The sequence below is a fragment of the Adiantum capillus-veneris genome, chromosome 17, assembly GCF_014529385.1.
Source record: "Adiantum capillus-veneris isolate H3 chromosome 17, ASM1452938v2, whole genome shotgun sequence".
Lineage (NCBI taxonomy): Eukaryota > Viridiplantae > Streptophyta > Polypodiopsida > Polypodiales > Pteridaceae > Adiantum > Adiantum capillus-veneris.
The window spans coordinates 20,320,833-20,609,190 of record NC_140947.1 but is presented as its reverse complement, the minus strand read 5'-3'; the positions used below and the strand labels follow the sequence as shown (position 1 = coordinate 20,609,190).

The window sequence follows — 288,358 nt, the reverse complement described above, 5'->3', positions numbered from 1 at the left end:
AGTTGTTTAGTGTCCGCAGACTCTGATTACAAGAATCTGGCTTAAGTCTCAATTTTGTGATCCAAATTTCACCAAATTTGATTTGTGGAGTCTACTTGATGTGCTTGACCCTGTGCTATATTCAGTTGGGCAAAATTTTTCAATTCTGGAGCAAATGTAAATAATTGCGATTATTTACTATAAGGATTTTTTTAATATAATATTTTTTTCCCCTCAAAAGTAAATAATCGCGATTATTTTTGGTAATTTTTTGCATAATTTTGGTCAAGTGAGCATGTACACTTGTTTAACACATCAATATAAGCCTATGAGTCAAGTTTCACTGAATTTGAACAAGATTTACCAAGTCACACTCAAGTTCTCGACATTCAGTACAGATTTCAGTTTTTATCAAGGTTTTGGTCTGTTTTGTGATCCAAACTTCATGAGCCTTCACAAAAGATGTTTGCAATCATGCTTAGAGTCTATGGTATCAACCTTGGTTATGTTTGACCTAAAAGTAAATAATCCCGATTACTTTTGACCTAAAATGAACAATTTTTTCAACTTTTTCACTGGACAGTCTTTTCATGATCTATTTTGAGCCTCTAAGTCGAGTTAAAACTTAATTTGAACAAGATTTGTTCAAGTTATCAACAGTTTTCTTTCCGCAGACTCTAATTTCACGAATCTGGCTTAAGTCTCACTTGTGTGATCCAAATTTCACCAAAATTGATTTGTGAGGTCTACTTGCTATGCTTGACCTTGTGGTATGCCCAAATTTGCAAGATTGTCAATTTTTGGAGCAGATGTAAATAATCGTGATTATTTATTGTGGCTATTTTTTTGCAAGTTTTTGTCCCAATCTTGACACATATCTGTTAAGCACCTCAACTTACGGTCTCTAGCCAAGTTTCATAAAATTTGGACTATTTTTGGTCAAATGGTCATCAATTTTTTGTCCACAAACTAACTTTGCGAATTTGGTCACAATTTTCAATCCAATGATCCAAATCTTACCAAAATTGGTTTGTGGGCTTATTATAACATGGTAAAACTAGTGGTATGCTGACTTGGTCAAAAAAGTTGAAAAATGGAATAGATGTAAATAATCACAATTATTTACTTATGGTAACTTTTTGCATCTTTTTGGTCAACTGAGTATATATACATGTTTATCACATCAATATAAGCCTATGAATCAAATTTCATCAAGTTTGGACAAATTTTTTCCCAATTTACACTCAAGTTTCAAAAAGTCAGTACAAACTTTAGTTTTTACCCAGTTTTTGTCAGTTTGGTGATCCAAATCTTTTGTGCCTTTACAAAAGTTGTTTGTTCATATGTAATGAGTCACTGGTATGAACCTTGGTCAAATTTGAGCTGAAAGTAAATAATCGCGATTATTTACTTTTGGCCCAAAATGAACACTTTTTTGAACTTTTTCACTGGACAGTCTTTTCATGAGCTATTTTAAGCCTATGAATCAAGTCAAAACTTAATTTGGCCTAAACTGTCAAGAAAAAGTAAATAATCTGAGTTTTGGCCAACTCTTGAAATTTTTACCTCAAAGTGTCCTTGAGCTTACCCACTGGTTCATACAACTTTTAGGCTTACTCTCCAATTGGATTGAGTGGTTTGGAGTCTTTTCGTACTATTTCCATAGACCTGAAACTCTGCAACTTCACATAAACAACTCATAGATGATTCGTTTGGAGTGAGCAATGTTCTGAGATCCCACCTCGGATTCTACTTACCCTCCTCCTAGGTTCTACTGCAATTGGGCTGTGGAAAGTGTCCACAAATACTCATTTTCTTATTTTTGACGATTTTCAGAGCCTTGATTTTAAGACTTGTCTCGCCTTTCAATCATTCTCTAAATCCTAATCTAAATCTACAATCCTACAATCCTAAAGGCACCCAGCAAGTACAACTTACCTCCAAGCTACCTCTACACAACAGAAGACGACACTCTTAAGCTATGTGATTTTTGAGAGAAAGTTTAACTCTAGGTGAACCTAAAGGAAGTAAATTGACAACTACACAAGACGCTCGTGTTTTTCCCTAGTTTAGGTCTCTTCAATCCCCGGCAGCGACGCCAAATGTGGAACGCATGTCTAACCTCACCATCCTATCTTATTGCAGTATTAGCGAGAACCACCATTGAATTGTCAATCCATGGGACGAAGCTGACTCGACTAGTGCATAGAGGCTACAAGAGGTTGTCAATCTCTCGGAAAATAACTAACAACTCACATCTAACTGAAGCTACACTCAAGTGACTGAAATCACCAAAAGCCAATTGCTCATCGGCAAACAAATCACATCTGTTACAGCATCAAATGACATCCAAACGTATCGAAACTTCTAGGACATGTTTATAAGACCTAAGCACACATGCTTATGGTCTCAAACTCCACTTTAGGTCAAATTCCAAAATCGCGATTATTAACAGCAGTGGATTTTTAACCTAATCGTTTTCGACCCAGAATGCATCTAAATGCTTAGCAATGATGCCCCAATATCCCGCCTATGCTTAATTTTTTATTTGAAAGTGTAAATTCCTAGTTATGATGAAATTAGGCCGCAGGTCGGCGACGCCAAAAACTACGAATTACTATGATATGTTTGCGTCAATGCGTAGAGCTCTTACTTGCGGTTGCAATGCAACAAACGCGATTGCAATGTGACAAGCGGGGAGGGAGTAGGAAGCGCGACAAGGAGACGAGTGAGCGCCATTAGCTCACGCTGTGTATTTCATTATCCAAAACTTAATAAAATCTTCACAAAGTTGGCTTTTATACCTTACCCAAGGTTTAAAATGTGTAATGTCCGGCGCCCAAAACCTTTAAGGCTCCACACTTATTGTATCTGCAACCTAGGTACCTAACCGACATATGCTTTACACCTTGGAACTCTTATTGAGCCCATAACATGTTATAATTATCACAATGGCCAAATAATTCGGAAAATTAGAATACATGGCCATTTTCTTAAAAATGTGAAAAGTGTGTAACTCCAATCTTCACTGCTTCTTCATATTCATCTTTGATGTGCATTCATAAGGCTTTGATCTTTAGCAGCTCCTGTTAACTGACGTCGGCTCAGTTAACAATGTGGCTAGCATTACAATTGAGAGACCTGACATGTAATGATTAACTATTGTGATGTCCTTATTATTCACTAATAAGTGAGTTGATGCTATGTAGATTGGAATTCTTAAAATAGAGGAGAAGATGTCAGCAATAAAAACCAATAATGCCTCTCTGCCATTTATTTTAGTATAAGTATTGTAGTTAGTTTTTCAATAAGCCCATGTGGCTCCGTTGTACAAAGTTAGTGAAAACCTACCCTATGAAGGTTCATGCAATAAGTAATAGGTACCACCCATGAACTCAAGTGTAAAGAGGGGCCTCTAAATTTTGGCACCAACTTAGTTTAATAAAGAGCTTAAACACCCAACTCCACAAGAGGTTCCATGGATTTTGTGTTAGGAAATAGGATGTAGCTAAGTAGAGTTTAGAGTAGTTTACTTAATGAATTGAGATTATAGAGTAGAGAGAGAGAGAGAGAGAGAGAGAGAGAGAGAGAGAGAGAGAGAACGATATATGTGGTTCCCCCAATGTGGGCTACACCCATGGGAAAGCAGCCACTCAATGGCTTTAGTACTTAAAACTTGAAGTAGGTTACAAAGGGATTATACCCTTAATGGAGCTCTCGCCTTGCTTCACTCTCACCACCTCACATACACCTTGTTTCATCAACTTCACAATGTACCACAATATATTTTTTGTGTAGAAGAGGCCTCCTTTTATAGACCAAAAGGGCTTCCCTCTCTCATGAGAGGTAGCCGTGTGTAGCCGCCCTTGTGTGGACAAATCTAAGTTGGACTCTCCAATGCATCCATGTGTGGCCGCCCTTGAGAAGACAAGTCCACCTAAAATTCGGCCACCGGCCATTGAATTCGGCCATCGACTACCAGCCATCGGCCAACCGATTGACCACTTTTCAATCATCATCCGGCCATAATATTTCGACAAAAAAGGGGGATATTCTGAAAAGCCCAATCTCTAGATTGGGCGTGAATTTTTGGTTTTTTGACGTGTGATTTTTCTTATGTGCACGATGGATTCTCCTCATAATGGGGGCCTTACAAATATGCATTTTTGAGATTAAAAGTTACAAGGGGTAAATCAAGCTCCATACAGTTTGGGGGCTACCACTTTATGCCACTCTTGCAATATTCTTTCTCTTTTTTCTTATGCTATACTGTGTGTAGTAATCTTGTCTACATCTTTCTCTCTTTCAAGCTGTCACCATCAAAGCTATTCTTGTGTGTATGTGTGTGTGGTGTTATCTTGTTTACTTGCGTCTATACTTGATTAAGGGGGGGATGATGAGAGGTATGATGGGTGTGTGTGTGTGTGTGTGTGTGTGTGTGTGTGTGTGTGTGTGTGTGTGTGTGTGGAAAGCTTGAAGGTGTTATGTTCTCTGCCATCTTTAAGGTTGGGCTCTTTATAAACATTTTAAGTCTTGATGTTTAGGATAATTGGAATGATTTCTCATTCTGGCTATCTTGATGTTTTCCCCAAGTACTCGAGATTGGTCGTGAATTTTTCGTTTTCAGACGTGTGATTTTTCTTATGCACGATGGCTTCTCCTCATAATGGAGGCCTTACAAAAATGTGCGTTTTTTAGATTAAAATTTACAAGGGGTAAATCATGCTCCATACTTAACAATCTCCCACTTGGAGATTGATCTCCACACCAAACGTGTGATTGCTTTCCATTCTAGCTTCTTATCATTGAATTTCAATTGAAGATGAGAAAAACCTCAACTTCTCCTTGTTGACTACCTTTGCTAACATGTCTACAAGATTTTCAATTGTGTGCACATTTTCTAGCTTTAGTTGTCCCTCTTCCAAAAGAGTACGTATGAAGTGATATCTCACCTCAATGTCTTTTGTTCTCATTGAAAGGCTGAATTCTTTGCAAGATGAATGGTTCTTTGACTATCATTGTACAAGACACAATTGTCTTGCTTGTATCTAAGCTCCTCCAAGAATCTATAAAGCTACAAAATTTCTTTCCTTGCCTCCGTCATTGCTACATACTCTGCTTCTGTGATAGAAAGTGAGACCACTTTTTGTAGCTTTGAAGCTCAACTATTGTTGTGCCTCCAGCTGTGAAGATGTAGCCAATAGAGTATCTTTGTCACCTGCCATATCTGCATCAGCATACCCTTGCAAGAAAATATCAGTGTCTCCAAAATACAAAGCATTTGTTATTGTCCCTTTTAGATAACTAAGTATCCACTTCACAGCTTGCCAGTGCTCTGTACCTAGATTGTCCATGAATCTACTTACAACTCCCACTGCATGTGCAAATGTCTACCTTGTCCATACAATAGCATACTTTCGAGAACCTACCGCTGCATCATATGGAACTTTAGACATATAGGCTATCTCCTCTTGCGTCTTGGGACACATATCCTTTAAAGTGACTAGTCAAAGGTGTAGAAATGGATTTTGCATCTTGCGTTGCAAACCTTTCTAGTATCTTCTTGGTGTAATCCTCTTGAGATAGCTTTACTGTCTTCTTCGTCCTCTCCTTTGATATCTTCATACCAAGTATCCGCTTTGTAGCACCTAAATATTTCATTAAAAAATATTTAGATAACTCCTCTTTTAGGTCTTTGATATCCTACATGTTAGCACTTGCAATCACCATGTCATCAATATACAACATTAGGATGATGAACTTCCCATCTCCCAAATTCTTCGTGTACACACAGTGATCTGAGTTGTATCTCCTAAATCCATGATTCAACATCCATCGACCGAACTTCAAGCACCATTGTCTTAATGCTTTCTTTAGACCATACACGCTCTTCTTTAATTAGCAAACCGTTTTCTCCTTACCCTTTACTTCATACCCCTTTTGTTGAAACATGTAAATTTCCTTCTCTAAGTCACTGTGAGGGAATGGCGTATTCACATCCATTTGCTCAAGATTTAAGTCATGAGCAACCACAAGGCTTAAGACAAGCTTAATTGAGTTCATTTTTACAACAAGAGAAAGTATTTCATTTAAATCAATACCTTTCTTTTGAGAAAACCCTTTTACCACAAGCTTGGACTTGTACCTTTTCTTCCCACCTTCTTCTTCCTTCAGCTTGTACACCCATTTTTTCTACAGTACCCACTTACCTTTAGGCAACTCAACCAACTCCTATGTTTGGTTGTGATGTAACGAGTCCATCTACACTTGCATGCTCTTCATCCATTCTTCTTTGGATTCATGTTGCATTGCTTCTTTGTATGATTCCGGCTCTCAAGAAATTTGAGACCAAGAGATGGTTGAAGGAAGGAACTAACCTTTTCAGAGGTCTTCTTGCTCTCGTAGATCTTTGGGGCATAGGTCGAGGCTCCTCATTTGGTTGACGTTGTTGCATGTTGTCACCACTTGCACTTCTTAAGTCTTCACTGTCCTCTGTACTCATCACCTGTATCTTTTGTTTGTTTTCTTTCCAAGTAATCTTTGTATATATTTTGTTCATTGAAAATTACATCCCTACTTCTAAAGATTTTACCATCTTCAAGATTCCATAGGCGATACCCAAAGTCAGCTTCTCCATAGCTAATCAAGAAACCCTTTTTGGACTTTGCATCTAGCTTTGACCTTAGGCTTCTATCTATGTGCATAAAGCCTCACACCCAGACACTTTGAGGAATGCATAGTTCATTGGTTTGCCTGTCCATGCCTCTTTTGGAACTCCCCCATCCAATGTCGTTGAGGGTGACTGGCTGATTAAGTACACAGACATACTTACCACTTCCGCCCAAATCTCAAGCGGTAGGCCTGCATGTGGTGATTTCGGACTAGGGAGGCAACTTTGGTTAAAGGAGAAGAATGAGACATCCTATTAGTGCCCATATGCCTTCCCCTACCGTGATTAGGTTTTTGAAACTCACCCCGGGCACGCTTAGGAGTCCTTCCATCATGCAGCATATCTTTGCTAGGGGAGATAGCTTTTCTAATGAAGGCATCTACCTCAAAAAAGTTACTACTGGAAGCATGTAGCTGCCCGAACAATGCCACCTGTTTAATTGCATCCTTGAGCTTATCATGGTAGAAGACATGGATTAACGGAGACTTGATAGCCTCCTGAGCTTCAGTAGCAATCCATCTTAAGAAAGTTAACATGGATTTTGTAAGGGAAAGGGCATGAAAGAATATCGAAAGGTTATGTAAGATCATCCACAGAGCATGGTCAAACCATAGGATGTTACCATCCTTGCAAAAATCCCCCTCTCCCACATGGTCACATCCACATTTAATGAACGGCCCATGCACATTCCAAAGTTGGGTGGTATATTTAGAACCCATCTAGTAGTATTGATTAAACCTTTGACTCCAACAAGACATCCCACAAAGGCATTACATCTTTGAGTTTCAAAGCTTCTCATAGAAAATGGGCAAGCCATTAAGTAAGATTCAATAATGGTGGAGCAGTTATTATGTAAAATCAGTTGCAGCCCAATTTTCCTAACCTCCTTATCCCTATCACTAATGAGTGTGAGCAACAACCCTTCAGTTAAAGGGGCAAGGAGGCCAAAGTTGCCAAGGGTCCATGTTTTGTGATTAGCATCACTCAAGTAAACCTCCAGCAAACAAGCTAGCAAATACGGATCTATGTAGGTTTCAAAGGGCTTTTTAGCAATACCAAGTGAGGGGCTATTCATAAATAAGTTTTGTGTAGTGATAGCTACCTCTTCTTCATCAAGACCATCAGGGACCAGCCAGTTTGAAGGGGTGGGGGGAGGTGAGATAGACAAGATGGGGCTCCTTAGAGTAGATGCTTCTTCATCTGTTTGATAAGGGGATCATTACACAGCTTCTTGCCATGCATATCCATAAATATGAGGGGAGTTCTCAAGCCATTCACGGTGTTCCCTTCCATCATCATCTTGGATATTCCCAAGATTAGCATCAATATCCATGAGTCGTCAAATAGCAACAACAGGACCTTCTCTAGCCAATGCATATATTGTGAGCCAAGCTTGGATATCCAATTGAGCAAGCACCAATAGATTTATAGCGTCATCCAATGCCAAGGCGGCTTTATCTGCATCCATCAAGGTTTTATGGAAAGATGGGTCATTGATGCAAAGAAGTAGGCCTTGCACAATAGAGGGAGGAGCCGATAAGCTACCATCATAGCGTAGGACTGCAAGTGCAACATCCCATCCACCTGATCTTGCCTGTAGAAAAACAAACTAAGTGAGCCGAGAGAGAAGAGATCATATATTAAAGATGATAGGTAATCAGAATCTGTAACTATCACCACGAGTGTGTGTGTAGGTTACAAGAGACCAAGGCTCTTCAAGTAGGCAACATATGGAAAAAAGAATACCATTTTGGTTTATGAGAAGAAAAAGCTTTAAATATTGATCATGATACATAGGCATGCCATCAACAAACCATAGAGAAATCACTTTGCAAAAGCATTTAGGGTAAGGGTTTCCTCTATACATGTCACCATCACAACCAACAAATGAAAAGTATGTCGGTCAATGGAAGACAGGTGTCACAAACGAAGCTCACATGTTATAGATGTCAACCAAAAATACCATGCAAATTAAAATCCTTATAGTAGGAAGTTGGCACCTGAGTAGTGTTCTCCATAGCTATTGGGTTATGTTGAATGTAGGACCCTTTAGCCTCTCTATGAATCCAAGAGTATTGCTGTCATGCACGAGCACCTGTAGATAGTATGTCTCTGCTTGCACCAAGTCCGAAAAGATGACCTCTTTTAAAGCCATGGCTATGCATGAAAAAGGTGGTGGCAGAGTGGAGCCACGTCTCAACCAGGCCAAACCAGAGAATGTTTTTCTGTGGGGCTACCGCCTGCAGGTGAAACCATATATCTGCAGGTCGTATCTGCCAAGTAGTGGGGTATTTTGCTCATCGCGCCCATAAATGATGGCTCCTCGCACATTTTTAGACATGCAGGCGATGATAAAACCTCAAGCCTTTTAGGCCTTTTCATTTTTTGTTAATGGGAATAAATATCTTAGGAGGAGTATCAAATGGACAAAGAGGATTTCTTCAAAATATAGGTGCATAAGCCCATGTTGTAAAAAAAACAAGTATTAGTGGGCTTTATATGTGTATCCCTCCATCCAATCCCACACTAGGGACAAAGAGAGGGCACTAGGATTTTTGGAAAGCTTAAAGATTTTGTGCACCCGTTCTCTTGAACTCCCAATAGCGTACAATTGATAGGTTCTTACACACTTATAACGTGTCCAAACCTAACAAAATATGTTAACTTGTTCATATGGATGCGAGTGAGAATTCTCTCTTTGCTTACAGAGATTTAGCTAGAGATTTAGCTTGCCAACCTTAAAGATGAAGGCCTAATTCATCTTTATAAACACTTTTAGTCTTGATGTTTAGGATAATTGGAATGATTTCTCATTATGGCTATATTGTACACAAATAAAATTAATATAGTATCGTTTTTTGTGCAAATACCTTAATGTTGTTCAAAGAAAGTTGTCTTTTGAACATAATGGTCTTTTGTGAATAAGCACTATCTTTAATATAGGAAAAAAAAAACACACACACACACAATAATGCTTTGATTTTGTGTCCTCATAGAGCTGTTAAGAATTAACTCTCTATTTACGATTCATTAATTTTTGCCTACTTCAAGCATTGTCGCAAATAACGATCTTTTTAGAAATTTCACTACAAGCCCTTTGAAATATTTTGCGGATAAATTTACACAAACATACAAAGTCACACAACGCGCAACAATGTTTAAATTTTGTGTGTTCACAAAGCAATTGAATTAGCTATCAATTTAAACTTTAATGTTTTACAGAACCTTCTTAACTCAAAATCAAAACGATCTACATTATCTCAAAAAAATTGATTTTTGTGTATTGTTAGAGTGCTAATTTGTTTCCATTCCCGCTATAGCCAACTCTCAAGTCCCAAGTTTATCCCAAGCCAAACTCAAGCTCTCTTATCACTTGTTGGTGAGAGCGAGAGAGAAAGAAGGAGAGAATAGAGATTGTAAGGATAGAGCACATTATGCAATACATCACCTCCTTATTGTCTTGTTCAAGTTAATCTTGAAGAACAAAATTAGAGGTTCGTAATTTCTATATTAGTGGGGGTTGGACATGGGGTGGTGACAACAGGCGGGCACTTGACCTTTATACCCAGCAGTATGTTGTTTATGGTTGATTCTAACCTTACAACTGACCATGTTCAAATATGAACTTTTACATAATGTTGAATGATTTATGTCTATCAAGCTTTATATTTGTCGTAGAGCAAGCCTCAAATGAAAATTTGTTCACATAGGACATTGTAAGAAATTGGAAAGAACGTATTGAATGCACAACTTTCACAAAGCAAGAGTGCATTTTGCTGCAGCTCGACATGGATAAGGCTTATGATAGAATAACATGGACATATAAAGAAGCAGTCATGGAAACTCTGGGCTTTGGGCCTCGCCTATGTCGTCTTATTCACGCGATAGGGGCTGGTAGCCAGTCAGAGCTCCTATTCAACGATAGAATAGTGGGCTCTTTTGAGGTCAAAAGGTCTATTGAGCAGGGACGCCCTCTGGCCCCCCTGCTTTTTGCCATAGGTTCACATCCTTTAATCACGACGCTCGAAGCTAGTGCTAAGTGTGGGGAGTTGCAAGGCTTGGCTCTCCTAGGAAACAACCAACTTACTTGCAAAAATGTTTGCAAACGATTCTCTCCTCTTCTTGAGGGCGCCTCCCCAGGTCGTAAGGAAAGCTCTGGAGATTGTACAAATGTTCTCTATAGCTTCGGGGTCCCTGTGCAATATAGAGAAGTCAAGGATGATCTCCTTGTTGGAAAATGACTCATTTGACCCTTCCGACTGGTCGGGGGAGATTGTTACAAAAGGGAATATTTTCAGACATCTGGGGGCCCCCTTGGGGGTGGACGTAACCCACAAACAAAGATGTCAGTGGGTCCTGGAAAAAATCAGAACAAAAATGAGTAGGTGGGAGTATGTTCTTCTCCCATTCCCAAGCCGGATAAAAGTGATTAATGCCTTTATGCTCCCGTATATTGCCTTCACTAGCCCGCTTCTCAAGATGGCTAAATGTCACTGGAAAGAGTTCTTAAAACTGGTAAAAAGGTTTTTATGGAAAAATAACACAAAGTCCTCCGAGCCATGGCAATGGGCCTGTTGGGAGTCAGTCGCTCGGCCAATGAATCAAGGAGGCCTCGGAATTCTCAACCCTGTGGCCCATGCAGAAGCTTGTTGTGCCAAATTTGTAGTCTCCTTGGCTAAACAAGACCAGGCTTGGGCTATCATGATCAGAGATATGCTAGAAGCAACTAAACTTGGTTCGAAAGGAGGAAAGTGGAGAGCGGTAGAGTTTCATGACAAACTTTTAGCCCCAATGTGGGCTACACTAAGTCTGGGGGGCGGTTCAGGGGAATTGGTAAGGAAATGCAACAGAGTAGCATGAGTCCTAAAGTGGGGGGGAAGAAACCAGATACTTCAAGAACTCCATTCTGCATTGGTCCCCCTGGCTTTCCAAAGTTGTAGATGTAACATTTAATGGCCTAAAACTTGTGTGTAGTGGAAATTAGCATGAACATAGTGGGCATTTCATTCCAATAGATTCCTAATGAGAATTACAAGAGTGCTTGGGTGGAGAGAGCAACAAAAATCATAACACCTAGTTAGATAGCATGAACAATACTTTCAAAAGAGAGAGAAATTAAGCTATTGACAACAGTTGAGGACCGGATTTGCATGGAGCCGGTCCCCCCTCCAAAAGGCTTTGTATTATGGTTTCTCCCATCAAGAGAGACATTGTACAATACAATTCTTTGTGTTCCTTCAAGACTAGCTAGTACAATGAAGATGAAAGCTTCATGCACTAAGCAAAACACTTAGCAAACACAACATTAATTATCCCCGTTCTCAGACCCAAGACCTCACACACCTTTGAAGATGGTGAGAGCTAGCAGGGTATGAGAGTAGATTAAGAGGAAGAAGGAGTATCTTACGAGAAATATGTACATCTTCTCACCTAATCACTCATATTAGCATAGCTTAGCTTAGTAATTAGCATGGTAGAGGAGATGAGCATGCATTGAAGCTTGGCTCTTGGTTGGATTTGTATCCACATGCCAAGAGTGTGTCGATGTAGGCTTCTATCTCACAAGCTTGGAGTAGGTGATGAGCTCTCCATTAAAGCTTGGGAAGAGATAGTCTTCTTTACTTCTCACATAGATTGTTTGAGAGTGTGTGTGTGATAATGCCTTGCAAAAATCAGCCCCCTCTCTCTCTCTCTTGGGCGAGCCCTCTTGCTATTTGCTCTTGCTATACCCTCATTGGACCTCCCCAGGTCAAGCCAATGACTATTAAGCAGCATAAGTGATAGCCTTCTGACATGTGTCCCCCTTTCCCCTTTTTTGAGAGCTTTAGGTAATTTAATAATTCAACTAAACTCTCATTGGACCCCTTTGCCTCCTGGCCAATAGGAATCAGGCTAGCCATTGGGCTGCCGAATGCTCATTGGACCCCTTGGGAGACTGTCCAATAGTCTTCTAGAGGACTTAATTCTCATTGGTTCTTTTATTAAGTGTTTTTAAATTAATTAAACTAGATTTACTCTAGCCTAATTCTCATCGGTCCACCTCCAAGGCCATCCAATAGGAATTGGGTACACCTTGTGGGCATCTGGCCTAGGGAGCTGACATGTGTCCCTCATTCCCTTTGTGTAAAGGGAGCTTGTGTGTGTGTGTGTGTGGCTTTCTCTCTCATCCCCTACATGCAAGGCTCGCCCCCTCCCAAGTAGGGATTGCAAAGACTTTTTTGTACACACACAAAGCATCCAATTCCCTTAAGGTTGACCTTTGGACACAACCTTTGAATTTTGGAACCTTAGCATTTTGGAAGTCTTAATGGGCTGAACCTTAGGGTCTTTTTAGCCCATTGTTGCACATGGCTCTTTTGCATATGGCCCCCCCTTTGGATCCCTACTGTGGCCGGTCTGCTAGCTTAACCAATATTCTAGCTTTTTCTCCCCTGACACTTCCCCATATTAAATGATCAGTTTAACATGAGAAAATCATTTAGGATTTTTAGATATTGATTATTATGACAGTAGATCTGCCACAAAATCCCTATTGGATAGACGTAGCCAAGAAATTGAATAATAAGGATCTGAACCGACTGGGGCACTTCTGGGACAGTAACAGCAAGAGCTGGAAAACCACTAAACTTCTGGTAACCCAATTCCAACTTAATAGCTTGGGGGTTTTGCTAGTCAGTAAAGTGATGAAAGAGCTTGACAATGTAGTGATGCCAATCTATGACTCGGAGTTTGACTGGAATGTCTGGAAATGGCCCGAAAGCAGCCTCTTATGGAAACCCTATTCTAAAGACATTTACCATACAATGATGCTAAAGAAAAATTGGTCTAGCCCCCTTAACAAGACATGGAAAAAGCAATGGTCGGAGGAATGGTGGGAGCAAGTAATGGAGAACATATGGGCGCCAAAGGTTCCATATCACATGAGAAGATAATTTCTATGGAAAGTAATTAGGGGTGCTCTTCCGACGGGGGTGAAGATTCAGGAGAGAGGGATAGGGACAGATCAATGCCTGTTGGTGCAGGATGGCTAGTGCGGATCTGACCCACCTTTTTATGGAATGCCCAGCTATTAGAGGCCTTACAGGAAAAATTTGCAAGTGGGTCCAAAGAACATGGAAAATTGGTTTTTTCAAGACTGATTTACTCCTTGGAGGTAAGAACTTGGGTAGCCCTGCCATCCTCATCTGCACTCAAATTATCAGGTTTTGTTTTTTACATAATGTATGGCAAACAAGGAACCGCCGTGTGTTCGAAGGAGTTCCCGAGGTGGCAAGCTTCGTAGAAATTATACAATAAAGCAACGTGCTAATATGGACGCTTGGGTGCAAGCAAAACTCGGATGATTGGTCTAGGGTTACTTGTGCCTTGTTGTTAGGTAAGGGAAAAATCATGAAACCAGAAGATTAGTGAAGAACATGATAATGATCCTGGTGTATCAAGGGCATGGGGGCAGGTCGTTAGGGGTGGCTCCCCAGATAGCTGATGTAAGTTTGGTCTCTAGATGGTGTCATGGCTCGGCACGAGCATGGCAAGTTCTTGTAGTTTTTTTAGATGATCAATATAATTCACTCACAATTGTGAGTTTTGCCAAATAAAAAAATGGAAAGAAGGTCAAGGGTATTGTTGTAAGCACGTTGTTAAAGTCACGAGGGCTATTGTGATCCCTTGGGAGGGGAATTAGCTCACACATACGAAGGAGAACGTGGTGGGCATGTGATTGGAAATGATTTTTCTAAGGTGATCACTACCCCTTGTAACATTTAATGGCCTAGTAACTTGTGTGTAGTGGAAAATAGCATAAACATAGTGAGCATTTCATTAGAATAGATTCCTAATGAGCATAGCAAGAGTGCCTGGATGGAGAGGGCAACAAAAAGCATAACACCTAGTTAGATAGGCATGAACAATACTTCAAAAGAGAGAGGAATTAGCTATTGACAACAGTTGAGGACCGGATTTACATGGAGCCCCCCCCCCCCCCCCCCCTCCAAAAGGCTTTGTATTATAGGTTTCCCCCATCAAGGGAGACATTTTACAATACAATTCTTTGTGTTCCTTCAATAACTAGCTAGTGCAATGAAGATGGAAGCTTCAAGCACTAAGCAAACACTTATAAAACACAATATCAATTCCGTCACGGTCTCAGACCCAAGACCTACACACCTTCGAAGATGGTGAGAGCTAGCTGGGTGTGAGAGTAGATTCAGAGGAAGAAGGAGTATTCTTACGAGAAAGAAGTATATCTCCTCACATAATCACTCATAAAAGCTTAGCATAGCTTAGTAATTAGCATGGTAGAGGAGATGAGTATGCATTGAAGCTTGGCTCTTGGTTGAATTTGCATCACAAAGCCAAGAGTTGTTGGTGTAGGCCTCCCTTCTCATAAGCTTGGAGTAGATGATGAGCTTTCCATTAAAGCTTGAGAAGGAGAGAGAGAGTCTTCTTGCTCCACACATGAGATTGTGTGAGTGTGTGTGTGATAATGCCTTTGGAAAATCAGCCCCCCCTCTCTCTTGGCCGACCCCTCTTGCTAAATCCTCTCACTGGCTTCCCATTGGACCTCTCCAAGCTTAGCCAATATGGTTTAAGAAGCATAAGTGATAGCCTTGTGACAAGTGTCCCTTTCCCCTTTTGTGAGAGCTTTAGGTAATTAAATAATGCAACTAAACTCTCATTGGACCCCTTTGTCTTCTGGCCAATAGGAATCAAGCAAGCCCTGGCGCTGCTGAATGCTCATTGGACCCCTTGGGAGACTGGACAATAGTCTTCTAGAGAGCTTAATTCTTATTGGTTCTTTTATCAAGTGTTTTTAAATGAATATAAACTAGATTTACTCTAACCTAATTCTCATTGGTCCACCTCTATGGCCATCAAATAGGATTTTAGTGCACTTTGTGGGCAATTGGGCTAGGGAGCTGACATGTGTCTCCTATTCCCTTTGTGTAAAGGGAGCCTGTGAGTGTGTGTGTGTGTGTGTGTGTGTGTGTGTGTGTGTGTGTGTGTTTCTCTCTCATCCTCTACTTACAAGGCTCGCCCCCTCCTATGTAGGAGTCTTGAAGACTTTTTGGCACACACACAAAGCATCCAATTTCCCTAAGCTTGACCATTGGACACAACCTTTGAATTTTGGATCCTTAGCATTTTGGAAGTCTTAATGGGCTGAACCTTAGGGTCTTTAAAGCCCATTGTTGCACATTGCTCTTTTGTAGATGGCCTCTCCTTTGGATCCCTATTGTGGCCGGTCTGCCAGCTTAACCAATATTCTAACTTTTTCTCCCCTAGTACTTCCCCATATTAAATGATCAGTTTAACATGAGAAAATCATTTTGGAGAATTAGATATTAGTTATTATGACACCCCTACTCACCCCAACCATCCCCCACTCTTATACTTTAGCATACAATCTGATCACCTGTCATTGGGGTGGATTTGAGTGCTTTTGCATGTTGTTGCAACAACAACGTTTTGACTGATGCACTCTTGGCTATTGTTGTTGACTGCATTGAAAATGACAAGCTAGATGAGAGAGAGAGAGAGAGAGAGAGAGAGAGAGAGAGAGAGAGAGAGAGAGAGAGGCATTATTAGAGCAACTTGGCCAAAATTGACCACTAACACTACTTGGGCTTTGGTAGCAGCTACAATTAAAAGAACTTTTTAAACTGGTGATAATAATGAAACACTACCACACCCATTGTGTGAAACCCACCTTTGTTAGTAGATGCACACAATCCTCAAATTTGTTAAAAGCCAAGTTACAAATTCCCCGTTACAATGAGCGGGGCACACATGAAGCCAAAAGTTGTTGCATCCTGTAGAAGAAGCTCAACTTCTCACAATGTCAATTCCATAAAAGTAGGACCAATTATGTAGTTTAACGTTGGCGTCCCAACTTCCTCGCTTTACCGGAAGCGATATTAGCTGCAACTCGTGGAAGTGGCTAATGCGAGAGAAGAGACTGGCCTAAAAAGCACCCCTAAAAAGCATGAAACAACATTACAATTCCCAATTTGATCTCATGTGGAAGCCGTTGAATGAAGTTACTTAATGTTACCTTAATTGATTTGCAAATAATCTTTGTTGGTCCAAATTCAAGACCTTCTTGTTAAGATCAGAGCCCTTCTTGGTAAGATCAGAGCTCTTCTTGATAAGATTAGAGCTAGAGCCCTTCTTGTTAAGATCATAGCTGAGCTTGATGCTCTTAAAAACTGAATCTCCCCTTGTAATTACTGACTAAGTAATCCTCATGCTCCTTCCTTGAAGATTTAGATGTAAAGTGTGTCCTTTTCTAAATAGAGCACCCAAATCTTGGGTTTGTTTTGTTTTCCCAAAAGATTTCGTTCTTCAACTTCAAAATTGAAAAAAGAAAGCAGTTGCTATTTTTATAATAATAGCAACTTACTATTATTCAAGGAACCCCCCCCCCCCCCCTCTCTCTCTCTCTCTCTCTCTCTCTTTCTCGCGTGGGCAGGCTGCACCAGCATGGAGCAGACTCTCTCTCTCTCTCTCTACATCTCCGCTCGTGTGTTGCAACTGCTCTCTCTCTCTCTCTCTCTCTCTCTCTCTCTCTCTCTCTCTCTCTCTCTCTCTCTCTCTCTCTCTCTCTCTCTCTCTCTCTCTCTCTCTCTCTCTCTCTCTCTCTCTCTCTCTCTCGGATTCTCTCTCACAGACACACGATGTTGTCATTGTTGGTGCTTTGTGTTGTTGCCTGTATAGCCAAGCTCCCCTCCCCGTGAGATCGTCTCTTGCCTCCTGTGTCTCTGTCGTTGCTTAGCGCCGCCCTTTGCATGCGCATGTCGTCGTCGCCTCTGAATCCCTTAAGGAAATTCCATTTGGCATTTCACTAAGGCTATTATAGCCTTATTATATAACCCTTTGAGTCTGGTGCACACAATATTATATAAATGTCCCTGGCACGATTTAGGCAATACAAACACAAAGGGTTATATAATATTGTGTGCACCAGACTCAAAGGGTTATATAATAAGGCTATGATATATAATCATCGCCTTCTTTGGTTTAACAAGTGATAAAATCACAAGGCTTGCCATAGAAATAATTTGTGATTATAAAAAATGTAAAGCAAAACTTAACCAGGAAAAAGAGGCAAGTGGCAACCCATTCAATCCAGTAGCACATGACTGGAGAAGGCCAAAATTCTAGTTCCAAAACTATCTATTTGAAAAAGTGATAAAATCAAGTGGTCTCTCTCGGTTTGGCATGCACACTTGGTTCACACTGTGAATGGGCAAGTAAAGAACCATATCTAGCACTTCAACATCAGCAAATGGAAATTGGTCTCGTGGCTACAATGCTTGGCTCTACTCACGTGGGGTCACAAGTTCAAGCAGAGTCCGCATTTTGCATTGAAAAGATAGCGGACATGGTATTTGTCCAAGGGTTAGAGGTTGCCCTCTCGATGGTGGTTCCTTACACATTGGCCATAAAATGTCCAACCATTTGCAACTTCAAAAAGAGGGTCTCAAAAATTAAACAAAAAGCATCGAAAAGAAAGCAACAAGTGAGGTCCTTGTGACAAACACTATTATTCCATCAACCATCAAGAAAAGAACTCTAGCACTTAAGTGCACCTTGACAGCTTCCTACCAACAGCAAGAAAATGTGATCTCCCTGTACATACTCCTCAACAATGTTTTCACACTGCCCACTACATACAAGGCCATAGTAAAACTACCTGGATACCGACTACTTTAACCAAAACCACATTCTCCTTGACAAGTGCCTGATAAACCATCTAATGCCAAAAAATGCAATCTCAGATACTACACTATGCACATTTCTCAGAATATCAACCACTCTCATGTTGTTCGTTAACAAATTCCCTATCACCAAGAACTTTGAGCTCAAAATACATGCGAGCAGCTCAGATTACTCTACTTACTTACAATTTTTCCAGAAGAGCCACTAATGACATCAGCTTACAAACCAAACAACTTTAGCACGAGCAAGATGGAGTAAAAAAAAACTTCCAAGACTGCCCACAAACAAAGGACATTGCCCAGAAACTTCCATCCACACATAATTAAATTGCTTTATAAACCCACTGTCCATCCAGAGTCATGTTAAGAAAAGGTCGGCAAACAAATAGCATAACATGGATAAGAAACATGGTAGGTAACCAATGCAGTTGCTAATTAAATGTCATACATGTACATCTGATTGATCTGCAACTATGGATTGATCTGCACAAATGCCTCAAACCACATATCGTGATCCGTGGCTACAGCCTTCGATTAGCAGTTGCATTGCTCCCGAGGCACCCTCCACTGAGCAGTACACCACGCTAAGTAGGCAGGGGGGAACTCTCCTAGATTGCAATCCCAAACAGCTGAAGATGGATCGCGATCCACAACATGCTCAACCAAGAATTTACTTACCTCACAACTCGGAGTGAAGAAACCTCACAGTTTGCAGAAGCGCGGACCCCTCTCCCTGTGACGGAGGAAATCAACTCTGAACACTTCTCCTAAAAAAATTGAACCCTAACCCCTCCAGATGAACCACCTTGTAGATTTCCACATGCCACTTCAACAAAGCTTAACGACAGCAAAACCTGTGACCTTGCTCATCGCTTTCAACCCTGCTCATCCAAGCTCCAAGCCTGAACCTTGCCATCGCACAGCCCTTGCATTAGGGAAGAAAGAAGAACCATTTACTTTACAAGATGGTTATCTTCTCTATGGAAATAGACTATGCGTTACTAACTCACTACGTGAGAAAGTAATGTATGAATCTCATGCTCCACCTTATGCGGGGCATAGAGGGATTCAGTCTACCTTAAAGGGAATTGAAACATATTTCTATTGGCCTACCATGAAAGTGAACATACAAGAGTATGTTTCCAAATGTGTGGTATGCCAAAAGACAAAATTTGATAGAGGGAAGCAACTTGGATTGCTTCAACCCTTGCCAATCCCTAATTCACCATGGGAGAGCATATCCATGGATTTTATCTTTGGATTGCCTAAGTCTATCCATGGGAATACGGGAATATGGACGATAGTAGACAGGTTTAGTAAACAAGCTCATTTTAAACCTGTCAAAAAGACTATCAAAGCCCATCAAATGGCAACCCTCTTTATTTCACAAATTTTCAAGTACCATGGCTTGCCCATGTCCATAGTGTCGGATAGAGATCCTAGAATGACCAGTAATTTCTGGAAGGGTCTCTTTGAGAATTTAGGAACAAGGCTAAACTTCTCTTCGGCCTATCATCCACAAACTGATGGCCAAAGTGAAATAGCTAACCTAACCATTCTCGATCTACTAAAAGCCTATGTAACGGAAGTAGATCAAAGATCCCAATGGGAGCAGTACTTACCCTTAGTGGAGTATGCTTCCAATAACACTGTACATACTTCCACGGGAAAAGCACCTTTCAAGGTAATTGAGGGAAGATCAAAAAGTCCCTTTCTACTTAAGTTACATGGGAAGATCTTCGCTGCAGATGAGTATAGCCGAGACCTACAAGAATCTTTCCAAAAGATTAAGGTTGCTATCTCTATCTCACAGCAAAGGCAAAAGGCTGTTGCTGACAAGCACAGAAGAGCCCAAGCCTTTAAAGAAAACGATTGGGTCTTGTTAAAGTTTCCCAAGGCTCGATTAAGGCACACAACGGGCAAGAATCCTACGGGTCACCAAAAGTACTATGCTAAACTAGCAAAAAGGTACTATGGTCCCTTTCGGATTCTTAGGCCAATCAATGAGATGGCCTATCAACTCAAGTTGCCCAATCATTGGCTCATACACAATGCTTTTCATGTGAGCCTATTAAAGCCTTACAAAGGAGAGCCACCTCAAGAACCAACTATTGAAGACCCACCGGAGATCGAGGACCAAGAAGAGGTGCTGCAGCCCGAGTCCATTCTCCGACATGAAGACAAGGTACTAAGAGGCGGTAAAACTATCCGACGATATCTTATTAAGTTTAAGAATTATCCTTTTGAAGATGCTAGATGGATGCAAGGCATACAATCAAAGGATAACCTAAACCTTGTCAATGCTTACAATGCTTCCCAAGAGTAAGCAAATGTACAAAATGTTAAAAATGAACAAAATTTTTGTCTTATAAGACTCTCTTTTTCTTTATTTGTGCACAAAAATGAAGTAGTATGCATGCTTAGATCAAGTTTGCGGAGACGACGTCTCCCAAACACCAAGTAGAGCTTGTCACTCTACTATGGAAGACTGATAGGACTAATGTGCAGACATGCTTGCGGCAGCCTCAGGCTCTCAAGCGCCAAATGGACTAGTCATCCATTGTGGAATGATGTCGTAGGGTAACATAGGGATCCTCTACCCGCTAAGAAAAGGACTCATGAACATGCTTTATCTTCTCTACACCATAATCGAGGACGACTATGATTTCAAGAGAGAGGTAATGTCATAATAATCAATATCTAATTCTCCTAAATGATTTTCTCATATTAAACTGATCATTTAATGTGGGGAAGGCCAGGGGAGAAAAAGCTAGAATATTGGTTAAGCTAGCAGACCGACCACAGTAGGGATCCAAAGGAGGGAAAATAGGGATCCAAAGGGGGGGCCATCTGCAAAAGAGCCATGTGCAACAATGGGCTAAAAAGACCCTAAGGTTCAGCCCATTAAGACTTCCAAAATGCTAAGGTTCCAAAATTCAAAGGTTGTGTCCAAAGGTCAACCCTAGGGAAAATTGGATGCTTTGTGTGTGCCCTAAAAGTCTTTGCACATCCCTACATGGGAGGGGGCGAGCCCTAAAGGTAGGGGATGAGAGAGAAAGCCACACACACACACACACAGGCTCCCTTTACACAAAGGGAATGAGGGACACATGTCAGCTCCCTAGGCCAGATGCCCACAAGGTGTGCCCAATTTCTATTGGCTGACCCTTGAAGTGGACCAATGAGAATTAAGCTAGAGTAAATCTAGTTTAATTAATTTAAAAACATTTAATAAAAAAAACCAATGAGAATTAAGTCTCCTAGAAGACTATTGGGCAGTCTCCCAAGGGGTCCAATGAGCATTCAGGAGCCCCATGGCTTGCCTGATTCCTATTGTCCAGGAGGCAAAGGGGTCCAATGAGAGTTTAGTTTAATTATTTAATTACCTAAAGCTCTCACAAAAGGGGAAAGGGGGACACATGTCAGAAGGCTATCACTTATGCTGCTTAATTGTAATTGGCTTGACTTGGGGAGGGCCGATGAGGCTTCAACAAGAGCAATTAGCAAGAGGGCTCGCCCAAGAGAGAGAGGGGGCTGATTTTTGCAAGGCATTATCACACACACACTCACACAAGCTCATGTGTGAAGAAAGAGAAGACTATCTCTTCCCAAGCTTTAATGGAGAACTCATCACCTACTCCAAGCTTGTGAGATAGAAGCCTACATCAACACTCTCTTGGCATGTGGATGCAAATCCAACCAAGAGCCAAGCTTCAATGCATGCTCATCTCCTCTACCAAGCTAATTACTAAGCTAAGCTATGCTACATATGAGTGATTATGTGAGGAGATGTACATCTTTCTCGTAAGATACTCCTTCTTCCTCTCAATCTACTCTCATACCCTGCTAGCTCTCACCATCTTCGAAGGTGTGTGAGGTCTTGGGTCTGAGAACGGGGATAATTCAAGTTGTGTTTGTTAAGTGTTTTGCTTAGTGCATGAAGTTTCCATCCTCATTGCACTAGCTAGTCTTGAAGGAACACAAAGAATTGTATTGTACAATGTCTCTCTTGATGGGAGAAACCATAATACAAAGCCTTTTGGAGGGGGGACCGGCTCCATGAAAATCCGGTCCTCAACTGTTGTCAATAGCTTAATTTTTCTCTCTTTTGAAAGTATTGTCGATGCTATCTAACTAGGTGTTATGCTTTTTGTTGCTCTCTCCACCCAAACACTCTTGTAATTCTCATTAGGAATCTATTCTAATGAAATGCCCACTATGTTCATGCTAATTTCCGCTACACATAAGCTATTAGGCCATTAAATGTTACATTGGTATGAGAGCTCAAGGTTTCTCTTTTCTTGCTCAAGAAGGGAGGTCCTCAAGCTAGCTACAAATGGTTGGTATTATTAATTGCCTGTGAGTAAGTAGAATAGGGATTTTTCAGCCTTGCAGTGCGCCTGCCTTCATGTAGTTAATGGGGCATCACCGTCGAGAGCTATGGTCTTAATAGTGGAGTCCTACGGGGCTTGCCTACGGCTTAACCACTATTGAGCTATTAGAAGCTTGACAGGAGCCGTTGCTGTTTTGGTGTCGAAAGACCCTCTCTTCTATTCCTTGTAATTAATGGTATTCGAGCCGCGGGTACAGTAACTTGAGTGCTTTTTCTAAAGGGGTAAAGAGGAGTAGCAACTAGGGCTTGAAGTGCCAAAGTACACCTAAAAATTTTACACCTAAAAGTTGTTAGAATGGCTGACAATAGTAAAGAGAGTGAAATTAATGTTGATAACTTTGATTTTGCTCATGAGCAAGCTACTAATGATGCTTCAATGCTTGTTAACTATCTTGTTTCTAGGCTTCAACAAGCCATGGGCAATCCATCTCTCCAAAGTGAAGTGCAACGGCAGCTCTGTGCTCACGGGATTCTCCAAGCTCATCACCATGACGAGAGAACACCTAGGAAGCCTCCTTGTGAGACTACCAAAAGAGGTCTCTCTCCGATTCGGGAAGAAGAAGAGAATCCATATGAAGGGCTCAAGAATTTACTTCTTGATGATGCATCTCCTTTCCAAAGGAGAACTCAAGAGCCTCCACCAAAGAAACAAGAAAGAAGCGAGTCTCCCGCCACCTCGACGGAGATGGCTCCACGAAGACGGCGGGCTAAACGCTCTCCATCACCACCAAAGTGGAGAAGACCATCACACTCTTCTCCACACCATAATTCAAAGAGGGATGATAAAAAGCAAGAGAAGAAAAAGGCGAGAAAGAGGACACCCTCTTCTCCATCTTCTTCATCCTCTTCCTCTTATGAAAGCTATGGTGAAGACGACAAAGATCAAGACAAGAAAAAGGCGAGAAAGAGGTCACCCTCTTCTCCACCTTCTGAAGAAAGTGATGGTGCAACCTTTGAACCATCAAAAAGAAGAGGCCATAGGAAATTCTATGCCGCATGGAAGAGGTCGTCCAAGTTGAAGAAATTCAAAGAGGGAGGGAAGAGCATCTCTTTCCTTACCTATGATGGTACCTTTGGTGCTACGGACAAAGTCTTGGCCTTTATCCAACAATTCGATGCGGCGTTTGGAGATGAGGGCTTCACGGAGTCCTCTAAGCTATGCCATGTAGCTATGCACTTTCAAAAGTCCGCCAGACAATGGTGGTCTAGCCTACGAGCCAACGGTGAAGCTCCACGAACATGGAAAGCTTTAAGAGCTTCCATTATGAAGCAGTTTTTGGCCATCGATGCCAAAGACAAAGTACTCACCGAATGGCGAAGCTTAAAGCTCTCTCCCAATGAATCTATCCACAAATATGTAGACAAGTTTTGGGACCTACAACTCAAAGCCACTGTCTTCAAAAAGTTGGATTTTGGAGAGCAAAAGCAACAATTTTGTGCGGGCTTAACCGAAGAAATGGCGGAGTATGTCAACTCCCAAAGACCACGTACCATATCGGCGGTAATACACCCACTATGGTCGCCTCTCGAATCAATTTCCAAACGGGGGCAAAAAGAAATAATAAGCCCCCGGAAAACAAGGGTTCCAATGAGCCTAAGGGGAAGGACAATGTCCAAAAGTCTCCTAAGGGCAACTCCAACAAAGCTAAAGAGAAGGGAGTTTACAAAGGTAAGAATAAACTCTCTCCTGAAGAGCTTGAGCGTTATCGTAAGGATAACCGGTGTTTCAAGTGCGGCGAACAAGGGCATGCGTACCGCGCTTGTCCCCAAAAGAACAACCGCCAAGATCCTCCTAGAGCTTCCTTGGTTGAAATCCAAGAGGAGAAGACTCACCAAACTCACCACAAAGGATCTCCTCTATGCCATGCTTGGGGAAAGGTAAGAGAACATGATGCTTTTATTCTCTTTGACCCTGGTTCTACTCACAATTTTATATCTATAGAGTTGGCCACCAAGCTAGGAATACAATCCTACGAGATGGGAGATGTCCTACCCGCAAACAGTGCCTTCAAGGGGCAAGAAGCTTCAGTCACTCCCTTAATCGGGAAATTGAGGCTTCATGTCCAAAGCTATGTGGACAAAGAGGACTTCTTTATCTCTCCTCTCAAGCATGAGGATGTAATCCTAGGGGCACCATGGTTTGACCGCCTGGCTGCCGATGTTAAATTTCCTGAAAGGAGAATCTCCTTTAAGTTCAGGGAAAAAGACATGTATATAGATGCTAAGGAAATGGGTAACACCATCCCCATTGTACATACACCAGCTTTCAACAAGTCAATAAAGAGCTCTATTTCCGTGTACATGATTTTTGTTAAAGACTCTCAAAATGAACCTAATGCTTTAGCAAAAGAAAATAAAAGCAACCAAAAGGAATTAGAGTTATCCAATTTTTTCAAGGGGTTTCAAGATGTTTTTATTGACGACATCCCTTGTGAGCTACCTCCTAAACGAGGTAATGATGACCATGCAGTTGAACTTCTTCCAGGAAGTTCACCGCCTAATAAACCTCCTTATAGAGTTTCTCAAGCTCAACAAGAGGAGATTATGTGGCAAGTGCATGAGTTAGTTGAGAAGGGTATGGTTAGGCCAAGCTCATCTCCATTTTGCTCACCTATGCTATTAGTGCAAAAGAAAGATGGCACATATCGTATGCGTGTCGACTATAGAGCACTAAATAGGATCACTATCAAGAATAGGTTTCCCGTTCCACGGGTAGAAGACCTATTTGATAAGCTACAAGGATCGACCTACTTTAGTAGGGTTGACCTAAAAAGTGGCTATCATCAAATAAGGATAGTTGATCAAGACATTGTAAAGACCGCATTTCGTACTACATTTGGTCTTTACGAATACATTGTCATGCCTTTTGGCTTGACCAATGCACCAGCCACATTCAACCGCTTGATGGAGAAGCTGTTCAGGCCTCATCGAACCTTCACTGGAGTGTTCTTTGATGATATTATCATCTACTCTAATTCATTGGAGGAACACAAGCAACACCTCCAGGTAATATTTCAAGTTTTAAGAGAGAATAAACTTTATGTTAATCGAAAGAAAAGTGAATTTTTCTTGCAAGAGATTCAGTATTTAGGTCACATTATCTCTCAAGATGGCATCTAAATGGATCCCTTCAAGTTAGAGGTAATAAAAGGATGGCCTAAACCAAGGAATCTTCATGAACTAAGAAGCTTCATAGGTATGTGTGCATACTATAGACGCTTCATAGAAAAGTTCTCACAAATTGCGGGACCATTACATGACCTAACAAAGAAAAGCGTTAGGTATACATGGTCTGCTAAGGAGAACAATGCTTTCAAAAAGCTTAACGAAAAGCTTATCTCTCAACCTGTGCTTACACTACCGGATCTCTCAAAACCATTTGAGGTCCAATGCGATGCTTGTGGTGATTGCCTTGGAGCTGTTTTGCTCCAAGAAGGGCACGCCATAGGCTATGAGAGTCGAAGGCTCGACCCTGTTGAGCAAGATCTAGGCATATACGAAAAGGAACTCCTTGCAGTTTTACATACCTTAGACTCATGGAAGCACTATTTATTGGGGACTCCTTTCATTCTGCGAACGGATCACCAAAGTCTTAAGTACTTCATGACACAGACCAAGCTCTCCGACAAACAAATGAGGTGGGCAAATTTCCTTTCGCAATTTCATTTTCATATTTCTCACATTGCTAGCAAGCATAATCAAGTAGCTGATGCACTCTCAAGACGGCCGAGAGTGACTGCGGTTTCCATAGCAACTCACAATGATCTATCTTCAATGATAGATGAGTATGCTATTGATCCCGTTTTTAGAGATGTGATTTCAGCCCTTGCATTAGGGAATAAAGAAGAACCATTTACTTTACAAGATGGTTATCTTCTCTATGGAAATAGACTATGCGTTACTAACTCACTACGTGAGAAAGTAATGTATGAATTTCATGCTCCACCTTATGCGGGGCATAGAGGGATTCAGTCTACCTTAAAGGGAATTGAAACATATTTCTGTTGGCCTACCATGAAAGTGAACATACAAGAGTATGTTTCCAAATGTGTGGTATGCCAAAAGACAAAATTTGATAGAGGGAAGCAACTTGGATTGCTTCAACCCTTGCCAATCCCTAATTCACCATGGGAGAGCATATCCATGGATTTTATCTTTGGATTGCCTAAGTCTATCCATGGGAATACGGGAATATGGACGATAGTAGACAGGTTTAGTAAACAAGCTCATTTTAAACCTGTCAAAAAGACTATCAAAGCCCATCAAATGGCAACCCTCTTTATTTCACAAATTTTCAAGTACCATGGCTTGCCCATGTCCATAGTGTCGGATAGAGATCCTAGAATGACCAGTAATTTCTGGAAGGGTCTCTTTGAGAATTTAGGAACAAGGCTAAACTTCTCTTCGGCCTATCATCCACAAACTGATGGCCAAAGTGAAATAGCTAACCTAACCATTCTCGATCTACTAAAAGCCTATGTAACGGAAGTAGATCAAAGATCCCAATGGGAGCAGTACTTACCCTTAGTGGAGTATGCTTCCAATAACACTGTACATACTTCCACGGGAAAAGCACCTTTCGAGGTAATTGAGGGAAGATCAAAAAGTCCCTTGCTCCTTAAGTTACATGGGAAGATCTTTGTTGCAGATGAGTATAGCCGAGACCTACAAGAATCTTTCCAAAAGATTAAGGATGCTATCTCTATCTCACAGCAAAGGCAAAAGGCTGTTGCTGACAAGCACAGAAGAGCCCAAGCCTTTAAAGAAAACGATTGGGTCTTGTTAAAGTTTCCCAAGGCTCGATTAAGGCACACAACGGGCAAGAATCCTACGGGTCACCAAAAGTACTATGCTAAACTAGCAAAAAGGTACTATGGTCCCTTTCGGATTCTTAGGCCAATCAATGAGATGGCCTATCAACTCAAGTTTCCCAATCATTGGCTCATACACAATGCTTTTCATGTGAGCCTATTAAAGCCTTACAAAGGAGAGCCACCTCAAGAACCAACTATTGAAGACCCACCGGAGATCGAGGACCAAGAAGAGGTGCTGCAGCCCGAGTCCATTCTCCGACATGAAGACAAGGTACTAAGAGGCGGTAAAACTATCCGACGATATCTTATTAAGTTTAAGAATTATCCTTTTGAAGATGCTAGATGGATGCAAGGCATACAATCAAAGGATAACCTAAACCTTGTCAATGCTTACAATGCTTCCCAAGAGTAAGCAAATGTACAAAATGTTAAAAATGAACAAAATTTTTGTCTTATAAGACTCTCTTTTTCTTTATTTGTGCACAAAAATGAAGTAGTATGCATGCTTAGATCAAGTTTGCGGAGACGACGTCTCCCAAACACCAAGTAGAGCTTGTCACTCTACTATGGAAGACTGATAGGACTAATGTGCAGACATGCTTGCGGCAGCCTCAGGCTCTCAAGCGCCAAATGGACTAGTCATCCATTGTGGAATGATGTCGTAGGGTAACATAGGGATCCTCTACCCGCTAAGAAAAGGACTCATGAACATGCTTTATCTTCTCTACACCATAGTCGAGGACGACTATGATTTCAAGAGAGAGGTAATGTCATAATAATCAATATCTAATTCTCCTAAATGATTTTCTCATATTAAACTGATCATTTAATGTGGGGAAGGCCAGGGGAGAAAAAGCTAGAATATTGGTTAAGCTAGCAGACCGACCACAGTAGGGATCCAAAGGAGGGAAAATAGGGATCCAAAGGGGGGGCCATCTGCAAAAGAGCCATGTGCAACAATGGGCTAAAAAGACCCTAAGGTTCAGCCCATTAAGACTTCCAAAATGCTAAGGTTCCAAAATTCAAAGGTTGTGTCCAAAGGTCAACCCTAGGGAAAATTGGATGCTTTGTGTGTGCCCTAAAAGTCTTTGCACATCCCTACATGGGAGGGGGCGAGCCCTAAAGGTAGGGGATGAGAGAGAAAGCCACACACACACACACAGGCTCCCTTTACACAAAGGGAATGAGGGACACATGTCAGCTCCCTAGGCCAGATGCCCACAAGGTGTGCCCAATTTCTATTGGATGACCCTTGAAGTGGACCAATGAGAATTAAGCTAGAGTAAATCTAGTTTAATTAATTTAAAAACATTTAATAAAAAAAACCAATGAGAATTAAGTCTCCTAGAAGACTATTGGGCAGTCTCCCAAGGGGTCCAATGAGCATTCAGGAGCCCCATGGCTTGCCTGATTCCTATTGTCCAGGAGGCAAAGGGGTCCAATGAGAGTTTAGTTTAATTATTTAATTACCTAAAGCTCTCACAAAAGGGGAAAGGGGGACACATGTCAGAAGGCTATCACTTATGCTGCTTAATTGTAATTGGCTTGACTTGGGGAGGGCCGATGAGGCTTCAACAAGAGCAATTAGCAAGAGGGCTCGCCCAAGAGATAGAGGGGGCTGATTTTTGCAAGGCATTATCACACACACACTCACACAAGCTCATGTGTGAAGAAAGAGAAGACTATCTCTTCCCAAGCTTTAATGGAGAACTCATCACCTACTCCAAGCTTGTGAGATAGAAGCCTACATCAACACTCTCTTGGCATGTGGATGCAAATCCAACCAAGAGCCAAGCTTCAATGCATGCTCATCTCCTCTACCAAGCTAATTACTAAGCTAAGCTATGCTACATATGAGTGATTATGTGAGGAGATGTACATCTTTCTCGTAAGATACTCCTTCTTCCTCTCAATCTACTCTCATACCCTGCTAGCTCTCACCATCTTCGAAGGTGTGTGAGGTCTTGGGTCTGAGAACGGGGATAATTCAAGTTGTGTTTGTTAAGTGTTTTGCTTAGTGCATGAAGTTTCCATCCTCATTGCACTAGCTAGTCTTGAAGGAACACAAAGAATTGTATTGTACAATGTCTCTCTTGATGGGAGAAACCATAATACAAAGCCTTTTGGAGGGGGGACCGGCTCCATGAAAATCCGGTCCTCAGCTGTTGTCAATAGCTTAATTTCTCTCTCTTTTGAAAGTATTGTCGATGCTATCTAACTAGGTGTTATGCTTTTTGTTGCTCTCTCCACCCAAACACTCTTGTAATTCTCATTAGGAATCTATTCTAATGAAATGCCCACTATGTTCATGCTAATTTCCGCTACACATAAGTTATTAGGCCATTAAATGTTACACCTTGTATGCCAGTTCCAGTCAAATCATAACCTATAGCACCAGTCTGCCAATTGTTCTAAGATAAATTTCATAATGTGTCATCAAACACTAGTAGCTTTATGGAAATGATGAGATGTAGCAGTGAAGGTCGGGCAGAGATCCTTGATCATGACATTACTTGGCGTAGTTGATTGTCATGGATGTGACTCAAAAGGCACCATTTGCATCATAAATTTGCAAAAACATAGGGTGACCTTAGGGTTTGTAGGTGCTGCGAGGGCAGGCTGTGCATATATGCTCACGATGCAAATCAAATGGAAATGATTAGTAGCCTCGCACAGATGGCGAGCAAGAAGGGTGCCCAATAGTGTCGGCAAGCAGAGTGATAATCACAAAAGCAGGTTGCAATGAAAAGCGGTAACGCGCACACACACACACACACACACAGAGAGAGAGAGAGAGAGAGAGAGAGAGAGAGAGAGAGAGAGAGAGAGAGAGAGAGAGAGAGAGAGAGAAATCACATAAGAGAAGGAAGAAAATCCAGAATTTTGATCTCAGGCGTTGTAGATGAGCATGGAGATGGCAACGATGAGGTTGAGCGTGATGAGGGGGAAGTGCAGGTAGTGCACAGACGTCGAGGCTGATGATCTGGGCCTTGAGGGACTTGACGTCGCGCATGTGGTTGAAGCCTCAACCACTCGACTCTGCACCATTGTCCTCCATTTCCCTCTGAGTACTGCCTTGACCTGAGCAACTTTACTGTCTTTCTCTCTCGTCCCCAAACCCCTCAAAGTTGCCCCCGCGTAGCGACAGAGCATTGCAGGTTGTAGTCGACTCTTTCTCTCTCCTCAAAGTTGCGCCTGCATAGTGACAAAGAGCTGCAGACTATACACAACACGTTCGTTAACCCTGGCGGACATGCAACATAGAATGACGGGGAGTCGGGACTATGCAGGCATGGATAAAATGAGAGAGAGAAAGAGGCGGGGTCAGTCGGACTCAGTCCGTAATGAGAGAGAGAGAGGGGGGGGGGGGATAATTCATAATGGCCTCAAAAACCTCACCCCACTTCATGCTACTAATCCACCTCCCAAGACAAACGTATCCAAGGCGACGACGTCCCTCCAAACCCCGAGGGCCCAAGTCTCAAAGGCACGAATCACAATGCCACCTTCTCAAGACCACCATTTCAATGTTTCATCATTTTTTTGACACGGTTTTTCTACAATGAATGCTCACTATCTTATTTCAACCAATCAACATTTTTGGCCTAGCAAAAAAAGCATAAAAATATAACTGAAGCTTTTTTTATTTTAGTCAGCACAAAGAGAAGGCATCGCTATAGCCTTTGCCCTTTGGGCAGGCCAAAAAAATTATTCAAGACCCTCTTTGGTAAGGCAAGGAAGGGATACCCTTGTCTGCAAGCCATTTGTTTGTCCGTTTATTGTCTGTTACTACTTCCTTGGAGCTCCAAACCTTCTGCTGTCATCGCCCTCCCCCCCCTTCCCCCCGCACGCGCCTGTGTGTTTCTTCGCCCGCAGCGCCATGACCTCAGACAAAGACAATGAGCCCTCCGTTGTTTCAGCTATTGTGGACAGCGTCATGGAGAACCTCAAGCACATACCCGCCTCCACACAATCTCACTACATGGCTGGGGATAGCTCCTCCCGTACCTCCAACATCTTTGGTCACCGACAGAAGCGCCTTCACGATCTGCTTGGGGGCGGTCACTGTATGTAGTTCGCATTTTGCATGTGTGTGTGTGTGTGTGTGTGTGTGTGTGAGAGAGAGAGAGAGAGAGAGAGAGAGAGAGAGAGAGAGATATTGCCGAAGCTCTGGTGTGCTTCCTCAACAATGAGGCCCTCCTCTTGGTTGTTTTAGTCCGGTGGAGACCTGTCTGTGGGTGTGGCTGATTATTAAGAATGTTGTATGTGGGCTGGCACTGTCTTTTCATGCATGCAAAGCTTACCTGAAGTAAGAGAATTTCAGCTAAATGCACTGACTCATGCTGCATCGTTCCATGAACAGCAAACGCAGTAGTCATCAAAAGAAGCGAATAGAAATTTGTTTATAAGTTTCTCTATTTCAGGACGACTGTATGACGCTACAAGCTTTTTAGCATGTCCATGCAACCCTAATGTAGTTTGACCAGTAATTAGAGGTTTTTATAGCACAACCTTCAAAGCAGTTTTGGGCGTATGACACATAAGTTGGGACTTTGAACTTGTCTGCTGCTCTGAAATTCAAGACATCAATCGGTGGCATCCTCACCGTAGGAAATAGCTTTGTAAGGCGGTGTGCCGATGGTTTTTGTAAAGTGCTATCAATAGCCGAGCTGCTATGCAATTAGTTGGAAAGCAGCTGGTAGATCTTCAAGCATGGTCTTTTTAGTAATCTTTGATGTGATGTGAGTTTTGGCAGTCTCAATTGAGATGACATGTGCAATGATCAATTTCAGCTGCCGATGTTCTGCTATGGAAGAAGAAGCATCTTTCTGCGGGGTTTCTTGCAGCAGCAACAGTGATTTGGTTTTTGTTTGAATGGAGTTGTTACCATTTTGTCTCGGTTGTTTCCTTTCTCTTATTGGTGATTGTGGTTACTCTCTTTGTATGGTCCAATGCAGCGGCTTTTCTCAACAGGTATTATTTTTAAGAACATGCGTTTTCTTACATCTTTTGCAAGTTGCACTTTAACTGCATTGGATTAGGATATGGATCTAAAATTCTAGGTTGTATGTGCCATGTCTCCTAGGGAATTTAGTCACTTGTAAGGTGCTGTTGGATGTCAATTAATTTAATGTGCTGTTGGATGACAATTAATTTAATGGTAATCCATCCAAAAATGATACAAGGGTATGTTGGGAATTTTTTAAATTTGAGGGGTGTTTTTGGAATTTTCACAAATTTCAGGGGTATTTTGGTAATTTTGCCTAATTTAATATTGCGTGTGCATTTAGGTACAATCTAACGTTCGAAGTTTCTTTATAGAGAGAGCCTTTACTGATGCAACTGTTACGTTCCTAAATGGCAGGGCTCCTCCTCCAGTTCCCAAGTTGCAGCTCTCTAATGATCAAGTTCGATATGTTGCTGAAAATATTACAGTGTATGTCAACAGATTACTCGCCATGTTATATGAAATAGTGATTGGCAAGGATGCTACAAAGTTCTTGAAGGTATTGTTTCGAACTGAGGTTTACTTTCTTCTCTGCGCGACATATGCTAATTGTTGTATCTTCATTTTGGGGTTCTATAGCTCGTAGGTGTCTTGGGTTTTCTGGTGATATTTGGGAGCTGGTTCAATTTTCTAACCCTCATGTACCTTGGTAAAGTATTAGGGCATCATTAGTCTTCTGAAGTTTTGTCGTGTGATGCTTTTCCTCTTGACAGTTTTTTTGATTCAACACTCTGGTTTTGTCTTCTTTGCAGGTGTCGTTGCAGCCCACACTCTCCCACTGCTGTATGAGAAGCATGGAGAAACCATTGATCAGCTTGCTGATAGCACATTCAAAGAGTTGAAAAGTCAGTATAGGAAGTTTGATGCTTCAGTCTTGAGCAGGATTCCTCGCAAGCAACCAACTTTTCAAAGGAAGGCAGATTAGGAGCTGCAATCAGACGATACTGGCAGAGGGATAAGACTGGTCTGCATATTCTACAAATTGTACAAAGTTTGACGTCATTGTTGTTGTGTTAATTTGTGATTGTACTAATCATATGTTTGCAGTTCTTTCATTACAGAAAGTTGTAATCTGTTTTCATTGAAAGATGTTTTTTCTATTTGGTTGTTCAACGCTCACGAAGAGTGAAGAGTGTTTTATTGAGCTATCTGACCGCCTCAATGGGTATTGTATTATGCTTAGAATGTTCATCAAGAATTGATAAGTAGATATTGCACTTCTTGACTGCCATTGCTCTTCCTTCAAATTTTTCGTGTGGAGAGTGTTTACCTATTGAATTGTGGCCTTGTCAGTGAGTGGACATGGCACTTGTTGTTTGAAATCGCTCTTCCTTAAAAAAATTCATGTTGAGAGTGTTGTTTATTGATCATGGTTTTGAGTTCAGCCATACTCTTTACGTCATATAAAGTGTTTTGACAGGATTGGTATGTTTACTTACAATGAGGTAAACTATGAGATAGCACATGGTCTATACATAGATTTTTGGGAATGAGTATTTTCCCTGTGTTTGTGATATTTTCATAGTTATTACCGGTGCTATTTCTTATTGCCACCATCTTTCCCTAAGTTTGTAATGAGATCCTTTTTTGGTTCGCGGGCTCCTCTGTCTGAGAATGGGGGTTGGGCAGGGAGAGGCCCCAATTACAGGAGTAGCCCCGGGGGAGGGGGCCCTGGCTGGACGGCGGCTCCTTCCCAGTCTCAACGTCAGTGACTATTTTTGGAGATGAGGCGCCAAGGGGGCCGCTCGCAGAGATGCGGGGAACTCTGCCGCGTCTCTGGCAGGGGCGTGGCGATCGCGCCTCAGGGAGGCGGATGTGGAGGGCTGTTGGCACGGTGCGGGGAGCAGGCACTGATCTCAGCGTTCGGGGGCTATTGCACTGTGGATAGGCCCTTCGTGCAGGGACGGCTTGTTGCCTTAGAATGCAGGGGCTGTGAAATCTTGAAGAAGGGCTTCCTTGTCTCAGGTTCGTTCTTTGGTTTCGGATGGTTGTGTTGTTGTGGTCTCATGGAAGGACGGTCTGAATGTGTGGATGGGTGGGATGGGCTCCTTTGTGGTGGGTGGCTTGGCCCGGGACTGTTGTGGGTTGCTGTGGTGTTGGTCCGGTTGGGTGCACATGGGAAGGTGGTCTTGTAGCTCTTTGCATGGTGGACAGACAGTTCCAGAGGTGGGAGCTCTGCCCGCTTGGTGGCATCCCCATGTCTTCTCGTCTTCGCCTCTATTCTCTCCTCGGTTGGGTGGCTCCCAGTTCAGCCTACTTTTTGGGTTTCCTTGTGATGTCGGTTTGAGGGTGGCTCCCTGTCTAGCCGGTGTAATGGTGTTTTCTTCAGGGATCTCTTGATTGGGTGGTAGCCTTTCTGTTATCCCTTGCCCTATTTGGTCGCGAATATTGCGGTTTATGTAAGAGCCAGTGGTAGATGCAGGCCCAGCAGAAGAGGTGGCCGCAGTATGTAACCACGGGGCTGTTGCCCTAGCTTGGTCTGTGAGCAGGACAAATTGTGTAATTTTTTTATTCTATTAATACAATCACTCACACTTGTGAGTTCTAGAAAAAAAAAAGTTGTAATGAGATCTATTTTGGTTTGCTAGCAGATTGTCATCTGAGTATGTATCGTGTGAGTTGTTCAGAGAAGTTCAGGTCCATCATAGGATGTTCCTAGCCCCTAGTTTCCCTCATTGGTTGTTGAACTATGATCTTTCTGTTTTGTATCATGTACTTTTTGTAGTAAGGGTGCATCAAATTTGTTGGTGTCAGATCCCTCTTCCCTCTACATTTCCCTCTTCCCTCTACATTTCTGTTGCCCAAACCTCCTTCAGGGTTTGCTTTAGCTTCGAGTGTTCACGTTTGTGCTCATTTATTGTCATTTTTTATGATGTTTTCATTGTGCCTTGGGGTTTCCTTTTGTTTGTTTCTTCGGATTAGTCGTTCTTAAAGTTGGTTTCATTGATTTTTTTGTTATTCCATCTTTGACAGTCATTTACTCCTACAAGAATCAAATATTGTTCCACAAGAGGCATAGGTTTTCCTTGCATGTTTTTCTTCGGACGCGTTTTGCTTGGTATCTATTTTGTCTTCTAGACTTTTGGTTGGGGAAATCATAGAAGAATGCCTCATGCTGGTTTGATTTAAGTTTATTTTTAGAGCTACTCAATTTTTCATCCTTAGCTTCAACTCTAATTCATCATCTTGCAAGTCTTGGAACTCACTGTCATCGCTCACATCTCATATGGAAACCTCATCAATTATACGTGTGCACTCAATCGTTTCTTGAGGTCTTGTCTCCTCGGTTTCTGACCCATATTCCAAGATAACACTCATCATCAAGAAGGGTATTATGTCAAAACTCTCGTCGTCACAGAATTTGGTCCCATCCAAAAGGCTCAAATGAATTTTTTGGAAACGGTTCGCAAAAGTAGTCCTTATCCTCTAATGATATCTCTAGAATGTAAACTTCTTTAATTAAGCTACCACATTTGGACACTCCACACATCCAAATATACTCTTTGTTGTGCAACCAATCAAGTATTAGCTTTCCATGGACCACTCAGAGGTTCGACTAACATCTTTGTAACTATGGTCCTTGATGTTGAGCCTTGCGGTAACATCCTTATGCCACAAGTAGAGGTGGTCATAGCCCCAACCTTGCACCATTTTAAGTTGAAGCATAAATGGTTTCCTCCAAACCATGCTATCTTCAAATTAGGTTTCTTTGGTCTTAGCTTTGATTGGTATTGACCACCTCTTGTTTCAACATAGCTCGTTGTCTAATGTCGTCCAAACTCAATAATCCATCCAACCTCTATTTCAAATTCTTGTTGAAATCCATTCCATATTTGATTGCCAGTGTGACGATCGGGATTGCAAACTCCATTGGAATTAGTGCCTCTATCCGATATACCATTCATAAGGGTGTCATGCTTGACTTTGTAGGAAGATCTATAAGCCCATAATGCTGTCTGGAGCTTTGCATCCCATTGATGTGTCTCTTTCTGGACTATTTTAGTTGAAATGGTCTTTATTGTCTTGTTGCTACTCTCGGCCTGACCATTGCACCTGGGATAATATGGCACAGATTTTTGGTTCTTAACTAAAATTTCTCAGTCAATCTCTGAATTGTTTCATTCATAAAGTGTGTACCTTGATCTGAGACAATCTTGATAGAACACCCATATCTGCAGATGAATTCATATAAGAATATCAATATTGATTTGGTAGTATTATCTGGCAGTGCCTTGGCTTCAACCCACTTGCGATGTACCTGTTTTTCATAGGAGTAATCCTTTTGAATGGACCCATAAAGCCCAATCCCCATTTCATGAATAATCCCATTGGTTGTACCGGAATGAGAGGTGTCATGTGAGCTGTTGTTGGTCTTCCCATCCGTTGATAAATGTCAGAAGTTCTGCAAAATGCTCGGCTATCATTATTTGCCACCAGATGCCTCCTTGTAAGATTTTATTATAGGTAATGCTAGTGGAGAATGTACACCGAAACATCCACTATGAGCCTCTGTGATTACTTGCATCCTTCCTTTCATAGGCACACATCTTTGAAGTACACCATGATATCGAGCCTATAGAGAGCTCCTCTAATAATGGTAAACTTTAAACTTTTTATTATCAAGGCCTTTTTCTTTGCCTGGGACCAATCCTCTAGAAATCCTCCCAATTGAAGAACGTCATACACGTCTTGCCATTCACGATTTATTCCTTCTATACTTGTATTCTAAAAAAGTTTCACATCAACTGATTCGTCTCTTAATGATGTCTCTAAGATGTGCTTTGTGCTTCTTGAAAGGAATTCAGCACCACAATGGGTTTTTCCTCGCTTATGGAAGATTTTGAACTCAAATTCAAATAGAAACATCATCCTTCTAATCAACTTGCCTTGAATAATCACTTTGCTGATTAGAAGTAGGAGTTCCTGATGATCCACCTAAAAGTGAAACAACTTTTCTAACAAATAATATGTCAACTTTGTGGCACTGAACACCATTACTAGTGCTTCCTTTTCAATAGTGGAATACCCGTGTTCAGCTCAACTGAACTAGCGATTGGTGAAGATGACTAGATAGTTTGTCTTCCCATCAGGTTGGACCTGTATAGCTCCCATTGTCATTCCAGATGCATCCACATGTACATGAAAGATTACATCCTACCTAGTCTGATTGACAAAGAACTGCCTTTTTGATGATCGCCTCCTTTAAGCACAGGAAACTCTGTTCACATTCCTAGGTCCAAATGAACTTATTTCCCTTCTTGGTCAGCTCACAGGGAAGTGCTTTAGATGCAAACATATGGATAAACCTTTGATAGAAATTCACATATCCCATAAGGGAACTCAGTTCAGATACATTTGTTGAAGCTCTAGTTTGCTGATGAACACACTTAATCTTATCATTGGCCATCTAAATACCATTCTTGGAGACAATGTGTCCCAAAATCTGGCCCTTCCATACCATGATACTGATTTGGATGGTTCAAGCAAATCCTCTTCTCCTTGCATCTCTCAAAAACCATTTCGAAGAAAAGCAGATGCATTTCCTCACTCAAGAAGATAGTAAAATCATCCATAAAGATTGCCATATTTTGTGTAAAAATTCACTGAATATCTACATCATACACCTTTGAAACATAGCTGGAGCATGACAGAGTCCACATGGCATGACTAGGTACATGAATATTCCTCATTCACCGATAACATTGTCTTGGCCCTATCCTCAAGTGAAATTTTCAGTTGATTAAAGCCACTATATCCATCCATGATGCTATACATCTCATGGCCTACAATCTCATCAAGTAGCATATCTATAAATGGGAGTGGAAAGGGATTCTTAATGGTCTAAGCATTAAGCTTTCTATAATCTACAAAGACCCTTAATTTCCCATTCTTCTTAGGAACCACTACAATAAGGAAGAGTCAGTCAATACTTGCAGCCTTAGTGATGAACCCTACCTTCAGAAGGTTGTCAATCGCCTCTTTGAACTTCTTAGTATAATGGGGATTCATTCATATCTTTGTAGTCTGACTAGTCTGGCATCAGGCTTTAGTGGCATCCTGTGTTAATCTAGATCTGCCAGTTAGGCTCCATCTCAATTCTTTCAACAGTTTGACATGATCCTTCTTTATTCGTTTGATTGGGTTCAACTGCTAATCTGAAATCAAACTTATTATGCTTTAATTGGTCTGGTTGTTCTGGTGTCCATCCATCTAGCTGAATTGTTTTCTCCTCAATGTTCGGCTCTATGAATTGATCTGGGTACTGCTTTTTTGCCTCTTCGCCTGCTCTTTGTCTATCAGAACGATAGTAAGTTATATTTTTGTCAAAGGAAAGATGTTCATTGAGGCTAACAACCTCTCAAATTTCCCTGTTCCATATTTCTTGCAAATCTCTTCCAGTCTTAGATTCTTTTTTCAGCTTCTAGTATTGTCTATCTTAAGTTGAATTTTCATGTTGGACCCCTGAATTGTCAATGTTTGGTTGGCATAATCATGCACTGCACCAACAGTTCTAAGCCATGGTCTACCTAAAAGCATCACATATGCTCACTGCATATTTAGAACTAAAAAGCTGGTCTCAACCAATCTTGTGGCGTGGACTACCCTCCTATGGTCAACCATTCTAACTCTAAATGGTGCTGGTTTCAAATCTGTGATCCCCAATTTCTACCTCAAACGTTCTCCTAGGATGTTGACTCCAGCACCCCCATCCTGATAATGATTCCCACTGCTTTCTTAGCTTGTAGTCAACATGAGTGACTTGAACCTCATCATTCCTAATGGTTACCAAGCCCACTACCCTTGCTTCAACCTTTGCCTTTCTTTTTTGTCCGATGAACTTCGCAGCTTTTGATAATGTTTGGCTGATATCATCTAATTCTATTGTCAACTTTTGAATCCATTCATAGAAATTTACATATATTTTGTCATGTTCATAATCAAAGCTACAATCTGAACTAGAATTTTGCTCCCCTTGGTTGTCTACGCAGTTCCACTAGGCCGACTTCTCTTGTTTGGTTGTTGAACGACCCTATGATGGACACTCTAACCGGTCCTTCATCAGTCCGATACCTTTAGCTTTGGTCAAGTCTGATCGGACTTGCCATACTTCTTCAACCAGACTCTGAACTGCAACTGTCATGTACTCATTCAATCCAGATACTGCATTCCCTCTCATTTGTCATAAGTGCTCTTCCGAAGCCCTTGGAGGCTGAGGCTGTAGTTTCCAAATCGTTCGGGCATCTGAACACTCTGGATGTTTCGACATCTTCTTTGCCAGATTATCTATAATCTTGATTTCCATATCTTATTGTTCTTTCCATTCATCAACTACCTTCTCTTTGCCTTTTGCATTCCATATGGCTCTTTGCTGCTCCCATTTCTTGGTCTCAGTAGTTTGCTTCTTTTTAGGTTCATCTAGAATTTCTTCGATTACAACCCCTTTACTTCTGGTCACCACCCTTACTGGCACTCGCTCAAGTGCCTTCTGTTTAGGTCTCTTTGGTTTGGCAGCTACTGTTGGAAATAGGGTTGCAGGGAAACGCACACAGCTTGGAGAAGACGAAGGAAGCTCAACGCACGCAACCAAGAGTGTATTACTTAGTGTGCAATGGAAATATAAGATAGCCCCTGAGTGATGGTCGTATGTACATTGCACAGAGGAAAAAACCTCCTAGTGAGGAAAGAAAATGCCCCGACGGTCCTAAGTGCGTTCACACACATCACTACCACATGTATACGGTAACAAATCCCCCCTAGGAGTGATGCGGTGAACAAGAGCTCGCACATACATTACAAGGAAGTGCCATGCCCCGAGGACATGATCAGTCCACAAAGGGAAGTAAGCCCAAAGCTTTGCAGAAAGCTTCGATCTTCTCACGAGACAATGCCTTTGTGAAAAGATATGCAAGGTTGTCCTGGGTTGGCACATAACCCAAGTTGATCCCTCTTGCAGAGAGCCTCTCCCTGACATAGTGGTAATGCACCTCAATGTGCTTTGTGCGAGCATGAAAAATTGGGTTCCTCACAACTACTAATGCACTCCGACTGTTAATGTAGATAGTGGTTGCAGTGTCCTGTTCAACACCCAAATCAGCCATAAGGCATCTAAGCCATACACACTCAACCGTAGCTGTGAAGACTGCCCTATACTTAGCCTCACAACTGGAAGTGGCCACAGTAGGTTGCTTCTTGCTCAACCATGATATGCATGAGCTACCGAGCATGAAACAAAAACCACTTGTGGACAATCGTGTGTCAAAACAACCAACTCAATATGAGTCCGAAAAGGTATGTAAATCTAGCGGCAATGATCTCCCCTTGGGATAAATGAATCCAAGACGTAAAGTGCCACTCAAGGAGCAAAAAATCCTCCTCTTGATAGCCTGCCAATGCTTAGACCTGTGAGACTGCAGACTAAATATCTAGCCCTTGTGTTGCATACATAAATAAGGCAACCGACAACAGTTTGGTAAAGAGTGACATCAACAAGATCACCATCATCATGAAGACTCAATTTCAAACCTATTTCCATGGGAGTGGCAATAGGTTTGCAATCCTCAAGTCCAAATTTACATAGCAATGTCTCTATGTAACTTGTCTGACACAAGGCAATACCACCATCACACTGCTTAAACTGTATACCAAAGTCTTGATGCAACAACCCCAAATATTTTATCTTGAAAGTAGCATTCAAATCTACTTCAAATTCATTAATATGTCTCTCATTTGGTCCAGTGATCGACAAATCATCCACATAGAGAACGACAACGAGAAGTACATCACCCTCAAGCTTTACATACAATGTGCTTTCTGTTGGACTGCTACAAAAGCCTTGTTTGACCAAATGAGTATTAGCTTTTGCATACCAAGCATCAGGAGGCTCAACCCATACAAAGATTTCTTACATCTGCACAATGTATCCTCTTTGATAAAATCACAAGGTTGCGTTACATAAACTTCCTCAAATATGTCACCATTCAAGAAAGCAGTACCAATGTCTGATTAATGTACATCTCAATCAAAATGAGCTTCCAATGCACATAGAAAACGAACAGTAGTCATACGACAAGTGGGAGCAAAATTTTCTTCATAATATATGCCTTTTTGATGTGCATAACCCTTTGCAAAAAGTCAAGCCTTATAGCGATCAATCTCACCATCTGGATTGTGTTTCAACCTATAAACCCACTTCATACCAATGTCCTTTTTTCCAGGAGGCAAATCACATAAAGGTCATGTGTCATTTTTTATAAGTGCATCATATTCTGATTGCATGATGGTAGCCATTGAATTTTCAAAATGAAAACTGAAAATGAGATTTTCAGGTCAATAGAACGTTCTTGGTGACTGGATCCAAATTTGTGAGTGGATCCAATTTTGTGAGCTGGAATTCTATCTTTGGATCATCTCTTAGCATAATGATCTGTATCGACTTCGCAGTCATGGTTATCATCATTCTTAGTCATTGTGTTCTCTTCATGCTATTTTGTTGATTGATGACTTTGCTTGTTGCCCTCCTTTTCCTCAGTATGTTTTTTTCTTCGTTGAGATCAAGTCCGTCTCTTCGCTCTCTCTGCACGTCTTTGCCTAGAATGGGTTGAATGCTGAGAATCCACTGATTCATCAATTGTTCTTGGTCCTAAAGGAACATTTTTCTCAATCCCAGGTTCTCTCTCAGTATCAGAGCCTTGCTCTGACTCTTCTTGTATGGGACTGACACAGTCCGGATAATCTATGAATCTAGTAGTTGGCCTTCTGCCACGTGCAAGTTGTCTGGGCAGCATGGTTGATTTCTGATAGCTCTAACACCAACTCGGAGATAGTTTGTATGTCAAGAGAAACTTAGCTCAAGCCTCCGTGATTGTCAAAATGGTATGAGCTGAACAATTATGACAACTATTCCAGGTTGGTTAGTTAGAGTTAGTTCAGATTAGGTTATGACCTTAGATAAAACAAAACAAGAATAAAATGTAAAGACTAGAATTGAAATATAGACTAAAGTGGAAACTGAGACTGAACAGCGAAACTGAAGACTGGAACTAGAATATATTCACATTAATATGAGCAAAGTACAACCACATCAGTCAAGCCGGATAGGCTTAATGATTAGAGTTACAAAGATACAAGAGCATAAAGAGATCTAAGATGGGTGATAAGTCCCAAAATCTCCAATCATTAGTCCCATAAAATTGAATAGTGAGCCCTATTTATAGCCTCGGATTGGACCTATGACCCATTGTGCATTGTATCAGTTACCGTAGTGACTAGCCTTGGTATTTACCAATCCAGCCAGTCCAGCCACCCATCTGAATCTTCGTTTGATGGATGTTCTCACCATTTACAACGAGAATATGGACAATAGTAGACCGGTTTAGCAAGCAAGCGCATTTCATACATATCTTTAAGTATCATGGTTTACCAATATCTATAGTATTTGATAGAGATCCAAGAATGAACACTAATTTTTGGAAGGGTCTCTTTGAGAATCTCAATACTAAGTTGAATTTGTCTTCAGCCTATCACCCACAAACGGATGGCCAAAGTGAAATAGAAAATTCAACTATCATTGATCTACTTAAAGCTTATGTTACGGAAGTAGATCAAAGAAATCAATGGAAAAAGTATTTACCCTTAGTAGAGTATGCGTCCAAAGTTTATCCTAATTTAGCAGCTCCTAAGTTAGCAAGTAAGTTGTAGCCTCGGGTTAGCTTCATAAGCCTCCAAGGTTTGTGCAATGGTCTTGCACCCGAGCTAATTAATAAAAAGATAAGTTTAGGGTTTTTAATAAATGAAAGGAAAAAGTTAAAGTCTAAGGTTAGATCCATCCTTCCTAGTTTTTGAGCAAGCATAAGTTGCATCTTTAAGCATTCTTTTTTTAATTTGGCAAGTTGGGAAAAGAAAAAAGCATGAAAGGCTCGTTGGGTTTTTCCTCTATAACTCTCTTTCATTTTACAAGTTTTGAAGTTGGCAAAGGAAAGCAAACTCTCTCTCACTCCCTCTTTCATGGGAGCTTAAGAGATAGTCTCCATGCTTAAGAACCTTGACTATGGATGCAAATCCTACCAAGTGAAAGCTTCATCTTCTTCATCATTATCTCCTACTAATCTATTATGCTAAGTTATGCCAAGAGCTTGCTGATGGAGTAAGCTTATACATGATACAATTCTCTTGTTTGAAAAATACTTCTTTTTACACTCATCTACCTCTTTCTTCGCAGTTTCTTTCCCCCCGCTAGGGTGTTTAGGGTTTGGGAAGGACGGCTATACCATGAAAATCTTGAAGAACACCATCTTCTGGATTTAAGAAAGGCTCCACAAGAGTACAAACATGTATTGTAACAAAGTTTTCTTTTGAAAGAATTATAATACAAGTCCTTTTGGAGAGGGGACCGACTCCAAGCAAACCCATTGAGTTGTCAATGTTGGTATTCTCTTTGAATTATGTGCATGATTATAGTGTTTTTTGGTGTGAAAAATCAGCCTAGCAGAACCTATAATCTCCTTGCTATCTTTCTCTTAAAGAAAACTGTCCAATTTTAATTTCGCTAAATCTAAAAGTAAAAATTAGATTCTTTGAAATGCAGTGTGTGTATGTATGCTACATACTCCCTTGCCGAAAATTATCAAGGCAAAGACTCCAATGCACACAGAAGCTCTTTGATTTAATGTATGTGCATGCGCACACTTTCTCCTTACAAGAAGCTTCAAAGCTATGATTTCTGTTTCTACAAAGATCCAAAGAGCTTATCTGTTTGCTTTTGAATTTTTCAAAGTTCAAACTTTTTGAAACTATGCAAATCCAAAGTCTCCAAAACTTTTGCTTAAGTTGATCTACCTCAAAAGCTTCAAAGAAAGAGCATTTCGATTTTCTACACAAAATTTGAAAAGCTAAGATTTCAATGTTGACATTTCTTTTCAAAGCTTCACTTCACTTGTTTTCTATAGCAATACACCTTAGTTTCTCTGAAGTTCAAGATTCTCCTTTTTCCAAAAGTTTCAAGAAACACTTTTGTTTCTGGTGGAGAGGTTTAAGAAAAGCCTTGCCAAAATAAACAATGCTTCACCAAGCCTTTACATGAAAAGGGAAGAGAGGGGAAGGGTGTTGGAAAACCACCGCTTTGTACTCTAATACCAGTTGTGGGAGAGACAATACCCCTACATGTGCGTGCGAAAAGGGGAGGAAGAAGACAAAGTAATTGAAGATAATAACACACAATAAAAAGTCACTATGTGTGTCCTTTATTGTATATACATTTAAAGAATAAATCAAGTTATTGAGTTAATGTGTAGAGGGTGTTGGTCATGGACAGACGACCATAGGCCTTTACTCCAACATATCTTTTGTTGGAAACCCTCCCCTAAAAGCGAGCAACCATACTTTCTCTATTGGAGTTTTTCCCTAGGATTAAGGGTTTCACCGAGGGTTATTGTTTGGTAGCATGTGAGTGTAAATAGGAGGGGTCATAGAAGAAAGGAAAGGGGCATTTTCCCATGGATGGACATGTACATATAGAGCTAAATAATGGGCATTGAGTGCACAAAGGTGACATTCCCTTACTATAACTATTAAATCCTCGATGCATGGAGTCCAAGGTTTTGTTGTAAAAGAAATGTGGCTATTTAATGCCTATCTATGCTAGGTACCATATTTGGTATTAGAGCACGGAATCCAAAAGCCACCACCTATTAAGAAAAGACTCAATTCTTTTATTGGAAAGAACCTTAGCCTTAGTGGATCATCCCCAAGCATCCCAAGGTGGAACGCTTGGCATACAAACCCAAACTCTTAGTCTAATGCTATTGTTGTATTAAGAAATTACCAACAAGGGCATTAAATGTGGGGATGTGGCAATTGAAGACTCTTAAGTAGGAGCACTCTAGTTGCCTCTACTAGACTTTTCATCCATCCCTCTTTATTCAAACTCATCCAGATCAGGATGTTCTTCACTCACATCCAGCGCAAGAGCAACCGTTAATAATTATTCTCAAATAGTATAGAGATGTGTTCGCATGATCATACAAGGACTTTAAGGGAGTGTATCCGAGAATTTGCAAACACACAATACCCCTTAAAGACTGATGCAAAACCTCATAGAAAACGTTCCTATACATACAATGAAATATTCACCAAAAAGATCAAAGAGGAGATTGACAAGCTTAAGGAAACGAAGTTTATCTATGAGGTTGAACACACAGATTAGGTGTCACCAATCGTGGTAGTGTCCAAGAAGAATGGAAAATTGCGAGTGTGTATAAATCTCAAACAAGTAAACGTTGCCACCATCAATGATAACTTTCCCCTACTGACTGTTGAGATTAGGAGGCTTTCAGAGATGGGTGTATCTTATTGTCAAGGAGATGACTATGAGGTAGTATCACTAAACCTAGAGAAATAGGTCAATCAAGGAGATCAAGTAGTCATGCAGAACACTAACCTTGAAAGAACCCACTTTGTTACCATCGCTAGGAGAAAAGGCTCCAATGGATATTCAAAAGGACAACAAAAAAGATGACTCTTTAGCTATGTAGATTCCCATGAAAGGTAGCATCAGAGTCCCTTTAAAGCTCGTAGTCTAACGAACGAACTCAAAATTGTACCAAGTTGTATCATGTGTTTGAAGACATCAAAACTATTAGGGATGTTTCAATGCACACACTCAATGGTATGTGTTCATAAGTGAGAGATTGTTGTAGATTTGCGAGCTGCTCAACAATCGTGGGCGACCGTGGAAGATGTTTCATGATTGCGCCCTTTTCTCTCTTTTTTTAAATTTTAAATGGTCATAGAGGAAGATATATATGATCGATATGCAGAATCAATGAGAAAATAAAGTAAATAACAAAAATAAATGGTACTTAGCTTGACGGTTGATGATGACGTTCAGTCCAATGTGGAGCACTAGAATAAGGTCGAAGGTGGTGATCGGTTGAAAAAATCAGATGCAAGTTGATTGATTTTTTTGGCATCCAATCTCCCTTGTCCCCAATGGCAATAACAATCGGTAAAATAATTTAATTTTTACTTGTAGTTCAAGTCGTAGGATCGGCTTCCATTCTGTCATTCAAACTACATTTGGTTTTATCTCTGGTTGATCAATGTCAGGTGACGCGATCCATGGTCATTGAAATTGTGTAGCTTGAGGAGTCTTGGACAAGGCGAGGTCGAAAGAGCTTTAGTTGAAGTGATATATATATATATATATATATATCTTTGATTGATGCATCGCCTTAATTTGAAATTGTAGTGGCGGTCCGAGAGAAGGCGAAGAGTGGGCAGTCGTGGGATTTTGAGGATGTCCTGTGAAGATTGTGGATGATGGGCATCATATTTTTTTTCTAATTGCTTGTGTCGTGCGGCGGCCGACTTAAGAGGTTGAAATGGGGGTGAATGGGCTCTTAAAAGGGTGGCTTTTGGTGCTCACTTGGTGGCCGACCAAGGATTAAACAAGAGCTACACTTTTTATGGTTGAAAAAGTTTGTGAAAGGGAAGCCGACGTCGAACAAGACTAGCAGAGGTAGCACACAAGGAAGAAAGCAGAGATAGTGACTCCTGCACACGTTTTTAGGCCATGAGGAAGAAGGAAAAAAGCGTCAGCAAGCCGGGGCACCCACTTTAATGCTATTTGTGTTGTTTTTGGTTGAGGTCGACACTTGCACTTTTTTGCATGCAAGGATCGATGCCCACGACAGTCGGCTCCTTGAATTTTTCCCTTGTGCAATTTCTTTTGTAGTTTGAATGCAAAATGGTCACAATTCAATCGTCAGATTGGAGATTTGTATTGCAGTCTTGCTCGTTCAATTTCTTGTCGGCTCAGTTCTTGAACCTCAACTTCTCCTTTAAACTAGCTTTGAACGCTCTCAAGCCGTATCTTCTTGATTCCCTTGCTTAATGCTAACCCTTTTTGACTTATCTAAGCACTTCGATGGCAAATTCTTGATAACCTCTCTTCAAAATCTTCAAGCCCCTTTTTTTCCTCGACCCTCGCTATCCCACCTTCATAATTCTCAAGAGTTAGCCATCAAATTGAATTGTAAACTTTGTCATACCGACTCTCAATCGTCGTTAAGCGAGATTAATTGGTCGATTTGTTGATTAATGCCGATCAAGACTTGATTTACGAGTCCGATGCTACAACTTGAAAATCAATCCTTCAAATTTGAAATCAATTGTCAATTTCCTCGAACCTGTAGCTCTAATACCACTGTTGGATAGGAGATGGGGAGAACAATTGCTTCCAATTTCAATCTTGCTTGCACACTTCCCTATCAACCTCTCACCATCTCTTCCAATTTCCAAGTACACACACACCTAGACTATGACAACACACATATGCATAAGCTTGATAATGGAGGAGTGTAAGAGAAGAGATGTAGACTTGATTAGGGAGTACACAACACATCATAACATAGCATAAGAGAGAGGAAAGGGAAAATTGAGAGCATCTACACAAGAATGGCCTAAAGAGCTAAATGTGTTGATATGAGGGCTCAAATGGTTATTTTCGATGTTTTGACCTTGGAAGAGTGTTTCTAAACTGAAGCAAACCTTTTCGTATAGTTCTATTTTGGTTTTCTATACATTTTTTGGGATGGATCGTGATTTTTGTACCTTCCTAGATGACTGCAAAACTTGGTAGGATTATGCCTTTAGGTGTTGCAACACCCCTCCTTAAGTTTCGTTGTATTCCGACTCCGTTTGGATGCCGAAAAGGCATGATGACCTAGAGCAGTGAGACTAGACATAGGCTGATTTTCTGACTAGGAAGTGATTGATTTTGCTATTGTAGATGCATGAACAATTCTTTAGGTTTGCTGCTTTGAGATTGACAACCTCATTGAGTCTCCGTGCCCACCCCATCCTGAGTCGCTTCCCTGCGTATATTGACATTATGTTAGTGCCAGAAAGCAATGCTATAGACGTCCATCGCGGGGCAACCTCGTAGCATTGACATCGTTGCCAAAGTAGTCGATCCTTAGGTGGTGAGTGACCTAGTTGTACAAAAAAATCATTTCCAGAGATTTTGAAACCCATTCCATTTACATTTAGATAGTAAAGCAGCTAGACGTAGGTTTAGTGCTTAGTAGAGACTGGAGTCAAGGACCAACCAGTTCTACTCTTTATAAGCAAAGAGAGCTGTGAGTGAAGTACAAAAAGCATTTTGTTCTTTGATTTTCCCTATGGTTGGAAAGGAGTGTTTCACCATACATTTTGTTGTCATTTCTGCAAATTTAAAGTCATTTATGTTTGTAGATACATTTCAGTTTATAGGAGTAGGTTAGGTAACAATCTCCACCATCAATTAGGGTTAAAAGGATCAGAATAAAAATTGTCTGAAACCTTATTTTGGTACCAAAGACCATAACTATGAAAGCTTCAAAGCTGAATTAAACTCAACAAAACCTGGCAAAAAGGGATATACAAGCTTGCAGGAGGCAAATTGAACAGTTTTTTCCAAGATTTCCTACCAAACATCGATCGCAATCCATGTACCTTTATGGTCAATTGACTAGAAATTGCCCTCATTTGTTCAAATTTGACTCTCAAATACCAAAATCTTGAGTTTGGCCAAAAATAGATTGCTAAAAGAACATCCAAATCAAGAAATTGGTCTAATCTGTACAAAACCTTAACAATTAAGTAAAATTTGGGAAAACTGATCTTTTAGTTGTCCAAATTTAAGAAGGGTGAGTTTTGAGTTGAACAAGAGGCAAGGAATCAACATGACAAATTTCATGACTAGATGCTTCCAAACATGGATCGTGATCCATGTACCAAGTTGACATTTGGAAATAATAATTGACCAGTACACTCCTAAGAACTGAGGAAACAACTTTTCCAAAAGAGTCCACATCAAAAAAGTGCAAAAGCTTGATCAAAACACCAAAAGAAATAGTTGATAGCCAAAAATCACAAAGCAAACACAAAATCTTGCTTTTGGCTGGGCAAAAGTGGTTCAAATCCAAAAAGATCACTGTAAGCTGACCAACTCTCATGTCAAAATGAGATCCAACATCGATTGCGATCCATGTACCTCATTTGGATTTTGAGCTGAAATTTTGACAGGTGAATAAATGGTAAGAATTGAAGAACATTTCCCAAAACAACTATTGCCAAAAAGTTTAAAAATTGGGTCAAACGGGGTAAAAGTAGTTCAAGGTGAAACCCCTATAATAGACCTAAGGATTCACATTTGGTTGCCCTAAAAAAGTCCAAACCCCACAAAAACTATACAGCAGACATCAGTGGACCAAGGGGAAGCTGTGTGCCAAGTTTCAATGCAATGTCACACTTAGGTACATGGATCATGATCCATGTTCCTCTGTCTCACAGGCTGAAACCAAACTTGCACCATAGCTATACCACATCATAGGGAGTCTAGTGATCTTTTTAAAATTGAAATTAGATATCAAAAACCAAATCAAAAGCCGAGTACTGTCAAGTATTCAGGGCAAGTGACAAAACTGGCCTAAATTCCAATCCAGAAATCCATTCTCAAAGATTTTAGTACCAGAGGACCTACTAATCATGCTGATTCTATTGGTACCAAGAAAAGTCACTTTGGCCTCCCAACATGGATTGCAATCCATGTTCCTCTGAGACATAATGAGAGCACAATTTCGCCACAAATAGAGATAGTCTCCATGACCCTGGTGGTCTTTTCAAAATTGAAATTGGACTTGAATTGTGGATGTTACGAGTAGAATTGTGATGTTATTGAAAGTATCAGATAAAATTTTGTCGATTGTAAGCTTGAACTAACAAGAGCAGCTATAAACTCATAGCCATCAAGCATTTTTTGACAGGCTACAAGTGCTAGAGAGTACAGCCCAACAAGTAAGACAAATTAGGGAATACAAGTTAGCCAATGGGGTAACAAGGTTTAGGTTTTTTAAGATCATTTCTTCATGTATTTGCAATCAAGAAGATTGTACTAGAATACGAATCCCAGTGTAAGAGACCAAGTGAGCAACCACTCAATTGAAGGTAGGGTGAATCAAAATCCACTGCATCCGCTAGAAGCCATTTTAGAGGAAAGTTTCTCTAGTACTTCATAAGAAAGATCATACACCATAGTCGCTGAGGAATTCAACAGGGTGAACTTTAAGGAAAAAAATTGCAGGGGGGTAGGTACTTCTCTACCCGCATCTGATGTCAAACTATAGTATCTAAAATTTCAATTCGAGAACGAGCTTAAAGCCAAAATCTATAAGGATGGAATAGATCGCTACTGTGTTAAGTAGAAAAACAAGCCAAGTGAGTTCAAGGACCTTGTAGATGTGGACTATAACAATGGAGACAGATACTTTGATCGGGAAGGAATGATGTACCTAGTTGTACACAACCCCTTTATTGTGGACAAATGGGGATTGACTGGCACCAAGGACAAAGTAGGTGAGGAGTTAGTGGATGAACCACCCAAGTTAGACAAGCAAAACCTTGTGCTCATGTGCACTAACAAGAGGGAGCGGCTTAATACAGACAACATTTACGTGGGGCTATATAAGTTCAATAATGGAGAGCAGACACTCTATGATAGATGTGATGAACCCCGCATGGAGGAGCTGATCGACCACAAGAAACTATATGTTTTTACATACACATAGGGGAGAAGCATCCAAGTGGTCATGATGGATAAGCATGGCCATAAATACTCTCCTATAGGCTGTAAGGAGCTAGAGCAGTATACATACTTTGGTGGACCACTCCACCAATATTATGTAAACCCCGAGCAAGTTAAACCCACAATGACTCAAACGAGACCAGAAACTGGATACACGAGTCCAGTAAGAACGAGAGTGGAAGATTCATTTGGGCACCAACAATTCTTGAATGCAACACCCATGGGATCAATGGGGTGTAGGGTTTCTTTGAACACACACAGGGGCAGTGAAGCACCTGATTTGACTTACGCAACTAGAACCCCTCCGACTATTACATGAGATTGAGCAGAACAATCGGATGAAAGAATGGTGGAAAGGACACCGATTATAGTGCCAAGGAGAGAATACAAAACTAGAGAGACGACGACCATCTCAAGTGGCCAAGTGTGTACCCAAAAAGTTTAGTGGACTGGGAGATCTGTAGGCTCATGTTTCAATCTTCAAACAAGTGTTGAGGGATAAAAAGGTAATAGATTGCCATACTCAATATGAAGGATTTGGATTGAACCTAGAAGGAACATCCTTGACTTGGTTCTGACCATTAAACAACAAGAAATTCCCTAGCATAGAACAAATTCTAAGAGAATTTATACAGGAATTCTCAAAGAGAGGGATTAAACATAAAACGGTCTCCCAAATCTATGCATTTAGACAAAAGGAGAAAGAAAAGATGAAGGAAGCCTCGCTTTGATTTAAGCAATACATAGAAAGATGTCCTACTAGAGAGCTACCTCAGGATGAGAGGCTATCAATCCTTTTCATAGAAGGATTGTGAAATGATACTCTCAAAAAAATCTGCACTTGAAGGCACGTGTTACGTTCGAGCAAGTCATGAAAGAGGCATTGTATTTGGTAGACAATTGTAAAGCAAATGGCGAGGTGATTGAGGACACATACCAAGGGATGAGTAGCACCTCTTCAACCACTAGTGAATCCACGATGAAACTAGGTGGGCAAAACCCAATCGTGTCAAATGTTGATCAAATGATCAAATAAGTGGTCAGAAGGATGAACCAAGGAAATAGGACGAACCCAAACACACGACAACAGTCCACACAAAAATGTGACACTTGTGGAGGAGACCATCACAATCAGTGGTGCAACATGCAGCCGAAGCCAAGAGCAAACATACAACGTACATTGAAGTGATGTGCTATCGAACAAAAATGGACAAAACCATGAGACCCACGAATGTTTCTACAATAGGAACTTTGTTAGAGAAAGACTATATGGGCCACCTGGAGGGCAACAATTGCCACCACCTCCAAGATACCAAGTATGAAAAAATAACGCAATCTAAGGGTAGGAAAAACCTCAACCTGTGTTGGGACATCAGCCACCTTTACCCCAAGAAAACAGAGCCATGGTGAGAATTTCACAACCCATAGAAGCACCTGTGGATCAGAGTATGATACATGTAGTTTCATACCGAGAAGATTCAGACAGCTCTTATGAGAAAGGTTTAGAAAGTAGTGTCTATGCTTCTGAAGGACAAATTCCATGGATACGTTCTGAAGGGATGTCAAAATCATCATGCCTAACACAACCGACAAAAAACCATTACCTGGTCAATGAAAGTATGCTCATGTTCATGGCAAATCAAAACTACAGACCTAGGCAATACTCTCCTAGAATCGGCGGACAACTGATGGGGCCTCCACAAGTTTCCCCACCACCAGTAGGACCATGCTATGAATGTGGTGGTGATCATCGGGCAAAAATTTGTCTACACAAAGGAGAGTGTATCAAACTCTTTGGGTACTGTGAGGGATGTACAAATGACCATCTAATTCCACACTGTCCAAAAAACCGTGATAACAAAGGGAAGGCTACCATGAACAAAACCAAAACTGTATCAAGCTTAAGTGGATCAGATTCAGAACCACCGATTACAATGAATGTTGTTACGAGAGCACAAGTGTAGGAGGCAACAAGGAATATACCTATGAGAAACAAAAACATCCCACCCAATCAAACCCAGGTAGAGAATTTATCGGTTAGGACCCCTAGGAAATTTTGGAAGGCAAAAAGGGACAAGATGAAAGCCAAAAGGATAAAAGAAAAATCAGCTTTAGAAACCAAATTGCAGCAAACAGAAGAACAGTTGAGAGTAGAAAGGGACCATAAGAAAATATTGATGTAGTAAAACCATTAGTAATACCTTCGGGAGGTTCGATCTTGGTGGACAAGGTCTTTGAGCCATTAGATGCGATTTTGAAGGCTTATGAAGCTAGGCTAAATCCCAACCAAACCCATGAGCATAGATGGTTAACGTATCCTCATCCAAAGTATAAAAAAGGGAGGTTGCAGATGTGCAAGGAGCTCATCCAGGTGGCCCAAGCTCTTATGGAACCACCTGTCCCGATTGCTCCAAGGACTAAGGTATTGATCCGCGAAAGAATCCACGAGATGGAGAATCAAGGTATTAAAAATAGCGACCAAAAAGAACCAGTAGTTGAAACACCATTAGATACGAGGGTGGTAGCCAATACCACAAATGGGGTGTGTTCACAGGCAATTATGCCAATTCCAAAAGTAGAAGAAGCATGGCCAAAGGATCCGTGGGAGGATATCAAAACCAAAAAAAATGGAAGTGCGATGCTTGAGTTAGCCCCTATCTCACTGAGATCCATCTAGAACATGAGTTCTACCCGGGCGATATTCGATCACTATATGGTGATGTAGGTACAGAAATGTTGGAAGATAGAAAACCTCAGTCTTTGAAAACTTTACCTTCATTCATTGGCAACCATGAAACAAGATTAGAAATTAGAAAGCAATGGATATGTGGTCCTTAAATGATGGATACTAAAGCTCTTCATGAGTTGATGTCGTCTCCTATCCATTGTACGCTAGCTCTATCTGAGTTACTGCATGTAAGACCTCATCTTTGGAAAGAAGTAATTTTTTTTTTGGAGAAAATAGGGCTGATAATTCCGCAACCAATCCTTTCTCCAAAAACATCACATAACCAGACATCAAAACATACTAAACCAGAGCCAGTACTAGTGAATAAGGTGGGAGACTACTGTGAAGGAGAAGAAGGGAACACTACCTTACATGTGGAATACAAAGTAGTGAAAATGGTTGCTATATTCGATGGTGGGGCCGGATTTCCATATCAACCAAGGAATGTGGGAAAAATGGGAAAAGCCTACTTTAATAAGGAAAACCCGAATGAAACTACAATTAGCGGATTGATACTTGGAGAGACCTTTTGCGTTTTGGGAGCAAATCATAGTATCCTCTTGTGGAATTTCATATGAACAATTTTATATCATATTGGGTAGACCGTTCATGGGTCAGCTCAAAATGTTACAAGACTAGGCTATGACTATATCTACTTAAGATACAAGGATGTCACTACAAAGATCATAGTTATAGAGATGTTGAACGAACCCTCGGGGAAGAGTTAAACTCCACAATTGAGCAGGAAGGGAAAATGCACATTTGGATGTGTGGAGCTTTGGAGTGTGGAAGTTTGAAAAAAGAAGATTGTATTCACGACAGACCAGTACAAGATGAGGCATATGTACTAGAGCCTCTTTCAAAAGAAATGTTCGAACCTTTTGGATAGCAAGAGATACTGGCCACCCTTGATGTGTGTGTGAATGAAGTAACACTGACTAAATTTTGTGATGAGGAAGGATATGATATAGTTCCATTCCAAATTATGAGTGTCATCTTCAATCCAAAATCAAGATCTGACATGGAGGGAGTTACAGATTGCAGACGCATAATGGATGAGGTCTCCATAAGAGACCTTGATGAAACTGATGAGAAAGCATTTCAAGTCTCCACGAACAAACCTTCAGAAGACAACATGGACGACGAGCATTCTAGTAGTTCTGATAAGGACATCGTCAGAGGGATCAACAAGCTGCCTTTTACGATTTTCCCAACCAAAAACCACAAAGACAAAGAAGATATTTGAATAGACGTATGAACAAAAAAAATCAAAGAAGAGAAAATCTTGTACCTCCTTTAAACAACAAAACACAGTATTTAGGACTGGTCGAAGCAACTGCCTTAAAGTTGAGATATCGAAGAAGTTCATGAAACGTAACTCAATGGAAAAGGACTTCAAAAAGAAAAGCAAAGCAAAATCACAAACGCAAATTATTTTTGAAGTCAACAGAATTATAAAAAACAGAGTGTAAACACAAATACAATAAATTAAAATGAACTTTGAAAGAAGTTTGGACAATAGAGTTGGAGACTGACGATGAATTTGACAATATAGGTTTGACACACCTTTCCACTACAAAAGGTACACTATTCAAGACAAAAAAATTGTACTTCAGAAGCCCAAACGAGACCTAAAGAAACCTGGAACCTCATATGATGGGCCATAAAAAGGCAAGTGTATAGACCTAGCGGAACCAAGCAAGGAACATAAGCCGGCATATATTGCCACGTACCTCATGGGAGAAGAAGAGCAGCTATTGATAGCAACACTCCGATGATATAAAGACGTGTTTGCATGGTCATACAAAGACCTAAAGGGAATAGATCCTGAGATTTGTCAACACACGATACCCCTTAAAAATGATGCCAAACCACACAGACAACGTCCTTATACGTACAATGAGATGTTTGCAAAAAAGATTAAGGAAGAGATAGATAAACTTGAGGATGCGGAGTTTATCTATGAGATTGAACACACCAATTGGGCGTTCCCAATTGCGGTAGTGCCCAAAAAGAATGGAAAGTTATGGGTCTATGTGAACCTCAAGCAGGTAAATGCTGCTACCATCAGGGACAACTATCCCCTACCAATAACAGACCATGTGATTGAAAGAGTTGCAAGAAAGGAGGATTACAGTTTTTTAGATGGGTTCTCAGGCTACAATCAATTGACCATAAAAACACGAGATCAACATAAAACAACTTTTGCAACGGAGTGGGGCGTATTTGCATACAAGGTGATGCCTTTTGGTCTGACCAATGCCCTTGCCAATTTTCAGAGACTATATGAGTCATGCATTCAAGTAGTATCTCAAACAATTTTTTGAGGTATACATGGATGATCTATGTGTGCATTCTCAGTTGATAACTGAGCACATAACACACTTGGAAAAAGTCTTTGAAAAGTACAGATCTTATTATATTTTCTTAAATCCTAAAAAATGTGTCTTCATGGTAAGACAAGGTTAAATCTTGGGACACATTGTGTCCAAAAATGGGATTTCCACTCATCAAGATAAGATACAAGTGATCGTTGCACTTCCGAGACCAACCAAGATAAAGGAAGTACATGCATTCATGGGTCATTGTGGGTATTATAGGTGCTTCATAAACATGTATGTTGTAATAGCTAAGCCTCTGTATGCTCTCACTGCCAAATTTGAGTGGACGGAGAATGTGAGAAGGCTTTTCACAAATTGAAGTAGGGATTAATTTTTTCTCCAATTTTGCAAGCCCTTGATTGGAACAAGATCTTCCACGTACATATAGATGCATCGGCCTATGCCATAGGGTGCATATTAGCCCAACTTGGAGAGAAAAAAAAATGGATTTTTCCATTTGTTACTCTAGTAGGGAGCTAAACAACGCAGAGAAAAATTATACCACTACTTTGGATGACTTTTTTTTTTTTTGGCCTAAGCACCCCTTGCACTCCCTTTCTTTCCCTTGTTAAAAGAAAAGAAACTACACTCCACTCTCCCCCTCTCACAATCCCCCCCCCCCCCCCGCCCGCCCAACCCTTTCCTTTCCTTGCAGACCCCTCTCCTCCCTTCTCTCTCTCTCTCTCTCTCTCTCTCTCTCTCTCTCTTTCTCTCTCCCCTTCTCTCTCATTTTATTTTGTACCCAGACATTGTATTAGATCCACCAAGAATGTATCAGTTTGGTCTCAAGGGTCATTTTGGCCTTTTGAAGACAGTTAACATAGCATTTCATTTCATTTCTCATTGGGATTGGAGGGACTCAAGCGACAGTATGACAGGAGGTAGAGAAAGAAAAAAGGAAGATGCAGTGGGAGAGAAGTCGATAAGGGGGGGGGGGGGGAGAGAGAGAGAGAGAGAGAGAGAGAGAGAGAGAGAGAGAGAGAGAGAGAGAGAGAGAGAGAGAGAGAGAGAGAGAGAGAGAGAGAGCGAGAGAGAGAGAGAGAGAGAGAGAGAAACAAAACAAGCGTGTTCGTGTATGTTCTCTCACCAGTGTTCGCTCGCAAGAAAGAGTCAAACTAGAAGGAAACGTGGGTATGCAGAGAACGCCAACCACTTTTTAATATACAAACGACCGTTCCAAACTTAGAAGGGCCTTTAAGCACCCATCCAAGGGTTAGCCATGGATGTAAATGAACATTAGTTTTTCTCTGCTAAGTGCCAAACAAGGCCTTAGACAACTAGGACCACAAGGAAGGTAGGTGGAGTTACTACATGGAAATCATTTGGTAGAGAGTTCCAAAATTTTCTGCTGAGTGGGACAAGGATCATAGGCAATGTTTGCCATACATTTCCTTCAAAAGGAAGGAATGAAAAGGTTAGCTATAGTTGGCTAGAGTGATTGCCTAGTCTATAAGTTGTGTGTGTGTGTGTGTGTGTGTGTGTGTGTGAGAGAGAGAGAGAGAGAGAGAGAGGGGGGGGGGGGGGGGGGGGGGTTGGGTGGGGGAGACAACAAGAGAGAGGGGTGGCGAGCGAGAGAGAGAGAGAGAGACACATGCACAGAGGGAAGACAGCACGAAGAGAGGGGTGGTGAGAGAGAGAGAGAGAGAGAGAGAGAGAGAGAGAGAGAGAGAGAGAGAGAGAGAGAGAGAGAGAGAGAGGGGTTATAGAGTGACTAAGAAAAGAGACAGGAAGAAGGGAGTAGGAGATAGGAGGACTTTAGGGAAGGGATGGTGGTTTCTAGAGGAGGAGCTGGAGGAAGGGAAGGTGGTTAGAGGAGTAGAGGGAGAGAGGAGGTGGAGCAGAGGAAGGATTTTGGAGGAGGAGGAAGGGAAGAGGAGGTAGAGAGGGCGGCACTCCCAAAAAAAAAAAGGGTCGTTCCAAAGCTCGCTCGAAGACCTAACTCGTTTGGAATCAGAGTGTCAACTTCCAATCCCCACCTAATACTAACATTGGTGGTCCTTCCTTCATGGTCATGGTTGGAATCAAAGTGTCAACTTCCAATCCCCACCTGTCTACATTGTCAGTATTTTTTATTTTGAGATATTGCACCCCATTTCGGTCCATGTAGAAGGTATCTTGCTTGTTCGCTCTAACCTCCTCTTTGAACTCAACAGTATGGTCATCTACCTTTACGACATATTCCTCGTTAGGATCCAGATAAATATGAGCCCCATGCTTGTTAGTCTTACAAAAGGTCAAAATATGTTTGAACCTGAGTGAGGTTCCAATCCCCGATTGGATAAAAAAAGAAGACATCTTGAAACTCGAGTTGGAGTAAGTGTCTGGCACTTCTTTATCTATAGTCTCTAAAGGTCTCCATTGATTTACACTCTTTTTAGTGAATGCCCTACTCGAATTTTCTCCCAAGAATATGAGATTACCTAGCACCCTACCAAACCTCAAGTTCATAAATGAACACAAGCAATTAACCAAACAGATACTTCAAACCTAGAAAGAAGCTTTTTGATGTATACACAGTGCCTCTGAGCCATGCCTTGCCCGTTTCTGCCAAGAAGTGATTTCTTGCACACCAACACTTTAAACCGTATGTGATTTCACAATTGTTAATTTGAAGTCACAAAATATTTGACAAACCTATCACTAATCACTAGGTCCACTCAATGAGCCAAAAGCCCTGTTAACAAGTGCAAGCTATCTTAGGGACACCAAATTTGGCTACACCCTTTCTGAGAGAGGAAATTAGACTTTGACCACTTGGAAGGAGTTCCTCTTGTCAGACAAAGCTAACCCTGGTGTCAAAAATAAAAAATCCACCCTTTTGGTAAAATTTATATCTTCGATGCATGGAAGATAAACTATCCCTATTTCAAGATATTTTTGCCCAAAATTATTTTCTTGGGTTTTTACATTTAATTTCAAGTCTCTCATGTGGTTGGTACTATGGAATAGCCACATCATAGAGATGATTGGTACTTGGAAAGTGGAGCCACAAATCACATGACATATCATGGTGAATGGTTTGATAGAAAGGAGAAGCTAGAAGAGGATGACTTTGTTCCTACGGGTGATGATACAATACGTAAGATCACCAATGTTCGTTTAGTACCATTGCTAGAGAAAGATGGAACCTACAGTGCCTTGGGAGATGTTTTGTATGTGCCTACCATCACAAAGCGTCCAGCTGTAGTTGGACAAATGCATAAGACCACCCATGTTCGTTTAGTACCATTGCTAAAGAAAGATGGAACCTACAATGCCTTAAGAGATGTTTTCTATGTGCCTACCATCACAAAGAATCTAGCTTTAGTTGGACAAATGACATATCAAGTATTACAAGTCCGGTTCAGTCGCTTTGGTTGGTTCATAGAGGAGTTCTATAACGGCAGATTAGGAAAGATCTTGGCACATGGTAATAAGACAGGTCGCTTATTTTCATTGGATGCTAGAGATCCATGTTTACATAGTGGTATGTATGCAAACAAGTTAGCAACACAAGGTCATTGGGCAAACTTATGGCATGAGAGGTTTGGTCATGCCAATTTTAGAAGGTTGAAGCATATGCAAACAAAGCAAATTGTTCGCGGGTTACCAAGATTTGGTTGGCTGAATTTTGATCATATTTGTGAAGCATGTCAATTTGGCAAACAGACTTGCTTTCCAGTTCCAAAGAGGGGGAGAAGCAGTCATCCTTTGGAAATTGTTCATTCAGATATTTGGGGGCCATGTTAGACCAAATGGTTGTCGATATTTTATCACTTTCATAGATGACTATAGCAGAACGACATGGGTGTATTTCTTGAAGGAAAAATCAAAAGAATTTGAGGTAAATTTTTGAGTTTAAAGAAATGCCTGAAAAAGAGAATGGTTGTTACATTAAAGCCTATGTGCAGATGGAGGAGGGGAGTACATGTCACATGAGTTTGATGATTGTCTACATGAGCAAGGCATAAGAAGGAAGATAACTTGAAAGAGAGAATAGAGTCATTGCAGAGATAGTAAGAGCCATGATGAATGAGATGAACATGCCATTGTCATATTGAGCTGAAGGAGTACACATGGTAGTGCACATCATGAATCAAACACCAACAACTGCCATTCATGAGATTTTTCCATATGAGAAACTTTATGAAGGCAAGCAAACAATTTCATACATGAAAGTTTTTGGATGTTTTTACTATGTTCAAGTGCCAGATGAAACAAGAAAGAAGATGGAGCCAAAGGCAATGAAGTGCACCTTTTTTGGCTATCCAGTCGATAAGAAAGGATACAAATGTTATGATCCTACCACACAAAAAGTTTATGTGAGTAGGGATGTCAGATTCATTGAGCATGAGCCATGGTATACACCCAAGCCAATTATAGTAGAAGATGAGTATGAAGAGAAAGAGACTCTATGTCGTGTCATTGATGTGTTACATTTGTTACCATATATGTGGTAGTGATGTGTGTGAACACACTTAGGACTTTCGGGCCATTTTTCCCTCACTAGGAGGTTTTTTCCCCCCTGCGTTGTATATATGACCATCATCCTAGGGCTAACTTATCATACCATGCAATACACTCTTTGTTGTGTGCCTTGAGCTTCTTCATCTTCTCCAAGCTATGTTTCCCTACAATCCTAATTCCAATAATTGGTATCAGAGCACGTTGCATCCTCCCGGGCATGGTCGGCAGTGTCGCCAACACCTACCTACTCACTTTATTTGACTTGGGTGAGCTTTGGTGAGCGTCATAATGTTGACAAATCCATCAGGTAAGCTCAAAGAGTTTGGTTTATTTTCATCCGAGCTCGTTTCGGCCTCCATTTCCACTACAGACAGTACAACACAAGCAATTTTGTCCTTTTGTGCTAAATTTTTGTCAATGCATTTTTTTGTAGAATAGATCCTTGGCACAAAAAGTTCGTTAACAAGTGTGAAAAAATTGACATTCTTAACAGTTAGCACAATCTTTCCAACTCCCTTGATCGGATAAGAGGCATTATTGGCACAAGTGATTGTATTCCCATGAGGGACAACGTTGTGAGATGTAAACAAGTCACTATGTGAGGTAATGTGCTTTATAGCACCACTATCAAAGTACCACACATGTGAATCTACAACAACTGACATACATGCATCATGGAAATAGAATCATAAGTGCATTGTGCAGTAAATGTACACTTTGCATCTACATCGGCATCATAATCACCTTTCCTAAAAGATGCTACAATAACTGCACTTCTAGTGGAACTGGACTCTTCCTTCTTGGCCTCTTTTGCCTTTAATTTAGGAGACTGCTTTATCAAGTGATCATTAGCCTTGCAATAATGGCAACGCATCTTCTTATACCTTTTTCACCAGAATTGCCAGAAGAGGTGCTGCTAGCTAAAGCATTAGGAACATGTGATTTACTACTCGCCAAAGAACCATGAGAAGTGGCTACATTGTTGTTACCACCTTTTCTTTGAGCAGCAACAAAAAGCCTATTCAATTGCAAGTTGTTTAGTTCTTTTCTTTCTTGAAAGTGACTCTTGTGATAGGGAATGTGCATAATGCATCAAATTTGATAGCTTGAGGGTTTCCTTGGGTCATAAGTCTCCAAGTACTAGCAAAAGTCTGGTAAGACTCTTACAATGCATCAAGAACAGTTTGCACAAGTGAACTATCAGCAATGACTTTGTTGCAGAAATGAGTTGCTCATTAATACTCTTGATACCAGCAAGGAAAGTGCCCATGTCATTCTTGTCATGTATAATCTTTGACACTAGCTCTTTACACAGCAAAGCAATTTTAGCCTCATTATGACTTGCATAAAGACCAGCTAGAATATCCCAAGCCTATTTTGTTGATTTAGTTGAGCGAATGTGAGGAGTAATAGTGCGATTCAACGATTATGCAATCAATGCTTGAGCATGTGCATCTCTGACATCCCAATGAGACTACTCAGCCGTAGGCAAAACAACCCTAGCAGCACCAGACCTGGCACCACAACCTGCAACATTCTCAACAGGACCTATATCCATAGAAGGCAGATGGACACAATGCCCTGCATAACATTCCAAATGCCCTTTGACATAAGAACACATTTCATCATGTAAGCCCACATTGGGCTATTATCCCCCATCCAACTTATCCTCAGCAGCAAACATCTTGAAAACATTTAGTTGTTGTCAACCATGATGAGTGACTGCACCTAATGTGAAAACTGCACGAAAAGAGGTAAAACATAGTAGGACCAACATGTGTTGTATAGCACAACCCAAAGAAGACTATAAGGGATCTATTTTGCAAAAAATTGCACTGACAAAAATTTTGCACAAAAGGACAACATTGTTTGCGCACTACATGTAGTGGAAATGGAGGCCGAAACAAGCCCGAATGAAAATTTTGAGTAGACCAAGCACTTTGAGCTTGCCTGAAGGATTTGTCAATCTGTGTTGATACTCACCAAAGCTCACCCATATCAAATAAAGTGAGCAGGCAAGTGTTGGCGACACTGGTGACCATGCCCAAGAGGATGCAACCTGCTCTGATACCAATTGTTGGAATTAGGGTTGCAAGGGAAACATATACAACTTGGAGAAGCTGAAGAAGCTCAAGGCACACAACAAAGACTGTATTGCATGGTAAGATAAGTTAGCCCTAGAATGATGGCCGTATATCCTTGCACGGGGGGAAAACCCTCTTGGTGAGGGAAAAATACCTCGACGGCGGTCCTAAGTGTGCTCACACACATCACTACCACATATATGGTAGCAAATGTAACACATCAATGACATAACATAAAATCTCTTGCTCTTCATACTCATCTTCCACCATAATTGGTTGTGTGTATACCATGGCTCATGCTCACCGAATCTGACATCCCTACTCACATAAACTTTTTGTGTGGTAGGATCATAACACTTGTATCCTTTCTTGTCGACTGGAAAACCCAAAAAGATGCACTTCATTGCCTTTGGATCCATTTTCTTTCTTGATTCATCTGGCACTTGCACATAATAAACACATCCAAAAACTTTAATGTATGAAATTATTGGCTTGCCTTCATAAAGTTTCTCATAAGGAAAAATCTCATGAATGGCAGTTGTTGGTGTTCAATTCATGATGTGCACTGCCATGTGTACTGCTTCATCTCAATATGACAATGGCATGTTCATCTCATTCATCATGGCTCTTACTATCTCTACAATGAATCTATTCTTTCTTTCAAGTTATCTACCTTCTTATGCCTTGCTCATGTAGATAATCATCAAACTCATGTGACATGTACTCTCCTCCTCCATCTGCACGTAGGCATTTAATGTAACAACCATTCTCTTTTTAGCCATTGCTTTACACTCAAAAAATTACCTCAAGTTCTTTTGATTTTTCCTCCAAGAAGGACACCCATGTCATTCTGCTATAGCCGTCTATGAGAGTGATAAAATATCGACAACCATTTGGTGTAACATGGTCCCCAAATATCTAAATGAACAATTTCCAAAGGATGACTCCTTCTCCCCCTCTTTGGAACTGGCAAGCAAGTCTGCTTGCCAAATTGACATGCTTTACAAATATGATCAAAATTCAGCCGACCAAATCTTACTAACCCGCGAACAATTTGCTTTGTTTGCATATGCTTCAACCTTCTAAAATTGGCATGACCATACCTCTCATGCCATAAGTCTACCCAATGATCTTGTGTTGCTGACTTGTTTGCATACATACCACTATGTAAACATGGATCACTAGCATCCAATGAAAATAAGCAACATGTCTTCTTACCATGTGCCAAGATCTTTCCTACTCTACCATTATCCTCTATGCACCAACCAAAGCGACTTAACCAGACTTGTAATACTTGATCTATCATTTGCCCAACTAAAGCGAGATTCTTTGTGATGGTAGGCACATACAAAACATCTCCCAAGCCGTCGTAGGTTCCATCTTTCTCTGGCAATGGTACTGAATGAACATGGGCGATGCATTGTATCATCACCGGTAGCAATGAACTCATTATCTTCTAGCTTCTCCTTTCTGTCAAACCATTCACCATGATATGTCATGTAATTTGTGACTCCACTTTCCAAGTACCAGTCATTTGTATGATGTGGCTTTGCCATAGTACCAACCACGTGCTCCATAGGAAATAGATGACCAATTGACCTGCTATCATACAAATTTCAATCATGAGGACTGTATCCTACAAAATGACATGCATGTCTGCCATAACCTCGACCTCTTCCATGACCGCAATTTTGGTTCATCCTTGTGTAACATTCTCTTTTATAATGGCCATAAGTCTGTAGAGCTCATATGGGGATCATGGCATGTACACGACAATTACAAAGAAAAGTGCATATGCCCTAGGGGATGTCAAAGACTATTCACTCCACCATTGGGGTGAAATAGGGTTGCTCTCTATCCCCCACTCTTTTTGGCATATATGTGGATGAGGCTTTAGACTACATAGAGAGCGATGATGACAAAAGAACACAATTAGCATGCAGATATCTAGCGTGCTTAAATAGTATTGGATCGGCATGGTGTGATGTGAGCCTTTGAATGTTTCTTGACAATTAAGGACCCTTTAAGGGAAAGCCTAAGAAATTGGAGAATCCCATATTTGATCCCATAAAGCTTCCTCTTTGATGGTTAGACCATACCTATGTTGATCTTCTGAGATGGTGGCCAATCTCTCTTGAATATCTTGTTGAGTACACTTCACTTCCTGTTGCATGATGATGTCAACTTGATTCAATTTGATCCAAGTAAATATTTTCTTGGCTTTGTGAGGTTTAGTGAGACCCTTAATGTTCTATTCATCAAATGGGTCTTTTGTCCTTTCCCCCTTTATTACTAGTCCTTGGAAGGGTTTGGGACACATTGTCATGAGTCTCTTATTATCCTAGAGCATGTCCATGGGGGTTGGAGAAATCACTTGTTGAGCCACCACCTTGGGAGGAGGGTCAATCGGCATGGTCTCCTTATTGAGATTTAACATGATCTCTCTGTCCCTCTTGTTAATTTCAGCTTCAAGTCTTACAACATTGGCACTCAATAACCCCGGGGTATTCACTCTATGTACAAAACGGGACGCCACCTGCGAGCGGACAATGTTGATAAAACCCCTATATACCACTCATATTAGGGAATATGACCCCTCTTTCTATGCTTATATGACAATCAATGAAGAAAAATATCATACCCCTATCTTATATATAAAATTTAGGTATCACATGATCTAACTGGGTAAACCTAGTCAAAGAGTGTGTAGCATAGTGATCGGCAACGTACTAAGGAACCACTTCTATTGATAACTAGATGTACCCTCAATGTGTCTTAGTTTGAGTTTCAAATTGTGTGCCCGATCAACCTACACTCTGGCTACTTATCCTGTCCTGACTGGTATAAATCAACCCTTGACCTGATACAAATCAGCCCTTAGCTATGAACGGCTTGATGTAAAATTTAATGTGTGACTTGTAAAAAAACTTCCCCAAAATTCATCTGAGTTCTAGTGCACACCAGGGACCAATCGTTGCAAGTAATTAACCCGGGTCAGATTTTACAACCCCCCCCCCCCCCCCAAAATAAATATGATACCCCCCTCCCTTATTTTTAAGCTTGGGAGATAAATTATTGGGGGCCTACCCCTAACTTTTAAGCTTATGTAACTTGTAAAAAAACCCCCTCCCCTACACTTACGTGGTGCGGTAATTTTTCCATGGTGAATCCCCTGGGTCAATAACAACTACATCAACTTTTTCTTGTTAACTTTTATAGTATCTCAAGTGATTAGGTCTCCCCAATCTCGAGAAAATAAAAATCCTTTCAAAACATCTTAAGTGCATAAGTGAATAGCCCAATGTGATCCCCGTATTTATTTTGGATTTAGGTATTTATAGCATCTCGAGTGATTAGGTCTCCCCAATCTCGAAAAATTAAAAATCCTTTCAAAACATCTTAAGTGCATAAGTGAATAGCCCAATGTGATCCAGTATTTATATTGGATTTAGGTATTTACTTTACTTATTTTTCAAATCTTGTGTAGGGAATTTTCTAAAGTGAGTATATAAGCAACCCTCAGCCCCCATTCTAGACAAAACAAATCATTGCCAAGGTTGGTTGGTTTAATAGTATCTCTCTCTCTCTCTCTCTCTCTTTCTCTGTCTTGTGTATTCTCCCTATTGCTTTACGCTTCTACATCGTCGACTTTGGAATGATGTCAGAGTGCGTGGATTTTTTATCCTTGGAGAATCAAACGGGAGAAAAGGAATTGGAGAGGAGCAGTATTATCAACATTTTCCCTCCCTCCTTGCGTTTTTGCAATGTTCTAAAATGCAAGCTAGATTGGCATCCTTTGGTCTCCCTAGGCACATTTTGAACTGCAAGAGGGCTAGGCCATCTAGGTCTCTCAACGAAGGAGCATTATCTCCTCATTAATGGTGACTCAAATCCCCACAGCGTTCTGAAATGCAAGCACCTATTGGAGCCCCCTCCCAATGTAGGAACATTTTGAAACGTAGATGGGTAGTGGTGTTCCTCATTGATGGCGGCTCCAATCCTTGCAACATTATGAAATGCTAGCACCTATTGGAGCCCCCCCACCCCCACTCGACATCATTTTTTGATGCATTTTGAGAGGCCCTTCTACCCCCCCACCTCTCGCCTTGCTCCCAAGGCAGCGTTTTGAAACATCGACAGTCGAGAGGCTTGGGAGGAGGGGACTGAAGTGCCCAAGGTCCTTGAAAAGAGTTCTTGGTGCGGCTTGGAGATGATATGGAAAGCCCAAAATTTTAAAAAGGAGCTTGAATAGGCATGATGAGTTCCTGGTGTGGCTTGGGGACATTTATGAAGCTTTTTGGAGTGCGAGGAGGAAGACCTTTTGCGAGTCTTAGTGCAGCTTGGGGGAATTTTGTGAAGCTTTTTGGAATGCGAGAAGGAAGACCATCTTTTTTCCAAACCTTGTACCCACGAGATGGCTCCCCCTTGCTCAAGCGCCAACAACAACAATAAACCAATGGCTCAAAGATGGGAGGACAAAGAAGGAGCATTTGTCAGAATAAGTGACCGATGTGAGAGGTTATTACCCATAGCCTAGCCATTGAAGCCATGGTATTTATGACTGGGGGTGGGGGGGGGGGGGTCAGGAAGGGACATCCCTCCTGAGGCAAGGGTTGATAAGGTGGTGATGGGACTACACTCGAGCCACATAGGGTAGCTTGCTTGGTCGCCCTTGGCAAACTTATTTTGGCCTGCCCCAAAGGGGTAAGACCTTAGTGATGCCTCCCTTTTTTGCTAATGGAAAAGGAGAGGTTATTTTAAGAAAAGATGTATTTTTAAAAATGATTAATTTTTTATTGGTGCATGAAGTTAGTGTCATTTAGCTCATTCGTTGGATGGGATACGTGAATGGGATCTTAAAGATATACATTGAAAGATGCACCCCGCCATATCTTGAAGTTATGGCATGTCAACATGGGAAATTTTCACGCAAGTTTGGTGAAGGCAGTCAGGTTGATGAGCAAGAGCAGCAGTAGTGGGAGGTGTTGGTTTTTGGAAGAGAGCCTAAAGACTAAGGATGAAGAGTTGAGAGCTATGGCCCACTAGGATGGGATCATCGATAGTATTTTTGGCAACCCTATCTAGTTCCCTTTCCTTGCTCTCCTTGCCATCATTAGCCTCTACTGCACCCGATTGCCCATGCCTGCCAATGTCTATTCTTATGCCCACCTATAACTTGCACACCACTACACTATCTCACTGCAAATCAACACTCCGCCCTCTGACTTGCACACATTTACGCCATCACGTGCACCTCAGCCGCCCTATACTCATTGGGTTCCACATTGCGCTCAAGCCTTGCTATAAAAAATTCATGATTGCACTGTGTACATTCCCTCAGGCCCACAACCCTGTTGCAAGTCTACTATGTCCACTACACCAAGCTCTTTTGCACCTTGTACATCCCATGTGCCTTAAAATCATTCACCATGCATGGACTTACTGTCTGCTCTCTACAATGCCCATAACCTCGACCATTTTCACCTCCTCCTGGATGCATGCCATTATCATCCTCCCCACTTGCCTCAAAGATATGATATACTACATTGGATCACCAAATTTATAGCGTGACTCCCATTTCTACCTCTACTTGCCTGCAGGTCCTCTGCCATGTTGCAACCCTAGGTTGATGCCTGTACAACCCACACATCGGCTCGCTGACACGCTTACTCCCACCTTACAGAGCCTCGCCTATGCACTCCATCGTAAGCTCCATTAATGTCGGGTGTCACCCACTATTAGCTTGCCCGCCACTCTAATTTGAGCCACTAACTATTGTCATTGCCCCGCTTTGTGATCCTTATTATGCTGCCATCCACCCATGACCTACCCCGCTTCCTCCACAAACCCTAGCTAGGTTTCACACCACGACCGCTCATGAAAGACAAACTCTAGCCAAAATAAATAACAAGTGAAAATTTCATTAAAATTATAAATAAAATCCTGGCTCAAAAAAGGAAAACGGAGAAATTCAAGGGTTTGTGGTTTTTAAAAGACTAATGCATGTTCAAAAATTGAGAACAATTTTTAGTGGATGCATGTCATGTTTGCATATGTTTGGTCCACGTAGCTCATGTCCTTCAGGCAAAAATCTACCATGCTCCTCGTAAACTGTCTTGCTCAAATGCTTAGAGTGGCGGAAGCCAAGTCGAGGACCACATTTCGGACATGCATGATTGCCCGAGTAACTCAAGCCTGAAAAATCACAAAATTAAAATATAAAAGCGTTGGCATAGCCAGGAATAACATGTGTGTGAGGGTTTCAAAGACACTTACTTGAACACTCACCAAAGCCTGGCCAATCGTGCATGGTCCACATGAGAATGCCTTGCACACGTACATTCCGTCATCCGATTGGTTGGGACATATCAACCACATCGATTCCTATCCACAAGATTTGGAGCTCTGCTATAAGTGGTGCTAGATAGACGTCCATGTTCTTTGCTTTGTACTTTCCTGGGACGATCAATGACAGCAACAGATGGCTCTTCTTGATAGCTAGCCATGGTGGAAGATTATAATTACCTAGACAAATAGGCCACGTGCTCCATGACGAACTATGTAATCCAAATGGGTTTACTCCGCCCATTGCTAGACCAAAGCGGATACATCAAGGCTTATTCTTAAATGTAGACCAACTTTCCTCTATGTGCTTCCATGCACGAGAGTCAGCAGGTACCCGCATCACATCATCTGTCGATCTAGTATTTGAGTGCCATGTCATCAAAGCGGCTAGAGACTTGCACTTGAACATGCTCTTTATTCTTGGAATGATAGGAAAGTGTCGAAGGACCTTTGCAGGGATAAATTTTCCTTCTATGTCCTCTCTATACCTGTTTGATCCACAATTGGGACACAGTTCAAAATTTGCATACTCATTGCGAAAAAGTATACAATCATTAGGGCATGCATGTATTTTGTGATAATCCAAGCCCAAATAGTAAGAAGCTATTTAGCGGCTGGACGGGTAGGGGGCATGTGATTCCCTTCTTGCAAGATTTGCTCGTTGAGCAACCTGTTGTTACATGAACAACTCAGTCCCTTGATCACATTATGAAAATGTAATTTACACTCTATCATGCTTAGGACACAATGTATTTACCTGAAAAGCTTTGTGACGGAGGCGTCAAACCACCTGTAAACCGACTACAAATTAAGCATTGCCAAAGCAGTACGGAGAACTTAGATTTTGGCACCATTGTAAAGCGACATGTGTGCAATAGTTTGCATCATCTCGCCCTCTTTATCGTTGCTATCATGCCGTCGATATGGACGGGATGGCTGAGGTTGGTTGGCAGTATTGACTTGAATGTTGTCATCTTCTATGTATTCAATGATGGGATCCATGTCAAAGAACGCGTCTAACATCTGCTCCATCTCTACTTCTTGAAATGCCACATCAGGTATTGGTTGGGAGGACTCAGTCGATGGCTGTTCGTTTTTTAAAATTGTCTTCTCTGGGATGAAGTTGGAGCAATATCTACTTGCAAAGTTTGATCTACCGTCTCTAGACCATGAGATCAATAACGCAGGTCTTGTAGTTGCTCTATTGGAAAGAGACCGTGATTGTGTATGTGCTGGTCACAGATTTTTTGTTTTTGAAAGATTTGATGCTTGCAATGCGCACAAGGACATGCAATCCTATCGTCCATACTTTATCCATCAAGGATGCAATAAATAATTAAAACACTCTTGTTATAACTACACACTACTAACTACATGACAACCTCACATTCTCTAGTTGGGCTCGATCCCCGCACACCTTAGTCTAGAGGTGCATGGAGATTATGACCACAGGGTAATAATCTTGTCTTTATTGGTCAATGACTATATATTAGAGTTTTGAATTCTGTGTGCGCTTTTGAAGTTCGATTGCGTTATTTTACTTCATTTATCAATGTCGGTTTGCTTTTTGGAGTACACAAGTCATTTCCAAAGTCCGTTTGTATTTTTTCAACTATTTGTTGCTAGCTCTAACAACCTCACATTCTCTAGCCATGCCCGATCCCCGCACAACTCGGTCTAGAGGTGCACGGAGATTAGGACCGCAGGGTAATAATCTTGTCTTTATTGGTCAATGACTATATATTAGTGTTTTTGAAGAGTGTGTGCGCTTTTGAAGTCCAATTGTGCATTTGAAACCTATAATCTAACCTAACCTAACCTATAACCTATAACCTAAACCTAACCTATAACCTAATCTACAACATAACCTAACCGAAGTCCGTTTGCGTTTTTAAAGTACACGATACTTTTTAAAAATCTGTTTGCGTTTTTTTACTATTTGTCGCTAGCTCTAACCTAACCTAACCTGTAACCTAAACCTAACCTAACATAACCTCTAACCTAACCTAACCTATAACCTAAACCTAATATATAACCTTACCTAACCGAAGCCCGTTTGCGTTTTTTGAAGTACACAAGTCATTTTCAAAGTCCGTTTGCATTTATCTACTATTAATTTGTCACTAGCTCTAACCTAACCTAAAGCCTAAACCTAACTTAACGTAACTTATAATATAACTTATAACGTAACTTAAATGAAGTTAGTTTGCATTTTTTGAAGTACACAAGTCATTTTTGAAGTTCGTTTGCGTTTTTTCTACTATTTGTCGCTAGCTCTCACTACCTAATCATTACTTAACTTAACCTATAACCTAACCTAACCTTTTACGTACACCTAACCTATGGCCTAAACCTGACCTAGCATACAACCTAACCTAACCTAATCTTTTACATACAACCTAACCTATAGATTAAACCTGGACCTAACATACAACCAAACCTTTTACGTACAACCTGACCTAACCTAACCTTTTACATACAACCTATAACATAAAGCTAACCTAACATAACATATAACCTAACCTAACTTATAACCTAACCTAACCTATAACCTAAATCTAATCTATAACCTAACCTAATCGAAGTCCGTTTGCATTTTTGAAGTACACGAGTCATTTTCGAAGTTAGTTTGCGTTTTTTCTACTATTTGCGCTAGCTCTAACCCAACGTATAACTTAACTTAAACCTAACCTCTAAGCTAATCTAACCAAACCTATAACATAACCTAACTTAAAACGTAAACTTAAACTAATCGAAGTCCATTCGCATTTTTTGAAGTATACGACGCGTTTTTTCCACTATTTGTCGCTAGTTCTAACCTAACCTATAACCTAGCTTAGCTTAATATATAACCTAACCTATAAACTATACCTTAACTTAACCTATAACCTATACCTAAACCTAACCGAAACATATAACCTACATCTCATCAATCGCATGATGATGATGAGATGGTAGCGTAATTTCAAAACAAAATTTTTTCAAAGCATAATTTTAAAACAAAAAATTTCCATAGCATAATTTCGAAACAAAGTTTATCCAAAGCATAATTTCAAAACAAAATTTTTCCATAGCATAATTTCAAAACAAAATTACCCCAAAACATAATTTTTCCAAAGCATAATTTCAAAACAAAATTGCATAAAAATTTAAAGCATTGAAAGCCTAGTGAATGAAATTTTATTTTGCCAATATTTAATATAATATTAAATTAAATAAAAATACGTAAAAGTTTTGAGCACTCACATGCGGCCTATTTGAGCAATAAAGGGTCTTAAAAATGTCTTCAAACCTGCAAAAATACGCACGCGCGCACACACACACACACACACACACACACACACACACACACACACACACACACACAAACCTACAAGCAAACTTGAAAAGAATCTCACCTTGATGCTGGGGAGTAGTCCACAAGCAAGAATCTCACCTTCAGCAACTTGTTGGACAACAGATTTGTAGCAGGTGAGGAGGAGGACGGCAAGAGAAGAGGCGGAGAATGAGAGAAATGCACAGGGAAAGACCCGCGGGTTCGTTTTTTGCAGGGTTCGCAGTACCAGTGCTGGTAAGGACGTTAAGAAAAAGTTCGGTACAGGCGTCAAAAATTCAAAAATTATTTTTTTTAGAAAGTTGATCTCCCTCCAGATTTACCTACACATATACCAACGCCCTCCATTGACAGCGGTAATTTGACATCGGAATTCAAGCAGGCTCTTGTAGTGAAAGAGCTTTGTCCAATAGTAGAGGAGAGATTAGAGAACCCACCACTCATTGCAGAAAAAATTGTCGTAGAATGGGAGTCAAATGGGCTCACCCTCTGCTAGGTGAGGCCCGACAACAAACTTCGCCGCGGCAATTTCATGGGATGTGTCAGGCAAGAAGGAGAGTACCCACGATCAGTGCAAGATGAGGCGGAGAAATAGAGGGAGCTGATGAAGAAGGTAAGATGGAAGTTGAGCATGGAGGAAGAGGCTAGGCTCAAGAGGAGCTGCTAAATGCACCTAAGGGGGAGAGATTCAGACTCGTAGGGCCTATATGTTTGCAGAGGCCATCATTATTCATTTGCAAAGGTGATGATAAGAGAGACCTTAGGTTATGATTTTATTGGACGACCATGTCAGATTCTAATGTGAGATTCTCTCCGATCTTTGTACACCAATACAACTTTTCTTTCTAGAAAAAAATTGTTTTCTAATTTTTGTCAACAAAAGGTATGACATCTCTATAGCATTCAAAAACTAGCTCGCGGAGGAGGAGGAGGGCAAGAGAAGAGGTGGAGAATGAGGGAAATGCGCAGGGAAAGACCCGCGACTTTGTTTTTTGCAGGGTCCATCGATACAGGTGCCGGTAAGGACGTCGGAAGAAAGTTCGATACAAGCATCCGAAAGTACCTCGATACCCCAGGCGCCGGAATAGCTGCCAGTACATGCATCAAAAATTCAAATTTTCAATTTTTTTAAAAGTTAATCTCGCTCCAGATTTACCTACACATATATCGACGCCCGCCATTGATGCTGATAGCCAATTTTTTGGCTCTCTGTAATTGCCATAGTGAGTTATCTCACCCTATCAAATCACTCAAACACTGTGGTTACCCTCACCCTTTCACTGTATATAGGTGCGTGTGAGTTAGGGGACTTTTCCCTTATCTCCTTACTGAAATAAAAAACCCTCAATTAGCTAGTCATGGGGCTAGTTGAGCCAAAAAAATAAAAAAATAAAAAATATAAGTATATTATGGTCCATGCGTATGTAAATATTTCTTTGTATATAGGGCCTAAATAAAAGATTTTTTCATAATTATTTTGGTATTTATTTAAATATTTCTACCTAGGTGTGTGTTATTTATGCTCTATACATTGCCTCACCATTACCACAATTTTTCTTACCATTTTTCATACTCTTTATTCCATATATAAATATTTTCATGTAAGCTTCTCTTATATTTGGTGTAACTCCACCCCAACAAAAATCCAAAAAAACTAGTTTTATTTATGTGTATATTTTTTCACTATTGTGATTTTTCCCTTCCTACATCTATTTTGTTTTTTTTCTAAAAAATTAGAACACCAATTTTTTTTATTTTTTTTATGGTAGCCTCATAATGAGAGAGATTTCTTTTGACCCCATTATATTTTTTCCACTTATATTATTTATATTTGACATGTACATATTTTTTAGACCCCTCAATATTTGATTTTCTTAGTTGTACTATTCACTTATATCATGATCTCAACAATATCTTCAATTATAGACCTACCAAATAAGGTCAAGGGTAGGTGGTATGCATACATGCACTATGGAGGGCTCACTCTTGGAGGTATTCAAAAGAATCATCCAAAGAAGGACCCCACAAGGACTTTGTCCAGTGGAAAAAAACAGTCGGTTTTGCTGAATTTTTAAAGTTCACTTGCTCTCCGAATTTGAAAAGGTGATACAAACAAAAGTTGTAGCTCGTGGGCTGAACTTTTGTCTCAAATTTTTTTATATTTTTTTGAGCTATGAGCTATGATTTTATTAGTGGACCCCAGTTTTCCCATGCTATGCAACCACACACTCTCTTCCACTTTATCATTTTCCTCTTTCACACACACTTCTCCACTCATCATCCCCACCTCTCTCACCACTCCTCTCTGCACCCTACTCACCTTCTCCTCAACCTTGAAGAATAAGAGAAACCATGGTGAACTCATACCTCCCACACACAATTCCATTCCAAAATTGACCACCTAGTCTCATTTTTCCTCCTCCAAATTACCCATATCTATAAAAAAAAACCACAAAATTCAGCCTCTTCTCTTAAAAGACGGCATCATGGTGGTTGATTACTCAGCTTCAATTACCTTGTCTCTCAAGGAAGGTCAAGAGTGGAGAAAAAATGTACCGTCAAAGCTAGTGGACCGTCAACAAGCGTCAAAATTGGCCCTACTCAAGACACTTGGAGCATCAACCTTGTAAGAAATCCACCTTTTCTTACCTCTTAAGAGTTTTTCTTCCTTATTTGTATCCTACATGGATACTCCCATTGTAAATATCCAATTCCATTTGTAAATTAATACTAACTCTACTAACACTAACCCACTATGAAAAGTCCTATCACCTCCATTTCTCTCCTCTCTCTTTCCCCACCAACTTCTTGATAATTCCAAGCAAAAGAAATTAGATAAATTGCTGAAAATCTAACCCAACCATGGTTAGAGGAGTAACCCTAGCCTTCAAAATTGCTATAAAAGGAAGGTGTAGCTAGCACAAAAAGAGGGGGAGAAGAAAGAGCACTATGCTATAGCTTGAGAAGCCAAGCTCAACCTCTTGAGAAGGAGCTCTTGAGTGGAATCTCATTGGCATTAGGCATATGTATGTGTTGTATTAGGGGTGATTAGCAAGGGGAACTCTATGCCATTGTAAGAGAGAGTGATCATTAAATTGAGAGTAGGAAAGAGGGGGAGAAGAAAGAGCACTATGCTATAGCTTGAGAAGCCAAGCTCAACCTCTTGAGAAGGAGCTCTTGAGTGGAATCTCATTGGCATTAGGCATATGTATGTGTTGTATTAGGGGTGATTAGCAAGGGAACTCTATGCCATTGTAAGAGAGAGTGATCATTAAATTGAGAGTAGGAAATCTATCATTTCTCCTACTAGAGTAAGCCCAACATTTGCTGAATCAAGGAGGGTGAATTTGGACTAAGCATGGATACCTTGTCTCCCTTCCAACGTGAAGTCATGGACAATAATGATGTGTAAGTGTCTTGGTGTTTTATTTAAGTTCTTGATAGCTTGTCTCTGGGTATTGTTATCAATTTAGCCATAAATCCCACATGCTGTAAGAGGGCGACAGGGTGGAGAGGACTCCCGTGGCCTTAAGACAGTGATTGGGGTGGCTTTTTTCTTGTGATGTGTTGTGGTGTAATTTACTCAGGCTATGTTGAACAAATACTAATCTCACTTTGATTGGTCATGACAGATTTGTAAGAAGGCATTAGTGCAACAAGCACCCCCTTCCCCCTTCTCTCTCTTTCTTACATATATATATTTATGTTTGCTTGATCATTAACGATACACTTCAAAGCAGCCCGAGCACCATCTCTCTCTCTCTCTCTCTCTCTCTCTCTCTCTCTCTCTCTCTCTCTCTCTCTCTCGTGTTTTAGTGTATGAGAGTGTTCCATTGGTGTTAGGGTTAGTGTAAATTCCTTGCTTGTTTGTGGGTTGCTCTAACGATTCTCCTCTTTTGCGTCCTAGTTCGCTCTTAAACTAGGTGGTGCCCCTTGTGTAGTTGGGATTTGGTTGTGGGTTTGTTGTTTTGGTTTGTGTTGTGTTGTGCCCCAGCCCCATTGAGCAGCACGGGAACCTTGAAGGGTGTCTAGAGGTTGCTCTTCTTGTTGCCCGCCCCGGACCGCTTCAACGCCGATAATTTGACGTCAAAATTCAAGCGGGCTCTTGTAGTGACACCAACGCCATGCCAAGAACATCTGCAACAATGCTCTTCTACTGCATTGAATGTTGACTCTACACCATCTAGCATTGCATGAACTTTCAACAAGGACAAGGATAGAAGACCCTCCTCCTACAAAAACATGAGCCCGTGAGGGATTTTTTGCGCACACACAAACACATTATTCGTAGTCTTGCCAATTATGAAGAGGAGGGAGCATGAAAAGATGCATAGAGAGAACAATCCAACACAGGGGAATGCGAGATTGGTGGGACCGGAGCATGCCACTTTCCACCCAAAAATGCCCTATATAGGCCTTGCCTAGCTAATTATAGGGAACCCGTGTACCGCATGTCCGTCTTGGCCCTTGGCCTGCTCGATCTTACTCTGGGCCTAACATTACTCCCCCCTTGGAGAAGCGTTTTCGTCTTCGAAAACAAAAATGGTTGTATCTTCCTAAGAACACTCATGTTTTCCACATTCGCATCCTTCATGGATCTAGCTGTTTGTTTTACCGGAACATGGATCAATAGGAGGTTCAATGAAATCAAGAATAACATCTTGATATTCCATATTGTTGTCCCTTTGCAAAACCGTCTTGTGTAACCGGCCTATATTCAACATAGGTGTAAACTCCATTTAGAACTCACTTGAGTATGCTAAATGAGTTGTCATAACTAAGATGTACCCAAAAGAGTACCTCTTTTCACTTTCCATGAAAGTAATTGGCTGACGTAACTCAAGCACAAAGTATAAGGTCCTTGACTTGTTATCTTATTGCATCAATAAACAACCCCACCATAACTAGTGTTCAAGGTTGAGAACCTGACTTAAATATGAAGAGACTAAATCTAGTTGCAAACATAACGATTAGCAAACTCCAACTAGAACGATAAATGCTTTCTAATTGGATTTCTTGGTGCTAGTGTATGCGCTTTGCATATCCTTTAGCACACGATTACTCTTGTAATTTCTCTATCCTCTTTAGATCAATGAAGGTTCTGAGGTGTGTTTCCCCACTGTTCACAAATAGTGGGGAAAGACTGTTCATAAACAGTCTTCCCAAATGACTACTAAACAAGGATAACAATGCCTTATAACATGCCTGAGGAATCAACAATGTTATAAATAACCATCTTGGTTAACTTGAAAGATCCACAAGAAACATTTTCATTCATAATATAGACCCTTGCTATATACATAAACAACCATCCGTTAAGTTTGTTGTTGAGCATCACTTGTAACTTTAACAAGTCATTCTAAGTACCCAACAATTCTTGGCCACTGAAATTGTTCCTAATATTACGTGCTCAACGTGGTCTATGAAACGGATTTGAATAGCACTTAGGAAATTTGTCGAGACACATAATTGAAATAGCGGACACGAGTGTCAGTCTTAGAGACTCATATTATCCACATGTTGAATATGTCTCAAATAAGAATGTCTAAAAAAAGTACATCCTTCAAGTACGAGATGTACTTGTGTGTGGAGGTAACTAGAAACACTCAGCGACATGAGTGAGAGGGACCTCATTAACCTTGCTCCACACTAGCTAAATTGGACTCCTTTTCCTAGACCATATTGTAATGTGACAACATTACAATATTGTCAAAGCACGAGATGTACTTGTGTGTGGAGGTAACTAGAAACACTCAGCGACATGAGTGAGAGGGACCTCATTAACCTTGCTCCACACTAGCTAAATTGGACTCCTTTTCCTAGACCATATTGTAATGTGACAACATGTGTCAAAGAAAAACCCTACATATGGGTCCATAACTGCATAATGCAAAAATGTATTTTGGACACTATGACCCAAAATACTTTGCTCCTACATGACCTTGTCATGTCTCTTAAAGAGAAAAATGGATGAAAAGGTAGAAGTTTATGCATCCTACTTGGAAAATAAACCAAAAAATTTCAAAAAAGAAATAAAAACAAATCAAATGCGTACCCAGAGGTTGAAAATAGTGTGCACTTACATGTAGTCAAATGCACATGCCCAAATTTCTTGCCTGCAAAGGCCTAGGAACACTAGTTAAAATTAGTGAAAATCAAGTAGTATTGCACGGGTAACCCTAGGTGTTGCCTTTGCAATCCAAAACCCCCTTGGTTAAAATCTACATTGTCGAACCCCTTGGTTACATTTTGTAGGGAAACTGCTCAACTAGCAATCAATATTAATTGAAGTCAACTTTGGAAGTTGAAATTGTCCACTACCCCGTGGTATATGGTGGATTTCTTTCCTGGAAAGTAGAAATGTGATGAGATCAAATGGTGATACTCAACACGTATGGAATGATCGTGTATTAATGGGAGCATACCCCTGAAAATGCCACTCCTAGAGGTTTAATCAGAGCTGCAACTAAGCAATAGATGTTATGCAGTTGGAATCGTATTCACAACTAAGTCATGAGAGAATTTTCTTCCTCCATGAACAAAGGAGAAATATGTCAAAAACCCCCAAAGAAAATATTTATACTAGATTTTCTAAAGTGTTTACATAAGAGATTACCTACATGGAGGTTCTCTTAATCTATTCATGTCATGCCACAAATCAGTTGTTTTGATAGCTAGGCCATGCCTACTTGGTGCTGCCCATAAAAATTGTCATTGGTATTGGTTGCACCTTGTGCATAGAGCCAATGATGTGAAGTGCTCACCGTTGTTTACATATACAACGATCGACAACCCATCTACCAACCTCAAATCTTCTTGGACAGAGTAGGTGATGTTATTGAAAAATCATAAACAATGATGGAGTGGATGTGCTGCCATCTTATTCGCATGCCATGCATGCATATCAAAAAAATAGATTGATAAGACTTTGGCTTCAATGACAATCTCAACCTTGAGAGCTACTAATATGTGCCTTGCACAATTTCATGGGCATGGATACATCATAGTGCATCATTGCATAACTCAAACTATGAGCTTATATCCACTTAGCGTCAAATATGTGTGCCATTATCCTTAATCTGAAGTCAATGGATAGTACCTAGGTACAGAGTAGAAGCCTTGCTTCGCATGAAGGCTGGCAAAGCATTTGTTGCTTCTCTGAGAGTGGTTGTCTTTGCTTGAAGCTGGCTCATAGCCTTATTGTTGGGGTATAAAGCCCAATGTGGTTGCCCAGGTAAGTGGGCGGGCCGCCAGGTATGTACACATATTCTTTTGTAAAAACCTAATAAGAACTCACTATGCTCTACACATTACAGTAGAGCGAGTTCACCATATCGTCGTGCTCTTCTTCTCGCACTCTCTCTCGCGTCGCACTTCCGCTCGTACTCCTTCAACTGGTATCAGAGCTCAGATCGAGGCTCGGGGCAGCATTTGCAGGTAGCCAGAGTCACCTGCTCAGATTGGAGTGAGATTCGACAGGCGAAGACACGGCCCAAATTCTTGTGGGAAGGCCGAAGGACTTGGTGTTCGCAGAATTTCATTCTGAGATCATCTCGGCCACCGACAAAGTTCTGCACATGCCATTTTCGACTACGTGGTCTTGGCGGGTGCAGATCCGACTCTACAAATTTGGGGTTTTTGGCCTACGACTGCAGGTGCTGAGGATATCGACACTCCCAGAGTGTTGATTTGTGGCTGTCTACACATCAAAGGACGGCTCACAGTTCTTGGAGGCGTGTCACATACGACACGGGCGCATCTACACACAGACTGTAGGCGACATCCACTAGTTCATCAGGTAGCTTGTGTTTGCTGCTTTATATTCCAGATTTCATCCTGACATTGCAGGTACTTCCACATGGGATGTATTGTCAGAGATGATGTATGTCTATTGAGGGTTTGCTGGCTGTGAGTCACGCAGCAAACAACCGCCGCAGCGGTTACAACATACAGTGCGAAATATGTGGATGTATGACTTTGTGGGAAGTCTATGTATTGTCAGATTTACTGCAGCCTTTGTTGAGGGTCGAGTGAGGTTTTATTGAGCTGGGGGATTCTCGAATGTTGAGATCCTTTCGGTGATACAGGTCTTGGAGCGATCCCTCGAGCACCCTTAGATAGGCAGCTAGGATGTATTGATTGTGAGTTAGACAAATGGGATTGCATCTTTGCTTTACTGCCGTTGAGGCATTGTCGCAGTCTATGCTTACAGGGCAGTGACAGGACAGTGAGAGACAGTACAGGTGCAGGACAGGTTTACCCACAGCTTACAGTGTTAGAGAGATAGTGGTTTTTTGAGCTGTTTTTGGTCTGTTTTTAGAGCCATTTTACAAAGGAGACTCTGTTTTCAATGTAGCAGACGAGATGTCGGCTTATCAAGCATGGTTAAAGCTTAGTGATCTTTATGAGAAGCAGAGTGCAACTTCACAGGTATACTGGCTTGAGAAGCTTGTTGACTTGAAGATGAAAGAAGGGACACCTATGTCCAATCATCTGAGTGAATTCAACACAATCTATAGTCAGTTGTCAGCTCAGGGTGTCAAGTTTGATGAACCTGTTAGAGCTATGTTCCTGTTGATCACATTGCCGGAAAGTTGGGACACTTTTCGCACAGCTTTGAGTAATTATGCACCTCCAGATGGTTTGAACATAGCAGGTGTAGAAGGAAGTCTGCTTACTGAAGAAACCAATAGAAAGACAATGGACAAAGGCAAAGGAACAGCCTTAGGTTTCAGGGGAAGGAACAAAGAAAAGTACAAAGGTGGAAAGAGGAATCAGTCTCGTAGCAAGTCCCGTAGTGCTAAAGGCAAGAGTGACATAGAATGCTACCATTGTGGCAAGAAGGGTCACATGAAAAGAGACTGTAGAGAATGGAAAGCAGTAAAAGGCAAAGAGAAAGCTGAAGACCATGGTGAGAAGAACAAGTCCTCAGTGAAGATTCAAGAAATAAATGTGACAAACACTGTTGCAGAGGATGACAGTCTAGTGTTAGGAGACATCTACTTCTTGAAGAATACAATGGACTCAGCTCTTCTTACAGCATCTGATGGAAATGCACTGAGTGACTGGATTATAGACTCAGGGGCATCACTTCATGTGTCTCCAAACAAGGAGTAGTTTACCTCTTATGTGACCACTAAAGATCAAGTTCGGCTAGGCAATGGGCAGACATGTGAGATCTTAGGCGTTGGAGATGTTCAATTGAAGTTTCAGAATGGCTCTTCTTTCATGCTGAAGAATGTGAGACATGTTCCCGCAATTACAAAGAGCTTGATCAGCACATGTTTACTTGATGATGCTGGCTATGTCACCACTTTTGGACAAAACATGTGGAAGATATCCAAGGGTTCGATGACAGTAGCACATGGAGTAAAGTCTGGAGGACTTTACATGATTTATGTATCAAATGTCTCTAAAAATGTAATCAATGTAACCGAGCAGCAAACGTTTCTTTGTGGCATAGCCGGTTAGGACATATGTCCAAGAAGGGAATGGAAATCTTGTCTCGTTCTGGTTATATGCCTGGCTTTTCATTTAATGATTTTGAATTCTGTGAACATTGTCTGTATGGTAAGCAAACACAGCAGCCACATAAGCATAGAAGCAGTAGAAGAGATACATAGTTGGCACTTGTTCATAGTGATTTGTGTGGACCTATGCCTAACCTATCTCTAGGGGGAGCTTCTTACTTTATGACATTTATAGATGATTACTCGAGGAAAGTATGGGTTTACTTTCTCAAGCACAAGGATGAAGCGTTTAGTGTTTTCAAAACGTTTGTGACACTTGTGGAGAATCAGAGTGGCAAGAAGCTTAAATGATTATGCACTGACAATGGTGGAGAGTATGTTTCAAAGGCCTTTCAAGACTTTTGTGAGTCAAAAGGTATAAAACGTGAACTTACTGCTCCTTACAATCCTCCTCAAAATGGTGTTGCTGAGAGGATGAATAGGACCATACAAGAGAAGGTCAGAAGTATGTTGTCTAATGCACAACTGCCAAATGGGTTTTGGGCTGAAGCTGTATCAACAGCTGTTCATCTTGTAAATAGATCTCCTAGCAAGGTTTTGTAGAAGGATTCAGTGCCAGAGATGGTATGGTCAGGCAAAATGCCCTCATACAAGTATCTCAGAGTCTTTGGCTGTGAGGCATATACTCACGTTCCAAAGGAATTTAGGAACAAACTTGAGCCAAAGAGTAGAAAGTGCATCTTTCTAGGCTATGGTAATTCTGGTGAGATGGGGTACGGACTTTGGGATCCCGAATCCAAAAAGGTTATCCGCAGCAATGATGTTCACTTTAATGAATCTAAATATCATTCTAAACCAGAGAGGGTTGAGGAGATTAGAAGAGTTGTCTTCCAAGAAGATGGACCTGCACGTGCAAGACAAAATGTCAGGGCTCAAGAGGAGCAAGGACAGGATAGAGTGGAACCACAGGTTGTGGCTGAGCCTGAGCCACCTATTGTGCGTAGATCTGGATGTATCACGTGACCTCTTGATAGGTTTGTTCCATCTATGAACTATGTCATGTTGACTGATTGCAATGAGCCTTCATGTTACAAGGAAGCAATGCAAATGAAGGACTCCGGGAATTGGCAATTGGCCATGCAGTCAGAGATGACAGCTCTGCATAAAAACCAGACATGGAAGCTAGTTAAATTACCACAGGGCAAAAAGGCTCTACCTTGTAAATGGGTTTACAGGTATAAGATCACCACTCATGATAGTCAGCCAAAGTACAAAGCAAGGCTTGTTTCCAAGGGCTTTAAGCAAGAACAAGGCATTGACTTTGATGAAGTCTTCTCTCCGGTGGTCAAGATGACCACATTGAGATGCTTTCTTGCATTGGTTTCCATATTAGATTTGGTGTTGCACCAAATGGATGTCAAGAAAGCGTTCTTGCATGGTGATTTAGATGTGGAAATTTACATGCAGCAGCCAGAAGGGTTTGTTGAGAAAGGCAAGGAAGATTTGGTATGCCAGTTGTTAAAGAGTCTTCATGGGTTTAAAAAATCACCGAGGGCATGGTACCATAAGTTCCACAAGTTTATGCTTTCTCAAGGCTACAAACGTAGTGAGTTCGATCACTGTCTATATACAAAGAAGGCTAAGGATGGCAATTGGCTGATCCTTATTTTGTATGTGGATGACATGTTGATTGCTGGCAAGCACTTGGAAGAAATTTCAGCTTTGAAGTCAAAGATGGCAAAATCGTTTGACATGAAAGACATGGGTGAGGCAAGTCATATACTTGGTATGCGCATTGAGAGAGACAGATCAAAGAAGTTGATTTGGTTATCTCAAACAGAGTATATTGACAAGGTTTTGCAACGTTTCAATATGGAGAAGGGAAAGGCATTGAGTGTTCCATTGCCACCATATGTGAAACTTAGCAAACAAGATTGTCCCGTGTCTGAGGAAGAACAGGCTGAAATGGATAAGATTCCATATGCGTCTGCAGTGGATAGTTTGATGTATGCAATGATTGCTACTCGCCCAGACATTGCATTTGCAGTGGGAGTAGTAAGTCGATACATGTCAAACCCAGGCAAGAAACATTGGGAGGCAGTGAAAGGAATATTGAGATACCTGAAAGCTACAAAGAGTATGCGCATATGCTATGGGAGTTAGGAGCTAAGTGTAAAGGGTTTTACAGACTCAGACTATGCAGGTGACTTAGAAAACCGAAGGTCTACGTCAGGGTATGTCTTTACATTGGCTGGTGGAGCAGTATCATGGCGTTCTAGATTACAAGATTGTGTTACTCAGTCTACTATAGAGGCTGAATATGTTGCAGCATCAGAGGCATGCAAAGAATCAATTTGGCTTAATCAATTAGTAACAGATTTGGGAATCAAAGAAGAGATGCCTGTGTTATATTGTGATAGTCAGAGTGCTATACAATTCGCTCGCAATCCAGTTTATCACTCAAAGACAAAGCATGTGGATGTGAAGTATCATTTCATCAGGGAAATGCTCGAGGATAAGCAAATTCAGCTTGTCAAAGTTCACACCACAGAAAATCCTGCTGATCTACTTACAAAAGGACTTCCCTCAGAGAGCTTTGCGCATTTTTGCAAGCAGTTAGGTGTAGGGTAGTACATCACTTCTCTACATCTCTTGTATATTAGCTTGTATAGTAGCTTCTCTCACACTTAAAGTACCACATTGGACTTTAAGTGGGAGGTTGTTGGGGTATAAAGCCCAATGTGGTCACCCAGGTAAGTGGGCGGGCCGCCAGGTATGTACACATATTCTTTTGTAAAAACCTAATAAGAACTCACTATGCTCTACACATTACAGTAGAGCGAGTTCACCATATCGTCGTGCTCTTCTTCTCTCATTCTCTCTCGCGTCGCACTTCCTTCACTTATATGCTGATAAATTTAGAGGTATCGAATGTACCCTACGTGCCATCTTGGCCTGGGTCATATCAACCTCTAAGAGAAAATTAGATAGACATGGAGCCAAGTTTCTAGTTTGTATGCTAATAACATATTCTAGACTTTGGAAACTTCTATGCAAGATGCCTTGAAGTGAAGCCTTGCTTTGCATGAGTTCATCAAAAAGATGAGAGAGAACGCAACACACACACACATGTCAAAGCAGAAGAAAGTCGACCTTGTCAAAATTTCATAGAGAATCGGCCTTGCCAAATCGTGCAGCTTATTGAGAATCATGAGATTGACCAATATGGATAGAGATAGCATCTACAACTTAGTTATCAAGTGTCATTTATTGCCAAACACTGCTTGATCGAAGAAACATTTTCTTGTCAAGTTGGCCTTGTGAAAATGCGTGCAAAAGTGAATAAGTTCAGAATTGAAACTTAAAGTTAACATACTTACCGGCTTCCCTTAGCATCAAAAGTCATAGCATCCCGTATGTGTGGTGGTCGACATTGGATTTAGCTCATAGCTGTGGATGTCAATGAGATTTCCAATGTGCTTTGTGTACATACTTTGCTTGCTCTTTGGCAAGTTGTAAATGCTTTGGAGTGACCATGCACTCAATGCATATACATAGGTAGATAGTCATGCTCTTGAAAGCCATGCTTTTCCATAGCACTGAATGGCTTGTCCATTCTTTTACACTATGTTGGAAACACAAGCATCAAATGTTTTGAAAACAGTAAGACAACAATTGTCTACACAAGCCTTGCTCGTGGATAGCCTCATACGGAGTTGTACTTTATAGGCAACACATGGTCTATGTACCTGGGTCGTACCAAGCCATGCTCCAATCTTATGACCCTTCATTGTCGATACAGCCATACGATACCTTGTGTCCAGACTCAAAGTTGAGATAGAATTTAAAGAAAATTGTGCTTGTCGTTCCCTAACCGTGTCGAGTAGGACGCCATATTGGAAGCATAAAATGTCGACAAGCAATAACTATCTTAATTTTATGAACAAACCTGTGCTCTTGTCAATTATTCTTAGAAAACTTGTCGAATGTAGCGTTCTGGCTCTGTAAACAAAAACAACTAGTCGACCATGCTAAATCTTTGCCTTACATGCCACAAGCCTTGCATGTACTTGCATTTGCAGGTTGAAAATGCAAAATAAACCCGGACTTGCCATCACGAGTGGGCAACCTTGCCCGCATGCATCCCTTATGATTAATTGATTAATCAAAATTTGAAAGAAGTCATCGTGTTCTTGATTGAGGAGTGTCATCCTTGTTGGTATACTTTGCTAATAATTCACTTATCCTTGGCAAAACTGCCAAACCTGTACTCGACGCTTGTCTCTACTTGTTTTTTACCACACTTACACCTTGACATTTATCTGTGACCGACAACCCTTGGACAAGCTTTCTCGGCCATCAAAAATCTCTATATCGAACAATTTCTCAGTTGTGAAGCATCTATCTTATAGGCCATAATAGAACATGGTTGATGATGGCAGATAAATGGAAGCTTTCTTTGATAAATGTCTCTATTACCACTACTAGCTGCGATCCTCGAGGCACACAAAACCCAAGGCTTCAAAATTTGCAATATAGAACCAATGCTTGCTAGAAATTGCTGATGTTCTATAGCTAAATGTCCATTTAGATCATCGTCTTTGCCAGAATATATCTGCTCTTTCCATTGTATATGCTAAGTGAGGGGGTATGAAGGGGTATGACCGCATGGGCATGATCCCTTAGAAGAGTTAACTTCACCCCTTGGGTGGCTGGGTTTGAACAAGAAGGTAAAAACAAGGGCAAGACTATGGCACCGTCAAACAGGGCGCAGGCGAAGGGTTGATGGCTCCCGCTACTACAGGCTACCTCTCCCCATGAGGTGGTGATGTGAAATGCTCCCAGAGTGCTTCCGCTGCCCTCGCGAGCTCAACAAGCTCATACATGAGCATTTTTGTGCAGGTCAAACTGCGGGCTCCCTCTACACAGGGTCCCGTTCTTCCCGCGCATCTCTTAGCGGTCTTCCTCTGTAGACTATTTCCACAACATCTATCGGCCTGCTTCCACGCCATGCCAGCTTGGACCCGAGAAAAATAGAGCGCGAGAGCAATATATATATATATATATATATATATATAGAGAGAGAGAGAGAGAGAGAGAGAGAGAGAGAGAGAGAGAAGATAACATGCAATGCCATGCATTCAACCATGAAATACTTTCCCCACCTCCATAGTTCCCCTCTCCCTGAGCTTTGATACCAATGTGAGATTGAGGGACTCGAGCATGCCACTTTCCACCGAACCGTGCCCTATATAGGCCTTGCGTAGCTAATTATAGGGACCCCCTATATCGCATGTCCGTCCTGGCCCTTGGCTTGCCCTGTCTTACCCTAGGCCTGATAGGGAACGTGAAGGGAGTAGATAGAGCAACTTCATACGTGCAAGAAGAAGTGGGCAACAAAGGAGATTGCAAGAAATGGAAACGCTTTGTAATTTTACAAGTGAAAGATAAGAGGGCATCCTACAGGGCCCCAATCTGCGTAGAAGAGAGATGCGCAGAGAAGGAGAGTCTAGAGAGATAAGCATGAGAGAGAGAGAGAGAGATGGAACTAGATCAAAGTTTAGAGGCTTTCTCCAACAAGTGCGGCTCTTCATCCGATTGTAACAAGAGCGTTATCCAAATGATGCTTCTCACGTGGGCCTTATTGGCACACTCCTCTCAGGTATGACTCTCTCTTGGTTTGCTCCTTTACTTGAAAAGGAATCTCCCCTCCTCTATAACTTTGAATCTTTTATACGAGAGTTTTTTGCGACCTTTGGGGATACTATTAGAGCAAGGGTAGCTGAAACCAAGCTTAAAAATCTCCGCCAAGGGCCAAGAATTGCATCAGTCTATGCATCTGAATTCCGATAGCTCACATGTGATTTAACTTGGCATGAATAATATTTCATTAAACATAATTAAAGGATGATGTAAAGATCTTATATTGACTATGCCAAAGGTTCATATATTAAGCAAATTCATTTCTCAAGCAATAGAACGTGATGATCGACTATTTGAGAGACAACAAGAGAAGCGTCATGGGGCCATGAACCCAGCATTGAACCCATGCAATTGATTTGGCACGATTTAAACCCCTCTTAGCTCAAGAGAAGCAAAGGTGATGCATCAACGTATTATGTATGTATTTGAAGGTTCTAAAAAAATGGTGTGGAAGATTCTAGAAGATTGAGGAATGTTCTGGAAGGTTCTAGAAGACGGCTTGCACCATCGCTTATGTCCTCACCTACATCATCGCTTATGTCATTGCCTACATCATCACTAGAAGGTTCTAGAAGGAAGAGCCTATCTCCTTAACCCTCCCTAGAAGGGTCTTAATAAGTCCTCTTCTAGTTCTTGTCTTGTAAGTCAAGTTTGTTAATAAAGTATTAAGTCTTGTAATCAAGATTAAGTTTATAATCAAGTCTCAAGCTCTCGTATATTGTGAGCGCTTCTCTCTCTCTCTCTCTCTCTCTCTCTCTCTCTCTCTCTCTCTCTCTCTCTCTCTCTCTCTCTAGCTCAAGACGCGCTCCTAGCACTTCAAGTCTTGAGCCTTCTATTTTTATCGAAGCACCTAGTTTTAAAACTAATGCGCCCCATTTGGTCGTGAGGAATGTCTATCCTATTCTTCTTATAAAGAATACTTCTTGATTGTCTTTTTAAAACTGAGAGTTACACACAAAGCTTTGTCGTGTTTTTTACTTTTGAATTTCCCTAGAATATTGGTTTTGTAATGTAGGATGAAGTATTTATCCGCCACAAAGGCATACGCTCCTGCCAAATATGGTCGTCTATTGATAGAGTTTGGCTTAAAACTTTAGTTATGCTTTTTTTCTTGAAGTTTGTTCTTAAAATTACACTTTCAATCTTTATTATTTGACAACACAAATCATCTTTCAAACATTCTTAGTTGAATAGTTTGACATCTCCTTAATGCAACTCCCTTGTTGCTTGTAACATATCTGAGTATACCTTTACCTGGCAGGTCTTGTGATTTCATCACTTGTTTTTCTAGTATGTGCCAATGCTTTAAAAAAAAGAAAGAAGGAGATGAATCTTTCCAGATGCGACGGAGCTCTAGAAAAGGAAGTTCAACGAGTTGAGCTGAGGAACGCAGGTCTCTTTTTTTCAAGGGGTGAGATGTACTCCAGGAGTAGCATAATGCTCACATGCTGTCATCGTCCACACACTGGGTTCAAAACTTGCTCGCAATGTTGATTTTGCTCACCTAAGTAATGGTAATTTCATTATATTTCCACGATTCAAGTGTAGTGCTTTGTGGAAATGTAATGAAATTACCATTACTTGCTTTGAATTAAGTCCCTTGCTTTGAATTAAGTCCCTGCAAAGTAACCATGGCACACTAGTTTTGACTCGAGTACATATCGCTCCTGGGACTCTCTCTCTCTCTCTCTCTCTCTCTCAAAGGCGTGAGAGCAGGAACCAGTGCCACCTGCTCGTGGCGTTTAACAGCGAGTAGGATGTTGCGATTATGGTTACCTCAGAGACATCTTCTTTTTCATCGCCAGCCATCCTCATCTTGGCGTTCGCCAGTAGCCACGCCTTCAATCTTCCTGCATCAACTCTACACTTGTTCATTTTGTTTAGATAGGTGCTCCAGGATCACTGCTTCCAGCTCTGAGAGCTCCATCTCCACCCTTCAGAAGAAGAGTAAAGGACAGAAAAAAAGGGAAGCTCTTCGATCAGTAGATTGGGCTGTTGAGTTTGCCAACTTTTCTGACTCGCAGCTCCGCAGGGCTATCAGGTAGAGAGAGAGAGAGAGAGAGAGAGAGAGAGAGAGAGAGAGAGAGAGATTCACGGCATTGATACGTTTCTCTTCAGTGCTTGGGCTGCTTTGCTTGTTATATTCAAAGACTTGCTACTTGCATATGTTGAACAAAGCCCGCTTCTGCTTTGACTATGCAATCCGATGGTTCTTCTACCCCTATTGGCATGATTCTCCTCTGTGGTTGTTGCTTTTGCATTCTTCCTATCAGCTGTCTTGATTCCAGGGCTTTCAGTTCTTCTTATATACAAGCTTTGTTGGGATAATTTTGTACTCTTCCATTGGGTTGGCCATAGCTGTGAACTTTAGATTTCTCACGAACATTGAAATATAGCCACTTTTTCAAGGAGGGAGAGAGAGAAAAAGAAGGTTTTCTTAATGAGATTGATCAATGTACATGAGTGTTTCCTCTCGCTATTTGTCAAAAAAGAGCTACAAGATAAACCGAAAGCTGGGGGAAATACATGAGTATTGAGTGATAAGGCTCTTAAGTTTTAAGAACATGACATGATATGCTCAGGAAATACAATCACGATATGTATGTGGCTAGCTAGCTCCATCCCGTGCCAACATGAAGGTGTAGGATATAGGGTACGAGGTGAAGAGCCTGTGAAGGATAGCAACAAGATTTGAGAAAGCTTGCTCTACCTCTCTCTTTTCTGGCTCTTGATGTGATATTGAATCAATGTAGCCTCGTGGCCCGATACCCCAATGCTGTGTCACCTTTTGGTCGAACAGTGTTTGCGTATTGTAGTATGATTCTTCTTTGGGTATAGATGAAAAAGACAAAAGTGCCAAAATAAGAGCTACAAAATAGATGTGGGAGTGTGTGTACATGTGTGGGCGGATGAGGGGGATGGAACTCTAACTCTAATAGATGTAAAACTATAGGTATAGGAGAGTACAACCATGATATGCAAAAGACTAGGTTGTTAAGAGTTTGGCATCTCTCTAGATTCGTCTAGTTAATCTCGGTATCTCCTAGGGACAGGTGATTGGGAGTGAGGGCTGTTTTGTTGTGCCCGACTGGAGTGAGGTCATATCGGGATGTGTTCTTCCATTTATAGCCCAGGGTTTTGGCTCTATCCGTGGCCATACAGGCTCCTGTAGGCTTGGGATATTTTATCCCAGCGTTAGCCTATTTTTCCTTGGGCCCCAGATGTGCTGTTTCTCACTTTTCCCCCGTTTCCATATTTTAGCCCTATTTACACATGTCGTGGGGCTGGATATGTGGGTCAAGCAGGTGCAGTGGGGCGTTAACCTTTAGTTGTGCATCCTCTCTCTTCGGATTCATCTTCTTGCTAGGAGAAGATATAGTTCCTTATTGTTGTAGTTGGATGTTGCCTATGTTGAGGCTGAGCCAGTGGTCTCGTGTGCAGAAGCAGATGGGAGTAGTAGTAGGAGTTTTTTATGCTAGGCATCTATCCATCGAGGGCATGGCGCATGTATTTCGGACGTCCTCTTGGGCTCTTGTATATGCAGGTTGTTATAGGGAGAGCCTTTCCTAGATCTCTCTCTCTCTCTCTCTCTCTCTCATTCTGAGATGTGGTCTCTTTTTGCTCTCTTCTCTACGGTTGCCTTGTGTAGGTATGTGGCATTGTAGGTGTTCTCGAGTGTTTTGAGGATCCTATCGGAGTCGAGCAAGATTGGAGTCAAGGTGTTCATCGGATTGACGACCAGTCTGTGTCTTCGTTGCGTCTTCTGCTCCGTATTTTGACATGGTATTAGAGCCTTAGTGTCTTGATCGCCTTGGATGCTTGGTGTTGGCTCATCTGGTACCGTATTGGACTTGATTGAGAGAGAAGCTTGTTATTTTTTTCTTGCGTTTTCTCCAGTCCGGGGCTGATTTGGGTATGTGAAGGCTATGGACCCTTGTCTATGACTTTGCCCTCGTTTATTGCCAGGTGCAATGGAATTGAAATAGTGAAGATCTAGGTTTTACACTTCCACAAATATTTTACTTCTTTTCCTTTCGTTAGTGATTGCTTTTAGCTTGAATGATGGTTCCTTTTACTTTCCTTGAAGAAGAAGAGCATTTTAACGTCGCGGGAAACTATCCTAACAGACATTAAAGATCTATTCGACGAGGAGAGTTGAAGTCAAGATCTGTTATTCAAGAGAGAAATGGCATAACCAATCTACCACACTTGGGTGATAGAAAGGTTATGCCACACCCCCCCCGTAAAGAAGAGTATTTTAACGTCGTGGGAAACTATCCCAAGAGACCTTAAAGATCTATCCGACGAAATGGCATAACCAATCTACCACACTAGAGAGAGAGAGAGAGAGAGAGAGAGAGAGAGAGAGAGAGAGAGAGAGAGAGAGAGAGAGAGGCGATCTTGACTCTCGAGTCGAGGTCCAAAGAACCCATTCAGGAAGTACCGTGTGTTTGCATGATTAGTCAGCACGCATTGTTCGAGTTTCTCATTCGTGACAATTTCCGTCTTTACGTGTTCTCTTTTCACAGGCATGCCGTATTGTACGATGCACATGATTTACTCACGAATGAGTATGGATGTATGCGGATCACTCTCGAAAAGGAAAAAAGTTTGCATTCAAGGAATTCACATTGTTTCCCGATTGTCCGTTTTGTCAATCGCTTTTACATGTTTCTTCCTTGGCATGACACAGTCTCAAAAAGAGCACGAGCAAGATTGTCCATCAAGCATCGGCATTTCCGTTGTGATTTGCCACAATTGATAGGTGTAGGTTGAAAAGTCAAGTTTCGATCCCACTTTTTGTGTGTGTTTGGTGAAGTTTGGCACTCCATCACTTTTTCCATGTGCATTGCATGCACAGTCCTTTAGGAAGAATTGTATTTTTCAAGTTACTCTACATGGAATGGGTATGTTTATGGTTTTGTATTGAAAATGGTTTCATGAATTTTCCTCCTCGGAGATTCTTGAAGAAGGTGGACCCACAACCATAGACGCAGTTGGAGCATTGGAGCCACAACAGATCATTTTGTGTTGCTTTCGGCGCGGCCCAAAGAAGCAAGCATTACAGACCTTCATGAAGTTCAAGTATCGCACGACCCACGCATTAGAGTGGGCCGGCGAAGAGTTCTTCGCAGGAATCCAGACACTTAGAATAGTTGCATATCCTCTGATTGCACACAGCTAGATCATTAGCATGACATTCAATACCCATCATGAGCATTTTCCAGAGCATAGAACCCTTTTTGCCAAAGTACACATTTTTCACTTATTTATTAATAAGTGACTTTTGTTGGAAAAGTAGGTAGGGTAAATTGCTAAGGAATTATAAAAGAAAACCGGTGGACACTCAATAGAAGCAGAAAACAGAAGACAGGCTCAGTGCACAAGTGCAGAGTGCAACCAGACATCTTGCCCATCGTTTTCTCAGCAGATCAGCCTAGCGTTTGCAGATTCAACAAGTTATGTCAGCGTTTTCAGTTTTCAGCCTTAGCCTCGCAAGAACCTGCATCCTCGGGTTGCAGATCCTCGCCAGATTCCCCATCTAGTATCAGATCAGCCTAGCGTTTTCAGAATTCAGTAGATCAGCCAGCGTTTTCAGATTTCAGTCAGATCAGCCAGCGCTTTTTGCATTTCAGCCCTAGTCCAGCGAAGCAGTTGTAGATTCAGGCCGCAATATCGCCACAGTAGCAGATCCCCAACAGAGCATCTAGCGTTTTCAGTTTTCAGCCTTGACGCGGTTGTCGGCGACATTGTCATCGTAGTCCCTATCTTGATGACGACACCTTCGTCACCTTCATCGCATATCTCGGACTTGATGACACCTTCGTCGTAGATCCCGAACTTGACGACGACACCATCATCATTATCGTCATAGTCTCCATCATCGTCGTTTACATCGTCGTCGACATTGTCATTATCAAGTACCACAGCATCTAGACCATTGTACCATATTTGTGCAATCTATAGCATAGACCTCTCTCGCCATAGAGAGGGAGTTAGAAGATATCTAAATGGATCTGAGTTCTAGCCCTCTAGCGTTGTAGCCTCCTATCAAAGTGACAGCTGAAGATGCACAGGAATGATACATGTGACGGGGGTTTTACGGTTAGCGTTTTTCCATCTAGATCCAAAGCACACCAGATCACTGCGTATTTTCATCCCGATCAGAAAATTCCTCTCTCAGGAAAGGTGATTTCCACCAATTTCTGAGTCATAGCAGGAATCTTCCTAGCAGTGCCTTGACCTTCTAAATCCTCCTTTCTCTCTCTCTATAGGGTGTTAATGTTCTCTCTAACAGTTCTCTCTCAAGAAAAATGCAAATTTTATCTCTCTAAAATAGGAGGGAGTGAGCTGCATTTTTTTCCCTTACTAGAGAAAAAAATCAGCTCTCTCTCTTCCCTAAAGAAAAGATCCCGGGATGCCAGACTTCTCTAGAGAACGTGTGTGAGCATGTGATGCTTTTGGACACCTGCTTTTGAATTAGGACCTATTTAAGAGTCGTTAGTGTAGGCGCTTGACACACAGAGCACATACTCGCTGCATGAAGGTTACGACTTTGACGAAGATGATCTTGCAGTTTCTTGCCGTCCGTCGCACACACTCTTTCACCCACAAATACCCAATCAATAAAAAATACACAGTCGGGGCCATTGACAATGGTAGTTCACAGCTATCACTTCTCATGCAGGTGCATTCTGTTTCGCAAACTTCTCCATCTCCTTTCACTCTCTTGTTTTGTTCAATTATCAAGTGTGTCAAGTCTTGCAAATTGTGATAGTTCTCTGTTTTCCCTCCGGCCACTCATCGGAGGTGGTTACAGTGGTATCAAAGCTCAATTGCTTCCTTGCCCTCTGCAAATCGAAGCGTGGTCCCTCCCGTGAATTACCATGGCCGCCGAGCCTAAAGAACAGCAAAGTGGATCACAACGAAACCCGAACCCACATACGAAGTTCGACCTCGACTCAACAAAAGCTCTTAGAGGAGATTCATGCACAATGTGTGATTCAACAACTGTTCAACTTTCCGACTCAACAAAGCTTTCGCAGAAGACTCGACAAATGAAACTTGGCCAATTGCCAACGGCACAACGTTACCCACACCCACCAATGGAGGGCGACAGTCATAGCTCAAGACTTCTTTTCAGAGAGCTGCCCCACACCCTGTCGGGAATGGTAGCAGAAGTTGGACGGATACGGCTGAAAACAACGACAACGGTTGCACAACCTCTCGTACTCAATGGCGGACAACCACCACCTTCGAATGTGGAACCTCCAAGCAACCCCGTTGCAGTGATCTCTAGATCTGTAAGGAATGCACAGTTGGAGAGTTGCCTAGCGAAGGAGAAGGCACAGAAGGAGAGAGTTGTGCACTAACACAAAGGCAGAGAGAGGGAAGCGCTTTTTGCAACAAAAAAACGCTTAGAGAGAGAAAAACATTGGAGAGAGAAAACGCTGCTAGAAAGAGGAAACGTTGGAGAGGGAGAGACTCAAAACGCTGGTAAACTCTACTAGTGCACAAACTGATGGTACAGGAGAGTGATGGTCCCTTTAAAGGGACCCCGGACACCTTATAAGGTGTCCTATCTACTTGTTTGCCCCACGACCTTGAAAATGGGCAAAAAACTCAAGGAAAAAAAGAGGAAGAGGACTATAGGTGGAAACCAACTGGACAAGGGTACTTGGGAATAATACCCTAGACCTAGGGCCACCAAGAGGCAAACTATATGACACCACTAGCAGTACAGGGTGGGGAAAATAATGGCGGGAACAGGCCGATAATGAGAAAATTGTCTCACATTGGCCGAGAATAGCCACAAAACAACTGTCACTCCCTATGATCAGCCCCTCAGAGATATTGGGGCACTAGCAAATCCGCCTGGACCGGCCAGAGAGGTGAAAATTTCTAATACCTTGAAACCGCCCGTAGGGCAGTAGACTTTGGCTTTCACCCGAAACTTTACTTTAAGCTTTAACACAAAGAGAAACCTTGCAGAAGGAACCTATAACGGGAATTAACACTTCAAAGCACACACGGCTTAGAAGCTAGGATGCTCCGAGTAGACGCCGACAACTTGTAGGCCCCAAAAACTGGTGCCCTTTTCGGTATTTCTTTATTCCTTCAGAGGGTAAAGTTACAAAACTAGAGTCTTGGGGATCTTCACCTGCATCCAACTAGATCACACCTCTATCCAACTAGATCACACCCGTTCTGGCAAAATTTCGGCAGCATAACAATCCCAAAACTCGCCTGAACAAATCCCCGTGCTGGAACTCGCTTCCAAAGACATAAACCCTCTGTTTTCAGCCCAAAAACAGCAATTACAGCTCGCTATATTTATTGGTTTTTACCCTGTTTTCATCCCTAAACAATCTTGGGAGTGTCTTTTAACAGTGGGGCACTGTTCTCAATGCTTTTGGCATCCATACGACTGCAAAACAGTCCAAAAACAGTGCATAACCAACGTTGAAAATGCACTTGTAGGTGAGGTTATCACCCTCACCGGTGCCTGCTTTTGGAGTAGTAGTTAGCTACTCCTGTTCCTGCTTAGAGAGGCTCTTGCCTCGGCACAGAAGCGTAAGACCCAATGTAACAGGGAACGGGTGAAACATAGCCCAAACGTTCCGAAACGGCGTTCCGGATGACTTTCATTCCCGAAACGGAGTCGGGAACGGAACACCGTTCCGGAACAGAGTGTAATTGGAACGGGGGGGGAACAGGGTGCAACATGAGGTGGAATGGCGTAACGCGGGGCGGAACGGGCAAAAGTAGGCATTTGGTGGCAGATTTGGGGCTGTTTGGGGGACATATTTGGGGCAGGTTTAGGAGTAGATTTGAGACTAAGCTGAATGGAGGTAATTCAAGCCTTACTTTAGTCGACCATTCCGGCCCCATTCCTGTTCCGGGCTCCCCTCCTCCTCCCCGTTCCTGTCCAGTTCCGGACCCTCCCGTTCCCGTTCCCGTTTCTGGTAACTATGATAAGACCACACAACTGTACATAGGGTCAAATGAAGAGCCCTCTTGTGGGGCATCACATAACTGTACGGAGGGGAGAGAGAGAGAAGTGTAGAGTGTGCAGGACATCACTTCTTGCACTACACTGTACATGAGAGGGAAAGCTTGCACACAATAGCTTTGGTACCTGCAACAATCTACCATGTGGATGAAAAATGCAACCCCCACGTTTATCTCAACGTTTCTCTCTCTCTCTCTCTCAAGGTGAAAAATGTCCAAAACTGTGCCAAGTGGCACTCATGCATGGTTTTCCCGTTTTGTACCTTCCGGGCTAAAAATATCTCAACCGGTTGCACAGTTGACTTAGCGGCAGAGTAATAAAATGTTCCTCTTGTCATTCTTGAGCTAATGACGCGAATAGACTTCATGGCCCAAAATAGCTGTTCCCTAAATTTTAGGAGATGCTTCCGTTGGACTCTCACTGGTCATCTGACCATCTTTCACCACTGGAACCACGTCCAAAAATGCAATGTAGCCCAGTTCTCGGGTGATTCTCTCTTGGTGACCTCACCTTGGCACTGTGCCTCCATTGAGTTAGTTTCCTATTATCCACCAACTTATCAAGTGTGACGAGGTGTTAGGTGCAGCGGAATGAATGTTTGAACTTTGCTCAAGATGAGTGCTTTGAACTGTGCTCAAGGTTCCTTTTGTTCTTATGGAAGGGAGAGCCTTCCGTTCTTAATGAGAGTGCAATAATCACAAACAAGTGAATGGACACTGTGCGTGAAAGTGTATGAGATTGAGAGTTAGAGAAGAGACTACCACACCAGAGACGTCGTAAAACCCTCCTCCGAAGGCCCCACTCTCTATGGCGAGAGCGGTCTACTTATGATTGCACAAATCTCTACAATGCTTTGGACTTGCCGACGATGTCGACGACGATGAGGATGACGACGCGGGCTGAAATCTGGAAACTGTAAGGGCTGAAATCTGCAAATCTTGTATCTGCTGAATTCTGACTCTATGTCGATGACGATGTCGATGGCGACGATGCGACGACAACACGCTGAAAACGCAGATGCTGAAATCTGAGTTTTCCGGGCTGAAACTGTAAACCTTGCGGAAACTGACCGTGCGGTGAGGATTTGCTACTGGAAGGTGAGATCTGTGAGGTTCGGGACTTGATCTGCGGTGCCTAAGGGCTGAAAACTGAAAACGCTGATGGTTCTTGATGTTCCGTCGTGGTAACTCTGCGACGTGATCTGTGGTGCCTAAGGGCTGAAAACTGAAAACGCTGATGGTTCTTGATGTTTCGTCGTGGAAAATCTGCAAAACGCTCGGGCTGATGTGCAAATAAAAAACGCTAGGTCTCTTGTTGAGTCTTCTGTCGCTAGGGATCTGCAAGAAGCAAAAACGCTGGCTGATCTGGTCCAAAAACTCAAGGTGGTTGCTATGGAGCAAAAACGCTAGGGCTTGGGGTTCTGCGGAGAAGTTGCCTGTTGAGCGAGTGCTCCTGCTACCTCTTTTGTCAATCAGTGCTAGCCTAGGTTTGCTTATATACAAACTTACTCAATTTGCCCTACCTACTTTCCAACAAAAGTCACTTAAAAATAATAAATGAAAAATGTCAAAAATAGGTAAAATATCAAGACCTCAAGACCCTCAAGAACCCAAGAAACCAAGTTCCTCGTGAACTTGAGAACCCAAGACCACAAGAACCCACAAGAACCCACGACTTTAGTGGATGGTCATCACTCGAAGCGGAATGGATACTTTGCTTGGAGGTGATGAGCATGAGAGAGGCGAAGAAGAATTTTCCTGAACAGGAGGTTTTTCCGACCCTCCTTCCCTATCTACATCAAGGATTGCACTAACTCCTATGGAGGCGTTGGAGCTGATGTTTCTGGAATAGAATTTAGAACGCGAAGCAAGAAATGCAGAAATGAATCGCAGACATGCAGAAATAAAAGCAGAAATGGATCGCAAGCACGCAAAAGACAAAAGCAGAAAGAAAGGCAAGACAAGAACAGCGCGAGCGACACATGCAAGAGTTCTTGCGACTCTTTTCTCAAGTGCCGGCACAGATGCAAGAGATTCAGGAGACGGAGACTCTCTCAGTCTCTTCTTCTCCAAAGCATGACACATAGGATTTGCATGATTGTGAGAAACTGATGATTTGGATGATAAAGACAAGCATGATGATTTGCATGATCAAGATGTGATTTCTGACGAGCATGATGATTTGCATGAAGATGATGTGATTGTTCACAAGGATGATGAGTTAGTTGATGCTTTTTCTAGCGAAGCTAACCTCGTTGTAGATTCGATTAATCACGAAGAACCGATCTTGGCTTTTGAGTCGATGTCCAAAGAACCCCACAGGACGATTCGATCATTCAGGAAGCACGGATCTTGGCTCTCTAAGCTTAGGTCCAAAGAACCCTCACAGAAAGTATTATGTGTTCGCATGATTGATACGTACGCATTATTCGAGTGTTTCATTCGTGATCGTTTCCTTTATTTTAGTCAGCGTTTTTATGTGATCCCTTTTACTAGGCATGACATATTGTACGTTGAGCACGTTTCACTCATGAATGAGCACGAATGTATGCGGTTTTTTCATGAAAAGCTGAAAAGTATGCATTCAAGGGAGTCACATTTCATGTCTCTTCCTTGGCATGACACATTCGTAGAACGAGCACATGAAAGTATGAGCACGAAGCATGGGCAGTTCCGTTGTGAATTGTCACAGTTGATCGAATTAGATCAGAAGAAAAAGATTCGATCTCATTGTTTGCGTGTGTGTGGTGAACGGTTTGGCGCTCCGTCTCTTTGTTTATCTACATTGCATGCACAGTCTTTGAGGAAGACGAGATTTTTTCCACTCACTTTACATGGAATAGGGATGTTCATGGTTTTGTGTTGGAAATGGTTTCAAGAATTTTCAGCCATGGAGATTCTTGAAGAAGAAAGAAGCATGACTCTAGACGAAGTTGAAGCATCGAAGGAGCCACAAAAGATTTTGTGTCGCTTTCGGCGCGGCCCAAAGAAGCAAGCGTTGCATACCTTTATGAAGTTCAAGTACCGCACGACCCACACATCAGAGTGGGCCGGCGAAGAGTCCCTTCCAGGATTCCATATGCTATTGGCGATCTCTTTCGATGCCATACAGTTCCAGTACCTCATCTTGAAAAGGAGGGGATGTCACGTGACATATCCAACCCTATGTGTCCGTGGACAAGCTACAGCATGATCAGGGTTCAGTCAGTCCAGATTTAGAAGTGATCTGACACTTTTGTGAGTCTATTCGTAGACCGTGCATGCCCAGTCCTAGAATGTCACTGCGCACACGAGACCGACACCCTGTGGGTCCCAAAGACTGGCGCCCCTTTCGGTATTTCTTTATTCAATTTAAGTAGACGATCTGACCACTTAGTACAAGCTTTCACAAAGCTGCCCAAACCTGGCCAGGGCTGAAAACGTAGGTGTCGACCTGATTTCGGCAGCATAATGGGGCAAAAACCCATGTAGGTCAAAAGTACCTGTCTAGGTGGATTCCCTCGCTATCTGGAAGCTTTCTGGTGAGCTGTCACAGAAATTCAGTGGGCTGTAATTCTCTGTTTTTCACTGCCGGGTGCTGAAAAGCCTGTACACGCATCCCAAGGCTCTCACAAGGCTCCCCTGGTGTTCCCTTGCAGTTTAGGTGCGAAACCCTAAATCTGTAGAAAAACATAGCAGGCTCTAATTTCTCGTTTCGGATCGTTTTAGCGGAGCGAACACGCCTACGCGTGTCCCAAGGGCTCCCGCACGCAATGAGACAGTTCCCCTGTGAATTGGACGAGTTTTCACGTGAGAAAACTCTCCAAACTTACAATCTTTCACGATGGAACTGTGCGTACCTATGGGGGATTAGCAATTAGCTTATCCGGTTCTTGTTCAGAAGGCTCTTGCCTTGGCAAACACGCATAAACCCCCAGAACTGTACATATTCATCAGAGTAGCCCAACTAGTGGGGCATTACCATATGTTCCAAAGGGGAGAAAGAGATGCACGAGAGCAAGTCATCGTGGTACATAAGACAGAGGAGAAGGCAAGCTTTCCATTAAAGCTGTAGACCCCGCATCCACTACTCACACACACACAATGTAGGTCACTTATGAACCAAAAACCAGCCCCAACCTCAAAATGGGCGCCCCCTCTTGCTGAGGTGTCCTGCAGGTTGCTCTCCTTTTGCCTAGTTCCCATTGACTTATAAAGTTGTAAGTGACTTTCCGAGTGGCCCAGACTTCATTTGGCGCACACAGGCTTCCTTGCTCATCAGAATTCAGTGCTAACTGGCTGGACCAGTCCCAGATTGACCGACCCAGACTCTCAATGTGAGAAACCTATTCGGGCGCAGCTGTTTCACACTGGCCATGCAATGTCCACCTGCATCTTTTCAAGGGTTCCGGGAAAAACAGGTAAAAATAAAAATAAATAAAAATATCTAGTACTTATTTATGGAAGGCAACATGAAAAATACACCTCCTGGTGACACACCCCACCCTTGAAATACTGCAAGCGACCTCGCTTGCATGCCAATAATACATGCGGTATCTCCTGATATCACATATATTCTATGATGTTCCCTATTTTGGACATTTTTCACTTATTTATTAAGTGACTTTTGTTGGGAACTAGGTAGGGCAATTTTGCTAAAGTAATATATAAGCAAACCTAGGGCTAGGCTAATCTGGCAGAAGTACAGAAGGTGCAACAGGCAGTTCGCTTGCAACAGGCTACGCTCTCTCCCTCTCAGCAAGAACAACCCCCACTTCAACTTGGCGTTTTCAGCAAGGGAAGGCCAGCGTTTTCAGTCCCAGCAGCCTAGCATTTTTCCGCCTGCACACTCAGCCACTTCAGCGTTTTTGCAGCAGCCATAGATACCATTTGCAGCAGCGTTTTCAGCCTCATCAGGCCAGCGTTTGCAGCAGGAATTCAGCGACAACACAGCATCAAGATCAACGTTTTTTCCTAAGCAATACAGTCAGAAAATCAGCGTTTTTACAAGCACTAGGCCAGCGTTTTTGGAAGGACAACACTTCAGCGTTTGTAGGACAGCAGAGATAGCGTCGCAAGCGTCTTCGGCAAGGTACTAAGCACACAGATCAGCCCCGACTGGTTGCAACAAGAACCAATCCACAACATTCGGTTTTCAGCCATAGTCTCGTCATCGTCGGCGCCACCGTCGGCCTTGACATAGCACCATTTAGATTTGCATCAGCATCTTGTATCAGATTGTGCAATCAATAGTAGACCACTCTCGCCATCGAGAGTGGGACCCTTGGAGGAGGGTTTGACAACTTCCCTTGTGTCGTATTCTCCTTCTCTCTCTATCTCTCAGTCTCAGCACCTTCACTCACAGTGTCCATTCACTTTGTTTGTGTCCATTGCACTCTCTCATTAAAGAACGGAAGGCTCTCCCTTCCCTAAGTAAAAGGAACCTTGAGCACAGTTCGGAGCACTCATCTTGAGCAAAGTTCAACATTCATTCCGTTGCACCTTACATCAAGCATCCCGCGACAACATCCGGAGTCACCCGGAGCTTGGCTTGGATGGTAGTGCAGTTGCTCTGCTACACTCCTGATCATTTTGATTGCTACCTTCAGAGTTGCTTACACTCACCCTCGGTAACCTTACAATAGACTTATCCCCCGACCTGGGCAGTAGGCCACTCCCAGCTCATTTACATTGAGAGCCACACCGAGATGCGGTTTGGTTGTTAGTTTACTCGGGCCATATACGGGACCGCCTCCAAGTCAGCCTATTGTTGAGAACCTCTCAAAGTTGAGGAAATAGAAGAAATACTCCAACCATAGCAGACCATTCATCATCAAGAGCGGCCAGTAAATTCCAGGAAGATTACAGGAGATTGATGAGATCTGCCAGCGACCAATGGTGGATCTCTTGTGACTTGTGATTTAGCTATCCAGGCTAGCTGCTTAGTTCACACCTACCAACTTAGGATCTCATAGTATTTATATTTTATCATTTTGTCATTTCATTTTGTTACTCTGACTTTGTATCAGATCCACCACATTGTAACGCTCTGGTCTTATAGGTCATTTTGGCCTTTAGAAGACGTTAGTATAACATTTCATTTCTCTCTCCCCCCTCGAGCCAAAACTACCGCCAGCCTCTCTCCTCCCCTAGCGCCACCTTTTGCACTTATTTTGGCCGGCACCGCACTGGCTATTCTTGCCGGGTACAGGTGCCTATAAAAGCAGCCCATGCTCTCTCTCAATACCCCAATTTTGCAAGCGCTAGAGCAAAGGGGTGTTACCATTGGAAATTGGCAAGTGTTTGCAAGAAGACAAAGCACGGAGTTCGCTTTTTTACAAGGAGAGACAAGTACCGATTGTGAATACGCTCTACGAGTTATTGCTTTGCGTGTTTGCTTTTGTAGATGCTCCATCGCCGAGGAGCAAGAAGGCCTCGGCCTGCGCTCGGGGATTCCGAGAACGGGATTTGGAATGGTCTGCGAAGCCTCGTGCTCTGAGTACAGATGGGAACGGAATTGAGAGCTTGTCTCTTGGATTTTCCTGCCGAGAAGGAACCACCACCGAGTTTGAGATTTAGTGTAAGGTGCAGCGGAAGTGAATGTTGATAGTGCTCAGGGTGAGTGCTCCGTACTATGCTCAAGGGTTCCTTTTACTTACGGAAGGGAGAGCCTTCCGTTCTTCTTAGAGAGAGTGCAAGTGCAATGATCACAAACAAAGCGAATGCTACTGTGAATGAAAGTGCTGAGAATGAGAAAGAGAGAGAGAGAGAGAGAGAGAGAGAGAGAGAGAGAGAGAGAGAGAGAGAGAGAGAGAGAGAGAGAGAGAAGAATACGACATTAGGCAATTTCTTGCATGCGTAGATGCTCAACTTGGGTGCTTTTTTCTGATATATTTGAATAAATTGATGTATGTGCTTTTTTTTCTCCCCAAAGTTTGATCATAGTGCATTGTTTTGAAATAGAACTTGATGCAGGTGGGGTAATTTGCAGGGAGAGGTCTATGATGCGGTGAGAATAGTGAAGGTATATGATTAAAGAGGAAATATATATTGGACTTGAAAATATTGAAAGAAACTTGTAGCCTAGTAATCGATCTTGTTTGTTTTTTGTGACTTCAGAAGATAGGACGATATGGAAAGAACGCAAGGTCACGCCAACTTAAGCTTATCGGTAATTGCGTTTGCAGCTGATAAACAGTCGCAGGAGAGGCAGAGTGAATTCTCTTTGCTCCTTTTCCATATGTCTGGTGACTAAGATGCTTTTGCTCTACAGGTGGCATGCTTCGAGAAGTTGATCCTGAATTAATGGAGGCCATTATCAAAGCAATCAAGGATGGGGATGTTGAAGGTGTCTTTAACAAGCCTGGTGCTCTTAAAGATGAGGATGAGAGAGAGAAGACTGAGGATAATAGTGACGATTACGACAATGATAGTGATAATGATGATTATGAGGATGACTTGGATGAGGAGGAAGATGAGGATGATGAATCAGAGAGCTCCTTAAGTGAGGGTGAACTTGACCAAATGGTAAGATTGTCCTTTACATGGAGTGTTGCTTCTGGTTTATCATATCATTTACTGTTTGTATGTTTGTTTGGCCATGTTTTTTGCAACATAATTGGTGGTTTGTCTGAAAGCATTGGTGAGCAGCTAACGTAAAAAAAGCTGGAAGGAAAGGGAACTTGCATTCGATTTTTCTTCTGCACGCATAAAATAATTAGCAGTGAATTTGAAAGTGGGTAACTCAGTAGCTAGCTTCTTATTTAGCTTAGTGATTCGTACATTTATACCTTAGCGTCTTGGGTTGAATTTGAACCTTTGGGTACATTGGGGGAGGTATTGTCTTTTAGAAACCTTCCTAAGCAGTTTCCTTTTTATGCATGGTCATATGGGCATTATATGATGCATCATAGATTTTGTGGCTTCAAGAGAGGGTGCCCAGATGCTGGCTTACCCAACACTACGGTGGGCACTATTGATGGTAATGGGCATGGCATAGTATTTAGTTGGCTCTTTGCACGATGGAGCCCATGTTTATAAAGATGATAGTATCTTTTATCGTCTCGTAAGTTCCTTGTCCTATCTTTTGGGTATGCTGCTTCATTGTTTGGAGGTTCTTTGTTGAGTCTGTGTTTATAAAGGCATTCAGAGTGCAATATTTTATAATGTTGTGTTGTGATTGTGTAGGAGCATGACAAGGACATTGTAGATAGGTGGTTACAGGGGCTACTGTCTGGAGATCCTGATGTTATTGCTGAAGTTTATTCCATCAGATCGGCATCCTTCAATAGACAGGTTTGGTTTTACTTCTGTGTTTAAGCATGTGGTGGAGCTGATGGTTCATATTCTCTTGTGTTAATGACTTCCATCAGTTTGTAACTTGGACTTTCCTTCAAACGTATTCATCTACGTATGCCTGTTTGTTATCTTCCCTCTACCTTAAAGCTCCTTGTTCATCGCCTAACCTTAGCTACAATATACACTTGGCACTCATCGAAACGGGTTAAAACCTTCTCTACATCCCGTTCATGCTATTTCCATGGTGCAAAAAAATCAGAATGTCATCAAGGAAAATAAACACATATATGCCGATCATGCCACCAAAACGACATACCTTGAGACGATTGAAAACCCTCGGCACCTATCAATCTAAAAGGCATAACATACTCCCACTGTTCTCGCTTGGTCCTGAAGACAATCTTGTAGATGCCGCCTTGAATACCCTTGCGATTGTTGAGATCGAATTTACCAAAAACCTTAGCCCCATTGGGCCTATCAAGGATATACTCAATGCAAGGCATATGGAACTTGTTCTTGATTGTCATCTTATTGAGTGCCTTGTAATCTACACATAAACGAGAAGACCCATCTTTCTTGTGGACAAACAAAATACTAGTAGCAAATGGACTTACACTAGGTCGTATAAATCCCCTTGCCACTAGCTCGGTTAGCTACCGCTCTAACTCCTCTTCTTGAGATTTGTTCAAGCGGTAGGGAACCTTGCTGATAGGTTGAGCTCCTTCCATGAGTTCGATGGGATGATCCTGTGAACGCTCGGAAGGGAGACGTGGTGGGAGATCATCTTGTAAGAATAGATGCTCATACTTCTTAAACAAACTCGAGTACCATTCTGTAGTCTTGAGGTTCTGAGCCATTGGAGTGGTATAAATGAACGCCGCTTGAGCACCTTGACGCAGCTCACGCTTAGCCTGTACATGAGAGATCAGCGGCAAAGAATGGATGCTCTGCTCACTGCAAATGACCACGGGAGAGGCACCCTCTTGAGAGAGAGTGAGACTTGAGCGTATGATCTTTTCAATTAACTAGTGGATCAAGCTCATGAAACCACTTAAATTATATCACAGCGAGAGAGAGGAGAAACAACAAACTTGTGATGAGAAGATGCTTGTTGAACAGAGACTAGCACACTAGGATATTCATACCTGATTAAAGAGTCCATGCCAGGGGCTAATCTTAAAACTGCAATGGGAGTTACTGAAATAACTTCTATGCGTGCTCTTTTCACTAGAGAATGACTAATCACATCATGCACACCTCCACGATCAAACAAGATTACAAGACACTTACCATTCACATGACCATAACACTCAATGAGAGACTCATCAGGATGATCAAACTTGGGGTGCCCTAGCTCATGCATGACATAACTGAAGATGTCGGTTCTTTCTTAGGTGATTCCTTAGGACAATCTCTTTTCATGTGACCTTTAGTGTGACACTAAACATCTTCTGTTCCATAAACGGTTCTTTCTTCAAGACTTCCCATCTTCCTACTATTCCTTTAGCATATTTTTCATCAGATGTAAACTTAGGGGTTTCTTGAGTATTAGCCTTTCCTTTATTATTATTGTTAGGTGAAGAGTTCTGTGCTTTAGGTGTAGAGGAAGATTGAGAAGAAGAAGAAGGAATATTTTTGTTCTTGCCGTTCTGACCGTTCTGACCGTTCTGTGGGTTGTGAGGGTTCCGCGGGGTACGTGAAGTGGACTTACTCTCCTTAGGCTTACCTTTGTCCCGTTATGTCCTTTCCTAACCATATTTTGTAGTTTGGTGTTCAATTGTATAAGTCAGACGAGGATTGCAAGAAGGCTTTCCTCTTTGGTTTGGACGAGTACATCAAATACAATGTCCAAGTCTTCAGCCCTACTGACTACAATGACGTTGTCAGGATCGCTCTTGCTCAAGAAATGAAGCACATGCCACTCTTGAAAAGCACATATTAGAGAGATTGACATGCCCAAGTGATCTTGAATTACTTACAATCTCAAACAAGAAATTTTTTTCTTGTGGTTCTTTAGTTTCTTTTCGTGAGTGATGATATCGAACACTGCTAAAGAGCTTCTGATACCAATGTAATGTGCAACGGAAGTGATTGGAGGTGATAACTCAGGATGAGTGCTTAGTTCGTACACAAGGTTCCTTGTAGTTTATGTGAGAGAGAGAGAGAGAGAGAGAGAGAGAGAGAGAGAGAGAGAGAGAGAGAGAGAGAGATGAAATGAAATGAAATGTTATATTAACGTCTTCAAAAGGCCGAAGTGACCTATGAGACCTAAAAGTTACAATGTGGTGGATCTGATACAAAGTCCGAGTAACAAAAGTAACAAAATGAAATGAAAATGACAATATGACAAAATGACTAAATGACTACTATGGAATCCTAAACTCCAAGGTGTGAACTAATCAGCTAGCTGGGATAGCTAAAATCACAAGAGATCCAGCATCGCTCGTTGGCAAATCTCATCAATCTCCTCCATGGTTAGTAGTCTGACCGGGCATCGTGCATGTTGGGCCAAAGTGATCCGAATCCTTTGATGCAACCTCCGTCGGTGCTGTGTAGTCCTCCGTAGTCGCGGGCGTCTCGATCTCCCCTGCTCGGTCGCCCGGTCGATCAGTGTGCCTCTGGTGTGAGGCGATGAGCTCTGCTGTGGTAGTAACTCCTCCGGGTGTCCAGTGTCTGCTCTAAAGAAGTCTGTGATCTGTCTCTGAGATTGGCTAGCCTCTCCTCTCATCAGGCTCTCTCTGTGTCTGCGCAGCTCGAGCAAAAACAAACCCAAGCATCACTGATCCTCGTACTGCATGACTCTGGAGAGTGGTCCAAAGCCCTCTCTGAACAAGCAGTGGAAGCGGCCTCGTATCTCGTAGTAGACGGGACAGTGGCATGTGTAGTGCAACTCTGTCTCAGGCTCTATGTCACATAGGGGGCATGTCTTGGCCTTTGTTGGTACTCCGCTGTATCTCCCAGTCTCAATCCGCAGCTGGTGTGAAGATGTGCGTATCTGGCCAATAGCACATTGTACCCCATGAGACAAGTGGGTGTCCATGTACCTGGGCCTCGTCACAAAACCGTCCTCCGTAAGCTGGAGAAGATGCTCTCTGTAGAAAGCCATCTTCATGCCCAGCTCCTGTGCTGGCTATATCCATGTCCTCCTGGTGTCTAGCTGAGTCAGGTTCTGGCGGATGAGCTTGGTGATCTCGGACTGTGTAAGAGTCAGAGAGGGTGCATCCAGTGAGTACTGGAAGGGAGGCAATCTGTCTATGTTGAACCCATGTGCCTGAAACCATGATGTCATCTCTCCATACCAGCATGTTGTATCTCCCTGCATGGCTAATTGTCGAGAGGATTCAAGTGCAAGGCGGGCATATCTGTCTCTGGGAAGTTCCCACATGCGGTGTATGAAGGAGACAGATCCAGTGAGCGCCTCAACTACTAGTGGGGGGGCAGCTAGCTCTGCTCGGACAACGGCATGTGGTACTGAAGCCTTGGTTCTAATGAGCCGCGAGATCATAGAGACAAGAGGCTTCTCCATGTCCCCCCATCTATCAGTGCGGCCTGTCCTCCCATGATGATCCAATGAAGGTCCCCAAATCTCAGCTCCATAAAGCAATGCAGAAGCCACCAAAGTGTCTAAGAGCCAGAGCTTCGTCTGAGGCTCCTGAAACTGAACCTATGAACACATCCTTTCCAATCTACTCAATGCTGCCTGGGCTCTGGTCAATCTAGTCTCTGCTGCCCTCCTTAGTGAAAATGCTGGCCCACTAAAAACCAGAGAGAGAGGGACCGTTCTATGAGTGATAGATGTTGAAAGAAGATTAACACCAAATGGGGTTTGGGGCCCCCCTCTCTATTGCTAGAGAGGTATTTGCTTTAGATTGCATAAATGTTGATACAAAGGATCTAGATGGTGAGATGCTAATAGGATCTTGTGGTAGATACTTGGATTGGGGAGGCTAAGGGCTGAAAATTGAAAACACTAGGGTGATCTGGCTTGGATCTGCAAACCAAGCTATGGCTAAAATCTGCAATCAATGATGCTCGAGGGCTGAATGCTGAAAACACTAAGCTTGAGGGTTGAAAACTGCAAAAACGCTGGCGATGATGGCTGAAGTGATAGCGTTAGGGCTGATTTGCTACACCACTCTGATGGCTGAGGTAAAACGCTAGGTGCTCTGTGTCACCAGTGTGTGACTACTATCTATCCTTTTTGTTGATTTCTTTCTTATTATCTATTTACTTTCACTTTTTGGAAACACCCCTCGGGAAATCTAACTGCCCTGCATTGCATAGCTAGTGTGGAACTGTCCAGAGGGAGTCCAGGCCTGAGGGCAAGAGAGCACTAAGGTTGGACAAGGACTATGGTTAGCCAAGTGGGGTCATTGACTAGCCAAAGTGGAATCCTTTGCTACAGAGGCTACATTTCAGTTCTGGATGTGGCCACAGTGTACAAAGAGGGTCGGATGACCTAGAAAGATACAATGGCAGCATCTCCTAAAATTTAGGGAACTGCTATTTTGGGACCTGAAAATGTGTTTGCGTCAATACCTCCGGAATGACAGGGAGAACATTTTCTTACTCTGCCGTGAAGTCAACTGGGCAACCGGTTGGGAGATTTTTAGGCGGCAACCCCGAAACGGGAAAATGCTTGTAAATGTGCCAAGTGGCACATTCTGGTGCACTTGCCTCATGCAACAAGAAGTGGTGCTGAATTTAGGAGGGGGAGAGCCTCATTTTCAGATTTGTCACAGATTAAGAGCTATGGAGTGCTTGCTTTCCCTCTTATGTACAGTGCGGTGCCAGGAGTGATGCCCTGCACGCTACGCACTGCCCTTTCTCTCCCCTTTGGCAATATGTTATGCCCCTCTAGTGGGCTCTTCATTTGACCAATGTACAGTTGTGTGGGTTCATGCGCGATTGCCGAGGCAAGAGCCTCTTGCACAGGTACTGGATTAGCTAGCGGTTAATCCCCCCGCAGGTACTCGGAGAGGTTTCACGCTAGAAATCTCGTCCGATTCAAAGGGCAAGTAGCCCTACAGGTGCGGGAGCTCGAGGACTTGCTACGGATGCGACCGGCACGCGAAACGGAGCCCGAAACAGTAAATTACAGCCTGCTGTGTATTTTTGCAGGTTTAGGGTTTTGGCCCTAAACGGACCCTAATACCCCCAGGAGGTTCGGGGACGCAAGGGGACCGCTGTACAGGTGATCTGGCGCATTTTCAGGGCTGAAAACAGAGAATTCAGCGTGCTGCAGATTCTCGCCAGGTTTTGCAAAGTGCCCGTATGCGTCGGGAAAGTCGACCAATGCGTGGGAATACTGACTGTGAAGGGTTCTAGTACAGTTATGCTGCCGAAATTGGGCTGGAACAGTGGAAATTCAGCCGAGTTTGTGCGGGGCAGCTTGTAGGGAACCACAACGTTTATTCCCTCTTTTGAACAATAAAGAAATACCGAAAGGGGTGCCTAAGTTAGGGGCCAATCTGGTGTCTGTCTACTCATACAGGTGCAATCTAGCAGCCTGTATCCCTCTCCCCTCTGTTGTGTCTTGAAAGTACAGGTAAAATAGACGACTAATAATGGGTGAAAGCTAAATCAAGGTTTGAAGTAAAGTCTACCGCCCTTTTTGGATTGAACAGGCCGGGTTTCATGGTTCCATCGACGGGATTAAATCACTTTTTCCCATAGAAGTGAGCCTTGGTCAGTTTTGGGCTTGAAGACACTGGGGATCATAGACCAGACATAGGGAATTGCAATTATGGCTGACAGACCAGATGATGTGACTGAAGAGGTTTCCTCTTCACAGGGTCAACAGACACATGAAGTGGGTGAGTCCTCAAGACCACCACAGACAGATGACGATATATTCAGGACCCAGTTGGCTACTGCTGTGGCTATGTTCACACAAGTAATGCAGAACCCGAGGTTTTTAGCCTTTCTGCAACCTCCTGTTCCGTCTCAGCAAGTTGGGTCACTGGATCATATTCAAAAGCCTGTTAAGGCTCGAGCACAGGTGATTCATACCGCACAGTCAATGGAAACACCTGTACACTTGACGGAGAACATGCAGTCTCCACAACCTATGCCTAAGGTGCAAGAACAGGTGGCTGAGATGCCAGTTTTTCAAGCTGTACCAATTCAGCCCGCCACCTTTCAGCAGCCTATAGCTGGTTCTAATGGGCAGGGAAGCAACCTACAGGCTATGCAACAAGTCTTCCCACCACCTTCAGTACACCTTGGCTATTTTGGAGGTGGATCCGTATTCCAGAGCATGGCTGGTCATGCACCTGGAAATCAGTTTTACACGCCAGGAACAGTGTTCGGGGGTGTTCAAACGATGATGCCTAACCCCATGTATGGTGTCACGGGCATGCTACCAGGTTTTCAGAGCACTCAGGGCCAATTTGGGATGCCACAAGCAAATTTTGGTATGGCTGGAATTACAAATCAGCAGCCAAATATGGCATTTTCAGGTCAAGTTAATAGCGGCCAAGGAACACAGATGAACCCTAATAGTGTTCCCATGTTTCAGTCACTTTCATATGACAATCTAACGCCGCTGGAGAGGCCAACTCCGTACAAAGAAGGTGGCAAAGGTGTGTCATTCACGACCTTTACAGGGTTTGATGACAGGAAGAAGGCTCTCTCATTTCTCCAGGAGTTTGACAAGGCCTATACAGGGGGAAACTTTACAGAGGCTTCAAAGGTCCGCAAGGCAGCCACTTTCTTGACAGGGAATGCGGGACAATGGTGGACAACTTTATTGCTTCAAGGGCAAGCTCCGTCCACATGGATTTACTTCAAGCAGATTTTTGCAGCAGCATGGTTATCTGATGATTTCGAAGCGGATGTCATGACAGAATGGCACCAGCTAAATGTTGCCACTTGCAGAAATCTGGATGATTACAATCGGAAGTTTTGGAAAGCTCTACTTCCAGTAACTTCCTATAGGTTTGTGCCATTGACAGAACAGATTGAAAAATACTGTTGTGGCCTACCTAAAGGATTGAGAAAGTATTGTACGAAGACAAAAGTCACTACTTTGACGCAGCTCATCGAGGTAGCAAACACTGGCAATGGTTTGCTCAAGGGAGAAGATTGTGAATTTAACACTGGCGTCAAGGCAGGATCAGGCAAGAAAAATTCAGCTAAGAAGCACGTTCCCAATGAGGCTCCTAAAGGGACTCAGGAGTCAGCCAATGCAGGGAAAGACAAAGCTATGGCTGAATCAGAAAAAGGACTAGCGAAGAAATGGAAAAGACGTTTTCCTCGCAAGTCTGAAGAGCAAAAGAATGTCCTGAGGACAGAGAACAAATGCTTTATATGTGAGTAGCCTGGCCACATTGCTTACAATTGTCCTACAAAGAAAAGGCCAGCTGATTCTGATGACAAGGAAGACAGGAAAGGAAAGAAGCCCATGGCTGGTCTAGTGCCAGATATGGTGGGCGACAAGCCAAATTCAGATGCAAGTGAGCTTTGCAGAGCATGGGGAAAGGTCAGGGATCAAACAGTGCTTATCTTCTTTGATCCAGGTGCCAAAGCCAACTTTATTTCCCCAGAATTGGCTTCAAAGTTGGGAATCAGACCTAAAGAGATGGGGTATACAGCAGAGGCAGGTTTGGCATGTCCTGGCCATACAGAGGCTGTGACGCCCATCATTGGAAAGTTGCGTCTACATATCCAGTCCTATGTAGATGCTGAAGAATTTTACATCATGCCACTGGACGGATGTGATGTGTTGTTAGGTATTCCTTGGTTGTTTCATGTACAGGGAATCATGGATGCCTACAACAAAAAGATCATTGTACAGAGCAGGGGAAAGACTCACATTCTGGATGTAAAGCTTAAAGGGGAGTCTATTCCTACTGTATCAGCTTCTGCTATTACTTCTGTAATGAAAAAGCATCTTTCTGCATACTTGGTTTTTGCACGTGAAGTGTCAGATTGTGATGAATCAAATTTATCTGTGCTAGATAAAGAAAGGTCAATGTTTTTACAACAGTACAGTGACTGTTTTTCCGTCTCAATTACTGTCTCAATTACCGCCAGAGAGACCCGAGGACCATGCGATAGATTTGGTGCCAGGCAGTAGCCCACCAAATAAGCCTCCGTACAAGGTTAGTGCGGCTCAGCAGAAAGAGATAATGGGCCAAGTACAGGAGCTGTTAGAAAAGGAGCTGATTCAGCCCAGTTCATCTCCATTCTGTTCTCCAGTGTTGTTGGTGCAGAAAAAGGATGGCTCATGGCGTATGTGCATCGACTACCGTGCACTGAACAAGAATACCATCAAGAATAGGTTCCCTATACCTAGAATTGATGATATTATGGACAAATTAGAAGGAGCAGCTATGTTTAGCAGGATAGATCTAAAGAGTGGGTACCATCAGATCCGCATTAGATCAGAGGATGTGCACAAGACTGCTTTTAGAACAACGTTTGGCCTTTACAAATTTTTAGTGATGCCCTTTGGTCTCACAAGTGCTCCGGCTACGTTCAATAGGATGATGGACAGAATTTTCCGTCCACACCAGCAGTTTGTTGGTATGTTCTTTGATGACATGATAGTCTATTCAAAGAATGAAGAGGAGCATAGGCATCACTTGGCCATTGTGTTCAAAGAGCTACGCAGTCATAGGTTGCTCATCAATGCAAAGAAAAGTGAGTTTTTTCTGGAAGAGATTCACTTTCTGGGACACATTGTCTCAAAGGATGGTGTCAGAATGGATCTTGCAAAAGTTGAAGCGATCAAGTCATGGCCAAATTTGAAGACGGTGCATGATGTCCGAAGCTTTTTGGGACTATGCTCCTATTACAGAAGGTTTATCCGAAATTTCGCTGAGATTGCTTCACCTTTACATGCTCTTCAAAAGAAGGCAGTCACCTTCAGATGGACACAGAAAGAGATTTCAGCTTTTAATCTCTTAAAGGAAAAGATGACTTCAGATCCAGTCATTGTGTTGCCAGATCTTAGGAAGTCATTTGTGGTCCAGTGCGACGCCTGCGGTAGTAGCATTGGTGCAGTGCTAATGCAAGATGACAGGGTAGTGGCCTATGAGAGCAGAATTTTGCAAGGGCCAGAGATGACCATGCAGGTCTATGAGAAAGAGTTATTGGCTGTGATTCATGCGCTCTTAAGTTGGAAACACTACCTGCTAGGTGCAGATTTCGTTGTCCAAACGGATCATCAAACCTTGCGGTACTTCTTGACACAGACAAAGTTATCTGAGAAGCATATGCGATGGGCAAATATCTTGTCCATGTTCCATTTTCAGATTGTGCATGTGGAAGGCAAGAAGAACGTTGTGGCTGATGCCTTGTCATGGAAGCCACAAATTTCAGCTGTGTCGATTCCTTATCATCATGAACTTGATGATATGAGGGAACAATATGCAAATGATGAAGATTTTGCAAGGGTCTTCGAGCAACTAATGGATGGACAACGTCATGAACACTATCTTCTTAAAGACGGGTTCATGATGATGCATGGAAGATTGTGTGTCACAAAGCCATTGCGACGCAAAGTTATGGAAGAGAGTCATGTCCCACCGTATGCAGGGCATCGTGGTATTGATGCTACAGTTAAAGCGGTTGAGACATTCTTCTACTGGCCTACATTGAGAAGGGATGTGGATGCCTTTGTGCGAGAATGCCTAATATGCCAAAAGGTCAAGTTTGACAGGCAAAAGGCACCAGGGTTATTGCAACCACTACCTATTCCAGATAAACCATGGGAAAGTATTGCTATGGATTTTATCTTTGATCTTCCGAGAACGCAGACAGGAAACGATGGTATTTGGACCATTATTTGCAGATTCAGCAAACAGGCTCATTTTATTCCTGTCAGGAAGAAGATAAAGCCAGATCAGATGGCACGCTTGTTTATGAGCAATATTTTCAAGTATCATGGCATGCCACTGTCGATTGTTAGCGACCGTGATCCACGCATTACAAGTTTGTTCTGGAGAGGCTTGTTTGAGAATATGGGCACCACGCTCAAATTCTCTTCGTCATTTCATCCTCAAACAGATGGGCAGTCAGAAGAGGCAAATTCTACTGTCCTAGATCTGCTGAAGTGTTATGTGTCAGAGCATAAAGGAAAGTGGGAGCAGTATTTGCCATTGGTGGAGTATGCATACAATAATACAGTGCATTCATTAACTGGCAAGGCACCCTTTGAGATAGTTGAAGGTGGCAAGAAAGTTCCTCCCATACTGCATACAAAGGACAAGATATTTGAAGCAGATAAGTATGTTCAGGACATGGATGAAATGTACAAGAAGGTCAAAGTGGCCTTAGAAAGGACTCAGGCAAAGCAAAAGAAAGCAGCTGATCGTCACTGTCGTGAAGTGGTATATTCACTTGGTGATTGGGTGCTTTTACGCTTTGAAAAGGCAAGGTTAAAGAAGATGAAGGGCAAGGAAAGACTGTTTCCAAAGCTCAGCATGCGTTACTATGGGCCTTTTCAAGTATGCGACATAATCAGTGATGTTGCATATAGGCTGAAATTGCCTGACAGTTGGAAGATTCACAATGCGTTTCATGTGAGTCTTCTCAGACCCTATGTGGGTGATGTGCCAGAAGATATGCCAGCTGAAGATCAGCCGGAAGTTGAGGAACTTGACGAGATCTTGGTCCCTGAACAGATTTTGGCACACAAAGAAAGGAAAGTGAAAGGCAAGGTTGCTAGGCGTTACTTGGTAAAGTTCAGAAACTATCCACCAATGGATGCTAAGTGGATGGAAGAAGGTGAACTTGCAGAGTCACCAACTGTGTTATCACTTTACCTGGAAGCCTTCGATTTGCAACCTACCTTGACCCCTTGAGTTTCAAAGCTACATGGATTGTCAGTGTGACAATGGCTTCTGAAACAAATGATGTACATGGTATTTAAAGAGAGCTCAAATGAAATACCTGTTACATGAATGTTAGAGCTGTACAGATTGTCAGTTTGGCAATTGCTCTTATGGAATGTCCAAAAGTTTGGTTAGTGCTATAGAAGTGAGTATTTCTTGTCAGTTTGTCAAGGATACAGTGATTGCTTCTATTCAAGAGTACATGTGTAACTGCATTCTTAAACTGTCGGTTTGGGTATGCTCGAAAGTGTTACGGGATCCAACGTGTACTAGAAGACAGTGGCAAAATGTGTAGCTACCATTTTGTCATTGGAAAGTTAGTGACTCAAAGCAATGGCAGAGTGCGCAGCTACCACTATGTCATTGGGACAGGGTTCACACGCAGGCAATACATGAGTCGACGAGGTGTTGAATACACCAGGGTTGACAATGAGCATGTATGTGTCGTATATGTGTCGACAGGTGTTGAATACATCAGTGTTGACAGTAAGCATGTACGACATAGATGCAAACGAGGACGTTTGAGATTTCAAGAGGGGGGTATGTCACCAGCGTGTGACTACTATCTATCCTTTTTGTTGATTTCTTTCTTATTATCTATTTACTTTCACTTTTTGGAAACACCCCTCGGGAAATCTAACTGCCCTGCATTGCATAGCTAGTCTGGAACTGTCCAGAGGAAGTCCAGTCCTGAGGGCAAGAGAGCACTAAGGTTGGACAAGGACTATGGTTAGCCAAGTGGGGTCATTGACTAGCCAAAGTGGAATCCTTTGCTACAGAGGCTACATTTCAGTTCTGGATGTGGCCACAGTGTACAAAGAGGGTCGGATGACCTAGAAAGATACAATGGCAGCATCTCCTAAAATTTAGGGAACTGCTATTTTGGGACCTGAAAATGTGTTTGCGTCATTACCTCCGGAATGACAGGGAGAACATTTTCTTACTCTGCCGTGAAGTCAACTGGGCAACCGGTTGGGAGATTTTTAGGCGGCAACCCCGAAACGGGAAAATGCTTGTAAATGTGCCAAGTGGCACATTCTGGTGCACTTGCCTCATGCAACAAGAAGTGGTGCTGAATTTAGGAGGGGGAGAGCCTCATTTTCAGATTTGTCACAGGTTAAGAGCTATGGAGTGCTTGCTTTCCCTCTTATGTACAGTGCGGTGCCAGGAGTGATGCCCTGCACGCTACGCACTGCCCTCTCTCTCCCCTTTGGCAGTATGTTATGCCCCTCTAGTGGGCTCTTCATTCGACCAATGTACAGTTGTGTGGGTTCATGCGCGATTGCCGAGGCAAGAGCCTCTTGCACAGGTACTGGATTAGCTAGCGGTTAATCCCCCCGCAGGTACAGGTGAATTCGGAGAGGTTTCACGCTAGAAATCTCGTCCGATTCAAAGGGCAAGTAGCCCTACAGGTGCAGGAGCTCGAGGACTTGCTACGGATGCGACCGGCACGCGTAACGGAGCCCGAAACAGTAAATTACAGCCTGCTGTGTATTTTTGCAGGTTTAGGGTTTTGGCCCTGAACGGACCCTAATACCCCCAGGAGGTTCGGGGACGCAAGGGGACCGCTGTACAGGTGATCTGGCGCATTTTCAGGGCTGAAAACAGAGAATTCAGCGTGCTGCAGATTCTCACCAGGTTTTGCAAAGTGCCCGTATGCGTCGGGAAAGTCGACCAATGCGTGGGAATACTGACTGTGAAGGGTTCTAGTACAGTTATGTTGCCGAAATTGGGCTGGAACAGTGGAAATTCAGCTGAGTTTGTGCGGGGCAGCTTGTAGGGAACCACAACGTTTATTCCCTCTTTTGAACAATAAAGAAATACCGAAAGGGGCGCCTAAGTTAGGGGCCAATCTGGTGTCTGTCTACTCATACAGGTGCAATCTAGCAGCCTGTATCCCTCTCCCCTCTGTTGTGTCTTGAAAGTACAGGTAAAATAGACGACTAATAATGGGTGAAAGCTAAATCAAGGTTTGAAGTAAAGTCTACCGCCCTTTTTGGATTGAACAGGCCGGGTTTCACTCTGATAAGGTTCTAGGGCGCCTATGCCTAAGATGTACTGGGTATTGTGTTTGATCATGCAATTGGAGGCCAAGGGCTACTTATATACCCCTTGAAAGGCTGGGTTGAGCAGTGCTTAGGCATAAAGTACCACTATAATGTCACTTATTAATAGTTACTGAACCCACTAATAAGAGGTGCTTCACTTATTAATAAGTTACTGAGCCCACTAATAAGAGGTGCTTCACTTGCTAATCTATATAGGTCAGGTACTAGTGCTGAAGTATGGGAACACTCCCGAGTGCCTACACCTCTAGCGGTGCTCATATGCAATCAGAGGGTATGCAACTATGCTGAAGTGTCTGGACATATACGTCCTAAGTACAGGCTCACAAGGGTGCTAGAACACTTGCTGGGCTGTCCTAAACCCTAGAAGTAGGAGTTACCGCTTGTCCACATGCATTAGGGTTAGATGCACACGTGACACTCCGTGCACACTGAAGAGCACCCATAGAGAGCACACTGCACAACACACTTTTCCTTCTAGAGGTGCTCTCTTTTTTTGGCAAGCCTGGTGGGATCTTCTTCACAAACTGTAAAGCTGACAAATCAGTGAAAAGTGAAATCTCAAAAAACTCCACCACAACAGTTAATCAATCGAAAAGCAAAATATCAATGGAGAGTTAAATTTAAGCAGCCGTCTTTATTGTTACAGACAACTCAAGAAATCAGTGTGCCAAAGCATCCAGACGATACAATCAGGCAAAGAGCACATCAATTACAAAATTTGCTATCTAGAAAACATCAACAAGATACTTCGACCACGGAAACCCTTGAGTTAACTACTCAAGACCCAACTCTTGCACCGCATACTGATTTGAATTTCATTGACCTTCAAAGCATGGTAGAGCCAACCACAGCTATGCATAGACACAATTGTTCAACCCATGCACATAGTTGTCCCGGAGTAAGTGTTGTTCAGGTCACCATACCTCGACTGGTCTCAATTGCTCAAGGTTGTGATAGGTCCACTACTGCAAGTTGGTCTACTTGTCCTATCAACTCGTCCTCGTCCTCTGCTCTCGTCCTTTCTACTTGACTGTCAACTTTTTGAGTCTACTCGTCCTCGTCCTCGTCCTCGTCCTTTCCTCCCATTTTGTCGACTCATCCCTTCTACTCGTGCTTTCCTCTCGTCCTATCTCCTTGTCCTTCCTTCTCATCCTATCCTCTCGTCTCGTCTAATCTACTCATACAAGCTGGTGTACATTGAGCTAAGCTAGCCTAGGGCGATTTTTCTAGTGGTCACCTAGTAGGTCTGCATAGCTGGACTACTTGCAAGCAAGACACTCTGTTTTTCAACTTGAACTCGTGTATGACCCATACTAGGTACTCTAGGGTGGCCCTATGAAGAGTCCACTTTAGCTACAACGCAGGAGGTGTCACCTTTCACTCCCTTGTCAAAGCCCTGCACCACCCCTACCACCTCATTCCTCAACTACAGCTCAGTCGCTCATCTTTCCTCCACGGCTAACAAAGCCATTAAGAATGGACAAGGACCTGATCAACATTCTGGCGAGAGTCAATATCAAGTTTCCAACCTTCAAAGGTCTCTCAATTGAAGACATACATGATCATGGGAAAAGATTTGTATACTTCGAAGTCGTCTAGCGGACATATGGACTTCACTTTCTGAAGTTTTTGTCTGATTTACAACCAATTGATATTGTGTTAATTTTGTCTATCTTATGTGGTGCGCATGCCCTATCAACTAACTTGTTTTTGTGCCGATTTTTCTGATTTAATGCCGAGTAGTGCTAGCTTCATTATGGCTGAGTCTGCCCTGCATCTCAAGAGTCATGACAAAAACTCAGTACGGAGATCTTTGTATTGATGTATGGTCGTGTGTGTATGTGTGTGGTTTGGGTGTGTGCGAGCATATATTCAGACCCAGTTCTACACCCACTATTGGGCACTAATGACGTTAGTGGGGGTATTGTAGTATGTAGTCAGAACTATGCATAATGGAGCTGATGGTTATATTGTCTTGTGGATGACTATCATGAGTCTATGCCTCGCATTTTCCTTTTTAGGTAAATTTGGGCTTATCCTGGATTCATCTAGGTATACTTTTTTGTCATATAGCGGACACGGAGACTCCACATTGTGATGTCTTTGTCCGAGTTAAGACCAGTGGATACTGTGTTGATTCCACTACCTTATTTTTCTGTGGTGTGTATGCCCTTTCAACTACCTTATTTTTGTGCTTGTTTTCCTATTCAATGCTCCTTTTAGTGCTAGGCTTCATTATGGCTCTGTCTGCACTCCATCTCTAGAGTCACGACAGAAATTCGGTACGCAGATCTTTGTATTGATGTATGCTCGTGTGTGTGTGTGTGTGTGTATGTGGTGTGGGAGCATATATTGGTACCTAGTTCTACGCCCACTATTGGGCATTGATGTTGTTAGTGGGGATGTTGTAGTATGTAGTCAATTCTATGCATAATGGTTATATTGTCTTGTGGATGATTGAATGGAATCTCTAAACTCAGACTATTTTGTTTTGCAGGAACTAAGAAGATTAGTCAGGGATATTTTGAAGAGTGAAAACAGGACTTATAAAGGGAGTGCTGAGGATGATGTCCTACAGCGACCAGCAAGTGCAACTGAAGTTCTTGACCCGCGAGCAAAACTTCGTGCCTACTTGAAAATTTTGGTCGTAAAGAAATCAAGATGATTAATAAAAAGTTTCAAGAAAAAGGTGTTTTGTCTCTTCTTTCTTAATGGGCATTTCAGCATCAAAGTGGATCCCAAATACTTGTGCACAAAATCAGTTGAAAGGTTGCTTGTTGTGTGGTTCTGACATCATGTCTTGTGAAATTACTATCTTTGCTTGCAACTTTTGTCCCTTGCGAACGGCCGCCTTCTTAGTGTGGGAACCTACCATTGGGGACTGGCCTCATGCATGGTTTTTTCAATACGTTTCCGCATACGGGTATGAAGTATTATTGGAGTAGGGTCACGTATGTTTCAAGTTCAAAGGTCGAAACATAATTGTATTTGGAAAACCCTAATGGCTTTACATGGTAAGCACTCAACTTTCTCCCTGGATGTTCCAACAAGCACATAGATAGACATGCACAGGATTGCACACTACAAGCTTTAAGCAACTCTTGGATGACGTGGGATTGACACGATGTACGGACTTCGCTGCTATTGCAATACTCAAATTCCAAGACCCAAGTCATTGCGGGTTTCATCTAAAGGAGCTATCAACTTATCAATGTTTTTAACTCAGCATCATCATTTGAAATACACTCTCATTTTTGGAAGTTACCGAGTATGATATATTGGAGGTTTCAATCTGCTTCTCTTTCTTTTTTTGTGGTGGTTCTAGCCTTTTGTCCTTTGTGGGGATTGAGCCCCCTCTTATATGCCAGTGTCGTCCACCACTCCTTGTAGTATGCCCTTTGTTTGATGACCGTTGTTAGACCTACCAAGTTGACACATAGAAAGTGTGTAAACAAGTGTCTTTCCAATGCTTGTTGCCATTGGTGGTTGTCAAGGCTTTGACACAGACACGGTTGATGTACTCCCATCAGGCCATCTCTTAGGCCAACCTGCAAGGTAGAAGTGCTCGAATGATCAGAAAAGTTTTATTAACATGATGGTCTTAGCAATGACATTTTTATACAAATGAACACCATGACTGTACTATCGAGAAATTCTGTGCCAATGCTTTGAGGACAGAATTACGTCGCACCAGATGTATCAGCACCTTTTGATTGGGTATTACGCTTACATTTAAGGGGACACTCCATTGGATGGTAGTGTCAGTTCCTTGTCCGACAGCTCTCTCTGTCCAATAGAGATATGCCAAATTTGCTCGGTCACACTTGGGTATGATTGAGGCCTGGATTCTGGGGTGTCTTGATTGGGATGAGGCATCTTTGTTTGGATGTGGGGCATCTATGCTTGGCCACTTTTTTGCAGTCTTCCCCTTTTTTGCTTCCTCTTGCCTCGCCATGTGTTCTTGCTCTCTAGATTTTCCTTGATGACAATATGTCCTCCCTTTGTCGCCAAGTACTTGATCCTTTAAGGATTCCCTCTTGGGTTCTGAGAGTGGGTGTTGGGGAATGTTGAATACCAGGGCTCCCTCATCCCTCACCCATCATGTCCGTGTCCTTGTTCTCTTTGTGTTTAAGGTATCTTCTTCCCTCCTCAAAGCTGGTGGGCATAGGTGAGGATCCTAACAAATGATTTGTCTAAAATGCCTTACAAACATCATTGGTTGTTTGTGTCATGACGTAGAAATTGTCATTGGGCGGCCATGTCTACAATGCAAGACAAGGGCTGAATTTTGTTTGAACTATCAAAGCACACATTAGCCCGTACTTGCATACTCGGGCACACAATGGCACAATTTGCAGATCCCACGTTGAAATGTGAACACTGGAGCAATGATTAAAGTATTGGTACTCTTTTAGTTTGGTTCGAGAATTAGTGGTTTGAAAACATAGTGCATATTTGTGCATATTTTGACACTTGAACATCTTAAGCAGGTCTAGTTTTGGAAATCTTCTTTTGACCTTATGTACTTGTCTAGATTGCTAATGGTGAAAAGCTACGATCAATGGTTGGGCTTTTTAATGAACAGGCACCCCTTTGAGGAATCATAGTGACAAGGCTGCAATTTAAAAAACTTTCATTGTTCTATTAATGTTGAGCCACATATAACAATACTAAGTCCTCATATAAACTTACACATTGGCGACAATTGGTAGCTTGCTTTTGTTGCACATGAATTGTGCTATCATTGATTCAAAGTAGTAATGCACTAATTGATCATCAAAACCAACTTTAAATGTTACAAGGGAAAGTTTTCTAGAATGGAGTGTGGCCAAATGTGGCCTAGAAAGAGTGGAAGGAGCTCTTAGATGCGCTTGAATATAATGAAATGCAGTTTCTTCGTATGTTTTAAGTTAGTTTTTTAGGTTTGGAATTAGTTGGTCACTTAGATAGTTATTCCAGGCTAGAACTTCAGAGTCAGATGTCAAAAATTGGGTCAGATAGGATGGATAGAATCAGATTTGAGATGACTAAACCAAAAACCAGATAGACAACTAAACTGAATTGAAAGAATAGAATCGTATATTGAACAAGACAATTGGAGCTGGTGTATTTAGATTATTGAGTCGAAAGTACAAATGAGCTTGCATTGAGTGTTGGATTACAAGAATGTATAAGAGTCCAAAGACTTATAGGTACAAGAGACTTATGCTCAAGACTGATCAACAGGAGACAAACCCAAAAATGAAAGTATCGGGTCCTATTTATAGGTGCTCATACTAGGTTTTGGCTGAATGTTCGAATGTATAATCATCGAATGGTAATTACTAGATCTGTTGGTAAAATCCCTATGTACTCGTTACTTTTAACGAGCCAGTTTTCGCCTCCTTCCCTTTCTTGAATTTTGGTATATTTTCAAAATTCTATAATGTGAACTGATGTTAGTGTTTGGAATTGGGTCTTCATTTATCTAGAGCCTTCTTCAATGTGCCCTTCGATACATCCTGAGGTGGCATTTGAAGAATTCTTGGTTGAACTTGACGTGGAGGAGCACTGGAAGCAAGGTTCTCTTTTTGAATTAGTATGTAGTTGGCCTCTTTGCTTTGTAAGCATCTCTACTTCATATGATGTGAGAGCCTTCCAGGTTTTTTTTTTTTGGTCAGAATCGCAGCGGGTTTTCTTGCTTTTAGTGAGCCTTGCTCGTGCCACCTATGATAGATGGAAGCCGTGTGTATCCACCATGTTGGATTTGGTTGGTTTGGTTTGATGCAGGCTTTGAATAGAATCTCAACCATCTCTCTGAATTGGGGTTCAGAGCTGGCTAATTTCTTTGTAGGAATCTTGGAGGTTTCTACTGATAACAGTGGGAATGCTTTTTTCTTCATACTAGAGCTATCACATGTGGTTCTAGGAAGAAAAATACCCTTATCCTTTCATCCATCAAGGTTGTATGTGAAGCTTTAAGGACACGAGCTTGCAAAACTATTTGGTCAAAGAGATGCGGGCCCGAACTTAGATTCTATAGAGATAGAGAGCCTACTCCAATTTCTTGTGACAACATCTCCGCTAAAACTTCATGTATGAATCTAATTGAGTCTTACCAAACGACGAGATAACATTCCTGAGCAAAGAAAAAACCGAGCAACTTTCTCACAAACATTGAGCTTTGTTATTAGCAACATCTCATGTAGCATTCTATCAATATTGGAAACAGTCCGTGCCAGTTTAGATCTCAGTCCACCCCTCCTCATCAACTACAGACATAGCATGTCCACATACACACTATTATACACACCTATGCTAATTTTTTCTGTGTTATCTAGATTAATAATATCTAACAAAGAGTTGGGAGAGAGACTCAACTACAGAAAAAAGAGTTATCTAGACTCAACTGTAGAACAAAGAGTTGGAGCTTTTTAGAAAATTAGTAGGTTGATTTTTTACGGACCAGAGTTATAAGGAGTCCATTCAGTTTTCATAGAGATAATGAGGTCTACACTGAATATTAAAATTGCAACTCCAACCCTTCTAGATTTCAGGGGAAGCAGTTCTTAAAGCGATTAGTGAAGCTTCTGGCAAGATTATTAATAAGTCCACATTTGGATATCCTTAGACATCAAACACTGCATAGTCATAGTTGTAGAAGGTATTACTTGGATTGGAGAGAGAGAGAGAGAGAGAGAGAGAGAGAGAGAAAGAGAGAGATGACATGGTAGTGGCATCAAACCTCGAAAAACTTAAAAAGAACCCTGAAACAGTTCGCACCTTGACTGTTTCAGGGCCTTTTTTTTAGTTTATGGAGGTTTCATGCCACTACCATGCCGACTCTCTCTCTCTCTCTCTCTCTCTCTCTCTCTCTCTCTCTCTCTCTCAGGTTTGTAGATGATTTGAGAAACCTCTCTCTCTCTACCAAACTTAAATTGGAAGTTTGATCATGTCACTACCATGTCGTCTAGTGTTCGAGAAAAGTATGCCTCAGCTAATCCTTGAGCCGCTTTTATCACTTGTTTCTCTCACAAATGTTTTGGGTAAGCACTCGATGTTCAAAAATGAAAATATCAAGTTAAATAGAGGGGGGGGGAAGGAGAAAATGCGCTTGAAAAATTCATGAAATAAGAGTTAAATTGTGAAAAATATATGCTATTTGGAAAAATTTCTTATTTGAATCTACATAAATTGAAATTTGTACGTTTGTGAAATTGATTTTCCCCGAACACTGATGCCGACTCTGTCTCTCTCTCTCTCTCTCTCTCTCTCTCTCTCTCTCTCTCTCTCTCTCTCTCTCGTCTAGACTGCACATGAGTTGAGAAACATCTCTCTCTCTCTCTCTCTCTCTCCCCCTAGCAAAAACAAAAAGAAAACATAATGGAAACAGTCTGCGCCACGTCGAAACAGTCCGTGTCGACACGGACTGTTTTTTGTAGGTTTATTTTTTAGTTTTTGGGTGATCATTGGATCTTGAAAATTCAAAATAGCTAGTTAAAGGAAGGGGGAGAAGGAGAAAATCCACTTGGAAAATTCATGAAAATAGTTAAATTGAAAAAAATGTACGTTATTTGAGAAAATTTTCTATTTGAATATACCATAGAGGGGAAATTTGTACGTTTGTGAAATTGATTTTTTCTGCACTGATGCCGACACTCCCGCTCTCACTCTCTCTCTCTCTATCTCTCTCTCTCTCTTAACATAATTCCAAAAGTGTTAATCATTCACTTCAGTAAATATGTAATTCATCGCAAGAATACTTTAAAATGCTCTCATGGAATTACAATACCACAGCTGATAAAGAGAAGAAGCCCTCCAACTGAACTCTAAAAATATTATTGCATAGATCAATATCAAAGCTGTTAGGAATTGCATCCTAAGGACTCTGCAGTGCCTTGACTTAATGCTTCTTGGACACACCAACTGTCCTCCCCCGCCTTCCAGTTGTTTTTGTGTGTTGACCACGTCGCACGCGCAAGCCCCAATAATGACGAAGACCACGGTGGTTCCTGATCTTTTGCAGCCTTTCCAGGTCATCTCTTAACTTCATATCAAGTTGATTAGACACCACTTAAGAAAATCGACCATCCTTGTAATCTTTCTTCTTGTTCAAGAACCAGTCAGGAATCTTGAATTGAGGAGGATTGGCAACGATAAACATCAGGTTTTCAAGCTCTTGAGGAGACAACTCTCTTGTTCATGTCTACAACCGCTTTCTTGCAGACGAGGTTAGCAAAACGTCGGTCGATACTCTTAATAGATGTCAGAGCAGAGCAAAAATGATCTTCTGCCGCCCATCCACTTTGGTGTTGAGAACATGCAAAATGTGCTGACTCACTCTCTCTCTCTCTCTCGTGTGCCGCGCGGATGTGGTATCTGCAGTTGAGTTGAGAACTCTCTCTCCGGCGTGGACTGTTTCCAACAGTTTTTTTTTTCAGTTTTTGGTTGAGAGAGAGAGAGAGAGAGAGTGAGAGAGAGAGAGAGTGTACATCTAAAGCCTGAGTTCAGAGAGTGCAGCTGAAGTGTGCAGCTAAAGCCTGAGTTGAGAGAGTGTAGGAATCTCTCTCTCTCTCTCTCTCTCTCTCTCTCTCTCTCTCTCGGTGTGCATAGCATCGCTGCTAATTGAACCCCACCCACTACATACACCATAGCAAAATCTTGCAGAGAAAGCCCGATTCTCCCACCAAAGAGCACACACATTGTCATGGGGATCGATCCCTGCACAGACAATTTTGAAAATGAAATTGGGAGGGGGGTGCGCCAGGCCTCTGAGGCAGTGCAATACAGAGGTGACGCGTGCAGCGTGAAGCCTGAGTTGACCACCTCTCTCTCTCTCTCTCTCTCTCTCTCTCTCTCTCTCTAACAAAAACTGGAAAAAAAACTGCTCGAAACAGTCCGCGCCACAGAGAGAGAGAGAGAGAGAGAGAGAGAGAGAGAGAGAGAGAGAGCAGCTGGAAGCCTGAATTGAGAGAGTGCACCAGAAGCTTGAGGTGTGGTGAGAGAGTGCACCTCTGCTTGAATTGAGAGAGTGCAGCAGAAGCTTGAGGTGTGGTGAGAGAGTGAACAAAAACTGCTGGAAAGCAGTTTTTTTTTCAGTTTCCGGTAGAGAGAGAGAGAGAGAGAGAGAGAGAGAGAGAGAGAGAGAGTGCAGCTGAAGCTTAAGTTGACCACACCTCAAAGCCCTTTGCCAGCACTATCATGCGTCATTCACATCTGCATGACAAAGCCGGTACAGCCTTCTTGGTTTGATGTGAGAGTTTTATGTCAGCGCAAGCTCGCAGTATGAGACACAAGGAGTTTCTAGGGATCGGCGGGAATTACGACTGGCTCAACACGTTCGCTCTGAGAAAACTAGACATGAGTGATCTTATCAGTGGATAATGAATGAATCTGGCTTGGAGGGTAGAGTCAGTGACAAGAGATTTGCAACAGGCGTCAATGCTACACTCAATCGATGGAGGACGTCTCGACGGCAGATGTATCCACTTTCTTTTGGATGATGTGGGCAGGCTCAGAGAGAGAGAGAGAGAGAGAGAGAGAGAGAGAGAGAGAGAGAGAGATTGAGAGATTATGTACAAATTTTTGGCAGCAGGTTTGCCAACTAAATGGCAGTGAGTCCAATTGTATTGTGAGAGAGCTTATACTACTTTGGAGTTATTGGTAATGAGTTATTATAATAGCCCACTTTGTGTTGCTCACTTGTTCTAAAGGTGTGCCTAGGACCTCAGTGTTAGGCACTGAAGGGCAACCTTTTCTTTGGAAAGACAGGCACTGGGAACTTGGAACGGCATATTTTCATTATAAATGCCCTTTTAATGACAAAATATCACAAAAATTACAAGTCAATTTTTGTAATTATGCAGTGTGCTCGGTGAGAAATATTGGTAGATTGTCTATTTATTGTCAAAACAGTCTACCACATGAAGCCTAAAACACGCTTTTGTTTTCCATTGTACGCTTTCCGTTTTCAATGCCATAGCATGTGACCCGCGAGTTGTTGCGGCCTAATAAATGACACATGTTCTTCAAATGCTATCTTCCCTTTCAGTTACAAAATAATCATTGCTTTATTTCTCTCCTCATAGTACGACGTATACCCTCTGATGTGGAAGCTGCCCTGCCTAATGGCCCATTAGCTCATCCTTATTAATAAATCTGAAATGGCAGATCCTCAGTTATTCTAAGGTTGTTGGTGCTCACATAGGTCCTACATCCACACTATCTCTTCTCAAAACAAATCACGCTCTCTCTCACGGCAAAATTCTGGCCCCATTTACTTCAAGCTTTGCACCAATGTCCCTTTGAGTATGAATCAACAAAGGATGGGCACATTTGTGGCTTCTGCACCTTGCCATAGTAATGAGGCAGGATGGAGTATGGAGTGTGCATGTGTAGAAAAAACTATTGGAAACAGTCCATGCCGGCACGGACTGTTTCCAGTAGTTTTTTTGTAGTGTTTGGACAGGAGAGAGAGAGAGAGAGAGAGAGAGAGAGAGAGAGAGAGAGAGAGAGAGAGAGAGAAAGAGAGAGATTTTTGAGCTTGTAGATATCATACAAAGAGAGAGCTCGAGACTGGTGAGCAAGCAAGAGACAGAGTGAGAGAGCGATTTCTTGGCTCAATACTAATATCGTGAAAATTGTGTCGCAGCTTAATATTGTGAAAAATGCGCTTGCTTAATATCGTAAAAATGTTTCGCAGCGTAATATCGTGCCGTAATTGCCGTTTTCCAAAAATGTGGGAAGGCAAGGGGAAAATGAGACCATCTCTAGCACAAATGTAAAGAATTTCATTGGCTCATTGGGATACAAAAGAGAGAGAGAGAGAGAGAGAGAGAGAGAGAGAGAGAGAGAGAGAGAGAGAGAGAGAGAGAGAGAGAGAGAGTAGGCATGGAGGAGCGCCAGAGGTATCCAAAAGACATAAAAAAAAACCTCTTGAAACACTCGACATCCAAAAGACATCGAAAAACAAAAAAAAAACTCTTGAACAGTTTGCTCTAGCGCGGACTGTTTCAAGAGGTTTTATTTTTATTTTTGAGAGAGAGAGAGAGAGAGAGAGAGAGAGAGAGAGAGAGAGAGAGAGAGAGAGAGAGAGAGGCTTTCAACGACAACTAATTATAACTTGTGTTTGTGAGGTAAGTGGGTTGTTACTGCCTACCTAGAGCATGTAGTCTATTAAGCCAAGTGGAAATGTGAATAAAAACGGAGTGGTGGCAAAGACGAGTAGGCGTCGCTGTTCTCTGTGGCATTGCATGGAGAGAGAGAGAGAGAGAGAGAGAGAGAGAGAGAGAGGGAGAGAGAGAGAGAATCAACATGGTGGCGACCTCCAAAACTTTTTTAAAAAACTTGAATAGCAATAAGAAAAATTCTCAAAGACAACTATACACAGCTCTTGCTAATCATATGAATGGCAACAACCAATGTGCACTGCACGAAAATTCAATAGCGTTGAACTTCCTTGTTGGCTTGTAGCACCACTCCAACACAATTGGATGCCACAATAAGTGTCAAAGCTTCTGAGACTACATGAGGAAGGGAATCTCTTCTACAAGGATGTCCAAAGGCATACTACAATAGTAGAAGGCTTCAAATGACACCCCAAGATTGACTGCAATACCATAAGGCTTCAAAAGAATTGAGCTCCTTGCTTATCCTACCAAAGGAATTAAAAGAGCTGATATAGGTATACATCCTGGGGAAATCTTATTTGAGGGTGGGTGCTTCAGATGTGAATCTCCAGTCGTGACCAAATTGGCATCCATGATTCTTGCATGACACCTTTTACTTTCCTTCGTAAGACCTTCAACCTTTTGAAAAAGACTAGGTTGCTTGCCTCTGACCCTTCGTTTTCCTCTAGTAATAGTTGTCTGACATTTGCTTTCTTTGAACGACACAATCACCTCATAAGCTATTAAGTGCCCTTAAAATCTTCACAAATATGCTTCTCTACAAAGAATATCATAAGGTGGTGAGTCCTATTAGTCTTTTAGTTCCACACTTGTTGTTTGTAGCAGTTAGGCAAGCAATTAATGCCCTTGCAAGGCAATATGTGCGCCTATATACAAAAGCTATGGAGGTGGCGGATACATGCAAGTGATAGGGTGGATGCAACTAGTGTTGTTTGGGACACATTGCAAAAGAGACCACTGCTAGCGAAAAACAAAGGTAGGGCGTAGGGCATCACATTGTCGGTGCTAGTACGAATCCTCATGAGGAAAGAGTTGAGAGGCTATGGGTGGTGCAATTGCCATTATTACTAGTATTGACGCTCGTGGATGGTAGCACTAGTATTTGGATATTCCAATTTTCATATAAGTTGCGAGTTGGGTAGAGAGAGAAAGGGAGGGGGAGGGGGGAGGTGTTTAGGGATAGCTAAGCTATTGTATGTCTTTTACTATGCAAATGCCTTTTATAAAAAAAATTAGTATCAATCATGTTTGGCTCTGCTCGGTTTTATCATTGCTCGAAAAGTTTTGCTTGGAGTTTGGAATTCCCCAATCTAATCATGCCTCAAAGGTCCAAGCACATTGAAGTTAGAGAGCACTGCATAAGGAAGAATGTGCACAATGCTTCTTTGTCATGCAGCACAAAGGACACTGTTGTTGATGGATTCACTAAAGCTCTTATTCAAACATTTAGATATTTCTTGGTTTCTATTTTAATTTTTTTCATTTCAAGTTTTCATTTCAAAGGTTCTGATGGACTTGGGGGAAGGCATTAAAGTCTATAAGTACACACCATCTCTAGTCAACAAGGTGTAAACAAACTCTTGTGATGATGACAAGGTGAAGCTATGTCATGGACTTATGGTGATGGTGTGGCATGTGGAGAGATGCCCTACATCATGTAAATTATTGATCTACATATCGGGATAGTCTACACCAATCACCTACTTACTTGGTGGAAAGTGCTTTTATAACAATGGAGAAATGTTTGGCAATGCACCTTTCTCAACACTATTATTGTAGAGAATATTTCTTCAACCTATTCATTATCTTTTGGAGGTATACACAGACAAAGGGATCTACTAGTTATGCACTAGAGAGGAAACATCATGATTCAATCTCTACCATATTTGGTGACTGTCCATTTTGGGAGCTGCATAGATGGATCCACATTCATCATCTCAAGGTGAAGTGTGAAGAAATTTCCTTCCTTATATCATGGAAACACTTGGAGTCATGACTTATATCTATATAAAGAAGAGCTATAGCATAGGTGTACAAATCGACAATGGATAGAGAATGGTTATACCATGTAGCCAAGAGATGAAAAATGCATTTACACTTTAATTGAGTGATCTTGGAACTTGGACACACACTCATACTTAGCCAGTATAAATAATGTTGCAAACTTCATCAATGTAGTATTGGGTTTGAGGATTAGCCCATATCATTTGTTCATCTTGTGTATGCGTCATTCTTTGGATGTATTAATTTCCCTCATTCATCAACTTTGGTAGACTCAATAGTATGTTTGCGAGGTAATGGTATCATATCAATTGAGCAGTTTCATATTGGTACCAAAGTAATTCATATCAACTACAAACCAAACCATTGTCGTACTAGTAGCATATACTAGCAATTCTAACTATTCACATAGTATCACAAGTTATGTCTTACTTTGGTACATGACCCCATACTTTTCACATAAAATTAAGGAATCAAATACATCTTTTTGGCATAGCCAACTTGGCCATTTGAGCCAAAGGGTAATAAAAGGTCTATCTCATTTTTGTTTTATGCTTGTGTTGAATTATTTTGAGTTTAAATTGTGTGAGCATTGTGTATGGTAAGCATGCTATATTAGTGCATACAATATTGTCAATCAAGAAGAACCTTCAAAAGGTAGACCTATTCGTTCAAATATGTGTGGACTATGCCTACAATTCACTAAGTGATGTTGTTTTTTTTACATGCTTAAGGATGAATAATGGTGGAGAATATATCTCCAATGGAAACCGATATTTTTGTGATACAAACATCATTGAGAGAGAGCTTATTGCCTCTCATTCACCTTCATAGAAAATTGGGGTTGCTATGAAGGTGAATTGCACAATTCAAGAGAAAGTTTACAATATGTGATCTCATGGTAAGTTGTTAGATTATTTTTGGGAAAAAGCTATGAAAAACCTTTGGAGATATTCTAGAGAAAGTATGGACCGGATAAACCATATGATCAGTTCAAATTCTCTAGTTGTGAAGCATTTGCGCATGCATCAAAAAATCTTAGAAATAAGCTTGAACCAATGTTGCATGTGTGTCTTCCTTGGTTATGGAAAAGATGGTGAGATGGGATATTGTTGTGGCATCCTTCATCTCATAAGATTATTCAAGTAGTGATGTAATAGACAATGAGGAGAAAGTGCACAAGACCCCTCCTAAAGGTATTGTAAAGGGAAAGGTAATGTTCCAAGATTTAATGCCACCTATTCATGATCAAAGACGCACACAAGGTTAAGAAAGTGTGCAAAGTGATGCTCCTAGTAGTTTTGACCATGCACGAAGTAGTGGAAATTCATTAAGTAGTGATGAAATGCTAGTGGGACGTCCAATTCCTCATGCAAACATGTATCTTTGAGAGGGGGAATTAAGCCAGATAAAAGGTTCATGCCAAGCCTTGATGACAAATTGTGGAGAGGCCTCTTGCTATGATGAAGCTACGTTGAGGAATAACAATCCTAAGTGCATCAGTGCTAATGTGGATTCTCTATAGAATTTTTACCCTTTTTCTTAATACTTTTCCACAAAGGGGAGAATAATTTGCTATTTAAGTGGACTGCAAGTTGAAGATTACACTAGTCATGAAACGCCTAGGTACAAGGCTAGATTGGCTACCATCGGTTTAAGCCAAAAAAAAAAAGGAAATTTGGATCTAGTTGGGAGGCATTTCATTGCATATGGTGTATATGATATTTTACCAAAATTATTGTTTACTAGTTCATGCTTTAACCCTAGATGGTAATATTTAAGCATGCAAACTCTACCTAGGTAATCTCCATTTCTTTGGTGGCATTTACATGAGCTTGACAACTAATATACTATCTTGGACATTGCTATTACAAATCCATACCCACTCATTTAAAGTTGATCAATGTAAGCATGCCGCTCCTAGTAAAGCAAGCAAAACAATCTTTACATTGGATTTGCACGCATGTGTTGTGTATCATACTGATTGAAAAATCTCCAAACATAGTGTGGGGTCATTCTTTGCATTTCTTGTGTTAACCTCTACATGTGTCACATTAAATTTATTGTATTGGTGTGATTCTCATGAGTCTTATTGAATTCACTATAACATTGTGGTCTTTTGTGGATATCATCATTGGTAGTTGCATTTAGATTAAAGACTTTCTCCTTTAAATCTACATAAAAACCAAATGCCATACTTTAAGGGCAGCCATGTTCTCTTTGTAGCTCAAAGGTCTACTAGAGCTACTAGTTGTCTCTAGTTCATCTTTATCTTTTTCTTTGCATAGTCCTCACACACATTAATATCAAGTATGCAAGTCATCCTATGGCCCTCATGGATTCTGATTGGGACATTGGTCCTTCTGTTACCATATACATGTGGTAGTGTTGTGTGTGAACACACTTAGGACCGCCAGGGCATTTTTTCCCTCACTAGGAGGTTTCCCCCCCATGCATTGTATATACGCCCATCACTCTAGGGCTATCTATCTTTCCATTGCACACTAAGTAATACACTCTCTATTGTGTGCCTTGAGCTTTCTTCATCTTCTCCAAGCTGTGTGTGCTTTCCTACAACCCCAATTCCAACAATTGGTATCAAAGTAGGTTGCATCCTCCCAGGGTTGGTCGCTAGCATCTCCAACGCACGCATGCTCACTTTCTCCGATTTTCGTGAGCTTTGGCGAGCGTTCGTAGGCTGACAAATATTCTAGGTAAGCTCATAGAGCTTGGTCTGCTCAGGATTTTGATTTCGGCTCATTTCGACCTCCGTTTTCACTATAGTACTGTGCAAGCTATTTTGTCATTTTGTGCAATAATTATGTCAGTGCCGTTTTTTGCATAACAGGTCCCGTACAATCTTCTACTGCTTGTGCTACATAGCACGTGTTGTTCCCACTCTGTTTCTCCTCTTTTCGGACATTTTTCACATCAAGTGTAGTGTTCACCATGGCTGACAACAACAGGGATGTGTTCAAGATGTTTGTTGCTGAGGATATGTTGGATGGGGACAATTACCCTATGTGGTCTTACATGATGCAACATGTCCTTGTGTCAAAGGGCGTTTGGAGCATTGTGTAGGGCATTGATGTACGTCCTGGTTTTGAGGATGTAGGCAATGTTGAGGATGTTGCAGGTTTTGATGGCAGGGTTCCTGCTGCTAGAGCTGTTTTGCCTATAGCTGAGCAAGCTCATTGGGATGTAAAAGATGCGCATGCTCATGCATTGATTGCGTTGTCTATGAAACGCACTATTAATCCTCACATTCATTCAAAAAACTATGCAAAATAGGCTTGGGATATTCTAGTTGGTCTTTATGCAAGTCATTATGAGGCAAAAATTGCATTGCTGCGTAAAGAGTTGGAGTCGAATATTATGCATGTGAAAGATGACATGGACACTTTCCTTACTGGTGTCAAGGATATCAATGAGAAACTTATTTTTGCAGTACCCTTCTACACACTGTTCTTGATGCCTTACCAAATTCTTACCAGACTTTGCTAGTACTTGGAGACTTATGACCCAAGGAAATCCTGAAGTTGTCAAGTTTGATGCATTATGCACATTGCTGTTGCAAGTGTCACTTTCCAAAAAAAACAGGACTAGACAACATGCAGTTGAACGTGCCTTTATTTCTGTTCAAAGAAAAGGTGGTAACAACAATGTAGCCACTTCTCATGGTTCTTTTGTAAGTGGCAAATCACTTGTTCCTAATGCTTCTGCTGATAGAAATTCGTCCGATAATTCTGGTGATAAGAGCAAAAAGAAGATGCGTTGCCACTATTGTAAAGCTAATGATCATTTGATCAAGCAGTGTCCTAAGTTGAAGGCCAAAGAGGCTAAGAAGAAAGAGGTTGGCTCCACTACTAATGCTGGTTCCACTACAAATGCAACTATTGTTGAGTCTTCTGTGATGATGATGTTGATGTAGAATGGGCTTTTAGTGTAGAGCGCACTTATGATCCTTCTGTCCATGATGCATGTTTGTCAGTTGGTGCAGATGCTCAAGTGTGTTACTTTGACAGTGGTGCTACAAAGCACATTACCTCTCATCGCGACTTGTTTACCTCTCTTGAGGATATCCCTCATGGGAATTCAGTCACTTGTGCCAACAATGCCTCTTATCCTGTTAAGGGAGTTGGAAAGATTGTGTTGATTGCTGTAATGGTAGTTCTTTCACACTTGTTGATGCACTTTATGTACTTGAAATCAAGAAGAATCTTTTCTATGTATATTTGCACTTGCTAGACTTGGTCTTGTTGTGAAATTTGTGGATGACAGATATAGAGTTCATGATCTTAGTTTTGGTGATGAGATTGTTGCATCAGGCATTTTAGGTCGTGGGATGTATAAGCTCACTTTGTATGACAAGTGTGGGTAGAATTTTGCAAATGCAATTGTGAATTCTAAGGCTATGCAAGTGAAAAGCCATGCAAGTATAAAAGAAAAGGAGGGGCTTTACAAGGGGAATCGTGTGGTTATTTTTTTTTGGGCTCCTCCTCATCTTGAGAAATTTGCTCTCTCCTCCTTATCATCTTGAGGAACTTCCTCTCTCCGGGAGAAGGGGCAAAGCTCTTAAACTCTCAAAAACTGAGCCTAAGCTCTGATAAGCGGAGCTAATCTTATTATCCCTAAGCTAAGCCAAAGCTTCTAAAGCTCATTATTCATATGCCTAAGCCCTCTAAGCCAAACCTCACCTTCATCAATCAAGCTTAATCCCAAATTCTTAATATCCTTAAGCCAAGCCGAGCTTCTAAGCCTCATTGGCCATTTGGATCGGGAAGCAAACCATCCATACCCCGTGATAATCCTAAGCTAAACCTCCCTAGTGATTCGAATCTCATTGAAGTTGAATAGTCCTAAAGCCAATTCATCCTAATCTCAAGCCAATTCATCCTAATCCTAAGCCGATTCATCTCAATTTTAAGCCAAATCAGACGGCCGTTGGAAGAAGAAACTCCTATGCCTTAGCGGGAAGAAGCAGAAGGCAGTATAAATCGAGTCATATTAATTTTCTTGTTTAGCACCTGGATTAAGCCAGGTTTCATCTTGTGAGGAGCATTAAGCCTCCATTAGTGATTGATTAATCATGGATACTGTTGATTAGCTAGAATTAGGCAAACTGCATGTTTTAAACTCTGTTGTCGTTAATTGTGTCTGTTGCACCTCTGTCCCCGCACCTCTCACAGCCAAGGGCGATGCCTTCCCGACTCACCTTTTGCAAAATTATCCCCCGACAACGTTTAAGTATTCATGGACTGCTAAGGAGCAAAATGCTTTTGACAAGCTCAAAGAGAAGCTTCCCTCCCAATCAGTCCTAATGCTTCCGGATCTCTCAAATCCATTTGAGGCCCAATGTGATACTTGTGGTGATTGCCTTGGAGCAATCTTGCTTCAAGAAGGGCATGCCATAGCATATGAGAGCCGAAGGCTCAATACGGATGAATGGACCTTGGGCATTTATGAAGAAGAGCTTTTAGTTGTTTTGCATGCCCTATACACATGGAAGCACTATCTATTGGGGACTCCATTTATTTTGCAAAATGACCACCAAAGTCTCAAGCACTTCATGATGCAAACCAACTTTCCGACATACAAATGAGGTGGGAAAATTTTCTTTCGCAATTTAATTTTCATATTGCTCACACTGCGGGTAAGCATAATCAAGTGACCAATGCACTTTCACAAAGACCAAAAGTTAATGCAGTGTCTATAGCAACTCACAATTATCTATCTTCTATGCTAGATGAGTATGCTATTGACCCTGACTTTAAGGACATCATGTCAGCCCTTGCTTTGGGGAAGAAAGAGGAACCATTCACCTTACAAGATGGTTATCTTCTCCATGGAAATAGGCTATGTGTTACCCACTCCCTTAGTGTGAGAAAGTCATGTATGAATCCCATGCTCCTCCGGCATTCAACCTACTCTTCGAGGATTAGAGATGTACTTTAATTGGCCTACCATGAAAGCGGACATACAAGAGTATGTTGCAAAATGTGTGGTATGCCAAAAGACTAAGTATGATAGAGGGAAGCAACTTGGATTACTTTAGACATTGCCAATCCCTAATTCACCATGGGAGAGTATATCCATGGATTTTATCTTTGGATTACCCAAGTCTATCCATGGGAATATGGACAATAGTCGACAGGTTTAGCAAGCAAGCACACTTTATTCCTATCAAAAAGACTATTAAGGCACACCAAATGGCAACTCTCCTTGTATCCCAGATTTTCAAACACCATGGGTTGCCAACATCCATCGTGTCAGATAGAGATCCTAGAATGATGAGTAATTTTTGGAAAGGTCTCTTTGAAAATTTAGGTACAAGATTGAATTTCTCTTCGGCCTATCACCCACAAATGGATGGCCAAAGTGAGATAGCCAATCTTACAATTCTTGATCTACTAAAGACCTATGTTACAGAAGTAGATCAACGCTCACAATGGGAAAAGTACTTGCCCCTTGTAGAGTATGCATACAATAATACTATCCATACTTCTACGAAAAAAGAACCTTTTGAAATCATAGAGGAAAGACCTAAAAGTCCCTTGCTACTTAAAGTATATGGGAAGATCTTCGCTGCCAATGAGTATAGCGGTGACCTACAAGAATCTTTTCAAAAGATTAAGGAGGCTATATCCATCTCTCAACAAAGGCAAAAGGCTACTACTGAAAAGTACAGAAGGGCCTTAACACTCAAAGAAAATGATTGGGTCTTACTTAAGTTTCCCAAGGCTCGATTGAGGCAAACAACGGGCAAAAATCTTACGGGCCATCAAAAGTATTATGCTAAACTAGAAAAAAGATATTATGGTCCTTTTCAAATTTTAAAGCCAATCAATGAGGTGGATTATCAACTCAAGTTGCCCAACCATTGGCTCATACACAATGCTTTTCATGTGAGCCTACTTAAGCCCTACAAAGGAGAGCCACCAAGTGAACCAATTATTGAAGACACTCCTGAAATCAAAGACCAAGAAGAGATGCTACAACCCGAAGCTATCCTTCAGCATGAAGACAAGGTACTACGACATGGTAAGATTATCCGACGGTATCTTATTAAGTTCAAAAATTATCCTTTTGAAGATGCTAGACGGATGCAAGGAATCCAACTTAAGGATAGTATGAACCTTGTCAATGTTGGGATTAAAGCCCAAGTGGCCTCTTATACGGATATGGCCGTCCGCCCGCCTAACTCGCTTATCACTAACTCTTTGTATATACTCACTTATACTTGTGTGAGTAATAACATTTGGGAGATAACCCTTCAAAGAATTCTCTACGTACTGTGTAAGCTCTCTGTCTGTGTATCTGTGTGTGTGTGTGTGTGTGTGTGTGTGTGTGTGTGTGTGTGTGTGTGTGTGTGTGTGTGTGTGTGTGTGTGTGTGTGTGTGTGTGTGTGTGAGTCGATCTAAGCTCCGCTCCGCGACTTCAATTGGTATCAGAGAAAGGTTCAGTGCGTTTTCGTGTAATCGTACACGCGTGCACTTTTCAGGCAGATTCTGGATCTGGAGCTTGGAAATTCACACTCAGCGTTCTGGGAGTATTTCCAACAAGTGACCTGCAGTTTTACCCCCTTTCGAAGCTGTTTATGCCCTCAGAATTTCGTTCTGAGCACTACACCAAAAGATAGGTTTCAGCTGCAAAGAAACCTGTCTTGTGTAGATTGTCTCCTGTCTCGGCAATCACATATTTACTGGCTCAAGAAATTGGTGGATTTGAAGATGAAGGAAGGGACAGCCATGTCAAATCATCTCAATGAATTTCACACAATTTTCAGCCAGTTAACAACATAGGAGATAGTCTTACCACATTCAGTAAAGGCTATGTTTCTCTTAATCACTTTGCCAGACAGTTGGGATACTTTTCGCACGGCATTAAGTAATTCTATCGCGCCAGAGGATCTTATAAGTACCAATGTAGAAGGAAGCTTGCTTACGAGGAAGTTAACAGGAAGAACATTGACAAAGGCAAAGGCAATAGTGCTTTGGTCGTTCGAGGGAGACAACAGTCTAAAGAGAAGAAGGGTAAGAAGGCACAAAACCGAAGTAAGTCTCGTGACTCTAAGTCAAAGGATGACATAGAATGCTACCATTGTGGCAAGAATGGTCACATGAAGAGAGACTGTACGAAGTGGAAACAAGAAAAAGGCAAAACAAAGAGTTATGAGCAAGATGAAAAGAAGAGTTCAGTGAAGATTGAAGAGGTGAATGTCACAGGATCTGGTTCAGACAGTGATTCTGGTATAGCAGCTGGTGACATCTTCCTCACAAGAAATTTTCATTTTGTTTTCTTGACTGCAGAGGATGGACATGCTATGAATGATTGGATTATCGACTCAGGGGCATCTTTACATGTTTCTCTGCACAAAGAGTGGTTTACATCATATGTGGCTACTAAAGATTATGTCAGACTTGGAAATGAGCAGGTTTGTGAGTGGAAGATGTGCAGTTGAATTTTTAGAATGGCTCTTCTTTATGGCTCAATAATGCCAAACATGTTCCAGCAATCCGAAAGAGCTTGATCAGTACAGGAAAGTTGGATGATGCGGTTTATATGACGGTTTTTGGGAACAACGCTTGGAAGATCTCCAAAGGTTCGATGAATGTAGCACATGGCAGCAAGTCAAGAACTCTGTACACTTTACATGTTTCAAAGGTTAAAAACCATGTAATTAATGTGATTGAGCAACCAAGTGTGTCACTGTGGCATCGTAGGCTAAGACATATGTCAAAAAGAGGAATGGAAATACTTTCTTGTTATGGTTATTTGCCTGGCTTTTCATTTCAAGATTTCGAGTTTTGTGAGCATTGTGTTTATGGTAAGCAACCAGAGGAACCGCACAGATCAAAGAGGAATCGTAGGGACGAACGGTTAGCTCTTGTGCACAGTGATCTATGCGGACCAATGCCTAGTTTTTCGCTAGGGGGAGCAGCGTACTTTTGTACCTTTATAGACGACTATTCTTGCAGAGTATGGGTTTACTTCTTGAAGCACAAGGATGAAGTGCTCAAGGTCTTTAAGACATTCTTGCAACTTGTGGAGAATCAGAGTGGTCAAAACCTGAGATGCTTAAGGACAGACAATGGTGGAGAGTATGTTTCCAAGGCTTTCCAAGACTTTTGTGAAGCAAAAGGGATAAAGCGGGAACTTACTGCACTATACAATCCTTCACAAAATGGAGTTGCAGAACGTATGAAAAGAACCATACAAGAGAAGGTCACAAGCATGTTTTCAAATGTTGAGTTGCATGATGGATTTTGGGCGGAAGCAGTGGGTACAACAATCCATTTGATCAACAGGTCTCCTAGTAGGGTTTTGGATAAGTGGTCGAGATGCTATGGACAGGCAAGGCACCTTTGTATAAGCATCTCAGAGTCTTTGGTTGTGAAGCTTATAGCCATATTCCTAAGGAGTTCAAGAATAAGTTAGAACCAAAGAGCAAAAAGTGTATATTTCTTGGCTACAGAGAATCGGGCGAGGGGTTACCGGCTTTGGGATCCTGAGTCTAGAAAATTTATTCGTAGCAATGCTGTGAATTTCAATGAAGCCAAGTTTCACGCTAAGCCAGAGAAGACAGAGGAGATCCAAGAGTTGTCTTCAGGGAAGATGGACACATCAAGATAGCATGGTCAGGCTCAGCAACAGCCTATAGTGGCTAGAGAGGCAAAATCAGTTGTGGTGAGACGTTTTGAGCGTGTCTCCAAACCACCTGATTGTTATGTGCCACCTCTAAATTATGTCATGCTCACGGATTGCGGAGAACCATCTTGTTACAAGGAGGCATTACAAGTGGTTGACTCGAAAAAATGGCAATTGGCCATGCAATCAGAGATGACGGCTCTGCATAAGAATCAAACGTGGGATCTGGTTCAATTGCTAGAGGGCAAGAAAGCTCTAACTTGTAAGTGGTTTTACAGGTATAAACTTACTCCTCATGATGGACAACCAAAATACAAAGCACGGTTGGTTGCTAAGGGTTTTAAGCAAGAACACGGAATAAATTTTGATGAAGTCTTTTCACCAGTTGTCAAGATGACAAATTTGAGAAGTGTACTTGCTTTGGTTGCCAAACATGATCTGCATTTACATCAGATGGATGTGAAAACGGCATTTCTTCATGGAGATTTACATGAGGAGGTTTATATGCAGCAGCCATAAGGGTATGTTGAGAAAGGCAAAGAGAAATTGGTATGTCGTTTGAGAAAGAGTCTCTATGACTTGAAACAGGACCCAAGAGAATGGTACAAGAAGTTTCACCAATCTATGCTTTCTCAAGGATACAAGAGAAGTGAGACATATCATTGCCTGTATACTCGACAAGCTAAGGATGGTAGCTTGATAATCCTCATCTTGTATGTGGATGACATGTTACTTGCTGGCAGACAAATGGCAGAAATTTCAGCTCTTAAGTAAAAAATGGCAAAGGTTTTTGACATGAAAGACATGGGTGAGGCAAGTCATATATTAGGTATGCGTATCCAGCGAGATAGGTCAAAGAAGATGCTTTACTTATCTCAGGAAGAGTATATTGATAAGGTGTTGCAACGTTTCCATATGGACAGGGGAAAGTCATTGATGACACCATTGCCGTCATATGTGAAACTAAGCAACCAAGATTGCCCACAGTCTGAGGTGGAAAAGGTTGAAATGGATATGATGCCGTATGCGTCTACATGTGGGAGTTTGATGTATGCAATGATTGCTACACGTACGGATATTGTATTTGCGATGGGAGTGGTTAGCAGATATATGTCAAATCCTAGCAAGAAACATTGGGAGGTAGTGAAAGGCATCATGAGATACTTAAAACATACAAAGAGTATGCGCATATGCTATGGTAGTCAGGATTTTAGTGTCAGAGGATACACTGACTCAGATCATGCAGGAGACTTGGATAAGAGAAGATCTACATCAGGCTATGTCTTTACATTGGCTGGAGGTGCCATATCATGGCGATCTCGATTACAAGATTGTATTACGCAGTCTACTACAGAAGCTGAGTATGTTGCAGTAAATGAGGCATGCAAAGAAGCTATTTGGCTTGGTAGATTGGTAGCAGACTTGGGAATCAAAGTAGATATGCCAGAGTTATATTGTGATAGTCAAAGTGCTATACAATTGGCAAAGACAGTGTTCCATTCAAAGACTAAGCATATTGATGTGAAATATCACTTCATTAGGGAAGTACTTGAAGACAAGCAGATACAACTGCTAAAGATCCACACCAAGGACAATCCTGCTGATCTACTCACAAAGGGACTTCCAGGAGAGGGCTTTGTGCATTGTCGTGAGTTATTGGGCATTGGATAGATGGTAGCCATGTAAATCTTTGTACATTTATGTTCATAGATTTACAGTTACTTAAAGTGCCACATTGGACTTTAAGTGGGAGGTTGTTGGGATTAAAGCCCAAGTGGCCTCTTACGAATATGGCCGTCCGCCTGCCTAACTCGCTTATCACTAACTCTTTGTATATACTCACTTATACTTGTGTGAATAATAAGATTTGGGAGATATCCCTTCAAAGAATTCTCTGCGTACTGTGAAAGCTCGCTGTTTGTGTATCTGTGTGTGTGTGTGTGTGTGTGTATGAGTCGAGATCTAAGCTCCGCTCCGCGACTTCAGTCAATGCTTACAATGCTACATTAGAGTAAGAAAATGTACATGTTTCTTATAAATGATCAATGTTTTTGTCTTATAAAACTAATTCTCTTTTTATTGTGCACAAATTTAAGTAGTATGCATACTTAGAATCATGTTTGTGATGATGACGTCTCTCAAAACCAAGTCGAATTTGTCACTCTATTTGGGAGAAAGAAATGGACTAAAGAGTAGACATGATTGCGACAGCTTATGTCTCTCGAGCACCAAATGGATTAGTCATCCATCTTGGAATGATGTCATAGGGTAAAAAGGGATCCTCTACCCGCTAAGAAAAAGTCGAGAAAGACTATGATTTCAAGAGAGAGGTAATGTCATAAAATTTAATATCTAACCAACCCAAATGATTTTCTCATATTAAACTGATCATTTAATGTGGGATAATAAACGGGAACAAGGGTTAGAATATAGACTTGTGCTTATGGATTTATCTCAACACGGGGCCAATGGTAAAGGGGTCCAAATGAGAGATGGTATGTCAAAGAGCAAGGCTAGCTAATGGAGCTTAAAAGACCTTAGGGTTAGCTTCATTAAAGACCTCGAATGGTTAGTATTAAAAGTCCTTTGACCTTAGGAAATGAGCTTGAGGTGGGAACCCGACCTAAGCTTGAGGTGCTTGTCGTGCTTGATGACTAAGGTGCTTGAGGTGCTTGTCGTGCTTGATGGCTGAGGTGCTTGTCGTGCTTGATGGCTAAGGTGCTTGTCATGCTTGATGACTAAGGTGCTTGAGGTGCTTGTCATGCTTGATGAGTAAGGTGTTTGAGAAGCTTCCCATGCATGGGGGAAAAGGTGCTTGAGTAAAAAAGAGACCCTACAAAGGAGGGGGAAAGGCCCCAGTTAGGGGAATCTTTGACTTAGCCTCCCACTCACCCAAAGGGCACCCCCTTTCTCAAGGGGCACATAGACACATGTCAAACTCTCCCTATGCTTAGCCACATGGTGTGCTTGAATCCTATTGGCTGGGCTAAAGAGGGGTCAAATGAGCTTCTAGTTCCATTTTAACAAATATCTAGATATTTTCAGGATCTCTTTCTTAAAGGGCTAAGGAGGACACTTGTCCAAAGACTAACCATGTGCTTGAAATGCATGGTGCATGTGATTGGCTCGGGAATCAGGTTCCAATAAGCTTGAATCTTGAGCAAAAAGGGGGGCTCGCCCAAAGCAAGCAAGGGGTATGCTTGGGGGGTATACACCTCTCACACACACACTTTTTTAGAACATTCCACTTGGTAAAAGTAGAGGAATTCCACCTCCTTCTCCAAGCTTGTTGAGAAGTGAGAGCCTACACCAACACTCTTGGCTATGGAATTCAAATCCAACCAAGAGCCATGCTTCAATGCTTAAGCTTGCCATCTTCTCCATGTTCATTACTATGCTATTATGCATGCTAGCAAGAAGAGTGATGATAAGTGAGGAACTATTTCTTTCTCCTATTGAATGTTTCTTCTTCCTCTTCCCTACTCTCATTCCTCGCTAGCTCTCTCCACCTTTGAAGGTGTTTGAGGCCTTGGGATTGAGGCTTGGGATAGTTAATGGTTTCTATAAAGTTTATGTTAATCTTGTGGTGTTGTTCCTGAGCCTGACCATGATGTCTTGATGTGCTAGCACTAGGTCCATCTTCCCTGAAGACAACTCTTCTGATCTCCTCTGTCTTCTCTGGCTTAGCGTGAAACTTGGCTTCATTGAAATGCACATCATTGCTACGAATAACTTTTCTGGACTCAGGATCCCAAAGCGGGTAACCCATCTGTTGGGGTATAGGCGCCTGTGCCTTGCCCGGCCGCCCAGAGTCTGGACGCCCACTGACTTGTATACCTTATACATAGCATAAGTGTATAGGGGGCTGCTCACTCTTTGAGTCTCCCCACCCACATAGTGTGTGTCTCCTTCTCTCTCTCTCTCTCTCTCACTCTCTGTCTGTGGTGCTCCCCGATCCCCTTCAATTGGTATCAGAGCTATGGTGACCGCGGAGAGCACGACGGCTTTGAGAGCTTCGAGGCGATAGCTCGCTCGCTCTCGACGGTGGAGTTCGATCGCGGAGTTTCACGAAGAGAGATTTTAGCTTGAGGAGCATTGTCTTTGGAGCTTAGGAGCTTGGTGTGGTCAAGCTTGGTCGAGGAGGCGGTTGCAGCTTCCTTGGTGAGAGGAGCTTTTGAGCTCAGTGGAGCTCGTTAGAGAAGTGCTTGGCGGAGGAGAGCTTGACATTCGAGTGCTTGGATGCTGTTGTGGCAGAGCTCTTGTGTTGGAGCTTGCATTGAGAGGACATTGCATCACGCAGAGTGGAGCAGGAGCAGGTTCAAGATTGTGTGCAACTCGTTTTTGCCATTTTTGGGCTCTAAAACGCAGTTTTTTGCGTAGCTCCGTCATACAGAGTCAGATCTACATGATCCAGGAGTTTAGGTCAGGGTTTTGGCACGCTCCGGACGCGATGGTGATGTCTATTTGCTGAAATTATGCTTTGAATTATAGCAGGTACAGCAGCAAGTTTATTTGTGCACTCTCGGGTCTCAAAAACACTGTTTTTGGCATAGCTTTCACACCCGGACTCGGATACATATGATCCAGGAGTCTACCTTGGGGTTTTGGCACGCTCCGGACGCGCTCGTCATATCAGAATTTTAAAATTCTGAACGCTGAATTTTCTGTAGCAGTAGCAGTTGTTTATTGTGTGTCGAGGATTCCACACATGGTTTGCTCTCAGATGTGAGAGTGATATTTGCTGCAAGTTTCCTCACAGGTGGGAGGATACGATGTATGTCTTATGTGGTTTGATGCTGAGGGAGACTAATGTGATTGCATTTTGAGCTCGGCAATGTATGCCTCGAGCATGTTTTTTTGGCAGTCACAGGTAGAGCAGATATTTGTGTACTAGATTTGCAGGTGTTTGCAATGATGTATGCAAAATGTGGAGATTGGTGCATGCATTTGGAGTGTGATTTGACACGCTTTGGTTGCTCATGGTTTTGAGCGTGCAGTCAGTTTGGTTACTGGTTTTGTGGCCGTTTTACTGACGAAACTCTGGCGAAATTTTTCCAGGAGTTTTATGCGCATCATTTATGCGATCTAGGTAGAGATTGCGGGTTGCACTCAACATTTGCGTGCGGTGTTCTCTGCAGGTGGGAGATTTGTGCGTGTGTATGCATCAATACCGCACAGTGTGGGCTTGGTGATTAGCTCACAGATTGCAGTGTGATACTAGAGCATGCGAGGCTTGTATTGACATTGCGGGAGCTCTATTTTGGAGTGTGTCTCACAGATTTTACATTGTGTTTCTGGCCATATTGGTAGACAGTTTCCAGGTGTTGTTGGTGAGGTGGTTTCGCTTTCTAGTTTGCTACATTGTGCTCATGACAGAGACAGGTGATCGATCAGATTGTGACCTCTCACAGATGCGCATGCTTGATGGGTCAGACTTTGCGGCATGGAGAGAGTGTATGCTTGATGCATTGACACAGCGAGGGTTGCATCGACCATTGAGTGGTGATGCAGGTAGACCTTCAAACATGTCTGACGATCAGTGGCAGGAGCTAGAGGAGATGGCACTATCTACACTCTCTTTGCACCTTACGGAATCTGTATATGCTCTTGTTATGTATGAGACTACTTCGAGAGCACTTTGGTGCAGATTACATGATATGTATGATAGATCTGAGTCATCACGGACTCGTGTGAGACATGTACATTCACGAGCACGCCGACAGATGACATGTTGGTATTGTGGTCATTCTGGACACGTTAGACGGCGCTGTTTTTGTCGTATGCAACATCGTAGGAGACATGGCAGTCTCAGAGATGTATGTAGTGATGCCATGGACTCAGTTGCTTTGACAGTTGAGGCACATGTAGTGTCGGAGTATACTAGTGACGGGGATGTCACTTTTACCTCGAGCTATGCACGAGATGCTATACATGTGGATAGTGCACTCCCTTCGCAGTGGTTGCTAGACGCAGATGCTATGTTTCATGTCACGCCGCATCGTGCATGGTTTTGTAGCTATTCTAGCGGGATGCTTGGCAGTGTACGTTTGACCGATGGATCGGTGCATGCGATAGCAGGTGCAAGAGATGTGAGACTGTCATTACCGAGTGGTGCATCTTACTTGTTACGACATGTGCGCTATGTACCAGATTTGACAGTGAGTTTGATCTCGATTGGTCAGCTAAGAGATTGTGGATGTCAGATTTCGCTACGAGAGCAAGATTTTGTGATGCATTTGGGTTCGCTAGTGATTGCGAGAGGTGCCAGGAGTGGTACACGTTACCCATTGCATGTGGATCACACGAGAGACGGTGTTGTCTCTGTGATCACGCAGCCAGGTAGAGAGCGAGAGAGCAGGCGAGTCTCTTTTGCTTGTGGGTTGCAGGATGCTTTGCATGGAGTGCAGAGTAGTGAGCTCGTTGTGCACACAATTGGGGCACGACTTGAGCAGTCACACAGAGAGGTGACAGAGTCAGACATGCATGCTTTGCTAGTGACTGAGCAAAGCAGAGAGTCAGTTGTGTGAGATACTTCTATGCAGGATAGACAGGTAGAGCGGTCTTGCTCTAGTGAGTCACGACAGGAGGACGTTGTGCAAGAGTCTATGCATACGGAGTTAGAGCATGAGAGCTCTAGTGAGTCACAGCAGATTGAGTGGTCATGTTTGCAGTGGATGATTGCAGAGGAGGCTGAGATGTCAGCGATTATGCGGTCATTCCTTTCTATGCTCGACAGTGAGCATGGGGATATAGTTGTGCAGGATATGTCTTCCAGCAGACACCTAGAGCAGCTGGTTTGCTCTGAGGTTGCACGACAGGTTGATGCGTCTTTTGCGGACAGTCAGGAGATGCATGTGGTTGACACGCCTTGTCAGTCAGAGATGCCTATTGCCAGGGACATATATGTTGATGCATGCTCCGTAGAGCTAGCAGGGCCTGCTAGCATTGCATCGGCATTCGGTGGTCTCATGTATGAGATGCTGATCTTGAGACCGGATATCGCAGCTACAGTGGGAGCATATGTAGTTGGGGTTGTCAGTCGTTTGTTGACTAATGATGGCATAGTGCACGAGGGAGATATGCAGGTATTGTGTACATACTTGCAGTACGTGTGCGGTACGTCTGGTGGTGTATGGACTTACACGGGAGCAGGACAGCATGATGCACACGATCACAGCCAGCCAGTGGGCATCGATTGAGAGCGGTTTTCTCTCACCTTTTTTAGTCTTTAGACTAGGTTCCCTTGCTTAAAGGCACAGTCGCCTTTAAGTGGGAGGTTGTTGGGGTATAGGCGCCTGTGCCTTGCCCGGCCGCCCAGAGTCTGGGCGCCCACTGACTTGTATACCTTATACATAGCATAAGTGTATAGGGGGCTGCTCACTCTTTGAGTCTCCCCGCCCACATAGTGTGTGTCTCCTTCTCTCTCTCTCTCTCACTCTCTGTCTGTGGTGCTCCCCGATCCCCTTCACCATCTTGCCCGATTCTCTGTAGCCAAGAAATATGCACTTCCTGCTCTTTGGTTCTAACTTATTTCTCAAATCCTTAGAAATATGGCTATAAGCTTCACATCCAAAGATTCTGAGATGCTTATACGAAGGTGCCTTGCCTGTCCATAGCATCTCGACCACTTCACTCTTATCCAGAACCCTACTAGGAGACCTGTTGATCAAATGGACTGCTGTAGCCACTCCTTCTGCCCAAAATCCATCAGGCAACTCAACATTTGACAACATGCTTCTGACCTTCTCTTGTATGGTTCTATTCATACATTCTACAACTCCATTTTGTGAAGGATTGTATGGTGTAGTAAGTTTCCGCTTTATTCCTTTTGCTTCACAAAAGTCTTGGAAAGCCTTGGAAATGTACTCTCCACCATTGTCTGTCCTTAAGCATCTCAGCTTCTGACCACTCTGATTCTCCACAAGTTGCAATAATGTCTTAAAGACCTTGAGCACCTCATCCTTGTGCTTCAAGAAGTAAACCCATACTCTGCGAGAATAGTCGTCTATAAAGGTACAAAAGTACGCTGCTCCCCCTAGCGACAAACTGGGCATTGGTCCGCATAGATCACTGTGCACAAGAGCTAACTGTTCGTCCCTACGATTCCTCTTTGATCTGTGCGGTTCCTCTGTTTGCTTACCATAAACACAATGCCCACAAAACTCGAAATCTTGAAATGAAAATCCAGGAAAATAACCATACAAGAAAGTATTTCCATTCCTCTTTTTGACATATGTCCTAGCCTACGATGCCACAGTGACACACTTGGCTGCTCAATCACATTAATTACATGATTTTTAACCTCTGAAACATGTAAAGTGTACAGAGTTCCTGACTTGCTGCCATGTGTTACAGTCATCGAACCTTTGGAGATCTTCCAAGTGCTGTTCCCAAAAACTGTCACATAACCCGCATCATCCAACTTCCCTGTATTGATCAAGCTCTTTCGGATTGCTAGAACAGGTCTGACATTCTTGAGCCATAAAGAAGATCCATTCTGAAACTTCAATTGCACATCTTCCACTCCAAGTATGTCACAAACCTGCTCATTGCCAAGTCTGGCATAATCTTTAGTAGCCACATATGATGTACACCACTCTTTGTGCGAAGAAACATGTAAAGATTTCCCTGAGTCGATAATCCAATCACTCATAGCATGTCCATCCTCTGTAGTCAAGAAAACCGAATCAAAATTGCTTGTGAGAAAGATGTCACCAGCTGCTATACCAGAATCACTGTCTGAACCAGATCCTGTGACATTCACCTCTTCAATCTTCACTGAACTCTTCTTTTCATCTTGCTCAAAACTCTTTGTTTTGTCTTTTTCTTGTTTCCACTTCGTACAGTCTCTCTTCATGTGACCCTTCTTGCCACAATGGTAGCATTCTATGTCATCCTTTGACTTCGAGTCACGAGACTTACTTCGGTTTTGTGCCTTCTTACCCTTCTTCTCTTTAGACTGTTGTCTCCCTCGAACAAGCAAAGCACCATTGCCTTTACCTTTGTCAATGTTCTTCCTGTTCACTTCCTCTGTAAGCAAGCTACCTTCTACATTGGCACTTGTAAGACCCTCTGGCGTGACACAATTACTTAATGCCGTGCGAAAAGCATCGCAACTGTCTGGCCAAGTGATTAAGAGAAACATAGCCTTCACTAAATCTGGAAAGATTATCTCCTGTGCTATTAACTGGCTGAAAATTGTGTGAAATTCATTGAGATGATTTGACATGGCTGTCCCTTCCTTCATCTTCAAATCCACCAATTTCTTGAGCCAGTAAATTTGAGAAGCAGCACTTTGTTTCTCGTACATACCACATAGCTTTTGCCATACGTTATACGCTGTAGTCTCTTCTGCTACATTGAAGTAAACATTTCTTGTCAGTGTCAACATGATTGTGGAACAAGCTAGCTCGTCAAGCTCTTCCCACTCATCTTCAGCCATACATTCTGGTCTCTCCCCTTTGAGCTTCAGTGGCTTCACTTGTTTTTTGTCCACCAAAACCTGCCAAATCTGCTTCTTCCAGAATGGAAAGTTTGTGCCATCCAGCTTCCGATTTATGTTGTAAAGAGTCTCACTTTGAGAAGATGCCATGTCTGCCAAACTGTTTACTCCTGGGAAAAATCCGACAGAGTTTCCCCTGTAAACTGGCCTTTGTACACAATAAACAAGCTGTAAACAACAAGCTGAACACCCCTCCTCAAGAACTGTCAGTATTTTGAAAATTTTTTAGAGAGTCTCCCCTGTAAACTGAGCCTGCAAACCAAAAGATAGCTCAAAAACAACCATAAATAGCTGACCAATGAAAAATCAAAAAATCTCTATAATATACTATCCTGTAAGCATACACTGTCTCCTGTCTTGTCAATCACAAAACATGTATCTGTCTCAAGACTAAACCCTGAACAATGCCTCAACGGCCTGACGCATAAGATGCAATCTAGTGTCTACACAAAGTCATACATCCTATGGGATAAAAGTCGCTGAAGAGGATGTGTGTAGAGGGGAACTTCAGCAACCTAATACACCTCACACTGGGTAACCGAGCCCCCAGTTCTTGGCTTCAAAACACCTCACACACGACCCTCTCGGATGGCTCAGCGAACTGCCCAGAACTAGCATACATCCTACAATAGACCAATCACTGTCCTATGACCACTGCGGTGGTCTGTCTGCTAGCGTGACTCACAACTAGCAGACCCACAATCACAGTACATCAATCTGCAATACATGCCAGTGGTGTCAAGCCGTCGTATGGCCACACCTCCCCTGGAACCTGGCAAGCACAAGAAGTAGCAATGCAGACTGCAATATATATATCTGATGATATATATGTGTACTTGGTCTATAGATGATGCTTTGAAGACTAATGAATGATGTCTATTGATGCCGATATTGATGCCGACCACCTCCTGCTTGCCAATCTACACAAGATGGGTTTCGTTGCGGCTGAAACCTATCTTTTGATGTAGTGCTCAGAACGAAATTCTAAGGGCATAAACAGCTTCAAAGGGGGGTAAAACCCCAGGTCACTTATTGGAAATACTCTTGGAACACGGAGTGTGAATTTCCAAGCTCCGGATCCAGAATCTGCCTTAAAAGTGCACACGCGCGCAATTACGTGAAAATGCACTGAACCTTGCTCTGATACCAATTGAAGTCACGGAGCGGAGCTTAGATCGAGTCACACACACACACACACACATAGAGATACACAGACAGAGAGCTTACACAGTACGCAGAGAATCCTTTGAAGGGTTATCTACCAAATCTTATTATTCACACAAGTATAAGTGAGTCTATACAAAGAGTTAGTGATAAGCGAGTTAGGCGGGCGGGCGGCCATATCCGCATAAGAGGCCACTTGGGCTTTAATCCCAACAATGTGAACCACGCTTAAGCAATGCATAATCCCATACTACCTATTGGTATTCTTGAGGGTTTCACTCCATATGGGGATTGATATAGAGCAAGCTTTTGGAGCGAGCTTTGGAGTGAGCTTTTTTCTTCTTTTTGCTTATATTTCATATTTTGTACCAGAAGCTCACTCCATATTTATCCCCCCTTGTTAGAGTGAGATTTTTTTAATATTTTGTCCCTCTCCCCCCCTCCCCCCCCCCCTCTCTCTCTCTCTCTCTCTCTCTCTCTCTCTCTCTCAATTTGGCCTTCCTACCCAGATCACCTTGCTGCAGTTATGCCATTTGTAATATGATTCTTGTCCAATAGCCCAAATTTGAAGTTTTCATTTGAGCACCTTCCATGCATTCTTCTCATTCCCAGCTATGACATTACCCTTGTGGAGGAACTTGTCCTCCATAGTTTCAACCATATTCCAAGAAATTCAAAAAAATAGTTGTATGCCCTTGAAATTTGTCTATAAAGAAAAGGGCAGTTTTTGAAAGGCCTTCAAAATGAAAAGGAGAGTCCCCCTTCAAACTCAAGGGCTCATGGAAATCACAAAGAGGGGTGATCTCATATCTATACGAAGGTGTTGGAATTAGGGTTGCAAGAAAGCACACATAGCTTGGAGAAGACGAAGGAAGCTCAAGGCACACACAGAGAGTGTATTACTTCATGTGCAATGGAAACTTGATAGATAGGCCTAGAGTGATGGGCGTATATATAATGCACGGGGGAAAACCCCTCCTAGTGAGGGAAAAAATGCACCGACGGTCCTAAGTGTGTTCACACACATCACTACCACATGTATATGGTAACAAATCCCCCGGGGAGTGATGCGACAAATGAGAGCTAGCACATAGAGTGTAGGGAAGTGCCATGCCCTGACGACTTGATCAATCCACAAAGAGGAGAAAGCCCAAAGCTTTGCAAAAAGCTTCGAACTTCTCACAAGACAATGCCTTTGTGAAAAGATCTGCAGGTTGTCCTGTGTTGGCACATGAGCCAAGCTGATCTCTCCTGCTGAGAGCCTCTCCCTGACATAGTGGTAATGCACCTCAATGTGCTTATTCGACCATGAAAAATTGGGTTCCTCGCAATTGCCAATGCGCTCTGACTGTCATTGTAGATAGTGTTGGCAGTGTCTTGTCCAACACCCAAATCAGCCATGAAGCGTCTGAGCCATACACACTCAACCGTAGCTGTGAAGACTGCCATGTACTTAGACTCACAACTAGAAGTGACCATAGCAGGTTGCTTCTCGCTCAACCATGAGATACATGAATTGTCGAGCATGAAACAAAAGCCATTTGTGGACACTTGCGTGTCAAAGCAACCAGCCCAATATGAGTCCGAAAAGCATGTAAGTCTCGCGGCAATGATCCCCCCTTGGGATAAAACAAGCCAAGATGTAAAGTTCCACTCAAGTAGCAAAAAATCCTCTTGACAGAATGCCAACGCTTAGACCCTGGGTTATGCATGAATCTGCTGACCTGTGAGACTGCAAACGGAATATCCGGCCTCGTGTTGCATACATAAATGAGGCAGCCAACAATAGTTTGATAAAGAGTGACATCGACAAGATCACCAACATCATGAAGACTTAACTTCAAACTTGTTTCCATGTTAGTGGCAATAGGTTTGTAATCCTCAAGTCCAAACTTACATAGCAATGTCTCTATGTACCTTTTCTCACACAAGGCAATACCTCCATCACACTGCTTAAACTATATACCCAAGTAATGATGCAACAACCCCAAATCTTTCATCTTGAAAGTAGCATTCAAATCAGCCTTAAATTCAATAATATGTCTCTCATTTGGTCCAATGATCAGCAAATCATCCACATAGAGAACCACAATGAGAAGTACATCACCCTCACGCTTTACATACAATGTGCCTTCTATTGGAATGTTACGAAAGCCTCATTGACCAAATGAATGTCAGCTTTCTCATACCAAGCATGAGGATATTGCTTCAACCCATACAAAGCTTTCTTACAACTACACACTTTATCCTCTTGTCCTTCTTGACAAAACCGTGAGGCTACGTTACATAAACTTCCTCAAATACGTCACCATTTAAGAAAGCAATAACAATGTCTGATTGATGTACATCCCAACCAGATCTACCAATGCACACAGAAAACTCACAGTAGTCATACAACAGGTGGGAGCAAAAGTCTCTTCATAATCTATGCCTTTTTGCTATGTATAACCTTTTGCAAAAAGTCGAGCCTTATACCGATCAATCTCACCATCCGGTTTGCTTTTCAACTTGTAAACCCACTTCGTACCAATGGCATTTTTTCCAGGAGGTAAATCACATAAAGTCCATGTGTCATTTTCTATAAGTGCATCATATTCTAATTGCATGGCAGCCATCCAATTTTTTGAATTTTGTGTTTCATCAAAAGACAGAGGTTCCTCAACATCATGTAAGCTAGACAAAGTCAAAGCATAAAAACCTGGTGCATAAGATGCATGCCGAGAACCTAAACGAGTACGACTAGAAAAAGGTGCATCCAATTTACTGTCACACAAAGTATGTACCAGCCATTTAGGCATACCTCTAGCATGCTCATTCTCAACCCTTCCCTCATCAAGTACATCATGTACATATGCATTTGTAATAGGCTGATCTGTAGCATTTTTAGAAACCCCCATAGGACGTACATTTGCCTCATTGGAATTTACAATTGAGCTTACACCACTGAAAAGAGGCAACAAAGTGGTATAAATGTCATGTGAGCTTACATTATTGTCTCTAGTACATGACAGCAAGGGCTGAACAAAATCTTCCACAAACACAACATCCTGTTAGACCAAGATACGCTTTGTTTGTGGATGATACAACCTGTAACCTTTGCTTTCAGCACTATAACCAACAAAAATACATTTCATAGCCTTATCATCCAATTTCTTGCGTTGCATTTGTGGCACCAAAGCATATGCCAAACAACCAAAAATACGCATGTTCTCAATAGAAGACTTTCTATCATGCCATGCTTCATATGGAGTCATAGACTGCAAAGCTTTTGTAGGACACGTTCAGTACATAAGTGGCACACATGATAGCCTCAATCCAAAACAAATGTGGCAAAGCTTGACTTTTAACCATACATCAATTGCAAAGCTTTCGTAGGATACATTCAGAATCTAAGTGGGACACATGATGGCCTCAAGCCAAAACAAATGCGGCAAAGCCTGACTTTTGACCATACATTGTGTCATTTCCATAAGTGACATGTTTTTTCTCTGAGCAACACCATTTTTCTGAGGTGTATAAGGCAATGTATATTGGTGTTTTATTCCACGACTAGCTAGAAATGCATTAAATTCATGAGACATATACTCCCCCCCTTGATCGGAACAGAGGGTTCCCATAGTACATTTCGAGACATTTTCAACCATAGCCAGAAATTGTTTAAAGCACATAAATACTTTGGACTTTGCTGTAAGCGGATATACCCATGCATGCTTGAAGTAATCATCAATGAAAGTCACAAAGTAAAGGTAATTGCCCAAGGATAGAGTTTGCATGGGCCCACAAACATCACTATGCATAAGCTGCAACATGCATATGGCCCTAACCGAACCATCCTTTGGAAACTTCGAACGCTGCATCTTACCCAAAATACAGCCTTCACAAAAATGTTTGACAGGTGCTTCAAGAGGCGGCAAAGAAGCAACCATATCAGATTTATGCAAACGCAGCAAACTGTAAAATTCAGATACCCAAAATGTGCATGCCAAAGTTTTGCATCTAAAATAAGCTTAGGCACCCATTAGCGAGGTCGCTAATGGGTACCCCCCCTTGATGACGTGGCATGAAATTTTTGCACCCGCACGAAATGTGTCACGAGTGGCTCGGAGCGGCATCGCCCCTGCTAGCTGAGGATTTTTCGTTTCTTCGCCGACGTCATCCAACGACTTCCCTGGCCTGCGCGAACGGTTTTTCTGATGCGCATCTGTAGCCTGCTGCCCTTGCCATCGCCTCCTTGGTTTTTTTTTTCTTACACACTAAAAAAAACCTTTTTTAGCCCTTATTGGGCGGGCGCCCTTTGGTTAAATTGGGTGGGCATTGAGTTAGGCCCTTGGGCGGCCTCTTTTAATCCTAGTGGGCGGCCAAGGGCACCATATTTAGTACACATATTGGCAAAGCATTGCCAGGCACAACATCTTCCTCGACCAGCCATTGTCTAACATTATCATATCCTCGCAATGTTATTTAGAATGTTATTTAGGACTATGAGCTTCATCAGTGCTTTTGTAATGGCACCACTTTTAGGCATACATGCCGGCCACAGCATTGCCAAGCACGACAACTTCCTTCAGCAGTCCTTGACTAATAATATTATCGAGAATTGTAATGCCCTTATCAGCTTCTTAGAAAAATTACGCCTTCAAGATGCAAGCATAGGTGATTGCTTTGGCCTGAGAGCACTCCCTTCGCACTCGTTGAAAATAGCCCGAAGCTTCTTACCGCATCCGTGTTTGGGCACTTTTCGCAATCATTGCATTCCAAAACCTGGATAAAGCTCAAAAATTCCCAGATAGCACTTCGACCGAGCCGACTAGACTGGTACGAAACCGGCCCCCGGTGCATCTTAAACGGTCAATAACTTGACAACCGTAAATCCAATCTCACTGATCTGAAAAGACCGACGCACTCCTCAGAGTGAGCACTTCAGGCCCGTACATTCATTTCAATTCTATCATCTTAGCTGCAGTTGTCCAATCTGGTACGGATCTGCAATCGACTCAAACTAAAACTGTCATAACTTCTTATTCGTAGCTCCGATTGACGAGCCGTAAAGACAAGCACGTAGAGCCCTTCAAGTACTTCGACTTTGATTAATAAAACCCTTGCTATAACCACTTCAAGCATACTTACTGTTCAGCATTACCAAGTCATCTTTTGGCCCTTAGAGCCGCATCTGGCACACTTCCAGCTTAAAATTGGCTTGTTAGCAAGTCCTTATAACTATTGATTAATCATGTAGGATTCATATACTCTTGATTGGCATTCCTTTGCTCATTTTCTTGTCATAGAAGCGGAGTGGCATGACAACGTTCTTCTTTGTTAAGTCATGTAATGGTTCTATATTTGAGGAAATTTTTCTATGAAGCGTCTATAGTATGCACACATACCAATAAAGCTTCTTAGTTCATGTAGATTCCTAGGATTAGGCCATGCTTTTATTACCTCCAACTTTGATGGATCCATAAGGATACCATCTTGAGAGATAATATAACCTAAGTATTGAATCTCTTGAGGGAAAAAATTGCTTTTCTTTTGATTGAGAAAAAGCTTGTTCTCCCTCAATGCTTGCAAAATCACTTGGAGATGTTGCTTGTGTTCCTCCAAGGACTTGGAGTAGATGATAATATCATCAAAGAACATTCTAATGAATTTGCGGTAGGGTCTAAATTTTTTTCTCCATTAATCGATTGAATGTGGCTGGTACATTAGTCAAGCCAAAAGGCATGAGTAGATATTCATAAAGGCCGAACGTTGTACAAAACATGGGCTTTAGCACATCTTCATTCGCTATCCTAATTTGATGGTAGCCACTTTTACGGTCAATCCTATTGAAGTAGGTAGAGCCTTGTAGCTTATCAAACAAATCTTCTACCCAAGGCACGAGAAATATGTTTTTCATAGTGATATGGTTCAGTGCTTGATAGTCCACACACATACGATATGCTCCATCTTTCTTGCACTAAAAGGACTGGAGAACAAAAGGGAGAGGAGCTAGGCCTCACCAGCCCTTTGTCTACCAATTCTTGTACTTGCCTCATGATCTCCTCTTATTGATCTTGAGAAACTCTATAAGGAGGCTTGTTAGGCGGTGAGCTTCCTGGTAGGAGCTCAATTCAATGGTCATCATCCCCTCATTTTGGAGGTAATTCCATAGGGATATCATCGATGAACACATCTTGGAATCCTTTTAGAAAGTTAGACAAGTCTAACTCTTCTTGGTTCCTACCATTTACACTTGATGAAACATTAGGACCTTTTAGAGACTCTTTGACAAAAATCATGTACGCAAAAATTGAGTTCTTCATTGATTTATCAAGAGCAAGAGGATTTACAAGTGGTATAGTACGACCAGACTCACTAGCATCTATATACATATTCTTTCCCCTGTAGGTCAACTAGATTCTCCTTTCAGGGAACTTCATGTTGGCAGCCATGTGGTTGAACCATGGTGCCCCTAGGATAGCATCCTCATGTTGGAGAGGAGAGATAAAGAAGTCTTCTTTGTCGACATAGCTTTTTTGGACATGAAGCCTCAACTTCCCAATCAAGGGAGTAATGGAGGCTTACTGCCCCTTGAAAGTGGTGTCGGCCGTTACAACATCTCTCATCTTGAAAGCTTGAATGCCCAACTTGGTGGCTAACTCCATTGATATTGTTATAAAGTTGTGAGTAGAGCCAGGGTCAAACAAAATGAAGGCATCATGCTCCCTCACCTTTCCCCAAGCATAGGAGAGAGGTGATCCTTTGCAGTGAGCGTCCCTTTTGGAGCTTTGGTGGTGGAAGCTCTAGGAATCTCATTGCTGGCATTTCTCTTGAGGCAAGAATGGTAGCCATGTCCTTGCTCCCCACACTTAAAACACTTATGGTCCTTTCGAAAATCTTCAAGCTCTTTAGGAGAGAGTTTGTTTTTCCTTTTGTAAACTCCCTTCTCTTGGACCGATTGATGTTGTTGTTGGAATGCCTTGGGATGAATTTTGGGCGTTTGATATTTCGTCTAGCCCCTTGTTGGAAATTGATGTGCGAAGCCACCATAGTGTGGTGGATTACTTCGATGATAGAACTAGGCCTTTGGGAGTTGGCGTACTCGGCCATCAAGTAATCTCGCAGAGAATTGTTGCTTTTGCTCGGCGAAGTATATCTTTTGAAAGACAGTAGCCTTGAGATGTAAATACCAAAACTTGTCCACATATTTGTGGATAGACTCATGAGAGAGAAGCTTCAAACTGCTCCATTTGGTGAGTACTTTGTCCTTTGCATTGCTTGCAAGGAATTAATTCATGATGGAAACTCGTAGAGTTTTCCATGTCTTTGGGGCTTCGTTGTTGCCACAAAGGCTAGCCCATCATTGACGAGCCAATTTTTGGAAGTGCACAGCTACATGGCGTAGCTTGGAGGAATCTGTGAAGCCCTCATCTCCAAAGGCCGCATCAAATTGTTGGATGAAGGCCAATACTTTGTCGGTAGCACCAAAGGTGCCATCATAGGTGAGAAAAGAGATACTCTTTCCTCCCTCTTTGAACTTCTTGAGCTTTTGGGACCTTCGCCATGCAGGGTAAGATTTGCGATGTCCTCCCCTATTGTATTCTCTACAAAGAGGAGGAAGGTGAAGAAGAAGGAGAAGAGGGTGACCTCTTTCTTGCCCTTTTCTTCATTTGTTTCCTTCCTTCCCTTTTGGAGTGACGAGGAGAAGGACTATGGGTTAACCGTTTCTCTTGGGAGGAGTTGGCGATCGTTTAGTCCGCCGTCTTCTTGGAGCCACATCTTCGGAGGAACTTAGGGATTCATTATTTCCCCGTTCTTTGGATTCCTCCTCTCGTATGGGAGAGAGTCTTCTTTTGGGGGTCTCATCAAGAGGCCTCCTAAGTTCTCTCTCCTCTTGGAGAGGAAAGGAAACCCCATAAGCACGAAGTTGTTGAGTAACTTCGGATTGCAAAGCAGGGTTTCCCATAGCTTGTTGCAACCTAGTAACAAGATAATTAACAAACATGGGGGCAAAATCAAAGTTATTAATGTTCATTAGCACCTTCATGTGCAAAATCAAAGTTATTAATGTTCATTTTACTCTCTTGGTTATTGTCAGCCATGGTAACAGAATTTGTGTGTTTACTTAGTGTATTCTTTGGCAATTCAAAACCTTAGTTGCTACTCCTCTTAACTTTTGAAAATAGACACTTAAGTATCTACACCCATAGCTCGAATTGGTTAATTATACAGAGTAGTGCAGTGGGTCTAACATAGCAGATTTGCCGAGGGATAGCTCCTTTCGGACTTCTTATGGCTCAATAATGGTAAAGTCGTCAGCCCTAGCCCACATAGTGGGCTCAACAAAACCGATAATAGATTCCAATCCCACTTACCCTGATATAATTAACAAAATCAACCATTAATAGGCTACTTAAGGACCTCTCTTCTTAAGCAAGAAAAGAGAAACGAAATGCTCTAATACGAATGTAATGGAAATGGCCTATGAACTTTGAGAGTAGCGGAATTAGGAAATTAGATAAAGCACTTTTGTGAGATTACTTTGTGAGCATAGCGGGTGAATTTAATTGATGATAGTAACATAAACATGGTAATTAGTTAACTTGGCATGAACAATACTTTTGCAAGAGAGAGAGTTTAGAGAACATAACAACACTTGAGGACCGGATTTATGCGGAGCCGGTCCCCCCTCCAATAGGCATTTGTATTATAGTTTCTCCCATCAAGAGAGATTGGGTACAATACAATCTTTGTGTTCTTGTGACCTGGGTGATGCAATGAATATGAAAAGATTAATGCACCATGAGCATAACATAAACTTTATAGAAACCATTAACTATCCCAAGCCTCAGTCCCAAGGCCTCAAACACCTTCGAAGGTGGAGAGAGCTAACGAGGAATGAGGGTAGGGAAGAGGAAGAAGAAACATTCCATAGGAGCATAGTACTAAATGAAGATGGAAAGCTTAAATATTGAAGCATGGCTCTTGGTTGGATTTGCACTCCATAGACAAGAGTGTTGGTGTAGGCTCTCACTTCTCAACAAGCTTGGAGAAGGAGGTGGAGTTACTATACTTTTACCAAGTGAGAATGTTCTAAAAAAGTGAGTGTGAGAGGTGTGTATACCCCCCAAGTATACCCCTTTCTTGCTTTGGGCAAGCCTCCCTTTTTGCTCAAGCTTCAAGCTTATTGGACACCTCTCTCTCTAGCCAATCACATGCACCATGTATTTCAAGCACATGGGTAGGCTTTGGACAAGTGTCCTCCTTACCCCTTTGAGAGAGAGAGCCTGAAAATATCTAGATATTTGTTAAACGGAACTAGAAGCTCATTTGACCCCCCTTTAGCCTAGCCAATAGGATTCAAGCACACCATGTGGCTAAGCATAGGGAAAGTTTGGCATGTATCCATGTGCCTCTTGAGAAAGGGGCCGCCCTTTGGGTGAGTGGGAGGTTAAGTCAAAGATTCCCCTAACTTTGGGGCTTTCCCCCTCCTTTGTAGGGTCTCTTTTTGGCTCAAGCACCTTACCCCCCATGCATGGGAAGCTTCTCAAGCACCTGCCTCATCAAGCATGACAAGCACCTCAAGCGCCTTAGTCATCAAGCACGAGAAGCACCTCAAGCTTAGGTCGGGTTCCCACCTCAAGCTCAGCCCTACCTTGCCTAAGGTCAAAGGACTTTTAACACTAACCATTGGAGGTCTTTAATGAAGCTAACCCTAAGGTCTTTTAAGTTCCATTAGCTAGCCTTGCTCTTTGACAGCCCATCTCTCATTTGGACCCCTTTACCATTGGCTTCGTGTTGAGATAGATCCGTAAACACATGTCTATATTCTAACCCTTGTTCCCGTTTATTATCTCACATTAAATGATCAGTTTAATATGAGAAAATCATTTGGGTTGGTTAGATATTAGATTTTATGACATGTCGCTTTGTCCATGACACCACACTTCCTAAGCATCTGTACAATACATATGAGACAGCCTTTGTGTTCAGCTATTCCAATACATCCTCAAAATCTTATGCAGGCACCAATTCAAATGGCTTTCCTTTCGTGTAAGGCAGTGAAACAAGAGGGCCAACTAGCCACACAAGAATCTCTATCTTACTTTGCAAGACCTTGATGGGAAGACTTTCCAAGCTTTCAAGAGAATTGATGAAGATGCATGATGCCTCTCTGAATTGTTGAAACTGCTTAGTAAGATTTTCATGCAAAAGAAACCTCCGGTCTTGGTCCTCAACGGATTTGACATGGTGAGGAAGATGACTGGTAGGCAAGGATGACAATCCTAGAAGAAAATCTATTACCGGAGCTGGGGCAGTGTCAAGATTGTCTGATAGGAAAGCAAGAAAGCAAAGTATATACAACCTGGAAGGAGCACAATAACATGTCAAAACCAACTTCAGATAAGACCACAATTTTGACACTCTTCGTATTCTTTGCCTCACTATGAACTGGAAACCTAGTTCATTAATCCAGACATCAACACTCTGTACGTATAGACCTTCAATGTCATGCGATGACCAAATGGAGCTAAACGGAAGCTCAAACATGAAAGTGAAGGCCTTCCAACTGCATGGATGGACATGATGGAGCCGATGCCAAGAAACTTAAGTCTGAATCAACCACCGCGGTTCACATAAATTCATTCTCAGCCTCCTCTAAAATGACAAGGAATTCGCAGTCCATCTGATGCTAGTGAGTTGTGGTCGAAGCTGTGGCTGACATGCACAGGAGTTATAAGCCCCATTGCAATCTTATCATATCTGAGTAAGAGCTAGAAGCATAGTCTCCTAAACATCCACATTTCTTCGTGAAGAGGGGTATATCAATAGAAGACTACGTGTAAAGGGGTTAAACCCTTCCTTAAGGAGGTGGTTAGTGTGTCCAAAGATCGTAAAGATGTCGACTGAGTGAGGCCAGAAGATGACTCGAGGCATATGTAGAGCCCGAGCCCCATCCTGGGTCCAGACGAGAAAAGGCATCAGCGATTAACAAAGAGGGAGCAGGGGAGGTCGACTGCAACACACAACACAGAAGCTTCTCAAATGTGGGTCCACAACTCCTACCAACTCTATGGATAAAGAGATGCGATCTAATTCAGAGGGCATGCCATCAGGAAGACCTTCAAGGCAGATGAGTCTCTCTAAACCTTCAACCTCCTCTTTCTCTTCTTCTCCTCTTCCTCCTCTATTGTTGAGTAGCTGTCTTGTTGCTAATACATCCTCTGTGACTACAATCATTTCTTGGCCCTGCTGTTGTTGATTCTCCCCCTCACCCTTTGCGACTCCTCGTGTCCCTGCTTGTAGTTGTCTAAGGCGATCACATAAGAATTATGTGTTGACGAATGTCACGCGGACCCCCTGTTGAAGTAAAAGGGTGGAAAGGCGTAGCAGAGGATTGATGTGGCCCAAGGCTCGATACACACACAATTGAATGCAATGTGTGCCCCCACATCAAAAACACCAGGCCATCATTAGATTTACACGCTCTTCATTTGAATGAATGCTCACTATCTTATTTCAACCAATCAACATTTTTGGCCTATCAAAAAATGCTTGAAAATACAATTCAACCTTTTTTTCTATTTAGTCATAAAAAAGAGAAGGCATCTCTATAGCCTTTGCCTTTAGGGCAGGCCAAAAAGTAAACGTGGACACGCCTCTTTAAAATCGAATGGCCGAGTTTATCTCACATCCCGTGCACGCATTTGCCAGCCGTAGACTCCATGACGGGGTCTTCATTAAAGACCCCACGCCCTTAGGCCTTGGCCCTCCCTCAGCTATATCTAACACGGGCATCAGAGGCTCCCATCACTTTTGGGCCCTCGCTAAATTTGCAAATTGACCATGGTAGCGTGTAAAACGTTTCCAACTCGTGTGCACATTTCGTTATTATTGGTCGCTGCGGTGTATATTCATGTACGAGCTGCACTGCTGCAGAGATGGCGAGTCCAACGCAAAGCTTCTTCGTCCTCGTCCTCGTCCTCGTCCTCCTGCTCTTGGCCCTGTTGCAAGCTGTGGTCGCAGGTGCTCCTGAGAAGAACTTGCTCACCTACATAGTGCACGCCTCGCCCACACAGAGGCCCCCCGCGTTCTCTTCTGCCTTTCATTGGTACGCTTCCTCCATCGCCTCCATCACTGGCCTCCCCTTGCAGCTGGCTCTACATCGCCATGGCCCCTTGTACTCTTACCACTCTGTTTTCCATGGTTTTTCCGCCAAGCTTACTCCTTCGCAAGCCTCCTCTCTTCTTACCCTCCCCGGTTTCCTGCTTGCTTTCCCCGACAAAGTCCTCGATCTGCATACTACACACTCTCCTGAGTTTCTCCACCTTACCCCGTCTGATGGCATCTGGCCCTCCTCTGGCTATGGCCATGATGTGATTGTCGGCGTCATTGACACAGGCATCTGGCCGGAGCGCCTAAGCTTTAGCGATGTGGGTTTCGATTCAGTGCCTTCACGCTGGAAGGGTGAATGTGAGGAAGGTACAGCCTTTAACTCAACCCTTTGCAACAAGAAACTCATTGGTGCAAGGTTTTTCTACAAAGGATATGAAGCTGCAATGGGGCCCATAGATGAGAGCAGTGAGTACAAGTCTCCACGCGACAGCGAGGGACATGGCACACACACCTCTTCAACTGCAGTGGGCAATTTTGCCACAAATGTCAGCCTTTTTGAATATGCAGCTGGCGACGCACGTGGCATGGCAATGAATGCTCGCCTTGCTATGTACAAAGTCTGCTGGGAACCAGGTTGTTATGATTCAGACATCCTTGCAGCTTTCGACTCTGCAGTTGCCGACGGTGTGGACATAATCTCCCTGTCAGTGGGGGGCTCAATTGTTCCTCTCTATGAAGATTCCATAGCTTTGGGATCATATGGAGCTATGGAGAATGGGGTTTTAGTCTCTTGCTCTGCAGGGAATTCTGGTCCATATGGAGGGTCTGTACGCAATGTCGCACCATGGGTCCTTACTGTAGCTGCAAGCACCATTGACAGAGCCTTTCCAGCTCCAGTCATCCTTGGAGATGGGTCCTCATTTGAAGGGGCATCTCTATTTCGGGGGTCACTTTGGCAAGAAGGGCAACAGATACCCCTTGTCTTTGCAGGGGATGCGGCCCTCAATGGAAGCACATATGCCAGTCTTTGCGAGTCGGGTTCTTTGGATCCAGAGCTGGTGCAAGGGAAGCTAGTGCTATGTGACAGGGGAGGCAATGCAAGAGTTGCAAAAGGGGGTGTTGTGAGCGCAGCCGGTGGGTTGGGAATGATATTGGCCAACACTATTGATAGTGGTTCAGAGCTTATTGCGGATTGTCACTTGGTGCCTGCTGCGTTGGTAAGCTTTAAAGATGGTGTAGCCATCAAAGAGTACATTCTATCTGCAGGAAGCAATGCGACAGCAACCATAATCTTCAATGGGACGAAGCTTGGCGTGACGCCAGCCCCTGTAATGGCAGCTTTCTCGTCGCGTGGGCCCAACCCTCTTCCGCCAGAGATCTTGAAACCTGATGTGACGGCTCCTGGTGTTAACATTCTGGCTGCTTACACTGGTGTTGTGGGGCCAACTGGTCTCAGTTTGGACGATAGGCTGGTGGACTTCAGCGTGATGTCGGGCACATCCATGTCATGTCCTCATGTCAGCGGCCTTGCGGCTCTACTCAAGGCAGCACATCCTGCGTGGAGTCCTGCGGTGATCAAGTCTGCCCTTATGACCACATCATCATTTTTGGATAATGCTGGGGACCCTCTCAGTGATGCATTCGATGGTGAGGCTGCTGATCCCTTTGCTTATGGATCTGGTCATACGGATCCGACTGCTGCCTTGGATCCTGGTCTTGTGTATGACCTTAGCACGCAGGACTACGTGAACTTCTTATGTAGCTTGGGTTACAGAGGTGTATACCTGAATATTTTCACAAAAGGAAGCTACGACTGCTCTGGCTTATCTTTTAGGGCTCGCGACCTCAATTACCCATCGTTTGCACTTGTTTTTGAAAATGGGGATGATGAAAGTGTGTCAGTAAGCCGTACTGTCAGCAATGTTGGCGACATGAATGCCACATACACCGTGCAGGTAGTTGCACCTGCAGGAGTGAGTGTTGTAGTGGAGCCAGAAGTACTAGAGTTTGATGCAGAGAATAACGTCCTTAATTACACAGTGACATTCCAGGCTGTGGTGGCTAATGATTCCCTGGTTGGGCCGGAAGTATTTCCCACAGGTTCTATACCACTATACACCTTTGGCTCTATCACATGGATGGATGGTGTCCATGTAGTTCGCTCTCCAATTGCTGTCACCATCGCACGACAGAATTGGATGCCAACCACAAGGTCAGTTCCAGTGTCAGCTTCTTGAGAAAAAAATAATTATTGAGCATTGGACATCTATCACTAGTTTTTGAGCCAACAGTCACCTTTCTGCACTCCTGGTCAACCTAGTATAGGTTATGATGCTGTGGATAGTTATTGCGAGCTCATGGTTCATGGACATCCAATTTATGGGTCAAGCTTAGCCTAGCCATTGGATAGTAACAGAGCGTAAGAAGTTAAGAGGGCTGAACAGATCTTACCGCCTATGTTTAAATTGTACATACCCTTATTACGTAGTCTGTAGAGGCTCACATGGAGCTTGTGTTGATTTAAGTCCCGCTCCTCAAGTTTTTACATTTTGTTCAACTGATGCTTTCTTCTTATGTAGAGAGTTACCTACATGTTATGCGATCATGAAGTCATCTTACCTTATTCTAGAAGCCAACTCTAGTGGTAATTGGGAGTCTCTCAATGCAACACCATTTTGCACTCCCTTCCACAGCCAGCTGAATGGTGGCTTCCACCACTTCATTATAAGAGGCCAAGTAATATACAACCCCTTCCATTCATCTTTGTGTCATAGCAGTTACAGACAACTTGATATATATATATAATAATAATAATGTTACAAAGCATCACTAGACATTCTTAGAGCTCCTTATCTGATGCTGCTGGGCTAATGAGTGGTACCCACTTTATGTTAACACGTCTGTTTATTCATGCCCAGGTTTGCTATTCTGTGATGCGTGAGCCGCATTGAAGCTTTACCCTCTCTAAACATTTGTGTTTGCGAAAAACTTTGATGATGGGTCTATCTGTATTTCAAGATGCAGAATCGAGCACAATGAGCCCATTTGGGGGGACTCATCCAAATGTGCACAGTTCCCTTCTTCAATCTCAGCATCTCTTCCTTGATCTTGTAGAGGCTCATACAGTCGGCCCGAGTCCTTGAGAATGGCACATTATGTTGATTTGGCTTAGGTAGAGGTGTTTATCCTGAAAGAAAATATCTAAAAAGGAACTAAGTCCCGTCAAAGTCCCTAGTCTCCAAATAATCCCCAAGAATTCATATTAGGTTTTGTTCCGGAATGCAGACAATAGCCCGGCACTCTCTACTAACAATAGCTATTGCCAAGAGGGTTGGGACCCCATTACTTTATCAGGGGGGAATACTAGTGTTGTGTTGGCTAGTTAAATGGACAGTTCACAAGTAAGTGTGTAATGTTTTTTTGTTGCAGATTTGCATCGAGGACACACACTGCTTTAGTTCCCATCCAAAGGCTTTTAGAGATAACGGGAAATGGTGCTCAACACTCATCTGAGATAAACAGGAAAAGCTCAAACTTGCTTCAAAGAAGCCGGATTTCCCAATCCAAGGTCTGAGGTGCATGGAGAGGTCCATGTCAGAAAGCCAATGCCCATCCGAAGGCTTTCAGAGATAACGGGAAATGGTGCTCAACATTCATCTGAGATAAACAAGAAAAGCTCAAACTTGCTTCAAAGAAGCCGGATTTCCCAATCCAAGGTCTGAGGTGCACCGTGCATGGAGAGGTCCATGTCAGAAAGCCAATGCCATTGGATTTTAGAGATCTCCTTGCATCTCGAACCCTTTTACTGTGAAGGCGTAGGGCTTGTCGCTAGAGACCTTCACCAACCTCCATGGCTGGCCACCAAGGGGAGTCCCTGCCATGGGACGACGCAGTAATCTTAGGGATCGAAGCAGATCAGACCCTGAGGCTGTGCCAGTGAACTTACTCAAGAGGATGGTAGTGAATAGAGAGGTATGACCAGCCTTTCGAGTATCACAATTCGAATTATTTGAGATTTCTCAGCAACAAGACCCTTTTGCTACAGGAGCTAATAAGAGCTACAATTGTTGTAGGTAATGGCCAGTTTGCCAGTGGAAGTTTGACATCTCTCACGTCTAAGCCTTCTTTGGGAATGCTTGATTTAGTTCGAATGCTCTAGACCAAAGAGCGAAAGGGTAGTCCCTTGGAGAACTTAAATTACCCTTCCGCCTACTAAGTACTATTTGACCGATCAGTTACGGTGCTCACTTGTTCAAAGGTTTCCCCCCATGACCTTTGGGGAGTGTTTGATTTAGCTCGAATGCTCTATAGCAAAGAGTGTTGGACGTTTTGACGGAAGGATGTCCCTTGGAGGACTTAAATTATCCTTCCTTTTTGACCGACTGGCTACTGTGCTCACCCATTCAAAGATTTCTTGCATATCGAACCCAGATCTTTGGGGAGTGTTTGATTTAGTTCGAATGCTTTAAACCAAAGAGTGTTGGACGTTTCGGTGAAAGGGCAATCCCTTTGAGGACTTAAACCCTTCCACTACTAAGTACCATTTGATTGATTGGTTGTGTGCTCATGCCTTCTTTGTCCGTAGAGAGACCACAAATCTCACATTTAATTTTGGCTTATTTATGGGTGAATGGGTCTAGCACAAAGGAAGTTCATGCAAATTTTGGAAATCGTCCCTAACTACGAGGACAAGAAGAACATCACGTAGGCCAATTAAAAAATGATTGATGTCTATGACCTGCTTGCTATAGACAGTTGGAATCCAATCCACTTCTTGAGCTTGTTTTGAAGTTGGTGCAACATTCCAACTAGAAGAAGTTGTCACATATTAATTTACTAACATCGGTGATCAAGTGATCATAATCAACAAGTCAATTCATATTGCAACAAGAGGATACCAAGCAAAAGAATAAGTTGAGAGAATGAAGACATCTCAATTAGTCTTATCATTTTGTCAAAAACCGGTGGGCTTCAACTTGATGTTAAATATCCTAAAGACATCATCTATCATCGACTATATCTTGTTTCTTCTTCTTTGATAGGCGTATCAAAAATAAAAAATTACATAAACACGTACTTATGCATGCCCTACTATGTGTTCTTCTCAAGTTCAAACTTTATCATGTATCACATCTAGTGTCATGTTGGTGTAAAATGCACGCACGCGCACACATATACTAATAAATCATTATACATTTACCTACCTTTATCACTCTCCTCATGCATTTTTGTGTCTCTTGAAGAGAATTAGCCGTGGTGGAAGCAAGGGAAGGTGGAACAAAATTTTAACTTTTCAAGCATAAAGGTATCGGAAGTGGCTTGGTGGCAGGAAGCTCACATTGTGTACTTTTCATTCAAGATCTAAAATATATTGGGTGTATAAATTTTTTAATTTTCGTTTCAAAACCACGAAATCCTTGGACTATCTTGCTATTGCATTCCTTCACCGTGGAGTCTTGTATGCAACCCCCCCCCCCCCCCCCCCCCCCCCCCCTCTCTCTCTCTCTCTCTGTGTGTGTGTGTGCATGCAACATCACGGCACTTGACTTGCACCTCGGTGGTCATAGTCAAGATGTCAAAAGCTAGTGGGAACTACTCTCTCTCTCTCTCTCTCTCTCTCTCTCTCTCTCTCTCTCTCTCTCTCTCTCTCTCTCTCCCGCGTACACGCAACAGCAGGCAGGTGACTTGCACCTCGATGCTCATAGTCAAGATGTTGAAAGCTAGTGGGAAGTAGCTTATTTATTTGAAGCAAAATTGATTTTGCTTCACCGCATCAACATATTTAGATGTTGAGGATGTTTTGGATACGAACTGGCTCAATGTGTTTAGCATCAAGTGAGAAGAAGGCAAAGATTTCTTTGCACCAACTAAGGACACACAGTTGCATGGGTAGTTTTTGGGAAGCATGTGGTGGACCATTGCAGAAAATTGCATGGTGGAATTAAAAAAAAGACTAACATTTGGTTGGCACAGAATGAGGGGAGGTCCAATATGGTTAGTGATTAAGCCTTTGGCATACCAACATGCAGTGAGCATTATTATGTATGAAGCCTTGTATGAGTGATGTTTCCATCTCAACATGTGTCATTCTCTTCCTTATTATTCCATTGTTTTTATGACTACCACTGCATGCACCATCCAAGAATTTCTTTCTCAGCCTTTAAAATGTTGACTATAGCATTCCTCATCTTGATCTTGTCTATAAGCCATGCTCATGTACTCTATATACAAATGTGCATCGGCTAGTGCAGCTTTGTCCCCAAAAGTCTGTTTGGCTTGCACGACTTTGGATATTGGATGTCTCCAATATGACAACATCGCTAGTTGCAAACAATCAATTGTTGCAACTTTGTGAATGTTTATAACATCACATTGCTTGTTGAATGCATGAGTGCTACCTGATTTTTTTCTAGGCCTAGCTCTATGGACATAGCTCCTTTTCTTAGTTGTCCCATCTTTGATATCATGGTCACTAGCCATGGCATCCTGCTCTCTATCATTTTGAGTATGAAGAAGAAGATCTAGTTCTGTACTAGTGGTATCTCCTTCAAAACTACTTTTAGTGTTGTTATCTATGTCATCATCTTTATATTCATCACTGGAAGCATCTAGGTTGTCGAGGGGATCTCCCATTTTTTCCATGAGGGAGTCTTGAATACCCTCAATGGTAGAAGAAGATCCGGTGTCTTTTATGAAGGGTTCACCATTCTCTAATGTGAGTTTCCTAATAGACTAGCTTACCACATTCAAACTTGAAATATCACTTTCATGTGGATGCAAAAATCCTTCCATGATGACACCTAAGCTACTCTCACCTAGTTCGCTGCAGTTTATAGCCTCATATGGGTGGACCAACAATACCACTCCATTACCAAGTTTTTTGATCTATTGCTGGCCCTAGAGATGACTCTTTTCTTTTCCAACTCTCTCATCTATCAACCCATATCAAATAAAAAATCTTCAACTATTCTGTTAGATCTTTGTGTCCATAACAATATCATTCAATGGCCATTTAATGATGCTTCCAACTGCTTGAGACATGGTTCTTTGAAACCGCAATTTTGAGATGCATCCGTGGAATGAATAACCCCATGAGCCTTCCTTGTAAAACCATCAACAAGAAACACTGAATCACCTTGTTTTGGACCTTGCAATTTCTAAGAAAATCAAAAGATGTAAGTAAAGTTGTATGCTGAAACGTAGAACTCAAAATTAATACATTCCCAAGCTACACTAATGATGTTGTCAACACCTTGCATCCCACTCAATTCAAGTGAAGCTACATGGAGTCAATCCACACTATTTGATAGGAGGATCAAACTCAAGTTTGAGCTTAGATGTATCTAGGTGCTAGAAATCTATAGCTGACAAGAGTTGCAAGATGGAGCCCAAGTTACATTGAGCCACCCATGGAGTTTGGTAGGAGGCTCAAAATGACACTAGAGCCTTGATGTACATATCTATACTAATAGATAAAGGGGGAGGGGATTCTGGCTCCCCCCCCTGACACGCGTCAACAACAAGAGATCAAGCCGGCAGTGTCGCCTGCAGGTCCGGGAAACACAATGACGCAGGGGGGGAGAGAGAGAGAGAGAGAGAGAGAGAGAGAGAGAGAGAGAGAGAGAGAGAGAGAGAGAGAGAGAGAGGCGGCCGGCCACACTAGTAAGTACTAGAAATCTATAGCTGACAAGAGTAGCAAGATGGAGCCCAAGTTACATTGAATCAGCCCATGGAAGATGAGATATACATTTAAGTGCTATAAATATTTAGTTGACAATAGTTGCAAGATGGAGCTCATGCTACATTGAGGCACCCATGAATTTTGGTAGGAGGTTTGAACTCAAGTTTGAGCCTAAATGTACATCCAAGTGTTGGAAATCTATAGCTAACAAAAGTTGGAAATCTATAGCCTTGGCACGTGTGAATAGGGGGGCTGAATGGGGAATGCCCTGGCTCGTGGGACAACGCCTTGTGTTGGAATGAATAGAGATATTGAACGGCAGTCGGATGGTGAGGCAAGGCGTTGGTTTGGTGACGAGGTAGAGCTTCCAGTCAAGCTAACCAGAGCAGCTAGTCGACTGGTGGCAAAGGGTCGGGTGTTGGTGCAGACTTGATCGCAAAAGAAATTGATGCTCGATCGAGTCGACCGCCCGGTGACTTGTCCCTTTATGAAGTTCAATTGAATCCAAGCTTCGGGTCCGCCCACATGCCGTTTGACAAAAATAAGGGTATGGGATTTGAGTCCAGGACCCCACAACCAAGATTAGGTATCACCAAGCTAACCAGCCCGCCTTCTTCGTTGTATTGACAAAGAAACTTTGCCTACACAATATCTGCTAATTACAGCAGCTTCGACCGAGAGTGCCAATCTCAAATGTGCTCCAAATTAAGCACAAATGGGTTCATTGAAGATGTCTATGCTATCTCTTTTGCACACATAAAAATTTCGCAAAAGAATTGGGCTATGATGAGCTCCAAAAACTTAAAAAAACATGAAGCGGGTATTTGTGCTCACACACATACACACATATAAGCGAACTATCAATCCAAGTTTTTTGTGCAAAAACATAAATGTGATGCAAGGAAATATGAGTGATGGTCATTGCAAGCACAAGAGAGAACTTCAATGGCCTAGCTTAGGGAGAATAATGTGAATGAAAAATTAATAAGATCTAGTGCTAGATTGCAACTTAATCTAGCTTTTAAGCCATGATACCACACGTAAAGTACATAGATTAGGCTTGCATTCATGATGATGGTGAAAGAATCATGTGCAACCACACTAAACACAATTAGGAGACTCAATGTATGAAGAGAATAGGGACAAACTGGATTGATTATTCAACTAGAATGCTAGTACATAGTGAGCCATTATATAGGCTTCGTGAGAAAGCTTTGGATAACATCATAAGCGATGGTAGGCTTGAAGATCAGTCTAATTTCCTCTTGGTTGTGCATACCTCTCCATGGGTGTATGTCAGGACAAGGGTCCTATGGGGCAAGGCCCAACCTAGGGGGTCAGGGACCTAGGCCAAGGGCCTGGACTGGACCAGTGCGGACTGGGGATCCGCTTAGGGCAAGAGCTAGGAGCTAGGCCTATATAAGGGGCGGTAGGGAGGAGGATCCTATGTTCAGTTACCCTAGGTCTTACATTGGTATCAGAGCAAGGGTTTCTAAATTTGGGAAGGCACAGCCGTGGTCTTGCATGCTTTTTGCATGTTGGGGTCACTGAGGGAGTGGAGACCATCTCTTGTGAAGGGGACGAAGAAGGCGGGACTGCGTGGGCAAGCACCCTTGGCAAGGAGAGCCGCCGAAAGAAGCTGCTCCATATCGACCGCGGGCCAGCTCAACAGGAGCGCCCTGGGATTTTGAGCAGGGTTCGACACAGCGGCATCGCCTGTTTCTCGTCGCAGCGCTCCCCCTCACCTCCGTGAGCTTTCCGGCTGCCTGTCGGCCTGCCATCTCCTGTGTAAGGTATTTTTTTTCACACACCATGGGCGCCCAACCCGTTTGGGGTTGAGGCCAAGGGTTTTTTTTTTCACCATCCAAGGGACGGTACCCACAGCGGGGTACCCCCCCCCCCCCCCCCCTCCCTCTTGTGAAGCCCGGGCACGGCTCAGCATACCGACAAGGGTCCTGTTGTCGGCACGGCCTCTATTTTCGGAGATTTTCTGAACTTGCAGAATTTACAATTATCTCCAGTGCATTTGCACACTGTTCTTCTGCTATTTTTCGACACTCCACGGGCCCTGAAGACCGGAAATTGTGGACCAAAATTTGGCAACCAACATTTGCAAGCTCCTTCATCAAGTCCTCATACGGTGACTTGCAACTTGCGGGACTGCATCCAATGCCAGGGAGTTTATTGGGAAGCTCGACTTTTGAGACACCTTCAAGGTTATCGGCAATTTGAAATTCCTCGACGATTGAGCCGCCGAGAAAAAGTTAGTACGGCTCATCACCGGCCTCTGTGTTCGATACGGCTACGAACTTTTTTACACTCCAAGGTACTATTTTCTCTTTTGTTCGCACAACACGGATTCGCCATGAGTGCGGAACTTGATGATCATCACATGTTTGACTTCGAATACTTGGCGTTTGTTTCACCTGTTTTGCCGTGTGGCTGGATACTCTCACAGAGGGTACCCACGTGGCAACCGCGATGGATGATACACACCCAAGCAGTCTATCTTTCTCTCCGCGAGTATCTACACCTCCTCCTCAAAGCGTGTTTGATATTCTGGAGGATGATAGTAACTTGCCGGATGCCGGGGAGTTCGTCACTCGACAGGACTGGAAAACTTTTGAGACATGATTTCGCAAGCTAGTTGTACGGGTCCAAATATTGGCTACGCAAGTGCACAACCTCACACGATTAATTTACAATATGTTATCAGAATCAGCTTCTCACTCACCAGCAATCCAAGGGGTTGTCTGCCCAACAGTTATGACCAAAGAGGTCCAGCAGGTAAAGAGAAATCGGTTGTCGATACAGATTTGGTCGTGACCAACGTGGTCAGGAAGCGACTTTCACAATCAAACTTCCAATGTCAAAGCGTCAAAAATTATGCTTTTATTGCTTAGGAACGCATCAAAAGAAGCAGTGTCCACATGTCCGACGAATTAAGCATGATGCATGAGTTCGTGATTTGACATAAACTCCAGTTTTGGTGCATGGCACAATAGTTCTATGGCTTTGCACATGTTATTCTTAGCCATTTTCTCATACTTGAATATGGATTTTCAACCTATTGTAAGCTTTTTCAATTGGGTACTGTTATGCCCCAATTGCTTTTCTGCTAAAGTCATTTTTGGTACGACCAGTCACATCATCTCGGCTTATACAATCCGCCGAAAACATTATGAGATGCATGCAAGATCACTGAATTAGGTTGTATATGATACACGTGCCCTACAATTTTACGTTTCGCATTTACTTTGGACAATATTGTTTGTTGTGAAAAGCCAAATGCTTGGCCCATTTCACATGAAACAAGGCTTCTAATTTGTACTCTGATTAACTCGGCATCAAGAGCAATTGGCAACCAAGTTTGGGGCACCTACATTTAATCAGCATATCATCTCATCGAATCCCTACCAGTCTAGCCGGGGCAAGGCACTTATGGTGTTGACTTTTACTGTTGTCACGGTAGCCACGGGCTTCCATTTTTGTATGCAAGGCATGCTACCTAGGTGGTATAAAGTACGCTCTCACACAATCATTTTGTCAAGGACAATATTAGTTATGCATTGTTTCCCATAATTTTATTTATGGTTTCTATCAAGGCACACACCACTAAAAAGAACCTAAAATTTCTACTGGATTCACTCGCAAGGTGCCCTATTCAAGTCATCCCCATACAGTCACAACCCATATACGGTAGACGGTCAAGATGTGACTTGTGTTCTCTCTCGCGATGCGAGCATCATACAGTCAGATTGTTGCATGCTTATAGGATAAGCTGCCAGTCAGGCATAAGATGTCTAAGAGCACACATTCTGGTCACACACACACTAGAAATGTCAAGAAAGTTCCTCAGCCCAGCATGCTCTTTTGTTCGTTCTTCATCTCTTTCTCTAAGGAACAAAATGAAAATTTTCTACGAAGTTTTGTTTCATGTTTCACTACTGAATTCTCTTGAGCCAAGATGCTCTAAAACTCTCAGCTAGAAATTGGGCAAAGTGCCATCCATATTAGTCTTCATACATTCGACGATTGAACACTTATTTCCATGATGGCTAGGAACCAAGCACGCTGGCTAAGAGCCATTGCTAAACCTAGGATAAGACCCACTTGTTGGTATTCCTTGGATGATTGTTCTCAAGATCGAATAGCTCTACCCAGTGGAATACACATTGACGTTATTTGACAAGCAAGCGTCTTTTCATTACGGATGTCATTACGGATGTTTAGGGTGTCATTTTTGCACTACATGTTTTCAGTGCGACACTCAAGTTGATAAGTGAACATTACGTTCAAATTTCCAGGTACGCATCTATTGATTTGGTGTTATTCCATTTTTAGTATGCTTTGCTCGGCTTTTCAAAACGTATAAGTATGCTTGAATGTTACAGAGCCATGCCAAGGGCATGTCGGCACAAAGTATTCTGGGCCAAGTGTCCAATCTATCTTTCTGCCTTATGCTGTTACGAACCTACTTTTAGGGTTCAATTTGGCACATGTTGTCACATGGGATACAACATGGTCTCGGAACTCAAGGAGTTCGGTTTAGCCAGTGTGGAGCAAGGCTAATGAGGGTCCCTCTCACTCCCGTCGTAGAGTGTTTGCTTTTACCTCCACACACAAGTCCATCTTGTACTTGAAGGATGTTCTTTTTTACACATCCTTACATGAGACATATTCCACAGGTGGAGAATATGAGTCTCTGGACTGACACTCGTGCCATTATTTCAATCTTTGTCAGCACACCTGGTAAGTCCTTGACGTATGAAAGTATTGACACAATCTCCAACCCCACCACAACAGGTGTTCAAAGTCGAAAACCGTACTTAAGCAAATTCTAGAATAGGGAGAAAATCATATATTCAGAAATGCGTTGTGCTAATGTATGCTCTGAGCAGATCCTTTAGCACAAGATTACTCTTTGTAATCTGCCTATCTCCTTGGATAATTGATAGTACTGAGGTGTGTTTTCAGAATTCTAACACGAGGACACTCCCTATCTATGAACTTTTCAAGATACTCAGGCAAGTAGGAAATCTGGCTCACAACTGCATGGAAAGTTACGCCAAGGTTTCCTTGCATTATTCTAATACCTTCAGAAGATCTGAAAACTGGTTATGCCTTTGGACAACTCTTAGTTATGGTTACTCCTTTACAGTACTCAAGTGAGTTATAAATGGAGTTACCATTTAGACCCAAGTGGTTGCAAACGGACAACAATGTTGAAAATCAAGATGTTGCTCTTGGTTTCATTGAACCTCCTCACTGCACCAATTATCGGTCATACAGACAACTGGCTCACTTATGGGACGTCAATAAAGAAAACATCAGTATTCTTAAGAAGATATTACTACTTGTGTTTTCGAGGACGAAAACTCTTCCTTAAGGGGGGAGTAATGTCAGGACAAGGGTCGTATGGGGCAAGGCCCAACCTAGGGGGTCAAGGACCTAGGCCAAGGGCCTGCACTGGACCAGTGCAGACTGGGGATCCGCTTAGGGCAAGAGCTAGGAGCTAGGTCTATATAAGGGGCAGTGGGGAGGAGGATCTTATGTTCAGTTACCCTAGGTCTTACAGTGTATGTGTGTGTGGGTGTGTGTAGCATGTGGAGTCAATGCAGGCATCAACTAGAAGTAGTAGGCAAGTCTAGTAGGCAAATACATTGAATAGACAAGGTAGAGTAAGGGGAGAGCTCCATGGTGTGGGCTTAGGCACAAATCCTAACAAGGTATTCTCTCAAAAATTGGTTCTATTTGATTAAAAAAATTTAAATTTGTTTGAAGCAATCTATCTCAAGCATGTTCAAAGAGAGAATAATCAAATGCCAAATCAGCTTGCAAGTAACTATTTGTCGATGCATGTAGTAGGCTTGTTTGTGGCTCCAGTCATGTACGCAGGAAGGGAAGCTTTGAAGGACGTTGATGATTTGATATGTCTGAGATTAAAGATGATGAAGTGTCGATCATCCATATTGATTATAAGCTGGTGAAGAAAGTGAGCATCATGGCAAAGACCGGGTATTCTTTCATATTATGAGATCGGGGCTTTGGTGGCCTTGTCTTGTCCGAGATATTCATTATTGGTGTAAGACATGGCATACATTGCTCCAAAACCAATCTCGATCTCTTCTTTTTAGAGCACCCTTTTAACTGATTCCTTGAGTTGTAGTCAATGGCTGCCAAACGTTGACTACAACTCAATGTTTGACAACAATGATAAAACTATAGAAGAAGAGGGTTGTCCAAAAGGAATGTAGGGTCACTTTTGTAAATAAGGATTTGATAGTTTTTTCCATGACAAGATGCTTAGAAGGGTGCTGTAAAAAGAAGAGATTGCAATTGGTTTTGGAGCAATTTCATGAAGAAAGCGGGCATTAGGGCAAAGACCGGGTATTATTTTATATTATCAGATCAGGCTTTGGTGGCCTCTCTTGTGAGAGATGTTCATTATTGGTGTAAGGCATGTCATGATTGCCAAATCATGGGAGAAAGAAGGTTGGTACCAAGGTCACAAGGAGCTATTATTGCTTATGATACATTCAAATTGGGATTTGGATGCTATTGGCACTCTTCTCAAGTCAAAAAGCAATAAGAAATATGTTATTGATACCATTGATTATCTTACTAGATGGATAAGAAGCCAAGATAGTCAAGGAAGTGAATGCTCATACAATTGTAGAGTCTATATTTGATTCTATTTTCTATTGTTTTGGTGTGCCTCGGGTTCTTATCTCTAATAGAGGTCAAGGATTCCATAGTAAGCTAATGCAACCTTTGGGAGAGAAATTGGGTATTCAAAATAGGTTTTTCTCACCATACCAGTTTTAATGTAATGATCTTGTGCAAAGTGGAAATGGACAATTTGTCAAGATGCTCACCAAGCGTATCTACAAGTAGGTGGAAGAATGGGAGGTCAATTTGGTTAAGTGTTTGTGGGCTTAAATGACTTAATATAAAGTGGCTACTAACTTCACCCCCTTTGATTTGGTTTATGTCAAAAAGGCATTCTTGCTTATACATGCGTTGCTTGGAGCATTGAAAGGTATATGAAACGTTAATAAGGCTTAAAAGGGATATTGTGAAAGATCCAATCACTTGTCTTGACACATTGTAGATGAACAAGGAATCTACTATAGATTTTTATGTGAAGCAAAGGGAAAAGAGACTTGCCAATTTTTAATCAAAGATTTTTTTTAAAGGGTATATAAGAAGGAGGTTTGGTGATGAGGTACGAGAACTATTTGGATTTTACCTTCCAAAAGAAGTTCAAGAAGAAGTGAACAAAACCATAGAAGGTATAGAAATCTTTTCCTATTGGTACATATAAGTTGGTAAGGATAAATGGCAGAGAATTGCGGCAAAGGGTGAATGGGGTTCATTTAAAGCTCTATATTGACAAGTCCTTTGTTCTTGGTGTCAATCAACTATAGATATAAAGGGTGGGCAACCCACCTAATTGTGGTTGAAAATGCATGTTCAACAAGGGGGTTGGGCAATGATGGTGCACGAAACCATGTCAACAAAGAGAGATGCTAGAAGTGAAGGGGATCGGGGAGCACCATAGACGGAGAGTGAGAGAGAGAGAAGGAGACACACATGATGTGGGTGGGGAGACTGTGAAGTGGCAGCTCCCCCTATACAGTATACTCACTATAAGTATAGGGTAACACTGGGCGGGCGCCCATGACCTGGGCGACCGGTCAAGGCACATAGGCCTTAACCCCAACAACCTCCCACTTAAAGGCCAATGTGCCTTTAAGCAAGATCTACTAGTGTACAACAATAGAAGGTGAGAGATTCTCTCAACCTATGCCCACTGACTCTCGATGAGCTAGTGCATCCGACTCTATTGATAGACAAACATCCCGCTGCGGAAGCCACACAGAGCTAGCTCCAAGCTCTGCAAAGAGTCTACAAGAGTTCATGCACTCGTGCAAGTATCGGTCCAATACTTGCAAACCTCCCCTATGCTCTATGCCGAGATCAGTCATCGAACAACTAATCAACCCTGCTGCAAATGCTCCCACTGCAGTTGCTATGTCGGGCCTCGAGATCAGCATCTCGTACATGAGGACACCGAACGTTGATGCAAACCTGGCAACCTCTGCCACCTCCAACTCAGAACTCAACTCATGGCAATCCTGTCCCCTATCATAGAGACCATGGCACTCTGACTCCGAGCTCTGGAGTGACTCCTCGTGCCCACCACATATCACATGTGTACCAAGAGTATCCATCTGTCCCGTGATCACAGAGACAACACCGTCTCTCCCGTGATCCACATGCAATGGGTAATGTGTACCACTCCTGGCACCTCTCGCAATCACTAGCGAACCCAAATGCATCACAAAATCTCGCTCTCGTAGCGAAATCTGACATCCACAATCTCTAAGCTGACCAATCGAGATCAAACTCACTGTCAAATCTGGTACATAGCGCACATGTCGTAACAAGTAAGATGCACCACTCGGTAATGACAGTCTCACATCTCCTGCACCTGCTATCGCATGCACCGATCCATCGGTCAAACGTACACTGCCAAGCATCCCGCTAGAATAGCTACAAAACCATGCACGATGCGGCGTGACATGAAACATAGCATCTGCGTCTAGCAACCACTGCGAAGGGAGTGCACTATCCACATGTATAGCATCTCGTGCATAGCTCGAGGTAAAAGTGACATCCCCGTCACTAGTATACTTCGACACTACATTTGCCTCAACTGTCAAAGCAACTGAGTCCATGGCATCACTACATACATCTCTAAGACTGCCATGTCTCCTACGATGTCGCATACGACGAAAACAACGCCGTCTAACGTGTCCAGAATAACCACAATACCAACATATCACCTGTCGGCATACTCGTGAATGTACATGTCTCACACGAGTCCTTGATGACTCAGATCTATCATACATATCATGTAATCTGCGCCAAAGTTCTCTCGAAGTAGGCTCATACATAACAAGAGCATATACAGATTCCGCAAGGTGCAAAGAGAGTGTAGATAGTGCCATCTCCTCTAGCTCCTGCCACTGATCGTCAGACATGTTTGAAGGTCTACATGCATCACCACTCAATGGTCGATGCAACCCTCGCTCTGTCAATGCATCAAGCATACACTCTCTCCATGCCGCAAAGTCTGACCCATCAAACACGCGCATCTGTGAGAGGTCACAATCTGATCGATCACCTGTCTCTGTCATGAGCACAAGTAGCAAGCTAGATAGCAAAACCACCTCACCAACAATACCTGGAAACTGTCTACCAATATGGCCAGAAACACAATGTAAAACCTGTGAGACACACTCCAAAACAGAGCTCCCGCAATGTCAATACAAGCCTTGGCTGCTCTAGTATCACACTGCAATCTGTGAGCTAATCACCAAGCCCACACTGTGCGGTATCGATGCATACACACGCACAAATCTCCCACCTGCAGAGAACACCGCACGCAAATGCTGAGTGCAACCTGCAATCTCTACCTAGATCGCATAAATGATACGCATAAAACTCCTGGGAAAATTTCGCCAGAGTTTCGACGCACAATGGCTATCAACACAAAATAACCATTGTCCTGCAAGCTCAATACAATGAGCAATCAATGCGTATCAAACTACACTCAATATACATGCATAAGCTCTGCAAAACTATGGCAAACAATGCTCGAGATCACAAGACTCTCCCACCTGAGAGCAAACCACTGTCTCAAGCAAAGAAAGATACACAACTCCTCACTCTTGCGAGAGTGGATACAAAAACACAAAACTGTGTCCAAACTGACAAAACCTGTCAAAGTGAGAGTAAACACTCGATCACAAACTATGGCGAGAATCTGGGAAAAATCCGACAGAATTTCCCCTGAAAACTGAGCAAAAAACTCAAGTACAATCTCTACCATAAACCATAACACTACTCAATGCCAATGAGTAGAAATGCTAAAATGGCTCCACATTTTCACATACAATGGCAATCCGCACTCAACGTACATCAATGGAGTGACCGCGCATAAGCAAGCGCCAAAAGATTTGCAATCCGGAAACTTGATCAATGCGAAAACAATGCTCTCAAGAGAGCTCACCGGCACTTGAAAGTGCTCGTCAAAATGCATGTATAATGGGCATCAACCATGCGCCATAACCATATGCAAACCATCTGCAAAGAACATGAATCCAAGCACAAAATCACTGTCAAAGTATCCTGTGAAAACCAGTGAAAGAAGCTCCACCTGTGTGCTCCAAAAAACTGTGTCTCTCAAGAGACCGCCTCGATGGTGTGTAAACGCCTCCGTACTTCGTTGCCCAAGTCTACCAAAAAACCCTCAAACCACAAGCTTAACACAAGCTACAATTGCATCTTCAGCTCAGAATTTATGCACTCAACATCAAGCATCTCCCGTGCTTCCAAAAGTGCATCAAACTCGCACACAATGCGACAACAGAAAATCTGGAATTTCTGTATACAGTCAGTCTGAGCTGAATATCAGCAAAACGGTGAGGAATTTGCAAAAAGTTTCTTCTGCAAAGTTGTAGACCACGTCGTAACGGATGGGCGAGTAGAACAGAATTCTCAGATCTGCATTCTACAATGAGAAAAACGAATCTGAAAACTGTGCTGCTGCGCACACAGTTTTAGGGCAACACCTTACACACAATCTTCCACACTCCTTTCTGAGCTTCCACAAGAGCATACATCACTCTCAACTGAGCTCACAAGCTCCCATTGCATTCTCACAAAGCTTCCAAGCTTTCTTAATCTCTCTACCGCCGAGAGCGAGCGAGCTATCGCCTCGAAGCTCTCAAAGCCGTCGTGCTCTCCGCGGTCACCATAGCTCTGATACCAATTGAAGGGGATCAGGGAGCACCACAGACGGAGAGTGAGAGAGAGAGAGAGAGAGAGAGAGAGAGAGAGAGAGAAGGAGACACACATGATGTGGGTGGGGAGACTGTGAAGTGGCAGCTCCCCCTATATAGTATACTCACTATAAGTATAGTAGGGTAACAGTGGGCGGGCGCCCATGACCTGGGCGACCGGTCAAGGCACATAGGCCTTAACCCCAACAAGAAGCATGAGCATGCATGTATGATGGATGATGGTGGTATTTTTGCACAAATGCTTGATGTAGGTTTGAACTTTGGACATGTACCTACTCAATGTGCATACCGAAGGTGGTGTTTTTTTTACCATAACAATGAATTTGATAATATTTGTTGCCAAGAGCTTTGAGCTGTGCTTTACAACAAGTTTTCAAGTGAATCTTTGTGCATGAAGTTATCCTTCTATAAAGTTGGAAATGTAGAGACCATAAGGAATTTTTGGAATTTTTCCATTTTTAGGAGTCCGATACGACTAGTCAGAAATCTCGGGGTGTAGATTGAAAGTTTGAACTCAAATTTGGATATGCACATTAGGGGCCAATCTCTACGGCTTAAAAATCAAAGTCATGATGAGGAAAATGATAGTCAATGAAAGATTGCCTAAAATTTTGAACAAAATGTGGGTAATCCTATGTGCTTAGGGGGAATCCTCAAGAGGGTCCCAGATGGCGTTGAGTTAGTCCCACATGCAAGTTTCTAAGCAAACTTAAAGAATATATACTATAAGAGGCACACCTCATAAAGCATCTCAAAGGAGCTTGTATTATGAGGATAGATATTGTGTTTAGCAATTGACATAGGTGTTGTGCTTTGACTTTGTTTTATTGACTTTGAAGCTAGTAGGTCTACTTTTCATTCTTCCTTGTTGTACGCAACTGGTACTTTTAATTGTCCACCTTTAGAGTGTGAATTTTGATACTTTTGTGTCCCAATCTTAAATAGATTTATATATTCACATTCATGGAACTTCCAATACGATGTCTTCATTCATGTGCTTGACCAGAATGCAAACACATCTGTGAAAAGAGAAATCCGTTCACAAAGATGTTGAGGTTGATCAACTACAAGGTTGGAGTAAATTCTTTATGTCATGATTTCACTTTGGCTTTGCAATACTCGAAGGGTTAGGTGGTTGCATTTTGTAAGTGGAATAACTTACTACATTTATCATGGCACCTATACCTTGTCGATCACAATGGCATGTTGTCCATTCGAGTTGGCATTTTAGCTCTTTGATAAGAGTCACATTTCTTGACAAATTTTTAGCATCTGCAAATAGATTTGGCCACCATATTCCAACCATCAAGATTTCTCTATGCGTAGTCTCATGAGGGAAATGGCCTCCTACTAGACCTGCATGTGGTTGTTCCAAGATAGAAATATACTCACCTTCATTAGCACATAGTCTAAGATATTGGTCCTTTTCTCTTCGGTATAGATGTTGGTTGATCATGGTGTAATAAGGGGCCTCCACTTTGATTGCTCTTTGTCTGCATTTACTCATGTCTTCAAGGAACCTTTTGTTTGTCAAGTACTCCACCAAATATTTGCTCCATTTAGGTGCAATAGATATCTAAAACAAACTAGCATGTGGTATTGTTGCCCTCTTTTTGCATTGGGAGCAGCTACCTACATAGGCATGAACATGCCACTTCATTTTTGGCCTATAAACTTCTAACCATATAAGTCATTTCAATGTTTGGTCTACTAAAAAATGGATATCAACTATTGTTGTATGAGCTTGATTTAGGTAGTTATTCTATGCTTATGCACAAAAGTAGAATTCTATCTCTGTTCTTTTGATACAGTCTTCCCGCCAACAATTGATACAAAAGAAGTGAAATTTGTGAATCTACTCGTGCTATTGTCATCAAAGTAACTAGATCCATTGACCACCTAGGAATCACCTCAAGTGATAACAAATATACATCTATCCTTTGAGGTGATAAGTGATCAACTCTATGATGCATGGAGCCCTTTTTAATGAGCATAGCAAGATAAACTCTGGTAAGCTGATATCATCTTACAATTCTCCAAGTATTGTATCACCTTAGCTAGTCGTTCTTTGCAAAAATTGATGTATGCTATGGGTTTTGGCCCTTGTATATCCAATATTATACACACCATTTTTGTAGGTTCCATGTCTCGCATCATGATGAACGATGGTGTCAGAGATGGCATATGAGTCACTCTTCCAACAAGGCAAAGTTCCCCTCTCAACCCTTTACTTTTTTTCGTTACTACAGAGCCCATATTCACGTTTTTTTCTCGTTTGGCGATGTATAGCGAGATTCTAACACTTTCCTTACCTTCATGACAACGCGTAGGCCAAGCATTGGTTGATAGTTCTTCTATGTTTCTGAAGGCAAACAAAGAAAATCTAGAAAATACCATGTAACCATGGTCTCACTATGCACTTGCGTTTGGTCTATGCATAAATATGCTAGTATGGATCTTCAATAAGATTATGGGTATGTTTGTTCATAAAAAATGGAGACTTAGCCCTTCACGGGTTGCTATAAGTAGCCAGAGCAATCATGCTTTCTATGCAATTGTATCCATGCCTTTATAGATTTTTTTAGAGCAATTTCTTAAGTCACTCAACGGATTTGCTTCATGCCTTGGAATAAAAATAACCTCAAGTCCAGGATGGTTTTGGTCATATGGTGGCAAAACGTATCCACCTTTAAAAGAATGGATGAGGCAAAAACTTTAGATTTATGAACCGTATAAGAGTTAGGTGTTGGAGCATTATTAATGATATGTGTATTGTCTATGCAACCATGACTTAGCTGAGTATTTCATACGTTAGACACTTTCTCGCATTAGCAAGACTTTGACAGAGGCACCATGGTTGCATATTGGAAATGTGAATCCACCATTCAGTTGTAAGAAACCCCCTTTACTCATTTGCTTGGTGCTTTCGTGGTAAGAGAATTGAAGTTCATTAATTCAAAGTCACAATCCTATAGAGAGGAAACTCATAGACTTTTAGGTGCTTTCATCAACATTCCAATCATATGTTTTAGACTAGGTATTTATCATCTCTTTAATGGTGTGTAACCGCAATACAACCAACTGTTTCGAGGCTTGCATACTCATCTTTTTTACAAGGCAAATGTGTTTCTTTGGTGGGCCATGGCTGCATTGGCAACAAGTTTGTGCCGCCGCCGTCTTTCCTTGGCACATGTTACTTTTTCACACTTTTAGAGAAGACCATAGATGTCACTTCATTTTTTGTCCTCTTGTCAATAAGATGTAGGCCTCTTGTGATTGTGCTTATAAAAAATGCTCTCATGTATATGCATCCTTACTGGGGTGTTTGACATAAATTGGACCACCAAGAATGCCTTAATTTTTTCGGTGCAAGTGGAGTTCAAAGACATGTATTCCTATCAAGAGGCATTTTACTTGTGAATGTATCTTCACTATCTACTCTTTGGATCATTTGTGCAACAAATGCACAAGTTTGAAAGGATAACATATGGGCAACGATGTTCATTGGCTAATTGTCTAGCACGACTACCTTGTCATCTTGACTATAGGCTTTCATGTACATGTCCTATAATGGTCTTCTAGCCTTTGAACATTGTTGCTTCAAAATTATAATGTCGTAGGAACAATCGGAAGAGACCTCAAAGATCTATCTGATAGAAACTTTTTATTTCAGTTTCCTCTTCTTGTATTCACATGTAACCACCATGAGAGAGAGAAGAAAATATATCTTTACGTCTATTAGAGGCTGAAGTCAGCCTACGAGACATTTCAAATGTGCATGTGTGTGTCCATGTAGTGGGAAAGGACAAAAAGTACAAAGTAACAAAATGTAGTCATGTGGTAAGGGGTGATCCATGGGAGGCTAGGATGAGAAGCAGAAGAAGAGAATTTTAACGTCGTAGGAAAGGAGATGAGATTCCTCTTGTTGCTCTCAAGACAATTCTTTGCATCTTGCAATTATTAAAATTGTAATTACATGCTGAAAAAACAAGAATTAGTCTTGTTTTCAATTGAATGTGTATTGTTATAATTGGATTACTGTCTTTGATGCAATCGACCCTCTGTATGCTTTATCTTGGGGTACATGTTCCCGATGCTCAATTCATAGATATTCTGTGTGTATGTGTGTGTGTGTGTGTGTGTGTGTGTGTGTGTGTGTGTGTGAGAGAGAGAGAGAGAGAGAGAGAGAGAGAGACTCCAAAAGGAAAACCTGTCCTATGAGATTAGCTATTGGGGATAACAATACTACCGTACAAAACTGGATAGGAAGTTTATATTGTGGTCAGTTAATGCTCCATGTTTTACCGTGAAAAACAAAAAAGTCAATAAAAGAAACCTAGATCAAATTTGTGCCCACCCAAACATGTCCTAGAGTGAGATGGGGAGAGATGGCTGCCCCTATGTTGATGCAACTCAACAATGAAGAATCATATTCCCAACCGGGTTAAATGCGTCGCATGAGTATAGCAGGCTCCATGAATTGGTTCGGGAGAAGCCCATTAATTTACAAAGGCCTGCATACACTGCATTTGACAAATAATCTTACAAATTTTTTTTCGACACTAGAATGTTTTCCTGGAAGGATTTCTATATAATGCCCCAGATCCTGGGCACTTTGGGTTAAAATATCTATTTATATGTTAAAGGCTTCTAAATCAAGTCAGAAACCTGCAGTTTTCAATTCTTTGCCCAATGTCACTTTACAACAAGATCCTGTATGGACTCTATTTTGCCTGCAAGTACATGTTCACTTTGCTGTATGATCATCAATAGGGCTCTTTAGCACTTCTGCCGCCATCGAGTGGTAGCCAACGATATGGCATTGGAGCAGGAATGCTTGTACCAGTTCTAAGCTGCTCCCTTTGTTCCTCATCCACAATATGCTGTAGACTGGTTATTGCTTGGCTGATACATTCATCAAACATCCCTTTTGCATGTGGGTAATCACTGCAGACCTTATTTGGAAGCAATCCTCCTCTGTGTAATTCAGCCAAAGAAGGGCATCATGCAAGAGAGTGAGATTATAAAAACAAATTGACATTCTAGATTAAAAAATGCGACCCGCTTTACAGCAAATGCAAGAAGTAGTGCCGGAAATTAGAGCAGCAAGGGAAAAGGGGAAGATTGCTTTTTACAGGGATGGAAAGGTAATGATATTGGAGCGACGCCCCGCATGAAGGTGAGAGACCTATGGGACCACACTAAAGATGGCAACCTGGAATTGTAATGGGTCACTCCGTCTTGATGTAGGGGCCTTTGAGGATAGCTTCACGGGGAGAGACATCATTTTCTACTCTAAGACGCATCAAGCACCTGGGCAATCCATGCCACAGGTGAGCGGATATAGATGGGAGACAGCCTGCAGACAGGAGACCAGATCGGAGCATCGAGGACGGGGCTCAGGGGGAGTGGCAGTTCTATTCACAGAGGAGTTGCAGCCACTGATATATACAGCATGCAAGGATGAACAGGCTAGGTACATGTGGGTGAGGCTCAGGGCAGAGACAGGCAGATACCTTTACATTGCTATTTGTTACTTTCCTCCTAGTACGTCAGTATATGCATCACCTAGAGGACCATCCCCCTTTGCTATTTTGGATAATGACATATGGGAGTTTTCAAAGGATGGTGACATTATCATACTAGGGGATTTCAATGCTAGGACTGCCCACCACCAGACAATATTTTATGATACTTCCGAGGAGATGCTTAGGGAGCTGGACGTCACAGAGATGGGTCTATCCAGACTATCACAAGATGAGGAATACACTGAATATGGCAGATACTTGATAGATATGGGAACCGCACATAGATTGGCCATTGTGAATGGCCTACAAAGATTTTCGACAGCTGGAGGTTTTACTTGCTTTCCACACCGATGGTGCCAGCACAGTGGATTATGTTGTGGCCCAGCCAGGTCTCATTCCATTCTTTCAGGATTTCATGGTGGGTACTAGGCCAGTTGGAGTAACATTGATCATGCTATCTTGTCTTTCACCCTCACCTTTCAGTTCAGCACAGCTCCATTAGGAGAGGTCCCCACGCACACTTGGTATACCTTCATGAGGGAGACGGATTCTATGTATATGGATGAGATATATAGGCAGCTATGCACCTAGGAGCCGGGACGGCCACTAGATGAACTCACTCAGATACTGACAGAGACGGTCCTTGATGCAGCATCCGAGGCATACCCCCACAGCCAACTCACACGGAGACGATCTGGGAGCATGCCCCAGAACAGTTGGTATGATGAGGAGTGTAGAGAGACGAGGATCAAATTACAGAGGGAAGTGCTCATGGGTATTACCACACATAGACAGTCACGGATTATCTTTCATCGCCTAGTGCGACGAAAGAAAAGGGCTTATCTATCTCAGCTAGAGCGGGATCTGTATCGGTTATTTATAAGTCAGGACTCAGACGAAGCATGGAAGCTATTCCACGAGCATTCACCACCACCAGCGGTCACCTCCACCGAGACATGGGGGGAATATGCCACATCTCTCTACACAGCATCAGGGCAACCACCTCTGCTGGACCCACTAGAAACATGCCCGGAGACATGTTCTTTCTTTACTGCCGTGAGGGTAAGGAAAGCTATTGACAAGATGAAGACAAGGAGAGCACATGATCATGATGGTCTGGTAGTAGAGCACTTCATCCATGCCAGAGATATGCTTGCAGAGCTCCTGACTATGATGTTTAATCAAACCATGTATGAAAGCTTCCCGGAGACTTGGAGTATGTCAACGATTGTGCCTATTTTCAAGTTAGGAGATCCCATGATTCCCGCGAATTATCGCACCATCAGGTTGGTCACACATTAGCTAGATTGTATGCATCCGTTCTTGAGCAGGAGCTGAGTAGATGGGCAAAGCGAGAGGGCATAAGAGCACCAGGGCAAGCAGGTTTCAGGAGAGGTTTCTCCACTCTTGACCAGATTCTGACACTCGGTGCTATTATTGAGGAGGGTAGACACCATGGCAAGAGGATCTATTGTAGCTTTGTGGATTTCCGCAAAGCTTTTGACACAGTGCCGAGAGCCAGACTTATACGCAGACTACAAGACATGAGTGTGCCAACAGAGCTGATATGGGGTATTCTGGCTCTATATAGGACAGTGTTAAGGCGGGTACGCACCACTGAGGGAATGTCTGACATGGTCCACTCAACTATCGGAGTAAAGCAGGGATGCCCCCTATCCCCAACTCTTTTTGGGATGTATGTGGATGAGTTTTCAGACTATGTAGAGTGTCAGGGAGACAAGGGGGCTCAGCTAGCAGGGACATGGATTCCATTGTTACTATATGCTGATGATATTGTGCTGATTTCTGACTCTCCAGAGAGGATGCATCGTCATTTGGATGCTCTGCATACATTTGCTCGTGACAGTGGATTGTTTGTCAATCTGGGGAAAACCAAGGTTATGGTGTTCAACACCACACCACAGTGAGTCAAGAGGTCGGCACCCACATTTACGTATGGTGAGGAGACTGTGGAGTACACAGATGCATATACTTATCTTGGGGTAGTCTTCGGTGAACCGGTGTTTTCACTAAGGAGAGCATCAGAGACTAGACTGACGAGAGCATATGCAGCTTTGGGAGGACTGGAGAGGATGTGTTCGCAGGTTCAGTTTCAGGAACCGCGAACAAAGCTCTGGCTTTTTGACACTCTAGTGACTCCAGCTATGCTTTATGGAGTTTAGGTATTGGGCCCGTCAGTAGACCACCATGGGAGATCTGGCAACACACAGTGGATGGAGATGTATGGAGAGGCCACTGGTTTCTATGATCGCTTGGATGATTCGGGCTAAGGCCTCAGTACCACATGAGATTATCCGAGCCAAGCTAGCCCCCCCCCCCCCCCCCCCCCCCCCCCCCCCCCCCCCCCCCCCCCCCCCCCCCTCCTCGTGGTGGAGGCATTGACTAGATCAATATCCTTTATACACGGTCTATGGGATCTCCCCAGGGACAGATATGCTCGGCTTGCCCTGGAGTCATCCCGACAACTGGCTCTACAAGGCGATACAGCATGTTGGTATGGACAAATGACAGCATGGTTTCAGCCGCATGGTCTCAACATGGATAGATTACCTCCACTTCAATACTCCCTGAATGCACCCTCCCTGTCTCTCACACGGACAGAGATCACCACTCATACGTCAGGATCTGATTCAGCTAGATGCCAGGAGCACATGGATACAGCCGACACAGGAGTTGGGCACGAAGACGGCCTTCTACAAAGAGCATCTTCTCCAACTCACGGAGGACGGCTTTGTGACTAGGCCTGCATACATGGATACACACTTATCTCATGGGATAAGGTGCGCTATTGGACAGATACGCACATCCTCACATCAGCTCCAGATCGAGACTGACCGATTTCGAGGGGTGCCAGCAAGGTCCAGAATTTGTCACCTATGTAACTTAGAGCCAGAGACAGAGCTGCACTACACATCACTGCCCGGCATACTATGAGATACGCGGCCGCTTCCACTGCCTATTGAGAGAAGGTTTTGGACCTAAGACAATCTCAGAGACAAATCACAGATTTCTTTACACCAGCCAGAGGAGAGCCAACGAAGTAGTCATTACAACAAATCTCAGACTCATACTAGAGGTACGCTGCTTGACCAAGCCACTGAGCTTGGTAGATCCAGACGCCCACGACCTCGGGGGGTCTCCCACTATCGACGAAGGCTACAACAGAAGATACAGACCACTCTAGCTCGACATGCAAGACGCCCAACCAGAGTACTGACCATGGGGAGGTCGATGAGATCCGACAGCGACCGATGAGAGATTTCATATGAACCCCCCCCCCCCCCCCCCCCCCCCCCTAATTTCCTTATCCTTAGTGTTTTAGTGTTAGTGTTAGTTCTTTGTAACTTTGTAATTCCCATACTCAGACATGGTATCAGATTCACCAATTGTAACTTTTTGGTCTCATAGGTTATTTTGGCCTTTTGAAGACGTTAATATAACATTTCATTTCATTTCATCATCATCTCTCTCTCTCTCTCTCTCTCTCTCTCTCTCTCTCTCTCTCTCTCTCTCTCTCTCTCTCTCTCTCTCTCAGTAGTGGGCCAGGTACGCACCTCAGAGGGTCTATCCACACCGATTCACTCCACTATTGGGGTGAAGCAGGGCTGCCCGCTCTCTCCTACTCTATTTGGTATGTATGTGGATGAGGTTTCTGACTACATTGAGAGAGCTGGTGATAGAGGTGCACAGCTGGCAGGGACCTGGATTCCATTATTGTTATATGCTGATGATATTGTGTTGATCTCCGACTCTCCGGAGGGGATGCAACGTCACTTGGATGCTTTGAATAGGTTTGCTCAGGAAAGTGGTTTGTCCGTCAACCTTGGTAAAACCAAGGTCATGGTATTTAATACCACCCCACAGTGGATCAGGAGGTCAGCACCAGCATTCACATACGGCCAGGAGACTGTGGAGTATACAGAGGCGTACACTTACCTCGGAGTGGTTTTTAGTGGGCCAGCATTTTCATTGAGGAGGGCAGCAAAGACTAGACTGACCAGAGCCCATGCAGCATTGGATAGATTGGAAAGGATGTGTTCACAGGTTCAATTTCAGGAGCCTAGGACGAAGCTCTGGCTCTTTGACACTATGGTGGCTTCTGCATTACTTTATGGAGCTGAGATCTGGGGACCTTCATTAGATCATCACGGGAGGACAGGCCGCAGTGATGGATGGGGGGACATGGAGAAGCCTTTGGTCTCTATGATCTCGCGGCTCATTACAGCCAAGGCCTCAGTACCACGTGCTATTGTTCGAGCAGAGCTAGCTACCCCCCCACTAGTGGTTGAGGCGCTCACCAGATCGGTCTCCTTCATACACCGCATGTGGGAACTTCCCAGAGACAAATATGACCGCCTTGCACTTGAGTCCTCTCGACAGTTAGCCATGCAGGGAGATACAGCATGCTGGTATGGGGAGATGACATCATGGTTTCAGGCGCATGGGTTCAGCATAGACAGATTGCCTACCTTCCAGTACTCACTGGATGCACCCTCTCTGACTCTTACAGAGTCCGAGATCACCAGGCTCATCCGCCAGGACTTGACTCAGCTAGACACCACGAGGACATGGATACAGCCAGCACAGGAGCTGGGCACAAAGATGGCTTTCTACAGAGAGCATCTCCTCCAGCTTACGGTTGATGGCTTTGTGACGAGGCCGAGATACATGGACACCCACTTGTCTCATGGGATACGATGTGCTATCGGCCAGATACGTACATCTTCACACCAGCTGCGGATCGAGACTGGGAGATACAGCGGAGTACCAGCAGAGGCCAGGACATGCCCCCTATGTGACATCGAGCCTGAGACAGAGTTGCACTACACATGCCACTGCCCCGTCTACTACGAGATACGAGGCCGCTTCCATTGCTTGTTCAGAGAGGGCTTTGGACCATTCTCAAGAGTCATGCAGTACGAGGATCAGAGATGCTTGGGTTTGTTTTTGCTCGAGCTACGCAGACACAGAGAGAGCCTGATGAGAGGAGAGGCTAGCTAGTCCCAGAGACAGATCACAGATTTCTTTAGAGCTGCCACTGGACACCCGGAGGAGTTACTACCACAGCAGAACTCGTCGTCTCACACCACAGGCACACTGATCGACTGAGCGACTGAGCTTGGAAGATCCAAACGCCCACGACTGCGGAGGACTACACAGCATTGGCGGAGGCTGCATCAGAGGATTCGGATCACTTTGGCTCGACATGCACGATGCCCGGTCAGACTACTGACCATGGAGGAGATTGATGAGATCCGCCAGCGGCCGATGCTGGATCTCTTGTGATCTAGCTATCCCAGCTAGCTGTTGTTCACACCTAGTAGTTTAGGATTCCATAGTATTTTATTGTGACATTTGTCATTTCATTTTTGTCATTGTTGTCATCTTGTTACTCTGACTCTGGCTTTGTATCAAATCCGCCACATTGTAACTTTCTGGTCTCATAGGTCACTTTGGCCTTTTGAAGACGTTAATATAACATTTCGTTTCATTTCATTTCTCTCTCTCTCTCTTGGGGGGTCATGGCATTATACAGGTCAGTAGTGGGGCATGTACGCACCTCAGAGGGCCTATCCACACCGGTTCACTCCACTATTGGGGTGAAGCAGAGCTGCCCGCTCTCCCCTACTCTATTTGGTATGTATGTGGATGAGGTTTCTGAATACATTGAGAGAGATGGTGATAGAGGTGCACAGCTGGCAGGGACATGTATTCCACTATTGTTATATGCTGATGATATTGTGTTGATCTCCGACTCTCCGGAGGGGATGCAACGTCACTTGGATGCTTTACATAGGTTTGCCCAGGAAAGTGGTTTGTCTGTCAACTTTGGTAAAACCAAGGTCATGGTATTTAATACCACCCCACAGTGGATCAGGAGGTCAGCGCCCGCTTTCAGATACGGACAGGAGAAGGTGGAGTATACAGATGCTTACACTTACCTTGGAGTGGTTTTCAGTGGGCCAGCATTTTCACTGAGGAGGGCAGCAGAGACTCGATTGACCAGAGCCCATGCAGCATTGGGTAAATTGGAAAGGATGTGTTCACAGGTCCAGTTTCAGGAGCCTCGGACGAAGCTCTGGCTCTTTGACGCTTTGGTGGCTTCTGTATTGCTCTATGGAGCTGAGATTTGGGGACCTTCACTGGACCAACATGGGAGGACAGGCCGAAGTGATGGATGGGGGGACATGGAGAAGCCTCTCGTCTCTATGATCTCACGGCTCATTAGGGCCAAGACTTCAGTACCACGTGCTATTATACGAGCAGAGCTAGCTGCCTCCCCATTGGTGGTTGAGGCGCTCAAAAGATCGGTCTCCTTCATACACCGCATGTGGGAACTCCCCAGAGACAGATATGCACGCCTTGCACTTGAGTCCTCTCGATAGTTAGCCGTGCAGGAAGATACAACATGCTGGTATGGGGAGATGACGTCATGGTTTCAGGCGCATGGGTTCAACATAGACAGATTGCCTCCTTTCCAGTACTCACTGGATGCGCCCTCTCTGACTCTTACACAGTCCGAGATCACCAGGCTCATTCGCCAGGACTTGGCCCAGCTAGACACCAAGAGGACATGGATACAGCCAGCACAGGAGTTGGGCACGAAGATGGCTTTCTATAGAGAGCATCTTCTCCAGCTTACGGAGGATGGTTTTGTGACGAGGCCCAGATACATGGACACCCACTTGCCTCATGGGATACAATGTGCTATTGGTCAGATACACACATCTTAACACCAGCTGCGGATCAAGACTAGGAGATACAACGGAGTACCAGCACAGGCCAAGACATGCCCCTTGTGTGACATCGAGCCTGAGACAGAGTTGAACTACACATGCCACTGCCCCGTCTACTACGAGATACGAGGCCGCTTCCATTGCTTGTTCAGAGAGGGCTTTGGACCACTCTCCAGAGTCATGCGGTACGAGGATCACATATGCCTGGGTTTGTTTTTGCTCAAGCTGCGTAGACACAGGGAGAGCCTGATGAGAGGAGAGGCTAGCCAGTCTCAGAGACAAACCATAGGCTTCTTTAGAGCTGCCACTGGACACCCGGAGGAGTTACTACCACCACAGCAGAGCTCGTCGCCTCACACCAGAGGCACACTGATCGACCGAGCGACTAAGCTGGGGAGATCCAGACGCCCACCACTGCGGAGGACTACACAGCATCGATGGAGGCTGCATCAAAGGATTCGGATCACTTTGGCCCGATATGCACGACGCCCGGTCAGACTACTGACCATGGAGGAGATTGATGAGATCCGCCAGGGACCGATGCTGGATCTCTTGTGATCTAGCTATCCCAGCTAGCTGCTTAGTTCAGACCTAGCAGTTTAGGATTCCATAGTATTTTATTTTGTCATCCTGTCATTTCATCATCACCATCATCATTTCATTTTGTCATCTTGTTACTCTGACTTTGTATCAAATCTACCACATTGTAACTTTCTAGTCTCATAGGTCACTTTGGCCTTTCGAAGACGTTAATATAACATTTCATTTCATTTCATCTCTCTCTCTCTCTCTCTCTCTCTCTCTCTCTCTCTCTCTCTCTCTCTCTCTCTCTCTCTCTCTCTCTCTCTCTCTCTCTCTCTCTCTCTCTCTCTCGTCCTGCTACTCGCCTTGGCCCTGCTGCACCCGCTCGCCCTGGCCTGCACCCACTTGCCCTCGTCCTGCTGCTCGCCTTGGCCTTGTTGCTCGCCCTCGTCTTGGCTTGCACCCGCTCGCCCTGCACCCCCCTCGCCCTCGCCCTCACCTGCCCTGCACCCACGCGCCCTCGTCCTGGCTTGCACCCACGGCCCTGCACCAGCTCGCCTTGCACCCCCTCGCCTCTCGCACCTCGCCCCTCCCCTCTTATCCCTCGCCCCCCGCCCCCTAGCCCTCGCCCCTCGTCCTATCCCCCCCCCCTTTTCCTCATTTTCCTCGTTTTTTTCCTTTTTCCTCTCGCCTGGTTAAAGGTCGCCCTCGCCCATGGCATTAAAACACAAATCAATTGGAAATTGCATGGCATTGCTTTGCTCTGCTTTGCTTTAATTTGATTTGATTTGATTTGGCATTGCATTGCATTGCTTTGCTCTGCTTTGCTTTAATTTGATTTGATTTGATTTTCCCTTCGGAAAGCACTGCCCACCGAAAAAATCACAAAAATCAGAAAGGCCGATTCTCCTACAGGTGCTAGAACAGGAGCAGACCAGGATAGTGGGCGCAAGGCCCCCCATTATTTTGGTTTTAAGGCTGACGCCCGCAGTGGGCTGTGGTTGTACCTCTACCCGCAGTGGAATGCTTGATGCGGGAGACAATGTATGCATGGTGTGGATGCATATATACGCTTAGTGGCTCTTTTTCGGACAGTGATTAAGCATGAGGAAGCTGAGTGATAAAGCCGACCCCCTAGAGAATGCCATTCAAAAGTGCAAAGAGGAAATGACGGAGACTATTACCAAGATGAACCGCAATCTATTGGGCACAATAAAAATGCTGGAAGGACGTGTCTTGATCCAATAAAGCAAGATAAACGCATTGGAAGACCGAGTGACGACTCAGGACGAAGAGATTGCGTCACTCAAGAAAGATCTCGCAAAAGCACGATCAAGCAGCACACTGGAAGAGGGCGGATTGCGACCCTCAGTAATCAAAGAAATCAACACTATCAAGGAGCAAGTACGGGCCATCAAAGAGGGAGAAGATCAGCACAAAGAGATGAAAACTTCTTGGGTGGATGTTCTTACCAAAACTCAGCAGAAGGCGGATGAAGCCGAGAAATGGATCGAGGTGGCCAAGAAAGGAAAAGGCAAAGAGATAATGTCCACATCCACACTCACTATCATTAATCAGACACTAGAGGAGCAAAGAAGACGTGTGCGCGCTTTACATGTGAGAATTTGCGGTCTTAAAGAAAAAGGCAATGTGGACGAAGAGGTAAAAGAACTCATGGCCTTGATGGGGGTTCATGAGCCGACGCACACAAGAGCTTGGAGAGTAGGCAACATAAAGAAAAATGAAAGCAATGGGGAAACCTCGAAAGAAAGGGCACTCATCCTCCGTTTTCCCTCCATGGAAGCGAAAAAGTCCTTGAAGAAAAGGCCAACTCTTAAAGAGACGGGCATTTTTCTCGGGGATGATCTTACCCTCTCACAGATCGCTCATATGTAGGAAGTAATGCCGGAGATTAGAGCAGCAAGGGGAAAAGGCAAGATTGCCTTTTACCGAGATGGAAGAGTAGTAATACTGGAGCAACGCTCCACATGACGCTGCGAGACTTATGGGACCACACTCAAAGTGGCTGCCTGGAACTGTAATGGATCCATGCGTCTTGATGTGGGTGCTTTTGAGGATAGCTTTACTAGAAGAGACATCATCTTCTACTCTGAGACACACCAAGCATCTGGGCAATCCATGCCTCACATCAGTGGATACAAATGGGAGACAGCTTACAGACAGGAGACACGCTCAGAACACAGAGGATGGGGCTCGGTGGGTGTGGCAGTGTTATTTAGAGAGGACTTGCAGCCATTGATACGTATAGCCTGTAGGGATGAGCAGGCTAGGTACATGTGGGTGAGATTGAAAGCAGAGTCAGGCAGATATCTCTACATTGCTATTTGTTACTTTCCCCCGAGTACGTCGGGCTATGCATCACCCAGAGGACAGTCCCCCTTTTCTATTTTGGATGATGACATATGGGAGTTCTCTAGAGATGGTGACATTATCATTCTACGGGACTTCAATGCTAGGACTGCCCATCACCAGACAGTGTTTTATGATACTTCAGAGGAGATGATGAGAGAGCTAGATGTTGTAGAGACGGGCCTCTCCAGACTATCACACGATGCGGAATATACTGAGTATGGACGACACCTAATAGACATGGGCAAACTGCAAATGGACTGGCCATCTTGAATGGCCTACAGAGGTTTCCTACTTCGGGAGGTTTCACATGCTTCCCACACAGACATGGAGCTAGCACAGTGGACTATGTCATGGCACAACCAAGCCTCATCTCTAGTATTCAGGACCTCACGGTTGGACCCAGACCTATTGGTGTGGCAGTGGATCATGCTCTTATATCGCTGACCATTTCTTTCCAGTTTAGTGTAGCACATAGGCTATGGGCAGCACCCCCTACTTGCTACACCTTCACGCGGGAGACGGACTCTGTTTACATAGATGGGATCTACAGACGCCTGTGCACAGAGGAACCAGGGCGACCTCTGGAGGAGCTTACTACTATACTGACACAGACACTACATGATGCAGCAGCAGAGGCATACCCACATACCCAACCTGAGCAGAGACGCCGTTCGGGGAGCATGCCCCAGAACAGTTGGTATGATGAGGAATGCCGGGACACTAGAACTAGACTTCAGAGGGAGGTGCTTTTGGGGAACATCACTCATAGGCAGTCACAGATTGACTTCCGACGCCTAGTGCGGCGGAAGAAGAGGGCATTCCTAGCTCGCCTAGAGCAGGATCTATACCAGTTATTCTTGAGTCAGGACTCACGTGAGGCGTGGAGGTTGTTTCATGAACACTCCCCCCCCCCCCCCCTGCCATCACTTCTACAGAGGCCTGGGGCCAGTATGCATCATCTTTGTACACAGTTCCTGAGCAGCCCCCCCTTCCCGACCCCCCCCCGATCCATGCCCGCACACATGTGTTTTCTTCACCGCTGAGATGGTGAGGAAGGCCATTGACAGGATGAAGACTGGGAGAGCATATGATCATGATGGCTTAGTGCCAGAGATTTACTAGCAGAGCTTCTAGCAGTTATGTTTAACCGTGCCATGTGTGAGGGCTTGCCTGATACCTGGAGCCTATCTACTATTGTACCTATCTTCAAGTCGGGAGACCCTATGGATCCTGGGAACTATCGCACCATCATGATTGGACACACACTGGCACGGTTGTATGCATCTATTCTTGAGCAGCAGCTGAGTAGATGGGCAGAGAGGGAAGGGATGTGCGCAACCGTACAGGCAGGTTTCAGGAGAGGTTTTTCTACTCTTGACCATATCTTGACACTCAGAGCCAGCATTGAGGAGGGTAGATCGCGTGGGAGACGGATCTATTGCAGCTTTGTGGATTTCCGTAAAGCATTTGACACAGTGCCCAGAGCGAGATTGATGCGCAGATTACAGCAGATGGGAGTACCAAAAGAGCTCATTTGGGGGGTCATGGCATTATACACGTCAGTAGTGGGGCATGTACGCACCCCAGAGGGTCTATCCACACCGGTTTACTCCAGTGTTGGGGTGAAGTAGGGCTGCCCACTCTCTCCTACTCTATTTGGTATGTATGTAGATGAGGTTTCTGACTACATTGAGAGAGATGGTGATAGAGGTGCACAGCTGGCTGGGACATGGATTCCACTATTGTTATATGCTGATGATATTGTTTTGATCTCTGACTCTCCGGAGGGGATGCAACGTCACCTGAATGCTTTGCATAGGTTTGCCCAAAAAAGTGGTTTGTCCGTCAACCTTGGTAAAACCAAGGTCATGGTATTTAATACCACCCCACAGTGGATCAGGAGGTCAGCGCCCGCTTTCAGATACGGACAGGAGAAGGTGGAGTATACAGATGCTTACACTTACCTTGGAGTGGTTTTCAGTGGGCCAGCATTTTCACTGAGGAGGGCAGCAGAGACTCGATTGACCAGAGCCCATGCAGCATTGGGTAAATTGGAAAGGATGTGTTCACAGGTCCAGTTTCAGGAGCCTCGGACGAAGCTCTGGCTCTTTGACGCTTTGGTGGCTTCTGTATTGCTCTATGGAGCTGAGATTTGGGGACCTTCACTGGACCAACATGGGAGGACAGGCCGAAGTGATGGATGGGGGGACATGGAGAAGCCTCTCGTCTCTATGATCTCACGGCTCATTAGGGCCAAGACTTCAGTACCACGTGCTATTATACGAGCAGAGCTAGCTGCCTCCCCACTGGTGGTTGAGGCGCTCAAAAGATCGGTCTCCTTCATACACCGCATGTGGGAACTCCCCAGAGACAGATATGCACGCCTTGCACTTGAGTCCTCTCGATAGTTAGCCGTGCAGGAAGATACAACATGCTGGTATGGGGAGATGACGTCATGGTTTCAGGCGCATGGGTTCAACATAGACAGATTGCCTCCTTTCCAGTACTCACTGGATGCGCCCTCTCTGACTCTTACACAGTCCGAGATCACCAGGCTCATTCGCCAGGACTTGGCCCAGCTAGACACCAAGAGGACATGGATACAGCCAGTACAGGAGCTAGGCACGAAGATGGCTTTCTACAGAGAGCATCTCCTCCAGCTTACGGAGGATGGTTTTGTGATGAGGCCCAGATACATGGACACTCACCTGTCTCATGGGGTGGGATGTGCTATTGGCCAGATACGCACATCTTCACACCAGCTGCAGATCGAGACTGGGAGATACAGCGGAGTACCAGCACAGGCCAGGACATGCCCCCTGTGTGACATCGAGCCTGAGACAGAGTTGCACTACACATGCCACTGCCCCCGTCTACTACGACATACGAGGCCGCTTCCATTGCTTGTTCACAGAGGGCTTTGGACCATTCTCTAGAGTCATGTGGTACGAGGATCAGAAATGCCTGGGTTTGTTTTTGCTCGAGCTTCACAAACACAGAGAGAGCCTGATGAGAGGAAAAATTAACCAGTCTCAGAGAGAGTACAGACTTCTTTAGAGCTACCACTGGACACCCAGAGGAGTTACTACCACAACAGAGCTCGTCCCTTTACACCAGAGGCATACTGATCGAACGAGCGATTGAGCTGGGGAGATCCAGACGCCCACGACTGCGGAGGACTACACAAAATCGACAGAGGCTGCATCAGAGGATCCAGGTCACTCTGGCTCGACATGCACAACGCCCGGTCAGACTACTGACCATGGAGGAGATTGATGAGATCCGCTAGCGACCGATGCTGGATCTCCTATGATCTACCTATCCCAGCTAGCTGTTTTAGCTACTTAGTCCACACCCAACAGTCTAGGATTCCATATATTTTATTTTGTCATTTTTGTCATTTTGTCAATCAGATCCACCACATTGTAACTTTCTAACTTTTTGGTCTCATAGGTCACTTTGGCCTTTTGAAGACGTTAATCTATCTCTCTCTCTCTCTCTCTCTCTCTCTCTCTCTCTCTCTCTCTCTCTCTCTCTCTCTCTCTGAGTCGAGATTCAGGTGAGGCCTGGCGTCTCTTCCGTGAGCACTCACCTCCTCCAGTGATTACCTCTCCCGAGACTTGGGGTCAGTATGCAGCATCATTATATACAGTACCCGGGCAACCACCATTACCACACCCTCTAGAGCCATGTCCAGCCACTAGTACCTTCTTTACCACTGAGATGGTGAAAAATGCCATTGACAGGATGAGGACTAGGAGAGCATATGATCATGATCGTTTGGTGGCAGATCACTTGATACATGCTAGAGATTTACTGTCAGAGGTTCTTGCACGGTTGTTTAACCGTGTCATGTGTGAGGGACTACCCGAGTCCTAGAGATTATCTACTATTGTACCTCTCTTCAAGGCAGGGGACCCCACAGTGCCAGGGAACTACCATACTATTATGATAGGGCACACATTGGCACGGTTGTATGCATCCATTCTTGAACAGCAACCGAGTAAATGGGCAGAAAATGAGGACATACGAGCAGCAGGACAGGCTGGATTCAGGAGGGGTTTCTCCACTTTGGACCATATTCTTACACTCAGAGCCATTATTGAGGAGGGTCGGGCTCATGGGAGACGGATGTATTGCTGCTTTGTGGACTTCCGCAAAGCATTTGACACAGTGCCGAGGGCCAGATTGATGCACAGGCTACTGAAGTTGGGAGTACCCACAGAGATCATATGGGGGATCATGGCTATATTGGTCAGATTCGCACATCCTCACACCAGCTGGAGACTGAGACGGGTAGATTCAGAGGGATACCGCCGAAGTCTAGGATATGTCAACTATGCGGTAGAGAGCCAGAGACAGAGCTACACTACATATGCCACTGCACTGTGTATTATGAGATACGAGGGCGCTTCCATTGCTTATTCAGGGAGGGTTTTGGACCCCTAGATAGAGTCATGAGGTATCAGGATCAGAGATGCCTTGGCCTATATCTACTTGAGCTACACCGACATAGAGATAGTCTGTTATAGAGATAGTCTGTTGAGGAGACATGGAGTACAACAGTCGCAGAGACAGATCACAGAATTCTTTGGATCGAGGGAGCCAAGAGACCAACCACCAGCACAGGGTTGTACCCGCATTCATACGAGAGGCACCCTCATTGACAGGGCGACTGAGCTCGGGAGATCGAGACGACCACGACCGAGACACAGGAGCACACTACATCGACGGAGACTCCAGCAGAGGATCAGAGGCATTCTAGCACGACACCCAGATTGTCATTGAGGGCCTATTCTACATTTTCAGATTTCACATTTCACACTTCATTTTCAGTTTTCATTTTTACTTTCAGTACTTTTTGTACTTGTACTTCAGACATTCTATTAGATTCACCACTTTGTATCCGATGGTCTCATAGGTCATTTTGGCCTTTTGAAGACGTTAATATATCATTTCATTTCTCTGTGTGTGTGTGTGTGTTTATATATATATATATATATATATATATATATATATATATAAGAGAGAAGAAGGAAGGCGCGGGGGGGGGGAGGGGATTTCCCACGGTAAGGTCATGTAACTTACTGTTTTGAAATATCATATCGCTTTGGCGTCAGGTATTTTGCCACAGTCAGCTTCAACCCACTCCCATCATCCATGGGAAAATAGTACTGCATTGCCATCAGGTTAGCAAGCCACACCCATAAAACCAAAATCATTTACAAGCAACAAATATAATGCTATGACACACATCTGTTTCTGTCTGAGTTGAATGGACAAAAATATGCTTACTGACCTGAACAACACCTTTGCCAAATGTTTTTTCCCCGAGTACCAATGTTCGCTCATTATCTTGTAATGCACCAATAAGGACCTACAGCAACAGCGCACATAGTTTTATTGTTTACGGTTTTGTCAGAAAGACTTCGAATGTAGCAAAGCTCTTACTTCACTAGCACTTGCACTATTCCGGTTACTAATTGTCACCAACGGAGCGTGGGTTAAAACACCTGGATGCCGCAGAAAGATGGTTTCCTACAAACATGTAGCATAAGACTTGCAAAATTATTTGAGAGAATCAAAGTAGTTGTGCCATACATCTTCAAAATCACAACCAACCCTGAATGATCTTATGTATTTCCACACAAAACCTTGTTATGAAGCTAAATCTTTGACCTTACTAAATACCTACCATAGTGGTAGCCAAAGCATCTAATTTTCCAACATGGAAAACTTGAATTCCATAATGAATAAAATCTGATACTATTCAAACTGTATTCTTGCCCACATATACAGCATGCTGATGAATATCCCTCGTAATTCCTTGCAATAAGCTGGACTTGATGAGAGGCTGCTTACAGGTAGGCTGCCAGCCACATAAGTGAAGTCATCAACATCCGTTGCATTGCTCCGCACTGTCTCAGATATACCACAATGCGTGCAGTCCAACCAAAGCGCCTGACATGAAGCACAAAAACAGGTTAGTTGAAGCTATGTATTTGTCTACAGAAGTGCTTTAAATTCACAGCATAATTCATTGTTTCAAATTATTAGCCAAGTCAAGAAAGGATTCTTACTGCCATAGCAATGGCTTCTTCAAAAACACCACCTGGGTTATTTCGCAAATCTAGAACTGCAACCAAACAGCCGGACAAGAGCTGCAAGTTAAACAACAAATGCGATAATCACACAAGATTTCAGGTAAGGACTACTATGATGCTCTCCTATTTCAAAGTACCTCAAGTAGGAGATAACAGAAAACTGAGAGAAGGATCCTTACTATAACCATCCACTCCAAGAGCTTCTCCTTCTCGTATTGCAGAGGCCATTTTCTTCGTTCCATCATGGGTGAAATAATGTAGACGAATGTACGTGAGCAGACGACCATTATCAGCATTTATCATCCGCATTCGTAATGGAGGGAGGGGAAGAGCTCTTCTCTCCAATATCAGTTTCCGAGAATCCGTAGAAGGCTTCGTATCCATAACCTCTAACTCTACCTAGCTCATCCAAGAGAAAAGGTACAAGCATGCCTATAAGAAGCTGCAGGAATATGATGAGAAAGTAAAACTCAACCTTGAAGCTTAAAGAAACAAAGCCTGGAATAAACTTCTCGAATTGATTTAATTACTGTTAGGCTCAAAGCTCCCAGCCGCTTTGATAAAGCAAACCATTCTAGTTAAGTAATCACTCTTTCAATACCTTCTCTAAATAAGGTCAATACTGTCTAGAGGAAAAAAGGTTCCGTGGTATCACAAAATGTTACACCAAGGAATCTGAATTTTATTCTTTGGAAAACTGGAAAGGCGCTTGATTGGATAAACAGTATAGGCCATGTTAGTCTTGAACTGAAAGATTCATGAAGCATGTATAAGAAGACTTCCTTGACAACTCCTATTACACCACCTTAATTCTTTTAGTGTCCTTCCTGGAAATTTATCTACTCATTTACCCTTGGTAACATTCATGTCTATTGAGCTAGCTCTTCACGACCAAACACCACAAGGGATCCTCTAGCTGGGTTGTGATGTTTTTATACAATGAATACATGTAAGTGGATGCTTAATAAGTGTCCCCATGCATGGGTGACAGCTACGCTGGTTGCTTTTTTCAGGAAGCTTTTCACTCTCTTTGTTGCATAGGTGTGAGTGTCTATGAAAGCCCTTGTTAGGTGGGTAGGGATATAGAAAATTAAAGCTTAAGCATGTGCTTTTACTCTTTTTAACTTGGCTTTTTACCTACAAATTGAGATATCTTTGTGCTTTTGACCTACCGAAATCATCATAGGCAATGGGCTTGTGTAGAGGATAACGACTTGCAGGTAGTTGAGGTGTTCTTCATTGGACATTCCTTGCAATAGGAAATCATCATGGGCAATCGGCTTGTGTAGAGAATAACGAATTACAAGCAAATGAGGGGGTAGGCAAGGATGGCTGTTGTTCATTGACCATTCCTTGTGGTAGGAAATCAACCCATGCTTCCTTTTGCGCGGGACATCTTCCATCTTAGCTTGATGGTAATTATTGTAGAGGCAGTCTCCTGTATCCATCACATCCTTCACTGCCCTGATAGAGGAGGATAAGAGCTAGCTTTACTCATGTGATTGCCAAGTTGGCATCCACTTGAAAGTCAATTCAAGACGACGTGGTTGCTGTTTATAGATAAGATGGGCTAGAAGATTCATGGCAAAAGGAGTGGATGAGGCTGGCAAAAGAGAACGTCATCAAGAAGATGGAGACCACCTACAAGAGAGACCTCAAAGTATGCAAGGATTGCTGATCTTGCCGGCAGGGAGGAGTTTTGGTTTGTTGTGCTATCCTTGCCGTGGCATGAGTCAAGTGCCCAAATTGTGTCATTAAATATTTAATATCTAACCAACCCAAATGATTTTCTCATATTAAACTGATCATTTAATATGGGATAATAAACGGGAAGAACGGTTAGAATATAGACTGTGCTTACAGATCTATCTCAACACGGGGCCAACGGTAAAGGGGCCCAAATGAGAGATGGTCTGTCAAAGAGCAAGGTTAACTAATGAAGCTTAAAAGACCTTAGGGTTAGCTTCATAAAAGACCTCCAATGGTTAGTGTTAAAAGTCCTTTGACCTTAAGCAAACTAGGGCTGAGCTTGAAGTGGGAACCCGACCTAACCTTAAGCAAGCTAGGGCTGTGCTTGAGGTGGGAATCCGACCTAAACTTAAGCAAGCTAGGGCTGTGCTTGAGGTGGGAACTCCACCTAAGGTGCTTGTCATGCTTGACTTGAGGTACTTGTCACATTTAATGAGGAAGTTGCTTGAGAAGCTTCCTATGCATGGGGGGTAAGTGCTTGAGTCAAAAAGAGAACCTACACACTTAATGAGGAAGTTGCTTGAGAAACTTCCTATGCATAAAAATCTCAAAGTTAGGGGAATTCTAAAAGAGCACATGGGACACATGTCAGACTCTCACTAAGCTTAACCACATGGTGTGCTTGAATGCTATTGGTTGGGCTAAAGAGGAGTCCAATGAGCTTCTACTTCCATCTAACAAATATCTAGATATTTTCAAGCTCTCTCTCTCTAAGGGGTAAGGAGGACACTTGTCAAAAGACTACCCATGTACTTGACTACATGCTGCATGTGATTGGCTAGGGGGAGAGGGGTCCAATGAGCTTGCAACATGCAGAAAGGTCACCACTCGCCCAAAGCAAGGAGGGGGGGTGCTAGGGGGATATACTCCACACACACACTCATTTGCAAGGCATTCTCACTTGGTGAAAGTTGAGGAACACCACCTCCTTCTCCAAGCTTGTGAGAGTGAAAGCCTACACCAACACTCTTGTCTATGGAATGCAAATCCAACCAAGAGTCATGCTTCAATGCTTTGCTTGCCATCTTCTCCATCTTCATTACTATACTATTATGTATGCTAGCAAGAAGAGTAATTATAAGTGAGGAACTATTTCTTTCTCCTATGGAATGTTTCTTCTTCCTCTTCCCTATCCTCATTCCCCGCTAGCTCTCTCCACCTTTGAAGGTGTTTGAGTCCTTGGGACTGAGGCTTGGGATAGTTGATGCTTTTTTCAAGTTTATGTTATGCTTGTGATGCATGAAGCTTTCCATCTTCATTGCATCACCTAGGTTACAAGGAACACAAAGATTGTATTGTACCAAGTCTCTCTTGATGAGAAAAATTATAATACAAATGCCTATAGGAGGGGGAACCGGCTCCATATCAACTATTGTCATGTTCTCTAAACTCTCTCTCTCTCTCGCAAAAGTATTGTTAGCCAAGTTAACTAAGTACCATGTTTATGTTGCTACCATCAATTAAGTTCAACCGCTATGCTCACAAAGAATCTCTCAAAAGTGCTTCACCTAATTTCCTGATTCCGCTAATCTCAAAGTTCATAGGCAATTTCCATTACAAATTGCCATCGACAAGAAGCTGCATATGATAGGGATTGCTTGCATTGTAGAGGTCTACAAGCCACACATTGTGAGGATGCTAAACAATTCCCAAGAGACAATCAAGTCATTCGAGTGCCTCCCCAATGACAAGGCCAAAGTGAGGCATTGGTTGCACATGTATATTTTTTGGCTCCAAGTGAACCAGTACGGTCTTGGCCTGCTAAGATATATTCAAAATGCCAACCATTTTGGGCCCCTCTGGAGAATAGATTTAAGAAAACTGTCACAAGAAATATTTTAGAGGGGCATTTCGAAAATTTAAGGGTGGCATCAAGTCCATCAATGGCACGAATGAGCAATCCGGTTTACATAATGCAACCCGACAAGTTGTTTTCACGTTTGTCAAAGTAACTATGGCTTCTCAAATTATTAAATTTGTCCTAATAAGGATTCATGTTGTAAACATGGTTTCAAATTTCTTTTTCTATGGCAGATGGCTCCTCAAGGAGCTCTCAATTTGACAAGATCAATATGCTACATTGCGAAGTATTACAAACTTTGCAGACAATCAAACATTAATGTATGCCAATCTCCATTCTGGTTGAGTAAGCATCCACATCCAAGCCCAGACATATGTTATGTCAATGCCTCTTTGAAATACAAGTTGGTGTTTGCAGACCTTGTCTACTGTAGAGACAAAGGACTGTCCATGGTGGTTGGACATGGTCAAGCACCTTGACCTAGTGATGAGTTAGAACTATTCCAAAGGCACAAGGCTTCTCTTGAAATTGTGAGCCTTGCAGCCGTGGAGGAGACCACGGCAATTTCCTAGGGGCTACATCCACTGCACTGGTTTCTTTCAGTAGATTGATGCCAGTAAATCTTGGAAGCGAGATTGTAAACAAGGCCATTGCACCAAACAGAGCAAGCTTAGCCAATAGAGGTCAAAGTAGCAGGACTTAAGGACACCATCAAAACTACCAGCATTAGTGGTGGTGGAAGGCATGACGACAGCATAATCAATGATAGCTTGAATCCACAGGTACTCTTGTGCCCCTTTGAGAACTACTTCTCTCCATCAAATAAACTGAAAGTTATAGATATTTGATCTCTTAACAGGGACATTTTATGTCTTTTTAACATGAATATGAGCTGGCTGCTGCTCTTCGAAAGCTCAAGGATGCAGAGGCTGTGGGGCTGGAGGTGCTACAAGTCTTCAATGTTGTTTGCAGCCAAGGGACTTTCAGAAGGCAGCAATCAAACTTGCATCTGGACCTCATATTTACAGACTTCCCCTCAAACCTAGCAGTAAAAGGGTGCTATTCAAATAGGGTGCCCTTCTAAGCTTATGGAACGTTTGACTAAAAAGGGGTTCTGTGTGTGTATGCACACAATGGAGGAGGGGGTGAGATAGGAGGATGCTATTGTCAAAGTGGACGATGCGACAGCGCTGAACTTACCAACCACGGCAATGAATTGATGATCATAGTACATACAATGGGGGATTGGGTGTACTGTAGTTCGTAGAGAGTTGAACTATAGACCGTAGTATGTCCAAGAATCCCCATTCATGAACTGTGAACACATCACATCCAAGATTTGCAAGATTATGAACTTTGGAACACATCATGTCCAACAACTGGCCAACAACAATGGATTGTGCACACATCCCCATAGAGTTTTGTATATGTCATGTTGGTTCCTTGCCAAATGCAATATGCCTTTAACTTCAATACATGGGTTCAAACACCGAGGAAGTGAACTCCGACACGGGTCCAAACTGAGGGGAGAGAAAACCCACCTTTCTACTTCATGAGAATTGTGCAATAGACTAGAGCGAGAAAAGAATGATAGAGAGAGAGACAGAGAAGACCGACACCAGATGGGGTCCCAAACCCCCCTCCAAGGACCCAAACCCCCCTCTCTATCGCTAGAGAGGTATTTACTTTAGATTGCACAAATGCTGATACAATGGTCCTAGATGCTAAGATGTTGATGGGATCTTGCGGTAGATGCTTGAATCTGCCAGGCTAAGGGCTGAAATGCAAAAGCGCTAGGAATGCTGGTTGGGATCTGCAACTACGACGAGGCTATGGGCTGATCTGCTATCGTCGGCGGCAGAGATGGGCTGAAAACTGAAAAACGCTGGCCAGTCTGCTATCACCCGTGGCAGAGATGGGCTGAAAACTGAAAAACGCTGGCTGATCTGCTGTCTTGGGCTGAAAACTGAAAACGCTAGTGCTGATGGCTGGAATTGCGATGGTGCTGGGAGGCTAAGGGCTGATGCTGAAAACGCTGATGGTGCTTGACTGAGATCTGCAATCGACTGGCAATCACGGTTGAAATCTGCAATGTTGATCTGCTCGTTCCGTCGGCGATGCTAAAACACTGATGGGCTGAAATGGAAACGTTGAGGTTTATGGCTGAAAACACGGGTTGGCTGAGGTTCTGGGCGATGAGGCTAAAATCGCTGAAAAGAGGTGCTGCGGGTACTGGTTCGGGTACTGCAGATACTTCTGTTTCCCTTCCTTCAAGTGTGACCCCCAGGATCACCTAAATAGGGTCCCAAGGTCAATGGATAAGATCTCACGTCGTCGAAGAAGGTACCGTCTCCAATGCTGTAGCAGTCCAACATAACTACTCAGACAACCACCGGATGGTGTCCTGACAAGAAGGGAGTGATCAACCGCACAAGAGGCAAAAAATCAGCCTGCTGTCCGCCCAAAAAACGATGCAAAGGGGGCCGAAAATGCTGCTGTAACAGACAATTCAGCGTGCTTATACGCCACCGATCGGTACGGAAGCGTCGCAAGGGTTGCGGGTGAGGGATCCTCGCACTTCTCAGCCGTCCAATGGCTGAAAACAGAGAAAAAACTGCAAGTAAATAATGCCATAAAAGCGCCGATTGCGGGTAGATACCTGACCAAGAGTCTAGATCTTCAGGCACCAGGCAGTGTAGGCCGCACCCGTCGTGTGCAAAATGCTCAGTGTGTGCTGGAAACGCAGCAGCAAACCAAAAACGCAGCAAGGTCCAAAAATCGTAAGCTATCCCAAAAAAAGTTGATCTGGCAAAAAACGTACGGCAAATCTGGTGCTAATTTGGTGTGATCTTGTTGCAAGGAGGGGGCACCAAGGGGGGAAATGCAGATCAAAAATGCCAGCAGCAAGCAAAATCACAAAGGCAGTTTGCAACTTTTTCGTGATGGAAAGTTGCAGAAGTGCTAACGCTAGCTTCCAGAAGAGAGATCAATGGTGTTTCCAAGTGTTGGCGACTGATACCATGTGAGAGTGAGGAATGGAGAGGGTGAGAGACCACGCGCACCGAAAACGCTAGAGAGAGAGAGAGAGAGAGAGAGAGAGAGAGAGAGAGAGAAATGAAATAAGATGTTATATTAAACGTCTTCAAAAGGCCAAAATGACCTATGAGACCAAACTAATACAAACTTGGTGGATCTAATACAATGTCTGGGTACAAAAATAAAATGAAGTGAAGTGAAAAACTAAAATCTTAACTCCTAGATGTGAACTAAGCAGCTAGCTGGAATTGTGTAGGATATGAGTAGGGGGTGAAAGTACTGACTGGGGGCTAATACTACACAATGTGGGTGTGCGTATGGGAATATAATGGGTGAGAGCTGATACAAAGGCTGATACAAGATGAGCAGGGTGTGCAATCCTCAAAAGAGCTAAATCATAGGAGATCCATCATCGGTCGCTGGCGGATCTCATCAATCTCCTCCATGGTCAATAGACTGACCGGGCGTCATGCATGTCCGGCCAAAGTGATCCGAATCCTCTGATGCAGTCTCCCTCGATGCTGAGTAGTCCTTCGTAGTCGTGGGCATCTAGATCTCCCTAGCTCGATTGCTCGATCGATCAACGTGCCTTTGGTGTGAGGAGAATGTGAGCTCTGCTGTGGTGGCTGCTCCTCTGGCTGCCAGTGTCCACTCTAAAGAAGTCTGTGATCCGTCTTTGAAACTGGCTAGGCTAGCCTCGCCTCTTATCAAGCTCTCTCTGTGTCTGCGCAGCTCGAGGAAAAACAGACCCAAACATCTCTGGTCCTCATACCCCATGACTCTAGAGAGTGGTCCAAAGCCCTCTCTAAACAGGCAATGAAAGTGGCCTTGTATCTCATAGTAAATTAGGTAGTGGCATGTGCAATGCAACTCCGTCTCACGCTCCATGTGACATAGGGAATATGTCTTGGCCTCTGCTAGTACTCCACTGTATCTACCAATCTCAATCCGAAGCTGGCGTGAAGATGTGCGTATCTGTCACAAGACGGGTACAACGTGCCAATAGAAAAGAACAGACTGAACAGACTTTTAGCACTTCAATAACAACTGAACTAAGAGAGAGAGAGAGAGATGACACGCGACACGGAGTGGCAGAATTCCACCACAGAGAGTATTGGCCCCAAACCTTGGCACCCCTTTCGGTATTTCTTTGTATTGCATCAACACAGTACAAGCCGGTACTCCAGACTCTGCACCTTCTCCAGGAAGCATGCCAGAGAATGAGCCCTAACCTCATATTTAAAGGCCCTTGGCCTAAAAAGCAGTTCACATGAAAAGCCTTCAAAACTCAAAAGCATCTGGTCCAAAAGCAATGCTCAAAAGCTGCCAGCGTAAAATCCGAAATTCCGTACAGCTGCCACGTCAGCAGCCAACGCAAAAGACGAAAATCCGTACAGCCTGCCACGTCATCATGTCAGCGCAAATTTTGAAAACCTGCCACATCATCAATTTTTGTGTGTGTGCGGGTCCTGCTTTATTTTAATCCTTTATGTCACTTGGTGCCCCATCAGACGGGGTCTCCATAAGTTGGTAGGACTTCTTCTGTTACTTGTTCTTCTTAGGGTTTAGGCCCCTTGGCCACATCTGTAAGTTGGCTCCATTCTTTAGGCTTTGACACGTCAGCAGTTTGTTACAGTATCTGGCCAATAGCACATCGTATCCCATGAGATAAGTAGGTGTCCATGTATCTGGGCTCGTCACAAAACCATACTCAGTAAGCTAGAGAAGATGCTCTCTATAGAAAGCCATCTTCGTGCCCAACTCCTGTGCCGGCTGTATCCAAGTCCTCCTAGTATCTAGTTGAGTCAAGTCTTGGCGGATGAGCCTCTTGATCTCGGATTGTGTAAGAGTCAGAGATGGTGCATCCAATGAGTACTGCAAGGGGGGCAATTTGTCCATGCTGAACCCATGTACCTGAAACCACGATGTCATCTCCCCATACCAGCATGTTGTGTCTCCCTGCAAAGCTAACTGTTGAGAGGACTCAAGTGCTAGGCGGGCATACATGTCTCTGCGGAGGTCTCACAAGCGGGGAAGAACGGAGCTACCGGCCAAGGCGCTTAAACCCTAGAAGGAGCAGAAGCAACAGAAGAAGCAGCAACAGATTTCCAGAAATTCTCTTGATTGCTGACCTGGCAAAACTGTACGGATTTTTGCTTTTCACGCTGGCAGTGCTGACGTGGCAGAATTGTACGGATTTCCGCTTTTTACGCTGGCAGTGCTAAGGTGGCAAGACTGTACGGATTTGTGTGATTTACGTTGGCAGCTTTTTGGCATTGCTTTTGGATCAGAAGCTTTTGAGTTTTGAAGGCTTTTCACTGTAACTGCTTTTCAGGCCAAGGGCCTTTAAATATGAGGTTAGGGCTCATTCTCTGGCTTGCTTCCTGGAGAAAATGCAGAGTCTGAAGTACCAGCTTGTACTTTGTTGATGCAATATAAAGAAATACCGAAAGGGGTGCCAAGGTTTGGGGCCAATACTCTCTGGGGTGGAATTCCGCCACTCCGTGTCGCGTGTCGTCTCTCTCTTTCAATTCAGTTGTTATTGAAGTGCTTAAAGTCTATTCAGTCTGTTCTTTTCTATTGGCACGTGGTGCCCGTCTTGTGACATGTAAAAAGGAGACTGATTTGGTAAGCCCCTCAACCACTAGTGGGGGGGGGGCAGCTAGCTCTGCTCAAATAATGTTATGTGGTAGTGAAGCCTTGGCTCTAATAAGCAGCGAGATCATAGAGACTAGAGGCTTCTCTAGGTCTCTTCATCTATCAGTGCGACCCCACCTCCCGTGATGGTCCAATGAAGGCCCCCATATCTGAACTCCATAGAGCAATGCGGAAGCCACCAGAGTGCCAAAAAGCCAGAGCTTCGTCCGAGGCTCCTGAAACTAAATCTGTGAACATATCCTCTCCAATCTACCCAATGTGTTGCATGTGCTCTAGTCAGTCTAGTGTCTGCTGCTCTCCTCAATGAAAATGCTGGTCCACTAAAGACCACCCCAAGGTAGGTGTAAGCATCTGTATACTCCACTGTCTCATGGCCGTATGTGAATGTGGGTGTTGATCTCCTGGCCCACTGTGGGGTGGTGCTAAACACCATAAGCTTGGTTTTACCAAGGTTGACACACAGACCATTGTCGTGAGCAAACCTATACAAAGCATCCAAGTGACGTTGCATCCCCACGGAGAGTCGGAGATCAAGACAATATCATCAACATATACCAATAGTGGAATCCGTGTCCCTGCCAACTGTGCACCTCTATCACCAACACCAGATGGGGTCCCAAACTCCCCTACAAGGGCCCCCCTCTCTATCGCTAGAGAGATATTTGATTTAGATTGCACAAATGCTGATAAAACAATCCTAGATGTTGAGATGTTGATGGGATCTTGCGGTAGATGGTTGGATCTGTGAGGCTAAGGGCTGAAATGCAAAAACGCTAGGAATGTAGGTTGGGATCTGCAACTGCGACGAGGTTATGGGCTGATCTGCTATCGCCGGTGGTGGCGATGGGCTGAAAACTGAAAAACGCTGGCTGATTTGAGGGCTGAGTCTGAAAACACTGGCTGATCTTGGCTGAAAACTGAAAACGCTAGTGCTGATGGTTGGAATTGCGACGGTGTTGCGAGGCTAAGGGCTGAATGCTGAAAACGCTAATGGTGCTTGACTAAGATCTGCAATCGGCTGGCGATCACGGCTAAACTCCGCAATGTTGATCTGCCGGTTTTGCATGCGATGCTAAAACACTGATGGGCTGAAATGGAAACGCTGAGGTTTATGGCTGAAAACGCGGGTTGGCTGAGGTGCTGGGCGACGAGGCTAAAACGCTGAAGAGTGGTGCTGCCGGTACTGGTTCGGGTACTGCCAGTACTTCTTCTTCCCTTCCTTCAAGTGTGACCCCCAATGTCACCTAAATAGGCCAATAATGTTGGGTCGAGCAGTCATATTAAAGCCTCCACGATTTGACAAAATTAATGCCTAAAAATTACTTAATAAATTGACTTAAGGGACGGTTCACACGCCTATATGCTGAAATGACTGTACTGCACCTACGACTATGACCTGCCTGAACACGCACGTCCTGCTAGAGGCTCAGAAAATGCCACACTAGATCCTATGCTAAACTAAGACTGACGCTAAACTTTAGCAAAAGCTTGTCCATGTGGCGCAAGTGCAGTGCGCACGTGACAATCTCGTACTCCTCTGGCAGCTTCGTGAGTAGCAAGCTCGCTAACTCACTATTATCCACACCCCGTATTGATGTTGGATCACCTTTGCTGTCGTTTGAGGCCACCACAAAAACAACCTTGGAAGAGACAAAAAATATGATGTCCAAAATGGAGGCCTTCATCGGCTTTGAAGGCTTTTCTCTTGCGAGCATTTCCAATGGCATAGCTGGAGCTAAAGAAACCTTACCGCGTTTCAAAACAATTACCGAAATTGCCGTTTACGACAATGCTTTGAAACTCTCTTGAAAAGGACCGAGGACTAGAACTCCACTTGCTAGCATTTTAAAACGCTTAATCCAAAAAAGGCTGTCGAACCTCAACACGTGTCAACAACGTATCAAAATGTTGCACGGTAAGCTACCCTTGTGGCCTCGTCTGGGCTCTGCACTTCAGAACGCACTTTTTGAGTGGCTACATTGCTATACTCCCCGTTAAGGAATGTTCAAAACTCTAGCCCATTGGACTTCCAATCATCAATAGCATTTTGAATCACTACTAAGACAGCAATCCCTCCCAAGTCCGATCGGGTGACGACCTTTCAGAACAAAACTAGAAGGAGAAAACGCTTATGGAAGAAAAAAACGTTGCTCTCTTTCTACGTTTTAAAACATAGAGCACCCAGAGGACCTCGTCTTGCTCCTCGCTTTTGATCCTCGAAAGCTTTTGAAACCACCACTGCTTTCTCTTCTTCACACGATTCCTTCTCCCAACATCAAAGAGCGTTGATCTCTAGTACCATGTCAAAGTCGATAATGGAGAAGCGTAGAGTTAGGGAGAGAATGCACGAGAGAGAGAAAGAGAGAGTTTGTTGAACCTGGCAATGAATTGATGCTCATACAATGGGGGATTGGGTGTGCTTATATACTACCCAATAGAAATTTCCCTACCTAGAATCATGTCAAATAAGTAAAATAAATACCTAAAAGACAAATTGATAACTAGGATCACATTCGGCATTCGCTTGAGATGCATGAACTTTAACAGCTACCACGTGAAAACCATTTGTTATTCACCATAGATAATTGGTCCAGTGCACACCATCTCTAGGTAAGAAATTGGGGTTCATTATCAAATAGGGATAATACACTTGCTGTCTTGCTAGGGGAGCATAAGTACATAAAAGGTGGTTCAATATTGAATAGGCTGCACGCTTGATGATGTATGCCACTTATTGTCTTGTTAGGGGAGAATAACTACTTAAAAGGTGGTTCAAGTTTGAATAGGTTGCACGCTTTATGATGTTTGCTTTCGTACACTCAACATCCCGCACCTCCTTTTGGCTACTCTATGACCAATTACCAGAGTTAAATCTTGGCAATGACCTTCAATGTGGACAAGACCTACTCGTCCATTTGTAAGTGGACCTTAAATGTTTCTTATCAGTCATTTTGTGTCACCATAGCCATAACAATATTGTGCTCCCTATTTTAGGGCGCCGGAGGAAGACAATTAGGAGGAAAGGTAAACCATGGAGGGGTGGTTATCAAAGAGGCAGCGATTTGTGAAGTACATAATTGAACTGTTAAGTCGTCCTCAGGATGTTGTTGTTGATCTTTTTGTTGGCATGGTTATTCTTGGATTGGCGGCCAAGTTTTATGGATCGACATGTTGTCATGTTTGGGAGAGATGAGCGCATTTGGGACAGATAGCTTGGGCCATTTGCTACTCAAGTATGGTGAAATTTGTTTGTCACGCTTTGCTGGATTACCCTTTTGGTGTATCATGATATTACATGGCCTGGTGGGTGGTCTACAAGCTTGGTGTTGGGGTATGAAGTGTGGCTGGTGAGATGGGGATGGGGTTGGTGTTTAGCCTCATATGCAATGTTTGTCCGACTTCCCATAGATTTTTTGCAGGATGCAGCGGCCATAGCTCTTGGATTGAGCCAGAGATGGTAGGAGGCTTCTCTCGTCCCCGGAAGTTTTGATACAGTGTGGATGTGCTGGTGATGCCTCTTCTACTGGTGTGCACCTTTGGGCCTTGGAAATGGAATCCGAAGTTTGATATTTATTGGAGACTCTTTGGTAGAGTTTTCTGCTTCCTCATCGCAAGTCCAGGTGCCCTACTTCTGCTTCAGCTCTCTTCTACAGTCATCCTTCACTCGCCTTTGATGTATTACCCATCTTTTGTAACTCTAAATCACTCGTAGTTTTTCCCCTATGGTTTGTTTTCATTGTATATCCTAGCAGTTTTTCCACTACTAGTTCCAGTTATTTGTTGTGATGCCTACAGGCTTATGTAATGTCTGCAAGGCCTCTTGTACTTTACAATAGTAGTACAAAAGGGTTTCAAGCCCTCCTTTGAGAGAGAGAGAGAGAGAGAGAGAGAGAGAGAGAGAGAGAGAGAGAGAGAGAGAGATTTGATTTGATTTGATTTGGTATTAACGTCCGCGGGGGGCCAGAAATGACCCATGGGACCTCAAAGTGATACATAGTCTCCCCTCACAAGGGTGTATGGTGTGGTGTGTGTTATTCTCTTTTTGTGTTCCTATGAGTGTCTTTTGATGCTCAAGTATGCGGGTGAGGTATGTTCCGAGAGCTGTAGGGGAGGGGTCTGTCTTGGATAATAGGTCCGCAAAGGTAGAGCAACCGCTTAGAGGTGGTTGAAAATTAGCCCGGATGTGAGCGTATTCTGGGCATTCCAATGTCACATGTGCTTCATCTTCGGGAGCTTGCATTGTACATGATGTGCATATCCGTTTAGAAGCATCAATTTTCAGCCAGCCCTCTGTTTCTATTTTGAGCATATGTGACCTTGTGCGCATCAGAGAGATGGCTCTTCGTGCCATGTGGGGCATGGGTATTCGTATGTGGGCCTGGGCTTTCATTGGGTTTGTGTTATAGCCTTCCCAATACTTTGTGTTGACATGCTTGCAATAGTATTCAAATTTCGAGCGGTGTTGCGTTGTCTTCCACTTGGTGTGGAGGCTATTTAGTAATGCAATTTCAAAATTCAGCATATGTTCTCGCTCCTTGCCCTCCTCAATAAGCATGTCCACATATGCTTCTACATTCCATTTAGCGAACCATTTCTTAATGTCCTGTATGAGGCTCGATGATAGAAATTTGCTTTTTTTTTGTCTTTTGCGGCACACATCCCGTTTCCCATGCAATGCGGGGGATTCGAGTAGTAGGCATCGCTTTGACCTTCATGATATACGTGTACATTTTTTGCAATGCTTTCATTTCTAGCGGTCTCTTGCCTGTCTCCAAGAGTAGCACGGAGTATAGTGTCGTCTTTTTGACCCTCATGTGTCGACATAGAAACTTTTTCTGAATTTTTTCAATTTCATTCCATGTGTGGGCTGAAATGCTTGCTCCCCAGATTTCCACTCCGTATGAGCTTATGTCCCCCATAATGTCATGTCTCCGTCCTTTTATTTTCAGCCATTCCTTTTTGGGATTTTTCTTGAAGTTGGCTATGGCTCGTGTCTCCGTGCGTAGCTCATAGTTTCTTCTTTTCCGCCTCTTGAGATTTGTGTAGTCTTTTGATAGAGTTTCCCATTCTGTGTTCGTCGTTGACAATGCCCGCAATTGTTTTTTTATATACTTGCACTCTTCATCAAAACATGGGTTATGCGGTAGCCCTTTAACATGATTTCCTCGCCAATGCGTTTTTCCCATTGTTTGTTCCACGGCGTCACATAGAGCTTGTTTGAAAATTGGCCATGTTTGTTCAATGTGTGATGGCATGGGTACATGAGCAAGTGCATTGTCTAGATGTTCTGCATACATTCTTTTCTTGTCCACTTGCATTTTGTATGTCCATTATCGGGCATGGGGCTGTTTTTGTGCTTTTTGAGTGGGAACTTGTAGCCATACATGGATTGGGGTGTGGTCCGAATTGGGTGACCTCTTCCCAATTGTAAAATTACTTACAATATGGGATGCCTCATATGCAATCAATACATAATCAATAACACTCATGCCTTTGTTGGCCGTGTAGCATGTGCATTCTCCCGATTTTTCAAACTTACTTGTTCCTTTGACGGCGATTAGTTGTAAGAATGTCATCATACTGAGCAATGCAATACCTTGCGGGTTTGTAATGAGATCTTTCGAACATCTCTCCCATGTGGGATCTAGTATCTCATTATGTTGAAGCATTGGAGGTGTCATGAGATCCACCATTTGCATTTGCGCATGTGCAATGCGAGCATTCATGTCCCCAATAAGCATAATCATCCCTTCTTGTGCATAGGCATGGATATCGGCATATAGATCTTCGAAAGGGTAATTCTTCTCTACATTGAAGGCACCATAGAATGGTGACTCTCTATGGGGGATGTAGCACCCGGCAATGAACATAGGTTTAGGTTTTGTGTCAAACTTGATCCATATGTACCGGTTATGAGCATCTGTCTTGCAAATTGTGATTATTTTTCTGAGTTCCTCTGGGTATATCACCGCGACTCCTCCTTGTCCCCTCATTTTTGTACATGGCATCCGTAGGGAGTGTGTGACATATCCTTCAATGTGTGGTATTCTACATGCATCGTGTTCCCATGTTTCCAATAAAAAGAGAATGTCGGCTTGTGGTAGGACTTCCGTTAATCCTTCTCCTTTATGCCACGGGAAGCCTCTGCAATTCCAACTTGTCACGTGTAGTTCCGTGAACCCATGGGTCTCGCATTGTCATTTTGTTTCCTCTTTTGCTTCCCCTTTCGTGTCCGCTTGGGCTGTTTTTTTGTTCATGCGAGCTTCGTATCATGGAGAGAGAGAGAGAGAGAGAGAGAGAGAGAGATCATCCTTCACTCGCCTTTGATGCCATAAAGGTACAAAGTGGGGATAAGTGTCGATCAGGATAGGCTTCATGCTACTGCTATATTGTATCATGGAGAGAGAGAGAGAGAGAGAGAGAGAGAGAGAGAGAGAGAGATCATCCTTCACTCGCCTTTGATGTATTACCCATCTTTTATAACTCTAAATCATTGGTAGTTTTTCCCCTATGGTTTGTTTTCATTGTATATCTAGCAGTTTTTCCACTACTAGTTCCAGTTATTTATTGTGATGCCTACAGGCTTATGTAATGTCTGCAGGGCCTCTTGTACTTTACAATAGTAGTACAAAAGGGTTTCAAGCCTACCCATCTTTTGTAACTCTAAATCACTGGTAGTTTTTCCCCTATGGTTTGTTTTCATTGTATATCCTAGCAGTTTTTCCACTACTAGTTCCAGTTATTTATTGTGATGCCTACAGGCTTATGTAATGTCTGCAAGGCCTCTTGTACTTTACAATAGTAGTACAAAAGGGTTTCAAGCCCTCCTTTGCGAGAGAGAGAGAGAGAGAGAGAGAGAGAGAGAGAGAGAGAGAGAGAGAGAGAGAGATTTTAATGGATACTAGAATCCCAAATCGATCTAAGAGACAAATCAAAGTACACGAGGTAGGAGTCCTTTGTGCATCCATGGAGGATAAAAGATACAAAAGTAAGATAGTATCTTATGTGCTGGCTGGGGGATGAGGGGAGTGATACATGGAGTGGAGGAATGGAGCTCTAGATCTAGGGAGAAGATGCAATCCTATATGCTGAGGGAAAGTACAAACATGAAGAGAAAAATGTCATCATAACTCTAGCACCATCCAGTACTATAGTCAGGGTGTAAGACATGATGCATGGGTGGGTAAGGTGTGAACAATCCGCGCAAGATGGCTGTCGGACCTGCGAAGACTTGGTTGCACCTCTTCTCCAGAGATCTGTAGTGGTGCTCCTAAATCTCTCGATCTCTCTTTGATGTAGTTGTGGTGCCCTGCGTCCATGGGCACCTAGCCATCTGCGAGCTAGGATCTCCTCAGCCTGTTGTAGAGTAACCCCTCTCTGTGTGGTCGGGGGTGATGTTGTAGTGGTCCAATAAAAAAAGTTTGTGAGTTGATTCTATCGCTCATCTCTCGTGGTGGATAGTGTATGAAGGAAAGAGTCCCAATGTTGTTGTGCCTCTCAAAGGACTGTCGCTGGTCTCTGGACTCACGAATTTGGTGTAGAGTGGGTTGCCCTGCAAACAATGTTTGATTTTTGCCTCTGATCTGCTCATATGCTCTACATCTGCATACATAGTGCTCTTCGCTCTCAATCTTCGTTGTGCAAAGGCGGTAGATCCTCTCTGCTCTGGGGACAAGTGCAGCTCTCCCTACCTCGATCTCTAGCTGGTGTGAAGATACTCTGAGCTGTTCGATGGCTGCTCGCGCTCTATGTGGCATGTAGACATCCATGTACCTCGGTGCTGGATGAAGCCATTTGCTAGAATGGTCAGAAAGTGGTCTCTGTAGTACTGCCTCTTCTTGGGGAGAGGCTCTCTGGGTGTGATCCATGTCTCTCGAATATATAGTTGCCAAAGATCCTCAATGAGTACTCTATTCCGCTCACTGTGTCGGAGGCGTGTGTGGGGGGAGTCATGGTCATGCTAGAAAGAAGGTATATAATTGATGTCTAAGCCATAAGATGTAAACCACTCTGTGACCTGAGAGTACCATGATCTCGTCTCTCCCTCGTGATGCAGCTGTATCGACGCCTCAAAAGCTCTGTGTGAAAGTCTGTTTGATGGGAGCTCTTTCATGCACTAGATGAAGCAGACTGTTTGAAATAAGGCCTCCACAAACATCGGTGGTGCAACTAGCTCTACTTTAGTGATGTCATTTGGAATTGAGGGTTTGCTATGAAGCCAACGTGAAATCGTAACGATCTAAAGGCGCTCTATCTGTGTCCATAGAGATGTTGGTGCTAGGTTCCTGGAAGTAGGCTTGGTGACATCTGCACTCTACAGTAGCCAGCGCTGCATATCCTCGTGTAAGTCGATCTCTGGCTTGGGCCATGCAGAATCTGCCATTAGAGCCAGTAAAAGTCGCCCGCAAGTATACATATGAGTCCACCACCTCTACCTATCCTCCTACTGCGCTCCTGACTGTCTTGGAAGTATGGAAAATCATGACCTTGGGTTCACTTTGGGCCCTCTATGTGAGGAAAAAACATCCAAAACTCCTAGATGGCTCTATAAACCCTTCTGTGTCTCATTGTCATCAACATAAAGCATAATATGGAGTGGTGTACCTGACAAGTCTGATCCCTCTCCCTCTCCCTTTGCCTGTAGAATGTAGTCTAATATCTCATCGATGTGGAGGCCAAAATGAGTCGGGGATAGGGGGCAGCCTTGCTTCACACCAATGGTGCTAGCAATGGGATCTGATAGTCCACCTTGGCATCGTACTCTACCTGTGACCCATGCATATAGAGAATGAATGGCCCATATCATCTCCAATGGTATCTGTAGCTCTTGTAGTCGCTGAAAGAGTCTCTTTCTCGGGATAGTATCAAAGCAGCAATAGAGCCTCCTCTTCCATGCCTTTGCTCCATCAATCAAGCAGCGAAGCACGAAGATGTGTCGATAGTCGGGAATGTGCATCTGAAACCCGCCTATTCTGGTGCTCGTACACCCGATGCCTATGCATATATGCTAAGCTCTACCTCAAGAACTGCCCCATACAATTTGACCAATGTGTGACCAATCTTGATAGTGTTGTAGTTCCCTAGGTCCAAGGTGTCTCCAGCTTTGTGGATAGGCACGATGATGTGCATAGTCCACTTCTCTAGTAGTCCCTCAACCAAGGCTCGGTTGAAGCATAGTTACCCGGAACGGGAATGTGGAACGGGAACAGGAGGTTCCCGAACGGGACGGGGAGGGGGGGGGGGGGGGGGGGGGGGGGGGGGGGGGGGGGGGGGGGGTAAGCCTTGAATTACCTCCATTCAGCTTAGTCCCAAATAAACTCCTATACAACCCCAAAACTGCCTCCAAATCTGCCCCCTAACCTGCCCTCAAACTGCACCAAGTATGTTCCCCAAACAGCCCCAAATCTGCCCCCAAATGTCTACTTTTGCCCGTTCCGACCCACGTTTCGCCGTTCCGCCTCATGTCCTGCCTCGTTTCCCCCATTCCGGAACACCATTCCGCTTACACCCCGTTCCGAAACGGCGTTCCATTCTTGACTCTGTTTCGGGAACAGGACTCGTCCAGAACGCCGTTTCGGAACGTTTGGGTTGTGTTCCCCCCGTTCCCTGTTACACTGGGTTGAAGAGACGTGCTATCAAGGGGGAGAGGGTGTCTGCGGCATAGATCAAGTGCTCAAACTGTACGCCAGTGTGGTCTGTTGAACGGCCATGTTGTAGGCGTTGGATAGCTCTCTCCCCCATACTAGATGTGAAGAAGGTCGAGGTAGTGGGGCAAGGATCCGATGGCTCCGGGATCGATGGTTGTCCAAGGCTCTGATATAGGCGCTCTGCATAGTCATGCCATATGCGAGGGTCTTCCAAGGGGGTGGTGGGGCGTGGCTCCCTGAGAAAGTAGACTGCACTCATGAGGAGGTGGTATAGCTCAAGCTCCTATGCCTCCTCAAAGGACCGCCGTTTACGGAGTGTGATGGCCTTCATCTGTCATCTAATCTCGCTCTCCGTAATCTCCCCAATGCTCATTGAGCATGTAGATGTCTGTATAGGTCTTTGCATCGATTCACGTTCATTGTCCTAGGAGGTGGTCGGCCGGCTGCTTTGAATGGTGTGGGGGAAGCAACTGAGGGCTGAAGTGTGCAAGAAAGTGGAGAGCGGGCTAGTGAGTGTGGCTAGTGGTGTATCTCGATCAAGAGTGCATATCCGTGGGATGAGTAAATTCTAGCTAGCTAATGTGTGAAATGTATGGTGGTGTGTGGTGTAAATGTAGGTGGTGTGTGGGAGATAGGTGAACCAATGAAGGAGAGAGCGAGATAAGCATGGTCAGCCCCAATAGGTAGTGGTGGTATGGTAAAGGATGTGAGCAAGTGGGATGCCTTGCGAAAGCCGATGACGTAATCCACTCTATTGCCACCATCCCGTTATAAATAACGAGACAGTGTTGTGACCTAAACAGATCAGGCATCGTCCGTATGGTGTGGGTGTAGTGGTATTAACATCCAAGGGAGGCGAAGTCAGCCAATGGGACAATCAGACAAACTTGTTTCAATACATTCCACTTCAAGATAAGGAAGAGACCCTTTCTACTCTTCTGAGCCTCTCTTTGAAATGAGATTCAGCCTATGGGAGGTGTTCGTAATTAATGAATCTCTTCACTTTTGCGTAGGGGCAGGTCACCCAGAGTATTTAAGTCATGCCCAAAAAAACTAACTAGTGTTGCGACACAAATTGAGATTAATATGTAGAAACACAAAATGCAAGTCTTGAGGCAAAGAAAAAGACCAATGAGCCGATTGGACCTCGTAATAATGTTACAGTTTCGTCCGTAGTGAGCATATCGACTGATAAGCCATCCACTGAAAGCAGGCGTTCTCCACCCAGAATTCCTGCCTAACAAAGCAGCCACACTTTATCCTGAAACAGCAGGAAATTTTTTGTCGACAGAAACTGGAGAACTTAAAAGAAAAAAAAAAAACTCAAATCTGTCAAAACTCCATACATTGCAACTGAAAATTGGCATAGAGAAAAATATTTTTGGCCAAATAAAAATTATCGATAAAATCTGGCATTTTCAGGTAGACATACTCTTTGTGAGCTCAAATCTAGTTGCTTACAGTATTTTCAAGGTTTCTGTGGAAAGCCGAATGTTCTTGTCCACAAATTTTCTCAGCTTTCACAGCCCTTATAACATTCTAAGAGATCCTGCCAGCTTTATGCAGTGCAAATACACCACAAACTTAGAGAAGAATATTTCTATAAAAAAAATAAGGTGTCTGAAATTTTTTCTCTACACATTGATAGTTTTCAAGATGAATCGAACTAAATTTTAGGGTAAAGAGGGAACAAAAAGAAAATGGAGGGCCATCGGTGACATATAAATTCAAAAGAGTAATGACACCTTTCATTCAAACAACTACCAGGGAGTCTCAATTTCAAAGAACACCTTTCAGGCTGCTAGATGGTGGGTTTTCCAGTGTAGAATGCAACCTACCACACAACAATTCCATTCGTATAAGGCTGATGCTAGAGGTCTGGCCATTTTCAACTAGGGTCGGGTCTATACATTCGATAATCGATTAGCAGCTTTGTGGTAGGTTGCCAGATGGTGGGTTTTCCAGTGTAGAATGCAACCTACCACACAACAATTCAATTCGTATAAGGCTGATGCTAGAGGTCTGGCCATTTGCACCTAGGGTGGGGTCTATACATTCAGGAGAAACGAAACACAGATGTACCAGAAATTGTGCCATTTTTCAATACGTGAGGGGACTAATTTTCAGAAAGGAGTCTTAAAGCTACATTCACATTTCAAGAGTTGAGGGTGGACTATTCTCCAAATGCGACATCGTGGGAATAAGTGGGACTACCTTGCAAGACCCTTTTTAAAGCAGGACAGTGAGGAGAGAACTTCACAAAAACTTTGTTTGGCATGCTCTACTTTCATGACAAGCGGAATAGCCTGAATTGGACTACAAACATCCAATATAACATTTCAACACAATGAATCTACCAATTTTAGCTCTTTTAGCCATGTTTGATTAAGCGCAAATTCCTTTATTTTCTAAAAGAAAGAAACCAATAATGTCCATCAGACTTTTATTAAACATCACAGAAGATATCATAACCTGATATGAGGAGAAAGAGAAGAAACCAACCTCCTCTGCTGGAGAGCCAGCAAACGGGGCAACAATTTCAAGCCCACCTTTTGGATGCCGTTTGCCAATCTGCAATAGAATTCAAAGATTAATAACAGCTAAGAGGCCATTCATTTACCTGCTCATTAATCAAAGCATCTTACAGGCTTACTCCAGACATACATCAATTGTTCTTGTATTAAGAAGGGAAAAAAAAAAAACGCTTGTAAAATTCAGAAAAGGTGCAAAATCATCAAGGTGTAGCAACTAAGCGACTTGAGGGTTGGTAAAGAAATCTTTGACTCAAGCAAAGCCCACCAGCTCAAACTTCGAGGATGATGCATCAAAGCTTATTAGCAACAAGCATTTAGTCTTCAGCTCGGTCCCATCCAGAAATATAAACAATACAAAGACAGAATATCTATATACCTTCATAAGTTCAGAATAGTCTGAATTTCCGAATTATAAAAGATGGGTACTTTACTCTCATGACTGTTACCAAAGCAAATAGTTGCTTCTGTTGCATAATACATTTTTCTTTCTATGGCCTTTATGTTCAGATATTTATGCAGCTTTGTACATGCTGCAAGGCAAAGGAGACACAGGTTTAAGCAAAAGATCGGCAGGTCAACCAGGGATCACAGAGGATTCTGATATGCTAAATTTGAATAAGCCCTCTACTACACTAATATAGGAGCCAAACCACAATCTGAAAATGGTCCATATAACCAAATGGAAGTAATGATGTTGAGGTTTTAAAGCAACAAGGTAGGCTGGGTGTATATGTGCTTTTACAAAAAGACGGGTGTTAAAAAGGGCTATCCATGGGGGAGGTTTATCATAACGTGCAAGGGTTGGAGCATCAAAAGAAACCTGTAGAGCTTTACACCAAAAACTATGGATGTTGGGTCCTGAAATCCAACATAAAGTGGGTTTTGGCATTTTGTTGGCATGCCACTGCGATGGGGTTGCTAATACAATGAGCGGCTAGCAAATTTCCTGTGAAGGGGATCGGATCCCGTAGATGGCACCAATAACACCAACCAAGGAAGCATTTGAGCAACGGTGTGAAGAGACTGCAGGCCCATCATCCCATCTAGCCCAGTCAATGTGAGTCCTCTCGCCTAGCTTACGTCCTTCAGAATCTGTCAAATATGCAATCCATACAAGTGGCTGCCTCACTCCTTGACACAAGAAGGTGGGTGTTGTCAAAGTTGACAAAGCGTAGAGCCAAGGAAAGAATGCACGAGAGAGAGAGAGAGAGAGAGAGAGAGAGAGAGAGAGAGAGAAATGAAATGTAACATTAACGTCTTCAAAAGGCCAAAATGACCTATGAGACCAAAAGGTTACATGTGGTGAATCTAATACCAGGTCTGGGTACAAAAAGTACAAAGAGCTGAAAAGAAAATAGTGTGGTGAAAGCTGATACAAGGGGAATACAGAGCTGATACAATGGAGCTCTCTGACAGTCGAGGCATCATATACATATACATCAGTATCCAAAAGGCTATAGAGATTCAGTGTCCTCCAAGGTAGGCACTCTGTCGGGACGGCTCCTATGTCGCGCCAGTATGGTATGGATCCTCTGTCGGAGTCCGGGTTGATGGGGGGGGAGAGAGAGAGAGAGAGAGAGAGAGAGAGAGAGAGAGAGAGAGAGAGAGAGAGAGACTCGGTTGAAGCAACCAATTGGGCAACAATGAACTAGATATTATATTATGGGAGTTGGGTGCTTCTTATATAGTACTTTGGGGTCCATCTGGGATCAATACCCCCCCTTGAGGGAATTGCCCTACCTAGAATCATGTCAAATAAGTCAATTAAATACCTAAAGACCAAATATATACTAGGAACACATTGGGCTTTTCACTTGAGATGCTATAACTTTAACAAGTGTCGAATCAAAGCAAGACGTAATCCTTCCAAATCCGCAGCAAGCAGCACATAAATGGTGACAAAATGAGACAAATCCGAACGTGTATCTGTGAAGATGAATCGGATGGCTGGGTGCCAAACACCGGAAGTATCCATAGATCCAAAACGAGGAGAGGTATGTAGAAACAGTTTCTAAGGCTCAGCCCCTGGAAACAATCCGCGTACTATGAGCTTGGCAAGCAACGCCTTGCTCTGCAGCTCTGGATCAATAATCCCCAAGCCTCCCTCCTCTCTAGGCAAAATGATGGTGTCCCAATGGACTCATAGTTCGGTGTTAGTAGAGCCATCTAGGTCACCCCGAAGAACGTTGAGTACAAGGTGCTTCAAATGCGCCATGATGCGAGAGTGGAGTCATGCAAGATGTGGTGAATCACCGTCGCAAGAAGAACCTGATTCACCACAAGGGCTCTACCAACCAAAGACAAATGCAAGGATGATCAATGGCAAAGTTTCTGTAACAAATTGCTGACATGTCAAACCACCTAAAGACCTAAAGCCTACCTCCAGATCCCAGCCGAGGGGCCTAAACCCTAAGGGCAGCAGAAGAAGCAAAAGCAGCAAAAGAAGTTTTACCAAGTTGCAAAGTCTTGCCCAATGGCCTAATTTTAAAGGGGAGTTCCCACCAACTTATGGAACCCCGTCCGATGGGGCCCAAGTGACCTAAAGACATTAAAATAAAGTAGGAACTTCACACACACAAATTCTCTTGCGTAAACTATTGATGACGTGGCAGGTGTACGGGCACCCACGTTTTACGCTGATGACGTGGCAGCTGTACTAGTTTTCGTGAAACGTGCCGGCAGCTTAGCGTGAGCTTTTGGGACCAAATGCTTTTAGAACTTGAATCTTTACATGTAAACTGCTATTAGAGGCCAGAGTCTTTAAATATGACCCATTGGGCTCTCACTCTAGAAGTCTACCCGCGGGAGATGCAAAGCAAAGCCATGGGAGCTATACCTTGTTGAAGCAATATAAAGAAATACCAAAGATGCAGATTTGAGCTCGCTGTTGTTGTCCCGCCCCCACCCCTCGCTTCAGCCCCTTCCTCGCGCCCTCGCGCTCCATCCCCCTCGCCCCCGCGCTGCTCCCTCGACACCCCCCCCCCCCCCCTTGCGCTGCCCCTCCTGTTGGCTTCCATCCTGCCCGCCCACTCGCTGCCTTCCTGCCCGCTCGCTGCCACCCCACCCCCCCCCCCCCCCCCCCCTCAAGGCTTGGGTTTCTGCTGACGCCTCGGCTTTGATGGCTTTACCGTAGGAGCTCTCATCGTCGTCTGGTCCTCTTCATCCGCAACATTTACAGGAGTAGACACAGATGAAGGCTCATGCTCTGCCCCAGAGACTCTCTACAAGCCCCCTCGCCCAGCCCTGCAGAGCCGATCATCCAACTTGCTCTCTCGCCGACAGAGCAAGCGAGCCTAGCCGCTCAGGTGGAGCGCCTCCAAGCGACCTCCGTCATCTGCAAGATCATCGGCACCCGACCTAGCAGACTAGAGTTGCGTGATCTCCTCCAAGCCCGCCTTTTAGCAGAGGTGGCCAAGATCCTCGACATTCAGCTTCTCGGACGTGGCTATTACCAGATAGAGTTTAAGACCCCCGAGATGGCATCCAAGGTCATTGCGATGAGCCCCCTGGCCATCCGAACAGTTCAAGATCATTTTCGAGAGAGGCGCCATGGTTTTGACCCAGCTACTGACGTTCTTGTCAAGGAGGCAAACCTTCACATCTCACTCTGCTTCCCCGGCCTGAGGAGGGAGTACCTTCCACTCCTATCTAGGATAGACTCAGAGATTGGGACTGTCCTGGAGACACCTCGCACGACAGCCTCTATAGTTGCCAAGGCAGCTGGCATTCCCACAGTACGTGTTCTTGTTCGGGACACCCACACCCTCCCGACGGCCATTCTACTACCTTGGGTGAGTGGTGGTTGGCTCCGCCAGAGCGTGGCGTATTTGGGCCTCCCGAATCAGTGTTTCATTCGTCGACAGATGGGCCATCTTGCAAAGGCCTGTCCACGGAGGAGGCCCCGACCTTCACCTCAGGCTCAGCCCCAGCCTTCTAGGGCTGGCCAACAGCAGCAGACAGAGTCATAGGGTACTCAGGCAGACTCACCCTCCGAGCCTAGGGCTCAAGTAGAGGAGGGCTGGCAGTAGGTTCGTGGTCGGCGTCGACAGGGGCCACCACGTCAGCATAGCCCTCCGGGTGGTCACGAGGCTCCAAGCCAGCAGCAGTGGGTTCCCACAGGGAACTGTTTCGACCCTCTTCAGCAGGACGAGGTCCCAGCTCCACCCTCCTCCCCCCGAGTTTCCTCTGCCCTTCCCACCCCGCCTCCTTCCTCCTCCCCGCCTCCCCCCTCCTTCCCTCCCCGCTCCCCGCTCCCCGCCCCCCCCCCCCCCCCCCCCCCCCCCCCCCCCCCCCCCCCCCCCCCCCCTCCCCCACTAGCCCCCCTGCTTCCACATCTCCTCCCGTTCCTACCCCACAACTGACCCATGGGGTAGGACCTTCCTCGGCTACTAGGAGATCTCTTGGCAACGCTTTTTCCACAAGTCGCTTGGCGAGAGAGGGATAGCCTTTCTTGCGAACCCCCTTTCTAATCAGACGTCTCCCTTTGCAGCAGTTCCTCATGGACTGACGAGCTTCGACATTCGTCGTAGGTGGGACTTCTTTGCCTACGACTTCACACAGTTCTCGACGACCCTTCACCAGATTTTGAGGAAGCTTGTTTCAAAGTTCATGTACTGTTCCTTGCAGCTAGAGGGATAGAGGCCGTGGACTCAGCGGTTGGCTTCTCTTTTCCCTTATGTGGCAGGGACCAGTCTAAGTGGACTCTAAAATCAATGATGGAGTGGCTGCAGGCGCAGGCCCTCGAATTCTCTCATCACATGGGAGACCTAGGGGTTAAAGGCCTGGTACAGACTCGGCAAAATGTACACATTGTGATACACTTCTTTGCTGACACACAGAGCCCACCATGCTATGTATACATGCATGAGGACTCCTGGATAGAGGAGGTTGCCCTGCGCACGCCACGCTCTTCTTGGGCCTAGGCTAGATATTCTTTGCAGTCACGCCTATCTCGAGGACGCTCGGACGGGGATTATTTCCCATCCAAGCCAGCTTCGAAGATAGCGCGGTTAGCTACTGCTGCAGCATCAGTTCTTTCTCGTTCTCCATGAGGATTGTCTCATGGAATGTGCAGGGATAAGGTGGGCCCCAGTTTCAGCGCCAGCGGGGTTGATTGCGTTAGGAGCTTCAACGATGCCTTGTGGGCGGAGAGATTGATCTTCTTATGCTGCAGGAGCATCATCTTTGTGAGAGCCGCATTAGACGATGCGGTCAGCTTTTGCGTGGGTGATATGAGACATTTTGGTTAGCTGCATTTGGACCTGGTGGTATCCAGGGAGGGGTGTCTATGACTATTGCGGACTCTTGGCAGCACGCCATTAGGCAGAGGTATTATTGTGCCTGGCAGGGTTCAGTGAATGTGGCAAGTGCACGTGCAAAGTTTTGGTCTCACATTGTAGAGTCTCTGCCGCATGCAGAGCAATGGTGAATTGGGGGTGACTTCAACATGCTAGAGGACCCCTCTGACAGGATTGGAGGTAGCCAAGCTACTGTGCACGGGGCTAAGTTGGCAGCTTGGGAGAGGCTATGTAAGACTTTGAGGGTTCAGATGTTTGGCAGCACTCTAGCTTTGTGAGGCTCCCAAACAGCTTGGCCTTCTCTTGCTTGGACCGCAGAGTGCGAGGAGTGAATCTATCTCGAATAGACCGCTTCTACGCTAGTGACCACATATGTGACTTGGGTGGGTCAGTTTGCATTTTGGCTGGGACATCTTTTTCGGACCATGCACCAGGATCCTCACTGTGACAAATAGACAGAGGAGGGGGAGCACAATGCTACGCATCCCTGAGAGGATCTTGTTGGACTCGGAGCTCAGAGAGCGAGTGGTGGCTCTTTCAACAGGGGGCTTGGACACGCAGGAGTCTCCTGCTGACAAAGTGGGCTCTGGACTTGCTCAGTTTAGTCGTTTCTTTCTCCAGGAGTCTACGGCCCGCCTGGCTGCAGTGAGGGAGGAGCAGCGTCTTCGACGCGGCGTTGCTTCCTTGGAGAGGATGCAGGAGTAGCACCCAGATAGTCCTTGATTGGAGGAGCAATTGCAACACGCTTGCCAGGTGCTTGCCAGCATAGAGGAGAGACGTCATGAGTTTTCTCTCCATCCAAAGGCAGCTCAGCGGACCTAGGTGGGTGACAAAGTGACTGGGGCGTTCTTTGAGGCAGTGGGACCCCCTCATGCGCACACAGTGTCAGCCTGTTGAGAAGACCTGACGCGTCAGTTGCTTCAGAGCCAGAGGATATGCGTGCAGTTGCTACTGACTTTTCCCGTAACCTGCTGTCCGCAGAGCCTCAGTCAGAGCGTTAGGATGCATGCTGAGAGCAGGTTTGGGCACAGGTGCCTTATCTTGTGACTGAGGAGATGCGCCAGAGGCTTGAGCTGCCTCTTTAGCTAGAGGAGCTCCATGCGGCCCTCAAAGCACTTCCCCGGGGTAATTGTCCCGATGAGGATGGTTTGACTCCCAGTTTTTTCTTGGAGTACTGGGACTTGCTTGGCTTAGACCTTCGCAGCGCTTTTCAGTACATCTTGCACACGAGAGATGCCTGACAGCATGAGTGAGGGCTTGATCTACCTCATTCCCAAGGAGAGTGGCTCCTTGGATGAGATTCGGCAGTGGCAGCCCATCACCATCCTCAACTCAGCCTACAAAATTCTAGCCAAGGCTCTGAGATTGAGAATTCGGTTCTAGAGAGCATTATACATGAACCACATATAGGTTTTGTCAAGAAGCGCAATATCCTTGATAACATCTTCACCTTTTGGGAGGCGTCTGCCCTCGCGCGCCTCCGAGGTGAGGATCTGGTAATACTTTTTCTCGATTTTGAGAAGGCTTACGGTAGAGTTGACTAGGACTTCTTGGAGGGCACTTTACGCAAGATGGGTTTCTCAGATGCTCGGATTAGAGGTGTGTCAGCTCTCTATAAACATGCACAACAGACATGCACACAGTCAGGTGCTTTTGGCAGGAGGTAGAGGAGACCGTTTCAGACTCACACGCTCGGTCAGACAGGGTTGTCCTCTAGCCCCCTTCCTCTTTCTGTTCTATGCTGAGGCGATGAGCAGATTCTTGGTTTCATAGCAAGTTGGTCTGTGTGGCTTAGCGCTCCCTATTCGGGGCGATGAGTTATTGACTTACTGGATGCTGAGTTTGCAGACGACTCAGCTTTGTACTTGAGGGCTAGGGGGGCAACCTGCACAAGTGTGAGCAAGCTCTAGAGACGTTTTGTTGTGCATCAGGCGCACTGATCAACTGGAGGAAGACAATGGCTTTCTGGGTTGGCAATGCTCCCATGCCTGATTGGCTGCTAGGTGAGGGTTTTAGATGGATTCCCCCAAGGACTGCAGATCGCTACTTGGCTGTCAGGTTGGCCTGGACTTGTCTCCTGAGCAGCAGATTGCTCCCCTCCTCCTGTCCATCAAGAGGAAGTTGCTACATTGGAGTTCGGCACGACTCTCTTTGGATGACAGAGTTGTAGTGGCCAACGAGGTGTTGTTGGCTACTATGTGGTACATTACATCTTGTTGGATCTTTTCGAGCTCCTGCATCAGCCAGATAGAGAGGCTGATCAGGAACATTCTTTGGACAGGGTGAGACACTCCGATAGCCCGGGCCGAAGTAGCCTGGCAGGTCATCACTCTACCTTGTTCTCACATATCGAGTTGGGGATCATAGACCCAGCACAGCACAGCAGAGCCCTTCTTGGGAAGTTTGTTGTCAGAGGACTGCTTCCAAGGGAGGAGCCCTGGAGGGAGTTTTTGCTTCACGGCTTAGAGCTCGAGTGCCTCAGGCAGGAGGCCCTTGGAGACCTTCCATCTTATGGATCTTTACACAGCTGCGCAGAGTTGGTCTGAGCAACAGACTGGAGGATCGTTTTGCTGTGAGCCTGCTTCGCTCTTGGGAGCAGCTGCAGAGATGCCTGGAACAGCACCAGCCCATCTACACGGAGGAGTGCTTGAGATAGCCCCTTGTTTGGAACCCCATGGTCAGCACTCAGAAAGGCCACTTGGTTGGTAGTAGGCCTCATGTTTCTTGGGGTCACATGGCAGAGGGTTCAGCACGTACTCTAGGTGACTGGCTTCCATTCTCCGGTTTGCCAGAGGAGTTACAGAGCATCCAACTGCAGGGCATGAGAGGGGTGCAGAGCATGTGTCAAGACATCACAGAGGCACTACCAGCTGAGTGGCTCACACCTCTACAGACATCAGCTCCCAGATGGATGGGGGCCTTCACGCGACTGGAGGTCCTCATCGCAGTTCGAGCTTGCTCAAAGACTGAACCCTCCATGTTCTTCAAGATACACGACGAGGGTCGACTACACAGAGTCTCAGTAGAGGCTCCACAGGTTGTAGTGTGTTGTTTTCAGAAAATTCCGAGTGGAGGACTTGTGTCATGGATCCTGACCCAGCAACTGTTGAGACAGGCCATTGGAGGCTTTGGGCTTGGAAGAGTTGTCCACTGGCATGAGTGCAGTGAGATCCTGGAGAGCGGTTTTGGAGGGACCCTTTCTCCTCAGCCGACCATCCCGGGGTCCCTTTCTTTCAATACACTGTTCGACTGGGACGTCAAATACTGGCAGCACGGAGAGAGGCTATCTAGTCGCTCTAGCACACGACCTAACTGCCTTCTAAAACCCATGAAAACAAATGATTGTGGAGTGCAAGCCACAAATGAAATATGCCAGGCATCTGTACCGGAAACTTAAAAAGGATCGATTAGCACTAGAGTCTTCGCAACAGCTGGCATTGCAGAGAGATAGATCATGTTTGTATGCAAAGATGGCATCTTGGTTTCAGTTACATGGCTTTAGTATGGATTGGCTACCCCATTTCAATACTCTCTAGATGCACCCTCCATTTCCCTCACTAGGGTAGAGATTACCACGCTCATCAGACAGGACTTGATTCAGTTGGATACAAAGAGGACATGGATAAAGCCTACACATGAATTGGGTGAGAAGATGGCTTTCTATAGGGAGGATGGTTTTGTGAATAGACCAGGATACATGGATACTCATCTACCCCACGGGATACGATGTGCAAATCCTCACATCAGCTAGAGATCAAGACCGGCAGATTTAGAGGAGTACCCGCTGAGTCCAAGATTTGGCAGGTGTGCCAAATAGAGCCCGAGACATAGCTACATTACATATGTCACTGCTCAGCATACTATGAGATACGAGGCCACTTTCATTGTCTATTGAGAGAGAGTTTTGGACCACTTTCTAGAGTCATGAGATACCAGGATCAGAGATGCCTTGGATTATACTTACTCGAGATTTGCAGACACAAAGATGACCTCTTGAAGAGGGGAACAATGAGAGAGATCCAGGAAAAGCGGCAAATAGCAGATTTCTTTCAGTCATAGACAGGATTCGAGCAGCCCCCACAACATAGCAGAGCATCATAGGCATACTGCTTGATCGGGAGATAGAGTTGGGACGGTCCCATCGCCACCCGTGGATAAGTGGGCCCTCTCGACATCGACACAGATTGCAACAGAGGATCCATACCATACTCGAGAGACACACGAGCCGTCCCGACAGAGTGCTTACCTTGGAGGACATTGAATCTCTATAGCGTTTTGGATATTGATGTATATGTATATGATGCCTCTACTGTCAGAGAGCTCCATTGTATCAGCTCACCCTTTGTATCCCCTTTGTATCAGCTTTCACCCCACCCCTACCCACTATTTTCTTTTCAGTTTTTGTACCCAGACCTGGTATTAGATTCACCACATGTAACCTTTTGGTCTCATAGGTCATTTTGGCCTTTTGAAGACGTTATTATTACATTTTCATTTTCTTTTTTTTTTCTCAACGAATCAAAGAGAAATGAAAAAACCCCTTGGTCGTGACATAATACATGCCAAAAGAAATAGAGGTGACAAAACCGGTCAAAAGTGTTTGAGCCGTATTCAAGACTCAGAAGAATGAGGGGCAGCTCTCACATAAAAGTGCACGCACCAAACACCTAAGGGATAATCCAACTCTGCAACCAATGGGTGTGGCAATTGACAGTGGCATGGAATCTATTGATGTATGTTGAAATGTTGTATGTAGCAGACAAATTTTCAGGTTGAAGAAGCAAACTAGAGCGTGCAGGTTACCTTGGTGTGCAGGTCAGATAGAGCTCACAGAGTACAACAAGAGCAATCAAGCAAAGCGCACAGAGTTCATCCAGAGCAGCACGCGTCATGTCTGCAACTGGTTGGATGATGCAACGTGAGGCTAGTAGGTTGCAGCACAATGTCTCTTCTGCAGGTGGTTGCACAAAGCAAAGACAACCCTCGACAAGAAAAAATTTTGCAGGAAGATTTCGCCCGGCAGTTTCATTACAACGACCAAGGCTCTCTCTCTCTCTCTCTCTCTCTCTCTCTCTCTCTCTCTCTCTCTCTCTCTCTCTCTCTCTCTCTCTCACAGATGACACAATAGGCACACGGAGGAAATCTCTTTAGCTTGTCAGGCTGAGACCATCCTACACATACAACACTCTGGAAGGCCAACTAAACCACAACGTAGAATCTCATTGCTCTCAACTACACCACTCAACCCACATACACACAAACGGAAGGAAACCCACTAAACCATGCCAAAATCGTACGAAACTTAAGAAACACCATCCCCTCACTAGGATACACCTGTCCCTAAGCCTCTACACTCAAAATCCTAGCTCTAAATCCATCTGCGGAAAACGCGTATAAAGACAGAGCTGAATTCTGAAAGTGCTCGAAACTGAAATCTATGAGAACCTATGTGTAGCTTATGTCGCCACGATTCTAATGACTACTTGCACGTAGAAAACAGACATCGTTTGATATACTTACGGCCACAAATAGCTCGTAGATGCGTAAGCGCATTCGCTCTGTTCCACGAGGAATGCTTGGCGTTGTCGCGTAGCTCTTGCCGAGGCTAGCGCGATGGTGAAGTCGGTTCTGAGACACATCAGGCCCTTGGGCAATCTATGACTCACATTAGTGGATACAGATGGGAGACAGCTTGTAGACAGGAGACACGATCAGAGCACAGAGGGCGGGGCTCAGAAGGAGTGGCAGTGTTATTCAGGGAGGGTTTGCAGCCATTGATACATATAGCTCGCAAGGATGAGCAAGCTAGGTACATGTGGGTGAGATTGAGAGCAGAGACTGGCAGATATCTCTACATTGCTATTTGCTACTTCCCCCCGAGTACGTCCGTATATGCACCACCCAGAGGACAGTCCCCCTTCTATATTTTGGATGATGACATGGGAATTCTCTAGAGATGGCGACATTATCATTCTAGGGGACTTCAATGCTAGGACTGCCCATCATCCGACAATCTTCTATGATACTTCAGAGGAGATGTTGAGAGAGCTGGATGTTGCAGAGACTGGCCTATCCAAACTATCACAAGATGGGGAACATACTGAGTATGGATGGCACCTGATAGACATGGGGACCGCACATCCATCTTGAATGGCCTACAGAGATTTCCCGCTGCGGGAGGCTTCACATGCTTTCCACACAGACATGGAGCCAGCACAGTTGATTATGTCATGGCACAACCAAGCCTCATCTCTAATATCCAGGATCTCATAGTTGGGCCCACACCTGCTCGTACTCGCTATACCTTCACGCAGGAGACGGATTCGGTATACGTAGACGAGATCTACAAACGCCTAAGCACTGAGGAGCCACAGCAACCTCTGGGGGAGCTTACTACTATACTGACACAGACATTACATGATGCAGCAGCAGAGTACCCACACACCCAGCCTGAGCATAGACGTCGTTCTGGGAGCATGCCTCAGAACAGCTGGTATGATGAGGAATGCCGCGAAACCAAAGCTAGACTTCAGAGGGAAGTGCTTTTGGGGGACACCACTCACAGACAATCACAGATTGACTTCCGATGCTTGGTGCAGCGGAAAAAGAGGGCATTTTTGGCTCAACTAGAGCAAGATCTCTACCAGCTATTCTTGAGTCAGGACTCATGTGAGGCATGGCGGCTCTTTCATGAGTTGTCTCCCCCCTCCCCCCCCCCACCATTACCTCTACAGAGACTTGGGGTTAGTACGCATCAGCTTTGTACACAGTTTCTGGACAGCCGCCCCTTCCCGACCCTCCCCACCCCCCCCCCCCCCCCCCCCCGACCCATGCCCACACACATGTGCTTTTTTCACCGCCGAGATGGTGAAGAAGGCTATTGATAGGATGAGGACTGGGAGAGCATATGATCATGATGGCTTGGTGGCTGAGCATTTCATGCATGCCAAAGATCTACTAGCAAAGCTTCTAGCAGTCATGTTTAACCGTGCCATGTGCGAGGGCTAGCCTGATACCTGGAGCCTATCTACGATTGTACCTATTTTCAAATCAGGAGATCCTATGGAGCCTGGGAACTATCGCACTATCATGATTGGACACACATTGGCACGGTTGTACGCATCCATTCTTCATAGCTGTTGAGTAAATGGACAGAGAGAGGGAATGCGTGCAGCTGGACAGGCAGGGTTTAGAAGAGGTTTTTCTACCCTTAACCATATCTTGACACTCAGGGCCATCATCCAGGAGGGCAGATCCCATGGGAGACGGATCTATTGTAGCTTTGTGGATTTCCGCAAACCATTTGACACAGTACCCAGAGCTAGACTGATGCGCAGATTACAGGAGATGGGAGTACCCACAGAGCTAATTTGGGGGATCATGGCATTAAACAGATCAGTAGTAGGGCATGTACGCACTTCAGAGGGTCTTTCTACACCGGTTCACTCCACTATTGGGGTGAAGCAGGCCTGCCCGCTCTCTCCTACTCTATTTGGTATGTATGTGGATGAGGTTTCTGACTACATTGAGAGAGATGGGGATAGAGGTTCCCCGCTGGCGGGGACATGGATCCCGCTATTGTTATACGCTGATGATATTGTGTTGATCTCCGACTGTCCGGAAGGGATGCAACGTCATTTGGATGCTTTGCATAGTTTGCCCATGAAAGTGGTTTGTCTGTCAACCTTGGAAAAACCAAGGTCATGACATTTAATACCACCCCACAGTGGCTCAAGAGGTCAACGCCCGCATTCACATACAGCCAAGAGAAGGTGGAGTATACAGATGCTTACACTTACCTTGGAGTGGTTTTTGGTGGACCAGCATTCTCGTTAAGGAGTGTAGCAGAGACTAGATTGACCAGAGCCCATTCAGCATTGGGTAGATTGGAGAGGATGTGTTCACAAGCTCAGTTTCAGGAGCCTCGGACGAAGCTCTCGCTCTTTGACACGCTAGTGGCTTCTGCATTGCTCTATGGAGCTGAGATATGGGGGCCTTCATTGGATCGTCACGGGAGGACAGGTCGCACTGATGGACGGGGGGACATGGAGAAGCCCCTGGTCTCTATGATCTCGCGGCTCATTAGAGCCAAGGCCTCAGTACCACGTGCCATTATCTGAGCAGAGCTAGCTGCTCCCCACTAGTAGTTGAGGCGCTCACTAGATCTGTCTCCTTCATACACCGCATGTGGGAACTTCCCAGAGACAGATACGCCCGTCTTGCACTTGAGTCCTCTCAACAGTTAGCCATGCAAGGAGATACGGCATGTTAGTATGGGGAGATGACATCATGGTTCCAAGCGCATGGGTTCAGTATAGACAAATTGCCCCCCTTCGAGTACTCACTAGACGCACCCTCCATGATTCTTACACAGTTCGAGATCACCAGGCTCACCCGCCAGGACCTAATTCAGCTAGACACCAGGAGGACATGGATACAGCCAACACAGGAGCTGGACACGAAGATGGCTTTCTACAGAGAACATCTTCTCCAGCTTACGGCGATCAGCTTTGTTACGAGGCCCAGATACATGGACACCCACTTGTCTCATGGGATACGGTGCGCTATTGGCCAGATACGCACACCTTCACACCAGCTGCGGATCGAGACTCGGAGATACAACGGAGTACCAGCAGAGGCCAGGACATGCCCCCTATGTGACATGGAGCCTGAGACAGAGTTACACTACACATGCCACTGCCCCGTCTACTACGAGATACGAGGCCGCTTCCACTGCTTGTTCAGAGAGGGCTTTGGACCACTCTCCAAAGTCATGAGGTACGAGGATCAGAGATGCATGGGTTTGTTTCTACTCGAGCTGCGTAGACACAGAGAGAGCCTGCTGAGAGGAGAGGTCAGCCAGTCCCAGAAACACATCACAGACTTCTTTAGAGCAGACACTGGACACCTGGAGGAGCTACTACAACAACAGATCTTGTTGCCTCACACCAAAGGCACACTGATCGACTGAGCGACTGAATTGGAGAGATCCAGACGCCCACGAATGCGGAAGACCACATAGCATCGACGGAGGCTACATCAGAGGATCCGGATCACTTTGGCTCGACATGTACGACGCCCGGTCAGACTGTTGACCAAGGAAGAGATTGTTGAGATTTGCCAACGACCAATGTTGGATCTCTTGTGACTTGTGGTTTAGCTATCCCAGCTAGCTGCTTATTTCATACCTACAAGCTTAGGATTTCATAGTATTTATATCTCATCCTTTTGTCATTTCATTTTGCTACTCTGACTTTGTGTCGAATCCACCACATTGTAACGCTCTGGTCTCATAGGTCATTTTGGCCTTTTGAAGACGTTAATATAACATTTCATTTCAGTTCTCTCTCTCTCTCTCTCTCTCTCTCTCTCTCTCTCTCTCTCTCTCTCTCTCTCTCTCTCTCTCTCTCTCTCTCTCTCTCGTTCTTGCACGTGTCTTCTCTTCCCCTACTCACTCTCTCATGGTATCAGAGCACTAGGTCCTTCTCTTCATCAAAAATCTGCCATGACCCAGCCGCCCTCTACTTTAGCACTCTCTCTAAGTGCACCCTTCAAGCATTTTTAAAAACTCCTCTTCAGCCTTTATTGACCACAATTACAGGGAATGGTCATTTTCAAGTCTCCATTTCCCCTTCCCATTCCAACCTCCTGTTCTGAATCCCTGTTCCGTGTTTCAAACGTGAGTATTCGTAACAAGGGAATTTCATGCATGTAGCCATTCCCTGTTCCGATTTCCCCTTCAGAGTAACCATGATTTAACCCAAACGCTATCGGCGGTTTTTGAACATCTTTGGATAGCAATTTTGACTCGACGTAGACTAGTAGCATTGTTGACACATGGACTCCTGTAGTGTGCAACGCTTCCTTCATCCATCTCCCTTGCAATCGGATCCTTGTGCTCCCTTGTTGGCATCTAAGCCTCAGCCTGGACGAGCTTCTGTTTGCAGCTACCACAACCCGTGTGACTTATCACGTTTTCCAAAGCTTTGTTGCAGGTTTGAGAAGGTTATCTCTTTCCTTTGTTCTATCACCCTTCCGATTCGGGATTTCTCTAACACTCGTCTAGTGCCTGTGCTACCAGCCCTTTGCATTTTGGTGTGGACAGCCAAAAACCCTTGCTGTATCACGACTTCAAGATTTCCTTGACCGATTCCGATCACTTACCCCCATCCTTGAATCGGTTTTTGGCGCTTCATCAGGCACAGCTTTCACATCTCCTTTAACCCTGTGCTTCTACTTTGTGAGAGTTTGAGATTTTTTTTGTTGTACTTAAACGGGTTTCCTTGCACCTATGTCAACTCTAGGCAACGGAATACCGATCTTTCATCCCTCGCAGAAGTTGGACAATTCCAACTTTACGGTTTGGAAGATGAAGACCATGGTTCTTCTTACAACGAACGATTTGTGGGACGGCCTATGGACAAAACCAATGCAAATTTTTCTACTATTTCGGCTTCTTCAACTACTGCTTCTGGGTCGACAACTCCTACCTCTTCCACTAGCAGAATATCTACTAAATTTGGTGCTTCATCATTGGTTTTTGCAGAAGCCATGGTTCTACCTCGAACGAAACTAACCACAGGGTGTTTTCCTGCCTTTGCATCAATTGTGCCAATTCTGTGATTCCACTTCTTACATCATTTCAATCAGCACAGAAGGTTTGAGGTTACCTTTGCAACCTGTACGAGACCCAAGTGAGTGGTCATGGAAAAATTCCTTTGCCTCTGCCAACCATGTCACCAGAAGGCACCACATGTTGGTGGAAAATAAAAACTAGAATAAGCTTTGATACTTTATGCATATAAACCGGAAAAGAACTTCACACTTGAGAAGAGACACGGAGTGGCATAGTCCACTCCTGATGGACTGGCACCTCAACAAGGCGCCACTAGTGCTATTTCTTTATTATTGGTCTTCTCACGTGTATCTACCAAGATGAGCAATCGTCCCCCAAGGCACTATTTTTTAAGCACTTGGCCTTTGCTTTTACAACTGCTCAAAAGCACCAAAACTCACCGTTCTCAAAAGTGGGCACTCCAAAAGATCAAAAGTCAACTGCTTTCAATACTGCCATCCAAAAGCATCACGCAAATAACTGCCACGTCATCAGTTGTACGGCTTGGAAATCTGGCTGCAAATAACAGCACAGAATCCGTTGTATTTCACGGCCTGCTGCCCCCAGATTTGGGTCCCACGTTCCAGTGCTAGTTGGCCTCGGCTCATGAGGATGACTTTCACTTGGGGAGCAGTAGCATGGTCAGTCAGCGCAAGTGCTACGAGACGCAGCAAGTGAGACTGCCTTGCTGCCTGATGGCCTCCTTTTTGCCAAGGATGACTTTCACTTGGGGAGCAGTAGCATGGTCAGTCAGTGCAAGCCCCAGCACTTGGAGACGCAGCAAAAGTTGCCTCGCTACTTTTTTCTTTTTTTTTTGTGTGGTTGGGGGGGGGGGGGGGGTGCGGCCACCGTATCAATGGCCTGTGCCAGATCTTTTCAGCACAAACATGAAGCCAGGAGAGGGATCTAATCATCTACGATGGAAGCTAAGAACGAGTCTTGCCGTCTGATTTATCTGAAGGACTCAATGATCCAAAGTTTCCAAGGGGCGGCCCAAGCCGCGAGCAATGACTTTCCCGCTCGAGTTGATTCACACACTCCACAAACGATATGATCGCATCTAGGACAGCTCAAATCGGGCTGCGAAGCAGCACCAAGCCTTCATTAGCCTTTGTCCAGACCTTTCATTTTGTTGTAAATATTATCTCACAAACCGCCTGGATTGTACGCTTTTGAGAGATTACATTGATGTTATAAAGAGCATGTTTCACACTTTGATACCTTAATGGTCAGGACGCTAAGACAAGCTAGCTGCTTTGCTGCAAGAAAGCTTTAAAGCTATCTATTAAAAGTAAATATCCAAAATCAGCCATGCTTTCAAAAAAGAATCAAAAGAGATCCCATTGTAGCAACATCAATGACATGTTTCATAAGCTGACGACAAGAAACTACAGACAGGTGAGCTTGTGCAATAATTTCACAAAGGTGCGTTATGCCAATTTATAATTAAGCCAAAACAACTTATATACCTCCATCCCAACCCCGGTATATTGATAGGCCAGATATTTTAGTTCTGATTGGATCGGTCGATGCAACGCAAATCTGTATTCTTCAGGGATAAGAAAAGAACTATAGCGATCTTGAAGACGTGAAACCATTCCTTTCACTGCCCTATACCTGCACACCTAATTGCACGCGTAAGAAAAGGGAAACACAATATCAAACATATGATTGCTTTAACATAAGAAAGGGGAAATACAATATCAAACATATGATTGCTTTAACGATATTGACATATACATACAAAGTGGGGCTTGTACCATTTGCATTACATAAAATACGCTCATAGGTCAATACACAAGAAATATGAGAAAACCACTAAAAAACACTTAGGATATCCTATCGGTTGGCAGGTAACTAATACACAGCAAAGGTCATCCAACGATTGAATGTTAAATTGCACTTTGGAAACTGCCTACATGGCCGCTACATGTTCGACTTCGTATTGTGCAAAGTATCATGATGGCATATGTTCAGTTTTACTTGTCGTTGTTGCACCGGCCTCGCTCCCATCTTTAATTGCTCATGTCTAATATTGTATTTCACTTGTGGCGAACTAGTTCTCATAAGAAAGGCCTCCATTTGTTAGCAATGGAGAAACTTTGCACTGCGAAGCGTCTTGGGAGGCTAAATGTTTTGGACCTTCGACGCCATGCATTGGCAAGGAAGGCTATGTTATTGCCTACTCTTGCTTGGCAATCTCAGCCATGGACAATTATGGTTGTTGATCTGTGTCGGCACGTTACCACTCCTGTTTTGGTCATTGGCAGACTTCCCTTTGGGAGATTACGTTTGGCAAGATGGAGTTCCCGGTTGCTTAGTCACCTCTGGCTCACTCTTCGCTAGGAAAGTTGTTACCGATCATCTCTACTGGCATGGCAGGCAGCAAGCAGATGGGAATTCGTTGCGTTTAGAAAGCATTCACTAGAGTAAGGTGTTCTCTCTTACCTCGTTGATCGATCGCCTCGTCAAGCCTACTTTCTCTCTGGTCGTGGCATACGCACGGTGGATGATGTGGTGGATTCATCTGGGAATTTTCTTACTTTTTCTCAAGCAGCACCACGCTTTGGGTTGGGCATGCATTAACATCATATTTGGAACCTGCTTCAGTATATGCTAGCAGATTTCCTCTCTATTCTGCTGCTGACAAGTGGATGTCATATGCAAGATTGGAATTTATGGGACACTCCTGTGGATGCGATTTCTGCCCGCCATATCTATGCTTCTTTTGTGCAAGACTCTTGGCTGGCTGATCACTGTAATGTGCTCTGGGATTTGCACAAATCTGGACAATGGTGGAGACATGCTCTCACTACAATTTGGAAGTCTCGCTTGCCTCTTAAGGAGCGTCTATTTCTTTGGCGTTGTTTGTTGGGAGTTCTTCCGGTTGGAACTCTCCTTGCGGTGTGTCACATTAGCTCCTCTCGTTGTGTCAGATGCTCCGTTGTTCATGAGAATGTCAGACATATGCTTTAGAATGTCGCTGCACCAGGGCATTCCTTCGGCGCGTTTCTGCTTGTATGCATCTTCCATTTCCCTCGGCGGTTTTCCACAAACAATTTTGGCTTTTTGGCATTCTTACGACTTCCCTCCAATGTTTTGCCATCTTCGCGTGGGTCAGACTTTGGTCGCTGTGGTCTCTGTGGCACCATCGCAGTCTCCGCATGTTTCACCGACATGAGGTGATTCTTTTCCATCGTTCAAGATTTCGTTGAGGCAATCGTTACATTTTGCCTTTGACACTGGGGACATATCCTTCGAAATCTTGCAACTCTTCTATGTTTGCTTTTAGCGATTTTGCATCGCACATTAATTCTGTGTTCTTCCCCTTGTATCTGACCTTTTTGGTGGGTTTTCCTCGCTTTGAGGTTTCCCACTTGTAAAGTCGGCAATGAGCCCATTGAGTATGGGCCTACTGCCTGATTAGAGTAATAAGGTTATCAAGATTAATTCTTAAGCCTGCCAGTTATTATGTGTAATGGCATGTGAAATAGTTTTTACCAGGTGAGCTCTTTTGAAACTATTACAACAATATTTATTAATAAGACAGTTTATTTCTTCTCAAGCAATGAAGCAATTTGACAAAGAGTAGAGGATCATGTATAATAAGCTTAGACACGAACTAATGGCCACTTTAGCCGGTCGATTACTCTTCTTTTTTATAAACTGGGCAATAGGAATTTTAAGGTTGTCCCTTTTCCAAATGAAACAAAGATCAACATTTCCATTATATGGACTATGCAATAAAATAGAAAAGTTAAGAAATGTATAGAGATGGAAAAGAAACCCAAGGGAGTATTAAAGCCTGTTACCAGAGTAGGCTCAATTTTGAGATATTTCGGATATATAGATGAGATTTCTTCTTGAAAGGATCTATTGTTGATGCTCAGAATATCATCCATATATCGATAAGTGTGAGTAAAGAGGGAGAGCTTACGGTTTGTAGACTTATCGGCCATGGTTTTAAGAAACCAATTGTATTCAAAGTATGCCAAGTACAGGTTACACGTAAGAGGAGAGCATGAGAAGCCCATTGGGATAGCAAGACATTGATTGTAACATTGACCACCAAATTGTACTATACAATTATCAAGAAGCCATGAAATGATAGTACATAGATTATTTTCGTTGAAGTGAGCAAGAGGTTTTAAATTATACTTTTTTATCCCCCTGGATTTATGTACCAGAGAAATATAAGAAAGTCCTCTCAAGTTGGCATTGTTAAATGCTATCTTGATCATTTTTCTTGGAATTTTTTAAGTCCCAGATCACCATTAATGGGAATGTTTTAATAACATTGAGTGATGTCAGCTGAAAACAGATAGAAAATTTGATATGGGAGGTTAAGTGTTACTTCGGTGAAGTTTTTAAGGAGCCAGAATGGATTATAGTGGATTTTGAGAAAATCAAAACACATTTTCTGTTTTTTGGCACAAACCAATTTGAACTCAGTTAACACGAGATCAAGACAGATAGTAACACTTGAACATACCATTAGAAAAAAGCGTCTGAAATCCATCTAAATTTCTGTTTGTGATATTTATACGTTGGAAATAACACAAGTAGTTTGCTTTCCTCTAATGAATTACCAAAATTATTAAAGTGATTAGTGATGAAAGAGGAGGCATCTTTAGGAGATAAGTTAAGTAAACTCATCCCCGGCAAGACGTAAGTGAGAATCCTTCTATGCAATATTTTTGCAGATAAAAGTAGGGTTATTGGCGGCCTTGTCAAGACCAACAATGGACCATTTTTGTGAAAGTCTCTGAAAATTCATGCTAATAATGGGCGTGATCCAAGAACCTATAGTAGAAACCCAAACATGAGGTAAGAGAGCAATTTTTGTAAAAAAACACCTTTTAACTAGATTGGTTAAGTTCGCAAACCGCACAATTATTAATGATCTTCAGATCATAGGTGCACACATGCTTACCCATTTTGCCGAAGTCTTTATACAAAATAGCTCATATCTTACACAAGAACAATCTAGAGTAGTACTGTCTCGAAAAAAATCCGTGATATAGATAAGATTCTTAATAGGCTGATGATAAGTCCAACCTATCATGACATTTTTCAACAAGTTATGGTTACCAAAAAATATATCAAAACATTCACAAAAGGTAGATTTTTGGAGGAAACTGGTCAAGGAGTTCATTATATTAGACAATGTACATAAATTTGATCAACCGCAGAAGTTTTGTTGAAAATAATCTTTCTTCCACAAGGGCCAAAAATAACATGCACATCAAAATGAGTTACATGTGAAGGAAGTGTCGACTAGGGGCACTCCTTCCTTTCCCTCTAGTAAAACTACAAAATTTTCCTCTATTAAAGCTAGTAAAAGTGCCAGGAGTTAGAAAAGACGTAAAAGAGTTGTTGGGGGTAGTGCCCACCAAGCCACGAGCAAATTAGAGACCAGTGGAAGTCTAAAGGTTTCTCAGGAAAGAGTTGTTCCAAATGATTAAGAATGTACTAGATAGCATGGTCAAACCACATAATGCTAGAGTCACAATCTGCCTTAGGGTCGAGAAATTTACGAGCACATTTTAAGTAGGGTCAATAGACATTCCAAATTGATTCGGTGTACAAGTCTGGATTGCTCTTGGCAAACTCCATATTTCCTTTTGTGCGAATATATAGACCAGCATTAGAGGCACATTTAGTTTGATCAACAAAATTGAGGTTGAAAGGAGCCTTTATAAGCTCCCCTTTGTCCAAAAACTGGCCACCTTTAAGAATTTTGAGTCGACAGTCTTCCACAATAGATGTTGACAGGTTACCAAGGTATACCCAGGTTTCACTGAGTATGGGTGCTGAAAAAGCTTTGTTAGGGAAAATCCAAATCTGATGATCAACTCCAAAAGATTCTACTGCAATTTGTCTGACAAGTAGAAAAGGAAACACTTGAAAGACTTTTGGAACCATTTCTAGTAGGGTAGAGTCACTGAGAGTGCACAATTTTGGAATTCTTTGATGGCTTCCAGAGTAGCATTGTCTCTACATAAGAGGCCACCAGTTTGCGGGACAATAGGGGTAGCTAGAGTACTGATGAAAGCGGATTAAGACCACATTTTCGAGAAAATTGGAAAGTTCAACACCAGAAGAAGAGAATTGAGCAAGATCTTGATTATATCGTTGAGCTAAAATAGATACACCATCCTCAGGATCTTTGTCGAGAGTAGCCAAAATCTTAACCCAATCATTGAAGGACAACATGTGTAGCATAGAAGAATTCTTGTCAATTGCTAGGACAGAATCATATATAAGTTGCGAAGCATCCAGATTGCTAATACATCGAAGAACCAGGGAGTTGGCAACAGAAAGAGGTTCTCAAACTAACGCAAGCCCTTGGAAAAGGGATAAGGCCTGTAACAAAAGAGTGAGAGATTAGATTGTATTTACTTGGGATACAGAAAGAGGTTCTGAAACTAGCGCAAGCCCTTGGAAAAGGGATAAGGCCTGTAACAAAAGAGTGAGAGATTAGATTGTATTTACTTGGAATAAGTGATCTTTTTGTTTTTTGTTTTTCTATCTAGAAAGGCCTAGTTCTCGAAGGAGGGGATTTTTGTAAAAAGTGGTCCTTTAAGTATTGCACAATATTTTCCATAATCTTTGTATGTTTCAAAGGGTCATGGATAACCCTCATTCGAGCAATCATCTTGTCTTAAACTTTGGACCTGAAAAATAAGTTAGAACAAGGGTAAGTAAGCCTGAATTAACCTGCAACCCTAAAACCGGCTAAGTCCAAAGATTATAATAGCGTGAGCAGGAATCCGACCTATATTCTAAGATGGCACCTAACACCAGTCTACTAAACAGGAATTAGAGACAGTGGGTCCATCAAAGCACTATAGATCAATCTATATCTAAAGCCAGCGTTCTAATCCCCCTTTTTTTTAGAAAACCTTGTGTTTAGGATGTGAGTGTTGTTGTATTAAACTTTTACACAAAAGAACTTAAAAGTTCAAAAGATAGCTGGCTTTAAACTAAAGACAAAAATTAGCACAAAAATGACTCAGTCTTAAATTCATTTTTGTACATCAAAGTAAAAATGAAGTCTTCTCGCCATCGCGCCCCTAGCTCGCCTTCGCCCTCCCTCCTACCTGCTCACCACTGCCCTACCCTGCCTTGCCCACCCGCCTGCCCACTGCCCTGCCCTGTCCGCCGCCCACCTACCCTGCCCGCTGCTCACTCGCATGCCCGCCAGCCATGCCGCTACCCGTTGTCTTACCCCCTACCTGCCCGCTACCCCGCCCGCCTGCACATTACCCCTTATCCACCTCCTCACTCTCTGCTTTCCTGCTTGACTGGTTCCGAGACCCTTTTGCCTCAGCCGACCATCCAGGTGTCCCTTTCTTTCAGTACACTGTTTGAATGGACGTCACATACTGGCAACACGGAGAGAGACTCGTCCTGCTGCAGCACCTCATTGGCAAGAGGAGGGTCTCACAGCTGAGTTCTTGTCAGCTTTTTGGGCGAGGTTGTGGGACGCCAGACAGCCGCAGCGAGTCATTTTGTAGCTACAGCAGTGGGAAGCTGGCTTGTACATAGTGGTCTCTCGGCAGCATGCGCAACTTGTGGCCATCCTGTCGAGAGTCAATGTTATTGTCTTTGGGACTGTCCTATGGCACAGCAGGTTTGGCTTCGTGTCCTCCGATTAATGCCAGCTTTTTCCACAGCACGACAGTACACTTGGGAGGCAGCTGCTTGGTCCACTCTCACGGGCCCGGCACTACAGTTTGAGCTATCCTCCACCAGCAGGATGATGGTGTTCCAGGGGGTCGACCTACACTCCAGCCTGCTACAGAGCTTACTCCACAGGAGTGGTGCAGTGAGAGAGAGGAGGGTTGAGAGCTCATCTGCGGCCTGACACTTTGGTTCATCTGGCGGGCCCGCTGCTTCCGCATCTTCGAGACTCGCCATTTACCACCAGCAGAGACAGTTCAATATCTTTGGCTCGAGCTGATCCATACTCTCTGGGACTCCAAGGCAGCTCCAACCGCATGCGGGAGCGTAGAGAGGCTTTCCTTCGACTCTGGCGCCCTAGGCCTTTCTTCACCATGGTCCAGGGTGGGCTCAGATGGCACTGCCGTCCACCTGTGTGGCTTTGCCCTCCCATCTCTTGATTTAGCCTCATTGTACATATGTTGTTTTTTCATTGGGAGAGTCTCCCCTTATGAGTATTGTAGCCCTCTCTAGTAGAGGTGGTTGTAGCCCTACGGGCAGTTCTATTAACTAATAGAAGATCTTTTTCTTGGAAAAAAAAAGTGATAAGAGTAGTCGATGAGGCTACATCTCGAACACCCATGTATAAAACTCGCACACCTCTTCAAGGAGACGAAGAAACCGTTTGGCAGAAGCGAGGGCCATCTATTGTGATTTGATGTTGAGGATGACTCCACGCACAGACCAGAGTACAATGCAAAAACACGTGAACGTACATCCCATGGAAGGCCGAGGAAGATCAATTTTTGGGAGGATACAGAGACTAGTGAGAATTCTAAAGACAAGGGAAAGGTTTGTGTTTTGGAACAAAAGGTCAATGAATCTATGTGGGAAATTAGAAGAGCTCCTCTCGACAGTCGTGTAATGTGTAGTGGCATTCCTAGTGATGGAAAAAGATGTGGACAAAATATAGTAGCATGTAGCAAAGGGACTCTTGCACCATCATTGAGGGGTATAGAAAACATCCAAATGGGCTACTTAGGCAATGGTTTTGGTTTTGTCCCAACCATGTTATTCATTGTTCTGTGGTGGATCGGTGGATCATAACATAGATCCAAGGCCAGCTCCTCCATCGACAATTTGGCCGATAGATCTAGGAACAAATCTTACAGATGATGAAGTTGAGATATTGCTTGAAGAAGGATTAAGTGGAGACGATTGGAAAAGAACAAATGGATGCAACTACAATGCGGACTACTCCTACGGGTAGAAGTGACTCCTCTTCCGCTTCAACAAAAGCAATACTAAGAACTGGCATAAGAGTCAAATTTTGTACTTCCATTTCAGAGGAGGCAGCAAAGAAAATTGGTTTGGCTTTTGGTTTGAAAGCTAAGGTGATTGAAGAGAAATCCATCTTAAACAATGTACATGAAGTTGTCAAGGTGGAGCCTCATGCAGGAGACAGATGCACATCAAGTGTATGAGGTGCACACCAAGGATGAGCCCTATTGCACATGCCCCGATTTCACCGACAGGGAGACCCAGAAAAAATCTTATCTGTCTTGCAAGCACTTGTACTTCATTTTCTTGAGAGTGCTTGGATTCAATCAAAATGAAAAATGTCCATACATCAACTTGTACGAGGCAAGGAAAATGTCTACAATACTCTTAGCCGTGAACACACATATCCAAACTTAAAGTAAAGCCCAATGATTGGATATTTTTATGACTCTCTTTTCCGCCATGTATTGACTCTGGTGAAGCTGTTTTGGATTATTTTGATTTAAAAATTCCTAAATTTTTCTAGTTGTGAATAGTAATCTTAGTGTTATAATGAATTAGATGTATACTTGTCCTTGTGCACGTGCGTGTGTGTGTGTGTGTGTGTGTGTGTGTGTGTGTGTGTGTGTGTGTGTGTGTGTGTGTGTGTGTGTGTGTGTGTGTGTGTGTGTGTGAGAGAGAGAGAGAGTTCAAAAAAGAAAGCTTTGCAAGAGACAAAGGGAGAGAGAGACTTTTATTACTCGAGGAATCACAATCTTTGATCAAGTTGTGTTGGTGGATAAACTAAAAGCTCGACATGAATTATTACATTTGAAAGAGTATATATGTGTTTATTGATTTTTGTTTGTGTGTGTATATATGTGTTTATTGATTTTTGTTTGTGTGTGTGTGTGCGCGTGCGTGCGCACGCGTGTAGATGCCATGGTGTCCCAGTTTAGAATTGTTTTTGCCGCTCCTCCCTGTGGCATCCGCCATAGTTATTCATGCACGACAACTTTTGTTATCTACGGTGCATTCCATTGTCTTGCCTCAGGATGCTTTGGCCATGGAGGCGGCTTTTACAGAGAATGAATTGCACTCAGCTTTGCTTGCTCTCGGAAAATTGCGTTCGCCTAGTTGGGATGGGCTCACTATGGAATTTTTTCTCTCTTTCTGGGAGCCTTTGAAAGAACCTTTACTTTATATCATGAACGTTGCGTGGGTGAAACAAGATTTGCCATTGTTAGGTGCAGCGGAATGAATGTTTGAACTTTGCTCAAGATGAGTGCTCTGAATTGTGCTCAAGGTTCCTTTTGTTCTTATGGAAGGGAGAGCCTTCCGTTCTTAATGAGAGAGTGCAATGGACACAAACAAACTGAATGGACACTGTGCGCGAAAGTGCATGAGACTGAGAGATAAAGAGAGAAGAGAATACGACACCAGAGACGTCGTAAAACCCTCCTCCGAAGGCCCCACTCTCTATGGCGAGAGCGGTCTACTTATGATTGCACAAATCTCTACAATGCTTGCACTTGCCGACGAGGTCGACGACGATGAGGACGACAATGAGACGGGCTGAAATCTGCAAATCTTTATCTACTGAATTCTGACTCTATGTCGGTGACGATGTCGATGGCGACGATGCCACGACGATGCGCTGAAAATGCAGATGCTGAAATCTGCGTTTTCCGGGCTGAATCTACAAACTTCAATGGATCTGACCGTGCGGCGAGGATCTGCTACGGGAAGGTGAGATCTGCGAGGTTTGGGGGTTCTACTGCGGAGTCTGATGACTGCTGAAAACTGAAAACGCTGGTCCTAGGGCTGATTCCGTCGTGAAGATCTGAAAAAACGCTAAGGTGTGTGGCAGATCCAAAAACGCTAGGGCTGATCTTTGTGCTGATGCAAAAATGCTGGCTCTCCCGATGTTCTGTTGTCGCTAGGGTCTTTCTGTCATCGCGGGCAAGTCAAGGCGGTAAGAATCTGCTACGACAATGGCTATGCTGCGAAGTCGTAGGGCTAAAAACTGAAAAACGCTAAAAAACTTGCACCATGCAAAAACGCTAGGGCTGATCAGTCTCTGATCGGGGGTGTCTTGCTGAGAAGGTGCCTGCTGAACACTTGGTTCTTGTTGTCTCTTCTGCCAGAAAGTGCTAGCTTTGGTTTGCTTATATATTTCTTAGCAAAATTGCCTACCTAGCTCCCAACAAAGTCACTTATAAATAAGTGAAAAATGTCAAAAATAAAAAAAATAGGTTTAATGCACTGGGAAATTCCCCTGATGGATTCTGAAAGAAATGCCGATGATCATGTTGTGTGCAACCGGAGGATATGCATCTAATCTAAGTGTCTGGTCATGCACGGTCTGCGAGCAGACTCACAAAAGTGCCAGATCACTTCCTATTCTAGACTGACTTGACTGAACTGAACCCTTGTCATGTTGTAGCTTGTCCACGGACACATAGGGTTGGTTGGATGTGTCACGTGACATCCCCTCCTTTTCAAAGTGAGGTACTGGTACCGAACTGTATGGCGTCGAGGGAGATCGCCAATAGCATCCGGAATCCTCGAAGGGACACTTCGCCGGCCCACTCTGATGTGTGGGTCGTGGCGGTACTTGAACTTCATAAAGGTCTGCAACGCTTGCTTCTTTGGGCCGCGCCGAAAGCCACACAAAGTCTTTTGTGGCTTCTTCGATGCTTAAACTTCGTCTAGAGTCATGCTTCGTTCTCTTCAAGAATGTCCGAGGATGAAAATTCCTGAAACCACTTCCAACACAAAAACATGAACATACCCATTCCATGTAAAGTGACTGGAAAACCTATTGTCTTCTCTAAAGACTGTGTATGCAATGTAGATGAACATAGAGACGAAGTGCCAAACCATTCATCAAACACATGCAAACAATGAGATCGAATATTTTCTTTCTGATCTAGATCAATCAATTGTGGCAATTCACAACAGAAATGCCCATGCTTGGTGCTCATACTTTCATGTGCTCTTTCACAACTATGTCGTGCCAAGGAAGAGACATGGAATATGACCTCTTGGAATGCATACTTTTGAGCTTTTCATGAGAAATCGGCATACATCCGTGCTCATTCATGAGTGAAACGTGCTCAACGTACAATATGTCATGCCTAGGAAAAGGGATTACATTAAGACGCTGACTAAAATACAAACGATCACGAATGAAATACTTGAACAATGCGTGCTACTAATCATGCGAACACATAATACTTCCTGTGAGGGTTCTTTGGACCTAGGCTCGAGAGCCAAGATCGGTTCTTCGTGAGGGAGCGAATCTGCAATGAGGTTAGCTTCACTAGAAAAAGTATCAACTAAACCATCATCCTTGTGAACAATCACATCATTAGCCTGCAAATCATCATGCTTGTGAGAAATCACATCTTGATCATGCAAATCATCATGCTTGTCATTGTCATCCATATCATCATGCTCATCATTATCATGCAAATCTTGTGTATCATGCTTTGGAGAAGACGAGACTGAGAGAGTCTCCTTCTCCTGAATCCTTTCAATCTTCGCCTGCAAATTAGAAATGAGAGATGGAGAATGAACAACTTGCTCTCCACGAATGACAATGGGAGAGTCACTTTTGGCATTGAAAGTGACCGTATTTTCCGCCCAATCAATGAGAGGGTTATGCTCACGAAACCATCGAATGCCCAAAATCATATCACATCCTGAGAGAGGAGAGACAAAAAAATTTCTACGGAAAACAGCTTGTTGAACTGTAAACAACACATCAAGGCACTCTTTCGTGATGAGAGAGTCTATACCGGAGCAAAACCGGAAACCTCGAGAGGAGATTTCTGACTAACCTCTAGGCGGGCTTTCTCAACAAGAGAGGGATTGATCACATCATGCATACTGCCTAGGTCAAACAATATGACAAAACGCTGCCCCGTCATATGACCATAACATTTAATGAGAGACTCATCAATGGGAGGGTCGGGAGAAACTTGGGGCACATTCATGTTGTCATTTATTGCATTGACAGACAAAGTGGGTTCCGTGGATTCTTTAGATTCATTAGAGTAAAGCTTAGGACATGTTCTTTTTATGTGACCCTTAATGTGACAATGAAAACAACGACCTTCCTTAGAATAAGTCCTTTGCTCTTCCGACGTGATGTATCCTCCTAAAATTCCTTGTGCTACCTTTTCATCTGGAGTGAGCTTAGGTTTGGCAATTGTGTTAGCATTACCCTTAGGTTCACTTTGAGAGTTCTTTTCTGAGAGACTATTGGAAGATTGGTTAGAAGTGTAAGGTGCAGCGGAATGAATGTTGTATTTTCGAAGTGATCTTTATTTGCTCAAGGTTCCTTTTAGTTCTTAGGGAAAGAGAGAGCTTTCCGTCTTATGGAGAGTGCTAGGATCACGAACAAAGTGAGTGGATATTGTGCGCGCAAGTGAATGAGACTGAGAGAAGGAGAGAGAAGAGATACGACACCCGAGAGGTTGTAAAACCCTCCTCCGAAGGCCCCACTCTCGTCGGCGAGAGTGGTCTACTTCGATTGCACAAAAGTGTACAATGCGTATGCAATGGATTGATGCAATGGGACTATGCCGATGACGACGACGGTGGTGACGACGACGACTTGATGGCTGAAATCTGGGATCTTCTAATCGCTGAATTCGGGGACTGTTTCGGTGGCTGAAAATGACTGTTTTGGCTGCGTTTTCTTGGCTAAACTTGGGGGGACTTCTGCAACTGAATGGGGGCTGATCTACTACTGTTCCTCTGCTGAGAATTTGCGTTTGTCAATGGCTGAAATCTGCGTTTTTGTCAAGGCTGAAAACGTTGGAATAATGCTGCAAAAACGCTGATGCCAAGGGGTCCTTTTGCTGCAGACTAGGTGAATCTGCAACCGCTAGGTGACTCGGGGGGTTGATGACGATCGAGCATGGGCTGAAATCGCCATAGGGCTCTAGTACTGATGAAGGCAACAAAAACGCTACAAGGCTGATGTTGAGGGCGAGGATACAAGAGACGAAACGCTGAGAATCTACTACTGCCGGCGGTCACTGTGAAAGCAAAACGCTAGAGGGTCTGGGGGGTACTGCTAAGAAGTTGCCTGTTGAGCGGGAAGCTCCTGCTGCCTCTTCTGCCAGAAAGTGCTAACTTGGGTTTGCTTATATATTAACTTAGCAAAATTGCCCTACCTACTTTTGTTGGAAAGTCACTTACAAATAAATGTGAAAATAACCAAAAATAGGAAAATAGGCTAAATGTACTGGAAAATTCCCCTAACTGATGCTAATGGGAATTCCGATGATCATGCTATGTGCAACCGGAGGATATGCATCTATGCTAAGTGACTAGGCATGCACGGTCTACAAATAGACTCACAAAAGTGCCAGATCACTGCTAATCTAAACTGACTTGACTGACTGAACCCTGCTGTGGTGTAGCTTGTCCACGGACACATAGGGTTGGGATGTGACACGTGACACGAATTAAATTGATGCAACCAAGAATGAATAATCGTAACATCCATCTTACCATCATACTTCCTAAAAGTCAACTTCTCTGTGATTGGGTTGTTGAAGTCCGAATCGCGGCTTGCACCACTTGAGGAACTACCAACATCTTTGGTTGGTTCGGACTTCGAGGCAAGAACCCATCGAACCAATTCTTGCGTGCGTAGGTCTCTCTGGGCCTCACGATCGGCCTCAAAGGCCGTTCGTCTTACTTCGGCGTCCTCCTTTCTTTGTGCTTTTCTTTCTTTTCGTGCATCGCGCTCGCGTTCCAAAGTAATGCGAGTCGTTTCTTGTTGTGCCAACGCAACGCGATTCGCTTCTTGTTGTTGTGTCATCATGTCCATCATTGATTTTACCAAAGCCTCCATAGGGTTTGATGCAATCCCTTGCGTAGATGGCGAAGCGGGAGGGTCAGGAAAACCTCCCTGGTGAGGAAATTCTTCTTCACTACTTTCATGCCCATCACCTCCATGCGAAGTATCCATTCCGCTTCGCGTGATGACCATGCACTGTGATCTTTGGTTCTTAAGTTCACGAGGAACTTGGGTTCTTGTGGGTCTTGGGTTCTTGGGTTCTTGAGGGTCTTGAGGTTCTTGAGAGTCTTGAGGTTCTTGAGGTGCTTCTTTCGCTTGCAATCTGTGTTAGAGAAGGATCTTCTCTTCACCCGAGTTCTGCTCTTTTCCGCGGGCGCACCCCTTGGCGGCCTTGCGCTCACACCAAGGTTGCTTTTTCCCACCTCACGTCGATTGGCCGGCCGCTAAGTGCACATCCGCTCTCAATGAGTGAAAAGAGGCACAAGGGGAAGCTGGGCAAGCCCTTCTTTCTTTGGTTTCTTGTCACTCTTCAAAAACACGATTAGGAATCAACACGCCCAAGAGGACTTGGGTTACGTGCGACCGTAACAAGCAAAAAAAATTCTTGTGATTCTTGTGGTTCTTTCCTTGAGTGATACAGAACACTACCAAAGCTCTGATACCAATGTTAGGTGCAGCGGAATGAATGTTTGAACTTTGCTCCAGATGAGTGCTCCGAACTGTGCTCAAGGTTCCTTTTGTTCTTATGGAAGGGAGAGCCTTCCGTTCTTAATGAGAGAGTGCAATGGACACAAACAAAGTGAATGGACACTGCGTGAAAGTGCATGAGACTGAGAGATAGAGAGAGAAGAGAATACGACACCAGAGACGTTGTAAAACCCTCCTCCAAAGGCCCCACTCTCTATGGTGAGAGCAATCTACTTATGATTGCATATATCTCTACAATGCTTGGACTTGCCGACGAGGTTGACGACGATGAGGACGACGACGAGACGGGCTGAAATCTAAGAATGCTAAGGGCTGAAATCTGCAAATCTTTATCTGTTGAATTCTGACTCTATGTCGGTGACGATGTCGACGGCGACGATGCGACGACGACGCGCTGAAAACGCAGATGCTGAAATCTGTGTTTTCCGAGCTGAATCTGCAAACTTCGATGGATCTGACCGTGCGACGAGGATCTGCTGCGAGAAGGTGAGATCTGCGAGGTTTGGGGGTTCTACTGTGGAGTCTGACTGCTGAAAACTGAAAACGCTGGTCCTAGGGCTGATTCCGTCGCGAAGATCTGAAAAAACACTAAGGTGTCTGGCAGATCCAAAAACGCTAGGGCTGATCTTTGTGCTGATGCAAAAATGTTGGCTCTCCTACTGTTCTGCTGTCGCCAGGGTCTGCCTGTCGCGCGGGCAAGTCAAGGTGGTAAGGATCTACTACCACAATGGCTATGCTGCAAAGTCGTAGGGCTGAAAACTGAAAAACGCTAGCACACTTGCACCATGCAAAAACGCGAGGGCTGATCAATCTCTGATGGGGGGAGGGGGGGTCTTGCTGAGAAGGTGCCTGTTGAACACTTGGTTCCTGTTGCCTCTTCTGCCAGAAAGTGCTAGCTTTGGTTTGCTTATATATTATCTTAGCAAAATTGCCCTACCTAGTTTCCAACAAAAGTCACTTAATAAATAAGTGAAAAATGTCAAAAATAGGGAAAATAGGTTCAATGCATTGGAAAATTCCCCTGATGGATTCTGATGGATTCTGAAAGGAATGTCGATGATCATGATGTGTGCAACCGGAGGATATGCATCTAATCTAAGTGTCTGGTCATGCACGGTCTGCAAACAGACTCACAAAAGTGCCAGATCACTTCCTATTCTAGATTGACTTGACTGAAATGAAACCTTGTCATGCTGTAGCTTGTCCACGGACACATAGGGTTGGATGTGTCACGTGACAGCAATTGTCTTGGAAAGAGGGTTTATTGAAGTTGTTGCCTAAACAAGCGGTTTGTGAGCGGTTCTCGCATTGGCGGCCAATTTCCCTTATGCCGATGATCTATAAAATCTTGGCTAAGATCATTGTGAATCGTATCAAGGAACCTCTTATGGCTAGTATCCATTCCGCGCAATATGGCTTTATTCCTCATCGCCAGATTTTGGATAATCTGGCTAATGTATTAATTGGAATGGAATATGCCAAATATACCCAGCAGGATGTTCTCATAATGCAGGTAGACATTGAAAAGGCTTTCAAAACAATTCAATGGGATTTCATTGTTGCTACCATGCGGGCCCTTGGCTTTGGCCCAAAGATGGTCAATGTCGTTTACTTCTTGTATGCCCGCAGTATATGTTCAAGCCTCCTTGATGGAGAGCTGACAGAACCTTGGCCTCTTCGATGCTCTGTCAGACAGGGTTGCCTGCTTAGCGCCTTGTTGTATGCCATTGTCACTCACCCTCTCTTATTGTATTTGAATCACTTGACTTCGCTCGGTCCTACTCTCCTTGGCTCTCTTGGCTCGTGGGGTCCTCTCTCTTTGCTCCAATTTCCATCCCAATCCTGCCATTCCCATGTTCATCATGGTCGTCATCATCACTTGAGTAATTATTGACTCCCTCAACAACTATGGTATATAATGCTCTCAAAAAAAATTAAGAAATTTTTGTTTATGAAGAACTCATGCAAATGCTTTGCATTGTATTGCAACTCCTTTATTAAGTTTAGATGCCTATAAATACGTCTTGTTTTTCACCATGCTTATAAAAGAATATGTATACTCTTTCCAATGCATCAAAAAAGTTGTCCACCCATGCTTTGGGTTTATGCAATTTGTTGTGCACAATGTCATGTTCAAGAATGTAATATTGCTCCAATAGCGTCAATGAGCAATGCTGGACTTTATGATGGAATGAAGTTACCCGATGGGAAAGACTTTGCAGGACACGCCTATGCTGATGATTCTTTGTTCATGCCTCGTAACAACCAGGATGATGTGCGCGAAATTATGCAGGCATTGGATACATTTGGCTTGGCAGCAGGCCTTAGGGTTAACTTTCGGAAATCTAAACTCGTCTCTTGTTGTTTGTAATTGGCATCATCTTTTGTGGCCTAGCGAGATTCTCGATCCGCATGTGGTGGTCACACATTTAGGATATCCTATCGGTTGGCAGGTTACTAATACGCAACAAATCGATTGGGTCATGCAACGATTGAATGTCAAATTGCACTACTGGAAACTGTCTACATGGCCGCTGCATGTTCGACTTCGTATAGTGCAAAGTATCATGATGGCTTATGTTCATTTTTACTTGCCATTGCTACACTAGCCTCACTCCCGCCTCTCATTGCTTATGTCTACTATTGTATCTCACTTGTGGCGCACCAGTTCTCATAAGAAAGACCTCCGTTTGTTATTAATGGAGAAACTTTGCACTCCAAAGCGTCTTGGCGGGCTGAATATTTTGGACCTTTGCCGCCATGCATTGGCAAGGAAGGCTATGTTATTGCCCACTCTTGCATTGCAGTCTCAGCCATGGACAGTTATGGTTGCTGATAAATGTCGACATGTTGTCACTCTTGCCTTTGGTCATTGGCAAACTTCCCTTTAGGCGACTGTGTTTGGCAAGATGGTCGGTAATATTCCTGGTTGCTTGATCACCTCTAGCTTGCTCTCCGCTTGGAAAGTTGTTACGGATCATCTCTCTTGGCATGGCAGGCAGCATACAGATGGGAATTCGTTGCGTTTGGAAAGCATTCATTGGAGCAGGGCGTTTTCTTTTACCCTGGTTAATTAGTCGCCTTGTCAAGCCTACTTCCTCTCTGGTCGTGGCATACGCACGGTGGATGATGTGGTGGATTCATCCGGGAATTTGCTTACCTTTTCTCAAGCGGCAGCACGCTTTGGGTTGGGCCTACATTATCGTCAGATTTGGAGCTTGCTTCGACATATGCTGGACGTTTTCTCCCTATTCCGCCGCTGGCCGGTGGATGCCATATGCAGGATTGAAAATTATGGGACTCTTCTTTGGATGCGATTTCTGCTCGCCATATCTATGCTTCTCTCATGCAGGACTCATGGCTGGTTGATCATTGTAATGCGCTCTCGGATTTACACAAATCCGATCAACGGTGGAGGCGAGCTCTTACTGCAATTTGAAAGTCTCGCTTGACTCTTAAGGAGCGTTTGTTTCTTTGGCATTGTTCGCTGGGTATTCTTCCAGTTAGAACACTCCTTGCGGCGCGTCGTATTAGCTCCTCTCGTTGCGTCGGTTGCTCCGCTGCTGCTGATGAGATTGTCAAACATATGCTTTCAGAGTGTCATTGCACCAGGGCTTTCCTTCGCCGCGTTTCTGTTTGTATGCACCTTCGATTTCCCTCGGCGGTCTTCCACAAAAGATTCTTGCTTTTTGGCATTCTCCCGAATTCCCTCCAGCAATTTGCAATTTTCTTTGCATGGGTCAGATTTTGGTCGCTATGGTACTTGTGGGACCGCCGCAATCTCCACATGTTTCACCAGCATGATGCAGAACCTTTTCCATTGTTCAAGTTTTTGTTGAGGCAATCGTTACATTTTGCCTTTGACATTGGGGACATATCCCTGGAAATCTTGCAATTCTTCTATGTCTGCTTTTAGCGCTTTTGTATCGCAGAGCACTTCAGTGTCCTTCCCTTTGTATATGATCTTTTTGGTGGGTTTTCCTCGCCTTCAGGTTTCCCACAGGTAAATTAATCAAAACAGATTTACAAAAAAAAAAATGTGTGTGTGTGTGTGTGTGTATACATACATATATATATATATATGTATATGTATATATATATATGTATATATGTATGTATATGTATATATATGTACATATACATATATATATATATGTATGTATATGTATATATATGTACATATACATTATATATATATGTATATGTACATATATATACATATACATACATATATATATATATATATATATATATATATATATATATATATATATATATATATATATATATATATATATATATATATATATATATATATATATATATATATATGTATGTATGTATGTATGTGTATATATATATGTACATATATATATATATATATATATATATATATATATATATATATATATATATATATATATGTACATATATATATACACATACATACATACATACATATATATATATATATATATGTATATATATATGTATATATGTATATATGTATATATAGATATATATATATATATATATATGAGATGGAGCTAGCTAGCCTCTTGCATATCTTGGTTGTACTCCCATGCGCTTCTGGCCTCACACCCATTAGAGTTAGAGCTCCATCCCCCTCTCCCTCATCCACATGCACACACCCCTCACATACACCTCATGTCAAGCTAGTTTAAATTGAAGCATGTTTATATTCATCAGTTTTGTCCCTTATTTTAGAATACTTAAAGACATACATGTACTTCGTTCTGTCTCATACGCTCACTTCATCCTCTAGAAGACATTTATAAAGCTTTCTTTCTTTCTTTCTCTCTCCATCAATTTACTTACGTCTCTGTTTTAGAATGCAGCAAACCACCAGCCAAATCTAGAGCTCGGAAGAGTTCCCCTGCCCAGTCAGCCTGTGAAAATCTGTTTCATCAAAAAAGCCTCGTTTTAAGAGATGAAATAGGATCTTCCTCTACATCAGAGGTCATCTTTGCTTCAATAGCCAACGCACCTTCCATATTGATCAAAATACTCCTGCAACCAAAGGCACACTAGCCTCATGAGCCTGAGGCATTGCAAATCAAATCCCAAAAAGTGCTACCTTGAATACAATCTAAGATTTACTTTCATTTGACAAACTAGATACATGACAGCTGTCTATAAACTTAAACCCTGAATTGTTTCATATAGACAGTAGCACATCTGAGCTATATTCTATGTGCAAAAAAAAAAAAGCAAGGGGGATAGCACATAAAAGAAGCCAAAAAGTAACGCAAGCAAAACCTTTATATACCTAGATGAATCCAGGTAAGCCCAGATTCACCCTTGAAGGAAAGTGCAAGGTATAGACCCATGGTAGTCACCCACAAAACTTGGTGAGGTACTATATTATTTAACACATCAAGTTTTGGAAGAGTAAAATGAGATCTTGTCATTACGAAGTGCTGAAAGCTTAAGCATGCTCATGAGATGCAAAACACTGGTTGATGTCTTACATTGGACACTGTCTGCCAAACCTGCTCCAATAACCTGAAAAATAAAAAAATAAAGGTTGCACAAATATTGGAATCAAGGCATCTCTCTCTCTCTCTCTCTCTCTCTCTCTCTCTCTCTCTCTCTCTCTCTCTCTCTCTCTCTCTCTCTGTGTGTGTGTGTGTGTGTGTGTGTGTGTGTGTGTGTGTGTGTGTGTGTGTGGCGAGAGAACCCTGCTGATGTTCTGTCGCAAGAACTTCCTGCGCGCTGCTCCAGCCTTCTGTGCCAGCGCCAGCAGGTGTGGGTGAGTGTGTGTGCGTGTGTGTGTGTGGGCTGTGGGGGAAAATAGCCTGCTCGCGTTGTATCTCTGCAGCGTGTGGTCTTCTGCAGCGCGTGGAACACTCCTGCTCGCGGGAATCTACAGTGTGAGTGCGCGTCAGGACTCTGTTGTGACCTCTGCGTTCTCTGCCTGTGCAGTTTGTGTGGTGCGTGTGGAGGTACAGTCGATCTATTTTACATAAGTGGTTTTCAGCAAAGGTTCAGCACGTCACAGGTGTACAGTCTAGGTGTTTGTTCAGCAGCAGTTCAGGGTTTGATGCTTTGATGTAAGGTTGTACATACCATAGACAGAGAACTGTTTCGGATACTATAGTGTACAAAACCTTTTTTGTTTGGTTTCCAGTAGTCACCAGTACAAACATTAAGCTCTCAGTGTATGTCCGATTCAGCTGTGCCCTTTATTAGCTCATACAAACGCAAAAAACAGATGGCACCTGAGTCTTTGGAAATGGGTGAAATCCGAGCCTGTTTGTTGGACAATTTTGAAGGTGCTCAGAACGCTTGGGAGGGGCAGGAACCCGCTACTGAAGTGCTTATTCCTGTTCAAGCTTTGATGGACCCAGTGGCGTAGTATGCTTTAAATGCAGTTATTTTGTTCTTCCCGGGCAAGATGCCTACCGCACAAGATGTGGGTCAATGGGTAGACTTTCTTCTTAAACGCCAGGCGGTTCGAGGTGTCTATTTCGGTGCAAGAGGATTTTATGAAGTTTTGTTGGCAGACACCGATGCACGTAATACGTTGCTAGAGTTGTCACTGTTGTTCTTTGGTACTCACATGATGCATGTATTGCCATGGGCCCTTACCAAGGACTATCAAAGTTTAATCCGTCACAAGTGCCCGGTATGGGTGGAAATTCTCGATTTCCCACGCACTTGGCGTCACTTTCTTCCTATGCTTGCTTCACGTTTGGGGAAAGTCATTTGTCCTCCTAAGCTTGATGCTAATACAAATCGCTTTTGTGTGCTTTGGGATATGGATGTTCCCACTCCTGAAGGTATTACTGTCAATTCGGGAGACCCACTCATTGGAAAACGTCCTTTTAAGCTCAGATGGGGAAAATTTGCAAATTCATGTTTTAATTCAATCATTTCACAGTTCACAATTGATTCGACACGGCCCGGTGGAGTTCCGTGCCTAGAGATATTGGCCCCAAAGACTGGCGCCCCTTTCGGTATCTCTTTTTGTATTAATTTGTAACTCAAAGTACAAAGAGTGGGACGGGTCTCACTCTCAGACACTGCGTCCAAATGCTCTCCAGAGTGGGAGCCCAAACCACTTATTTATTTGTTTACAAGGGATGCCAAAAGCAGAGCCCCAAAAGCTTAAAAATCAAAAGCTTCTTTTGAAATAAAGCATAGCTTCTAAAAACTTCTCCCAACAAAACTTGCGATAGGTTTTTGCGTAGAGAAAAGCTAGAATTTTTCGTACGATGGCAGTGTGAAAAACGGGAGTCCATATGGCCAGCCACATCAGCACCTCCTAGCGGGATTTCCGCCGCATTTCTCAAAAACTGTCGTACTACCACGTCAGCATTTCTACCAGGCGTGCTGCCAGCCGGGGAGGGTACGTGTGTGTATGCTCGTGTAGGGCCAGCCACGTCACCAATTTGTGACATCACACTCGCTTACTCTCATAGCGTTTTAAAATGTTGGTACATGAGGAGAGAGGAGGGGGGCACTTGGGTTAGCAAATGGGGGGGAAGGAGGTTGTCCAAGGGGCTGTCTGACTGGGCGTCTCAAAACGCAAGGGCACATGCTCGCCAAGGGCGTTGTTTGCCTAGCCGCTGCAAGGCAGCGTTTCAAAACGTTGTCGGGCTAGGGGGAAGCAATGGCGTCAACAGGAGCGTTTCAAAACGCAAGGGACAGGGCCATTGTTTGCCGTCACCAACGTTTTCAAAACGCCCGCAAAAAGAGACATCGGCGCCGATGCTTAGCAGTGTTTTAAAACGTTAGAGCAAAGAAGGGCAGTGACAAGGGTTGGAGAGGAACGTCGGTGACGAGGCCTTCTTCTTCTCTTCTCGGGAGGCTACTCCTCCATGTCCAAGGCCTTCAAGCACGGAGCTCCACGAAACACTCTGATTGTCACGAGGACGTGGCAATTGCTAACTTAAGTTATCGGTTTCTTTCCGATGATTTTCGTTTAATTTTTGGGACCCTCTTTTTGAATTTGCAAATGGTCGGACATTGTATGGCCAATGTGAAACAATAGTTTCACCCGTAGACGGGAAGTTGGTCAGCATTGGAATTCGAGTAGTAAAAGGGTGTCTAGGCTCAGTTCAAAGTCATTTAGGTCCCCTCGCCGCACTTAATAAGTTGGTGGACAATGACGAGATGGGGTCACCAAGAGAAAATCACCCGAGAACTGGGCTACATTGCATTTTCGGACGTGGTCCCAGTGGTGAAAGATGGTCAGATGACCAGTGAGAGTCCAATGGAAGCATTTCCTAAAATTTAGGAAACTGCCATTTTGGGCCGCAAAATCTGTTCGCGTCATTAGCTTCAAAATGACAAGGGAACGTTTATTACTCTACTGCAAAGTCAACTGATGCACCAGTTGATAGATTTTTAAGCAAGAAGCCCAATGTGGGGAAATTGCATGCATGAGTGCCAAGTGGCACTTTTTGGCCAATTTACCAAGTCTGCGAGAACAGAACTCGCAGTTTTGGAGGCTAATAACTCTGATTTTCAGCCATTCTCTGCATTTTTGAGCTTCCCATGACTTCACCTAGGACCAAGGAGCTCATTTTCAGCATTGAAAGGCATCATATGCTTGTTTACAGGGCTGCTTTGCTGCGTTTTTAGCGATACGCAGGTTTTGGCAGCCATGGAATTCTTCACCTTTTGCATCTATTTGTTCACAGATGCATTACAGGTCAAGCGCAGAAGAGGGGACGCTCGATTTATGCTGGGGGGATGCTTCATTGAGAACCTGTCCAGGTTAAGAGCTATTGTGTGCAAGCTTTCCCTCTCATGTACAATGTAGTGCAAGAAGTGATATCCTGCACACTCTACACTGCTCTCTCTCTCCCCTACGTGCAGTATGTGATGCCCCACAAGAGGGCTCTTCATTTGACCTATGTACAGTTGTGTGGTCTTATGCTTCTGAGCCGAGGCAATAGCCTCTTTGAGCAAGAACAGGAGTAGCTACCTACTACTCCAAAAGCAGGCACCGGTGAGGGTGATAACCTCACCTTGCGGGTGCATTTTCAGCACTAGTTATGCACTGTTTTTGGACTGTTTTGCAGCCGTATGGATGCTAGAAGCATTGGGAACAGTGCCCCATTGTTAGAGGACAGTTCCGGGACTATTTAGGGCTTAAAACAGGGTAAAAACCAGTAAAAACAGCGAGCTGTAATTACTGTTTTTGGGCTGAAAACAAAGGGTTTAAGTCCTTGGAAGCAAGTTCCGGTATGGGGGTTTGTTCATAGCAAGTTTTGGAGCCGTTATGTTCCCGAAATTTTGCTAGAACAGGTGTTATCTAGTTGGATACAGGTGAAGATCCCCAAGACTCCAGTTTTGTAATTTTACCCTCTGAAGTAATAAAAAAAGACCGAAAGGGGCGCCAGTCTTTGGGGCCTACAGGTTGTCGGCATCTGCTCGGAGCATTCTAGCTTCCGAGCCGTATGTGCTTTGAAGTGTTAATTCCCGTTACAGGTTCCTTCTGCAAGGTTTCTCTGTGCGTTAAAGTTTAAAGTAAAGTTTCGGGTGAAAGCCATAGCCTACCGCCTTACGGGCCGGTTTCATGGTGGTAACAGATTGACACCCCACAACATAATAAATATAGGAAATGACAAATCACCGGGCAGATAATAGGGCACCCAGTGACCCACCACAAATAGCCTTACAATGGCTTGGGCGGACCTCATGTGGGAACTGCCAATGATCATTCGTTAAAGACCTCACACGGCCACGCAGAGCCACAAAAAAGCCCTCTCTCCCAAGTTTTAGGCAGAACACAAGGCATTAGGAGTACTTTGCCAACCATTTCTGGCCTCTCAAACTCAATCCGATAGTAACCCAGGGTAACATAACACCTCTACTAGACAGTGGGCTTGCACCAATTCCCAAACTCCCCCTTCACTCAGAAGCTTGCACACACTAACAGTCCTGCAAAATGACTAAGGTCAAAGTCAATCTCTGCTATTAGGCTTGCTTTATCCTTCATAATTTCATTTTCCTCATTTTCTTCCTGTAGAAGATTTCCTCTCTAAATGATTCTCTTCTATTTCTCTCTAAGGCTGGCAAATTTTATCTCTCATACCACATATGGCTTAGTTTCTCTGTGTACAAAAGAGAGGGAAAGAGTGCTCTCTTCAAAGCTGCTCTCTCTCTTTTGTGGCAAGTAGAAACAGTCCTTTGTTACAGCATTTTAGATGGCATGAGAGAAGGGGGGGAGTGCTTTAGCGGTTTGTACAATTTAGTATGCATGGATTTTGGCATCCATGAGGTAGATCACTGTTTTGCATGGAGGATATGTAAAACGACTTTTAGATAAAAGCATTTGGGATTGGTTCCAAAGCTCTTAAGCTTGGCTTTAGGTGCCAATGCTGACTTTGGAAGTCCCAAACCTAAACACCTCAGGGCCACCAATCCTCTCGAAGGCTTCGCACATGAGAGCTTCCTGGAGGGAAATTCTTCACATCCGCAATTTGAGCAAGTTGCCGCCCAAGAAGAAATAGGGTTATCAAGGAAGATGAGGAGAAGAAGTCATGGGCCGCGGTCATCTCCACAACACAAAAGCAAGCAGAAGAGGCCGAAAAATGGATTGAGGTCACCAAGAAAGGGAAAGGTAAGGAAGCTCCTTGTACACCCACTCTTATTAACATGACCCTCGAAGAGGAACAATGGAGGAGGAGCGGGCTCTACATGTGAGGGTAACCAGCCTCAAGGACATAAACAATGTGGAAAAAGAGGTCACAATCCTCACAGCCATGATGGGGGTGGACAAGCCTTCACACACAAAGACGTGGACAGTGGGCAAGAAGAGTGGTGGCCCTGGAGAATCTTCAAAAGAGAGAGCTCTCATACTACGCTTCCCCTCCTTGGAAGAGAAGAAGAAATTCTTGAAAAAGAGGCCTACTCTCAAGAAGACAGGTATTTTCCTCGGTGATGATCTCACTCTCTCACAGCTTGCGCATATGAGAGAGGTAATGCCAGAGATTACGGCGGCAAGGGAGAAGGGAAAGACGGCCTTTTACAAAGATGGTCGGGTGTTGATTTTAGAGCGGCACTCTACATGACGGTGTGAGACCTATGGGACCACATTGAAGATGGCTACTTGGAATTGTAATGGATCTATGAGGTTGGACGTCAGTGCCTTTGAGGACAATTTCAGAGAAAGGGACATTGTTTTCTTCTTAAAGACTCATCAGGCCCCTGGACAACTTATGCCACATGTACAGATGGGAGACAGCCCACAGGACAGTCACGAGATCTGAGCATGGGAGTAGAGGTTTAGGAGTAGTAGCAGTGCTATTTAGGGAGGAGTTACAACCACTACTACATATTCGGAGAGATGACCATGCTAGATACATGTGGGTGAGGCTGAGAGCTGACACAGGCCGATTTCTATACATTGCCACATGTTACTTCCCCCCCAGTGTGTCAGTATATGCTGCACCCAGAGGACATTTGCATTTCTCTATACTAGATGATGATATATGGGAGTTTTCTAGGGATGGTGATATCATCCTCCTAGGGGACTTCAATGCCCGAACGGGCAACTCTTAGACAGTCTTCTACGACACTTCGAATGAAATGCTTAGAGAGTTGGATGTGGGTAACTTGGGGCTTGATGAATGCTCACATGACAGAGAGCATGCAGAGTATGGGAGATACCTCACGGAGATGACAACCACACATGGGTTAGCCATACTTAATGGCTTACAGCGATTTCCTGGAGCAGCCAGTCTCACATGCTTTCTACACACACGGGGCCAGTACAGAGGACTATGTTATGGCACAACCGAGCTTTATTCCTTGTATTCAAGATTTCAAAGTGAGAGCCAGACCAGTGGGTGTAGCAATGGATTATGCTCTTTTGACATTGTCCGTTTCATTTCAGTATAGTACGGCCCAGACATCAGAAGGCAGGTCACATACCCGTTATACATTTACACCAGAGACTGACTCGGTTTATACAGAGGAGATCTATAGCCGTCTATGCACAGCTAGTCTTGGTCTCTCAGTGGAGGAGTGCACCACTTTACTGATCGAGACACTGCATGGTGCAGCATCAGAGGCATACCCACACACTCAGTCGGGTCGGAGGCGACATTTTGGGAGCATGCCCCAGAATAGTTGGTATAATGAGGAGTGCAGAGAGATGGCAGCCCAGCTCCAGAGAGATTTTTTTTTAGGAGTCATCACTTACAGACAGTCTCGGATAACTTCCCAACGCCTTGTGCAACGGAAGAAACGAGCTTACTTGGCCCATATGGAGCGAGACTTGTATCGGTTGTTCTTGAGTAGACACTCAGGAGAGGCATGGCGATTCTTTCATGAGCACTCCCCTCCCCCAATGATTATTTCTCCTGATGTGTGGGGCCAGTATGCGACATCGTTATATACAATTCTTGGACAGGAACCCCTTCCATATCCTACAGAGGCATGCCCACCTACCAGCACCTTCTTTACCACTGAGATGGTAAAGAGAGCCATTGACAGGATGAGGACCAGCAGGGCATATGATCATGATGGTCTAGTAGCAAAGCACTTTATACATGCTAGAGATATGTTGGTAGAGGTTCTTGCAGAGTTGTTCAATCGTGCCATGTGTGAGGGGTTACCTGAGACTTGGAGGCTGTCTACTATTGTGCCCATCTTCAAGGCAGGTGATCCTACAGAGCCTGGGAATTACCGCACTATTATGGTTGGGCACACATTGGCACAGTTGTATGCATCCATTCTTGAGCAGCAGTTGAGTAATTGGGCAGAGGGTGAGGGTGTACGAGCGTTTTAGGAGGGGTTTCTCCACTCTTGATCATATTCTAACACTCAGAGCCATCAATAGGAGGGCAGGTCACATGGGAGACAGATTTATTGTAGCTGTGGATTTCCGCAAAGCATTTGACATGGTACCAAGAGCTCGATTGATGAGCAGACTGCAGGAGATGGGGGTGGCCATAGTGTTGATTTGGGGGATTATGGCTCTATACAGATCAGTGATGGGACATGTGCGCACCCCGGAGGGGATATCTGATTTAGTTCACTCCACCATTGGGGTGAAGCAGGATTGCCCATTGTCTCCTACTCTATTTGGTATGTATGTTGATAAGGTGTTTGATTACATTGACAGAGAGGGTGATAGAGGTGCCCAGCTGGTAGGGACGTGGATCCCATTGTTGTTATATGTTGATGATATTGTGTTGATCTTTGACTCACCAGAGGGTATGCAGCGACAGTTGGATGCATTACACAGTTTTGCAGAGGATAGTGGATTGTCTGTAAACCTTGGTAAAACCAAGGTTATGGTGTTTAACACCACACCACAGTGGATCAGGAGATCAGCACCGACTTTCACATATCGTCAGGAGATTGTAGAGTATACAGATGCATACACTTACCTTGGGGTTGTCTTCACTGGGCCAAGGTTTTCTTTGGGGAGAGCAGCAGAGAGTAGACTGACTAGAGCTTATGCGGCCTTGGGAGGCTTGGAGAGGATATGTTCGCAGGTTCAGTTCTAGGAACCTCGAACAAAGTTATGGCTCTCTGATACTTTAGTAGCCTCAGCTATGTTGTATGGGGTGCAGATATGGGGACCTTCTGTAGGCCAGGATGGTTGGAGACGTATGGAGAGGCCCTTGGTATCTATGATCTCTCGACTGATCAGAGCCAACGCCTCCGTACCCCACGCTATCATTCGAGCAGAGCTAGCTGCCGCTCCTATGGAGATTAAGGCGCTTACCAGATAAGTCTCCTTTGTCCACAGCTTGTGGGATACTACTAGAGACAGTTATGCTAGACTGGTCCTTGAGTCTTCTAGACAGTTAGCGTCACGTGACACATCGAACCCCATGTGTTTGTGGACAAGCTACAACATGACCAGAGTTCACTTCAGTCAAGTCAGTCTAGAATAGGAAGTGATCTGGCACGTTTGTGAGTCTGTTTGCAGACCATGCATGTCCAGACACTTAGATTAGATGCATATCCTCTGGTTGCACATAGTATGATCATCAGATTTCGATCAGATTCCACCAGGATCATTTTTTGGTGCACAAAACCTATTTTTCTTATTTTTGACATTTTCACTTATTTATTAAGTAACTTTTGTTGGAAACTAGGTAGGGCAATTTTGCTAAGTTTATATATATAGAAACCTAGTGCTAGCACTTTCTGGCAGAAGATGCAACAGGAGCGTTTGCTCACAGGCAACTTCTCAGCAGGACTCCAAGATTCTCTAGCGTTTTTGCATCACTGCAGATGAGCTAGCGTTTTTGGACAAGAACCTAGATCAGCCAGCGTTTTTGCATCTGCATCAGCCTAGCGACAGCAAAGGACAGATCAGCACTAGCGTTAGTGGTTTTCATCGGCAGATCCACAACGTGTTTGCAGCAAGACCCATTTTCAGCCCTAGCGTTTTTCGTTTGCAGATCAACCTCAGCATTTTTGCAGATCTTCGCGACGGAATCAGCCCTAGACTCGGGGTTTTCAGTTTTCAGCAGTTCGGTTTTCAGCAGTTAGTACCCGCAGTAGAACCCCCAAACCTCGCAGATCTCACCTTCCCGCAGCAAATCCTTGCCGCACGGTCAGACCTCGCGAACTTTGCAGTTTCAGCCCGAAAAACGCAGATTTCAGCATCTGCATTTTCAGCGTCGTCGTCCAATCATCACCATCGACATCGTCACCGACATAGAGTCAGAATTCAGCAGATAAAGATTTGCAGATTTCAGCCATTAGCATTTTCAGATTTCATTCCGTCTCGTCGTCCTCCTCATCATCGTCGACATCGTCGGCAAGTCCAAGCATTGTAGAGATTTGTGCAATCAATAGTAGACCACTCTCGCCATAGAGAGGGGGGCCTTCCGAGGAGGGTTTGACAACATTTTGGTGTCGTATTCTTCTCTCTCTATCTCTCAGTCTCAGCACCGTCATTCACAGTGTTCATCTACTTTGTTTGTGTCCATTGCACTCTCTCACTAAAGGAATGGAAGGCTCTCCCTTCCGTAAGTAAAAGGAACCCTTGAGCACAGTTCGGAGCACTCATCTTGAGCAAAGTTCAACATTCACTTCCGCTGCACCTTACAGTTAGCTCTTCAGGGAGACACTTCATGCTGGTATGCACAGATGACATCATGGTTTCAGATGCATGGCTTAACCCCTTTCCAGTTGTTAGGTGCAGCGGAATGAATGTTTGAACTTTGCTCAAGATGAGTGCTCCGAATTGTGCTCAAGGTTCCTTTTGTTCTTATGGAAGGTAGAGCCTTCCGTTCTTAATGAGAGAGTGCAATGATCACAAACAAAGTGAATGGACACTGTGCCTGCAAGTGTATGAGACTAAGAGATACAGAGAGAAGAGAATACGACACCAGAGATGTTGTAAAACCCTCCTCCGAAGGCCCCACTCGTCGGCGAGAGTGGTCTACTTATGATTGCACAAACTAGTACAAACTCAATGCATGTGACTGATGCAAGTGTAGGCTATGTCGGGGATGACGACACCGACATAAGGACTAAAATCTGCAATCTTTGATCTGCTGTCCAAAAACGCTATGGGCTGAAATTTGACCTGCTTGAAAACGCTAGGAAAAACGCTGATTCTGCGGGTCTCTAGGGCTGAAAATCTGCATCTACTGTAGGCTGAAAACTGAGGTTCTTGAGGCTGAATCTGCTACTCCTTTAGGGCTGAAACTGAGGGTCTTTCATTGCTGAAAATCTGCAGGGCTGAAAACTGAAAACGCTGAGGTTTCTTGATGTTCCGTCGCGTTGAATCTGCAAAACGCTGGGGCTGATCTGCAAATCAAAAACGCTAGGGCTGAAAATGGTTCTGCTGTCCCCAGATGTCCTGCAAATGCAAAACGCTAGGCTTCTTGTTGAGTCTTTTGTCGCCAGGGATCTGCTAGAGCCAAAACGCTGGCTGATCTGGTCCAAAAACGCTAGCTTGATGCTGTGAATCAAAAAGCTAGGGCTTGGGGTTCTGCTGAGAAGTTGCCTGTTGAGCGAGGGCTTCTGCTGCCTCTTCTGCCAAATAGTGCTAGTCTAGGTTTGCTTATATACAAACTTACTCAATTTGCCCTACCTACTTTCCAACAAAAGTCACTTAAAAATAATAAGTGAAAAATGTCAAAAATAGGGAAAATAGGCTAAATGCACTGGAAAGTTCCCCTGAAGGATTTTGATGGATTCTGATGGGAATGCTTATAATCATGCTGTGTGCAACCAGAAGATATGCATCTACACTAAGTGCCTGGACATGCACGGTCTGCGAACAGACTCACAAAAGTGCCAGATCACTTTCTATTCTAGATTGACTTGACTGAACTGAACCCTGGTCATGCTGTAGCTTGTCCACGGACACATAGGGTTGGATGTGTCACGTGACACCAGTACTCTCTTCAAACACCCTCGATGTCTCATAGACGGGTGGAGATTACTAGACTCATTCGTCAGGACCTGATCCACCTGGATACCAGAAGGACATGGATAGAGCCGCCACAAGTGGTGGGCACGAAGATAGCTTTCTATAGAGAGCATCTTCTCCACCTCACAGGACATGGGTTTGTGATTCGACCCAGCTACATGGATACACATGTCTCGTGGTTTGCGGTGTGCCATTGGTCAGATACGCACATCCTCACATCAGCTGGAGATTGAGACTGGTAGATTCAGAGGGATACCAGCAGACAACGGGATATGCCGCTTATGCCAGCTAGAGCCAGAGACATAGCTACATTACATACGTCATTGCACAGTGTACTATGAGATTCGGGGCCGTTTCCACTGCTTCTTTAGAGAGGGTTTCGGTCCTTTCTCTAGGGTCATGAGTTATGAGGATCAGAGATGTCTTGGGCTATATCTACTTGAGTTACACAGATATAAAGACTTTACTCGGGAGAGCTAGAGAGAGACAGTCCCAGAGACAGATTACAGGTTTCTTTTCACTAGATATGGGACAGCCAAAGGAGCAGCCATCACTGCAGAGCTCGGCCCACACTCATTCGGCCACTACCGGCACTCTCAACGACCGACCACTAGAGCTACGGAGATCTGGACAGCCACGATTGAGGAGAGGGGCTACACAGCATCGACGGAGACTACAGCAAAGGATTCGAGCCATATTCTTTTGACATCCATAGTGCAAATGAGGATGGATTCTAGTAGTAGTATTATTTTAGTATTTTTGTTCTTTTTGTACCCAAACATGGTATCAGATTCACAATTTTGTAACAGTTTGGTCTCATAGGTCATTTTGGCCTTTTGAAGACGTTAAAATAACATTTCATCTCTCTCTCTCTCTCTCTCTCTCTCTCTCTCTCTCTCTCTCTCTCTCTCTAAAGTGGGCCGCAACATTGCACAATGTGATAGGTCACAGGTGTCTGTTTGATCCGGTCTAAAAGAGACCCAGTATACAAGATAGCAACATTACTTCTTTTCGACACCTATCAAATCTGATTCACTTCTTACCACAAGAACAAGCTCTCTAACAACCACTTACCTCCTATTACGGATGCACTCTCCACATACTTTCTCTTCCTGCTCCAAGCTTTCCAATAGATCATTGTACTTTTGCAACCGCATCATCCCCAACCATGCATCCCCGGTAAACATTTTACGTTTCTGTGTCCCATCCTCGTGCTCCTGAATTAACTGTTCATAATCCATGCGTGAGCTTTCCCCAAAGGACTCGTGAATTTGCAGTCGCTTACTTGGCTGACAGCCGGGGCTGACATCTTTCAAAGATGGGTGGACAAGAGAGAGGAACTTCGCTTTCTGGGGCTTCAATCTCACTACACGCTGCCTTCGGATGAACCTGGCCAATACATCTGTGTGTGCTTTCAGCTGAGGTGTGGTGGAGCATGAACGCGCTTCAGATACAATCTCTAATGGAAGCTCAGGGAAGGCATCAGCAGGGCTAGAGTGAAAAGGCAAGGCCATGATTATGCTTGCCACTGCTCCTACCATAGCTAATCTGGCAGGGCCGCCATCTCTTTTGGGGTCGTTGGGCACCCAATGCCCAACAGGGTCCACTGCGCTAAAGGCAAAGCTGCTGGAAGAAGCATCGTGGGTGCTCCCGTGAGCTCTATGGCGTTGGTGGGTTACATAGGAGCTGGGTTTGGGGGTGGTATAAAAAAACAGCTGCTGCTCCATCACGTTGCTCCAATCCGCGCAATACTCGTCAGGGCAAGGCTGATTAATTGTGCGCCAGTAAACCGTTGTGATCTAGGCCTCCTAAGAGCCTAGTCTCACTACATGGAGCATTAGGATCTCAGCACGGGGTATTAATTTTTAAATGAAGAGGGAGTGGTGGGATCTTCGCCGCAGATTTAGGCATGCACGATGTGAGGTAGGCTCGGTCGTTTGATTTGGTCCGACATGTTCAGGTTTACTTTTTTTGTCCTAGTTTACTTTTGCCTCTGTCCAATTTTGCTTATCATGCATTTATTTCCCATCATGAATATGTATAAAATCTAGGGAAAATTACCAAAATACCCCTCTAATTTGTGGAAATTCCCAAAATACCCCTCAAATTTCAAAAATTCCCAGAATACCCCCAATATTTTGTCATAAATTCCCAAAATGCCCTTCAAATTTTCCAAAATTCCCAAAATACCCCTGGTTGTGAAATTAAATTTCTCGAAAGATTAAAATATTTGTAGCTATTCATAAGAAGACTCATTGCTTATCAATATAAGATGCTAAATCCAAAATTTGAGTTGATTATGTAGGCTTTGGAGATGAATTGCTTCATTATCTTTAGACATAATTGCCTTTTTTTGCGAGGTAATTTGTGACAAATTACATTCTAAGAATGCAAAGCGGATCTCAATTGTCAAAAAAGAGTAAAGATTAAAAAATCTTGAACAATCCAACCAAAATAGATACAAGAATTTTTTAAATTTGAGGGGTATTTTGGGAATTTCCACAAATTAGAGGGGTATTTTGGTAATTTTCCCTAAAATCTATTAAACCATCGCACATTAGCAAGCAACATACATCGTAAAGCAACTATCCCAAATACCGTTTAGTCAATGGCCACCATGGCTCAGCTCCTTTAGCTGACTTCTTTCTAATCATGGCAATGATTCTTTGGTATTTATCTGGCAACCCCTCTAAGTATGTTTTGTGGTCAGCTTTACAGATATTAGAGCAATTCACCAACTCATCCGGCTTACGTTTCAACATGTTAACCCACTTCGTACCAATGGCCTTTTTGCCATGAGGAAAATCACATAAAGTCAAAACTGCATCAAATTTTGATTGCATGGTAGCTATCCAATTTTTTGAATCATGTGCTTCATCAAAAGACAGAGGTTCCTCAAAATCGTATAAACTGGAAACAACCAAAGCATAACAATCTCATACATAAGATGCTTAGCGAGAACCTGAACGAGTACTAATAGAAAAAGGTGCATCCAATTTACAAACACGTGGGAGAGTTGGATAGGCCACAAGCCTTGCACGACACCCACCGGAGAGAGTTGGATAGGACATAGGCCTTGCACGGCACCAAATCTCGCCAAATTTTTTGAGCCCTCCAATGTTCTCCGGATTCGTACACAGCATCTCACCATTGATCCCATCGCTCCCAGTTCATTTAATACCCCGTGCCCTTTAGTGTCAAGGGTCTCCTACACTTATCTCTATCTACCACAGGGTGGACTAGATGGGATCAATGGTCCAAGTGCAATGGCGGTCCCGTCCTTCATCTCGTGCCTAGATATATAAAAACTAATCTCGAGATTAGTTTTCATTCCAAAATTAATTTTTATTCGGAGATTTGCATTTTTTTAATTATAACCACATGGCTCTCCATTTAAAACAAGATGGTCAACTATTTTCCAGCATTAAGGGCTTATGGGGCAGAGCAATAGAAGATTGAGGGCCCTCAAAAGGTGTCAGTAGAGAGCCTATGGGGGAGCCCTCTAACTTATAGCCTCTTTTTGTTTCTTTATTAATAGTAAATGTGGACAACGGCCAATCAACATCTACCCTTTGAATCAAGGCCCTCATGATAGTTACACATCTTGGATCTCCTCATGAGCCCCCCCCCCCTCCTCCTCCCACCCCTTCTGCCCCCATTAATACTCGTGTTAGAGCTTATGAGCAAAGTTGCAAATGATTCATGCATTCCAAGAGAAAAAGATGGATATAGTGAGACTCAATGCAAAGTGAATGAGCGTTGTATCAAAGTCATGAGCTGATGTATATGAGAGTAATGCGGGTTTTCTATCATGCGCATTACAGCTCAAGAAAAGAATGTGAAGAATGTGGATGCACACCAATCAAAAAACATCTTAAAAGCATTGTTATGTGCTGGAAACACCTCCACTCTGTTTTCATGATTCATTTGGCATGTCCACAATCACGGTTTATGTTATATGGTGCACATGGAGTTCACAAACAAGGAACCCCTCGCTCCAGAGAATGGCTTATTCACTACAACACGTCGCGCGAATACTCATGCCCGTACCACGAAAATAAACTAGTTATAAAAAACCCATTCGTCGGTATGTCCGATGGTATGAGTGTCGGTACCATCACATAGGTATGTCCATCGATATACCCGTGGAATTTAAGATGTGCATACCGACACACATACTGATGGGCATATCGACACCTATATGGACGCTCATACCGACGCAAAACCTGTAAAAAAATTTAAGCATAGAAGGCTGACATCTGGTACTGCATGTACTGCAGCACCAAAAGCAGTCCTCTCTACTCAAAGGAGAGAGTGCAAAATCAACCGCACTCCACCTTCGGTTTGCCTGAAAATCCACAGAAGTGTGAGTACATATTGACCTGATGAGATCCACAAAACACAACCATAACAATACTCGCAAACAATAACTATCGTGTAAATCGCAAAACCTAACCATAATTGAATTCTGAAACCATAACCATAACCTTAAGCATAACCATAACCATAACGGAATACTAAAATCATAACCGAATTTTGAAACCATAACCATAACCTCAAACCATATTTCTAACCGAATTTTGAAACCATAACCATAACCTCAAACCATAGTTCCAACCAAATTCTGAAAACATAACCATAACCATCGTGTAAATTGTAAAACATAGCCATAATTGAATTCTGAAACCATAACCATAACTTCAAACCATATTTCTAACTGAATTCTGAAACCATAACCATAACCATCGTGTAAATTGCAAAACATAACCATAATTGAATTATGAAACCATAACCATAACCTTACGCATAACCATAAGCAGATTTTGAAACCATAACCATAACCGAATTCTGAAACCATAACCATAACCATCGTGTAAATCGCAAAACATAACCATAACTGAATTTGAAACCATAACCATAACCTCAAACCGGACATAACCATAAACATAACAGCATTTATCTAAAAGTATATACCAAAATTTAAGTAGCTATACATCAACATGTACAATTGAAAATATATACATCGGCCAGACTGATCAAGGTAAGGCTTCCCGATCGGCGTTCTCTTCCTCATCCTGAAGCTGCAGAAGAAGAGCTGATAGTCCATGCTTGAATCCATATTTCTCCTCTCTACCCATCGGAGGATGCTTCATGGTAAGCTCTTCTAATATAAACACTTAACCATAAGAAAAAAAATTTGAAAAACATATGTACTTACGCTATATTAAATAGTGTATGACACTTACAAACTCATGTCGAAGATTCTTGTAGCCTCCATTCCCAAGATGAGAAGTTCCTACAAACTCCGAGCGTGCTCTGGCTACATCTCGCTGTTGTTGGAACCTGTCTAGACGCTCATGTTGCTCTCAAGAAATCCCTCTCCACTCATTTGCATCCAACCATGTCGACTTTGCCTCAACGGCTTTGTATTGGCTTCATGCTTTTAGATCGACGATGTGATCATTGCAATAGCCACTCTCGTGATCCAATCAATGGAGACTAGATCGTATCCCTCTGTTGGCATGTACTCTCTGTGAATGGCATCAATGATGTAATTCTTTCTCTCTACATCCTGATTTTCCCGATACTCCATCACAAAGTACCTAAACTACACTGTACAAAGCTAACGAACCCTTTGACGCATGGCCTTTTTGGCCCTATTTATAACTAGTTCCCCACCCCTGATCTTGTACACCTTGCTAGGATCAAACTCATGTGATCCCCAAGGTGTATGTGGTGTACCCGTCAGTGTACTATCTACTGAAGAGAGAGGTAGACGCTCTCTTGGAGGTGTGGACACATCCACAGTGCCACTACCACAACAACCACCGTCACCACTTGAATAACAAGATCTATGTTGTCTCAAAGAGGAACAAGAAAGCGTAGTCTCCCATGAAGATTGACTAGTCGATGTAATTGAGATGTTGGTCTAAGGTGTGACACCACCAGTCGGTGTGACTCGAACGTTGGTCTGAGGGGTTAGAGCAAGTGTAGTTGTTCTAGAAGGACCTGTTGTCCAAAATTGATGTGTGCATTCACACTAGTCTGGAAAAAACTATGAGAAGAAACTATGCATCTACTTTGATGACATGCCAGCTGGAGTAACTGGGAAACTGAAACTTGGAGAGTATGGCTCCTCCTCATCTGCCATGGATGCAAAAACTAATTCAAAAACATATGGACAATATGTTAGTTCACTTAACCATAAATAAACATCTCAATCAACATGAATAAACCACAAATTAGCAAGAATTCATTGTTGTACAATAGTTAAAATCTATTAATCAAAAGTAGACATTACAAGAGAGTTCTTAACAAAAATCACTAATCAATGTCTCCTCTTCTATGAGAGATGATGCACCAAAGATATATATCTCTATGTGAACTTTTGCATCTTCGTCATCAAACTTCATGGCTCCATCCGTCTTTGCATCTATCTTCGTATCTGATCGCTCATCTCAAGTTCAGGTCTTGAGAAAAGCATGGACTTGAAGCTCAGGCTCCTCATCCTGATCGTCAGCAATCAATGCACAGAGCTCAGGTGTCTCTTTGTTCTCAACAATCCAATCCTTCCCAGACTTGTTTACTCCGTGGAACAACTTGGACGACAAAGAGCCAACGCATTTTACTCAAATCTTCTTCGTCTTTTTCGTTCCACATTGGATTTATAATAAACAAAACCTGTTCACAATGCTGCAGAATAACAAATGAATCACGATCGTCCGTCCACACCCGCCTAGAGTTAACTTGAATCAGTCCACTCCTACCTTTACGCATAGTTGCATTGGGACCACTAGTAATGACCTTGAACCACTTCACATAAAAAAAGAAAATATCAAACTTTATGAAGCTAATCAAAGCTTGCCCTGACACCACTCTCAAAGGTGACCCTTATTTCGTCTATCCGTTGCACTCTGAAGTGTCGCCCATGTGATAACAAATCTACGTATTTGTGATACTAGTGGCACATAAAACAATTTAAATTCACATTGCATATATTCTCATGTAGTTTAAAAAATAGTACGTACAATATATATGCCAATTGCATCCCATCGACATCTCCTCTTCCTCTTCAATGATCAATACTCTATTTCGTTTTGCCTTCGATATTGTTGCATCAGGGGCCAGTGTCCAGTAGGAGAGTCAGACATTTTTTGAAGGTGATATGGAAAAGGAAGATTTCTAGTGATATGATTGCGCTTGAATCACATTCGATTAGCCAAACTTTGTTTATTTTCCGCTTCATATTTCTAAATCTACTTTTCCATGACTTTTGAGTTCAGAAGACAAAATCTCATAACCTTTTCACGCATTTTGATATCCACCTTTCTCATGATGCCTTGTCTCTGTGACTCCTTTCCAATTACCTTGGTATTTGTCTCAGAGGTCCACAATCGGGCCATCCCTGGGTCAATTGAACCCAATAACTCACAAATAAAAAAAAGAGACTCCTCCACAAGCCATACTTCACCATGGTGTGTCTGGATCCTATTGGATGGCCCTTAAAGAGGTCCAATGAGAATTTAGTTCAATTAAATAATTATCTAGGCATTATTCAAGCCCTCTCTCTCAGAGGGGAAAGGAGGACACTTGTCCTAATGCTACCTCTATTGCTTGAAATGACCTAAGCTTGTGATTGGCTAGGCTTGAGAGGAGCCAATGAGCTTGCATCAAGAGCTAGAAGGACAGGTCGACCCAAGCAAGGAGGGGGGTAGCTTGTGCATATACTCCCTCTCACACACTCTCATTCTCATTGTGTGTTTAGTAAGAACACCATCTTCTTCTCCAAGCTTGAGAAGTTGAGAGACTACACCGACAACTCTTGGCTATGGAATCCAAATCCAACCAAGAGCCATGCTCCAAAGTGCAAGCTTGCCATCTTCTTCATCTCCATTATTATGCTTCTATGCTATGCTAAACTACAAGAGTAATAACAAGTAAAGATATTATTTCTTTCTCGTATGTTACTTCTGCTTCCTCGTCCCTCCCCTCACTCCCTGCTACCTCCCTCCACTTTTGAAGGTGTTTGAGATCTTGGGATTGGGGCCGGGGATATGTTAATTCTTTTGCAAGCTAATTAAGGGCATAATTTTAGTGTATGAAGTCTACCATCTTTATTGCACCAATGACGTCTCAAGTAACACAAGCTTGTATTGTACCAAGTCTCTCTTTATGGGGGAATCTATAATACAAAAGCCTTTTGGAGGGGGGACCAGCTCCACGAAGACGGCGGTCTTGACGATCCTCAACTCCTCCCAAGATGAAATGATCATCCTATAGTCCTTCTCCTTGTGACTCCAAAAGGGACGAGAGGAAACAAAGGAAGCAAAAGGTGAGAAAGTGATCACCCTCTTCTCCTTCTTCATCATCTTCCTCCTCTTCCAACGAAAGCAGCGGCTATTCTCCTAGAGAATACCAGAGGAGAGGACGTCGTAAATCCCATGATGCTTGGAAAAGGTCCTACAACCTTCAAAAGTTCAAAGAGGGAGGAAAGAGTGTCTCTTTTCTCACCTATGATGGCACCTTTGGTGCTACCAACAAAGTTTTGGCCTTCATCCAACAATTTGATGCAGCCTTTGGAGACAAGGGCTTCACAGATTCCTCCAAGCTACGTCATGTAGCTATGCACTTTCAAAAATCTGCTCGACAATGGTGGGGTAGCCTTCATGTAAATGGCAAAGCTCCAAAGACATGGAAAACTCTATGAGTTTCCATCATGAAATAATTCCTTGCAAGCGACACCAAAGATAAAGTGCTCATCGAATGGCCGAGTTTGAAGCTACTCTCCAATGAGTCTATCCACAAAAGTTTTGGGATTTTCATCTCAAAGCTACAGTCTTTCAAAAGATAAACTTTGCTGAGAAAATGCAACAATTTTGTGCAAGATTACTTGAAGAAATGGCCGAGTATGTCAACTCAGATCGGCCTAGTACTATCAACAAAGTCATCCATCACACTATGGTTGGTTCTCACATTAATTTCCAACAAGGGGCTAAAAGGAATGCCAAGCCCATGGAAAACAAAGACCGAAATGATTCAAGAGGAAAGAACAATGCTCAAAACTCTTCCCAAGGTAACTCCAACAAAAACAACAACAACAAGACCAAGGAGAAAGGTAAAAATAAACTCTCTCCCAAAGAGCTAGAGGCTTTTCTAAAGGATCATAAATGTTTCAAGTGTGGGGGGCAAGGGCATGGTTACTGTTCTTGCCCCAAAAGAAATACACACAACGAGACTCCTAGAGCTTCCATGGTCGAAGCTCTAAAAGAGGATGCTCATTGCAAAGGCTCATCCCTTTCCTATGCTTGCGGAAAAGTGAGGGAGCATGATTCCTTCATCCTTTTTTACCATGGCTCTATTCACAACTTCATATCAACGAAGTTGGCCATTAAGTTGGGTATACAAGCTTTTGAGAAGGGAGATACTGTAACTGCCGAAGGAGATTTCAAGGGACAACAAGCCTCCATGTCTCCCTTGATTGGGAAATTGAGGCTTCATTTCCAAAGCTACATTGACAAAGAAGACTTTTTCATCTCCCCTCTCCAACACGAGGTTGTTATTCTATGCGCACCATGGTTCAACCACATGGCTGCCAACATGTAGTTCCTTGAAAGAAGAATTTATTTCACCTACAGGGATAAGAACATGTATATAGATGCCAATGAGTCAGGTCCTACTATCCCTCTTGTATATTCACCTGCTTTTGATAAGTCAATTGAAAGCTCAGTTTTCACGTATATGATTTTTGTCAATGAGTCCATAATTGATGCTAATGTTTTACCAAAACAAAGTGGTAGGAATCAAGAAGAATTAGAGTTTTCTAATTTTATAAATAGATTCCAAGATGTTTTTATCGATGACATCGCTATGGAGTTACCTCCAAAACGACAGGATGATGACCATAGAATAGAGCTTCTACCTGGGAGCCACCTTATAGAGTTTCTCGAGCTCAACAAGAGGAGATTATGAGGCAAGTGCATGAACTGGTAGATAAGGGGATGATGAGGCCTAGTTCCTCTCCCTTTTGTTCACCAGTCCTACTAGTGCAAAAGAAAGACAACACATATCGTATATGTGTCAACTATAGAACTTAAACCGGATCACTATTAAAAACAAATTTCTCGTACCGTGGGTAGCAGATTTGTTTGATAAGCTACAAGGCTCTACCTACTTCATTAGGATTGACCTAAAAAGTGGCTATCATCAAATAAGGATAGTGAATGAAGATATTGTAAAGACTACTTTTTGCACAACATTGGTCTTTATGAATATCTTGTCATGCCTTTTGGCTTGATAAATGCTCCGGCCACATTCAACCGCCTAATCGAGAAAAATTTAGGCCCTACCACAAGTTCACTTGAGTATTCTTTGATGATATCATCATCTACTCCAATTCTTTTGAGGAGCATAAGCAACATCTCCAGGTAATCTTTCAAGCTTTGAGGGAGAATAAACTTTTGAGTAACCAAAAGAAGAGTGAATTTTTCCTTCAAGAGATTCAATACTTAGGTCATATTATCTCGCAAGAAGGTACCCGTATGGATCCATCAAAGTTAGAGGTAATAAAAGGATGCCCTAACCCAAGGAATCTACATGAGCTACAAAGCTTTATTGGTATGTGCACATACTATAGACGCTTCATAGAGAATTTCTCTCAAATAGCAGGACCATTACATGACTTAACAAAAAAGAACTTTAAGTATGCATGGAGTGCTAAAGAGCAAAATACTTTTGATAAGCTTGAAGAAAAGCTTACCGCCCAACGACTGCTTACACTACCAAACCTCTCAAAACTATTTGAGGTCCAATGTGATGCTTGTGGAGATTGCCTTAGAGCATTCTTGCACCAAGAAGTGCATGTCATAGCATATGAAATTCGAAGACTCAATATCGATAAACAAGTGTTGGGCATATAAGAAAAAGAGTTATTAGCTATTCTACATGCCCTAGACACATGGAAGTGCTATCTATTGGGGACTCCATTCATCTTACAAAGGGACCACCAAAGTCTCAAGTACTTTATGATGCAAACCAAGCTGTCCAACAAACAAATGAGGTGGGCAAATTTTCTTTCACAGTTCGATTTTCATATTGCTCATATTGCTAGTAAGCATAATCAAGTAGCGGATGCACTATCACGATGACCAAGGGCAAATGCAGTGTCTATAACAACTCATAATGATCTATTTCTTCCATAATAGATGAGTATGCTACGGACCCTGATTCTTGGGATATAATGTCAGCCCTTGCCTTAGGGAAGAAAGAGGAACCATTCACCTTGCACGATGGTTATCTTCTCCATGGCATTAGGCTATGTGGTACTCACTCCCATCGTGAGAAAGTGATGTATGAATCCCATGCTCTTCCTTATGCGGGGCATCATAGAGGGATTCAACCTACTCTTCAAGGAGTAGAGACATATTCCTATTGGCCCACCATGGAAGTGGACATACAGGAGTATGTTTCAAAGTGTGTGGTATGCCAAAAGACAAAGTATGATAAAGGGAAGCAGCCTAAATTACTACAACCATTGCCTATCCCTAATTCGCCATGGGAGAGTATATCCATGGATTTTATCTTTGGATTACCTAGGTCTATCCATGGGAATACGGGAAAGTAGACTATAGTTGACAGGTTTAGCAAGCAAGCACACATTATTCCTATCAAAAATACTATTAAGGTACACCAAATGGCAACTCTCTTCATATCCCATATTTTCAAACACCATGGATTGTAAACATCCATCGTGTCAGATAGAGATCCTAGAATCACCAATAATTTTTGAAAAGGTCTCTTTGAATATCTAGGTACAAGTTTGAATTTCTCTTGAGGGAATACCAAAAAGTCCCTTGCTACTTAAGGTACATGGGAAGATCTTCGCTGCCGATGAGTATAGCTGATACCTACAAGAATCTTTCCAAAAGATTAAGGAGGCTATATCCATCTCCCAACAAAGGCAAAAATTTGTTGTGCTAATAAGCACATAAGGGCCTTAACGTTCAAATAAAATGATTGGGTCTTACTTAAGTTTCCCAAGACTCGATTGAGGCAAACTACGGGCAAAAATCCTACAGGCCACCAAAATTCTTATGCTAAATTAGTGAAAAGATACTATGGTCCTTTTAAAATTTTAAGACCAATCAATGAGATGGCCTATCAACTCAAGTTTCCCAACCATTGCCTCATACACAATGCTTTTCATGTGAGCCTACTCAAGCCTTACAAAGGAGAGCCACCAATAAACCCAATTATTGAAGACCCCCCAGAGATCGAAGATCGAAGAAGAGGTGCTACAACCCAAAGCTATCCTTCGACACGAGGACCAAGTACTATGGCATGGTAAGATTATCCGACGATATCTGATTAAATTCAAAAATTATCATTTTGAAGATGCTAGATGGATGTAAGGAACACAGCTTACAGATAGTATGAACCTTGTCAATGCTTACAGTGCTACATTAGAGTAAGCCAATGTAAATTTTTCTTTTAAATGAACGATATTTTTTGTCTTATAGGACTAGATCTCTCTTTTTATTGTGCACAAATTTCAATAGTATGCATACTTAGAATCATGTTTGTGATGACTACGTCTCCCAAACACCAAGTAGAATTTTTCACTCTACTTTGGAAAGTATGATATGGACTAAAGAGTAGACATGCTTGTGGCATTTAAGTCTCCCAAGCACCAAATGGATTAGTCATCCATTCTGGATGATGTTGTAGGGTAAAAAGAGATCCTCTACCCCCTAGGAAACATAGACTAATGACTAAGGCTTTATCTTCTCTACCTCATAGTCGAGGACGACTATGATTTCAAGAGAGAGGTATTGTCATAAAATATAATATCTAACTAACCCAAATTATTTTCTCATATTGAACTGATCATTTAATGTGGAAAAATAAACGGAAACAAGAGTTAGAATATAGACATGCGCTTTTGGATCTAGCTCAGCACGGGACAATAGGGAGAGAAGGTAACGGGTCCAAAAGGGAGATGGTCTATCAAAGACCAATGACCTCATAATGGAGCTTAAAAGACCTTAGGGTTAGCTTCATTAAAGACCTCCAAAGGTTAGTGTTAAAAGCCCTTAGACCTAGGACCTTAGGCAAGCTAGGGCTAACATTGAGGTGGGAACCTTGCCCAAGCTTGAGGTGCTTGTCGTGCTTACTCACTAAGGTGCTTGAGGTGCTTGTCGTGCTTGCTAACTAAGGTGCTTGAGGTGCTTGCCATGCTTAAGGGATAAGGTGCTTGAGGTACTTGAAGTCAACCAAGAGCCTACAAAGGAGGGGGCAAGCCCTAGAAATAGGGGATGAGAAAGAACACACATTGCACACTCCCAAGAGGCACCCCTTCCACAAGAGGCATATAGGACACATGTCAAGCCCCTACCCATGTTTCCCTCATGGTGTCATGGTGTGTCTGGATCCTATTGGATAGCCCTTAAAGAGGTCCAATGAGAATTTAGTTCAATTAAATAATGTTACTGCTTTCTCGAATGGTGACATATTTGAGGAAGTTTATGTAACGCAGCCTCACGGTTTTGTCATAAAAGGACAAGAAGACAAAGTGTGCAAATGTAAGAAGGCTTTGTATGGGTTGAAGCAATCTCTCGTGCTTGGTATGAGAAAGCTGACACTCATTTGATCAAACGAGGCTTTCGTAACAGTCCAACAGAAAGCACATTGTATGTAAAGCGTGAGGATGATGTACTTCTCATTGTGGTTCTTTATGTAGATGATTTGCTGATCACTGGACCAAATGAGAGACATATTGATGAATTTAAGGCTGATTTGAATGTTACTTTCAAGATGAAAGATTTGGGGCTGTTGCATCATTACTTGGGTGTACAATTTAAGGAGTGTGATGGTGGTATTGCCTTGTGTCAGAAAAGTTACATAGAGACATTGCTATGTAAGTTTGGACTTGAGGATTGCAAACCTATTGCCACTCCCATGGAAACAGGTTTGAATTTGAGCCTACATGATGTTGGTGATCCTGCTGATGTCACTCTTTACCAAACTGCTATTGGCTGCCTCATTTATGTATGCAACACGAGGCCGGATATTCAGTTTGCAGTCTCGCGGGTCAGCAGATTTATGCATAGCCCAGGGTCTAAGCATTGGCAGGCTGTCAAGAGGATTTTCTGCTACCTTAGTGGCACTTTACATCTTGGCTTGTTTTATCCCAAGGGGGGATCATTGCCGCCAGACTTACATGCTTTTTCGGACTCAGATTGGGTTGGTTGTTTTGACACGCGAGTGTTCACAAGTGGTTTTTGTTTCATGCTTGGCATTTCACGTATATCATGGTTGAGCAAGAAGCAGCCTACTGTGGCCACTTCAAGTTGTGAGGCTGAGTACAGGGCAATCTTCACAGCTACGGTTGAGTGTGTATGGCTCAGACGCCTTATGGCTGATTTGGGTGTTGGACAGGACACTGCCAACACTATCTACGCTGACAGTCAGAGCGCATTGGCAGTTGCAAGGAACCCAATTTTTCATGATCGCACAAAGCACATTGAGGTGCATTACCACTATGTCAGGGAGAGGCTCTCAGTAGGAGAGATCAGCTTGTCCTATGTGCCAACACAAGACAACCTTGTAGATCTTTTCACAAAGGCATTGTCTCGTGAGAAGCTTGAAGCTTTCCGCAAAGCTTTGGGCTTACTCCCCTTTGTGGACTGATCATGTCCTCAGGGCATGTCACTTCCCTTTACTCATGCCAGCTCTCGTTCACCGCATCACTCCAGGGGGGATTTGTTACCATATACATGTGGTAGTGATGTGTGTGAACACACTAGGACTGCCGGGGCATTTTTTCCCTCTTTAGGAGGTTTTTCCCCCCGTGCATTGTATATACGCCTATCACTCTAGGGCTATCTATCTTTCCATTTCACACTAAGTAATACACTCTCTATTGTGTGCCTTGAGCTTCCTTCGTCTTCTCCAAGCTGTGTGCGTTTCTTTGCAACCCTAATTCCAACAGCCTTGCTCTGAAGCACATGTGCTGGCACAAAGGTATCAATTAAAATAGCTCAAGGAAGAAATCGTTTGATATTGAATGTAAAGAAGCACACAAGTACTTGATGAGTTTAAATGCAAACAAAGATAAGAAAGATTATCACATGCATTTACATCCATACAAAACACTTCTCAAAAAAAAAAAAGGTGGAAAGTCAATCGATAAACTTTTTAAAGTTCAAGAAAAGGCACAAACATGTGGTAAATTTTGGTTTAACCTAAAGGATAAGTGTGTTCAAAGTATCAATGACTTGAGTCTTATAGGCATGCATATGCATTGCAATAATCTTTACAAGCAACCAAATGTAGGAAAGACATTGTGTCATGGTTCTCTTTTATGTGGTGTCAAGCCCATAATACTCAAATGGACAAGTGAGGAAACATACATGATATGTTTAGACTTGCACTTCAACATAGCATGCTCTTGATTGGAGTAAAAATTGAATCAAACTTGTATATAAAGGGGGAGATGTGAACAATCTAAACAACTACCATACTAGAACAATTTGTTTTCTTATGGCAAAGCTGTTTGGATGTGTCATGGAGACAATGTTTTCAATAAGCTGAAAAGATGACAAAAGTGCATATGAACAAGTGAGTTTCCAAAAACATCATAACACCATTGATCAGCTTGTTACTCTTCAAGTTTTCATGGAGGATAGCCAACTGAAAGGTGAAGTGTTATATTGTTGCTTTATGGAGTTCAAAAAAGCTTTTGATATGATCCCTCGGAGAATCTTTGGAGACATATGGAGGAAATTCAAGTGCCAAATGAATATGTGCATGTGATTTTTTGTATTTACTAGAAGGTGACCTATTGAGTAAATAGGGGAAAGGGAGTTTTGCA

The 288,358-nt window shown here is 43.3% G+C and overlaps 4 protein-coding genes and 2 pseudogenes across 5 annotated transcripts; 3 read left to right on the top strand and 3 right to left on the bottom strand.

Moving 5' to 3' along the window:
- The first annotated feature begins 31,316 nt into the window (after nt 1–31,316).
- LOC147436899 (reticulon-like protein B6) lies at nt 31,317–33,681 on the top strand. The gene is made up of 5 exons (XM_086486287.1): nt 31,317–31,640; nt 32,367–32,547; nt 32,939–33,080; nt 33,161–33,230; nt 33,334–33,681. The coding sequence occupies exons 1-5, from the start codon at nt 31,454–31,456 to the stop codon at nt 33,504–33,506; spliced, it is 753 nt and encodes a 250-aa protein (XP_086342413.1). The 5' UTR covers nt 31,317–31,453; the 3' UTR covers nt 33,507–33,681.
- A 55,657-nt stretch (nt 33,682–89,338) lies between these two features.
- LOC147436898 (kinesin-like protein) lies at nt 89,339–120,684 on the top strand. The gene is made up of 6 exons (XM_086486286.1): nt 89,339–89,735; nt 103,661–103,709; nt 103,805–103,856; nt 103,959–104,212; nt 104,873–104,980; nt 120,391–120,684. The coding sequence occupies exons 1-6, from the start codon at nt 89,452–89,454 to the stop codon at nt 120,556–120,558; spliced, it is 915 nt and encodes a 304-aa protein (XP_086342412.1). The 5' UTR covers nt 89,339–89,451; the 3' UTR covers nt 120,559–120,684.
- A 5,091-nt stretch (nt 120,685–125,775) lies between these two features.
- On the bottom strand, nt 125,776–149,855 carry LOC147436897 (small ribosomal subunit protein uS13z/uS13y/uS13x pseudogene; annotated as a pseudogene).
- Nucleotides 149,856–161,255: 11,400 nt separating this feature from the next.
- On the bottom strand, nt 161,256–162,779 carry LOC147436896 (UDP-glycosyltransferase 86A2-like; annotated as a pseudogene).
- A 464-nt stretch (nt 162,780–163,243) lies between these two features.
- LOC147436895 (subtilisin-like protease SBT1.7) lies at nt 163,244–168,037 on the top strand. Its single transcript, XM_086486284.1, has 4 exons — nt 163,244–165,684; nt 166,902–167,040; nt 167,292–167,444; nt 167,546–168,037. The coding sequence occupies exons 1-4, from the start codon at nt 163,298–163,300 to the stop codon at nt 167,573–167,575; spliced, it is 2,709 nt and encodes a 902-aa protein (XP_086342410.1). The 5' UTR covers nt 163,244–163,297; the 3' UTR covers nt 167,576–168,037.
- An 18,393-nt stretch (nt 168,038–186,430) lies between these two features.
- On the bottom strand, nt 186,431–274,286 carry LOC147436894 (uncharacterized). Of its 2 annotated transcripts, XM_086486282.1 has the most exons (14): nt 273,565–274,283; nt 261,596–261,629; nt 261,112–261,134; nt 260,943–261,023; nt 242,119–242,266; nt 224,706–224,774; nt 223,333–223,440; nt 203,492–203,711; nt 203,289–203,344; nt 203,071–203,169; nt 202,660–202,746; nt 202,508–202,585; nt 202,297–202,382; nt 186,431–187,004 (listed from the first exon to the last, which is right to left on the bottom strand). In XM_086486282.1, the coding sequence occupies exons 1-14, from the start codon at nt 274,215–274,217 to the stop codon at nt 186,794–186,796; spliced, it is 1,953 nt and encodes a 650-aa protein (XP_086342408.1). In that variant the 5' UTR covers nt 274,218–274,283; the 3' UTR covers nt 186,431–186,793. The 2 variants fall into 2 exon arrangements, with proteins under 2 accessions (XP_086342408.1, XP_086342409.1); XM_086486283.1 differs by lacking the exon at nt 223,333–223,440 and having other exon boundaries at nt 273,565–274,286.
- Between the last annotated feature and the right edge of the window lie 14,072 nt (nt 274,287–288,358).

What these genes read in the sequence shown, in the direction of transcription:
- LOC147436899 (XM_086486287.1), top strand. Translation starts at nt 31,454, where the DNA reads ATGACCTCAGACAAAGACAATGAGCCCTCCGTTGTTTCAGCTATTGTG. An exon ending in GCAGCGGCTTTTCTCAACAG is followed by an intron (nt 32,548 to 32,938) that starts GTATTATTTTTA and finishes CCTAAATGGCAG; the next exon opens with GGCTCCTCCTCCAGTTCCCA. An exon ending in ATGCTACAAAGTTCTTGAAG is followed by an intron (nt 33,081 to 33,160) that starts GTATTGTTTCGA and finishes GGGGTTCTATAG; the next exon opens with CTCGTAGGTGTCTTGGGTTT.
- LOC147436898 (XM_086486286.1), top strand. Translation starts at nt 89,452, where the DNA reads ATGTTGCGATTATGGTTACCTCAGAGACATCTTCTTTTTCATCGCCAG. An exon ending in CAGCTCCGCAGGGCTATCAG is followed by an intron (nt 89,736 to 103,660) that starts GTAGAGAGAGAG and finishes AACTTGATGCAG; the next exon opens with GTGGGGTAATTTGCAGGGAG. An exon ending in CGGCATCCTTCAATAGACAG is followed by an intron (nt 104,981 to 120,390) that starts GTTTGGTTTTAC and finishes TTTGTTTTGCAG; the next exon opens with GAACTAAGAAGATTAGTCAG.
- LOC147436895 (XM_086486284.1), top strand. Translation starts at nt 163,298, where the DNA reads ATGGCGAGTCCAACGCAAAGCTTCTTCGTCCTCGTCCTCGTCCTCGTC. An exon ending in AATTGGATGCCAACCACAAG is followed by an intron (nt 165,685 to 166,901) that starts GTCAGTTCCAGT and finishes TTTTTGTTGCAG; the next exon opens with ATTTGCATCGAGGACACACA. An exon ending in GCCGGATTTCCCAATCCAAG is followed by an intron (nt 167,041 to 167,291) that starts GTCTGAGGTGCA and finishes GTGAAGGCGTAG; the next exon opens with GGCTTGTCGCTAGAGACCTT.
- LOC147436894 (XM_086486282.1), bottom strand. Translation starts at nt 274,217, where the DNA reads ATGGAGCAGCAGCTGTTTTTTTATACCACCCCCAAACCCAGCTCCTAT. An exon ending in ATGTGGCTGGCAGCCTACCT is followed by an intron (nt 202,747 to 203,070) that starts GTAAGCAGCCTC and finishes ACATGTTTGTAG; the next exon opens with GAAACCATCTTTCTGCGGCA. An exon ending in TTGGCAAAGGTGTTGTTCAG is followed by an intron (nt 202,383 to 202,507) that starts GTCAGTAAGCAT and finishes ATGGCAATGCAG; the next exon opens with TACTATTTTCCCATGGATGA.